Source organism: Lepus europaeus, chromosome 20, assembly GCF_033115175.1.
Source record: "Lepus europaeus isolate LE1 chromosome 20, mLepTim1.pri, whole genome shotgun sequence".
In the NCBI taxonomy this organism is placed as follows: Eukaryota; Metazoa; Chordata; class Mammalia; order Lagomorpha; family Leporidae; genus Lepus; species Lepus europaeus.
This window is the reverse complement of record NC_084846.1, coordinates 61222622-61510979: the sequence shown is the minus strand read 5'-3', so window position 1 is coordinate 61510979 and position 288358 is coordinate 61222622. Positions and strand designations below refer to the sequence as shown.

Genomic DNA, 288358 nt, shown 5'->3' with positions numbered 1-288358 from the left:
AATGTTCTATATTTGCTTCTTAAAGCTTTTTAAAAAGATAAAAATATTTTAAATCTCTTCAGTTGTATTTTTTTCTGAATTAAAGATCTTAGTTATTTATAGAATTTGTCAACTTCATTTATATAAAAATTGACTCTTGGAAGTCTTTAGTCTTCTTAAACTTGCAATAATCTTACATAGCAGAATCTAAAGCTTCAATTGGTTCAATGCCAAGGACATTAATATGATTCTAATGAAAACAGCTATGTAATGAACAGATTTCCAAGACTTGGGAGGGCATCAAACCACACCCTAAAATTAGCATCTTTAGTGGTGTCAGACCTGCACAAAACCTTTATGCAGAACATGCAAAAGATTACATTATACTCACACATCTCCATCTCAAATCTATCTCCTAGAAATACACTTAATTGTCCTTTTAGGCAGAAATGAGACTCTTGCATTAAAAAAAAAAAGTGTATTTTAAATTTATCATACAGGTTTTCAATCACAATCTTTTTTTTGAAAAAAATAAGAATTAAAGGGATAATTTATTTCAGATAAATGTGCATTTATCTTTCCCCAGTTTATCTTTCTATTCAGTAGATAAAATGGCCATGTAAATAGTTGTTTCTGGGCTGCTGTGTCCTTTAAAACATGGTCATAGAACTCAGAATAGTTACAGCGATGTCTAATACTTAATTAAAATACTATTTAAAGATTCAATAGTTATTTTTAGATGAAGTGAGGAAACTGACTTCAGTCACAGGGTGTTGACACCAGATTTAGGTGTGTGACATTGAAGAATTCCACTTAGCTTATTTGAGCAAATCAGTGTGTAAAGTCAGCTATACGCACTATTTAAAGACTCCCTGGTCCATCTCAATAATTTCTTTTCTTTCCTAGAAACAGAATCTGTATATGCTCCTTAGTTTACATTGAACATTTACTAAAGTATTTATTATAATCTTTAGCAAGTATGAATTTAAAATTATCTAATAAATTGCATAAATATATAAACCAGACTTTGACTTAACATTAGCTGGCTAACGTATGATCACAAATTTGTTAGGAAAAGAGGAATGAACATATGTAAGCTTTCTGAAGTATGTCAGATAAAATTCCAGCCTCTAAGTTATTTTGTTACATTGCTTCATTTAAAAAAAATTTAATTTGTGGATAACCCAGGTGGCATCCTAACCACTGAGCTAAACACTCACTCCAATTGTTTAATCTTAAAATAATTAGATTTACTTTCAGTAGTTTGTAGATTATTAATAGTAGCAAAGCAGACAAATATATAGTTTAACTGTAACAACTACTCATTAGCAATAAAACAGTTGTTTGAAACATTCACAACATGGTGATTATCAATTTTTCAGTAACACCCAGTGGTACACTTTTATAATAAATTCAGGGGCTGTGGACACATATAAAAATACTAAAGTCAGTAATGTAATTATATACACTACTTTGTATGTAAAATATGTTTACTGCATTTTATTGGGGGAAAAATATTCAGATTTTACAAGGATTCTTTCTGAATCAAGGCATGTTCAAATGCATCGTGATGAAGCTCTACCCTAGCTATATTTTAAACCTATCAGAAAACTTGATGTTTAGCTCATAAATGTGTTATACTCCGATTGTGTGATATTTTTCATCCATGAGAAATCACCAAGATGTAACATGGTTTATTACAAAGATATTTTTGTGTTTCTTTTCTTTTCATCTTTTACCTTAAATATCAACGATCTGAATATACTGGATCCAAGAGGAACTGGCATTACATTTCTCAACAAGCATGAAAATGACAGATAGGGAACAATAAGTGTGTTTAGAAATGTTTGGAAAAGGCAGACAGGAACTGGCTGGAAGTGATTTAATAATTTATAAGATTAAAGTGATCTGAAGAGTTTAATAACATGAATGAGGGGGTGGAATTCAATAATACGCCCGGTCTTGCTCAGATGTTCCGTCTTTCATTTCTTGACATTAAACAATCTCTACCTCTTCACTGTAAAATCATCAATGTTTGGTTATCCAAATGATTTTTCCAAATTCCCCAAACTCTCCACTACCCAATTATTTAATAATACAGAGACTTGGGTAGCTTAATGGTATAACTGGCACAGAACTTCCTCTATTGCAACACGGAATCTACAAACACCTTCATCACTACAAAAAGCTTAGGGAGACAATTCGAGTAAATATTTTCTAAAGATGTTTGAAGTAAAAGAACTTTGTGTTATCCTTTATATAAACCGGTCTATTTACGGCCTCCTAGTGAATCGTTGGAATGTGCAGTGAGTAAAGCAAACAAGCTACTGTCAGGGACAACACCGCAGTTGCACAAGTGTCCTTTTTGTCATCAAAGCTTTAGAGAAAAACAATCATCTGGTTTTGCTTATTTAAACCTCCTGGCACACACACACACACACACACACCTAATTCTAATCAAAACCAAACCATCACAATAAAAGGTAGTCCAAGAGTGACTGCTCATTTTGACTACCTATCCTAGTGTCTTTAGTTGTCACTCACGTGGACAGTACTCTTATTGTGTTGGCTAGAAACCACATTTCTACTTCTATAAAAGGTCTGGTTATCTTCAGCTTGTCAAGTGCTTTATACAGTGAGGAATGCTTAGCACCTGGACGCCTGATGAAGCTGTATGTGTATCAGGCAAAGCTATGATTACCGTAACAGATTCCGGCTTTAAAAGTGCTTTTCTATGGCTAATTACATCCAAGAACAGGTTTTCTGAATGTTCCGTGAAAGTAGGTAACTGCGCATCCAATTCTTATTCAGAAAAATCTAGTTTTTCTATAACTGATGGTTAAAAATTAGCTTGCTCACTTTTTAAAATCGCCTATGATTAGAAATCAAATGAGAAACATACTCTAGAATTAAATTTCTACACAAGATGGATATGCCATGCATAAAAATAACTATTGGCTTTATAATTTCAAGTTTCTATTTTTCTTATTTTACTCTGGTTTGCTTCCATGAGTCAGACTCAAAAGTGCACGTTTCTTTCTGGTTTTATTAGTTTTGCTTTGATTTTTATGGCAAGAATAGCCATCTTCCTTAAACATTCATAAAACCATGCAGCCAAGCTTTCATATTTACTTCTTTAGATGTAGTATCTACTCAACGTTTCAGACACATCTCTCCTCTATAACTGAAATTCAGAATCCAGCGTTGGAAGTTATTATTGATGACCTCAACTAAGTATAAATCAAACACTGGACAAATTCAACTACATGTAAATCAAAAACACATCTAAGCAAATCATAGACCAACTAAGAAAAAGTTACTTGCAAAACAACCTAAAGGAGCAATGTTCTCTCCATATAAAAATTACTATAAATGAGTAAAAAGAAGGCCACAAGAAAAACTGAAGAAGTCTATTTAACAATGCATTTTGCATTGTAAGATCAGGAAGTGCTTTATGAAGAAATGGTGAATAAAGAGCAATTGTTCAAAGACTTCAATTGTAAAGTTTTACTTTTTTTTCTGGGATTTACCAGTAAAGGGATTGCATAAAGGTTTTGTTTGTAAAGTCAGGTCTTCATATCTGTGGGTTCCATATTCATGGATTCAAGCAACAATGAAACCAAAACATTCAGGAAAAGATATATCTGCACTGAACAGTTTACAGATTCTGGCCATTATTCAATACAATACAGTGTAACAATTATTTATACAGCATTGTATTAAAGGCATCAGGAGATGATTTAAAGTGTACAGGAGGATGTGCATCAGATAAATGCAATACTAGGGCATTTTATATAAGGGATTTGAACATTTGCAGATTTTAATATCGGTGAGGAATTCTAGCCAAGATCCCCAGTGAATACCAAAGGTGCTTTCCTCTTTATACTATCATGTAAATAGGAAGAAAAGACCACAGAAAAAAAACAATAGTCAGATGATTGACTTATAGACCACATCATCTAATCTAAAAAGTTGTGGCTCCGCTACTGCTCATTGTGGATAGATGATGATAATGAAGATATAGATAGATAGAGATGATATTGGATTATTTTTCTCAACACATCACTCTCCTGGAGTCAGAAAATGCACTGAATGAAATCCTGTCACCGGGCAAGTTGTGAGTCAGAGCCCTGATGGCATGAATGGTTCCTGTGGGCTGCACCTCAGGACGGATGAGCTCAGAGAAGAACTCGCCTACTTGCAAGCAGTCTGAAGGCACTATGGAGGTCTCCTTCCCAACAACCCTACTTCCCCAGATAGCAACAGAGCAGCTGGCATTAAGGTGAGAGATGAATGAGACGGAGGATGCAAATAACTCATGCATGAGAATTAGTTCTAAGGAAGACCTTGTGGTGTCCTTACTTCTAAACAACAACCAGATCTGAAGCATAAAGAATCTTGAGTAAAATGCATTATAAAGGAATTGCAATCTTGGATTTCAAAGTCACTTGGTTATTTGAAAGTTCAAACAAACATTGAATGCTCAAATTTACACCATGAGTACACTTGCTGTGAGGTTTGTACAACACTGTTACAATGCCTGTTGAGAAAAAAAAAATCATAGTCTACTGTTCAATAGTAGAACTGGCTTTATTCAGGACTGGAGTGATAGGTATAGTGACCACAACAATGGGATATGTTACCAAGTTAAGAGAATACACTGAATACAAGAGAAAAGTGGGAATCTATACAAAGGAACAAGGTGGGACTCCTTGAGTAGAAAGTCACTAAGAGCAAACACTGGAGAAAGGGAGGATTCTGCCTGCACTAACTTAGCAGGACTACTGCAAAGGCAGGCACAGATGATCAGACATCCTCTGGAGGTCCAGGAACGTGATCCAACGTTGAGGACGACATTTAAGAGCCATAAAGAAGAAAATCTTTGCCATACCCAAGGGTCACTCCCCAAAATGACTTCAGCTATGCCCATGGAACACCAGGAAGAATTTTATAGAAGACAAACAGCAGCCCAGGAAAATGATGGACAGAGAACAAAATCAGGACCTAACCTGAGTTGCCTTCCCAAACTGCCCGTGCTCTCACTAGGGCAGAATCATCCAAAAGAATTTATGATTACTTTATTCTTCAACATCTTAGAAATAGTCACCTATACATGTCCTATCTTCAGAACTAAGTAATATCCTGTCTAATGAGTCAGATGAGAAGCAGTGAATTTCAAATGCTACAGATAGACTTTTACTATTGTTGAATTCTATATGTGATTTTTCCCACATAACTACAACTCTTGGTATAAATTAAAATAAACCCATGAAGGAAAAACTCATTCACTATGTGGAAACTATGAGCAGATATTTATTCCTAAGGACAATATAAAATTTCACTATCTGGTCGCCTTCTGGTATCTACAAGTGTACTATACATTTTGATCTTTGAACAAGCATGTAAGAATATTACATGTTCTAGTTTCAAAATTAACTTGGGCTTTTAAATAAAGTAGACTGACTCCAGCATTCATTCATGCTGTGTTTGGAATAATAACCTAACAGACTTTCTTTGTAATTCCTTTTTAGAAGGAATTTAATTTGATAATTATTATTCAGACTTAAAGGCAAGGTTTTAAAAAGAATGAGTTAATTGTCCTTTTGATATTTTCTTACAAACTAATTTGTATCTCAATAACTTTTTATCCTAGAATTTCTATAACTTTTTTTTGTTACACTAAGTAGATGCAAGTGATATTTTTTCTCAGTTATTTATGTCAAAAATAGTCTCACAGTAGACATCAGTCAAAGATTTTTGCATAACAGTTCATAACAGAAAGGGTGTTTTTATTTTAGGTCAGGGGAAGTTGATTTGAATGAAGTCCAGTTTTGACCAAACTGTATCCAACTAAATTGATTCTCTCTACCTTAAATACAATTTTGTCCTTCCTTTCTGTAAGACATTTACATAGACTTTTATGATGCAGATCAAACTCAATGCTTGCTAAATTGGGTGGGAATTAAAGTCCATGAAATCCTTTAACTATTACTCGTTCTTTTTTTTCTTTTTTGTCTAGATGTCCCATTCTATGCCCCGCACACACAACTCATATGAAAGTGTGATTTACATTAAAAAAAAAAGGCACTCTTTTGGGCCACATGAAGATTCTTTCATCAAATGTTTTCCTCGTAGGCCAAGTGGATGTGAACGTCTGTGCTGGTACAAAGTGCCAAGTGTAAATGACCTTTTGCCCAATAGAAGGACAGCACTTTTGGATTTTATTTCACCGAGTATCCAAAATGGAAATACATTCTGTAAATATTATCGCTATACAGCAAAACTACTTCATGATATTTTATCCCTTGCCTCTTGGTATCCATTCAATTCTCAGACTCACAAACTACAATAATAATTTTGTGCCAAAAGCCTAAACCTAACTTATACTATAAAGAGACAGGAAACTTTTACTTTTTGTAGAAAGAATTTATCAATGAAAGAAAAAAAGAGTTTATAGTCTTGTAGTTCCTCCTCTATGTATTTCTCTTTTGTGATAAGTCATGCTTTAAAATATTTTCACATAGTACTTTGAAACATATTGTGAGATTTAAAAAATTTTATCTGTAATATTTCACCAAATCCATACATGTTTTCCCATGGGATATATCAAGAGAGTTCTATCCTTTTAGCAAATATTCTCTTGGTCCTGGGGCTGCAAATATTCCATCTGTAAGATTTTCCATAAACATTGTGGGAAAAATGTTTGGTTCTCAACATGGGAATGTTTATGATTACCCAACTATTGGTGTGATTTATCTCTAATGGTTATCAATAGAGGTCAGCTAAATTGACACAGGGTACCTGTCAATGAAAAAATAAATGACAACTGAGATAACCCTGGAAACAAACTGTCTTCTCCAGCTGTGTGGTCTTATATTTGTCACATGGATTGGCTAACGATGTTTATGTTTGACACTTATGAACCTTGTTGGTTTTGGTTTTCAAATACAGAAAATTGAAAAATACCATGTCTCCTTTTATTTGAATATAATTCATGTGTAGAGGAGTAATTTATTTTAATAATTTCATTTATTCACTCAAGTTTATATGGAGCCTAACTGCCCATGAAATTTTAATTAACCACATTGAATTAGGAAATTTAATTTCAAAGTAACTTAGAAAATCAAAGCAGACTTAAAGGTTTTAAAAATCATATTTCTGTATGACAATAATATATAATACTGACAGTCATTATCCCTAAATCTGAAAAATATAGGTAAGACCATTTATTTTACGTTCAACTGTTTCACTATGCTATAAGATGGTGAACACAATGCTACAAAGTCAAACGTGTGGTTGTTCTATACTACTCTGAAAACAAGTGGAGAATCCTCCCCAGCTGATGTGTTCAGAATGGAGGACGAATACTGGCAATGATGCAAGGGAGGTACCAGAAGGGGTTGTACATCAGCTTCCTAGATGCTGATGTATGGAGGAGAGAAGCAGTCAGAGTCTATTAGAATTGTTTCATGCATGCAAACTCATTTTGGTAGAGGAAGGTTGAAATACATTACTATACATTAGATGCATTCTCCTTTCTAAGGTAATTGTTACTGGAGTACCAGAAAGTACCCCCAACATAACAAGCCAAAAAAAAAAAAATCACAAAATATGGAGACTTTGGGTTTGGGGAAAACTGGCTTGAATTCCAGGCTTGAAGAGGCCATGAAATTGTAAAGAGATGAACAGTTCAGTGTATTCCTCTCACTCTGGGAAAAATCACTAGGTGGGAGCGATTTCAGCATAAAGAAAGTAGGAATTGGAAACACAAACAGGTTCTTTGAAACTTACTGTTATCTATCCCCCAAATTGCCTTGGACAGAATAAAGAAAAAGGAAGGGAGGTAGGGTATGATATATTCACAAGTAGTCACATATGTTAGAATAACAAAGATATTACTTTGAATGCAAAATTATTTTGTAGAAAGATTTGCCAAAATCCAGCTATACCCATGCATGTACGCCCTTAGGGTCGTAACAGAAAAATGTCCACACCACTCTAAATGGAAACACGGACAAAGATGTTCATGTCTGTGGGAGAAAAAGATCTTTTGGGTCTCATGATTGGGGTACAGGGGAGTCATGGATGTACATACATGTGCTGGAATACCACTTCAACATTCAAAGGAGATTTACATACACATTACAGAACTATAAAAGAAAATATTTTCAGTGAAAAAAGTACTTATAATTAATGCAAAATGAATTGTACATTTAATTTGTGTTACATTCCTTTTTATAGCTCATGTATTTTGAAAAAATATGTTTTTAACTTACATTTTGTTTATTTGAAAGGCAGAGAGAAAGAAAGAGATGGAAAAAGATCTTCCATCTGCTGGTTCACTTCCCAAATGCCTATAGCACAGGGGACTGGGCCAGGAGAAGCCCACGCTGAGAACCCAACCTGGATCTCTCACGTCCATGGCAAGGACCCAAACACATGAGCCATCACCGGCTGCCATTCAGGACGTCCATCAGCAGGAAGTGGGATCAGGAGAGGAGCTGGGCTTCCAGTCCAGGTATTTTGAGGTGGGATGTGGACATCCCAAATGGCATCTTTACTACCACACAAAACACTCAGCCCTGATGTCCTTGCAAGAGAAACAAAAGGGAGACTTGGAAACAGAGGTACAGAGACGACCATGTGAAAACAGAGGCAACACCAACGACGTAGGAAGGGAGCCACCAGAAGTCTGGAGCAAATTCTTCTCCGGAGGCTTCATAGGGAGCCCACACCTTGATTTTGAAGGTCTTGCCTCAAGCAGCATGAGAGAACTACTGTCTATTGTTCCAAGTGGGTCCAGTGTGTTACTGAATGAAAATAATGTAGGACAGGAAAAGACTGTCAGTGCTTATTAGAAGTGAATTTGAATTTAAGAACCAGGAAGTTACTACCTTGGCCTTCAGTTCCATGAATACTATCTCAACATGCTGTAGCATAGAACCACTTTTAAGTTTGGTAGCATGACTTCAAAATACCAAATGGCCAAATAAACACATGAAAAGTGACATTAATTATTAAGGATGTGACAATCAAAATCACAATGAGATTCTACTTCACACCCATTAGGATGACCATAACCAAAAACAAAAAAACAAGTGTTGGCAAAAATTTCAAGAAGTCAGAACTTTTATGCATTATTGGTGGGTATGTCCAAAGGGGATGGCCATCTCCTGTCAATAGCAGTGTGGCAGTTCTTCAAAAAAAATTAAAGATAGAATGACCATATGACCAGACAATTCCATTTCCTAGTAGATACCCAAAAAAATTGAAAGCAAGAATTCCAACAGATCTCTGGATGTCAGTATTCATAACAACATTATTCACAAATAGCTGGAAGTTGTAAACCATCTAAATGTTCACTAGTGGATAAACGGAAAAGAGAAAATATATATAATGGAATATTATTCAATTATGAATTCAATAATATTCAATTGTAAATGGGAATTAAATTCTAATACATGTAACATGGATGCAAGTGTGAAGACACTGAAGATGTAATACTATGTTGTTTCAGTCGGGATTCTCTAGAGAGAACCAATAGAATATATATAAAGAGAAGGAAGAAAAGGGACCTATTACGAGAATTGGCTCACCTGATAATGGAGGCTGCGCAGTCTCACAAAGAGCTATAGGCTGTAGAACCAGGAAAACTCGTAGTATGGCCAACCCAAGTCCAGAGTCCTCAGTACCATGGAAACCAGTGGTGTAATCCTCAAATAAAAGGCAAAGATGGCCAGCGCCACGGCTCACTAGGCTAATCCTCCGCCTGTGGTGCCGGCACACCGGGTAGACCCAGTCAGGGCGCCGGATTCTGTCCCAGTTGCCCCTCTTCCAGTCCAGCTCTCTGCTGTGGCCAGGGAGTGCAGTGGAGGATGGCCCAAGTGCTTGGGCCCTGCACCCCATGGGAGACCAGGAGAAGCACCTGGCTCCTAGCTTTGGATCAGCGCGATGCGCCGGCCGCAGCGGCCATTGGAGGGTGAACCAACGGTAAAGGAAGACCTTTCTCTCTCTCTCTCTCTCTCTCTCTCTCTCTCACTGTCCACTCTGCCTGTCCAAACAAACAAACAAAAAACAAACAAGAAGGCAGAGACAAAAGCACCAGGGGCTGCCATGAGACCAGAGTCCACAGTGACAGGGCAGGGGCAGATGGGCATGCCAGCTGCAGGAGAGGCCCCGTTTGCCCTTCCTCCTCCTCATTGTTTCACTCGGGCCTCCAGCCAATTGGGTGATGCCTGCTCACACTGAGGGCGGAGTTAGAGGCCAATTTCTTCTAGATCCACCTTCAAAGACTCACCTGGGGAAGCGCTGTCATTCTACTGAAAACCGAAACAACCTGTGTTTCCCTTTCAGTGCAAGAAGGGCTCAGGACCTATTGAAGCACTGAGGATAAATAATGCTTTACCAGCTGCGAGCAAAACTCCTTGCCAAGATTGAGAACCACCCACCACAAGCAGAGGGCAAGCTCAGATGCCTCCTGGTTGTTGTTCATCAGAGATGTGCTTAGGCAGAACTTGCCTGTGAAGCAGGACGGGTGACAGCAAGATGAGGTAGACCTGTGCCTCAATTCACACCTCCCTTTCACAGCATGAAAGGAAATAGGAAACAATGAAAAGAAAGCCACTTATTACGTTAGGCCACCTGCTCGATTTCTTCATCTGTTTACTCTCTTCTTAAAGGGGTCCTTGGGTTCCCTAGAATCTTGTCCATATTTCTCAGGGATGGGAGAAATGTTCAGGTCAGCACCAGGGACTTTGGCACCAGAATATTGTCCTGGGTGCTGTGTCCTGCAACTCACACTCCACAGTCCTCTACCCAGAATGCATTATCATAACACCAACTACCTGGAAGTGACTTAATCATCAAGATGACACCAAAAATCAACTGACAAGTTGATTGTGAAGCAGAGAATGTAGACAGAAATCTGTACACCAGGTTTTGTAAAACCATTATGCACAATGGCCTAGGTGGAGACAACGCAGAGGTCCATCACTGGATAAATGGATAATGTGGTATCCATAAGACGGAATATCATCCCACATTAAAAGGGAATGAAACTATGCTATCGATATGGAAGAAACCTGGAGATGGTATACCTGAAACAAACCAGACACCAAAAGACAAGTAGGCTCTGCTTCCACCACAAGGCTACAAAATTTAACTTCACAGACACAAAATGAGAACAGTGCTTTGAAGGGCTGGGGGCAGGGCTGGTGTGGATGGAATAAGGAATTATTGCTTGACAGGTACGGAGTTTCAGTTTGAGATGATGAAATGTGCCGGAAATGGACAATAGTGAGGTTGCACCATGACATGAATCCACTTGAGGTACAGTGCCACTTCAATAGGAATGCACTTCCCCAGAACTACACACTTCAAAGTGGTTAAATGGGGGCAGGTGTTTGGACGGGCCGTTAAGTCACTATGTAACCTCATCCTAAATCAGAAGGCCTGTGTTTGAGTCCTGGCTCCACTTCTGATTCGTTTCCTGCTAATGCACACCATGGGGATCAGCAGTGACAGCTCAAAGGACTGGGGTCCCTGCCTGAGTTCCAAGCTCCTGAGTTTGATATGACACCCCCCCAACCCCACAGCTGTAGACATTTGGGGAGTGAACCAGCAGATGGATGATTCTCTCTCCCTCTCTCTCTGCCTCTTCTTTTTTTCTTTTATGTTATTTTATTTGAATTATTTTTAACAGATGCAGTGTATTTATAGATAAATTCTAACATAATGATATTCCTTCCTTCCCTCCCTACCACACTCTTTCCTTTTCCCTTTTCTTTGTTTTTGAAATAACACATTTTAAAAATACATTACAGCAAAGGCTTAATTACATTAAGCAAAGGCTTAATACTTCATAGAATGAGAAGTTTAACAAGTAAAAAGCAAAAAAAAAAAAAACCTAGTTTATCACAACAATACTTGAATAGGAAAAATGACCAAACACCCTAGTTTACTACAACACTACTTGAATGGGAAAAATGACCATTTCACCCATATACAGTAAATTTTAAAGTAATCACAGATCATTAGAACTATCTGCCTTTCAAATAAATTAAATATTTTAAGTGGCTAAATGGTTAATTTACATTAGTTCTATTTTATGCAATGAAAATTTGAATATTTATAAGTATTTAAATACTATATAGTTAGATATAGATATAAAACCAAGATTCCTGCAAATAGCAAATTGACAAGGTCCATGATGTGGACCGGCATATGTGGAGTTAAGATGTTCAGAGCCTTCCAGAGAGAGAATAGAAGGGTTGGGTGAAAGCTGGGAGAGAGAATACCGGCTCTTGAATAGCATGTTATTAAAATGATTTCTAAATTCAGCTCTCACGGACCCACACCTAAGTTTTTGCGGAAAAAGAGTGCACTCAAAGTGTACGAATGGATTGCCTGGATTCTCAAGGGTTTATTCTTGGGAGCATCTCGGGACTCCTTAACAGGAAATGCTTAAACCAGTGAGGAGGAACCTGAAGGGCCCCATCATTCTCCCTTTCTGCCGTGAAGCTGAATTTTTTTCATGCCTGTTGTGACATTACCGAGTCCTCAGCCGAGTGTGGTCTCAGGAAATACTGGTTGTACCAGCTGTTCACATTCCAGCCTGTACAATAATTACCATCGGTTGAACAACACTTTCAAACTTCAAATGCAGAGGGAAACAAGAGTGAACGTTCCTGAAACTGCTGATAACTGCAAAATTACTTGTTCCTTTCTCTCCTTTCACCAGTAATTTCCACCAGAAGTTCATAAACTGGTTCCTCTCTCCATCCATAAATCTCACAGAAAGTTATAATGTTAATGTTTTAACAGAAGCAACATACAATTTTCTACTCTGAATTACAAGTGCTTTTAAGCCAATTGCTCGAGGCAAACGTACTCCTTGCATCAACAAGTCAGCGAAAGCTGTTTGAAGGAGAAAAGCTGAGAGACACCTGTATTAAAGGGCTAGCCGCTAAGAATTAGGAGAGGCAATGAGGCAGCAACAAATCTTGTATTCATGGCTGATTGCTTGACAACATAATTGTATCTCACTTGTTGATATTTCAGTCATAGTACTAATGAACACCCAGTAAAACCAAAAGGTAAAAAATCAAGACATGCGTGTCTGTGTCTTTCCAATGAAAATGGTATGTGAGTATATTCACACATGTGTAATTTTTTACTTTGTATTATTTTTTAGAGAGAAATGCAGTAGCTAATGAGAATGTACGGTGGCTAATGATATGTTTCACTTCCATTTTACTTTAAAGTCATTTAACTCACCACTATTTTTATTAGTATCATTATGAAAATAAATTTTAAGTTGTCAGTGAAATAGGACATAGACTACGATAGAAATCGTCATTTTCTTTAGATACCCTTGGGAGATAATAGATGAATACACAAAGTGTGGCGAGTGTGATTGCTCAAGGCCAATAGGTAAAATATGTGCCCTACAATGAACTTTTAAGAGTCCTTCGCGGCCGGCGCTGCGGCTCAATAGGCTAATCCTCCACCTTGCGGCGCCGGCACACAGGGTTCTAATCCTGGTAGGGGCGCTGGATTCTGTCCCGGTTGCCCCTCTTCCAGGCCAGCTCTCTGCTGTGCCCAGGGAAGGCAGTGGAGGATGGCCCAGGTGCTTGGGCCCTGCACCCCATGGGAGACCAGGATAAGCACCTGGCTCCTGGCTTCGGATCAGCGCGGTACGCTGGCCGCGGCAGCCATTGGAGGGTGAACCAACGGCAAAAGGAAGACCTTTCTCTCTGTCTCTGTCTCTCTCTCACTGTCCACTCTGCCTGTCTAAAAAATAAAAAAAGTCCATCTAGGCTCATCTTCAATTCAAAGAAAAAGCAGTTTAGAACACAAAAGGGAACTGTAAAATATTAAATATATTCAAATATTAAAAATATTAAAAATTGTTCATAATGTGTTATTTCTAAAGCATTTTGTTGGGAACTAGAGCTATACTCAAAATCTACTGGAATTCTGCAGATATTTGAACATCAAGCATCTACCCTGGAGTCAACCTCCATTAACAAATCTACTTTAGCAGATTTTTTGTAATGGAATCATCCCTCCAGGGGGAAAAATGAAATGGCAAGCTCTCTATTTGCATACCCATAATGACTGCATTCTCAAATAAAATTTCTACCTATTCTTTATTCCAAATAACATGAAACTCCTATAATTAGAATCAAAGAACATTTTATGAACATTTTTTTAGAAGTCTAAGCTTCCTGGACTACAATAATATTCCCTTAAGGATAATCTTTTAATGCTTCAACACCTGAACCTGTTTATAGTAGCAATGCACAATACCACACCCATCTATGTTTTCTTTACCTTGTTCAAACAGAATCCCTAATGTTTTTGCTGTATCATTTATAAGGTTGCTTGAAGTCTACTATAGGTTCTCTGGGCTACATTTATCTCAAAAACACCATTTTCTTTAAGCAAGACTCAATTTAGCTTTGTAGTATGATTTAACTATACAGTGTTTGGCTCCATTGAATAATAACATGGAATCATTGATAATACAACAAATACTTTTACTGTCACTCTTCCTAAATCTAATAGATTACCATAGCACAAGCAGTAAGTTTACCTTACTTTAAATTCATTTCTCATTTCCATGTATAATTTGATACTCAGACTAGTTACAGCTGCAAAACACATTGTACCTATAATTTCTTTAATTTGATCCAGATTTATTAACTATTGAGTGTACTCCTTATTTTTGATATAAATTAAAATTTCGAGATAGAACACTTAAGGAGAAAAAAACAGAAAATTAAAAAAATACTTAAATGACAGTGTCTAGCTTAAATAGTAACTGTTTAATCAACTCCTTTCATAAAAGTAGGATTTGAAATGTGGCAAAACCAAGTTATTTTTATTTTTTAAACTTATTTTTAAAGACATTTATTTTTAAGGCAGATTTACAGAGAGACAGAGGGAGAGACAGCAAGATCGTCCATCTGTTTGTTCATTCTCCAAATAGCCATAACCGCTGGGGCTGGGCCAGGACAAAGCCAGGAGCCTGAAAGCCATCCAGGTCTCTAACAGGAGTGCAGGGACCCAAGGACTTGGGCCACCTTCTGCTGATTTCCCATATACATTAGCAGGGGGCTGGATTGGAAATGGAGCAAGTGAGACTTAAACTGGTGCCTGTATGGAATGCTGGCATCATGGGCTGTGGCCTAACCCACTGCGCCACAACGCTGGACCCCAAGTTATTTTTAAAGACTTTAATATTTAAATTGCTTTTAAAAGGAATCTTGAGATTACTAGTGTACCATCTGGACCCAGGAAATTTAATACAAATTAAATTTACACTTCAGTGAGGGTTATTAAAAGAAATTCCATTATATGTTCCCATGTTAATTTGCACCCTTCTATTAAATGATGCAATATGTTTTAGATCTGAAATGTTATCCAGAGCCAAAGACCCTCAGGTGTGAACTATGGGAGTTGTTGAAAACAGGGCCTGTAGAATTGCAGCGCATCGGAACTGTGTCTGTCTTACCATGAAGGTAGGCAGTGTACATTCAAGGCAGTTTTAATGGTAGCTTTTGGAGCATCTAGGCAGGTGGGTAGGTATTATTTTCGTCTGTGGAGCAGATGTGTATCTATGCCTAACAGATCGTAAAAAACTAAAGGTTAATAAAGGGATAAGAGGTGTGACCATGAATAGGGCTTGGTATGAGTCCATAGTGTAATCTAACTATGAAGTTGACACCGTATATAGAGAGGCACATTAAAGATACCATTTCCTTCCCTCCAAAGAGATGCTTAACTGTTTCCATCTCCACTGGACCTACTGAGGTGTAACCTGCCCTAGATTATTTTCAGGTGCTATAGGGTTGTAATAAATGAGAGGCATCAGCCTGAAATTTAGAAAGCAATTGTTCCCTTCCTTAAAAAATAATAAAAAAGTAAAATTAAAAATCTAGAAACACAGTGGATTTGTCAAATAGACAATCTTATCATTCCACAAAATGCAGTGTTTTAAATGAAATTCAGTATTCAAGGCATTTGAGTGCTTGAAAATTAGTTTCTTTTAAAAATAAAATTACTTAGAGGCGCGATCCATTATTAGAATGCAATAGTTAACGCACTAATATGATTGACATGTGAAATGCATGTAATTCTGATTTTTGATTAGTTAAGAATCACATACAAATTAAAATAATACGTAATTTATGGAGTGGTAATGTAGTGAAATTTAGTATAAACCCAGGCATTTAAGTTACTTAATACACTGCAATTATTTGGAAATTCCTCACTTCAGAAATCTTTTAAATCAGAATAAATAGTTGTTGCTGATGCAAATATGATCTTAAGGCCAAAAATATTCTATATAAGAAGTCTTTTTATACGAAAGTGACTAATCATTAGCACAGAGTAACACATTTAAGGCTGGGAAAATAAAATGATGAAGATAACATGAATAGAGATTATTTCGTTTCAAGTCTAGAGAACCACTGAGGTAAGCTTATTAATATTCGGCACAAAGATGTGAAGTACTCAGCCATTCATGAAGAAGCTACTTATTTTGATATTGTAGAAATTATCTCAAATCTTTGAAGAATGGTTTTGTGGCTTTTCTTTCACAATAAAATATAAAGCAGAGTCCTAGAAATCTAACATTATCAGTTAAACCAGGTTTCTCTCACAGTTTATTGGTTCACTTCTTCTGCAAATGTAAGATGTTCAACTTAAGTATAGAATTTCCACTGGCAACTCTTTGTTCCAAGTGTGATCTTAGGCAACCCACCAAATAATGCGAGGGTTTTCTAAAGGTGAACTTCAGATCACATTCAGTCTTAACAGTCAGTGCAGAAAATGCTTTCCACATGGCTCTTGGCATCCCACCATCAGGTCCTGCTTTTTGAAGATCATTCATTGTGGCACAGAGGGAAGACATTGAGGCCAGCATGATTTTGGTACACTTATGCTGGTAGCTCTGGCTCTGAGAGGTTATTCTTGCCCTACAATTGTGGTCAACACTGTGAATCCACAGCTCAGTCTTTCTAAGGCCTTTGGCAGTATACAATGTTTCTCTTATAAAGTCAACGTGAAAGAAAATTATAAAGTTAATGCTAGTCAAGTTTTGGAATACAGATTTGCTTATCTGCAATATTTACCCAGAAATACCCAAAAAGATTTTAAGACTAATTGGTATAGCAATGTTTCCTAATGTCTTAGTTTAATCAAAGGCAAATGCTCATTGCTCCAGCTGTCTTTCACAGAAGTTCAAGCCTACAGTAAGCTTTAGAAGACAATCCCACTGAATGTTTTTTCAAAATCAGAAATGGGAATAATGCAAACATTAAATGAGGTCGTGTATGTTAAACACCTGCATGAGCTAGCAGAGAAAACACGCCTGCCTTCTCTCTGGTGATTAAATGCCACTACTTGGCTTCTGCCATCCCAGGTACACATAATCTTGTGTTGGATCCCAGAAGCCCAGGTCAGTAACTTCTTAGCTGTATTCCTAGAGCCCCTCAAGGATTGCAGGACACTACCCAACAACGTATTTCTAGAATGCTTTGTAAAAGAGTGCCCTCTAGACTCCCCCAGAGGCCACACCAGAGGGAGGTGTGAAGAGGTGAAGGTAGCCTGGAATTTCAACCCCCACAATATTTTACGGATAAGGGTACCTCAAAAAGTTTGTAAGAACTGGAGTTAAAAGTCAAGTTTAGGGGCCGGCATTGTGATTTAGTGAGTAAAGCTGCCACTTGCAACACAAGCATCCCCTATGGGAACTGGTCAAGTCCCGCTGCTCCATTCCAACCCAGCTTCCAGCTTCCTGGCTTGAGAAAACAGCAGACAGTGGCCCAACTGTTTGGGCCCCTGCTACCCACATGGGAAACCCGGATGAAGCTCTTGGCTCCTGGCTTTGGATCAGCTCAGCTATGGCCATTGTGGCCATCTTGGGAGTGAACCAGCAAATGGAAGATCTCTCTCCCTCTCTCTCTTTCTCTCTCTCTCTCTCTCTGTGTGTGTGTGTATGTGTGTATCTCCTCCCCTCTCTCAATAGCTCTGACTTTCAAATAGATAAATAAATCTTTCAAAAAGATCATTTATACTGAAACAAAATTTTCTTAATCTAGTGTAGTTTTCTCATAATAGGAATTTTCATGAACTTTTTGAAGATTCCTCATATGCAAGGATTTCAAAGTTTTGCACCCAAGTCAACTTTTCTTCCCACTTTCCATGAACTTTTTGAAGTTTCCTTGTATTTCTCCGTATAACAGTGACATTCTGTAAAAACAAATTAGTTTGCTGTAGACCAATCAAGTAAATTGATACAGCAACTCCCACTGCTTGAACCAATACTCAACCCAGAATCTCTGCTTACTACATTGATATGAATACATATAGACTGATAAAACAGGATATTTCTTTCACCATTATTTACATTGCTTTCTTAGCTTTTTTCCATAGAAATTATCACAATCTTGCAACTGTTTGATGTGGATGATGCCACTTCTTGAGTCACTGATGGTGTTTTTCCCTTTGCCAATGCTCTGACTGATATCTGGTTAAAAGTCAAGGCATAGTTATAGGTGATAGACCAGAAGGAATGATCACCGGCTCTCCTTGGATTAGGAATGGGGAAAGCATGGGTACTATAAAAACTTCTCAGACAAAGAACACCATGTCTTCATACAGAGACAAAAGAATGTATAGGAATTGCTTCAACTGAAATAGAGGCTCAAAAGAGTTTAAGAATTGTTAATACACTGAATCTATTTCATTTTGAAAATTTTAAGAGGCATTTATCTCTTTCCTACTATTTTATGTTTTCACTTAGACTAATCATTTTGGGCACCCTCCTGCTGGCCAATTGAATTCATGGTCCTTTTTTTATTGTACTATGGTATGAAGATTAAAGTTTCTCTTTGGGAATTATTTTGTTGGGTTTTTGGTTAGTACATCTTTAAGTATGTTTCTAGAAAGAATATGCACTGCAGTATCACTTTCCCATCTGTCAGTTGAATGTATTTGTTTGAGTCACTTTTTAGGTATTTTCTTTTAAGGGTCAGTAAACATTTTTGTAAAGGACCAGATAGTAAATATTTTAGGATTTGAGAGTCTCTGTCACAGCTCATCAACACATTGCAAAGCAAAAGCAGCTAAAGATAATATGTAAACAAACGGATGGGACTATTCCAATAAAACTTCATTTACAGGCACTGACATTTCACATTTGTAATTCTCAAATTTCAAAACTAGTTTCAGTTTCAATTTTTTTTAAAAAATAAGTACTTTGAGAGAGAGAGAGAGGGATCTCCCATCTGCTTATTGACTCCCCAAATCCTACAATAGTCAGGGGCTTGAGTCTAGGCAAAAGGCAGGACAGGAATTCAGTCAGGGTCTCCCATGTGGATGTTAGGGATACAACTACTTGAGATACCACTACTGCCTCTCAGAGAATATTAGCAGGAAGCTGGAATCGGGAGTAGAATCAGTTCTCAAACCCAGACATCTGATAAGGGATGTGGGCATCCGAAGGCATTTCTTAGCTGCTATGTCTTCTAAAATATTATTCTGAACATCTGAAAATAGAAGATCATTCTTGGCTTGAAGCCATACACAAGTTTAGTTCACGATCTGTAGTTTGTCAAATCCTGCTCTTCTTTATTCTGTTCTATTTGATAGTTTATCCTCTAATCAGCACCACTGCCTTGAGTTTTATAGTGAGATTTGATTAATAATAAATTTATTCATTGGGTTATGAATTTCAGATATTGTATTTTTTGCTTTTAAAAAATAGATTACATACTCTGGTATGCCTATTTTCCAGTCTTTATTTTAAATTTTCTTGTATTAGAAATTGTGCTTTTTCTTTTTAAGATTTATGTATTTATTTGAAAGACAGGTGACAGAGACAGAATCAGTAACAGAGATATCTTCCACCCACTGTGTCACTCCCTAAATGGCCACAAAACTGGGTCTGGGCTGGCCTGAAGCCAGAAGCCAGAAACTCCATCTGTGTCTTCTTCAAGGGTGGCAGGGGCCCAAGCACCTGGGCCACCTTCCACTGCCTCCCCAGGCGCATTAGCAGGAATCTGGATCAGAAGCAACGCAGCCTGGACTTGACTGGTTCTTCAGTACAGGATGTCAGCATTGCCAATAGCAGGTTCACCTGCTGTTGCACAACACTGGCCACAGAAGTGTGATTATTTTAGAGTATTTATCTATAGGACAGTTCTATGGATCTGAAGCAATTGTTTATCTCTGGGTTTTTCTTAGTTTTGAATGTGTGGTTATGCCTCTTTGCAGGGCTACTTATTTCGCTAGATAATGTCTTCTACAGACAGGGTGCCCCCTTTCTTTTATTTTGTAGAAAATACAGTGTGCTAATGACTCCAATGTAGTCTGGAATTGAGCTGTGCCATAATCAAGTGCTTTGAGGTAAATTTCCTCTATTTTTCTTTCATTCTTTTTGCTAGGATGTGACCTTCCATGGACTAAAGTCCAGATCCTCAAAACTGTTTATGTTCTCTGTCCTGAAAGCCAGGAAATCTAGTTACATCTTCTCAAACTCTATCTTAATCCTTAGCTTTCTGACCCGACAGCATTCATCACGTGCAACAGTTTTGAGGAAGAGCCCGGCCCGTCAAACTTCCAGATTGTTGCCTTTGGAAACAGCATTTGGCCATACACCAGGCCTCGATCCCTAACTTTATCAGCTTCTGCAAGTGCCTTGGATCTTTAAGAACCTTAGAGTGGGTGCTGGCATCCCAGATGAACACTGGCTGAAGTCCTGGCTCCTCTATTCTGATCCAGCTCCCTGCTAATGCCCTTAGAAAGTTAGCAGAAGATGGCCCAAGTGCTTGGCCCCCAGCCAGCTAATGGGAGACCAACATGGAATTCCAGGATCTTGGCTTCCACCTGCCCCAGCCCTAGCCATTGCTGTCACTTATCAGAGTGAACCAGCGATGGAGAGTCAATCAATCAATCAATATCTCTCTCTCTGCCCCCCACCCTCTCCCTCTCTCTCCCTTTCTGTAACTGTGCCTTTACAATAAACAAAAAAATTTTAAAAAGAAACAAAAAAGACCCTCAAGGTGAGAAGCTGTTTTAGACACCATGTCAATTCATGATTCCCTCTAGGGCTATATTTCTTACTTTGCTTGTTTTCACGTCCTCCCCTAGAGGCTCTGTCTTTCCTACACACTTTGAGACTGAAGATTCTATTGTCTTGCAGACTTTGTTTCACCTCCCTACTTCCTTAGATTTCAGCAAATGAAGTCTCCCAAATATTCAATTTCATTGCTCCCTCTCCATGCAACTGCTGAAAACTGCTGGGTTTCTCGTTTCCTTCGTAGAAAGTCTCTCCTGGTGTCAAAGCTGTACTCTAACCTACGTTCAGGATGACCCAAGACCACCATAGGAAATAAGATGCCTGTTGTTTGCTCATGTCTGAATGATATTGCCATCTCTGTAATTTTACCCTGGCAAGACTTCTTTCACCACACAGCTCTCTAAAACCTTAAAAAAGTACATGGACTCCAGGATATCACCAACCTTTTCTAGTTTGTAAAGGCCAAATTTCGAGACTTACTTTATCTTACTCAAAAGCAAATTTTCCCATTCAGCCCGTTGGACTCTGTGTATTTAATCAGAGCATCTTGACCGGTGGTGCTTTCGAGACAGGCAGTTGGCAGTTGCCGTTGCAAGCTTAAAAACCCAGGACAGAGGACTCTCAGTTTGGAGATACAATGTCCCCTAGTTCTCTATACAATATTCATTTGTTTTCTGAAGAGAACAGATACAAGAAGTCTTCAAACGTTTTATGGAAAATGCCCATTATGAAAAAGTTATGCATTTTGTTTAAAAATGTTTACACCAAAATAAACTTATCTTTTAATTGTATTTTTTGTGAATTTTTTGAAGTGCTTTAATGCATAGTTTTGGGCTAGATGTAACAGTAAGGAATCTTGAAAAGAAACACAACAAACTCTAAAATCCATGGATTTGATCTCCTATGCAGCCTTAAAGGTTTGGGGAGACTTCCTGTCAACCACTCATCAATCAAAACCAAATATCTGCAATGAATTCAAAACACTAAGGAGATTTAATGTGGTCACTTAGTGGGAACTTCACTTTAACTCCTTGTAATGCCCCCTCAGTTTTGTATACTACATGAGTAGTGTGGTCTTCATCCACGCAGAGATACACTAGGTTTATTGCATTGCCACCGAGCAACTTTTTAAAAACACTGATTTGTTTAAGTCATAATAACTGTCGATTAATGTCAAAGTTGGCATATTGCCAAGATGTAGTTTATGATGATCTCCTAAGGATGCTCAGTGTATTAAATTTAATATGAATTAGTTTAACATTTGGCCTAAACGAGCAAGACTCTTATAGCTCTTTCAATATTAAAGTATGCAGAGAGAAAGCAAAATACATTTAAAGGATGGCTTTCTGAAGGTTTGTTGATTCTATTTTTATTTTTTCTATTGTGATTTATAACAAACTAGAAAATGTTAATAGTAGACTAATCACCTGTCACTTATTTTTCAGTAACTTAACCCCTGTCTTTCATCATAGGGTTGGAGGAGACTACCAAAATATAGACGATAAAAGTAAAATGCTAAGAAAGTAAATGTATAAAGACTAACAATCATCCTCTACCCCCACCCAACACATGCTACAGGACAGGCCACGTCCTTAGGCACAGAGTGCGTAACTGTGATCTTTTCTCTGTTGGAAATCATCCATATGGGGCTAACTTGTATGTTCCCTTGATTTACAGATACCTGGATCCAAGATCACACTCAAGGCTAGATAAATCATTTCTCTTCCATGAGAATTTTGGATCAGGAGTTAGCACTTACAGAACAAAGTAAAAATTAATTACGTGGTCATTCAATAAGTGTTGAAAACAAATCATTTGACAAATTAAATTTTCGCTCCTGACAAAAACTTTCAGTAAACCAAGAATATAAGGTAAACTCAATCTGGCCAAAAAAAAAAAAACAAAAACAAAACAAAAAAAAAAAAAAACACCAACAAAGAAGGAAGAGTCAACATCAAAATAAACGTAAAAAAATTTGAAACGGTTATGATAGGAACAGGGCAGGAACAACGGCATCTTTACTTACATCCCCATGTGTTGGCATCCTGAGCTGAAACACTGAGGGGTGGGCTGGAAACAGAAGAAAATGGACTGGACATGAAAGAGCACATTTATAGTAGGGTACCCAAGAGACCACAACCTATTTGAGTGTTCTACTTCTTCCCGTGGGTACATGAGGTTAGTTTCCTTATAGTTTAACATGTGTATGTAACACTATAAACTTTAAAATTAACACATTCCTTAAGAAAATGAATAATCCCACAGGAACAACACCACAGTGTCATTGCTTGAGGCAAAAGATAACATAGTAACTATAGGTTACTTAAACCAAGTACTTTTTTAGGTAGGTGATAATTGACTTTTATTATAATGGTCACATGCGAAACTCCAGTTCCATACAGCAGGCAGGATTTCACTTGCTGTGTATCATACTCACCACTGAAAAGTAGCAGAAGGAACCAATACTCATTCTAGCGAGTTCCAAAACAAAGGTTTCATTTCAAATGCATGCATTTTTAACTCCCCTTCTTTTCAATGATTTCAGAAAAGGCAGTTCTGAGAAGGCTTGGAGAGCTGGAAAATTCGAGAGAACACCCCCATCAGTGTATCATTTAACAGTACACAAATGATTTAGCAGTAATACTACCAGGCTCCTCACAGTTCACAATTTCCATTCTTAGATCTGAAAGTATATCGTGGCTTTTTTTTTTTTTTTAACAGTTTGCACTGGTTTTCAAAATACACTAGCAGAGCCCCTGATAGTATTTTAAAGGGCTCTACCACAAATGCTGCTGTTACAAACTCTTAGGTGGAATGGGTGTGATTTCAGGGGCACAGAGGGGAATCTTCATAATCCAACATATTCACTTATAAATAGCTTTGGATTTTTCACTGGGCAAACCAAGGTATTTAAAAACTTCACTGTACACTTTACTATCAAGAGAAATAAGTCTAGACAAAGTGTAGCTTAAAGAGAACTGAAGAGAGATGGGGCAATGAGAGGGAGGGGAGACAGAGCGACAAGGAGAGAGAGAAAACATAAAAGACTGAAAGTGAGGGGACATAGAAAGCAAGAGGTGCTTCATGAAAAAACTGGTAGAATTAATAAATTCAGTGAAGTTGCAGGGTAAAAAAAATCAACATACATGATTATTGTTATTTTTACAAAATAAAGGCAACTATAACAAAAAGAAACCAAGAAAATGACACCATTTAGAATAGCTACCAAAAATAAATAAAATAAAATATTTGGGAATACATTTAACCAAGGAGGTAAAAGATCTTTATGTTGACAAAGGAATTTGAAGAACACACAAAAACATGAAAAGGCATGTTCTTAGTTGGGAAGAATTAACATTGTAAAAATGTCCATTCTACTTGGCCAAAGCAATCTACAGACAGAAATAAAAAAATCCTGAAATTCATATGGAACCAGGTAAGATGCTGAATAGCCAAGGTAACCTGTTCTGAGAGAGCAAAGGTAGAAGGATCACACTTCCTGACTTCAAAACACAATGCAAAGCTGTAGTAACCAAGACAGAGTGGACAGAAGGGGAGCCCAGAAATCTCTCTCTGACAGTAGGAAAACTTGATATTCACATGCTGGATGAAATTAGACTCTTATCTCACACCATATGCAGAAATCAACTCAAAATGGATTAAAGTATTAAATATAAGACCCAAAACGATAAACCTACTAGAAGAAAACACAGGAGAAAAGCTCCACGACATTGGTCTGAGAAACGATTATTTTTTGGAAACAGATAACAAAAGCAAAATTAGACAAATGTGATCACATCAAAATAAAAAGCTTCCTCAAGCAAAAGAAGCAACAAACATAGTGGAGAGAAAAGTTACCGAATAGGAGGCAGCAACTGCTGTGTATATATCTTATCAGGGGTTGATAATCAACATATATTAGGAACTAAGCAATTCAACAGCAAGAAAACAGATAACTGGATTAAAATTGGACAAAGAACCAGAACATAGACACTTCTAGAATATGTATGAATGGCCAGCAATTACAAATGCTCAAAGTCATTAATCACCAGAGAATGTAAATGAAATCACAATGAGATCCTTACATTTGTTAGAATGGCTATTATCAAAATGACAAAAAATAGCAAAAGATAGCAAGGGTGCTAAGAAAAGGAAATTTTCAAACAGTTGGTGGAAATGTAAATTAGTATAAGCATTGTGTAAAATGGTTTGGATGTTCCTCACAATGTTAAAAATATCACTGTAATACAATCCAGCAATCTTACTACTGGGTACAATCATATATCCAAAGGAAATGAGATCGGCATGGTAAAGAGATGTCTGCAGTCACATGTTTATTGCAGCAGCAGTCACAATAGGGAAAGAATGAAATCAGCCTACAATTAATGTCCACGAACGGACAAAGCGTAGGAGATGTGGATAAACAGTGGAATACTATTCAGCCACAAAAGAAGGAAATACTCTTCTTTGTGCTAACATGCAGGAGTCCGGAGGACATCATGTTATGTGAAATAAGCCAAACACAGAAAAATAAACCTCACACTGAATGATCTCACTCATATGAGGAATTCTGGAGAGCTGATCTCACAGTAGAATGTGGAATGTTGCTTTCCAGGTCTGGGTGGCTTTATGAGGGTTGTGGGGAGATTCTGGGCAGAGATGAGATGATATTCCAGTTAGACAGGAGGAACAGGCTGAGGAGATCCATTGTGTAACTTGGTAACCATGGTAAACAACAGTGTTCTTGAAAATTGAGGTGATGCCTGTTAATCAGCTGAGTTTGATCATTTCACAATGTATACATTCTCTAAAGCATCATGTCGTATGCGTTGTACACAATAAACACACAACAGCTTTTTGATCAGTGTAATATAAAAAAGGTTCTTCAGGCATGTTTGGCACATAAAAAACCATCGCACGGTGCCGCAGCTCAACAGGCTAATCCTCCGCCTGCGGTGCCGGCACACCGGGTTCTAGTCCCGGTCAGGATGCCGGATTCTGTCCTGGTTTCTCCTCTTCCAGGCCAGCTCTCTGCTGTGGCCCGGGAGTGCAGTGGAGGATGGCCCAAGTGCTTGGGCTCTGCACCCCATGGGAGACCAGGAGAAGCACCTGGTGCTGGCCACGGTGGCCATTTGGGGGGTGAACCAATGGCAAAAGGAAGACCTCTCTCTCTGTTTCTCTCTCTCACTGTCCACTCTGCTTATCAAAAAAAAACAAACAAACAAACAAACAAAAAGCATCGCTTAGCACTGCCTGTAGTTCAAACTATTAAAGGACACTATTAAAATACAAATGTTACCTAGAAAACTGTGCATACACACACACACACATGTTCATCTCCTGATTCAAATCACTGATAATTTTTTTGCCACCTTTTCTTTTAGTCCAAATTCCCATTGAAATTTGAGGGAAGATCAAGCTGATGATTGTGCTGGGAATCAGCAGGTGTTTTTCATAGGCAAGGGCAAGAAGCAGGCTCCTCATGGTGGAAGCAAGAACTAGGAGTTGACTGGAGAAAACAGTGAACAAAATTGGAGGATCCTGAATTGTGAAATTTATGTTGAAGTACATCGTCACGCTTCCTAATTTTCCTGTCTCTCACCCTCCACCTTCAGAAAGCATCCTCTGTGCTGGCCCCTCCCTGAGATTTCAGCCAGCGTCTCCTTTCTCCGCACTGGACAGCAACAGACACTCTGGCTGTGTTGATGATTCTGACATGAACTACAGCCCCTGCATTGACATGTAGAAATGACCGAGCTCATGCTCTGAAGTCATGCCAAACACATGTTCTGAACACATGATAACCTCCAATAAAGATTACAAATGAGTGTTTGTGTTCAAGTCAGAACATGAACTCCAGGATCACCACCCAGTGAGCCACATTCATGGTGCTGGGGCATGATTAATTTTGGATTATGAAAATAGAACTTCTTTCAATTATGTCTGGAATTCCAGTCAAACGTGGTATGAAAGCTACTACAATACACAGAAATACCGTGCAGGGTGCAAATTAAACCCACACAAAGAGGGCTTTCGGCCAGATTTCTGGAAGGATATTTGAACATAGCTCATGTCACTGTTGTGCAAACATAAATTAAAGAAGGGAAAATGCCAATATCCTGACCGAGTAACAGCATGAACCTAGCCTCAGGCCTGAAGACTAAATTACCCATTAATAATATTTTCAGTCCCATTCAAACTGGCTGTGGTCCTTGAAGCGATTCAGAAGGTTTCGATGCTTGGTGACTATTCCTACCCACAAATGTGCAGTGGTATTCTCTCATGGCTGGAGACAACAGAGTTAATCTACCAAAAGACACCAAACTGACCAGAAAAAACTGAGTTCCCTTATGTGGAGGGTTAGTTTTAAAGATTTTACTTGCCACACTTCATTGTGAGACTGAGATATTGTCAGTTAAGTGGGTGTTGGAACACCATTCTTCCCTGTGGATCATTTTTGATTTTTTTGAAGGAGGAAGGTTCATATTCAGTTTCTGGTTATAAGGTGCTTACTAATATTCTACACCCGGGACTCAGGAAACTGGCCTGTGTCTTTATCTTCACTGAGTCAGAATGATAGCTATTCTGTAACTTTTCAAGTACGATTGTTTGTAGGACCTGATTTGCAAAGAGAATTATTTTTCTCCTGTAAGTATTCAGCATATATTATTGTACCAAATTATGAGTTTCTCTGCGTTATACCTAAATATTGTAGATAGGAAAATTGCATTTGAATGTGATTTATCAGAGGGTTCCCAGTCTGTGGTTCACCATTAATTCACTGAAGATTAAACTCTTTCTTACACTATAGGAAAGGAGAAAGACCTTGGATAATGAGACAAAGTGAGGAATTCACCTATATAGATATGTGGAAAGATAGGTTATCACCTTGCAGTGTCTTGTATCATTGTCATCTAGAGAAATCATTTTTAGGATAATGTTGAGAGCACTCAAAAAGTCCGCCATCATAGAAAACAAATTACTTGCCAAGCCCACAAAGTAGAAAACCCAATTTACTTGGGGGAGTTAGAGGGAGAAATAATTATTGAAACATAACTCCAAGTGCTCTGAGAACTGCATATCATATTCTGTCCTGTGGGTCTCTAAAGGACTCAGCTGACAATAATGCTGTTGCTAACCCCTGTGATACTCCCACTGCATCGTTTAGAGTTCTCTCATCATTAAATAGCAGACACTTTACGGAATTGATAAATATAGTCTTCAACATTAACTAAATAATCCTCCCAATAGTCTGGTAAAACAGATGGAGGAAATAAAGCAGAGAAGTTGTGAAGGGGCTTAACTCAGTCCATAGAGACAATCTTGTGACTTAGTTAGTACCGGACCTCCCCAGTTTAAGTTTACGACACCTTCTCTTCCACTTTTGCTTATAAAAACCAACCAAGTCTCTAAACCACAGCCACCCAACTGCCTGCTTTATGATTGTCTTTCATTCTTTCATTTAATCAAGGACAAGACACAGTACTGTTGCAAAGGAAACTGTCATTTTCTCATATATATATAATTTTTTCTTACATATATATATATATATATTTCCTTAGGTAGACAGGTTTAGTCATGAACATTAAATGGCTTTTAATAGAACATTTTTTCCAATGAGTAAATATTTTAATTTTTCTCCCTTTCTAAAGGATCAAACTAGCTTGCAGCACATTGTTTCCATCAGCTTCTAAATTAATTCCACTCCTTATCACAATCAACTCCTCCTGAAGAGGAATAAGTTCATTTATTGTGTTTCTTCTTGGTGACAAGCTCTTTATTTGGCACCAGAGGAGCACAAATGAGGATGAAATGGCTGCCATGTTGAAGGAAACTTTAGTGGGGAAGGAAAATGATGGTTAAACAAATAATTATGGTCATAGTAATGGTAATAATTCCTACAGTTTATTATGTCCCAGACCCCGTGCTAAGCAAGGCTCGCTTCATTTGATCCTTTCATACAAGAGCTCTTTCTGTTTTCATTTTTTACAGACCATGGAACCGAGGTTAGTCTGATTAATGCCTTCATACATTGAACCTGTGTAAATAACCAATACCCCATTTTCCCATTCAAAGCTTATAAAACTATTTTTAATACTTTGGTTTTTCATCTAATTTTTCCACATAAAGCTTCTCTGACAGTTTTAGTTCTCAACATAATTAATACTTTTCATTCTAGTTTATATTTTTATGATTTTTCTTGGCTTGAATTCCATCCCCAAGTCCAATCAACTCTGGGTCAGTGACAAATAGCATTTCAGAACCTGTAGAGTTGAGAGCTATTTTGACAGTCATTATTAGGCCATGCTACCACATCGATTTTCGTGGTTAGTGGTTTTTATCTCAAATACCAGCCAACCCTAGGAAAATCTCCTGAGTTTCGGATGGATTTGGATGTCTCTTTTGGACAGCCCTTTTCAAATAACCTTATCTTGCTATATCTATTTTGTATACTGTATCTATATGATATCCTTCCTTTTCAGATAATAAACATCTCAAGACAGCCACTCCATCTTGATAAATTTGGATCCTCCAGGGTCCAAGTTGAGAGTGTGGCATATAGTAGGTCTCAATAACTATTTGTTGAATTGAATTGAATCTTACATTCTCAAGACGAAGATTTTAGAGGTCTTTAACTTTTCTTTATATAACCTATTCAATATTTCTGTTCCTTTACCTGTTGTTTATTTATTCACTCCAGTTTCAGTGGAGTAGAGCTACACTTTCATATCACACATGACCCTATCATTTTGCACTGTGATTATCATTAATTTATTTATCCAGTAGCTGACCAGTGTCCACTCCTCCTTCTCAGAGGCTCTTGTTACCTATCACTTCCATTCAATGTAACCTTATCATATTTTTATTTGTCAAACTTTCTTCCAAAGGGTGCAATAAGAAAGGAGGGGAACTTCATGGCAGAGAAATTCTACCTGCCCTGCCCCAGGTGATGAAGGTCAACACCTACATGGCAAAGCTTGTTGACAGTGTGTATACTTATGTGACCATGATGTTGGCCTTCAACCTCTGTGACCTTCCTGAAAGAACGCAAACCCCATCTTACCATAAGGGAAAGCATCAGACTTGGACACATCATCTTGCTGGTATTATCAAAAGACTCAAGGTCACTGTTTTAATTTCCTGTGACTATGACCACAAATTGCCACACAACAAGCATGCATTCCCTCACAGTTGTGGAGGATAATCTGCAATCACTGTGTTGGTGGATTTTTTTTTTTTTTTTGACAGGCAGAGTGGATAGTGAGAGAGAGAGAGAGAGAGAGAGAGAGAGAAAGGTCTTCCTTTTTGCCGTTGGTTCACCCTCCAATGGCCGCTGCAGCTGGCGCATCGCGCTGATCCGAAGCCAGGAGCCAGGTGCTTCTCCTGGTCTCCCATGCGGGTGCAGGGCCCAAGGACTTGGGCCATCCTCCACTGCCTTCCCGGGCCATAGCAGAGAGCTGGCCTGGAAGAGGGGCAACCGGGATAGAATTCGGTGCCCCAACCGGGACTAGAACCTGGTGTGCCAGTGCCACAAGGTGGAGGATTAGCCTGTTAAGCCACGGCGCCGGCCGTGTTGGTGGGTTTGAGCTCTCTCCAGAGGCTCTTAGCGGCATTCTGTTCCTTGACTCTTCCAGCCTTGGGAAGCCTCCAGCACTCCTAGGCTTGTATCTCCATCACTCCAGTGTTTCTCTATGCCATTGTTTCTTCCTCTTCAAATAGAGACAAATAGTCTCTCCTCTAGGTGTCATTCATAAGGGTACTTATCATTGGATTTAAGGCCCATTTGATAAAACAAGATGATCTTATCTAAAGACTTTAATGTAAAATACCTTAATTGATTCAATTACATTGAAATGAACTTTTTGCAAGTAAGGTCACATTCACAGTTTCCAGGTATTTAAAAATGGAAATGTCATTTTGAGGGTCACAATTTCACTTCCTATACTCATCAAAAAAAAAAAAAAAAAAAAAAGGAAAGTCTGAAACAGTGGCAGCCAAGAGGAGTATGAGGAGATGTGATGATTAAATGTCACATAGCATCCAGGATGGGAGACTGAATTAGATAAAAGGTGCTAGACAATAACTAAGGAAATCCAAAGTATGGATTTCAGTTAATGACACTATATCACCATTCATTCATTGTAACAAATGCATCATATTTATGTAAGATGCTAATAGTAGGGGAAACTGAGGGATAGGTATATGGAGTCTAAAACTACTTAGAAACAAAGTCAACTTTATAAAAATTCTATGCTACATCCTCCATAACAGTGCTACTCACAAAAATAGTGTGAACCATTTATGTAATTTAAAATTTTCTAGAAACCACAATCCAAAAAGTAAAAGAAACAGGTGAAATTATTTTTAAGAACATATTTTATTTAGCCTGAAATATCCAAAATGTCATTATAAAACATAATCAATAGGTAATTCTTAATTCCTTACCACTTTTGCAGGAATTTTTTTGGTGGCCTGGTTATGTATAGTACTAAAAAATAGCACAGGTGTCTGATCAAACTGCAATCCAATAAAAATCTCTTATACAATATAACTGTTACACTAGAGCACTGATCAGAACTCCCTGGCCACATCAAGCACACACCTTTTGGTATTCACTGAAAGTGCAGATTTTACACCAAGCCACAGGGGTATAGTTCAAAGATAAAAGACATCAGAGGAAAAAAAAATTATCCCTACAAATGCTTAGAAATAAGCTCAGAAATTTAAAAAACAAGAATAAGGAAGAGGGGCCAGCACTGTGCCATATCGGGTAAAGCCACCACCTGCAGTACCGGCATCCCACATGGGTGCCAATTCCAGTCCCGGCTGCTCCATTTCCAATGCTGCTCTCTGCTATAGCCTGGGAAAGCAGTAGAAGACGGCCCAAGTCCTTGGGCCCCTGAACCCATGTGGGAGACCCGGAAGAAGCTCCTGGCTCCTGGCTTTGGAGCAGTGCAGCTCCAACCGTTGTGGTTGATTAGGGAGTTAACCAGCAGATGGAAGACCTCTCTCCCTGTCTCTTTCTCTGCCTCAGCCTCTCTGTAACTCTGCTTTTCAAATTAAAAAAAAAAAAAAAAAAAGAATGAGGAAGAGTCTACAGCCATACCCAATCTCCTCTGAGCTAGAAAGAATAAGGAAGACATCATGGGCCGGCGCTGCGGCTCACTAGGCTAATCCTCTGCCTGTGGTGCTGGCACCCTGGGTTCCAGACCTGGTTGGGGAGCCAGATTCTGTCCCAGTTGCTCCTCTTCCAGTCCAGCTCTCTGCTGTGGCCTGGGAGTGCAGTGGAGGATGGCCCAAGTCCTTGGGCCCTGCACCCGCATGGGAAACCAGGAGAAGAACCTGGCTCCTGGCTTTGGATTAGTGTGGTGCGCCGGCTGCAGCGGCCATTAGGGGGTGAACCAATGGAAAAGGAAGACCTTTCTCTCTGTCTCTCTCGCACTGTCCACTCTGCTTGTCAAAAACAAAAATAAACACCGGGTTCTAGTCCCGGTCGGGGTGCCGGATTCTGTCCCGGTTGCCCCTCTTCCAGGCCAGCTCTCTGCTATGCCCCGGAGTGCAATGGAGGATGGCCCAAGTGCTTGGGCCCTGCACCCCATGGGAGACCAGGATAAGCACCTGGCTCCTGCCTTGGGATCAGCGCGGTGCGCCGGCCGCAGCACGCTGGCCGCGGCGGCCATTGGAGGGTGAACCAATGGCAAAGGAAGACCTTTCTCTCTGTCTCTATCTCTCACTGTCCACTCTTCCTGTCAAAAAAAAAAACAAAAAAAAAACAGGAAGACATCATGACCCATGCCATCCCCATGCAACCCAACAACATTTCAATATTAGAATGTGAAGATGAAGATATTGATGAAATGATGAAAACAGAATTCAAAAAAGTAATCATAGGATTCTTCAGAAGCAAATCCACAAACTAAAGAAATCCATACATGACATGAATGAAATTTTTTACCATGAAATTCAGATTTTAAAGAGGAATCAAAATGAAATATTAGAAATGAAGAATGCAATAGATCAAATAAAAAGTACAGTGGAAAGCCTTACTAACAGACTTGGTGAGGGAAAAGAAAGAATATCCAAGCTAGAAGACAAATCTTTGTACATTTTTCAATCACACCGAAAAAGAAAGGTGGTGGTTGGGGAAAGGGAGGGGGAAAGGAGAGGGAGGTGGACAGGGAGGAGCAGGAGGAGGAGAAGAAATAATTAGAAAAATTTAAAATAGTATTGGAGATTTATGTGATACAATCAAATGACTCAACATATGGGTCTTAGGAGTTCCTGAGGGTATTAGAAAAAGAATGGACTAGATGGTCTATTTAATGAAATAATTACCAAAAAAAACTTCCCAAATTTGGAAAAAGAAAGGGATGCTCAAGTACAGGAAGCACATAGAACTTCTTGTAGACATGACCAGAAAAAATCTTCACCATGACATATTGTAGTTAAACTCTACATAGTAAAACATAAAGAAAAGATTCTAAAATGTGCATGAGAAAAACACTAGATTACTTTCAGAGGACCTCCAATTAGACTCACAGCTGAATTCTCATCAGGAACTCTTCAGACTAGGAGAGAATGGAGAGATACAGTCTTGAGTTTTAAGAAAAAAAAACTGTCAACCCAGGATACTGTACCCTGAAAACCTCTCATTTATGAACATGGGTGATATAAAGACCTTTCATAACAAACAGAAATTGAATTTGTCACCACTCATCCAGCAGTACAAAAGATGCTTAAGGATATGCTACAATAGAAATTCCAAAAGGGAGACACCATTATGAAAGCATGTGAAGGCAGAAAATTTTCCAGTAAAAGTGCAAAGGAAATACAAAGTAAACAATAGGAATATTCATGGGAAAATGGCAGGGCTAAATTGTTACTTATCAATAGTTACCTTGAATGTAAATGGCCTTAACGTTCCCATTAAAAGATACAGATTGGCTGAATGGATTAAAAAAAAAAAAAAGATTCATCCATTTGCCTACAAGAAACACATTTCAACAACAAAGATACATGTAGCCTGAAAGTGAAAGAATGGAAAGAATGGAAAAATATATTCCATGCTAACAGAAAGCAAAAAAAGACATTTGTAGCCATCCTAATAGCAGACAAAATAGACTTTAACACAAGAACTGTTAAAGAGATGAAGAAGAGCACTATGTAGTGATTAAGGGATCATTTCAACAGGAATATGTGACTATAATAAACGTATATGCACCCACCCAAGGGCACCTGGCTATTTGAATGAATTGTTAATGGATCTAAAGGTAGACATAGAATCCAATACAGTAGTAACAGGTGACTTCAATACCCCCACTTTCATCAACAGACAGATCAACTAGACAGAAAATCAACAAAGAAGTAACAGAGCAAATTGACACTATGGACCACATGGACCTAACAGTTATTGGCAGAACTTTTCACCACACAGAAGCAGAATACACAGTTTTCTCCCCAGTACATGGAACTTTCTCTAGGATAGACTATATTCTAGGCCATAAAGCAAGTCTCAGCATATTAAAAAAAAATCAAAATCATACCATGCATCTTCTCTGACCACAATAGAATAAAGTTGGAAATCAACAACTCAAGAATCTCTAGATCAAATGCAAACACATGTAGCATGAACAATATGCTCCTGGATGAACAGTGGGTCATAGCAGAAATCAAAAAAGAAATCAAAAAATTTTTGGAAACTAGAGAAGATGACAATACATCATATCAAAACTTATGGGATACAGCAAAAGCAGTGTTAACAGGGAAGTTTACTGCAATTGGTGCCTACATGAAGAAATTTGAAAGGTACCAAATAAACTATCAATGCTTCTCAAGAACCAAGAAAACAATATAACAAGCCAAATCCAAAATCAGTATGAGAAAAGAAATAATTTAAATGAGAGAACAATATACAAAATTGAAATTAAAAAAAAATCAGTGAAATGAAAAGCTAGTATTTTGAAAAAATAAACAAAATTGATGCACCATTGGCCCATCTAACAAAAAAAAGAGCAAGAAGACCCAAAACAATAAAATCAGAGATGAAAATAAAAATGTAACACAGATACCACAGAAATTAAAATAACTACAAAGGGATGTATGCCAACACTTAGTAAAAATGGAAAAATCTCCCATATTCCTGGATTGAAAGAATCAATATCATCCAAAGGTCAATACTTCCAAAAGCAATTTACAGATTCAATGAGATCCCAAATCAAATGCCAACAACATTCTTCTCAGATCTAAAAAAAATGTTGCTAAATTCATATGGTAACAAAAGAGATACTGAATAGTTAAAACAATCTTATAGAACAAACACAAAGCTGGAGGCATCACAATACCAGATTTCAAGACAAACTACAGGACTGTTATAATCAAAACAACCTTGTACTGGCACAAAAATAGACATGTAGACAAATGAAACACAGTAGAAACTCCATAAATCAATTCACATATCTACATACAACTTATTTTTGACAAAAGAGCTAAAATAATTCCCTGGAGCAAGGATGGGCTCTTCCACAAATGGTGCTGGGAAAACTAGATCACCCCTTGAAGAAGTATGAAACTAGACCCCGACTTAACACCTTACACAAAAATTCACTCAGAATAGACCAAAGACCTAAATCTGTGACCTGATACCACCAAATTAATAGGGAACATTTGAGAAACTCTTGACATATGCAAAGATTTCTCGGAAAAGAACCCAGAAGTACATCAGCCAAAGTCAAATTTGACACATGGGATTACATTAAGGTGAAAAGCTTCCGTACTGCAAAAGAAACATTCAACAAAGTGAAGAGTCAATTGACAGAATGGGAGAAAATATTTGCAAACTAGGTAATATTAACTAGGGTTAATATCCAGAATTTATAGAGTTAAAGAAATTCAACAACAACAAAGCAAACAATCCAATTAAGAAATGGGCAATGGACTTGAACAGGAATTTTTCAAGAGAAGAAATTCAATGGCCAACAAACACTGGACAAAATGATCAGTATCACTATCCATCAGGGAAATACAAATCAAAACCACAATGAGGTTTCACCTCACCCCAGATAGAATGGCTCTCACACAGAAATCACCAAACAACAAATGCTTGTGATGATGTGGGGGAAAAGGTACCATCATCCACTGTTGGTGAGAATGTAAACTGGTACAGTCACTGTGGAAGACAGTATGGAGATACCTTATAAATCTGAATATAGACCTACCATATGATCCAGCTATCCCACTCTCAGGAATTTATACAAACTAAAATAAATAAGCATACAAAAGAGTTATCTGTACCCCATGTTTATTACAGCTCAATTCATAATAGCTGAGATATGGAATCAACCCAGATGTCCATCAACTGAAGACTGGATAAATAAATTACAGTATATATAAAATATGGAGTATTACTCAGCTGTAAAAATAAAAAAATAAAATCCTGTCTTTTCAACAAAATGGATGTAACTGGAAACCATTATACTTGGCAAAATAAGCCAGTCCCCAAAAGACAGATATCATACATTTTCCCTGATCAGGAGTAAATAATAGAGTACTTAAAATTTCATGTATTAAAGTTAAATGGACATTTTGCGATTCAATGATGGTTTGCAGCCTTTGTCTCTTCTTTCAAGGAACAGTGTTTTTTTTTTTTTTCCTTCTTCATACTATTTGTTAACTCTTACTTAATGTAGGTGGATTAACCTTATGATCATTAACTAAACTGAAAGTAAATCTTTGTAAAAATTAAGAGTGGGAATGGGAGAGGGAAGAGTAAGATGGGTTGAAGCATAGGTAAGAGGGAAGGAAGTATCATTATGTTCATAAATCTGTATATATGAAATACATTAAACTTGTATAACTTAAATAAAATTTAAAAAAAGAATTATATCTACAAATCACAATGAATCCATTAAACTTATTAAAATTAACATGAATAAATTTGTAAAAAGTCACAACATCATACCAAAATAAAGTTCTGTTGACCATAACAAATTTTTCATATTGCTTCAGTTTGTTACAATTATTTAAATTTTTGAAATAATTTTCCAATCACTTAAATTTCTTAAAAGGCAAAATTCCGGTTCCCAGTCATAGCAAGCACATCAGGCACTCAGTAATGACTGTGGCTGGTGGCTCCCACGTGGAGCAGCACATTCCACATGTGCTCCTAGGTGCCTGCTTCTCTTGCCTCTAACAAACTACTCCCAACACTAGGGATCTAAAATAACAACAGTCTTTTATGTCTCACGATTCTTTGAGTTGACCTTGTAATGACTTTTCTCATCTTGTTTCAGGTCTCTCATGCCTAAGCAGGCCGAGAGCTGCTGGGGTAGGAATGTCCCAAGTCTATTTTCTTGGCTGGGAGAGCTGGCTGGCTGGGCTGAATGGGGAGGCTGGGATGGAAGAACCACTCTTTCCTTTCCCATAGCCCCAGGGCCTCTCCCTCTACACATGCTTTCCCCAGTAAAGTAGCCAGATTTATTGCATGGAGATTCGGGGATCCCAGCAGCTCAAAAGCGAAAACTGCCAGGCCTTCCTAAGGCTCAGAGCTGAGACTCGTCCTGTGTCAGTGCTATTTTCTGCTAGTATTTAAAGTGAGTCAGAGAGCTGGCAGAAATCTAAGTTGAAAGAGACACACACAAGACACAAACACTAGAATACACCATTTACTGTGCGCCATCTTGATTATTTGTTTTCTTGAGTGTCAGTTAACTTTTCAATGAATGCTTATTTCTTCCATCACATTTTAACACCAGACAACACAAGGGCATGCCTTCTAATTCTGTTTTCCTAATAGTTCTAGGATGATGCAACTTCACAGAGAGCAACACAATAGTAATTATAAGAAGATGGCCTATTTAATAAGAATTTACCCTGAGCTAAACACTCTTCTGCTTCACAAAGATTGTCACTGTTGATCCTCATTAATTGTGTCCTGTTTTCCCAAGGTAACGCAGAGAGAGGGAAATGAAGTATCCACTCCAGCAAGGGTCCCTCAGTTAGTTGGGAAGACTCAAACCTGGGAGTCCTGATCCAGAGCCCCTGCTCCTTCAGTTAATTGTTAAATTTGTTGATTCAAACAATTTCTAAGGGATAAAAATAAAAAGAAGATGGAAAGGAACATACTGACCATTTTTTTTTAACTCCTGATGTTGTGGTTGTTATGCTAGAGAAGTTCTAATTAAGTCACACTTCTTAAAATCGCCATGAAAGGCATTTGCTGTGAATGAGCCCCCCCCCCCATCTTGGTAGGCACTGTGGCACAGTGGGTTTAGCTGCCACGTCGGATGCCCACAACCCATGTCAGAGTGCCTGGGATCTCCTCCCACCTCCACTTGGAATCCAGGTGTCCGCTCATGCGCCTTGGAGACTGTAGATGACAACTCAGGTGTTGAGTCCCTGCTACCGACATAGGGATCTAGAGGGAGTTCCTGGCTCCTGGCTTCAGCCTGGCCCAGTCTCAGCTTTGGGGAGTGAACTAGTAGATGGAAAACACACACTTTCAGTCTCTTTCTCTGTCACTTTGCCTTTCAAATAAATAAAAATGAATCAATAGCTTAACATTAAAACAACTCTGTCACTTTGAAAATTAAGAAATCTCTTTCTTCCTCACTGTCATTCACTTTCACTATTGTTCTCTATTTTTGATGGTTGCCTGGAATTTTTTGCTAGCTTTACACAACCTTTTCACAGAGAAGCCAAAGTGAAACACATTTTTATCTAATCACCCGGTCATTTGGTGCTCTTTTTGCTGACCTTAAACTCTTTCTCCTTTGTAATTATGGAAGACTCCTCAGTGACATTGGTAGTTCCGTGTAACCTAATATATTTGCATTCCATATTTTTCTTAGGCAAAGAAATCAACTCTGACAAAGTAATGACCTCAAAATAATTGTCGTTAACAAAAAGGTTACACTGTTCTCACCAGAATAATAGAACTGGGACTCATTCTCTTTTGTGATTCTACATCGTACTTTGCTCTGAACTCTTTAAACATAACAAATAATCGTGCCTTATTAAGCACCTGCTCAGTGAAGACGGGGAATCAGACTATGGCAGCATTAAATCCCAACCTTTGACTGCTTCTGTCAGATGCCAGAATGATTATTTCTACTGGATCTTGGCTTGACATTAGGGAGCAATTGGCTAATCCTCGGATTCTCCAGATTTGCTCTCTGGTCTTTTGCTAGTGTGCATCTTGTTTGTGTCTTAGATTTGTTAGGATTTATTTACCCTGTGGGGTAATATTATCTCCTTGTATGATTAAAATGAGTAGCATCTATAGAATCTCGACTCTTGGTTCTCAAGGGATCTCAGGAAAAAGTTTGAACGTTCAGAAATAGAGTTTTATGTCCTACCTATGCCTTCTTTTGTGATATAGACTTTGGACAAATGGATACACAAAAGGGAAAAAAAGGACTGAATTTGTTAGTTAGGACTTCATACGTTAGGATATCAATTAAAAGAATGTCACATGCAGAACAAAGATCTATGGATTTGAAAAGGATTTCCCCAGAGTAGGCCTAACATATTCCTGTTGCAATGTGATCATTGGGTCTTCAGTATTTTAAAAACATAGCTGGAGTTGGCATTGCCTGTCAGTTAAAAATAGTATGAAATTCAGATTGTGAATATCAGCCCAGATTACAGAGAGAATGAAGCAAGAGAAATAGACTTTGGTAGGCAAGTTAGGAGAGAGAAACATTGGAGGAAAGATGATCTCAAAATGAAATTTAAGAAAAGTGAGGGGGCCGGCGCTGTGGCTCACTTGATTAATCTTCCGCTTGTGGCGCCAGCATCCCATATGGGCGCTGGGTTCTAGTCCCGGTTGCTCCTCTTCCAGCCCAGTGGAGGATGGCTCAAGTGCTTGGGCCCTGCACCCGTATGGGAGACCAGGAGAAGCACCTGGCTCCTGGCTTCAGATCGGCGCAGTGCCGGCTGTAACAGCCATTTGGTGAGTGAACCAATGGAAGGAAGGCCTTTCTCTCTGTCTCTCTCTCTCACTTTCTATAACTCTATCTGTCAAATAAATAAAGGAAAAAAAAAAAGAAAAAAAGTGAAACTCACATTAAATGAACATCTATGACATGTCAGGAACTGTGCTGAGCACATCATACATGGGAAGACGGAACAGTGACAGCAGCAGCCCTCGAAAAGGAGCTAGAACTCGGAGAGCACAGCAGAAAGAGAGTAGGGGCTGGCACTGTGCCACCCAAGGCAAAGCTGCCACCTGTGCCATCCAGTGCTCCAGATGGGAGCACCAGTTTGAGTCCTGGCTGCTCTGCTTCCTATCCAACTCCTGGATAATGTGCCTGGGAAAGAAGATTTTGTCCCAATTACTTTGGCTTCTCCCACCCACATGGATAGCCAGGGACCAAATGGAGTTCCAGGCTCCTGGCTTCTTTCTGGCCCGGCCCTGACTGTTGGGGCCATTTGGGGAGTAAACTAGCAGACAAAAGATTGCTTCTCTCACTGTCTCTCAATCTCTCTATTGCTCTGCCTTTCAAATAAATAAAATAAATCTTTTTTAAAAAGAAAGAGAAAAGGAGACACACTACCTGGCTTAGTGATTTTATACCTAAGATTTGCTGAAAACACCTTAACATTATTTCCAGTTCAGAAAAATCCCTGAAGAGAGCGCAATAGAGCTTCGCATAGAACTATGAAAATTCAAGTAGGCACAGTTTTCTGCTTTCAGGAAATTCGCTAGATTTCATCGATTCTGTAAGGTCTCCAGTGTCCTTATAATCCACCCCGCCCTATTGTTTACATTGATCACAGCGTTTCTATTGTGTGGCGTCATGAACTGAGACTGGTTCACTGTCACGATTTCAGCAATTTTGTGCTGAAGTTCATCCATATATCTTACTTTTGATGCATGAAATATGGCACTTTCAAAGATCCAAGAGGAAGGCCACTATATAGAGAGTCCACATTCAACAATGAATAAACCACTTAAAGGAACTAGAAGGCTCCAAACGATGTTAATATAGAGATGAGAACCTGCGCCAGGGACTAGAGTGAGAAATTACCCAGAAAGCAGGACCTCAAAGAGGAACAAGAGAGTCTTGAAAAGAGAGAGATGATCAGTGAGATAGCTTAGAGTTGGGACTGGCTTTTTGTTGTGTGTTGTTTTGTGCTGACTTTGTTTCATTTTCTTCCCTCACTCTCCACAAAGAATTGAACCTAAAATCCAAATAGAAAACAATTTAATCTTATCTGGGTATTATAGGGGAAATTGAAGAAAATAATCCAAAGTAAAAGCTGAGAGTAGAATTGGTTGGATTCAACAACAACAAAAAATAGATCTGAAAATGTGGGGAGCCAGAACAGGATCTAGAGAGCAAGAGAAAAGAATTTGAGGAATGATTAAGAAGGTTTAATCGAGAGTTTATTTCTGCAAAACTCAGTACTTTGAACTTGACTGAGGTTACCAAGCAATATGAAACTCACCAGAGACATACAATACTCAAATAGAATCAACCTGAAACTCATTGTGAGACACACACCTGCACCCCAGCCTTTTTGCTTTTACATTTTTATCTCAGGAAACACACACATACTGGCTATAATTATTCAATCACACTGTTCACACTGAGGCGATGTGAGGAGGAGGAGGCGGTGAAGGAAGAAGAGGAAGATGATCCCTCAAGCCAACAATAAGACATCTGACACTTGATGATTCTATGGATTAAGATGCTGGGGGTTCTGCGGCAGCAGGAGATAAAATAACACGAGGAGGACATTTTGAGGGCTGCAGACTTGTGGAGAAGGGAGGAGGACGTGTGCAGGGCTTCAGCTCTTTTGTTCCGCTGTTCTCCAGAACGAAGCACAGTGCTGGAACTTGATAGACACTGCTTGGCTGAGTACGTGCGTCGTTCTGGGCCAGTGCTTCCAAACCGCAGGGTTAGAAAATGTGGCAAACCAGGCTCAACAGATGTGGTTTCTGACAGCCAGACAGTGTGGATTCCCAGAGACCCAGCCTTCCCAGCACTTCCTGGGATGCCCAAACCACAAGTCACTGATTTCCCGTGCACCCGCCTTAGCTGGTCCCACTGACAGGGAGGGCAAAGCTGATCTGTAGAAACTTCTCCTGCAGGGGACTTTCCTTCAGGTCTGATCTTGGTCTTCCAGGCCTTCTCCTATGGACAGATGGTACTTTTGTGGGGGTGAAAATGTTCCCTTTCATCCAGCTGGGCATAGCTTCACCTGCCAAGCCCGAGGGTGAATTGTGGGCTGGATTCAACTCCTGCTCACCCATCCACTGGCCACCCATAGAGACTATATCGATTTCCCTCTGTTTCATTCAACTAACTTCCTGCAATCTCCAAGGCAGTGGTCACTGATTACCTTATACTTTTCAAGCTACCAACTCAGCCTCTTGTCTTTGTGCATTCTTTCCTTGGCTCCAATTATTCCCTTCATCTGTTTGTTCAGATTCCAGAGTCGTATTCTCAGATCTGTCGAAAAAGGAAAATAAAATAGAACTCGAACACCTTCTCTCATCTCTTACCCTTTGCATGATTGGTTTTGCTTTCATCTGTTTTCTATCAACGTGATTCCTAGCAAATCACATCTTCTCATGACTCAGGATGATGTCAAAGCCCATCAGCCTTCACTTCCCGGAAACACCTGTTAGGTGGGTTTTCTTTGCTGCAGGCATGTGGGGACACGGAAACAAGTTTTGGAAGGAGCTTATTATAGTATTTGGGCTGGGACTATGTGACTCCAGGAAAGAATTGGGGGATGGACACTGATGTGGGTGGAGTGCTGTCAGGAGGGAAGGCAGTTCACTGAGGTGTCCTGTCATTTTCTCCTAGGGGGTGAGACGATTAGAGGCCAACTAGAATTGTCTTTGATAAAGTAGACTCTCATGTCAGTAAGAGGAGAGGCTGTTATTTTTGGAGTTGCTGGAGTGTCCTTATCGGTGTCTTTTTCAGGCCTAGTCATGGATTAGCCTTGTCTGTCTTGTCCACTTCAGTCCCCAGGTGGCTCAACTGCGGCTCTCAGATGCCAGGTCTCTGCCTTTATCCCTGCAGAATCTTCTCGTTCATGTGGCTACTTTATCTATTTGCTCACACTTCTCCATAGAGCTTTTATCTAGTTGGAAGTAATAACTCCTAACCAAGAGGAAGAGGAGGTGGATCCTGTCCGACACTCGTGTGGGTCCCTTCCTGAAACTCTTCTGACACACAACAGGAGAAAAGGACACCAACTCCTGCCAATGACTCTGTGATGTCCAAGGTCAGCTGGAGAATACAGGCAGCATCAGGGTCAAAGATGTCACCGCGCGGTTTTGCTCCTGAGAAGGCGTCTCGTCACAAATGAGACTGCTCAGCATCCGTTTGCTTGACCACACAACGCGACATCCCGAGAGTCTTCTTCCTGGATTGATGATCCCACACTAGCCTCCTCCTGGTGGTTTCCATCTTCTGCTAAGTGGGATCCGTGAGCTTTTGTCAGAATTACGTCCAAACTGCAACACCATAGGGGGATCCTAAATGCTTTTTCTTCCATGCCCTCCTTTAAATTCATCCCATCTGTCCAGAGACAGCAAAAACTCTGAAATGTCTGGGAGGTCTTCAGTAACAAGGCTTCTTTGGATTTTTTTTTTTAACCTATTTGATAGGTAGAGTCAGACAGTGAGAGAGAGAGACAGAGAGAAAGGTCTTCCTTCCTTTGGTTCACCCCCAAAATGGCCGCTACGGCCGGCGCACTGCACTGATCTGAAGCCAGGAGCCAGGTGCTTCCTCCAGTCTCCCACTTGGGTGCAGGCACCCAATCAAATCACCTGGGCCATCCTCCACTGCCCTCCCGGGACACAGCAGAGAGCTGGACTGGAAGAGGAGCAGCTGGGACTAGAACCTGGCGCCCATATGGGATGCTGGCACTGCAGGCAGAGGATTAGCCAAGTGAGCCATGTTGCCAGCCCCAAGGCTTCTTTAGATTTTAGTACTGATGAGAATTTTCCCTCTTTGTATATTCTCTTGGTAATTTCGATGGGAACTGGCCAGCAGGGAAGGAAAATCAGTTTGGGAGGCAATCACTTCATTCTCTTATCCAGTATTTTCTAAAGACTGAAACAAAAAGGTAGATTTTCCATGATGATCATTTAAAAATTTTTACAGAGAAGGCATTTTGCTTAGCAATTAAGATATTTCTTGCCATGGTTGCACCTCATACCAGTGCCTGGGTCCATGTCTCAGCTTTGCTTCTAATTCCAGATTCCCAAGTGCTTAGATCCTTGTCATTCACATGGGAGATCCAGATTGGGTTCTCGGCTCTGGCCTCTGCCTGTTCCAGCCTTGCTGCTGTGGGCATTTGGGGAATGAATCATCAGCTGGGATATCTCTCTCTGTACCTCTCTCACTCTCTCTTTTCCCCCATCCATCTTTCAAATAAAATAAAACAAAATTTAAGTTTACAAATAAGAAATTAAAAAATTGTCCATGAAAACGATTATAATTTCTGCATAATTTCATCAGAGTAAAGGTCTCAGAGTAAGACAGACTCGAGGCTCTATTCTTTCTGAATGAGAAGCAAACTGGCCTTAGCAAATGGACTTACAGGTGCCCTCGGTACCCTTTGGTAAGTAAAGCCTGGGGAAGTCTTCATGTTGTGTAACGCAACACTGTCGTCATAGATGTGTCTCCAACGTGAGCACTTAGCCACCTTACAAAGCTACTGACCAGTTCTTAAGGAAGGATTTTGTTGCTAGGAAGAAATCTAATGTTATACTTCAAAGCTCTCTCTTTTCACCCAGAAAATCAAAATCACTGATCCATGATGTCAATGAATGTGTAGTAAAGGAATGTAGGAATTTTAGTTTTGTGCTCAGAAATACAGATTTAGAATTGAAATGGGAGCCTATACTTTCTGCAATCATCAATCCATGGTAAAAGCAAGAGATCTTGATGTCATTTTATCTCTGCATTGCTAACGATTTTCCATAGGATTCTAAAGTACTTATTCTTTTTACACGGTATGTTGAATGGGTGCTTTCCAAAACCTAATCATAGGCCTCTCAAGTGAGAAAGGCTTTGGAAGTCAGTACGTTGACAACTGTGTCAAAAATAATGCAAAAACGTGTTCCATGTTCAATTAACATAGTCCCCCAAAAGGGTAAATTATAGCTTGAATTTATTTACACTCTTTAATTTACAAAGAGGTGTTGCAAATTTTCAAGAGAGGGTATAAAACAGAGAATTTTGCAAATTATCTGATTAATCAATCCCTTTTCAATTGTATTTTTATAGAGGCAAATATTGAGAAATACTGTATAGGAAACTCACATCTATCCCAACTTTCACATTTTCATGAATGAAACCTGGCAGAGATATACGAAGTGACAGTTCCAAGAATAGAAGCCAAACCCTGATTTCCCGGCTGATTTTTCCACCACTTTACACACTTCAGTTACGTGTGCATACCAGCACCTGATGATCATTGTTAAACTTATCTGTGTAAGACTGTGAGATCTCTATATGGCTTTAGGATGTAGTAAAGAGTTGTTTTCTTGGCTAATTAATTCATGCTGAAGTAAACATCTGAAGCAGAAGAAGTGCTATGTTCTACTTTTTGTTTATTTTTAATCTCTTTCCCATAAATGTATTTTAGCATAAAATAAAATAAGATTGATGGGAATCGATGTAAATTGAGTGACCTTGTTTTAGACTTTCCTCATAGCCAGCAAAATAGAATCAAGTTGGTCCAGTTGGCCTAGCAGGTGTTCTTCTCTATTGTCACAGCTGAAAATTTAATGGGAATTTCATGTTTATGTGTCATCTGCGTACTCAGAATATAGCAATGATCGAAGCCCCTCGTATAAACAATCAGCTTTTCTATGAATCAAATTAAACATTACAGCAATCTACAAAATTGTTAACGTCTTGGAGGAAAGTATTAGTGGTTAGAAGTATTAGAGGAGCACTTAGCATTATTAATAAACAAATCAAGGCTATGACTAGCTATTACAGACTGGGGGTGGGGAGGTTAACAGTTTTTATGCAGAGATCTTTCAGAAGTTTCCTCTCGAGGCCTTTTTAACTGTATGTTAAATTGAAGACTTACTATAATTTTATCAAATTGGAGATAACTTAGAAAATGTACTAAAAAAGGCCGGTGCCCTGGCTCACTTGGCTAATCCTCCACCTGCGGCACCGGCATCCCCAGTTCTAGTCCTGGTTGGGGCGCTGGATTCTGTCCCGGTTGCTCCTCTTCCAGTCCAGCTCTCTGCTGTGGCCCGGGAAGGCAGTGGAGGATGGCCCAAGTGCTTGGGCCCTGCACCCGCATGGGAGACCAGGAGGAAGCACCTGGCTCCTGGCTTCAGATCGGCGCAGTGCGCTGGCTGTAGCAGCCATTTTGGGGGGAGAACCAACAGAAGGAAGACCTTTCTCTCTGTCTCTCTCTTTCACTGTCTAACTCTGCTTGTCAAAAAACAAACAAAAAGCGTGATTATTACCATTAATAAAAACTACTATTTTTAAGCCAAGATAAAACTTGAATTAATTTAACTATCTTGTCCAAAAATTGCAATGCTATCATACTTTCAAATGGAATATACTTTTATTAGTGTTTATTAGAAAAAATAATTTTTGGTTCAAACATCACAAGCTCTTATTGTAGAAAAAGAAAGTTTATCAAATTCCAGTGGAAGGTGAGCTGCACATGAGAAGAATCTATTCATTTTCCTTTCTTGGTTTTCTTTTCTTGGTTTCCTGGGTCCTTAGGAAATCTGATAATGAAGGAACAGAGCTTTCTTTTGCTGTCTCTTGCTAAGTATGTTATTCCTCAGCATGTTTCCCGTCCCTACATTGTCAAGATCTTTCTTTCTGAAAGTTCCTTGTCCTGTCACACCTACGTACAGGCTACAAATGGCTGAAGCCTTTATGCCTTCCCTAGCTCTGCAGTCAGTATGGGTACGCACACTATGAAATAGGTTGCCCATTGCTGTGGTTTTCTGGTCTGAGTTCATGCAGATTCACACTCTGCACAGATTTCAAAATTCTCTTGCATCAAAACAAACCTACCATTTAATTCATTTTCTACCAATTTTATAACATCCCCACATAGGTTTATAAAAATATATAAAATTATTTTGAACTTTTATTCAGGCATCCCTAAGGTAAGGACAATATGATCTTCATCTTGTTCTTCCTAAAATATTAAGCTGTGTCTATCAAATACTGGAAGTTAGATTGTTATAATTTGAATGAACAGCAGATAAACATTAAGTTAAGTTCACACCTGTGTCAACTTGTAGAACATACTATACTTTACATATGGTCATTTGCAAACCAACTATCTTGGTTTTCCAAGACTGAGAGTTTTCCCAGGAGACAGCGCTTGCAGCTCAAAAACCAGGACAGTCACTGGGAGGATTTGTCAGCCTCTTTGTCCACAGGGAACTCAAGACCGTATAAAAAAGAAACCTGCAGTATTTCTCCCAGAGGTCAGGCTTGTTTTGTAGCCTCCCATGTAAACTTTATGCTCTTGGTCACTCCTTCCAAAGCTAAGCATCCTTTCCCCAGAGCTTCCTTTTGTAGGTCACGTCCTATCTCACCACCCTTCTTCCCTCACTCACCAGAGGCCCTTCCCAGATCACAGAAATCCTATTGTCCACAGCAGCTCTGTTTTCATATAGTCCTTTCCTTCATTTTGTTCATTGAAACTCAATTGCTTTAATCTAATATTTTAGAGATTATACTCAATTAATACTGTTGTCTTACATTCTTATCCCTGTGTATGTACATTGTCATGTTATCCATTCAACAGATATTTATTGTCTCTGTATCAAGAACTGTTAAGACACTGGAGACAGACAACACAAAAACAAGGAGTAGAAACCATCGGAAAAACATTCAAATATAACTATATTATATATATATATATTATATATAAATAGCTGATTCTCATTGATTGCAGTTCCGTTCTGTGGTCATTGTGATTACCAAATTGCTGAATACTGAGACACTGTTCCTAGGAAGTAATACAGCTAATTTCCCATGAGTCTCCAGTCACAGTATTTTTTGCCTACTGATCAATAAGTAACTTTGTTTTGTGTGTATTTCTTTAAACATACCTTATCAGGGTTGGATGCTGTGGCACAGTAGGTCAGGCTTGGGATGCCTGCCCAGCATATGAGTGTGCCTGAGTTCAAGACCCGCCACCACTCCTGACCCTCCCTATTGCTAATGCTCCTAAGGCGGGGGGCAGCAGATGATGGTCCAAGCATTGGGCTTCTTGCCATCCATATGGGAGTCCCTGATGGAGTTCATGGGTCCTGGTTTTGGCCTGGTCCAGGACTCACTGTTTCATTGTTTCAAGCACTTGAGGGGTGAACTAGAGGATGAAAGATTCTCTCTCTCTCTCTCTCTCTCTCTCAGTGCTGTGGCGTAGTGGGTAAAGCTGCCACTTGCAGTGCCAGCATCCCATATAGGTGTCGGTTCAAGACCTAGCTGCTCCACTTCCAATCCATCTCTTTGCTATGGCCTTTGAAAGCAGTAGAAGATGGCCCAAGTCCTTGGGTTCCTGTGCCTGCATGGGAGACCCAGAAGAAGCCCCTGGCTCCTGGCTTTGGATCAGTGCAGCTCTGGCCTTTGCAGCCAATTGGAGGGTGAACCGGCGGGTGGAAGACCTCTCAATCTCTGCCTTTCCTCTCTCTGTACAACTCTGACTTTCAAATAAATAAATTTTATAAAAAAGTATATAAATTATTTAATATACAAGTGGTCCTCAAAACATTCATCAAAAATATATATTATGAAATTTCTGAACCAAAATGAACTTATGTTTGATTCCATTTCAATGCACATTTTGGAGCGTATTTTGTTGATTTGTATCCCATGCCTAAACAAAGCCTTCTTACACGCCCACAAGTGTCTGCATAAGTGCTCTGAATGTTGACATAGGAGCTTTAGCAAGCATATCAATTATGAAATGAGGAATCCACAGATAGTGAGGATTTACTGTAGCTGAAAAAAGAAGGGTTTTGGGGAAGAGAACGGAAAGCCCACAACATGCTGATGGTCAGAAGATTCAGGGCAGGATTCACAGGAAGCAATGCTTTATCTGAGATGTTGAGGGGATGTATTTGTCAGGTAGAGAAATTGGGCAGTGCAGATGGAGAAAACAGCACGTGGAGAGGCATAGAAGGAAAATGCCTGGTATTGTTTGAAGATAAAGAACGGAGCAGGAGGGCGGCCAACAACAATGAGCCGGAAAGCTAGGAAGGAGCCAGCTCCGAAGAGTTCACGGGAGAAGGTTGCAGTCTGTGAATGGAGTCTGTGTTCTGGAGAATTCTGAGGAAAACCAGTGGTGCTGTCAGATTTCCCCTTTAAGAAAACTTCACAGCTTCTCTGTGAAGGACAGACCGGAGAGGCAACAGTCAGGAAAACCAGCCAGCGAGTGAGAACAATAGCACCCAGGAGCCGAGTGCAGGTGCCCACAGTAGACAAAACCGAATGATGTCTAGAGAAGACGAACACAGAAGTGTCTGGGTCCTCTTTTGAGTTAATATGAAAGTGTTAATCTGAATAAATTAATGATATCTGTTATATTTGGGGCCACATAAGGAAGGGAAAAATTTGGATGTTTCCATCTTTCATAAAAAGCAATCTGAACCATGAAATTAAATTCAGTTCTGTTCTTTGTGGTGAATGGTAAATCCAAAAAAGGACAGGTAGTAGGAATTTGAGCCTAAGAGACTGGGGCTCAACAGGAGACTCACAGAGCAATATGCTTGTGTAGGAATACTGAAAAGAAAAAGCAGACAGACCTAACAGTGAAATAAACTGCGTATGGAAAGTAATAGTCTCAGCTGATAGTGTAAAATGATACTGTTTTTACACCCAATTTTCAGGTGAAGCAGAGAAAGGAGAAATGCTTTTCTCCACATCACATATCTGTCAAATAAGAAAGGGATATAAACCAAACACATATGGCTTCAGTAACTTAGACTCTTCCCTGGAGTAAGTCAGAATATAAGGAGATTTTTTAAAAAAAAAACTTTAAAAGGAATAGCAGAGAAGTAGAAACAACCAAAAGACTGATCTTCAACAAAAATGCATAGACTATACAATGGGAAAAGGAGTTGTTTTCAATAAATTATGTTGGGAAAACTGGAAATCTATACGCATAAAAAATGAAATCGGCCCCTTAACTCACTCTACCTACAAAAATCAACTCAAAGTCAATTAAAATTTAAATTTAAGTCCTGATACTGCAAAACTAACTGAATAAAACATAGATGAAGAGGTTTTTGACATTGGCCTTGAGAAATATTTTCAGGATATGAATGCTGAAATACAGGTAACAAAAGGAAAATAGACAAATGTGACTGTCTAGAACTATAAACCTTCTTCATACAAAAGGAAACAATTAACAGCCTAAAAGACAACATAAAGAATGATAGGAAGTATTTTCAAATCATTCACCTAATGAGGAATTGGTATCCAAAATCTCTGACACTCAACTCAATAACAAGAAAGCATACAACTAAATTTAAAAATGGGCAGGGAACACAAATAAACACATTTCAAAGGAAGATATGTAACTGGCTAACTGGTATAAATGCTCAAAATCACTAATTATGCAAATCAAAACCACCAAGTGTTGTCACCCATACGTGTTAGAATGACTATTATCAAAAAGGAAAAAGAAGGTAAGTGCTGGTGAGGATGTGGAGAAAGCGGGATCCTTACACTCTCCTGATGGGACTGTGAATCAGTATAGTTAAGATGGAAAAGAGAGTGGAGGGTCTTCAAAAAGTCAAAAATAGAATTACCATATGATCAAACAATTGCACTTTTGGGTCTATATCCAAAGGAAATGAAATAAGTAAGTTGAAGAGATATCTACACTTTAACTTTATTGCAGCACAATTCACAGTAGCCAAGGTATGGAATCAACCTATCTGTCCATCAATGAATGCATGAATGAAGAAAATGTGTTAAGCATGTATAATAGTATATGTATATGCATATAATCTATAGTATATGCATATAATACAATATACTACTCAGTCTCAGTAGGGAGAAATCCTGCCATTTGTAACAACTTTCATGAAGATGGAAAACATTATACTAAGTGAAACAAGCTAATCAAAGAAAGAAAAAAAATATATATCACATACATATGGAATCTAAAAACGCTGATCTCATAGAAGCAGAGTAGAATGGTGCTTAGCAGGGCCTGGAGAAGGACTGGAGAGACGTTGGCCGAAGGAAACAAAAGTTCAGTTACATAGAAGGAATAAGTTCAAGAGGATTATTATGCAGCATAGTAGCTACAGTTAACAACAATGCACTGTTGTAGTGTTGCATACACGTCTCCCTGAAAATAGCTGACAACAGATTGGAAAAATGCTCATCACAAAAAGACGTTAGTACATAAGGTAGCGGATATAAAAATCAACTTGATTCAACCATTCTACAACATATACATATGTCAAAATGTCAAAACATATACATATGTCATATACATATGTCATGTTGTACACATGAATAGAAACATTTGTCAATTTAAAAATAAATTATTTATTTATACAAGAACCAAAAGAGACACATTTCATGGAACTTAAGAGTGAAATTAATTCCAGATTATGATGCTAATCATCATTGTTAGAGGTGGCAGAGATCTTGAAAGAGAACAATAAGAAGTCCCTGATGGAACTGGTACCACCAATGGTTTAAGAATATAAGAGAAGAAAAAAATACAACCATTTGTATTATCTTCTTTAAAGATGTATTTATTTATTTGAGAGGTAGAGTTACAGTCAGAGAAAAGGAGAGAGAGAGAGAGGGAGAGGTCTTCCATCCACTGGGATACTCCCCAAATAGCTGGAGCTGGGCCAATTTGAAGCCAGGAGCCAGAAGCTTCTTGCAGATCTCCGACGCAGGTTCAGGGGTCCAACCACTTGGGCCATCTGCTGCTGCTTTCCCAGGCCATAGCAGAGAGTTGGATCGGAAGAGGAGCAGCCAGAACTCCATCAAGCACCCATATGGGATGCTGGTGCTGCAGGCAGGAGCTTAGCCTACTATGCCACAGAGCCAGCCCCACATTTGTATTAGATTTATCTCAAAACATGAGCATGCGAGATAGGAGACTGGAAAGAATATAACCAGAGGGCATGGCCAAAGAAGCAGTGATTTTTCAAATAGAGGAAAAATAATTGAAATAACAAGTTCTTGACCAAGTCCAAAGTGGATGACATCAAAACCACAAATGGACAGTGACCCTCAAATTCTGAAGCAGTTTATAGAGATAAGAACAGGTGCAGGTACAGAATGGAGGAAGTTGAAAAAAATCTGCACTGGATAGATGTTCTTTCCTTTGAGATATAAAACACAAAGAATATTTGTATTTTAATTTTTTTAAATGGAAGGAGACAAAAGGTCATACCCTGTAAAAGAAGCCAACCATCATGGAAAATGAGTGAAAAGACAGTTCATTGGTCAGTAGTGAGTCATATCATAGTATTGGCAAGGCTGAATGACATCTGGAAATGAGAATTTTGAGTAAAAATAATAAGTTATTTTGTAGAAAAGAAGGATTGGGTATGAGGAGATTTTCCTACTGATGCTCCTTTTTAGTCCTTCTACCAAAACTTTGAGTGTAACAATGGAGTTCTTCCTCTCCTCTCCCTCCTGAGTGTCATGCACATGCTTATGAACCTGTTTGTTTTTCCTTTGTGGATCAGTCTTCGGCAGAGATAATTTCTAAGGCCACAACTAGAGGGCATGAGACAGTTGGAGGGAAATGTGGTTCCCTCCCTGACAGTTTTCTTGCTGAAGGTCTGACAGGTGAGTCGCTGAACTAGCTCTGGAGACAACAGCTGAGACCTGGGACCCTCTGACAAAGCCAGCCCAGGGTAAACACTCTTACCAAAACCAGCCTCCTAGATTTCTGTGTGTGGGTTCTGTTTGAGGCAGGGGGGTAAAAGTCTGTAACTTTCCAAATTTACATTATCCAGAAAACACCTGCAAGAATTCCCTCTTTGGGGACCCTTCTGAATCTGGTTCCCAGTACACATTCATTACTGATTAGTTCATGCCCGGAGACAGCTAATGCTGTTAGTCGATTCCCTGACCTGTGTGCCTGGTGGGCTTTCTACCTGCCAGGTTGCACAGATTGTCAGGCCTGCACCTTCAGGCAGCCAGCTGTCAGGTCGGCGCACCTAAGAACCAGTAGATGCTGAACATGGCAGCTGCCCAGTAGCAGATGATGTCCTACAGACATTGCTAGTCAGGGGGGGCATCAGAATCTTCCCTGTGGTGTCCATCAGGAGCCCTGTAGTCCCCAAAGCTTCTTGGAAAACACCTCTTGTGTCCAGGGTTAGTCTAAAAAAGGCTAATCGGTTTGGGTTTGAGGAACCAGTTAGAAAAGATGCAGCTTTCGCTGAAAAACCAAAAAGGCATAATTACTGTGTGCCCTGCCCAAAACCTGAAGATGATGCATTGGAAAGGATTTTGCCATTTGATATTTGCTCTGTTTTGTGTAAAAGCTCTTTGATCAGAAGCTGGTCTAATAGGAGGCTGATATACAGAGCCTGGAAAACAGTTATTTCTAAGATCTTCTCTCCTGAGCTAAAATGGAGCAGTACACTAGAAGGGGAGAGAATATCCTGCAGCCAGTGAGGAATGATTTATTAAAACTGGCCAAGGGCACACAGTACTGCATCTGCTTCAGTACCTCTTGAGTGCTGCTTTAGTTGGAAGCAAACTTAAAACCATTATAATTGGGTGGGTCATCACCTTGATATGAGATTGGTGCATCTGTATAGCAAGCCCCAAAGAGTAACCTGGCCCCAATCATGCTAGGTTACGTTGAGAAGTGGGCAATTTGCAAACCAGGAAACTGGCCATCACCAGAAACAAATATTCTGGTACCTTGATTTTAGACCTGCCAGGCTCCAGGCCTGTGAGCAATACATTTCTATTATTTATAAGCCACCCAGACTATTTGCTCCGGCAGCCCAATGGGTATAGGTAAGTGAAGTGAGTAGTCTGTTGAGCCTTGGCGTCTGCTACATTGTGGAGACCAAGCCAGACAAGATAGGGCTGAGTGGCCAGGAGAAACCATGGACTCTCACGGAGCGCCAGGAGGAGCTGGAGATAAACTTGTGTCAGTCGACCTCTCAGCTCACTCAGTTTCCCTGGAGAAGCAGAGCTTTTCCCTGCTCCTTCGGTTTGTTTTTTCCCTGGCCAGATATATTTCTTGCCTCACATTTCTTCAAAGCAAAAATAGAATGAGTCAAAATGCCCTAGATGCACAATCTGAAGAGGTTAGATGATGGTTCTAACGGGAATATGTCTGATCCCATGGCTTCAGGAATGTCTCCACTTCAACAGTGATGTAGGAACTTTCCACAAAGACGGCCGAGAGGAAGCAGAGAGAGAGATGTGATCAAATTGTTGCTTTGCTCAATCTAGTAATTCAGGATCATTATGTGGTACCGATTAACTCACAATGTGCTCACACAGTATATGCTTAAATTTCAAAAACTGACAGGAGATAATCTGGAATAAAACGTTGGCATAGATTGCCAGGCTTCACCCACTAGAAACTTACCATTTAGAGCATTATTAAATCAGAGCACTGTTAAATCACTAGTGTCACACTTTTTTTTTCTACTTTCTGCTCCTAGTAAAGTCTTGGCAAGGTGTTATCTTGAGCTGCTTTTATAAACACTCATTATATTAACTGCCTGCTGCTTTCTCCTAGAATCCACTCCTCTGTGTGTATCCATTTGGGTGCCATCAGTTCTGCACCCCAGTCAGTACAGAACACACAAGGGCGATACTGGAGAAAAGCACAGAGTGCTCCTATTGACAGAGTTACCGGACACATGTCCTGATGACAGATGACGCTTCCTGGAGAGAAAGTGATCTGTGCCAACATGGGAAGTGGATTAAGCCACTGAGCCTGCAGCAGAGGTGTTCTGTCTAATAAGCCTCTTAAAGGCGGCCATTAGTCACTCCGATGCTGCAGATACGATCACTCTTTACTCGGGCAGAGAAGTGATACCTTTTCATCCACAGCCTCTCTCCCACTTAGCAAAGAGGCTTCATTTTACATCTATCTGATACTCACTCTGGTAACCAGCATTGACCTTAGCTGGAAGGAAAATGTTAAAACACACACAAAAATGAAACATTTAGGAGAAAGATGCCTTTGACTTCACCAAAGTGCATGGAAAACTAACTGGAAATCATGGTGTAAACAGCTAACTGGTACCACAGCTACCACCTGGTTAATTCAGTGTCATCTCCTAACTCCATAACTGCAAAGTGTAAATGTGTTGAAATTTATTGACTCAATAGGAAATGACAAAACCTCAGAAGAAAGTAAACAAATTCAGCCAATATATTTTTACTATAACTTAGAACACCAGTATGAATATTCGATTTTTAATCCCCTAGTAGCCATTCTAGGGGACAGGACTTGGCTCTGACAATGTAGAGCGGAGTTTATGGGCTGGGCTTGAGTCAGTGCTTGTCCTGTCTCAACTGCAGCCATCAGGCAGGCCAGAGCGGTGCCGCAGTCACTCGACGTGGCTCGAACCCTGACGCTGCTCCCATGTGGCCACTACATCTTCTTTAACCTCTCTGGGTCTTGATTTCCTCATCTGTAAACTACAGATCAAAACAATGCTCATTTCTCAGGAAGTGGTGGGGATGAAATAAGCCAATAGCTCTAAATCACTGAGAACTGGAACAAACTCGGTGCTGTATTAGGAAATGTGAAATAAACACTAAGGATGATTATCTAATCTCTAGAAATCTGAATTTTTTTCATCAGCAAATATAATTTAAAGCAGTGTTTATTAAATTGTTAAGTCTAATGCAGATTGCATCAAGCGAATATTAGCTTTTATAGTTATTGAAATTAATCAATAGAACCCCAATTAAATCGCCATCTAGCAATAGTGAGAATACCTACTACTGACGTTCTCAGTTCACCGGTGGTCCAAAAAACAGTACCGGGATTGTTAACCTGGAATGTAGACCTACACAGCTGGGAAGGCACCCATCCTCTTTCCTGGATATCTGCCTTTTTTCCTCCCTGTGTCTCCTCAGTGTCACGCATGAACTGACCACTGTCCACAGTTCATCACCCACAATAATCATTGTTTTGTGCAAATCCACTCTCTTCATTTGCTTATTTTTATTCTCTCTAGCCCCTTGTCTAAGCTCACCCTTTGTATTTGCAGGGCTTGGACAAAGACTAACTGGAAGTTGCAGCCTCAGGTCTGGTCCTAACTTCCCCTCTCTTTCCTTCCTAAACCACACAGCCTGCCTCAGGCATGCACCCAGGAAGACCGGGCTACATGTCTGTATTCCACCCTCTCCCCCAACCTCCTTCTCGGGCCTGGGGGTGCCCTGCTGACCAGGACTCTCCCTCAGCCAGCCTTGCTTCAGCCTCCCCTCGGCCTCTGTCGCAGCTGGGCTTCAACCTTGGGCTTCTGTGTCTGTCCTCGACAGGCCTGCTCACTCCATTTTAGCAAGAATTCTGTCCAGCCGGTTTAGCCACAATCCCCTGCCTCATCCCCACCCCTCCCCAGGTGATATCACACCACCTGACTTGCCCTCTGCAAGAAGAGTTTCAGGCAGAACGGCTCCATCACCCATGCAGATTCTGCTTACTCATTTTCTGTCCAGTGACCCCCACATGGCTCCTGGGCTATAAATCATCACTTGTCCTTGTAGCACTCACACTTTAGCCAAGTCCTATACTGAGATCTCTTTGTTCTTATTGTAATAGTTCCTGAATAAATTCTCTTTTTCCTGCTTAGCTACAGCTCAGCTTTGGTTTTTATTTAATACCATGGGTGCCTGGACCCAGTGAATGCTGGCTAGGATGTGAAGAAAGGGGAGTAAACTCACACCGTGCTGGTGGGAATGTAAATTAGTACAGCCATCAAGGAATTCAGTATGGAACTTCCTTAAAAAACTAAAAGTAAATGTGCTATATGATCCAGCTATCCCACTTCTGGGATATACCAAAGGAAATGATTTCAACATAGCAAAGAGATATCTACTCGTCCATGTTCATGACAACAGTGTTCTTAGTAGCCAAGATACGGAGTCAACTTGGGCGTCTCTCTATGGATGAATGGATAAAGAAAATGCGGTATGTATACACAATGGAATATTAAACTATAGAAGGAATGAAAGTCTATCATTTGAAGAAAAATAAAGGATGGAAATGGATTACACTATGTGAAGTAAGTTAGATACCAGAAAGACAAATACCACATGTTCTCTCCCAAATGAGTATTCGGGAATCAAAGTAAAAGAAAAAGGGGGGAGGGGGAAGATGGATCCTAACTTAGAATGGGAAGGGGGGGAGAGGGGAAGCAGGAAGGTTGGGTAACAGGAGTGACACAGAGTTCTTTCGGTTGTTTGGGAGGAACACACTGGGATCTTAACCAGTTTGCCCTCTTGGCAAGAGAGGCTGCAAACCGGTCCTGAATGTCAGCAAGATGAGATGGAAATGAGCCTTGTTGCCCAGATGTTTGTGGTGTGGTGTGACTTCTTAGACTCCCCAGATGTACACCTGCATCATAAGTCTCCAACAACAGTCTCCTACTAAAACACATTAGTCTGTATTTTGTTAATTAAATATTTACATGTTTGGTATACACAATGCTGCTAAATAAATGTTTATGAATAACTTCAATGAACATTAAATGTTTTAAGGGATGATTTTTGATATCATCTTTATAAAATCACAAAGAAAGCCAAGAATTGTAAGTTTTATTGATGTCTAGGAAACTGCTTTTTCAGTACCAGGGCCTGAAAAGCTGACTTCTGCTTGTCAAATTGTACACAACATCCTGGGTTCAACCTGAAGTCAAACTCTCATTTATCAGTTTTTCATTTTTTTAAAAATATATATTGCATTAGAATGTTTTTGCCAGGAAGAAATGATGAATATTTAAGGATCCAGACATATTTATCCTGGTTTGAATATTATACAATATATGCATATATTATCAAAATATCACAGTTTCTCAAAAATATATACAATTTTATGTGTCAGTTAAAAATTTTAAAAAATAAAAATTAATGTTAAATAAAGCATCTTAGTTCAGAGTCACTGACAGAAATTAAATTTATTATTTTGCTATTTAATGAATAAAATGTAAATGTGACCCATATGCTCAATTCAACTACATTTCTGAGACAATATAAACAGAATGGAAAACAGAGAAACAATTTTAACTTTGGTTTTCTCTTATTTATCACTGGAGTTTAAGGGTCCAGGAGAATGTTTTTCCAAGAAGATTCCATTTAAGCCTCCTGTGCTCTTAAATGTAAATTAAACAGGGAAATACCAAAGGCACAATAAAATATCTCTAAGGGAAGACTACCAGAGAAAGCTATTTATCCTTGACTACACCATGAATTTAAATCTTTCTTCAAAGACTCCTGCAGAGTCCTGTGCTTAAGGAAACCATTCCTTACAAATCACGTGGACCTTTTGTCCATCAGTTTGAAACTACAGCAAGTCCACCTGAGACAAGAGAAGAAAAAAAAAAAAAAACCAACAACACCATTTTGTAATTGCTTTCTTTAAAACAGATGAATATTGCAGATGAAAATAGGCCTTCATCAATTTACCAATTTGATGTAAAAAAGAAGCACATGTTGTAGGAATTTTAGAAAATGTTTCCATTCGCTGGGACTTTTTCTTACTAGTTTCTTAAATAATGACTCGTAATCATTTCGTTCGAGGAAAACCCTGTTGTTTTGTGCTGTGAGTTTACCTGTGCTAGTTGCTTCAGATTGCAGCAAATATTCAGAATAGGGATTCTGTCCTTAACGAATACAGGAGACAGTCGGATAATTCATGCATTTTCAGCTCTTTGATGTCTTAGAGACGACAGCTCATGGGGCACACAGACATGAATGATGACTCACAGCGAGGTAGACACTAATTTAGACTCCAGGCTGAGGGTCCCTTTCTGATGCCCCACTGTACTGCTTCCATCGTCCCCACTCAGTGACCACAAAATAGCCCCCGCACCCCTGCACTTGTCCTGAGCACAAGACCAGTCAAACTGCCCACCAGCCACTCCTGAAATCATCTCCAGCTCCAAGGCCGAAACATTCCGTACCTCTTCGGTCCACAGTACTTCCCAAGGTACTTATGTGTTACACTTGACAGGTGGAGACAGAGCGAGAAACCAAGAGACCTCTCTCATCTGCTGGTTCACTCCCCAAGCACCTACAAAAACACCGCTTTGGCCAGGCCAAAGCCAGAAGCCGGGAACTCAAACCAGGTCCTGCACCTGAGTGCAGGGATCCAAGTACATGGAGGTACAACCTGCTGCTTCCCAGGATGCACAACAGTGGGAAGCAGAGCCAGGCGCTTTGATGTGGGCTGGGGGTGTTCCAACTGTCTTACGCTGTGCAAAATGCCTGCTCCTTCCTGCTGTATAAAAATGGACTATCTCGTCTGTCCAGTTGCACAACATGGACATCAAAGACTTATTTTATAAAAATTTTATGTTTTTATTTCTCCTATACAAAGTTGATGGAACCCCATTACGCCATTTATCTGCTTAAAAATACCAAAATGTGTTCCCCTTGGCCATCCTGAGAAAAATGTTAAAAATGTTTCTTCTAGGACCCAGGTCAGCCTCGGGAACCAGCACTGTCTGGTCTTCAAAGCAACAACTTAACTGAAATGGAAATTCCTAGAGCAACCAGGACATCAAGCGTTGTCCTCAATATGCTAACGACTCCTGACAGCTGAGCTGGACTTTTCTTACATTGACCACTACTCAAGGCTGAAGTTTACAATGCAGAATTTTTTCCTGGCTATGCATCAAATTTATAAACTAACACATGCTCTTTAAGTAACCCAAAGTGTGGAGAGAAATATTTGCATCTTGCCTTCATACGGTTCCACAAATCATTATTTCCTTAAGGCAAGATTCCATATCAATGTAATTTCCCATTTTTAATTCACGACATATAATTATGTGTAGAGATAGGCAAAAATTTTGCCCAAAACTTTGCCCTTTATACGTTCTCCATTTTATTGGATCCTAGTGGTGAGGGGATAGCATATTGAACTCTCTATTTTAGGAATATAATTTGGCATAATCAGAAAGTATTGATTTCAAATACATAAAGTGAGATAAGAAGAGATAAAACCAATTTACCGGATTGGAAGTTACCATTTTGGTTCAGGGGAAAGGATGGTTAATGGGCCATGTCCTTCTAAGCTATTAATATAGTGAAACAAATGACTGCTGGCAATATCTTTGCTTCTTGAATTGTGTTATAATTATAGCTCTTTCATACAGGTCATTTTACTATTGAAAAACAAATAACCAAAAGTGCTGTTGTAGTCTTTATAGACATTTGGAAGTACTCTTCAGTTTTGTGGCCACAGGCAGAGTTAAAAGTGAGAATTAGTGCACTTGATTTATTTGTGGAAATGATAGAAGGCTTGACAAGAAGGCGAGGATCTGATTATTAGAAACCTCCTGATACATACTGGTGCCTTATATTAAATTACTTGTTCTTGTTCAAATTACACTTTACGGTAAAGTCATGTTTGCAGGTTGTCAGAGCAATCAGGAAACTTGAGATTTCTCAATACAACATCTCTTTGCTATTTGAGTACCACATTTGTGGAGATCTTGTAATAATATCTGTTTCCAAATCTAAAGTATCCCTCACATGTCTACCGAGTTGGCAAGAAGTATATTTCTTTCTCAATAAAACCCAAGAAATGCCTTTATACAGCAAAAATGAAAGCAAAAACTTCACCTTACTTCTTTAATAAATTATATACAAGTATACAGATGAAGATACAGAGGAGTATTTTAAAATTTCACTTACTGGATTAAGGCACTTCAAAAAGCTCACAGAAAATAACCCCCCATGAAAAATTATGCATGGATTTCAAAATCTTTTGCACCAAAATAAATTTATCTTTTAGTGCCATTTTCCCATATACTTTATGAAATGCCCTTGTACCTGTGATAGTAATGTTCACCCTAGTGGGTCAAAACCTAAATTAAATGACAATACAGCTTCACTCTAATATTGTATGAAGAGGGGAGGAATCTTTATTCTTTTATTTCACAAATGAATTAGCGCATATTAAAGTGCAAAAAGATGTACTGAAAATTTTCAGGAAATGCTTTCTTTGGTACGTTATCCAATTCAACTCTCTGTGTAAATTTTTTTAAGCATTAAAAACAAAATCTGAGCACAAACCAACACTCTTCATACTCATAGAACACAAATGCTTGTGTTTTATTATAATACAACCAAAATATACATTTAACAATTTCTAATTATTTTATACAAGACTACATTTATCTCAAAATAGCAAAACTACAAATTCTAAATTGACGGCTAATCACTCTCAATACAAGAATTAAATTATGTGATTAATTATGGCTTCTGATAGATTTTGTCTTTTCCCCCAAAACCATCTATTTCAAACTTACCATAAATACCTTCTATTACAAATATTTAAAGGTGAGGTATAAGTCATGTGCCTACTCTTCTCTTTGTATTCTCAATACACAGAATCTGGGAATTTTAGAATTTTTTAAACCACATGGTAAGCTGAATTATTTAAATGTTTTGGTCATTTGCTGTGAGAAAAATATATAATTGTTCTAAAACGCTTTTCAAATATCTGTCTTTTTCAGTAATTGCAAAAAGGCTAGTAAATTCCAGAATATTATCAAAGACAAATTTGACATCATATTGGGAGGTGATTTTCACTTGTACATACATATGTGAAATAAATATTATATTGTCAAAATCTGAATGAAATCAAGTTGTCCTTGGAAATTCAGCTTTGATCATAGTGAAAACTCAGCACTGTTGTTAACTAATCTTCCAGTTGAGTCTGCACAATTCAGCAGGAACAAAAGGTAACAGCATAAGAAGAACCAAGATGGAGACCAGAGACAAAATGCAAGAGAAGACAATTCTGTAGCCAGCATATTGTCAATGAGCATGACTGTAGCCAACAGAATGATGGCAACGACAGTCTGCATGAATTATAGTTCTTCTACTGTTGTGGCTTTTGGAAATTACTAAATTTCTTTTTTGCTATTTTTCCATTTCTTAAGTTATTTGGTTGAGTTTCAGGAATGTTTATTCAATGATGTGAATGTAGTGTTTTGAGTTTTTTGAGGAAAAAAAATGTTCTGCATAAATTAATTACTTAGGCTATCCATTTCTAAAAAAACTCTTAAAATGCTTGATAAATTGAATGTAAATGAATGCAGACAGGCGGGATTCCATTTAGCAGCATAAATAGCTGGAATGAAATGCAGGCGAGAACACACAAGGAAGTCAAAAGACATATGTATTGAAGACTAGAGAGAAAATAGGAAACCAAGAATAAACACAGTTTAAGACCCTCTCCATTGAGAGTTGATTCCTTACCATATTTGAAGCTGTTAACTATAATTTTCTTCTTCATTCTTTCAAAGAAAATCTGGTGAAGTTTTCAACAGTGAGGGAGTACAGAATGTGTTTGCAGACTTAATATATTCGCACTGTTCCTCTACGTGTACAAGACAATTAAACAATTAAATGCTGTCTAGATGTCCTCTATCATTAGAAACACACATACATCTTTGCCCCATATTATTTTTGTTACATAAAAATGTATTTAACTAATATTTCCAATATTTTTAAGAAATTGACCTAAGTTTTTATCCAAAGCAGCCTGAATAGTAGACAGTAGGCATAAAAGAAGTCCCACAAATTTTGTCTGAATAACTAAGATTAGAAAGATTTTAAAAATGGTTTGGATACCCACATATGGATGAGAATAAAATTTGTAATCTCACAAGTCAATCCTAACTTTTGCACTTCATGTAATTTTTCCAAACCCATCCATATTTTATTAAAACCGTCAGATACACAACTATTTGGAAATTTTTTCAAACATAAAGCCTGATCCCACTTACTTGCTTTGAGCTTGCTATGAATCTCTGGAACATTTTATCCCAGGAAATCAACAATTAGCAAGACTCATGTTAGGTTATTCAGTTAGTAGTCTGATTCTGCCACAACTATTCTTATGCATTATGTTTTCAAAAAGGATTTGTTCTGGTTCATGAAAATATCACTCCCATTATTCCTTCACGTTTCCCTACAGTGAAACATCTACACATGTCCATGAGTACATTACCAAAAGAGGACACCCCACCTGAATTATCAGTCTGACCACTCAGAGACAGGGAAGCAATGCAAGCGACATGAGTTTAGAAGGGAGATAATGCTCTGAACACGGAGCCAGTCGCAGATTCTGCGAGGAGTTGTCCTCTAACCTCACAGCTTTCTCACAGATTGTCTTTCAGAACGGGTATGAGAAACAAGCAATGTCTGTTATTTAGTTTTCTGAAAAGCTGTCCTTCATGTGAGGAAGTGACTAATTTTTCATTTCACACTATAAATGGCGTGAAAAGGCCAGACAGAAGAAGGCTGAGGGTTTTGTGTTAGGAGGAAAGGTGAGTCTCTGCTTAGACAGACAGGAAACACACCATGAAGATTCAGAAACAAAGCTGAATTGGAAACATTTGAAAGTGCTAAAAAATACGAAAACAGTTTATGCTAATGTGGGTGAGCTCCTTTTCTTTACCTGTGGTAGGCTTATTTATTGTTAAATTACTAAATCAATGCTACTAGAATTACAAAATATCACCTTGGAAATGCAAAAAAGTTGTGTAAAGGAAACTTGTCAAAGAGTTCATTTAACCCTTTCCGTTGTCGAAATTTTGCACTTGTCCTGTTCAACAAACGTACACCCACCACACCGCTATAGTCTACTTCACTCTAGCTCAATATGTATTGTATATTGTATATTGTGTTTTTTCTAGTCACTCAAATATAACCCAACAACCCAATAAGCAGGAGAGAATAAAGGCAGTTAATGGAAATAATATACAAAGTATGATAAATATTTAGAAAAAGGAGAGGAAATGCATACTGAAATATCATTGGTTATAAATAAAATGTGCTCATCCCTCCGTGATCCTTTAGAAATTTACTTTTTCTAAGACTTTTGCTGGCAGTTTGTTATAATTTGAGATTTTTTTTTTAACAGATGGACTACACATTGGCAGCTGCTTATACCCCAGTGAAAACAGCTCCATTACACTTTGTCTACTTTATTTGTGATTCTTCTTCCTTGTCATGGGGATAGGAGTTTTCCCCAAGGCCAGAATTTATGGCTCTCTTTCCTTTTGTCTCCCAAGAAATGTCATCAACATGTCTTCCCATCAGGATGTAGTACACATCATGATGTTGCCCCGATTGTATTAAAACCTTTTCCCATATCTAAAATATGCACTAAGCATTCTGTCCCTGTAGAGCTTAGCAAACATTCTAGAAGCATGTAACTGAGCACCAACTTCTGTGAACCTGTTACTCCTGACAAGTCCCAAGGAATCCTGGGCGGAACATTAATGCCCTTCCATAAATCAGTGTTGCAGAACAGCAAATATTATCCCTAGGGCCTGCGAGAAATAACGCCCCTCTCCAAATTCATGCATCACGCTCCAAAAATTGTGAATGGCTCTCTGGGAAAGTTCCTGTGGATGCTGGGAGCTGTTTTAAACTGTGTCTTGCCTCCAGTTCCTACCACAAGGTGGCCAGTTCCAGGGTGGAATGACACTTCCTCTGTTCACAAGGACACAGCACAGCTGCCCGGGAAGCTTCGTGCTTACTGGACATGTGAGGGAATACAGCACCTTGATCCAACATCGAATGTGATGCTTGTTTAGGTCCACTATTTACATTCATAATAAATTCAAAAATTCAAAACTGAATAACATTTACAAATGTAAAGCCCCTATTTCTTACACTGTGAAGGCATAGCTTTTGTTGTTGGAAAACAGGTTCAGATGAACATTTGCCCTTCCTCTCCCATATTCACCCTGTGCAGTCTTATTCAGATCACCGTTCTTGTGCCTCAGCAAAAGTCCTTGGAAAGCATTGATGAGCTAGCATAAGAGGCGTACAAAACAGAGGACAGTGTGTCTGCAGGAAGACTTCTACGCTTTGAGTTACACGGGAAGCTACGTAGCCACAGTCCTAGGAAGCGCGTCCAGCGCTCGGTGGTGTCTCCGATTCCGTTTCTTCCTCATCTCCTGCACGTGCTTCCACTTGGGACTGCCCTTGTTCCGCTGCCTCCGCTTCTCCCGGTGCCACATCTGCTCACAGTACTGGTCCAGGCTGAAGTTTGGGCTGCTCAGGATTTGCATGTAGTCTTTGTATCTCAACCGAGACTCAGCCAGCAGATCCTTGACCTTGCCCTCCTCATGCTCTGCCCTCTGGGTATTCTCCATCTGTTCGTTCTCAATGACGTTCAAAGTCAGCTTCACTATGGTGTGGATGAAAGTGTGCTCCTGCGCTTTGCAGTAATACAGTCCAGAGTCCTTCTTCTGCAGACTGCGGATCAGTAGCCCGTACTCCGTTTTGATGATCCTTTCATCAGGTTTCAACTGCAGGATTGGAAAAATGTAGGTAATAAATTAAAACCAGAGAGGGCTACGAGTTTCACTAAGATGAACCTAAAAGATAGATTCCCCGTCTCTCTGTCATCAAGCATAATACTGTCAGCCACAGTGGAAGAGGGTGAAAAAATTCATCGAAAGTCCTGGCCCCAAGGCACAGCCTGCGTTTTTCACATTCGTATTTGATTAGCTGGACCTCTGGAATACAGTTGGCTTAGAGAGGAATGAAAAGCTCTGAGAAGTAATGAAGCAAAACTGGAACCTATCAGATGACCTTCATCACAGAGACCTCAGCTATAACTGGTGTGCTAAGAGCACAGATTGGCATCTCACTTGCAGAACGAGAATGCAAACTTCACATCGTGCAGAAAAGGAGCCTTAGAGCATGCTATCCTATGTGCTGTGGAAGGAAACCATGATTCCAAAAGGAATTTGCTCTGTTTTCTAGGTATCGCCAAATACACGGTCTGAATGGCATATGGCAGCTGTAAGAGGTGACTTGTCAAAAGTCAAGTGGAAAGGCATGGACCCAGCCTTTCGGATGTTAGCACTGTAACTGAGCAGGACCATCGTCAGAAGGCTAGCAACATTTGAAGCTGAATTTCCCTTCTGACTGTGGATTGAATTTTGATACTGGGTGTACATGCGATACTTTAGACTGTGTCATTTGTGGAAATATTTGCCATACCTCGGTATAGTATAACATGGTAATGCGATTTCAAGTGTGAGAAAGCACAAGGAACAGAAAGAACTGGCTCAGAAATGTTATGCTCTTTGCCCTTTGAAGCAATATTATTCAAACAGTTAGCCTGCCTGGCCCACAGGCTGGTGTGAATGGCGAACCTATCTTCAGTAAAACTGGAGGCATGTTTGCCGACACAAGAACCCCGTTTAAAGCACGGTATTGTTGAGGGTCTGGGCATTCAGTAGAAGGGCAACAACACAACAAAGACGTCTGGAAGATTTCCCAGTTTACACATCTGCCCCTGCATTGTGGACTTTGAGCTGATGGAAATCAAGGAGGCCCAAGGAAGGCTAAATTAAATTTATTCACAGTGGGCGGACTACACTCAGCATCCTTATGTGGAAAATATGTAGGGAAAAGTCCCTCTGATTCTGGAAATATGAGAAAAGGAAAAGAAACATCTCTGGCTGCCAGCCCAGTTAACTAACAAGTCTATGCCGAGGCACCCTCTGGGCCACAGAAGTGCAGATGGAGGGGTTCTATTGAGGCCACGGGCAGGTCACAGCTCAGAGGCTTGGGTCATGGGGCTGCCTGGTCTCCAGGCCTGCCTTTGCCCAGCACTGAGTCCACATCTCAGGGATCTGTGTATGTGTCCCTTTGGAAAGCTGCTGGATGTGTAGTTTTCTTTCCTCATGGGTTTATTCCAAAAGCTGAGACATTTTAAAAACACTTTTGTAACAGAAACTAATCTTGAATTCATTCTCCGAAGCCCAAGGAGTCTCATGCCCAAAGAAAATGTGAATTTGAACTCCTGGGATTCTGAAGGTCCAGTCTTCAATGCAAACAGTAAACTCAAATTTAACACACTGTTCATTGTTTTTACTTTACATGAGGTTTTTTTTTTTTTTTAAATAAGTAAATCTTGGATCTAAAACACTGGTTTCCTGACCTAGATTCTGGTCTGTGCCGGCTCTGCCTCCTAGGATGGTTCATTTATCTTCCCCACGGCTCTCGCGTCTATCAGGTTGGTGGTGCAGCATATGGAGCATTTGGGGGAGTAAGAGCAAAGCTCTTGGAAGGTTAAGTGTGAAGCAGTCTGAGCAACATCATAGACTCTACCATCCTGCCTGAGAGGTAACGTTCCGGGGCTTTCCCAGCAGAGAGTGGCCCGAGGTGATCAGCATGGCTATCAGTGTGGGCACCTTCCGCACCAGTTCACTGCTAGGTTTCCTTTACATTCTTCTTGTTGATGGCAGAGCTGTCTTTAATGCGGCTCCTAGAAACTGGCACAGCTCCGGCTCCGGACTATTTATTATTCTCTTTAATCTTCTGACAGGGAGAAATTATGACTTAATTTTTCACACAACTCATGCAACATTTCGTTATTTTTGCTATTCACTTTCTGTTTCCTTGTTTATGATCGTTTGCCCTAGGTCTTGTTCCCACCCCTCCGTTTCACTCTAGTTCTGTCCCTACAGGGCTGAGGATTTCGTCAACACCTGGCTACTCATTACTTGGCCATGCTTCTTAACCTTGTCTTTCTTTCTGGATTTTCCTAATGTCTACTAGATCATTCCCCCAATTTTTTGACCTCCTAAAATCTCAAAAAGTATGTCTTTAGTAAAACAGCATCTCTAAAAAAAAATTTGAGTTGATATATTTTCCCAGGATTTCTGCAACATAGAGATAAAAATCTGTGACCCAGAAATTAAGTAGTCAGTGAACATTTTCCTACTCCTCCTTCTCATCCTTGATAACGCTTTTGCTGTGCTCCGAAACAGGATGCACAATGCCAACTGTCTCTCTCCGCGGTGAAAACCAGCACGGTCATTTTAGAAAAGTCAGCGCCTCTAAAAGAAAGAGGTACTGTAACCTCTGGCCACTGATTTAAACTCATGGAGTTGTCTCTTCCCTAGAATTGATAAGTAGGAACTGCTCAGCCTGACAAATCAAACTGGGGTCAACTCTTCATTTGCCTAATGTGAGCGAGGATAATGTATCTGGCATTATTAAATGTAGAACTTCAGGGAAGAGCCAATGAGAAGAGAAACATGGGAGGGACAGAGGACACTCAGGTACAAAACAGCAAGTAAAGGTCAGGGACTTTATCTTTGGATAATTCACCTGTCAGTGCTTTCACGGTTAATGCATTGCACATGTCTTGGAAGAAACTATGGCTTCAAGAATATCTTCTTTCTCCAAGAACAGAAGATATTACCAGGGGAGAAGTGGGATTAAATAAAGCAGAAAGCTTCCACCATGGAAAAAAGACATATCTATAAAACTGCAGTAAAATTTCTTTTGTGTATAAATGAAGCACTTTAAATTTAGAAACTTTTCTGTTTTCTAAGTTAAAGTGGGAGAAAAGGAACTTGAATCAAATCATTTGTACACATGTTTTTTTTAAAGGATATGACATGACACTGTACATGATGTATGTCTTAATATACCACAAAATCAATAATTAGTATCTTGGACAAGCAACTGCTCATTATTTAAAAAATCTATTTATACATTAGTAAGCATTTGACTAATTTATTTATTCAGTAAATATTAAATGTAAAATATAAAATGTGAATGTAAAAATAAAATCCCTAAATAAATAGAATATATATATATATATATACACACATATTTGCTGTTTCACTGGGGGAGAAATTTCTAAGTATAGTGAGTAAGGAATCACAGAGCTATAACTAATAGCTTTCCCTAAATAAAATATAAAACTTTTGAAAGAATGTTAGGAAATTTTAGAAACACAAAAATTAAAAGCTATAAAACAAAGTTACTTGCAAAATGTATGGCATTAAATTAATATCTATGCTACATACAGAGCATTTTAAAATAAATATGTCAGCATAAACTAAGTAAATGACAGGCACCACAATTCACTAAATACAACTGAAACCAACAGCTAAGAAACATGAGAAGGTACACGCACACTAACCTTCAAGGAAATAAATATTATCATTGCATTTTTCATTATCAAACTAGTAGACGTTTTCTTAAATTATGATGCACAATTTTGTCTCAGGAGTTCAAAAAAGTGTGATAATGATCAAAATGGTGATTTTGGTGGGAAATTTGCAATATTTCATTGTATATCTGAAGCCATAATAATAGTCAATACCTTTATCTCGCTTATTTGACTTCCAGGAATTTGTGCTAAAAGCATAGTTAGAAAAGTGAAGAAGAGATTTAGATATAGGGAAGCTCATTACTTTTATTTTCTTTTGAGAACAAGAATGATTTATGTAAAACAGAATACTCATGGACCCATGGCACTGTAGAGGGATGGGAGGAGGGGTAGCTAAGAAAAGGATGTTAATGTCAGATGATAAAGGCCAATGCTCACTTACACAGCTAGTGAGAAAACAGCGGGACCAGCCATGCTCATCGGCACTTAGTTCCTACTTTATAGGTTCCTGTAAATGTAAGGCCATTGATGCCGCTTTTATGATAAAAAAAAAAAAAAGGATCTGCCAATGGAAAATTCAAATAGCTGCAGAGATCTAAAAATATTGAAATCCACAGAGAAAATTCAGTACAGTAAATGTCATAAGGCATTGCCTATTTCATTCATTCAGCTCCCAGAAGTTCTATAGGAGCATAGGGACTGCCGATTAACTCGATTAACTCGCTGGTTACAGCATAAACATCATCAATTTTGAGAACAGCTTTATAAGCAAGTCACCAGATAACTGACTCATGACCTCCCCACAGCACCCAACTGTGAAGCAACCCAGTAAGGAAGTGTTCTCCTGGCAGCCAGCAAGCTGGTGACAGCTTCTCTGCCCAGGAGACCAGGGTCCTCCCTCTGGCTTTCTGTGAGTGGAGGAAAGATTCCAGACCCTGACCTCATGGGGGGAGCAGGAGGCCTCCCGCTGGGAAGCACCTCCCGTGGAGTCAGCCCTGCCCGGTCCTGAGCTCAGGAAGCTCACTGCCTACCCTGGGCAATGGGAAACGGCCTGTTCACAAAGACAGATGAAAATACCAGTTGAAATATTATAACCACACTACTTTCAAGCACAATTCAATAAATACATGATTTCTGCTCCATTGAAATTCATGGAGCATGGTACCATCATGACTGTGATATACTGTTGAAGGTACATTAAAGCAATGTGCAGCATTCTCAGGAAAATAAAGTGAATGCAAACAACCACGGGCAAATCAATGTATCTGTAACTGGGAGATCAGCCTAAGCAGAGCACCTCTTGTTTTTTTTTTTATTTTTTTTATTTTTTTAAAGACAGACTAAATTTGCCATGGAGAAAAAACTCATTTATTGAAGAATTATTTTAAAATGAGAAGCAATTATCAAAACATTATTAGCTGTAATACTGAAAATCCTGCCTTATGGCATCAAAGTAAGTAAAAAAAATTACATTAAAAACTTCAGATAATAGTTTCTAGATAAAAAAATACATGGCTTACATTTTGAAATTATAAATAATCATGTCTATATCAGACAATATTTCAATATATGTTGATAAAAACAAGACCCTTAAAATATTCATGGTAAACATGGATCTGCATAATTTATAATTTATGGATATCAGTAATAATAAAAAATAGTAAATTAAATGGAGAAATTAGCCATAGTAAAAAAAGAAGTTATTCCCCTTAATATTAACTATGGAAAGGGCAAACATTTTTGATAGATCTTGTGGATCCCAAGTGAAGAAAATGGGATTGACTTCTTCATGTAACAGTGGAACTTGATCTCTAAATCAGTTTCTTAGGACAAAGTGTGATTGTTCCCTTCCAAGTTTTCCCCACCTCAGCAGTAGTGACATTGGGCCAGGTAAATCTTCGCTGTGAGGAGCTGAGGGCTAGATGCTGTTTAGCTTCATGTCTGACCTCTACCAAGCAGTTGCAAGGCAGCAGAATCCACTCAACCTTCCCACCCACAAAGCTATGATGACCAGAAGTCTCCAGATTTTGCCAAATGTCAGCACTCTGGGAGCAAAGTTGCCTGAGGTTGAGCCCTCTTATTCTATATGGATGCTTGATTGATTACACGCACTATTTTAAATGTTTATAATCTTGTCAAGGAAGCTGGAGTTTTAGACAAATTTGGTGCACTTACTGACAAATGACAAAGAAATGGTGTTCCAATCTGCTAGAGAAGTTACAATCTGCTCATGACTCCTCTGATGTCAGGCCACAGTAAGAACCAACATTCTCTGAATGGTGCTTTGTCCTATTCCACATAGCCTCACTGGTGCAGGATTTCCGTAATTTTACACATGCATTTCACAGCTGTGGGAGCCTCTGCTATGAAATTCTATCTTCTCTTCTCATCTTCACAGTAACATTTGAATTTACTTTGTTCACCCTAGAAACTTCTGGCCACCAGGACTCCATGATGTTGCCGAAGGTTTCAGACCCATGCTCCAACTTAAGATAGCTAATTCTGAATCCTATTTTCATTCCATTACTCATTCCAGTCTCCTCACTTTAATATTTGGAGTTAGAGAACTCTTAAGTATCGCTGGCTTCTCTTTGGCAAATTCTATAAATAAATTATCTTTCTGAGATTCAAATAATAGTAATTAGGGTTTTCTCAGGCTGCCCAAACTCATCTCATTAAATTTAGTAATATATTCTAGCTATGTACCTCAAAAAACTCTTTAATATGTTTTAATCACATATACATGTTAGGAAACCAAGAAGAAAGAAACTGAAATAGAGTATCCATATTATTTTTCCTTACGCTCATTTAATTTTTACAAATACTTATTTATTTGAAAGCCAGAGAAATAGAGAAAAGAAGAGTTAGACACAGAGACATCTTCCTTAAACTGGTTCAATTGCCCAAATAGCTAACAACATCCAGGGCTGTGTCGGACCAAAGAAAGAGGCTGAACCTCCATTCGGATCAGCCACGTAGGGGTCAGCAGCCCAAGTACTTGGGCCATCATTTGCTGCCTCCCCAGTGCATTAGCACAGAGCTGGATCTGAAATACAGCAGCTGAGACCTGAACTATTCCGATATGATGCAGGGTCATATGCAGCATCATACGCAGCAGCAGAACCTACTGCACCACAACATTGGCCCCTGATTCAATTTTAATACATAAAAGTGAAAAGGTCTACAGGTCCAAATTCATCAATGAGAGAAATCTTCAACAACAACAACAACAACAACAACAAAAAACAAAGCCAAAGGCATACTACAAGGCTGTTATAATCAAAATGGCCTGGTACTGGCACAAAATAGGCACATGTACCAGTGAACAGAAAAGAAACCCCAGAAATTAATCCACACATTTACAACCAACTAATCTTTGACAAATAACCTAAAAATCGCTCCCTGGAGAAAGAACAGCCTCTTCAACAAACGGTGTTAGGAAAATTGCATCCATGCATGCAGAAGCATGAAACCACGTTTCTGCATACCTTACATCCTGCAGAAAAATCAATCACAATGGATCAAGGATCTAAACCATCAATTTACTCGAGGAAAACATAGGGGCATCACTGCATGATGTTCGCATAGGCAAAGACTTCTTGGATAAGACCAAAGCAGCACAAATAATAAAACCAAAAATAGACAAGTGGGATTACATCAGGCTAAGAAGCTTCTGCAATGAAAAGGAAATGCTCAACAAAGTGAAGAGGCAACCAACAAATGGGAGAAAATATTTGCAAACCATCCAATTGGATTAATACCCAGGATATATAAAGAGCTCAAGAGACTCGACAACAAAACAGTCCTAGTAAGAATTGAGCACAGATCATGAACAGGCATTTTTCAAAGGTTGAAACACAAGTGGCCAGCAGACACATGAAAAAATGCTCAGGATTACTAGCCACCAGGGAAATGAGGTTTCACCTCACCCCAGCTGGTATGGCTACCATCCAAAAATCAAAAAACAGCAAACGCTAATGAGGGATGAGGAGAAGAAGGTACCCTAATAACCCTAATACACTGTGGGAATGAAACCTGGTACGACCATTGTGAAAGACACTTTGCTGAGGGTATCCTCAGAAAATAGATCTACCAATATAATCCAGCCACTCTACTTCTGGGAATCTATCCAAAGGAAATTAAATCAGCATATGAAAGAGTTTCATGTACCCCCATTTTTACTGAAGCTCAATTCACAATAGGTAAGATATGGAATCAACTGTCTATCAACTGATGACTAGATAAAGAAAGTGTGGTATATATACACTGTGGAAACTGCACAGCTGTAAAAAAGGATGATCCAGGGCCGGCGCCGTGGCTCAATAGGCTAATCCTCCACCTTGCAGCACCGGCACACCGGGTTCTAGCCCCGGTCAGGGTGCCGAATTCTGTCCCGGTTGCCCCTCTTCCAGGCCAGCTCTCTGCTGTGGCCCAGGAGTGCAGTGGAGGATGGCCCAGGTGCTTGGGCCCTGTACCCCATGGGAGGCCAGGAGAAGCACCTGGTTCCTGGCTTCGGATTAGTGCAGTGTGCCAGCCGCAGCGTGCCAGCCCTGGTGGCCATTGGAGGGTGAACCAATGGCAAAGGAAGACCTTTCTCTCTGTCTCTCTCTCTCTCACTATCCACTCTGCCTGTCAAAAAATAAAATAAAATTAAAAAAGGATGATCCTGTTTTTTGAAACAAAATGGATGCAACAGGAAACTATTATTGGTGAAATAAGACAGTTCCCAAAAGACAAAAGTCACATGTTTTCTGTGATCTACAGTAGCTAACATATACAGTATAAAATATGTAATGTCTATGAGTGACATTGACATTTTTGGATTTGATTATTGGTTACAGCCCTTGTCTCTACACCTATGGAACAGTGGTCTTTCTACTTTTTGCTTGTTGAATTCTTTATTTAGCTGAGGATTAAGCCTGTGCTTATAAAGTAAATTAGAAATATATTATCACTAAAAATTAAAGAAAAAAAAGAAGAAAAGAAGGTGGGAGAGGGAAGGAGGAAGGGGAGTATCACTATATTCTTAGAATTATATCTATGACCTACATGAAATCTGTTTTCTTCTATTAATAAACATATATCTAATATTTTTATATAAACTCAATATTTTTTTTGTTTTTTGTTTTTTTTCGAAAGGCAGACTTATGGGGTGGGTGGGAGGAGACTCAGAGAAAAGAGGTCTTCCATCCACTTCATTCCTCAAATGGCCACTACAGCCAGGAGCCTCATCTTGATCTCCCAAATGGGTGCAGAGACCCAAGCACTGGAGCCACCCTTTGCTGCTTTCCCAGACATCCCAACAGGGAGCTGGATCTGAAGTGCAGCAGCTAGGACTCCAACTGGCGCCCATATGGGATACCAGTGCTGTAGGTGGTGGCCCAGCCCACTATGCCACAGTGCTGATTCCAGCATGTTTAGTTTCTAACCTAAATTGAGCACAATGTGATTTAAAATTTTATCATTCTGCTACATTAGAGTGAAACCTATAGTTATTCCTGATCAGGAAATTGTTCTAAAATAAAGGGAATCTATGAGAAATGATAATTAAAGGAAAATCACCTAAATTTCATTGAAAAATTCAGACTTGTTTTAAATAAGCATTTTATGACATTTGTATTACATTGGCCTATTCTTATCTGAAAGACATTATTGCCTTTGGTGCTAGTGAGCATAAACTGTTATTTTCCTTTTTATCAAATAATGATGATAGCACCATATGGCATTAAAACATGAATACCACTCAAAACCAAAAACTAGATTTAATTTTCACTCTTCTCTCAGGTAAATATTGGAAAACATACCTCCTCTCGATGCTCATCTCCTGACCGCTGGATATACCACTTAATAGTTGCTTGCTGGGATTTAGGTATACATTCCAGGAAAGTTGAATTAAATTCAATGCCAAAAATCACCTTTTCATCAGCAGTTTCATGACTAATGCCTGGAAAGAAAACATGGAATAGGAGATTAACCTTGACCTGGTTTTAAAAGCAATGGGAAAATAGTCTGATTTAGAACAGATGCTATGAGGAAAGAATCATACACATTATTAAAGAGAAAGGAAATTCATGTAATAATATTGTTACTCAAGAGTGTATCCAACAGATAGATTTTTTAAACTCTATACCTGTATTGTACTTTTTATTCTTTCATCACTATATTAACTATCTACAACTGGCTTTTTAAAAACAATAACTCACAAGATCTAATTCTAAACATTGACTTTCTTTCTCTGAGTTAAATAAGCCTTTTGCATAGTTTATTGCTTTTATTTCTTTGTTTATATGAGGTATGGCTAATTTTGTACACAATTCTGAGCAAGCATGCTTTCACTTTTAAACAGAAATTCTGTTGTGAACTGGTCCACAGAGCTAACCAGAAAACATTAAGAAATTTTCATGTCAACAAACTAAGTAACAGTGGGCTGTACTTGACAAAACTTTGTGTTGATGATAGCAAGCCAAAAGCTCCAGTACTCAGACTCTGGACTTGGTATTGTCTACCACATGTTTTCTCCAATTCAGAGAAATTATTTAGGCCAAAAAGTGCTTCCTGTGAGATGGTTAATGGAATGCTAAAGAGCAATGTCTCAGACACCTTATTCTCGTAAATCAACTGCACTATCAGAAATGCATTCCATTCAGAGGAGCCAAAGGCTGGATCCCATGTGTGATATAAGATCTGTAGCTCATATTTGATCAAATAAAATATGACAGCTGCTCAGCCCAGCCCAAACATGCACTTTTTCATCATATATTCAGATATCTCAATTTTCTACAGATGGGCCAACTTAGCATTTTCAGCACTGACCAAAGACTAAGGCATAAGAGACCTGAGTGAATCCTAACACATGACATCCTCAGCCAACGACACTGATACATGTGCACCCAACAGGTAGACTTACTTGCAAGAAACTTCTTTTGAACTTATTTTAACCAACAATAACTAAGTGAAGTATGGTGATACCACTATGAATTCACTCATCCAACCTTCAAAATGCATGGATTCTATTTAAAACCTGTAGTCTATCAACTATCTCCAGTTCAACAGTTATAGCTGTGGTTTTGCAGTTAATAAATTCCTAACACACGTAAACATCACTAGTGCCAATCAAGGAAGAGAAACACATGCACGAGACCAGTTTCCCGGGCGAGAAAGTCTGCCCAGAGAGCAGGGCAGATGCAGGGCTCAGGAGAAGCTCAGCCAACTGACTCCGCCAGAGAATCAGTCAATTTAGTAAAAGATAAATTAGAGAATCCCACTGGAAAAACGAAGCAACTAGTGAGCTGACTGTCTGAAATCATTTTTCAAATCAGTAATAACAGATGATGACACAAATTCCTCAATGTATCAGTTTGACTGAAAATGAATTTGCTTTCTTTCCAATTGTGTTTCATTTCTGGGTCTTAAATTGTGTTTAAAAATTGTAAAGTATGTGTTTGTTTAGATGCTTCTATATACATACACACTTACATATTTATATATATAATGTATATATTTATATATAATACATATTTTATATATATAATGTATAATGTATATATTTATATATATAATGTAACCCATATATCATTCTATGTGGCCTAGTTGTAAACATTTAAAAATGGTATACAATAGTGTTTTAAAATACTTAGAATATCTCCTCATTGAATGTAAAATGACTTGGGATATTTTAACATTTCAGAATGAAATAAAAAGATTTTTTTCATGGTGAAATTCCTGGAATATTTGTATAATATATATATGCATATAGATGTATGACATATCATTGAAGTGCAGGGCTAGATCCACTTAACAGTTAAACACAGCTCATTTATGTACATTGATGATTCTTTATCACTAATAATCATGTAGCATCACAGCATTTAACAAACAAAGCAATAAGCAAGGATAAGAAAGACGGAAGAAAGGAAACATCTATTTGTCAGCCATTGAAGCCTGGATTATCTAATAATGTACATCCCAATTTTATGGTGGATTAGATACAGGTATTTCCCTTCCTCTTCACAACGAATCACTGTGCAAATGTGCTCCCTTTTCTCCTTTAGTACTGAAACTGCTTTAGAGTGTAAGTACCCTTGTAACATGTAAGTCTTACAATTGATTCTCTACAGCCAGACTCTCCTATTCCCATCAATTATCTATCCATGCGACAGTTTCTTTTCCTTTAAAAAACAGCTTTGTGGGGCGAGTGTTCGGTGCAGTGGCTGGGTGTACTTGGGACACCTGCTGCCCACAGAAGAGCGCCAGAGGTCAAGCCATAGCTCTGCTCCTGCTGCAGGTTCCCTGCTAATGGGCACATGATGGCTCAGACGGCTGGGTTGCTGACACTCTTGTGGGAGACCCAGACCGAGTTCCTGGATGGGAGCTCTTGCTGTGCGTATCTGTCTCTGCCTGCCTTTCAAATGAAATGGAAATAACTAAATTCAAAAGGAACACTTGGAAGGTGCTAACTGCAAGGCACAGAAGGATGTGGTACCACAGAAACCCAGCTGCACAGGATACCATCTCTGGAAATAAAAGGCCCTGATTTGTAGCACTTGCCGATTTTCTTGTTTCAGACATACTTCCCATGGCTGATGAAGCTATCAACAGTTTAAAACCATCTCACAAAATACCTAAATGGTAAGCAAGTGGCTCTTTGAGGCCATAGGAAATGGCTCTGGCATGTCCTGGAATGCAAGTCAAGAGAAGAAAATGTTTCAAGGAAGAAGCAATTAGAAATAAAGTAAAAACAGGATGGCCCAAGTCCTTGGGCCCTGCACCTGCATGGGAGACCAGGAGAAGCACCTGGCTCCTGGCTTCGGATCAACGCGGTGTGCCGGCCACAGTGTGCCGGCCACAGTGGCCATTGTGGGGGGAGGGGGTGAACCAACGGAAAAAGGAAAGACCTTTCTGTCTGTCTCTCTCACTGTCCACTCTGCCTGTCAAAAAAAATAATAAAGAAAAAAGAAAAAGAAAGAGAGAAAGAGAAAGAGGGAGAGAGAGAGGGAGAGAGAGAGAGAGAGAAAGAGAGAGAGAGAAAGAAAAAACAAGAGCTGAAAATTGCCCATTGGATTTGGCAAGGAGACAATTGCCAGTAACCTTGACAAGGATGCATGGAGAGTGTGATGATGATGATGACGATGTGGAGGAGGAGGAAGAGGAGAAAAAACTACATGCAATGGGTTACAGACAACAAAGAAAAAGGATATGATGAGGTGGTGACAGTAACTGTGTGTGTCTCAGATACATGCTTTGTATCAGCCTGTAACATTTACCATCATCTGACATAGCATTTACTTTACTTGTTTTTATTGTTATTGCCTGCTTCCTTCCCTACAACACATTTGAATATTAGTTTCATGAATGAACATTTTCCTTTTTGTTCACTGCTGTATCCTCCCTGCCTAACCCACGAAGCTCACATGCTCACGTTTCACACTGCGGGCACAGCACCCAGGAATGCTCACTACAGAGAACACGGGATGCAACAGTGTGTCACCACACTGGGATAAAGACACACGATTCTTGACCATGGATTACTTTTCAAAAGAACGATGAGTTAAAAATAACTGTTTTGTTTGTAAATCAAAGGAACCTGGCCAGCCCACCAGTTTCAGACTATGAAATTGAGGCTGTTTCCAGCGCTGGTGTGGCGATTACTAACAACGTGATGCAGAAAAGTACGTTCCTCCTCTAGTTTTGTGCCCCTGTGTGCATGTCAGTGTTTTCTCTCTGATGGCACAGCTACAGAGTGGAAACTAGCTAAAGCTCAAGAACACGCAGTTTTCTCCTCTGTTTTCATATCAGACCCCCTCTCCACTCCTCACACTGCCCGCTCCTACTTACACTTCAAAATCTTCTATGCTGTTTTGTGTTTAAACACAGCCTCTTGTGATCTCTCTTTTTGCTAAACTCCCCTATCACTAATTGGGCCTTATGATATCTCCCCAAAGAGGCATGAGCTCTCCAAGGGGTTTCTTTGCCTCATGATTTATCCTGGACAATTAGATGCACGAGGAAGTAACTTAATAAATATTTACTATTGAATGAATACATGAATTAATAAGTGAATACAAACAAAGTACAGGCCACCTAAAACTTCTGTCTAATACGTACCTACACGTTTATCAGAATTTTCTGGGAGGTCTCTTTGAGTTTATTCTAAATGTCCAAATGTTTTTGGCTATATTCTACTTTATCTCTAATTGCAGATTTTAAACTTTACAAGGATGGATAAGGCCGTAAAAAAGAAACAAAAGCTATGGCACAGGGATTTTAAAAGACACATGAAACAAATCACGATGTCACAAAGGAACATTCACTTAGGCATGCAGACAAGGGGTTGACTTATAAAGTTCCCATTGCATTTCCAGAATATACACATTATACCAAATGAAATCTCGCGATATAATAGATGCTTCAAGTCACATAATAAAAAGTCACACAAAGAGCAGGCTAAACATTTTAAATGTGAGAAAAAGCACGTTAAAGCGATACTTACTGTCTTCTATATCCCAACACTGGGTGATTGGGTCCCCATACTTCACATCTTGGCGTCTAGCTCGCCTACAGAAACGGGATTGAATTGATTAGAATTTCTAGCATGAAAATCATGATATAGAAAGGTTTCATCTAACACCAATATCAACGGCAAATACTAAAGTATGCTTGTCTCATTGCTTAATTTAAATTCAGATCAATATTCCAAATGATTGAACATTAAACACCTGAATTTTACTTAATTACTATTATCTTCTTTTTCTCTGATTTGGTAAATTAGTCAGCAGAACAGGCTGAATAAAAACATAATCCACATTATATATGCATTAAAATGGGGAGAACCCGTCCTACACCCTTAGTAAGTTGTTGGGAAAATAATAATATCGGAAGAACTTTAGTGAGCCAGAAAATATGCACATATATGAAGGATTACGGCATAGATTTGACTAAGTGAAAAGTTAAACACTGACTGAAATAATGCAGACTCTTCAGGAAGGCCATGGAAATGCATATCATGAAAGAACAATGCATATATTTTTGAGATGTTTGCACCAAAACAAACTCATCTTCTAATTCCATTTTCCATGGGTATTTTGAAGCACTCTCATAGAAAGACGTGTTCAATTAAGCATGGGTGGCAGATGATGGGGTTGCCTGTAGCTTGTATTGTCTTTGCTGGTAGTAGCAGCAGCAGTAGGAGGAGGAGGAACTAATAATTAATAGTAAAGCTTTGTGTTATGCTATACATTTTCTTTAGGAGCAAATATTAACTACAGGGCAAAAAAACCCACAAAATCTGATGCATGAAGGCTAAGCATGCCTTACCGTCTTACAATGTATTTTCATTTGCTTTGTCTAGTTTATGTCACCGATTCAGGGATCACAACAATAATAAACCTTTTGCAGTATCTAGCATGTTCCTTAAGTTATGCTCACTGCATAACAACTGTGCAAAAGATTCATCCACTGTGCACATCTTTTGGTCCACATGGACATTATGTGGGCAAGGGACATCACAGTGCATGTCTGTAAGATCACAGACACAAATTTGAGAAACAGAAGAACAGATTACGATGTTATAAGGTAAATACGGCCAAGAATGATTTTTTTTTAACCTTGGCTTCTTATGCAACAGGGTCAATTCATCAAACTGAAGGTGTATTAGACTCTAATGAGCACTCTTGTTTTTTTAGCTTCTAGAAAAGCATTCTGGAGCCAGTACTGTGGCATAGCAGATTAAGCCACTGCCTGCAATGCTGGCTTCCCATGTGGGCTCCAGCTGGAGTCCAGGGTGCTCCACTTCTGATCCAGGTTCCTGTTAATGGACCTGAGAAAACAGCAGATGGCTCCTACATCTCCCAGGTGGGAGACCTGGATGAAGCTCCTGGTTCCTGGTTTCAACCTGGCCCAGCCCTGGCCATTGAGGTCATTTGAGGAGTGAACCAGTAGAAGAAAGTATCCCTCTCTCTTTCTGCCTCTCTTTCTCTCTCTGTAAATCTGGCTTTCAAGGAAATAAATTTAAAAAAAATTTAAAGCATTCCCACAAAACTCACACTGATGAGTCTATTCTTGGGCAACAATTAAAAGAAAATGTTGGTGATGTTTTACTTTCAGATTCTCATTGTTGGGACTGGTGCTGTGGCAAAGCAGGTAAAGCTGCTGACTGCAGTGCCAGCATCCCATATGGGTGCCAGTTTTGTGTCCTGGCTGCTCCACTTCCAATTCAGCTCTCTGCTATGGCCGGGGAAAGCAGTAGAAGATGGCCCAAGTGCTTGGGCCCCTGCACCTGATTGGGAGACCTGGAAGAAGCTCCTGGCTCCTGGCTTCGGATCGGTGCAGCTCCGACCATTGTGGCCAGTTGGGGAGTGAAACAGTGGATGGAAGACCTCTCTCTCTCCCCCTCTCTCTCTTTCCCTCTCTCTGCCTCTCCTTCTCCCTCTGTGTAACTCTGCCTTTCAAATAAATAAATCTTTAAAAAAAAGTCATTAAAAAAGGAATTTAAAATGAGTTCATTTTGGTGTGAAAATGTTGAAATTCACGAATAGTTTTTTTTATAATATTCATTTCCATGAACTTTCTGAGGATCATTTTATATTTCTAAGTTAATTACAAAACAGTAGATATATGAGCATATAAGTATTAACAAATAGGAAGAGGGAATATAGAAGGCATAGTGAATAAAAACAAACTTTTCATAGTGTTTGCCAGAAATTAAATAATATAATATAAACAGCTTATCAGAACTTCTTAAAATTCTCCATTTCAGAATATTTTATCTTCCTTCAAAATTTAGTGTTACAGCAGACTCATAGAATGGCAAAAGCCCTAAACAGCACTCTGGCCTCAGAATCAGCCCTTAAGGCATTCAGATCTGGCTAAAAAGCCCATGTGAGTATTTCAGGCATGGAAAGCCAAGACACTGTGGCAAAAAACAACAACAACAACAACAACCAAACCCTAATTGAAAGATCTCTGTGAGTGAGATCCCAGTGGAAAGAACAGTCCATCAAGGAAAGAGGTACCTTTCTCTGAAGGGAGGAGAGAACTTCCACTTTGACTATGGCCTTGTCTAAATAAGATCGAAGTTGGCAAACTCAAAAGGCTTCCATAGCCTTGGCAACTCATGACAAGAGCCTCGGGTGATTACTGATGCCATAAACAAGAGTGTCAATTTGTTAAATCAATAACAGGAGTCACTGTGCACTTACTCCCCATGTAGGATCTCTGTCCTTAATGTGTTGTACTATGTGAATTAATGGTATAACTAGTAATCAGACAGTACTTTATACTTTGTGTTTCTGTGTGGGTGCAAACTGTTGAAATCTTTACTTAATATATACTAAATTGATCTGTATATAAAGATAATTGAAAATTAATCTTGATGTGAATGGGATGCGAGAGAGAGCGGGAGATGGGAGGGTTGTAGGTAGGAGGGAGTTTATGGGGGGAAAAAGCTGCTATAATCCAAAAGCTGTACTTTGGAAATTTATATTTATTAAATAAAAGTTAAAAAAAAATTAGTGTTAGAGGAGAGCATTTGGTCTAGGAGGTGAGATAGCAGGATGTCATGTGCTCGCCGCACTGCAGTGCCTGGGTTTCATTCCTGGTTCTGGCTCCTGACTCCAGCTCTCTGCTGGTGCAGACCCAGAGAGGTGGCAGCAGAGATGGCTCAAGTAATTGGGCTCCTACTACCCTCATGGGAGATCTGGATTGAGTTCTCAGCTCCTGGCTTCAGCATCGTCCCAGCTCCAGCCATGACAGGCATTGAGGGAGCAAACCAGCAGACAGAACTGCTGCACCTGTACCCCGCTCAAAGAAGCAAAAAAAAATTATGTGTGAAACTATAAAACAATACTATGATTGTAATGAGCTTCCTCATAAGCTGGCTACAAGGCACCCGTGGGAGGCATTACCTTTTAGAAGTGGGTGCGTATCGGGAGCAGGCACTTCCGTCCCAGGCACAGTAGGGGTCTCTGGCAAGACAGCACTCTGCACAAGCTTTCCCGTACGTGTCGCACCTGTGCAGGGAGAGCTGAACAAACCCATCCCGGGAACCGACGTACAACTGTTGCTGCAAACCAGACAACGCCAACGAATTAGAAACATCCTTCAGGCTGGTCTCAGGGACTTCCTGTCTTGAGTACCACACACCAGATCCAAATCTCTTTCTCCAGGCCCCCGGCCCATGGTCAACTCTTACTGAACAACGCACTGAAGAGCAAGTCAGTCTCTTCTACCCCTAGGAGGATGGTGCTTCAGGGGGGAGAAATACTGAAATGGACAGCATCCTAGCAAGCTGGAGTAAGCGTGGCCGTAATTTAAGAAGGTCAAAGACCAGCTGCTAGTCTGAGGAATTTAGCTGTCAAATTCTTACTCAATAGCAGAGAATAAAGATTTGTTAGACTATATCATGCACAGATGCTATAGGCAAAACTGATGGTCTCCCTCTGCCACGGCTCCTCACATGAGAGAGGACTCCAAGACATTTTAAAAACTTCCTTCTGGTTTCAATTAACAGTTTAATCTGCTAATGAAGCACTGATCCCTGAAAGAATACGAATTATCAGTGGGACAGAAAGTATCAGGCATCACTACACAGAAAGCATGAAGTAGGCTTGAGAAATGTCATTTCACAAGCAAAAGGCTGAAGGGTACTGAAAAATCCAGCAAACAAAATCACTCTTCGAAAATAACTCGTGAAATTAATGTACTAGTCCACCATGCATTCCTTTGAGGGTCTGTGGCACTGGTGGTGGAGGGCAGTGTTAACACAAGCGAGTAAGTGATAGTTTTGCCTTTAAAGTAATTCACAATCAACTCTGGTAGACCATATACATTTTAAACAAAGGAAAAATACCATAGACATAGATATTGGCATAGCAACAAACAAGCATACATTACAAAGTGAATGGAAAATTGATGTAAAGGATGTTTCTTTTGCTGTGGAAATTTGTGAAACCCATGCATTATTTTTATATGAATTTTTCATGAAATTTTTGAGAACCTTCCATATATTTACTCAACTTACAGAAGTTTGTCTTATACCTCTACTACCCATTTCAATTGTCCATTAAGACTTCCTAGTTGCTAAATAAAATTAATGCTGTTTGGTTTTTGTTTTATTTAAATTATGTACACATTGGCTAATCACTACACCCTCCTCGAAACTCCACTTTCTCTTGTTCTCCCTCTGTATTTCTGCCTAAAATATTTGTCTCTTTTGTGACTCCTTTCTTTGCATTAAATGTTGGGTTTCCCTCTTTTCTATTGTTCTGTGTTGCACAAAGAGGCACCTTAGAAATAGGAACATGAGGATTCTCCTAACTCCCCCTCCCTGTCAGCCTCCACTCCTCTAGACACACAGCTGCTCCTTGCTTTTGATTCTTCTCTGCTTGTACTCAGTCTGCCCGGTGTCTTTCCATTCCCGACACAGAACTGGCTACTCTGTTTCCTCCCCTCCCCTGCAAGGCCACTGCCTTTGCTTTGGCCCTTATCATCTCTTTCCCTGGATCACTTCTAAGTGTCCTAACTGTTTCCGCTTTGACTCCAGCCTGGTTTCTCAGAAACCCCAACCCCGACCTCGGGACCCCATCCATCTTCCTTGCTGCCACCCACAGCCGACTCATCTTTCTGAACAGAATGTCTTACAACAACACGTTTGTGCTTGAAATCTTTGGTGGTTTCCATTGTGCTTACACTAAATTGTTGGATTTCTCAAGAGGACACAGAAAGACACATGGGAGTCTTGCTCTGCCTTTCCTTCTCCAGATTCACTTCTAGTCTTCCTTCCGCTTGAACACAAACAAAACCCTAGTTCTGTTGTACACAGCTTGCTAGAACAGGCTATGGTCTCTCACTCTGCATACCCGTGTTGCCGTCTGGCCTGCTACCTAAGGTGTGCGCCTCCATCCCAACCCCTTTATCGTGCATCTGTTCAACTACATTCTTCTTGGCTGCAGGTGTATGTTTCTTCGCCGTCTCCTGTTCCTTCTGGCTCCCTTTCAGTCTACTTGTCTCTCTGTCTACTCCTCTGTCTTTTTCTGTTATTGTTATGCATTGTTAGCATGCTCCATTTTCATTATAATAAAGAGAATAATGTGATTTTAATATGGATCCTCCTCTCAGCTTTACCATGAGCGTCTGGAGATTACCATCTCTGTCATCCATTCCTTTCTGTAGCCTCTAAGTACCGTAGTAGGTCCTCAGGAAATATATGGCTGAGTGAATGAACAAATTCATGGAAAAGACCTAAAGAAGAAGCCTATTTTGACCTTTTCCCTAATTGTCAGTGCACTAATCCAGGCAGAACAGATTAGGACAACTGTATCAGTACCTTTGTGATGAACTCATATTACCACATGACTTTCTTAAATCATGGAGCTGCTATAGAAACGATAACACAAGACTGAAGCTCTTAAATTACGACTGGAGTTTGGAATAACAGACCAATGTGAAATCCTCTTAAATATTATCACATCATAATTGGCTACCATGTTCCTACATGTTCTCCTGTGCCACACCTCTGTGAAGATCCGTGCTTGCAGCATTCTACTCAGACTCACAACTAACTTAGCACTGGGTATTGTTCCTCCAACGTTACTCCTCGGGAGACTGCTTGTAAGAGCCAGACATTGAATGAACGGCCGCTGCTGAGGACTGATGTGGGACTGTAAGCCACCATGGTCCACGTTCTAGTTCCCAACTCTTCATGAAAGTCCCTTTTGAAAGGTTAGGGCTGACATTCCGCTTGCGTATCATATGGAAGTTATGCTCAGGAGACAGGAAAATGAGATCGATTTTGAAAACCAAAAAAAGGGAAGAATAAGTTTACTAATTAATGAAGCTTAGTTCCTTTTCTCCCAAGGCAAGTGTGATACCACAGCCTGTCTCATCAATTATAAAGAAAAACAAATAATCTAACTTTTTTATATTATTTACAACTTATCTTCTAATTTCAATGGACCTTCTAGATGCATTTTCATTCATTCAAGCAATCTGTTGATTTTGTAGTTATTTTTCAGACACAAAAATAAAAAGTACCTGCTTCAGAGACAGCTCCATGTTCAAGATGACTGATGGGTGCTGAAAACAGAGGATAAATGTCAACGAAGACTGCATTTACATTAACCAATCTGTTAATTCTCTGACTCTAAAGTTCACTGAAGTAAACATCCAGGCTCATAAAGGGGAAAAAGGGGTTTTAGTTGCTATTTTCTTCCAAATGTGTAGTGTTTATCCCTTAATAGAGATGATGAACATGGTTACTTTAAAGTATCTTATTAAAGAAAAACTACCTAAAGTATGAGGAAACACTCTGCATTGAAAATTGTTCCCAGTTACTCACAAGTTATCTCTTTCTCCTAAATCTGCTTATCTTAACTGCTTCCATATAATTCAAAGCAGTGTTGACAAGAACATCTACGCAATTATTACCTCTTTCTGCTCTGACTTAGACCAGTGGTTCAAAAACTTGTTCAAGTAGCAGAGTTCTGAAAAGTTACAGTGAGTGCTCCTTGTGGCAAACCACATTCTTCGTGGAACACTACAAGGCATCAGGCACATGATTTCATGAAATGAACAAGGACCAGTTTTATTCACAGAAATTTTGAATCTATGCATGCAAGATAAAATCAGAAAGATGAACACAACAGATCTCAAACTAAAAATGACAGGGTGCTTTTGAAAATGTTTCACCTATCAATGACCTATGCACTTAATGTTTGCTCATTTCTCACCAACTACAACTTACTAATAATGAACAGTAGCAGATTTCAAAGATTTAGAGAACATATATGAATGAAAACAATTTGAAATGTTTCATTTATTTGACAGGCAGAGAGAGAGAGAAAGAGAGCACATGCACCCATCTGCTGGTTTACTCCTCAAATGCCCATAATGGCTCCGTGGGGCTGAGGTTGGTGCCAGGAACTGGGAACTCAATCCAGGTCACCCGTGTTGGTGGCAGGGATGCAGCCAGCATCTCTGCCTCCCAGGCTCCACATTGGCAGGAAGCTGGAGCCAGGAGCTGGAGCCAGGAACTGACCCTAGATATTTCACTATGGGATGTGGGCAGTTTCTACACCAACAGAAAACTATTAAGTGATAGAGTTGTGTCCAGTACCTTTTTAAAATCATGAGTTTTAAAAATACTGATAGGTAAACTTGCCAAAATTCTAGACGGTAGGTTTTTTGTAAATTATTTGTATCTGTATAAAGCTGTTGAAAAAAGAAAGGAAAACAAAACTGAAAATAAAATATGGCCATTATTTAATCTGAACTGTGCAACGGAACCGTTACTCTTGGCCAGAGTTTGATAACCACAGGAGGAGACTGGTGCTGATGTGCCTATGTGAGTTACTGGGGCTGCAATCTTGGTATTTGCACTCACTTGCACTTGACATTGGTCCTTCCCTTGGGAACCACCCAAGGTTTTTTTGGTGGACACCGTGTAGCAGGTCTTGCTCTCCTCCACTCCTCGCCCACCACTCTCGTCACATGGCAGACAGGTCCCCGTGGTACCCAGGGGGTTCGCTATCTTGAGCCCCTCACAGTGGAGAGCTATATTTTCTTTTAGGGCAACAGATGTTTACAGGGAAATAGCCTATTTTAATAAGCTGTCTCAATAAAAGTCTTATAAAAAACAGCCTGTTTTTTAAAGCTTGTCTAAAAAATATGACTTATTATTTTCAGGAAATAATTTTAAATTAAATTTTGTTGAATGCACAGTTAAAATTTAATGTGAAACGTCAAAAGCATTCCCCAAACCTGGAGAGCTGTGCTTCTACTGTCTCTGATGGGCAAGAAGAAGCTAGTATTCACAGGACTTGCTACACTAACAAAACTAGTTGTTTTGTTTCTAATTTCTTTAAAGAAAAGGAGGGACACACGGTTGATATACTCTTTCAGTTTTCTCAAATTCAATTGGGGAAAATTTGAAAAGTAAAATTTACCAAGTGGAAAAGCATCTGGGTAGTGAAAGAGACCCCAGGCTTTCATTGAATGTGGCAATGTGTCTGACTGTATGCTGAGAGAATGCAGTAATGAGAGGCAATCCCCCGGGCTCTCAGTTCAGGGCATTCAACAGAAGAAGGTGAGTCCTGCTCTCAGCTGCTTATAAAACTTTCTCCAGTGTCTAAGGGAAGGGAAAACAAAGGAGCTAATGTCAAAGCGTCCCCAGGAGAAAGAATGACGCATTAAAGTGCACAGGCCTCACACGAGGGCCGACTCCGGGTCGCCACGCTCCGCAGACGGGTGGGCTCACCTTGAAGACCTGCAGCTCCTCCAGCACCACCTCCTCCATGTTCCACTTCTCCTTGGAAATGCTGACAACTTTGAGGACGGTTCCGATGTCTGAAAAGACACACAGCCATGACCCTGCTCTTCCTAGATCGGGATTCAGCGGCAAGCATGTTGCTAGACACTCGCAAATGGCTGTGTCACTTTCCATGAAATGCCTTTTGTGAAGCTCAGCCTTGCAAAACACTACAGCTCTTACCTGGCAGAACACGCCTTGGTAAAAGGGTATTAATCATACATACTCGGAGTATAGCCTTAACAAAAGGGACCTATTTGCCTAAGTTTAAGCACTAGTTAAAAAAACAGAAGGGGAACAAATTTTGGGGTCTTAATTAAAAGATTAACATATATTAAAATGATCTGGGTGTGTGTCTTATTGTAATATATATTTACTCAGTAATTACCATATGTATTTCACCATCAAAACATGATGTATGCAATTTTAATAATAATGTTAAAAGGTAGACAAAAAATCACTGAAGCTATCAACGAGAGGGAAATTATGTTTCAAACTTTGAAAGTATTCTACCTTCAACATCATTATTAATGTACTAAAAAATGGAAGTTTTGCTTAATAAAAAGTATTTCAACTCAGAAAACAACATAAGATTGAAAATGCAAACCAAAAATTAACATTTAGGAGATTTGTTATAAATATGCCACCTGATACTGCAGTTCCACAAGAAAGAAGATCAGAAAAAGAAAAAAAAATGAAATCAATTCATACAAAACGGGTATCTTTTAAACTTCTGAACAATGGAGTTGGAGTAACATATATAACAATCCTGTTTGCACGACGTTGTCTGGATTACTGAATTCTGTTTTTAATGGATTCTGAGATATTTCAAAAATATTAAATACATATTTCCAAATGTCAATCAAAAATCGCAGGCATCACTGGATTTTCTCAGTAAAGTTAGGTAGCGCCACCTGGTGGCGGGCCGACGCTCACAGCGGCGAACGGGCGAGGATCCGTTGGAGCTCTGGGGCATCAAGACTTCAGGCCCTGACCCTCCACCTGCTGTCCCTGCGCCTCCGGGTCTGGGCAGCGCCCCCTGCAGTGCACTCGGGTAGGACCACTCGTGTTCACACTGCACACACGTGCTTCCTGAGAAACCTAACTGGGTAACACTAAGTGGTTCCGAAATTACTTTTCTCTCATACAAATCTATTCCAACGAGAACGCCCGTTTCCTAAAACCCCATCCACGTCTGCTTCTTTATGAAATGCTTGATCTATAAAGAACGTGACCCAGGACGCAGCACTTCTGTTTGAATGGCACGTGTCCTCTTCCCGGCCACGAGAATCCTTATGGGGCTGGCGGACGACAATGTTTCTTATTTTTTAGACTCATCAAGTAATCACTTTCTCTTTCGGTAAAAAAAAAAAAAAAAAAAAAAAAAAAAAAAAATCATCTTATAACCACCGCATTGACAGACAAGAAAATATTAAATGGGCTCCAATAATGAGAACGCACGTAATTCATCTTAATACACAAAGTTCAAGAACAGGAAAAGCAGTCTCCACAAAGCTCCCATGCAAAGGTCTTGGCAAAGTAATACCTAATGATTTTGCAAAGCTGGCCTCAGCCTTTGCAGTCCATGGTTCTGACATCAGGTGAGGGGATGCTTGGGGAAAGCTTATCAAATGTCATTGTAGGCAGAGCCCAGGGTGCGGTGTGAAAAGAAAGAGCCTGCTTCACCCTGCTCTGGCCACTGCACAAACACATCCTGAGCATGGGACCCACGGCAGGCACTCTGCAGCCTTCACACCCCCGTGCAAACACGCTGTGAAATCCCCCACAGGCTGGGAGAGCATCCTATGTGCGCATTATCAATTAACAGTGTGTGTCATACAATGTTAAGAAATGCCGATCAGGTATTGGCTCCTAATTACTCATTTTGCTTTTGACCGATGAGTGTTTTGGAAGCTTCTGTGGTCTTTAACAATGAGAACCTACTTGGCAAGCTCGGCCAGAACTGCTGGAGCTTACCTGTCCCAAGGAACATGACGTCGTACTGGCCGTCTTCTGCGACCACGTGGTCTACCACCACCTGTGTCAGTCTGTAATCCACGTTGATCCGCTTGAAGGTGGGGGCACCCGCGGCCGGGTACACTGACTTATACATCACAGGGTGCCGTTTGATGAAACTGATGACGTCATCTGGGAAATCGCGGGTGGACTTAATCAGCGGGTCATAGGTTTTGCTTGGACACTGTGAAGAAAAGTGGACAGGAATAAAGACATCATGCAGGCATCTGAGAAATGTATACTTAACTTCCAAAACACTTTGTAAAGCTTACTACCGATGACAGAGGGCAGGGTGAACATGGAATGGTGTGTATGGATAAACAAATGCAATCTACATTCAATATATTTAAGTACAGTTGTCTCCCTCAAAAATATTCTAAATCTTTTTTTTTCCTTAACTTTTTTTCCTATAGTGTTTACACATGAACCCTCTTTAAGTGATTCTTGTTTCCTGGGCCAGCGCTGTGGTGTAGCGGGTAATGCCACAGTCTGCGGCACAGCCATCCCATATGGGTGCTGGTTTGTGTCCTGGCTGCTCCTCTTCCAGTCCAGCTCCCTGCTAATGCACCTGGGAAATCAGCAGAGGACGGCCCAAGTAATTGGGCCTCTGCACCCACGTGGAAGAACCAGAGGAAGCTCCTGGCTCAGATCTGGCTATTGCAACCATTTGGGGAATGAACCAGGGGATGGAAGACTTCTCTCTTGGTCTCTCCCTCTCTCTAACACTGCCTTTTCAATAAATAAAATCTTTTAAAAAAAGATTCTTGTTTCTTATGAAGATTATCAATGCTAATGAAGAAATGTAAACTGAAATTCCTAATGAATGAAACGTGATGTGAAAAAAAAAACTGTGAAAAACCAGATCCATAATTATGAGAACAAATGGGAAATGAGTATTTTTAACTTCTTTTGAGTAAATTTAAAATTTCAGTGCATCTGAAACTATGTTTATCAAAAATAAAATGGAAAAAATCAGCAGGTAACAAAAATTGCTTTCAAAAGAGCCTTAGTAAGCCTGGAACCGTAATTATCAAGTTTTTGTAACTCGTGTGAAGATTTCACTATGAATAATTCAGCAGCATTTCCCTAAGGGGTCTGTGAAGAGGGCCCGAGGGCATTTTCCACTTCTGCCTCGAGCTCTCCCATGTGACTGTGTCCATTAAACCAATAGTTGGCATAACCTGCCCCCTAGTGGCAAAAATTAAAAGTTCAAATTAGTACAAATTAGTATCAATTTGATGTCTTTACCCAAGAATAAAGGAATCATTTCATAATTTGACTTTTTTTCTCAGAAAAAAATCTCCTTTTCCATAGCCTAAATCTAATTTATATCGATGCTCTAATTTAGAAAGTTACCTCAGCTAGAAGAATCCTCTCATACTCAAATCCCTAAGGGACTGCTGGATTCTTTTGTAAGGAAAAACATGAATTAAATAAAGCACAGAGAAGAAAATGGGTCACATTGGGGACGGTGTGTGAGAGAATGCTGCCTTTCTACAATTTTAGTTTTTGACAAGTTGGAAACGGTCTCCACTGAACTGAGCTGTTCCTACAACGTGCTAATTAAAAGTATGTCAAAGCTTCTGGAATAGGCCACATTTCTCAGCACAGTCCACAGGCTCATTCTTAAGGAGCTGAAGATGCTGGAGGAGGACAGAATCTATGAACCTGACCCCCACTTCTATACCAGTACAATCATAATACGCATGAGGAATTAGGAGGAACATCAAAGAAGCTGCACCAAAGAGGAAAAGAGCTAACGATTTTCTATCAGTAATTCAAGAAAACTTCATCTTTCACAAAAGCCTCCCGTGTCTGCATCAGGTATGATGTATTTGTCCCAGGTCTGTACTAGAGGTAAGAACCGTCCTAGAACATTAGCCCTTGGTACTCACTTAGCATAATGTTCACAGTCATTGTTCCTAGCACTAAGCCCTCAGCCAAGTGGAATCTGTCAACTTGATAATGGGAGGAACCCTACATTAAGTAGATTAAGCAGAGACTTCAACTGAATACAGAGCTCAAATGACACAAAGCTCTTGTCCAATTACTGGCTGCATAGTTGAAGCTTAGCCAAAGGCCACTCACAGCAGGCTTATAGTTTATGATGCCTGTGGTTCAGTCTGGTTGGTCTATCGTTAAAAATCAAAGCAGAAGCAAGATTCTTTTCCCCTGCATTACATTTTGGAAAGAGTCCTCCAGCTGAAGAAAAACTCTGTTTGACTTTGCAGCTATAATCATGCAGTAGCCAGAATTTCCAAAGAAATAATATTATGATCTTCAAAGCTCAGTTTGTGATGGCAAAGTTTTACATCATTTGAAATTTGGACGTAAGAGAGCACAGCTAAGATATGAAAATTCAGCAAAGAATAAATATGGCAATTTTCCCCAGTCTCCGACAAAACTGTTTGAAGGTGATAAAATCTAAGGAAGAAAGAAGAACAGTGCCTGGTTTCTAAATGGGCGCTGGAAATACTCCTGATGGCAGCTTTCTCCCCGGCACGCTGCCAGCGTTGGCCGAAGATCCTTATCCTGGTGTTGCCACGCCCGATCTCTCAGGTCCCCCTCTCTATTCAGCCTGCACAAATGAAAGTGATTTGGCAGAGCAACCACTGAGGTCTGAGATAGGACGGTAGGAACCAGATCTTGCTATTTCAGTACATTCAAGCCACTGGGGTTTTTACTTTGATATTTTATATCTGTGCAGGGCGCAGAGCTAAAAAATGACTGGCGATATACCTAATGCCAATGCTCCTATTCGGTTATTGATTTTTCTCCCTAAAAACCCCAGCAAAGGCTACCGATACAAGAGTGCTTCCCAGGGATTAAACAGCCAGTGAAATTTTCTCTGGAGGGACAGGCGCTGCATTTCCAGCTGTCTAAGAATACACCTGCCCAAACCACACAGGTTCATTTGTTTCTGCCCTAAGTCCTCTAACAGTTGCTTAACTTCTACCACGTTGGCTGCTGGGAGGGAAGAAACTCTGGTGGGCACCTACCTCTGCCTCGGCCTACTGTTTCCATAAAGCTTCCGTTTAAACTTGGAGGGGAATCAGCAAAGCTGTCCCTCAACCTACCCAACGTCAGTGTCTTGCTGCAGCTTTAACCGCAGCGCCAGAGCCACAGGGACGTGGCTGCAGCCCCGGGGTGAGGGAGCAGAGGCCGGGGCAGCAGGGCCAGGCTCGGCGCCTATCTCGCGCCTGGCGGAGCGGCGGGCCAGGGGCGCTCCGTGTTGTGCTTGGCAGGCCTGCGTGTTTGCACAGGGCCTTTAGGAGAGGAGTGGGAAGCAATGGATAAGAGGAGAAAAATGGTTTTTATCCAGCGAGAGAACTTTGCCCCCTGGCAAGGCACCAGACAGCTGTTGGGGGTTTCTCGGTGCTGCTCTCTGTAGGTTGCTGCTTCCTTTTAAACAAACCAGAGCAATGACTAATGCAAGGGGAGGCAGGGCACGAGGAGCCACTGGAAAAGGCTTTCATTTTCCCAAACTGGGAAAAATAAACGGAATATGTAAAGGAAGTCTAATTTTTCTTTATAGTGTAAAAAAATGCAATTTTAATAGGTACCAGCTGATCCTACTGCTTATCCATCTAAGGCAGCCCTTAACTGATATGGGCCAGGAACGACCCTGTATTCAATATCAGAGGTAGAGGGACCAGCAGCACAAATACAGAGATAAATTCCTTTTTTTTTTCCTCCCTCCCTCTCCCTTCTTAAGATACTCTTTCTCCCAGGAGGATTTCTATACCGGGAAAGGCAGAAACAGTTCTGACCACAGCAAGCAGCCTGGGATTTGGGAAAGTCCATTATAAAAGCAAATGCCTGCCCTATGGAAGGGAAGCCAGAAGCTAGCTGGGGAGGACACTGGGGTTGGGAGTCAGGGGTCCCCCATTTCAGAGAAGCAGTGACTGTGTGTACCGAGGCAGGGGCGGCTCATCACCCGCCCCCGCCCTGCCCAGTGTCCTCAGTGTTGGAACCTGGAGTCGGAATGCGGGATTCCAGTCCTGCCTCCTCCGCTTCCTCCTTCCCAGACCTAGAGCTCTGGAAGGAAACACAGCAGGGGTGCTCTCGGCAACTTCAGAGAGCTGGCGCCTACGTCAATGTCTGCTGTGCAGCAAGTGAAATGCCATGCAGTGAATCAACACTCGAGCGAACAGGAAGCTGAATTCTTCAGGCCAGAGACGCAGGTCTGAGCCAGGGAGGCAGCAGCGAGATCCCTCCAAAGTCTCCTGTGTTCCATCCTGTAGGACGACCCCACTGAAACCAACAGTCACAGCAAAATGTTCACCTCAGGCCTCGGGTTCACAGGAGGGGCTGGCATGGAACACTGGGGGAAAACAGTTCTCCCATCAACCCCCAGGTTGTTCAGGGTCCTTTTGTTAGTAAGACCGTTGCAGCCATGCACTGCAGAAATCAAGAGGAGGCACTGGAAACTCATTGTTGACGGACATCTTGCTCTTTAGTTAGCTGAAACCCACGTTTGGGAGGCCAACCTTAAAACACATCTTTTCTTATATACATATATATATATATATATAAAAGAAAATACATATATATATGTATATATAAATCCTTACTTAATGGGGATGGCATGGTTTGCAATCAACCTTCTGCCAATCTTAGATCTCCATGAATTTAATGAAGATCTGAAACTCTGAGCCCATTAGCTTGCTATGGAAAGACTGTGCAGTAGGATTACACCATTGTACCAGCCAAATAGGTTAGGTGGAGCAGGAAGAGAAATTGGGCCCAAAGAGTTTTGAACTCGTGGGTCCCAAGTGTATCCATCCCAAGCCCCCATTCTGGTGAACAGAAGCCAACGCAGAAGTTGGACCTTCCCAGCAGTCTGCTGTGTAAGTCGTTCTCCATGTCAGGTGCTGTTATCCTATGATCTATCCCTCCACCGTGTACTTGTGGTGCCTCGGAATCCTGAACAGATGCTCTGCTATGGCCAAGTGAAAGAGACCTTTCTAGAACAAGTGTACTCAGAGCCAGAGCTGGCCCACGGCGGGGCACTTGGTAAAATGAACTTTCCGGTGGATCTGGCATCAGAAGAACGTTGTGATTTCTCAACGACAGCCCAACATCAGGAAGTCTAATAATTTGGTGGCAAAGACACAAGGCCAGTTGGACACAGCAAGTTCCACAACCCAGGTGGAGGGGGTTTGACCTCAGAGCAGAAAACAGGGGCAATAAGGGGCTTAAGTTCAGCCTTTCCTTTTGGTTTACCCCAGAGAAACGCCTGTGTGAGGAGTGACAGTGATGGGCTTCTTGTTCCAAGATTTGACATGTTGCAGAGAGGGGAGTGTTTCACATCTCACACTTGGTAGGGGTTGAAAAATTAGTTAACTCTTTCTGTAGTGGGCTGTGGAACAGCTAATTGATTAATATATGGATCTGACTTCCAGAAAATATCTTCAATTTCATAGAGATCTGGATTCCCAGCTGTTACGATCCCAGTTCTGACACCCAGGTCCCACATCGGGGTGCCTCATTTCAATATTTGGCTCTGCTCCTGACCTGGCTGTGAACCCTGTGCGGCAGACGGGAGCTCTCTGTCTCTGTCTTTCTCCCTATTTATCAAATAATTTTTTAAGGGTAAAATGTTTAACCTGAAACAGTAATCATTTGGGGGAAATGGAATTTAAAGATGGATTGTTATTTTACACAGACAATCAGAAATTGTCAACATCTGTGATGAAATTACTCAAGAACACAAAAACATTTCATAAATATTTACACTTCAAACACGAGTATTCTTCTGACCTTTTTGATAAGAGAATGGTGTAAAAACCAGAAGTCACTTTTGAGTAAGGACTAATACTTTACATTTGTGCATAAACCTTAAAAACTCTTTGTCAACAGAGAACAAAACTACAGATTATTACTACATGTTAAAAACAACAGTAAGCCAATAAACCCTATATCATATATTAAAATCTCCCACCGTTACAGGTCTCCCAGCTTCTGAGTAGCCTGGTCTTTTCCAACCTGACTCAGTTTCCTGTTCACCTCTGACTCCCACCTGTCACTGTGATGGATTCTTCTGTATCTCATTTCACTTAGGACTTCCTATTACCAAGACCTGGCGTCAGTAACAACTGAAACAGGTGACCTGCAGAAAACGTGTTTTGTTCCGACATTCCACGTGGACACCAGAGGGCAGAAGAATCACTTGGAGGGAAAGAATTCCTTAAATGCATCCTTGGGCACCCTTCAATTTCCAGGCTAACTATAGGGTAGTGACGTCAAGTTAGGCCAGGAGTTTAGGTCTGACTTTTGTTTAAAGGAAGTGCGGCACTCTGTCCAAACCAAGAACGTAAACAAGGGCACGGCACGCCACCAGGCCCGTTGTGTTTTAACTGAGTGAAAAGGTCAGCAGATGCCGCTACTAGAGGACAACTTAGAATTGTATCTTAATAACCACAAAAGGAGAGCTGATTTACAACAGCAATGTCTCAAATTTTTAATATAAGTAAAAAAGGGTACTAGGTAAGTGGCCTAACCATTGCATAGAAAGAAAATGATTCAGCAATGATTTTATTGAAGTAAGATATGCCCCCCTGAATTGTAATAACAGACACGACAAGGGTGATGAGGCTTAAAAGGTTATTACTACTTTTGGAAAGAATGGTCAAATCCCTGATACCAGCTGAGATGCCCAGGTCCCACAGTGGGGTGCCTCGGTTCAATACCTGGTTCTATTTGGCTGTTTTTAATGTTCATTTGCTTGCTTCGTTTTACTTTGAAGGTGAAACAACGTGGCTTTGTATTTGGACTTAGGTAGATCTAAACATAATCTGGATTTAAGGCATTATCAATTCTGAGACCATGAACATGCCAGTACCCTCACTGGGCTTTTGCTCATCCCTAAAACTGGGTGAACGACACCTGCAGCATGCTGCAGCTTTCAGAGGGCAGTGAGATCACACGGAAGTGCTTCTCAGAGTGTCTGGACCCCAAGGCCCACTCACTTCCAACAAGAACTACTGAGCTAGGGGAAAGAACACAGGCAGCATCGTAGCTGTGTTGCTCAAGAGGCTACTTAAACACATTCACACACGAGCGGAGAGAAGTGGGTATTTGGCCTAGCAGGTCAGAGGTGCAGACTGCAGAGCCTGGGGTGAGTCTCAGCCCTACATCCGATTTCAGCTTCCTGCTAACGCAACAGCAATGGCTCAAGAAATTGGTTCCCTGCCACCCATATGGGAGACCTGGACTGAATTTCCTGCTCTTTGCATTTGCCCCACCCAATCCGAGCCATTGTAGGCATCTGGGGAGTAAAAACAGCGAGTAGATGGGAGCTATTTCTCTTTCTTGTCTATCTCTCAAATAAACAAATAATAGATAAGACAGAATACCAGGAGATAATGTAAAAATGGATGCAGTCAGGGCCTGCTTTGTGGCATAATGGGTTAAGCTGCTGCCTGCAACACCAGCATGACATGTGGGTGCTGATTTGAGTCCTGGCTGCTCCACTTCTTATCCAGCTCCCTGCTAATGTGCCTGGGAAAACAGTGGAGGATGTCCCAAGGGCTCTGGGCTCTAGCACCCATGTGGGAAACCTTAGGAAGCTCCTGTTTTGGGCCTGGTCCAGCCCCAGCCATTGTCTCCATTTGGGGAGTGAACAAGAGGATGGAAGACTTCTCTCATTGTCTTTTTCCTCTCTCTCTCTGTCCTTCAAATAAAATTTTAAAAAATGGAATCAGTTAATCTTAGGTAGGACATTCAGCGGTATATTAATCAGGTGAATATTAAAGAATAGGGAGCGAACTCTGATGAGAAAGCTCTAACATCTTTTCAGTCTGCTGCTTCTGGCCACGTGATACTGGAAAAGCTGTTAAATTGCTCTGGGCACCAGTGTCCTTTCCTATAAAGTGAGGGTAAATGATGCCGGCTCTATCATCCATTCCACTTCTTACATTCTCATATTTTACAAGTGTAGTTACTTGATACAGTGTGAAACATAATTTCGATGACTTTATGACCGTGAAGTTATTTAAAATGTAAAGCTCACTTTTGAAAAGCATATTTGCCAAAAGATTTTCATGTCAGATATATGATGTCCCTAATTCAATGTCAGCATCCCAAATATTTAATGCAGAAAAGCAGACTATTAGCATAGTATGCAAATAAAAAATAAAATGTCACTTAACCATTATCAAAAAAGTAATGAGGTAAAGAGATTAGACATCTATGTGTGGTTTTAGACCTTTTCAAATTTCGCCATTGTCATTACCTAGAATTAATTCATGAGTTTTGGCTACTGTAGCATTCTAGATGCAACTTGCAAAACTGCTGATGGCAAAGGTTGTCTCTATTTTCACAGAGAACCAGTTGGATAAGTCAGTCAATAAAATTATTTATAAATACTTTTATTTAATACTCAAAATTACTAGTGTTTTACAAATAAATTTATACTGACATAAGTGGTTCCTCCTCATCTAGAAACAACATGGATATCGTGCTTAACTCAGTAGAACCTCCTCTCTTGTTCACCAAAACTATAGCGCAAAAGGACAACTGTTATAGTGATTAGCATATTTTAAACCTCTCTAAAGTCTATGGACGTAATGTCTCTGGTCAGAGTTTTCGGGCGGCTTCCTCCTGCTGGCACTCTGGAGCCCAGTGCAGGCCGTGGGTGACAATGCGCTTACGAGGCTCATTCTCAAGCAGAGGAATACTATGAGAAACATGGATCTTTGGAAACAAGACAGGGATGACTGTCAAATGGCCCTTCCTCAGTTCTGATCATGCTTTTCTTTTCCAGGACTTTTTAAGTTAAGCATTTCTTTGGGGGTGCCTACTATTCACTAAATCATTTTGAACTTTTTGAAAAAATGTCTGCACTCTAAAGCCCTTGTATTCTGAGCAACAGTGGCAGAGAACAGTGTGGTTAGCATCATTTGATGTTTTTCTCATTTATGAAAATAATTCCTCACTGACATCTGTGTTTTCCTGTTTTGCAGGGAGTCCACACTTACAAGGAGAGCCATGTCAAGTGTGAATTCTCTGTAAGCCTTGAGTGGCATCCATGGCCCTCTCAGGAAGGAGCAGAGAGAGTATGACATCAACCACACTGCAGCTTCTCTAGTTCATACCCCAAGCTGAAGACAACATGATCTAGATGCATCACTTTTATAAAGATTCTCAGGACTCAACTGCTGTGTGCATGCATGCAAGTCATTGACTACAGTGGATGTGGACGCCCCCAGCCCCAAGGTATTTCTCTTATGACATCTAGATCACTGGACAGGGGGCACTGGGATGGGCTGAATTTAAATAAGGGCCCCAAAGAAATACTGTCACTCCCAGGTTGACTGCACCACTACTTACAATAGCTCTGATCTGGAACAAGCTAATGTGCTTAGGTGAATGAATACAGAATACAAGGTCTTGTGGTACACCACACACACACACACACACACACACCAAGTCAAAGTACTATTCAGTCTGTAAAAAAAGGAGGAAATTCTACATTTGCAACCACAAGAATGAACCTTGAGGACATTATGCTAGTGAAGGAAGCCATTCACAAAAGGACAAATTCTGTGAGATTCCACTTCCTGGAGAGAGTAACCTTGTCAAATCCATAGGAACAAAGTGTGGAATGTGGCTGCCCCAGGTTGAGGGGAAGGGAAAACGGAGGGCTGCTAACCTCGGGGCACACAACTTCAGTGTGAGTTCTAGAGATCCCTTACCCAACACTGAACCCACAGTCAACAACCATGTGTTATCCACTGACAAATGTAAGAGGGTGCGTCTTATGGAAGGTGTTTTTGCCATAATAAAAAAAGAGAAAACAAAGAAGGGAATCCTCAAAATCATGATACTGTTTGGAAGATCTGTTCAGTTTATGTTGTAATCCAGCCAGAAAACAACCTTGAAACAAATTTACATTGAGAAATTATGAAAGGAACATCAAGATAACTGTATAATGAGTTTGTTTCCCAAACTTAATTAAATTACGTAAGAGGATGATGGGAAAATATCAGAAAACACAGTTACCAGCTATTTTCCCACCACAAATAGACATGTGAGAGGACAATATTGTGAAATGTTTGAGGGGTTAAGTCAACATTTTCTGAGAAACTTTTTGATAATTATTTTAGACCTACTAGAAGAAATATGGAAAATAAATTCTAAATGAAAAGAACAAAAGATTTTTCTTCCAAATAGAAAGTAAATTAACAATCTTGAATAATTTAAGTGTTTTAAGTATTTTTAATCAAATCAACAGAATAAAAATGTCTTCCATTTTTAATGCATACATCACATCTGAAAATGTAGTCTTTTGTTCTCTTTAAACCAGTGCATAAATAAAACACATGTCTTACCTGTTTCATGTGTGCATTAAACATAATTTCTAGCACTTGAAAAGAATTTTAGATTCAGGGTTCTATAAAATATCTTCCCATCTTAGAAATGCAGACCATGTTGGAAGTGCAACAAAATTTAAAAAAGATAAATGTATAACAAGGAAGAAGATAACTGAGACAAATGACTGTAACTAATACAATCTTCTCAAGGCCGAAGAGGAGACTAGAGGACTCTCTGCAGAGCCGTGTGTAGGGAATAATTACTTATTTGGCACTTACATCTAATTTAGAATATTTGTTATTCTAGACAGTGACATCAGTTTGATGACTCTATAAGACATATTGGGGGAAAGCTCTACATTGGCAGCCCGGTCTGCCCCAAACAGTGGAGTCCATTGTTTCCCATGGTATTAAAATTCTTATAGAAAAGAAAAAGGTTAAGTTCAAACAAAAGATGGAATTGTTAAACAATCACCATAAATGAAAAAAGTTATTGAAAAATGAAGAGCACATGTTGCTGTGGGGAACTGAATAATTTATTACAATAATCAGGAATGAAGTATGATCTCAGAAAAATAATTCGATTGCTGGGTTGGATACATACTGTGCCAGGTCGGGGATAAGGAATTCTTCCATCATACTGCACCCAGCGGTGGTCTGCACTCTCCTTGTGAGCGTATGGACCATTGAACACTGCTCTGATGTCAGCCATGCTGTACACACACACGGCAGAGCCTTTGAAGATGGAACTGAAAGAAAGCAACATGAGTCACTCACTGCTTCATTCAGTGGAGTTTAGCAGGTGCTCTGACAAAACTACCAGCACATCCTACATGACAGGTGCTGCAGACGGAATGGGTCAAAGTCCTCAAGGAGCTTACAAGCAAGTGCTCCTGAGTAATGAGTGACCCTACCTACATTACAGGGAACTACAGTAAACTAAGCAAGCACAGGAAGCTCTCAGTGGGGAGGTCAGATCTCCTTTGAAACCTGCTAGACAAATAGAAATTACCAAGAAAGACTGGAGGAGAGAGAGGAATGTGCAGGAACAAAATTATGTGTGTGTGTGTACACATGTTTTTCAATTTTAGTTGACGATATTATAGCAAAATGCCATGTAAAGAGCTTTCAAAATAAAGTTACATTACTTATTTTTTTAAAGCGGAATCATGTGAGTTTTATTATCATGTAGTCTGTTTTCTTAAAGTGAATAAATATTGTAAACAATAATTGCTAATTAAGGGGCCAGCACTGTGGCACACCAGGTTCAGCTGCCACCTGTGGTGCCTGCATTCCACATGAGCACTGGTTCTTTGAGCCTCAGCTGCTCCACTTCTGATTGTGCTCCCTGCTAATGTGCCTAGGAAAGCACAGGAAGACGGCACAGGTGCTCAGACCTGGCCACGCATATGGAAGTTCCAGGCTCCTGGCTTTGGCCTGGCTGAGCCCCCTGGCTTTTGTGACCACTTAAGTAATGAACCAGCAGATGGAAGATCCATCACTCCCTCTCTCTGGCTCTCCCTCTCTCTAACTCTGACTTTCAAGTAAATTAAAAAAAAAAACTTTATAGGATAATTCATGGCTTTTGTTACACTGATGTTTAAGATGTTGAAGTATTTTTTCTTTGTGTTCCTTTTTGAATTGAATTTTATGCATCCCAGTAATTTGCTTGATCCTTAAACTAATCATGATTACAAAGTATCAGAGACAGTGTTAAGAGGCAGAAAAACTGTAGGAACTCTACAAATCTTTGCAAACTAATGATGGAAAATTGCTAACACTTCTCAGATGTTTCCTTTTCTGGTTTATTTCTGGAAATTAAAAACATTTTCTCTGAGTCTAAATGTGTCACTGGTTCCTGATCTTACAAACAAGATTACCTTTCTGATCTGTGCACCCAGCCATCTCAGCTTTACATCAACGAGCTAAGGATTCTCCAGGAGGACTAATCACTAATATTCTTGGACTGACATGGATGGGAAACACTGGGAGGCAGTGGTGAACAGGCTGGGAGAAAGGTGGAGTTTCACAAATTCACACAGTCTGCCTATGATATTCAGAAGGAAAAATGCATCGTGCTGCACAACATCTCCATGGCTGCAGTTAATCATAGCTTCTTACTGGACAAAAGACAAGGCCTGCATTCCGACAGGACCTCAGCCCTCGGGGCCGCATTAAATATAAAACAATAGAGTGCACCCAGGACAAAGAGTAGACATGCAAGTTTGCAGTCTGGGTGGGCAGCAACTTGGTAAGAGGAAAAAAACTATCATGCGGCGCCGCTTGCTGGCACACATCTGTTTCTTGTGTGTAGGACACACAGGGACTGCAAAGACAGCTCTGAGAATGGAAAGGCACCTGCGAACCGGGGCTGAGATGCTGCACTCACTGGAGGACCTGCAGGCACCTGGTCTGATGTTCCCACTCGACAGACGCACAGAACAGACTGAGTCCCACACAGCAGCTTCTCAGGCTGCCTTCTTCCCTTTCCTGCTTAACTGCCCTCAGTCTGTATCTGACAGTTAACCCCAGAGTCTTCTGTCTTCTGAAATATTCCCAACCAAAATGCATTTCAGCTTATACAGAAAGTACCAGGAACTAAACGTGATCCTGCCACATCTAGGAAACTATTTGCATACCAAATAGTTAAGAATGTATTCAAAAGAAGGCAGCAAAAATCATTTCTTCAGAATAAGTGCCAATACCTCCAATTCCTCCAGTGCTCAAGTTAATAGAAAGATTGATAGCAGAGCTGTGGAGAAAGCAGTGACGTGGAACAGGAGTAATTAGGAACTTTACACATAGTCAAATGTGAGCCACCCGGGGACAGCATCCTGGCACAGTGGGTGAATTCACATTCTTGCCACATGGCATTCCAAATAAGTGTTGGTTTCTGTCTTGGCTTCTCCACTTCTGATCCAACTTCCTGGCAATGCGCCCTGGGAAAGCAGTGGAGGATGGCCCAAGTGCCTGGGTCCCTGCACCCGCATGGGAGACCTTGATGGAGTTCCAGGATCCTGGCTTCTGCCTGGACCAGCACAGCTGCTGCAGCCATTTGGGGAGTGAATCAACAGATGCAATATACATCAATCAATCTCTATCCCCCCCCCCCCTCTCCCTCTGTCTCTGTCTCTGTAACTCTGCCTTTTAAATAAATGAATAAACCTTAAGTGAAGAAAGCCCGACAGATATAGAATTTTAAGAAAATCACAGTCTTGCTAACATGTACCGGGCAGCATCACACAGAAGAGGGCAGCGTATGCCTTTCGGACCCAGCTATTTTATCCTGGGAATTTATCTGAACAGCTAGATTAGGGGGCTTGAAAATGTTCGTGTAAACTGTCAGTTGTTTGTTTTTTTTTTTTTTTTTTTTTTTTTTTTTTGGACAGGCAGAGTTAGACAGTGAGAGAGAGAGACAGAGAAAGGTCTTCCTCCTGTTGGTTCACCCCCCAAATGGCCGCCACGGCCGGCACGCTGAACTGATCCGAAAACAGGAGTCAGGTGCTTCCTCCTGGTCTCCCATGCAGGTGCAGGGCCCAAGCACTTGGGCCATCCTCCACTGCCTTCCCAGGCCACAGCAGAGAGCTGGACTGGAAGAGGAGCAGCCGGGACAGAACCAGCACCCCTGTGTAAACTGTCATTTAAACACAGCTTTATGTTGGTACCAAAACATTTGAAACCCATGCATAGATTTTTCAAAATAAACATTTTAGATAAACTTTTTCTACATGTTCATATGCTGAACGGTATTGCCAGGGTAAGTCACTGTAGTGTTATGTGTAGCAGCGAGGGACAGGAATCAACAGAGAAGTCCATATATTCAGGGGATAACTAACAAACTGGTCACCATACTGGGGATACTATGCTGGCATAAACAAAGAACAAAAAGTTTTTATGTCGATACTAAAGGATGTTTAAAAAACACTAGCTAAATAAGTAAACTTAAAAATGTATACAACACTATACTACACAGGAGGGGACCAAAAAACCCATGTAAGTATGTTGGCTCACAGAGGCATGAATACAAATTCTCCAAAAGGCTCAAAAGCACACTGCTGGGGGCCGCCGCTGTGCTACAGAAGGTTAAGTCTCCACCTGTGGTGCCAGCATCCCATATGAGCACCTGTTCCAGTCCCTGCTGCTCCACTCCTGATCCAGCTCCCTGCTGATGCCTGGGAAAGCAGTGGAGGATGGCCCAAGTGCTTGGGCCACTGCACCCATGTGAGAGACCTGGAAGAAGCTCCTGGCTCCTGGCTTCAGATTGGCCTAGCTCCAGCCTTTGTGGCTATTTGGGGAGTGAACCAGGGGATGAAGACCTCTGTCTGTCTCTCCTCTCTGTTTGTGATTCTGCCCCTTAAATAAATAAATATATCTTAAAAAAAAAAAAGTATGGTGTGGAACATACCTGGTTGTGGTGAAGACTCCATATACTACAGGATTTCTTTCATCTCTTGTGGGGAGTAAATAAATATCTTCTGTTAATGGGAAAAATAACCATTTACTATATTTTTATTTTCCAACATTACATGTATGTTTCTTTTTTAACAATACAATATTTCTGAAACTCCAAACAGCATATAACATTCAAGTAGCAGAGTCATTATCTTGAACCTTAATAAATTAAGAATAAAAGACTGTTTTTTCACTTTGTTGACTTTTTTTGTTTTGTATGTCTATTCTGCTAACTATGAGGCAATGAATTGGACATCTAACATCTTAGGTATTTACTTCAATCTCCTACATACGGGGTGATCCAACTGTTACATGTCTACAACTGTTTCCAATGAGGACTACATGATTTCATACACAATAGAAATCAAAATCATAAGTAACTTGTACTCACCAGTGTGAAAACATGTCCTGTAACTGTCTTAACTACCTCTTTGGTAAAAATATAAAAACAGCTAAGCAAGTAAGCAATGCAATACTGAATATAAGTTATGTGTAAATAATATTTTTAAAAAATTACTTAAAATGTGAGTGGGCTAGAATAAAACATGAGCGCTCATCCATGAATATTGAATACATATGTTAGTACTGTGAAACACACAATGCTGATGAAATCATGCAGCGTTACACTCACTTTTACATTGCACGGCAAAAGCGGAAATGTTGAGAAAACAAAGGCTAATGATGCTAATTTTATATACAACCAAACCGCAAAAGTCCATCTAGAATTATCTTTTGGAGGAGTGAAAAAAGGACGGGGGAAAAAAAAAAGATCTGTTTATTACTTGGCTGCGTGTCCTCTTTATTAAACCCAGAGGGACAAGTTCCTCCAATCTCCCATTCTCTCCAGTAGAGGGCAGTGCTCTGTAAGGACCCTGTCTTCCACCTCCAGCAGGTGCAGAGTGAGTGGTGTGCACAGGAATGGACTTGAATCCCAGAGCTCATCTGCTTCTGCCTCCCAGTATTTAGTCTCATTCACTAACAGGACACTGACAAAGCAAGGAGAATCCTTGCAGACAGCTTGGATCTGGGCCTAGTGTATCTCTTTGTATTAATTTGGTAATAGCCCCTCCTGCCCTCCATGCTGGGTTATCCAAGTACAATTAGGCCTTTGGAGCTAACACGCTGTCTATACGCTGAATTACATAATGAGGCAGTAAAACTTTTCCAAGGAAAAAGGAACGTGTGACATACGCAGCTCATCGAAATGTGTGTCTGCACCATCACTTCCAGGAATGGAGCAAATCAATCTGGCCTTAAGGAAAGTCGTCCACTTGTTTATCAGGCTGCGTTGTCCTCCTAGGTCATTCTGAAAAGTGGGGGGAGAAAAGATTTATGAACATGATTCTATCACCTGCTAAAACGGGTGGCCGTTCCAATGTCGTCATAATGTCATCGCTTACAGACACAGAGCCTGGACACTCAGTCCATGAACTTCAGAACAATGGAAAAGGCAGTTTTGTCCTGAACCTTAAACGCTTTTCTCATGGTTAAATGAAAGCAATGCAAGCAATTTCATCCCCTGAATGAGAATATGTATGCAAGACTGGAGTAAATAGGGCAGGCTTGGAATCAAGTCCTATTTCTGCCAATTTTTTGCTCCATGACCTGCAAAACACCACTCAGTTCTCCAAGTTCCTGTTTTCTCATTGATTAAATATAATTAGTGCCTTAAAATAGTTATTTTGATGATTAAATGGAAACATTTGTGTAAAGTGCTTAGCATACTGCCAGGTAACTTGAATAAATTGTTAGCGCTGACTTGTGTATTAGTTATATGACTAAGAAAAATATTTAAATCCTCTAGAAATATGTCTCCAAGTAGACTTAAAATATTATTTTCCAAATTTAGTGCATTACTAATTAAACATGAAGCCAATAAAAATATGTACATAATAAAAGAAATAAAAAATCTTTTAAAATATTACTCTGTGTTTTCCATACTTTTACTCTGAAGTATTTCATTAAAACTTTCTGAGGCATTTAGCAAAACAAGCATTTAAATCAATTAAACAGAATAAACAGGATTGCATTACTTAATTCAGCATAAAAGATATAGTTCTTATTTTTAAAGTAAATATCCCTGGGAACATTAAATTAATACGACTTTTTGTTTATTTGACTCAACTAGCTCTTCCATGCTTCTAATAAATGAGACTGATTTATACAGTAAATATATTAAGCACTTAATTCAACTTTCAGAAATTCCTTTTGGAGACATTTTTCCACTAATCTATTTAAGTTACATAAAATGTTTTATCCTTCTATCAACTTATATTATGTAAAATTAAAGAACAGTTAGCTGTAAAGTTCAAGTCTGAATACCTAGGAACTATCTTCACTATGCTGTTTTTATCTCTGCAATTACACTACAGAAAAGCATTGAAATGACTGTCCAAAGAAGACAATTCAAGGTCATGTAAATATTTCCTATTTATGAAGAAAGAGGGAGGAAGGAGGAAGGAGGAGGGAGACCAGAGACAATGGGTATCACTACAGCCTTAGTATCTGTCACAAGGGCCCATCTATTGTCCATGACACCCAGAAAAAAAATCATTCTTTGCATGCTTTCTATTCTCCTCCACCAAACAGCATAATTTCCAGTTGTATCTCTGTAAAAGTCAGTAACACTTATGATTCTCTTTATTGTGCTTTAGGTTTACATCAAATGAGAGGGAAAGTTTTGAGACAAAGGTCTTAAAAACCATAAAATATTTCACATAACACATGCTTTAAAATCTCTATCGAATATTTCACCTAGGAGCTAAGATAGCACAACTCAAAGTTGGTACTATGTCTCACTGTTTTACATTTTTCCAAATCATAAGGAATTTGGAACATACAAGTGGCTGAGTTCATGTGTGCTGGGGGCTGAAAATACATATATGATATACATATCAAAATAATAACCACAGCCAATGGTTTAGACCAACGAGAAGCTTTCCCAGCAGAAGTATTCTGTCACTGATATTGCAGAGAACTGCTGGCGTGTGTTGATAATAAAAACCCAATAACTGCTCGTTGGTTTCTAATAGTTTTAATTCTCACCAGAAGATGTACTCCCTTGTTCCCTTCACCCAGTACTCACTCCAGATATGTCACTAACACCCTGCCCATCAGGTGTTTAGTGAATGCATGTTTAATAATGAACTAGTAGCTAAAAGTACAAGGTGAAATTAGTAAAACCTTTGTTTTTTAAGAGGAGGTATAAAGAGCCAGGGAGTCGGAGTATCCTCTGAAACTTCCTTATAGAGGGAAAATGACAAAAAGGCTTCTCAGAAGAGCTGGAGGTAACTATGATCAGTGTCAGGCTTCATATGCAAAGATGGGTTCAGGAAATACCCTAAGTGCTGAAAACTCAGGGAAAAGGAACAATCTAGAACATGTAGGGAGAACCAGGGCAAACGTGGTTTGGATGAAGTCTGGGGTCAATTAAAATAGTGCAGGAACATGTTATAAAAACAAGTTGGGTGGAGATCAAGGAAGAGCAAAACCAGGCCAATGTGTCTGTGGATTATTAAGTACACAATGGAGAACTAGCAGACAATCTCATAAAGAGCAAAGACAGGAAACCATCCATGGCCTCTTCAGAAGGTGCATACTGCATTCTACACAATGACCTTGTAGGACCAAGCATGTCTGCAACTAAACAGTTTGTATCAGGTGCTTCTATTATGTGAGCTATTGTTATCTACTGAGTTATCTATTATTCGTGTTATTGCTCATGAATAAAAATATTTCAGCTAGTTATTGGATGATTCCAAATGCCAGCAGATACGAAGGCAGACTTATCTAGATATGGCTTATTTTAATGCTAATGCCCCATATCATTTTATAAATATTAATCTAGATGTTAGTCTGAATGGGGAAAATACTGGCTGTCCTCCTAACATAATAATGAATTCTGTGTTCATGCAGAGAAGGTTCCAGTGAGAAAATGCATATCTGCAGTTATCAGAAAGTAAGAGATTTTTAAATGAATTAAAAAATACAAGATAAGTTATTTCCTCATCTTCCTGTGATCCTTGATTTATATCTCTTTAAACTAACATATTTGGACTTTATCTTTTTAGAAGATCCTGAATTGTGCTGAGTATGGCCCTAGTAAAAACATTTTATTTTAATGCGTTATTTTGATATGGTATTTATTAAATTTTCTTTGCCTATATTTGTATATCTTGAGAGGGCCTGCAAGGAATACTAAAACTAGTATTGGTTCCATACATATACGTCTATCAGCAGCCATGCATGAAAACATACGCACCATGTTCGGCTTACCCCATCACAGAGAAGGTCTTCAAATGATTTTGCTGAACATCTATGAAATCCGTTGAACAAGTGTACAGAATGTCAGTATTTCATCATAAGAAAAAGAGCAGTTATATTCTTTGAAACAATCTGTCACATGAAGTGACAATAAATGCTTGCTTCCCACATTTCCTCCCTATTCTATTTACATGAGCACCTGTGTTTAAGGGTAACCATGAGAAAATTCTCAGTACTCTACCAGCTTCAGATGTGTTGGACAGGGAAGGAATTTCACTATATCTGCATTTTGGAAGATGCAACAAATGGAAATTGCAAACCTTTGAACACCATAATCTTTAAATGCTCTTTCCTATCCTTCCAGCAGTCTTCCCCAGGCCCTCAAGGAATAAAAAAAGATAAAAACAAACACAGGAAAAAATCCAGGTCAAAGATGAAAGCCACCTGCTGTCAGCAGGGAAACAAGTCTAGTTTCTGGTAATAGCTCTCAGGAATGGAGTATAAGCATTTAATGACTGGATAGTAACTCTCACAGACATCCAGGAGCATGACCTGGGATGGCAAAGTTCACCTCGCCAGGAGTTGTATTTCTCCTGGAGGGCAGTGTCAGTTGGGCTGACTTTGTTGACCAGCTCTCAGCCCCGGATTTGTTTGCAAATCCACACATTCCCCCCACCCCCTGAGAACTTCAAGCCCAGAAGAGGGCTGAAAGGGAGGTAACCACTTTTGTACTAAATTGTCACCTCCTTGCTTATTTTTGTGAAGTTCTGAAGAATACAACTGTCTCACCGGCACAATAGATTTATTATGGAGATGTCAGAATCAACAGCTTTTGGCCACCAGTCATGTCCCTGTGTCTCCACTCTATTTATCACAGCCTCCTTGTGGTGGGGTTGCCAAAAGTCTTGACATCCTCTATACAAAGATGCAGATGAAAGTAACAAAGAAATGAAATGAAATGCAAACAGGCCAGATCTGCATTCAAGCTGGGTGGTAAGTGCTGAAGATGCCTGTTTCCTTGCTCTCTGTAGCTTTTTAGAACATTCACAGTCTTCCTTAATTTTATCACTCAATTTCAAAGCAACTCATAAAACAAAAAATGATCAAAGACAAAACACAACTTATAATTAATTCCCCTACAGCTGTAAAATATACTACCTTGGAATCATTTGTGATATTTTGAATCAATATGATCTTCGAATCAAGATATCTACTAATAGATCGGTCATGATGCAAGCTAAAGGTGACTGCATTTTCCTTTTACTGTCCTAGCAAACCCAAGTTCTTATAAATCTTACATAGACATGTGGAGTAGCTAGAAGCTGTCACACATGAACTTTTATTGAGTGTGTCTTTTGACCTCTGGGTCGCTCTGCTGGGTTCATCTGTTAAACGTGGCTTTATCTGTATATGCCATTCTGTTTGAGGATCTCTCATCACTTTATAAATATTGTCATTTTCACCTTTATATTGGGAAACAGAAGCTCCAGGAAAATGTAATTAATGTGCAGCTCCTATGTTTTTGAATTCTAAAGATTTTATGAATCAGTGAATGAGATATCCAAGAGTTCTGAACATAGGTTGTAGTATATTAGAATCTGATGTCCACTCAGAGCTTTGTAATTATATCAATTAGTTTAAGTTGATCGATACTGGGATGTTCAAATCAATAGGCACTAAAGAAGAAGAACTGTAATGAATAAAAAAAGAAAAGCAAGGTTTGATGGTGTAGTTAAAAGCTGTAATTTCTACACTGCTTAGAACACAGTTCTTTAGAATGCTCTTATTTTTGCCAAATGCTCTTTTTCTGTATCTTTGTGCAAGCAAGAGAATAAAATTCTCTCTGAAATACTTTGAAAACCATCAGTGTATTTTTTGTGTATTCTCCTATTCGATTCTATTCTCTTCTGTGGTGGTACTGAAACTGTCCCATGGAGGCAAACACACAGGCATTCTGTTGTCCATTTTTACAAATTTACATATAAGATTACAGACACTAGTACTTCTGTGTTTTTTATTTAATGCCTCTTCTATTTTAACATGTCATATTCATATTCTGATTTGTCCTTCAGAACAAAAACTGTATCTTGAGGTTTTCTAACAGTCTTGTGTTGAGACTGTCACCAAGCCCTTGTGAGGTCCCTTTTATTCTGGGAACAGTAAAGACACAATCACAGCGACTGCAGTCTCAGAGCCGTTGTCCAGGTCACTTCTCCACCTCTGCTGAACTGAGGACAGACTACAGAATGGTTCTTTGAAGACTTGGTTCAGAGGCTCCGCTTGGGGCTCTGTGCATCTCCAGAAGGAAAAATCCAAACCCCGAGCGGCCTATTTAAAATCCTGAAACTATGATCAGGATATCATAGAAACAAAACAGGAAGTTTATGTCGAGAGCAAAGAGTCTCCTTAGGAGGGGATGCAGAGGTACTAAAACACATTCTTACACTGCCTATTCCCACATGATAAATGAACTGATGGAAGCTAGTGCATTCAGCCCACTCAAGCAAGTGCACCTCCGTCTTCTGCCCAGGAGTCCTCCTTTGCCAGGTGCTACAACGTGTTCCACACGTCTGATTCAGAGACTCTGACCATCAAAAATGAAAGACAATTATCAAGAGGAGGGTGGCTGAGTTAAGTCTTCACCTAACACCACTGTCTGGCAATCAACACAGGTTACGTTGTAGAAACCAATACAGAAATAAAGATGTACCACACAGAGACATGCACCCGGTAGACACAAATAGCTCTTATTTTCTTGAGAAACTGAATTTAAACTTTTTTAATAAAAAAGAGAATTTTATAGGTAGTATTTCCCTTATTAATAGAATAAGATCTGTTTAATCTGATCCTTCACTGTTTTCAAAGGTTTTATACCTTTTCTGATGCTTTAGAATCCAAAATAAATTCCAGACAGCTTGGCAGCCAAGCAAGTAGACTTTTACTCACCTACTACTGATCTTGAGATACTTCAAGATTAGAGTAGAGGAAACAAAAATATACAAACTCGAATATCTGAGACAGTGGAAAGAGAAGAAAGGAAATCTTTATGGCAGGTATTGAGCCAGCAGTTATTAGGGGATAAATTCCTCAGAGGCTTCCATGGCAAAAAAAAAAAGACACTGCTGTTTAGAGGTGGCTGTTCCTGACTTGCCACTGGAGAATGACAAAGCAAACAGAAACGGAGAACATGTTTTCTGGCTGCTTCCAAAACTCATAAAGATTGCTGGAAATGCGAAACTCGGGTAATGCATGATGGTTTAGAACTCGGTTTCTACAATTTGGCGGATTAAATTAGGTAAATTTAGGCGGTTAATCCATCTTCATCAGGTGGGGTCAGAGTTCATTAAATTAAAAGAAAAATCTACAGCAAACTGTGTGCATCCCTTCCTAGGAATTTCTCCAACAGGAAAACAGATGGAAGGAAGGCAGAAGCACATCTGTAAGTACTGGGCACTAAATCTTTCACTGAGGTTGTAAGTGACACAGTGAAAGTAAGCACAAAAACCGAGATCAATAAATACGGAAAGTGTCACTGGCCTAAAAACACAGATCTTCAAAGGCAGTAATTGTCCAAATTCAGGGCCATATATCAAAATAGACAATGCACGTGGAGTCGAAGCAAAAGGCTATTAATGAGACCCCCCAGGCCAGTTATGTGAAAAGGCCATCCAAATTGAATTCCTGGCAGGGACCAAAGGAAATGCTGTTGAACAGAGAACTGGCCTAGCCTACAGCTGGAATCTGGAGGGGCCTGGCATACGCACGCTAACGGACAATGCTTCTGGAAAGGAATAGAATCGAAAAGCAGCACAGACCAGCCTGGAGGTGGAAAAGCCCAGGCAGGCATGGAAGCGGGCTGGTGTTTTCACTACAGGGTGTATCTTGAAGGGAAAGGGGCGCTCACACACGCCCAGGAATGAACATCACTGCACATAAATCATGTTATCTGAGAGTATGAACCTGCAAAGTAAACAGACGTAAATCTTTTTTGGGGGGGGTTATTTCATGCTATTTCACTCACCCATTCCGCCAACCTTTAATACCTCACCACAAAGATCTGTGAAATTTATCACCAATGAGATCAGCGCTCCTGGGTGTCCCTTACACCAGCTAGCACATCCACATACTGACTACTGAGCAACATCAAAGAACAACCGTCTGACAAGACTTCAGAAATCACTCAAGACTGAATACGTGGTTTAAATATGAAAAGATTGGGTAAGCAGTTGGACTGGAAAGCAGGGACACGCCTGAGAAATAATTCATTAGGAGACCATGATAAACACCTGAGAGTGACGAGGACTCTTTGGATGAGAATACTTATTCATCTCAGCCTGTCACTTAAGAACATTGCCTTGCAACATTATCTCCCAAGACAGTTTCCTTACACGCTCTCTCCCCAACCACATCCCCTGATCAAAATCTGTATCACTCAAATTGTTTACATAATTTGATATGGCTCCAAATTATTTTGATTATGTTCAGAAATAAGATTAATCTATAAAGTATAGCTATTCTTAAAAAGGAGGGCAAAATAAATAATAATTTCAACCTTTACAACTAATAATATACCAGTTTTCCCAAAATCTTTTCATCATTAGTTTGTTCCAAACCCCCAGCGTGCACACACATACACACACACACAAAACCACCATCACCACCAACTTCTTCCACTCCTGCACAGAGGTTTATCTGGCTCCAAAAGCGTGTACGTGCATGTGTGTGTTCACACACTCACATGGGGGATTTTTAGCGTTTCACTTGCTAGTATGAGCAAGCATATACGTTTTTTACAGGTCAGTCTCTTACAACGGATGGTGTGACATGCTTGAAACCAGAAATCCAAGCCACCCTTGTTTTCAGTTCCCTCCTCAGAATCTGCCACATCCAAGTTCATATGATCTCTTACACTGGTTAGTGAAACAGTAATTGAAGAGATGGGTGCTCTCACTTTTGAGGTTAACAAATAAGAAGCAGAGGAAGGTTTAAGCCTAGATCTGACTTCAAGCGGAATGCTCATGTTATTCGGGCCACGTTCTTTGATGATATTCTTACTGCCAAACCCAATACCTGGCTTTCGGTCCTCATCTTACCTGACTCTGTCTTGCTGTCTTCTCCAGGCCAGCTCTTGCCTGCACCTGTGAGAGCACAGGCCCATTTCTCCACCTACCTCTCAAACCATCATCTCTCAATGGTCCTTGCAGATTCCTCTGCTTTCTTAGTGTCATTACCCCCTCGGGAGTCTGTCTTTCCCCTCTGGCCTTGTCCTGCAAACCTTCCTGAGACACTAGACATTCACACAACTTGAGGAACCACCAGGACACTGGTGAATGATTTCTAAGTCACTAGCCCACACACCTGTGAGCCTCCGAGTCCTATTTTGAGGGGTTATTATGGCAGCATAGCTGTAACCTTATCAAGTTCAGTTCATCTAGACATACAACCTACGCCCACAGCTTATTTTGCTGTTTCCTATCAGAGTGTATCTCCCTGTGCATTTCCGGACCTGCACCACAGCATCTAGAAACTCAGCACTGGTCTACACTGCAATTATTAAAAGAGTGGCAATTAAGGAACTTATAGAAACTGTGTAAGTTAAGGGCCTTTTAGAAATAGCCTCTATCAGTAGTATCTCTTTTACTCTTATCTCTTCACTCTTGTTTACTTTAGAGAACAACCTAAGGTCTCTCAATTACAAATATTCCTCAATTCAGATGCATTCTTCAAATAGTTGCTCAATCTATCTATCTATCCTGTCACTGCTCTAGTTAAAACATTTGATAACTCTTCACTGCCTCCAGGGGAGAGTTCACACTCATTAATATGGAAATAAGACTCCCTATTATTCAATTTAACAAGCTAATCTCAAAAGACATTGTGCCCCATACATAGCCCTTGAATTCCAGTTGCAAGATTTCACTGCTCTATCACCATGCTGGCTGAAACACTGGTTTTTCATTACTTTACAGAGTGCAGTGCTCCCCACCCTGCCCCTGCCCCCGGTACTCAGTTCAAGCACTAATTCCTTGGCAAAAGGATTCAGAACTTCTCTGAATGTTTAGAGTCCTCAGACCTTCCTGGTATCACCTTGTATTCTGATGAGCTGTTTATATAAAGAGTCTTCAAGAAGTTCAAGGAAATGAGTATTGTGAAAAAACTATCTTTGAATTCAATTTTCCAACTTTTTGAAAATACCTTTATGTGTTTATTTTCCCTGTACTAGAAGAGGAAATGGTTTATTAGTTTCACCAATTGATGTAGAACATTTTTCACAGAAATTATTTTAAATTTTGTGGAAGCTCTGAAATACTACAATGATTAAACTAATGAATGGATGGTACAGAAAATGAGGAAAAGATCCCCTCACCTCTAAGTAATTCTGTGGGATGTGTGCCTACTGCTGACCCTCCTCCCTGACAATCACTGCCTTCTACTCAGTCTAACAGAGACATCTCTGACAGGTCAGCAAACAATTTTTACAGGTCAATAAAATCTTTTCTGCAGTTTACTGGCTGAAGAGATAGAGAACTCTTAAATTGTCACCAGTTTCCCATTGTGCCAAAATATTCAGTTAAAAACAGAAACAACTAAACAATAATAACAGCAAAACAAAGCCTAAATATTTCCAAATATGTACTGTGGGAATATGCTGGTGAAATAAATAGAAAAAAGGACTCCCATTGGCACAAAAAAAGCCTTTGTCAACTCGGGAAAGCATATGGAATTGACTCGTAGTTCCCTCTTAACTGAGCTCGTCCCTCTTACATCTCTGTTTAAAGCCATGAAACTCAATTTTGTTTCACAGAATTCACTTTGTTATTATTTGTCAAAAATAATAAAATAACATTATGGTGATATTTGGGGACAAACAGGAAACACCAGAGTGGAATATACTCCCAAATACTATCACAGTAAGTTTTTATGTATAAAAATAATATACAAAAGGAACAACAGTACTGTTTTTAAAAATTATAACTAAACTTGTTACATTGAGGGGACACATTAACACATAATTTTTAAGATTTCAAATTATTTTTGAATGTTCTTAATACAATCTCCACTCAGATATGATCACTTTTTACCATAATTTAATCCTACTTTATTAAGTAAAAGTGAAAATATAGACAGGGTGTGCTCTAACTAAAAAATTACAAAGAAAACATTTTGAACTAAATATTTCAAATATTTGACGAAAAGGTCATAGTAAGAAACTGAAGATAGTGCTCGATTAGCAGGGTGACTGAGTTGAGAGATACATTACTGAGTAAAGAGATTCTTTTTTTTAAGTAAATTCATTCATCACATGTCTTGATTGGATCTCACAATTTGTTAGCTTTTTAAGTAAGAACAATAGCAAGACAAAATCTTGCTGTGTGGTCTGGGTTTCTTTGTGGTGGGAAGAAACTCATCTTCTACAATTTTCTCAGCCGTTTCACTACAGAAGTTTGTTCACAATTTAAATAAAATATTCTACAGCCAATCCACAGGATTAAGATTATACTTTTAATATAAATATTTATAAATGGTAAAGTTTTCTTTAATACAGTCCTCCACCTCTAACATGAACTTTCAGCTGATTTGTACTACAATAAAAACATTACTTTGCTGTAGATGAATTTTTTTCAAGTGGATTAGATCTATTAAGAAATCAGCATTGAACCAGTGCCCAAATAACACACTTGTTATATATGTTCATCAGAGAGTGACTCTTGAAATGCATTTAATTGATTGTAAATCCTTGATGACATATTTAATGTAGCTCCTGTATACAAATAACGTCAGTCCACAGCGCAGGTTTTCAGGGTCAGGACACTGTTTTACAAGGCATGCCTCAATACACTAACACACTACAACCACTCCAAGCAATGGCCATTCATCTCAGGGCAAGAGGCTTCAAGTGAAATTGCTGTGACTCTTAGATTATGAAAGAATGAGTATGTCTTTTAGAGGCTCTGTCCTCCGGGGCAGAGGGGATCAGTGGGAGACAGCATTATTGGTTAGGACACTTGGTGAAGAATGATCCAGGCTCACAAGTTGGCCTCCTTCAAAAGCCATGTTTTCATTAGCAATTTTAAGTGCAGTGATGGTTTGTATTCCTGTCCCTGGAAGTGTTCAGAAGCCAGAGGGCACAGCCCGAAACAAAAAGTGATAGGCTCAGAGGGAAGAAAATGAAAAGTTTGTACAAGACCAAAGAGAGCTTCCAGCTGAGTGTATTTATTAGCGTAACAGCTCTTCCCTTAAAAACTGGCTTTAGGCTGAAGGTGTCTGTCTACTTACGAAAGGTTATTTCAGTGGAGATAAATCCATGTCAAAAATAATATGCTGCTGGATTCCAGTAGCATTGTTATTGTATTAAGCTTATATTAGATCAAATGAAAGTTTTAAAGGCACATAATGAACACTTGTCAGAGTTTTTTGGTTCATCTGTCATTTACCATGGGTCTTCCGAAAGTTCACAGAAAATGTACTTCCTGAAAAAACTATGCAAGTGTTTTTATTGTTTTTTTTTCTTTTGCAGTAAACTAAGCATCTTTTAATTCCATTTTCCCAAGAAGAACTCTTTTGTATGCCTTCAGTAAATTACATAATTGAATTTTACCTTACAAACTCTTCCAACACGAGAAAGGATGGTCTTATCAGAAGTAGCACTTTCTTGAGATGATTCTCGAAAGAAGAAATATATTTTATCATCATCTGGATTGTAGGTGTCTGGTATGGGGAATGTTCCAATAAATTTGGCTCCTGTTTGAAAACAAAAAACAAGAAACTATAAATTCACATACTGACATGATCCAGCCATAACAGTACAGGTGTCTTTTGAACACACACCAGCAGCAGGACAAAGAAAAGGAATCATGAACTGAATGTGGGAATTGGGAGTTGTGGATGAGTTTTTTTCTACAAGAGTCCACAAAAGAGGTCCTGAAGAAGCTCTCCAGGCGCCCCAGAGAGCAGATGAGAGCGTGACTGGTGGCTGCCTGACAAAGTTGCCATGGCCTCACTGATGACTTGTAAATCTTTTCAATCTGTGATTTCATAGGCTCCTTCTGCCTGATGGAGTCCATTTTAATGCACAATGTCTTTTGTTTAGGATTTATTTATTTATTTGAGAGGGAGAAACAGAGAGAAAGGTCTTCCATCCACTGATTTACTCCCCAAATGGCTGCAACAACCGAAGCTGAGTGGATCCGAAGCCAGGAGCCAGGAGTTTTCTCCGGGTCTCCCACGTGGGTGCAGGGGCCTGAGGACTTGGGCCATCTTCTACTGCTTTCCAGGTCACAGTAGAGAGTTGGATCAGAAGAGGAGCAGCCGGGACACAAAGATGCGCTGTTATGGGATGCCGGCACAGCAGGTGGGGGCTTAGCCTACTATGCCACAGTGCCAGCCCTGCACGATGTCTTTAAAAACATTTTTTAAAGTTTTATATGAGAGGCAGAAAGAGAGAGACGGAGGGAGGGAGGGAGAAAGTCATAGAGAGAGAGAGAGAGAGAGGTCCCATCTGTTGGTTCACTCCCCAAAAGTTCACAGTGTTTTGAGCTGGGACAGGCCAAAGCTGGGAGACTGAACTCAATCCAGGTCTCCTGTGTGGCTGGCCAGGACCCAGCCATTGGAGCCATCACTTGCTGTTTCTCAGAGTGCACACTAGCAGGAAGCTGGAGTCAGGAGTGGAGCCGGTATCAATGTCAGCACACCAATGCGGGCCATGACAGCCTCACCAGTCGGCCAAACACCCGCTTCACCACAGTGTCTTTTATAGTTCAGGAAGAACTATAACCCCTTCTCAAATGCTGACATACTATAATGCTCTTTGCTGCATTCTGAGCAATTGCCAAGGGAAAAAAACGACAGAAACACCTAAGGTGCTTGGGTCAATTCCAACATCAGCTCTGAAGACACCTTCCAGGTTCTGTCTTGTCTCTGCCACTTTACTGGAAAAGTGAGCACTGGCAACTCATTTATCTTCTCTATATCTCAATTTTCTCAGACATAATGGGAGATTACCCATGTCACCCGCTGGTGTGGTAACGGATGCGATGACCAAGTGAGTTAATATAGATAAAGCACTTAGCATCTGACAGCGCTTGACGTGCAACGAGCATTCAGTAAGTGTGATTTATTATTAGGAGGGTAATGGAGATGATCATCGTCATCATTCTTATGACCACAAATAAGAAGCTGATGGGACTGAGCCTATCTATGTGCTCACATGAGTAACATGCAGATATAAAATATTCAGTGGGTCTACATGTACATATATGGAAAGATGGCTATAAATTATGTGAAGTGGAAAAGTATTTGAAATACAACATACTCTCATATGGCATCAAGGACAAATCAATTTGAGTTACTAATGCCTTGCTTACACAGTGCTGAACAGGAGTAGGAGTTTAGCCTAGTGGTTAAAATGCTGGCTCGCACCCCCAGTCACATCTGAGCGTTTGCGTTCAGTATCTGGTGCTGGCTCCTGACTCCAGCCTTCTGCTGATGCACAGCCTGGGAGGCAGCAGTAGGCAGCAGGATTCCTGCTCCTCACAAGGGAGACCCAGACTGAGTTCCCATTGCCTGCCTTCATCACGTGCCAGTCGCACACACTGCAGGAATTTCAGGGCGTGAATCTGCCTACTGGGGCTCTGTCTCTGTCTCAGTCTCTTTCTCTCTGCTTCTCAAATAATTAAAAAAAAAAAAGACTTCAATAGACTCTTACCCTCCACACTATTTCATTTTTTCCCGATGGCCCTAGAATATTACATAAAAATTCAATTTTTAGAAGACCACATAGGGTTCTCTTAATTTTCTTTTCTAATTAATCTTAACAATTCCTCACAATTTTTTCCCCTGTGCTTTGTCAAGCCCTTTGTTCCTGCTGAAGTTAAATCACAAACAGTTGGCTTTCCTGAGCAAAGTAAAAATCCTTTTTGAGTCACCACTTAGCACTTCTGATTTCCTTTTTTTTCTTTTTCTGTTTTATTAAAAAAATAACTCTTTGTGGAAAGACATTTTCCCATAACAGTGGGATGAGAATTTCATCAAGTTCATTAAAATGAAGAAATATGAATTCCATTATTCTTTTTATTTATTTTTTCTAAGATTTATTTATTTTTTTGAAAGGCAGAGTTAGAGAGCCAGAGGTAGAGAGAGAGAAAAAGAGACAGGGAGTCAGAGAGAGAAAGAGGCCAATCTGAAGCCAGGAGCCAGGAGCTTCTTCTGGGTCTCCCACATGGGGTGCAGGGGCCCAAGCACTTGTGCCATCTTCTACTCCTTTCCCAGGCCATAGCAGAGAGCTGGGTCAGAAGTGGAGCAGCTGGGACTAGAACGGGTGCCCATATGGGAAGCAGTGTCACAGGTGGAAGCTTTACCTGCTGTGCCACAATGCTGCTCTCTGAATAGCGTTTATTGGAGGTACACATGCAGCTTGGTGACCTTGTAACATCAGTATCCTGTGAGACCTGCATCATGATTGAGTTGAATTTGTAATTAAAAATTAATAATATGAGGGGCCAGTGCTGTGGTGTAGCAGGTAAAGCTGCTGCCTATGCTGCTGGCATCCCATATGAACAATGGTTCGAGTCTCAGCTACTCCACTTCCTATCCGGTTCTCTGCTATGGCCTTGGAAAGCAGAAGATGGCCCAAGGGCTTGGGCCCCTGCACCTGCGTGGGAGACCTAGAAAAAGCTCCTGGCTCCTGGCTTCAGATTTGGGGAGTGAACCAGTAGATGGAAGACCTTTCTCTCTGTCTCTCCCTTTCACTGTCTGTAACTCTACCTCTCAAATAAATAAATGAAATCTTAAAAAAAAAATAGTGATAGAATATTTATACAACTGTTCTCCAGAGACAAAATGAAAAGTCAGGGACAGGAAGTGGAGCGGCATCACAGGGAAGAGGCGCACCTGTGAGGGAGGGCGTGGCCTGTGAAGCTTCCCCAGACACTCAGCAGGGGAAAGGGGCCACACGAGCGGACTGTGTGGTTTTCACGTGTTTGCAGGGTTCACCCGTAGAAACACAACTCTAACATTAACAGAGAGCAGAAGGTATGAGCTCTAAATGGGTGCAAATAAGCATGACAGCTCACTGCCATGTTGCAGACTGTGCAGGACAGCCAGCTGTGGGTGGGAACCTTGTGCCCCAGTGCTGCCTGGTCGTGCAAATGGACAAAAGGTGGAGAGTCACAGCTGGGCACGTTTTGGAAATTTCCTTATGGCATCAACAGGGGAAATACTGTAGAGTTCCAAATGCTATTTATTTTCACTTTCAACTAGTATATAACATGAAACAAAAGTGGTATTGTGTTTAGTCAATCACTCCTGATTTTATTGAACCCCATCTTAAATGCTGGCTCTTTCATAACTATTGTAAGAAACTGTTTTGGAGGGACAAGCTAGAGCTGTTTAAGCCAAATACTTATTATCTGAGAAATCTGATTATATAAAAAGAATATTCAATAGTTCTCTGTTCTGTGATTTAAATAATAAGCATACTTATGAGTTAAAAATAAATACAATTTTCAAGAATGGAAAGTTCCTTTCTTGCAGATTCAATTTAGGTCCTGTCTGAGAATCCTGATGTTAGTATTTTATGATAGAAACTCTTTCCTGTCTTGATGCCAAAGTTGGGTAAAAATAGGTATCATTTAATTAGTGCATAATTGTTGAATTAAATAGTTTTCAATCAGACCAAGAAACACCTGGGCTTTATTACCGCACATTTATCCTTTTTGGCATTTGAAACACATTGCCTAATGGGGATAGAATCTAAAATTGTGTAGTTTCACAAATAAACTTCAGTTAGAGGCACTGTCAGCTGAACATGACATAGACCCACAATGTATGCACCACGTTCATTTCTCCCCATGAGCGCCTTTCACCCAGATGAGCACATGTACCCTGTGATGTAATAGAAAGCAAGTTCCTGACATCACTGTATCTTTTCTTTTGATATCATTTTCCTGTCACTTTATTTTTTCCCCTTTCATGTAGAGAGAGAACTTATAAACAACAGAGCACCCAAGGAGAAATTACAAATGAAAACAGCCTCCATATGTTAAAACTGAAAACGTAAAGCAAAAGTTCCCAGGCGCTCCAGCAAAGACAACAAAACACATGCAGCTGAGGCATCATTTTGTTTTCATTTTCTAAGCAGTCATATTTCCTAGTTTTATCCTAGAATGCAAACAAAACTCAACTGCATTTATGTAACCACCAGAACTTGTATCTCTCTTCCTACTTCCTCATATGTTCTAAGATTAAGTTAATAAAGAGTGGAACCATCTAAGTCTTCATCCAGAGCTGCCCATTGTAGTACACCTTTGTAACATTGTATCCCGGTAAGGTAATTTAATAGATGGTTAAGTATCTGAAGAAAGGAAAGAGGATTCATATTTCTAGAACTCTTGGGACTGAATCAGACAGTTCTAGAGGAGACTTGCACCATTAAATGAAGAGTTCAGCTGATTTCACGCTGGTTAAAGCCAGGCAGATAGAAAACTAATAGTCTTATCTATTGAGGGTGTTCAATTCACTAAAGGGTTCAGTGATAAAAGCAGACTTATGGAAAATCCACGTAGCATCATGTTAAAATTCTGGGCAGGCACTTGATGTAGCAGTTGGATAAACTCCTGGGTCCCACATCAGGGTGCCTGGGTTCCACACTTGCATACCTGATGACACACGCCGTGAGACCTGCATGGAGCTGCCAGCTCCCAGTTTCTGTCTGGCCCAGCCCTGACTGTTGTGGTCATTTGGGGAGTGAATCAGTGGATGGGAGTTTTCTCTGTCTCTATCCCTCCCTACCTCTCTCCTTTCTCCCCTCCCTCTCCCTCCCTCACCCCTCCCTCCCTCTCTCTCTACCTTCCAAATTAATAAGGTTTATTTATATATGTACATAAAGTCTTTGAAATTTGCATCTGAACAGTTAAATAGTCAAATGCAAATTTAATCTTTGTATTTCACTTAATCTAAACATAATACTGCATTTATAAGAGTCTATTTCATCACAGACATGTAGAAAGTAGACTCTTAAACTGACAATGAAAGTACAAGAAGCAAAATATAACAAAAAACTTTCAAACTATCTCATCAGAAATATATAATATACTGGTGTAAGATGTAGGAGAAACACAAAAAATATTGATAATGACTCCATTATTTGAATGTTTATTATCTGTCAGTTCTTTCAACCTGAGAGAAAACTTATGAAACTCGGCAGTGAGTTTCACAACACATTCTATATGAATAGTAAAGAAATTTCACAAATGTGTTGCAAAATATCATGACAGGCTATTATGCATAATTAATACACAAGTATACTTAGCAAGCCCTGCCCAACAGAAATTTTCAAGTTATAGAAATATCTCACATGTGTGCCATTGAATATTGTTGCCCCTGGCCCTGGTAGCTATTGAGTACTTGAAATATGCCTAATGTGACTGAAGAACAAAATTTTAATTTACTCAATTAATTGAAATTTAGAATGTGATATGTGGCTAGTGTCTACTAGTATTGGCACTGCAGCTTCTGAGCCAGTAGGCTGTGTCACTGACCATCCTGCAGTGGTCCAATGTTAAGACAGAAATGGCCTTTGTCCCATAACTACCACCCAAAGGCCATCATTCTTCCAGACTCCAAAGGATGGACAGGTTGCTCTCCTCAAGCCCTCAGTGTAGTGATGGAAGGATGGGCTTGGCAGCTAGGAGACCTGGAAATGTCCTTTCTTCATGCTCCATGTCAGTTTATAAAATACGAGGCTAAATAAGACTCTGCTGTTCCCAACAATTGGCACAGTTCACCTGTACTCTCTCTCCTCACATTCCCAGCTCCAGCCAGAGGACCCCATCAACTTCCACAAGTGTATCTGAAGACAGCCATTTCTCATAAAGGAATGCTCCCTCGGCCAACACTCTCGTTATAGGAATGTCACCATTTCTTTAATTTTTCCTCTTGGCTTCCATGGACTGCAGGACTGACCAATTTGGTCCTGTCCCCTCTAAATCTGGCCCGTTGACCCCTTAGCAAGTGTCTGACTTGCTACATGCACTTACCCGAGCTCTGCCAGACTGGCAAGGTCTCCCCCATTGCTTGCCGAACCCCACTTTCTCTTTCTCTACTAGTGCCTACCACCAGACACATATCCTTGGTCTGCTGTTGCCAAACATGGCATGAATACCTGGGTCCTGTTTGTGATCAGGCTTCAGGAACATGGGATGTGGTCAAAAGGTTCTAATTTGGGTTAAGGGACTGTCCTGTGCTGTGAAAAAATGCAGGGGGGTAGACATTCTGAGTTTCAATCTCACTCTACTTCCTGTTTAGCTGTGGACCACTATCTGACTTCTCACATATTCCCATATGTGAAACACAAACAGTAACTCTCTCAGGATTATGCCAGTAAATGAAAGAGTTCGGCAGAGAATTTCCAGCATGGATGCTACATAAAATAAATATGAAGGGGAAGAGGTGGGGATGGGGAGACAGGCTGGTAATAAATAGGGCCAATAAGCAGTAGGCAATGGCAACCATGGAAAGAACAAGGCCCACAGAAGGAAGGAGAGGCCTTCACTGTTAAATCAGACAGAGAGGTGAAGAGAAGGAAGGAATCGATGATAACTTCAAGGTAACTGGGTGGGTGAAGTTAAAAAACCAGGACAGACGAATGTCCAGGAAGTTGGCACAGGAGGACAGATTCAAGAGGAAAAACAAGTATTCAAAACAGTTATGCTCACAGGATTCTAGAATCTTAGACCCAATTAAAGGAAGGGACATTAAAGTACTCAAAAAGTCTCAAAGCAAGTTAGTGGCACAAGCAATCGAAGCTCAGGCACAGATACCTTTATTCTCACACAAAACAATGAATCCAAATGTGATATGTTTAAACAAATATTTTTAAATCCCCTTGTTTGCAGAAGAAGTTTGGAATTTCAGTTTTAGGAAACATTGGCACATGGGAAACAGCTGAACTCCAAGTACTGGGATGAATAAGCTCACAGAATTAGGAAGCATAGAGGAAGAGAAGGAAAGGGGGCTGGCAGTCAAAATGCTGAAGAGATGTCAGAGGTTTTATTCCTACCTCGCACTTCTGCACTCAGGAGTGATGATGATGACGATGATGAACTGACACTGACTCAGCGTTTAAAACTGTCTTCCCAGACTTCCCCATATGTTCTAATCTAATCCTGTAGGCATGCAGAATGGACAGTAGATGCCACATGTACAGACAAAGAGTATGAACGCACAGAAGGGTTTGGACAAGGTCACGTACAAGTGATAGTGAGAATTTAAGCACAATTAAGTTCCATAGACACTGAGCTCTCACACCAACCCCCTGCCACTGTATTGGTTTCTGTTCCTTTCTCCTCCTTTTTTCAAGCCATGGCCTCTTCTCTCTCTGTCCTCATCCTCTTCAGTCTTCGCTTCATGCTACTGCATTAATTTAGAACAACAATGGTCTGGTCCCCTGGATGAAAGGTGGACCACTGGTGGCTCTCTGTTGGCTTCAGGATCGTATTTACAGTCATGTGCATCGTCCAGTCTGTCCTTATGTTCTGGGCTGAGCAAAGCAGTCATCACCCATGGGGTCAGTGTCCCCTCACGCCCTCCCCTGCGTTTGTCCATGCAGGCTCCATGTGTAGAACAGCACTCAGTTTGCAAAGGTCTCCAAGTTTGTTCATTACGGGAATGAATGCTAAACCAACTCAAAGGCTTCCTACTTCCCGATTCCCTTCTCACAGCACTAAGAGTAGCATTACAGGCACAAAACAGTTAAATACATATTTTCAACGTGTTTTAACAAATCAATAGACCTCTTAATGGGCATTTCCTAGTTAAGAAAAAAAAATAGAATAATCTATTAAAAGAAAACACAATATTTACCATTCCAAGGCAGAGAGTACAGTCTTATAATTTATTTAAGAATAGCTTATTACTTACACAAATATTTAAACTTTTCTATAGGTGAAATCTATAGAATTATTTTCAAACCTAATTCCACCAAAACCTTGCAATGCACAAAAAGATGGTCTTATCTTGCATGTCTATTAAGAAATTTTATGAGAAATCACATATTTTCCGATGCTCAGTATTTTCCCTATATAGGATACTGTTTTCAATAAAAATCACATTGTTACGCAAACAAGTAGATGTGGAGGCTTTGACTAAAGAAATGTCTACCGCTGCGGCCATTGGAGGGTGAACCAACAGCAAAAGGAAGACCTTTCTCTCTGTCTCTCTCTCTCACTGTCCACTCTGCTTGTCAAAAATAAAAAAAAAAAATAAAAAAAAAAAAAAAGAAATGTTTTAAAAGTGCTTTCCCTTTTGTTCATGTTGTCACTGCTTGAATGCTTAGATAGCCCCTAGGAAATCTTCACCGTGGCCTCCTCCACAAAACCCAATATTTATGGTGGAAACAGAAATGCCGTCTGCCTGCTTAAATAAATGTTATGTTATTCTGCCACACAACAGAATAACATATGATAATTAGAAACAATAAAAATCATAATAAAATGTAACTTGTTGCAAGGCAGTGGGGCTTGCATTTCTCTTTTAATTATTATTTTACATTTTTATTTAATATATTATATTCATTTTTCTTTTTTTGAAAGTCCAAAAATATTATATGAGCCCTACATAAAATAGTAACAATGTAAAACTTTATAAATACAAATATGCTCATGACTGAAGAGAGATATGACTTAATTCAAACAAAAATCATCTTTAAGCAACAGAAATTAACATTACAGAGCAGAGAAATTAGCATTACAATCAATCCCTCTGGAATGGGCTGATAGACAGTATATGGCTGAGTCATTAAAACACGGAATGTGAGATTAAGATTGTCTGCTTGAACCCCGGCTCTGCACCCACTAGCTCCAAGACCCTGAATGAATTACTTGATGTCTTTCTACTTTAAGTTGCTCTTCTCTGAAAGCATAAAATAACACATCTTATATGTCCCTGTGAGCATTAGAAATATCTGTTAGAGTATAGAATCTTGTCAAGCTTATGGACATAGTGCATACTCAAGAAATATCAGCAATTACCACACACACAAATGATTCTGGAGATTTGTTTAACTTAGCATGGGATTAATTCAAATGTATGTCTAATACTGAGCCAAGTTAATCATCCAACACAATTTGAATGAATAATAATGAGCTTATCGACCCAAAAACAAAGGCAAAATGATTAAAAGTGGGAGAAAAAAATCACTAACCACTTAGCCAGTAGTGCTCTGAAATGTCGGTTCTGATGTAATGGTGATCGTGAGTCGGCCCAAGAGACCGTGTGAATGCCGTGTCCTTGCCAAGGAAATCAGAGGCTGTTCCAGAGTAGAGGTATTCATCTGGGAGAGAGAAAAATACATAGGACTTCTAATAATACAGCAGTAGATAAGACCAAAGATGTACAGATTCCACAGCATGACAACAAAATGTGTATGCCTAGAATATGGTGTTTCATAAATTGCACTATGAGATTTTGGAAATTTAGCTTAATTAAAGAAAAAGACAACTCAATTAATGTTGGTAAGCTGACACTAGATACTTAAATATAAAAAGGACTACATTCTCTCTCCTGAATTAATAACTACACAAACATTAGCTTCTCTTCTGGATAAACCCTTCCTCTTTCCCTTCTCCCCACCAAAATTCAAAGAAATACAACTGGGTGTTTGTAGCAACACACACACACACACACACGTAAAAACTAAACTGCAATGAGGAAAAGATGGAGTAGTTAGTAGAGTATTTCCTTAACCAATACAACCACAAGGACTACTTTCCTTCGCCTAACCTCTGCTGAAAGAAAACTGCTGGCACTGAAGGCATTCTTGGTAATCACAACGTGTTGCATTCCTTGCAGCTAATGTCTAAGAGTTCTGATAATAAACAGGGATTCTTGAAAAGGGAAAGATGTTGCCACCACTGTGTACCAAACTGCTTTGTCCTAACTTGCGTCAAGAGTATGTCCTAGTTTTATCAAAGAGATAGAGAAGACAGTGACATAGAGATAGAAAGAGACAGAGGAGGAAGAGAGAGAGAAAAAAGAGGAGTAAAACAAAGGAGAGGAGATGGAAGGAGGGGGGAGAGGGAAAGGAGGAGGAGCTGGAACTATGGCAGGAAGGAGGAGGAAGATAGAGAGACTTGGAGGGGTGGGGTAGGAGAGAAGGGGCAAGGTGGAGAGATGAGGGCAGGGAGAAGAGGAGGGGAGTGCAGGGTCAGTGTCCCCTGGCGGTGTTCGGTGTTCAGGGCACTGGGTGGGGGCCAGGAGGCTGGTCCTTCAATGTAGTACACTGACCCTTGGACAGCTACGCCTCTGCAATTTCAAGAGATCTGAACAGTCAACTACTTTAGGTCGCACTTAAAAGAACAAAGTAAAACCTGGGTAATCTCCAGAGGGAATGTAGACTTTTAAATGCCTAAACAGGCAAGAAAAGGCATTGTTTTGTCAGTTAATTCAATCTTGCTCAAAAACATAATCTTTAAATTTCTACCATGTATATACACTTTTAAAGAGACTATCTAAATCCTTTGATTTTATCAGCCTAAATAAGCCTTTCACTAAACTATTTGGGACAATTCAGTGTAAATAATGACAAGATTCCCACTTCTAAAGGAAAACACACACACACACACACACACAAAGCAGAAAAATCCAGCTTCATAAAGTGGATGTAGATGTGGTACTGTTCCTGTCCTCCCAAATGTTTTTCCCCTAAAATACATCAGGTAAATAGCAATACTGCATTGTGAAACAAAAGGAAAAACTAATACAACAAAATCACAATAACAAAATCATATGAGAAACTTGGATAAGATTCAAGAAAGCAAAGTATCAGTTTGAAACAAAGTTATAGATATTTGAATATTTTATATTTTGCATTTTTAAAATAAATATTTTGGAATAAAGTGGTTTCAACTTAAAATGGATCTGAATATCCTGTCTTTAAGAACTATTTTCTTTATATATATTAAATTACTTAGGAATTTCTAAGAAGGCTCACCAATGCCTACAACGTAATGATTTTTATTAAGGGTGTGTCAGCTCCACTTGACAGATGAGAATCACAAACTCTTTATTTCATTTTCTGAGAATAATGCCTGAACATTAGTCATATAATTTTCACAACACACAAAAACACACAGGCTGTCACTTCAAAGCAGGATCATTGGTTCTCACTAAGCGAAAATTAAAATGTCATGGTGCTTCACTCTTATCATGTATTCAAACATTTGACAGACAAGTCGAATAAAAAGAGACTAAAGTCATGAACCAAACCCAGACAAAAGGAGCCCTTATAATGGCTGAAACTCAGAGGTCCTGCTGACATCCCTCAGAACAGACTTCAGAACACATGGGCCCGGCTTCTTTGAACAGGAGAGACGTCTCATAAGAGAGTTTAGATTGCATACAAAGTGAGAGAAGACTAATGTGCTTGAAAAAAATTCACAATTCCATGAATAAAATCAGGTTCGAACAAGACAGATGCCTCAAAAAGAGAGTCTAAGTTGCATACAGCATGAAAGAACACTAAACATACTAGCAAATATCTCACAGCATTTCCATGAATATAACCAGGTTTGGTGAAATTGGAGAAATAGATGCTACAACATCGGTTACCTACAGCTTTATTGGTTTGCTTTATGTATTTACCCACTTAGGGAATTGCTCAATTTAGTATCCATCCCGAACTGAAGGGATACATCTTAGTATAAGAAAATCCCAGAAATCCGTATATAAAATTATAGTAGCAACTCCACATCATTTGCATTAAAAAGAATGTTCAGGAAAGTTCATGGGAAAAGTAACATGACTGGCATTAAGGATTGCTGTGGCCTCACTTTCTTGCTAAGGAAGCTTGGTATAAAATTTCGGCACTAAAATACTAGAACAAAATGGCTGGTAGAAGATTAATCCAGAATTATCTTCAACTCAGCAAGCGCACGCAGGTTAGTCTGCAGACATCCACTCAGGCAAGTCGCTCACAGTCAGGACGGGCTGCTGTTGGCTCACCTGTCATGACCGAAGCAAAGGGTTGCTGTGGATCAAAAGGACACTTCAGTCTGCCGGACTCCACGCCGTGCGTGTCCAGCTTGAACAGAACTTCCTGCAATGACAAGAATTCACACCAGCAAGACTTTTAAAAATATCACCATCCAAAAGAACACAGGAGATCAGAACTAAATCCTCACCCACTAGTTCAATAAAAATGAGCTGCACATACTAGGGTACTTCAGAAAGTTCACGGAAAAACATGAAAGTAAAAGATACGTTCATTTTGTGCAGAAAGATGTCCATAGTTTTCTCCTAAGACACAGTTCCCATGAAGTTCTTGAAGACACTTCATACAGCATGTTGTGCTTCACTCTTTGGAAATCTGGCAAGACTCAGCACACAAGTGCTATTCTCCTGTTGCCCAAAGTGGCAATGAGAATACTGACTGAATTTTTCAAGTGGAAATAGCAATATATTCATCCATCCATTTAACCTAGACCACTATCAGTATCAAAATCATCACCAAGCACACATACAGTTGAAGCTTAGTAACTAGCTTCTTGAGCCCAATAAGACTAACTTCCTTTTTTACAAATGAAATTCTTTTTTTTTTTTACAAATGAAATTCTTTTAATAATGACAGTTTCAGAATAATGATTTTGATCTATACACCCAATCATCTGCAGATACATCAATGTACTCAAACCTTATGATATTTCTAAATCTTAGTGATGTACAGTGTTCTTGGGCAGGAGGCTCATTTTCAGAGCTGTTAACACATATGGAGAAAAAAAAACCCTGCTGTAGTATTTTCACTATTATGAAAACACTGTACACATTAAAGCCACATAGTTATTTTGGCTGAAATATCTATTTTTATAATAGTGGCCACAGACAGAATGACATTGGCAGGCTTCTAATATTCAAGAAAAAAAAATAACATCTTAAGTTGAACTATCCAAGAAAAATACGAATGCATAATGAATATGGCCCCATGAGCTTGAATGTTTCATAACAATGACAACGCTATACCATCCAGCAAAGAGGCTGATGACTCACACTGTGCGTGCGCTGGACAAGCCTAGCATCTGAGACATTCTCTTCAGATGCAGGATCTACAGTGACATCAGAGCACACAAGTACTGAGAAAGAAGCATTCAGTACGGCCAAAGTAGAAAGCAAATGATGAAACAAAGGCTTAGAGGACACTGGGTTATTTATTGTGTTATGTTGCTATTTGAAATATTTTTTCTTTTCTTTGGAACAGGGCCATTGCCTAATTTAAAAAAAAATCAAAGCAATTTAAATAGTCTGATTAACAATTGCTATTCCATAATTTCATGTAAACATAATTTAATACCAACAATAAAGGTAACTAACAGTAAGTAACCAAGGACCAGGAACTTTCTGTATCTTGTCTTACACAATTCTCACCACAAGCCTAATGGTGTAGCCACTCTAATAATTCAAGCTTTCTAGGTGTAATATTGAGGACATAAGGTGTTACACACTTTGGTGTCACAGAGTTAGTAAGAGGTAAAACATGAGCTTGAACTCAGGACTGTCTCCAAAGTTTATGCTCTGAGCAAATCAAGTTTCAGAATTTACAATTAGTGGACTTTAAAACCTATTGAAATCAATGCACGGAATCATCGTGGCCAAGTAACACAGCTGAGTTCAAGTGTGTTCAGTTTGGCCGTGCCAGCACGTGAAAAGACATAAGGAAGCACAGCTATGAAGAAAGTCCAATGAGAACACATTTAGGGAATGGTTTCCGACTGAGGGTGAGCCAGAGCTGCGCCAGGAGAAGCCACCTGTAGGCAGTGACCTGTAAGTACATTTAAATACCATTAAGGCCATGTTCTCCATCAATCAGTAAAAGGAAAGTAAACTAAGTCCTTGTGTCTCAAAAATCGTATAATAAAAGCTAAAACAAAAAACAAAAAAACCTGACAGAATGTCACGGTGTACCCAACAGACCAGGTGAACCTTTTACAAGTGTACAGACTTCTGCTTTCAAGTGCAACACTTCATTAAGTTGATATTTGTGGAAGCTGAGGACAAGATTTCCCTTCATAATCTCCTTGAGATGGGAGGCAGCAAGAAAGCAAGTTTCCCCCAGCCAGCCAAGGACGCCCACAGGAAAATGAAGGGAAAAACAGCAGGTGCTTTAATGCACTTACTGAGATAAACTGATGGACTCGCAGGACACTCTAGGTTTTAAACTTCAGTTTTAAAAGATTTTTCACTGTGAAGTGTTAAGACTGATTAATTATTCAAAAAGCACCTGGGTTGTACATATAGAAATATTGTTAGAGAAGAAAAAAGTAGGTAAAAATGATACAAGAAAATATGTAATCATTGCTACGAGGCAATGCTATGGTCAATATCATCTCCACTTAGAAGATCTGCTGTAGTGGGGAACTGGCCTCTAATCAGGAGATTAAACACCTACCAGGTACACCTAGTACTTAGGAATATAATTACTTTGTAAAGTAATATTATATTTTAAAACTCGTGCCTCTTCACCTCTCTGTGTCCCTGCAGCCCAGAAATGGATGGCTGTTTAGTCCCTGGAAGAAGCAAGCGCTGTGCCCACGCACATGCAATTGTGTTCTGTCTCAGAGCAACTCTGTGAAGGAGCTGCTATTTTAATCCTCATCATTCTCCCGAGTAAACAGAAGCTTAGAGAGCTTCTGCAGTGTGCATACGTGCACAGAGCTGGTGCATGACTGCAGCGTGCTCGGAATTCCGGCTGTTCCTGCTCAGACTACTCTTAGGAGCTGTTGACAACAGCCTCAACTTTTCTTCCGAGTTCTGGATCCAACGGCTCATTTGGCGTGGCCAACGGAACGTGCCTCAAATGCAGAACGTATGAAGCTAACTCACCATCCTCCCAACAAACTACTACTATAAACTATTACTACTCTCACCTAAAAAAATAAATAAAATCAATAGTATCATGCTTGAACTCACTGCAAGCTAGGATGCATCTCAGCTTTGCGCTCTTTGCTCCCATGGCCCCTGCCCTGCCGCACAGCAGTCCCACGTGCACCATCCTGCACCCCGTTTGTACGCTGCTGTTCCCTCTCCCCTTTCAGAATGATTGCTCCCTCTTCCAGCCACTTTAAAAGCCAACAGATGTATCTGAAAACAGAAGAACCTTCTAAACTCCTTCTAGAAGCACAATGATTTCTTGAGACTAATTATTCATTTTTTTTAAGTTAACAGTCTTCAAAAGCAGGGCTTCTACACAATTACCTGTGCTCCTGCCCAGCTGACAACTCACAAGGCTCCGTAGCCTTGTTCATCCATAATTCTCTTATTCACATAACTTGTAAACTTGGCTGCCTTGGGCTTCTTGACAGTCCCAAGCGAAGTAATTAGCTCCCTCTAAATTCCCTTTCAGCACTGGAGACTTTTAAGGGGCTCCAGAACACTATTTGCTTCCCTCAGCAGGCTGTGAGTTTGGCCTTTAGCCTCAGGCCTCAAAACACACCCAAGCTGTGGGGCTATCTCATATAATTACACCCTCTGTTATGAGCTACTGTTATATATTACCCTTCATCAAAGCAAGGCAGGAGAACATTACACCAGCAACAAAGAATGATGGATTCAAGTTGCCAAGACTCCTAGTGGTTCAGAAATTTAACTACCAAGGTTGCTTTATTTTCAAACAGTTGAGTCTGGGCTGGTTAGACAAGTTGGGTAGAGAGGAAAATCTATCCGCCACAGCTCTGGGTTTGATCTCTGCGTGAGTCAGTTAAATCAAATGTAAAGAAACCTGTTCCATAAGCCCACAATTTACTTTCAGACACCCAGCCAATTACCCTTCAAATATGTACGGTTTTTCACAAAAGTATATACATAAACATGAGGATGACCAGTGCTCACAAAGAAACACTTTACAGCGGGCATTCTAAAGCTCAGTTAGGCATGCTTGCTCTATGCACACTGCTTTGGTCCAGTCCATTTCTAGACCATTATTCCATGATCAGTCGGGTGATCTAAGAGATGTGATTTTTTCTGCTGAGACTCAGTATTTGCTAACCAATATTGGGAAATATAATGGCACTAACTTCATTAAGAATGCTGTGAGACTCCAAAGAAAAAAATCATGTAAGGCAAGGACACAGGCTACAACACAAAGAGAGCCCTCAAAAGTATCAGTTATTAATTAAATCTCCAAAATTTGCATGTTTCTCATTTATGAAAATGCCCATTGATATCTGGAACACATTACTCCTAATTACCACAGCCTTTATTTCCACTCTGTCAATTTGGTACAAAGGAAACAATGAGCTCAGTATGCCAATGGGTATCTACACACATTTAAGAACATCCATAAAATTTTCTTTACTCTTTGTCCACTACTGTCAACATGCAAAACAGATCCACTTAGCAGGATGGGAAAATGAAATTATTCATAATATGCAATTCCATTGCCATGGGAAATAGATTCATATCCACAACAACATATTACATATATCTAATTACAAAGGAAGCCCAAGAAAAAATAGACTTGTATGGAAGCCATAGAAAACAGGCGCTTGTAACATGTTACACAATTAATTTTGATCTTCTCATTAAAAACAACTTTTAACAGGAAAAATGTATTAGGTAGAAAAAGTATATGGTGAAAAGCATAATGCTTTCTACCATCTTGGAGCCCATGGAAACTGTGGGGAAGAGGACCGCTGCAGGGAAACAAGCCTGCAAGATTGTGGCACGAGGCCATTTGCTGGCTATCAGTGGGGTCTCCGAAGGCAAAGCACACAGCTCTTCTTCACATTGTAGGTGTTCATGCTTAGGATGAAACTGGATTCCACGTGGGCAAGAAAAGTGCTTACGTGTACAAGCAAGGAACCACACAGCGACTCCTGGTGGCTCTAGGGGAAAGAAATCTTGTTCCCTTAGAAACAGTGGAAGGACTCACAAGGCAACCTTCCTGCTAAGGCCATCAGATACAGAACCTGAGTGATGCTATCCTCCTCACATATTTAAACCATTGCTCTCTTGTAAAAAGAAGATGATACTCCATAAATGGTTGGGAACATGAGCCAAGTTCTTGTATAGATCACAAACCATACGCTTCAAGCTGTATATTCAAATCAGCTTCTTTCATGCCCTAGGCATTGGTGGCACACTATTATTACAACAAACTGTAGGCTTGATTGTATTACCTCCTTGTAGGCCCCAAGATCGATATATCCACATATTGGATGAAAAGCTCCAGTCCCACACACGTAAACGTGAGTTTTGTTATAGGGCTGAAGCACTCGTATGAAATTTGCACATTCCGTCTGTTGGGGACAAAAATTAAAACCATTAGTATGCAACTCGGGTTTCGGACGATTTTCATTCATAGTAGCTGTTTCTTAAGTACATAAATCATCATAAATCATCAAAAATCACAGTATACGTGAAAAGGATGTATGAGAAATGATTAACAGCCAACTTAGAAAGGAAGACAAATGTAGAAACTGCCTTAAAATAATGAATTTTGGGGGCTGGCGCTGTGGTGGAGTGGGTAAAGCCGCCACCTGCAGTGCTGGCATCCCATATGGGCACCAGTTTGAGTCCCAGCTACTCCACTTTCAACCCAGCTTCCTGCTATTTCCTGGGAAGGCAATAGGAGATGGTTCAAGTCCCTGGGTCCCTGCACCCATGTGGGAGATCCAGAAGAAGCTCCAGGCTCTTGGCTTCAGATCCGAAGAGCTCCAGCCATTGTGGACATTTGGGGAATGAACCAGTGGATGGACCCCTCTCCCCCGCCTCTGTCTCTCTGTAATTCTTCCTTTCAAATAAAATAAATAATTTTTTTTTAAAAGGAACTTTTTAAGTTTTTGGAAGTTACAGAACTTTTGAAGCATTCAGTGTTACAATGCAGATCCATACAGTGGCATTCAATGAGGCTTAGAGAGTGGAAATACGTGGTATATAAGTGAGACATTCCTACTTCCTTTCAGTAAGAACATAGAGAACTGACTTCATTATGCTCTGATGCTATGATGCTACCTTGTCATCTATCCTCACAGCTCTGACTGTTTGCACATCATCTGTGCAAGCTGCCCCAACCAAAACGCAGAGAACAGATGTGCATTCCTAGTGTAGTCCTACATACACTCCCATTCCTAGTACCCAGATTGCATTACCACCTATTTACATTTATTTTCAAGTGTCACAGAGCCTTTAAAAATCACACTATTTCCTGCTGATTTCAGGTTTTACCACAGACTTTTTAAAAAAGATTTTATTTATTTATTTGACAGGTAGAGTTACAGAACATGAGAGAGAGACACACAGAGAAAGTTCTTCCTTCTGTTGGTTCACTCCTCAGATGGCTGCCACGGCCAGAGCTGCACCAATCCAAAGCCAGGAGCCAAGTGCTTCTTCCCGGTTTCCCACAGGGGTGCAGGGGCCCAAGGACTTGGGCCATCTTCTACTGCTTTCCCAGGCCATAGCAGAGAGCTGGATCGGAAGAGGAGCAGCCAGGACTAGAACCGGTGCCCATATGGGATTCTGGCATTGCAGGTGGAGGATTAACCTACTGCGCCATAGCGTCGGCCCCACCACAGACATATTTTTAATACCAAGTTAAAAATTTTTAACAGACTTTTATATTTCTTGTTGTTTTTTATATACTTATACCTCAAAATGTTTCTTCACATCCTCATTATCTCTGGAATTTGGCTTATTTCTATCCCCTTTAGTGAGTAAATAATGGGTTTTTTTTTGGAGTATCCGTTCTTGTTATTACGTATTATTTTCAATTTACCTCCTGTAAGTGATTCTCTATCTGGACATTATTCTTGGAAATGACTTCTTAACCACAGCTTCATGAGTCCTCGGTGCAAAGACCTCTGAGAGCACACGGATTCTGGATTGACTACCAAGGAGCTAGCAGGCATTTCCTAGGAAGCTGGAAACCTATGCAACCACGAGGTTTCATAGAAAAGATGGTTTCTCCCTTCCTGACTGGCCACGGCTCTTGCACCAGCCAAGACATAATGGCCACTGTCATTAGAGTTCTTGGGAAGAATATATTAAACAAGAAAAGAAAGAAGACAATAACCAAATGGTAGGGCAATTCTTAGAGTCAGTAACTTTTTTTTAAAGGCAGACCATGGCTTAACTGATAGGGCTGCTATAGCTGTTAACACGCATTAAACAAAATCGTATAACATACAATAATTCTTCGTTCCTTACTGAGACTCGATTCTGTGCAAAATACATTTGCAATATCCTTGTGGCTGCTCTGACTTCGGAGCCACAGCAATGTCTGCAAGTCTGTGCTACGCATTCCTAGCTCTCAGCCCTGAATTTTGTGTCTCGGGAATTTATAGATCCCAGTTAATAAAATCCACATATTCTACCACAAAAGAATGTTGCACTGAACTCAAGGAGTGTCCCAGTCTCTGATTCCCTGGAAACAAAGTAGTGGCATAAGATGATAGGAAAGGCCAGTATTGCTCCCCCGGTTAGCACACAGGTCAAGGCTGTTTCCTTACCAGGGAGCAGACGCCCTCAGCAGCAGGAACCGGGCCCTGTGTGCTAGGCTTAGGATTGATGGTGTGCTGCAAAAGGACACCTTGTCTGGGGTATGCAAAGCTCTGTGCACACAAATTTTTATATTTTGAATAGTTTTATATGCTTAGTGCATGTTTTCATCTGTTAAAATTATTTTTTAAAGATAGAGAGAGGGAAAGAGAGGAGATGGAGAGACACAAGAGCATGGGGTTGAAGGAGGGAGGGCAGGAGAAAGAGAGTGAGAGAGAGAGAGAGAGAGAGAGAGATCTTCCATCTTCTGGTTCACTCCCCAAACGGCCACAGTAGCCAGGTCTGGGCCAGGCCGAAGCCTGGACCAGGAACTCCACCCTGATCTTCCACATGGGTTGCAGGGATCCAAGTATTTGGGCCATCATCTGCTGCCTTCCAAGGTACATTAGCAGGAAGCTGGATCAGAAACAGTTAGCTAGGACTGGAACCAGCACTCTGATATTGATGCCAGCATCAGAAGCAGCTGCTTAACCTATGGCACCACAATACCAACCTCTACCTGCCTGCCTGCCTAACTTATACTCTTATATTATCAAGACAATATTCTGACAGATCAATTTGTTTAAAAAAAAAAAATGAGCTGATGTTGGTCTTTCACTCCGCCACACTGTCAAAATGGAGAACTTATCTCCAGTTTGCACAATTGGCACCACAGGCAACTAGCTCCACATTCTCTAGAATCATGTTAGGGAATCCTGAATGGAGACCTAATGCAGAGAGAAAAAATAATGGTTTTGAATCACCAATGGAGGCTAAAAGTATAAAAATGTACAGGAGACAAATCGTATTATGGCCTCAAGGCTAGGGGAGGTTTTAATATTACCCAGCCTTTACTGTGCTTACTCAAACTCACAAAAGGGAGTTTGCTTTCTTTGAAGAGATTCACACCAGGGTGAGATGGATGGAAGGGACAGTGCACAAGGGAGGGTGACTGCAAAGCTGGACAGGGAGAGGGGGGCGGCGGTAACTCACCGACAATTACTTCATTATTGTTTCAAAAGCTGAGTCTTTTTCCCAAATAGTCATAGACTTTAGAGGGTAATTTTGCAAAAATATGGAAACGTTTATTATCAAGAAATAAAAGAACTCCCTTTGCAGACTGTAAATTATGGAATCGGGCAGATCCAGCACCATGAGACACAGCAGTGTTTAAAAGAGGAGTTTTCTATTCATCAGAGATACTATTTTTGTGATGATTACGAGAAACAGCTCTGATTCAACCCCCAAACATTTCACAACCTCCAGCTTTTGTAGCAGTGTTTCGGTGAGACACAGCTGGCCCTGGAAGCAGCCCAGGACAACTGCCCAGCCCAGGGACACCCTACCTGGGCTAATTTATGAAGTGCCTCTTTCCTCTGCAATTGGGCTGCTGCGAAACAGAACAAAGCAAGGGTGAATCTTGAATTATCTGTTTCCAGAAGTCAGTTCTGCCCCCTGTTTTCCGCAGGGAAGCTGAGAGAGAGAGGGTCGTTCTCCAGGAAGCCGAGAGGCGATGGAAAGAGATGGTTGCCTGAGCCTAAGAGTGGTGGAAGGGATGCCATAGAAGGTAAGATCTCTCCTGCCCAGGGTGGACAACTTTACAAGGCCTTCCCCTGTAACCTATAACTTCATTTGCTTCTCAAAGATCGCTTGTTGTTTTCATTTTTGTGCCAAGTTTGAGAGTCTGAGCAATAATTAACTGCATGCAAGTCACTTAGTGACCTCCAGGGCTATTCAGGAACATTATGTGGTGAGGCGTGAAGGAAGCCAACCCTGAGAAGCAGCGTTTTCTGCTTTCCCTGAGACCTGGCTGAGGGTCAGTTACTGCTGACCGCTGCCCAGAACAAACCATCCAGCCAGTGCCACTCAACTGCCAGAGCAGTGTCTTCTCCTTCCTGCCCTGTTCCTCCATCTACATCCCTTTCCACTCACTCCTCCATGCCCCACTGGAAGAGGAAGAAAACAGGGGTGGAGGAGGGAAGGAACCAAAGGTAAGCACCAGCTTCTCAATGCTCCCCAGTAATCCTAGACACGAAATATTTTATCTCACATACACACACAAGTAAACAATCAACAAATATCAAGCTGAATCCATATGTGGAGGAGACGAACACATGTCAGTCCACGCATCAACACTTGGTTTCCCCCAGATGCTTAGAAAGATATTAGCAAAATGGAAGTTCTTGGAATTCTCCAGAGTTGAAAGATCTCAATTCTTTCTGATATATTTTATATATATATAATTTGGATAACTGACTTAATTTGAATTTATTTAAGTTAAATATAAGAAGACATACATAAATTAGAAATCTGGTCATCAATTTTTTTCTGTATTTTGCAGATCTTTTTATCATTTACCACATGCATGTATATGTATACATATATTTGCTTTATAAATATATAATTAAGGAAAATGCATTTTAATATAAAAACACATTGTAGGAGTATCCAATTTTAAAAATCCTAATTTTTTTTAAACATTTATTTATTTATTGGAAAGGCAGAGGCAGAGACAGAGAGAGGGAAAGAGAGGGAGGGAGAGAGAGAGAGAGAGAGAGAGAGGTCTTCCATCCACTGGTTCATTCCACAGATGGCTGCAACAGCCGGAGCTGTGCCCATCAAGAAGCCAGGAGCTTGGAGCTTCTTCCAGGTCTCCCACACAAGTACAGGGGAACAAGGACTTGGGACATCTTCTACTGCTTTCCCAGGCCATAGCAGAGGGATGGATTGGAAGTGGAGCAGCCAAGACTCACACCAGCACCCACATGGGATGCCAACACTGCAGGCAGTGACTTTACCCACTATGCCACAGCAATGGCCTCTAAAAATCCTAATTTTACAACCATGAAAAATATTTAGTATTTGTGATAATGCAATCTCAAGCAAAACCAGAAATATTTTTGTTAGCAAAGATTAAATATATGTACGTTATTAATTGTTAGGCACTTTTGTCAGATATTTGCTATACGCTGTATGTAACAGTAGCTTGGCTATGACCACACAGGGCCAGTTATTGCATGAGAGATGTAAACTATCATCTGGAAGGTAAGCTTGTAATATGTGTATAAAAAATTGTATGTCTTTGGGGCCAGTGTTGTTGCACAATAGGTTGAGCCCTTGCCTACAATATCCCATATGAGCAAGGCTGGAGTCCTGGTTGCTCCACTTGCAATACAACTCCTTGCTAATGCACCTGGGAAAGCAGCAGAAGACGGCCCAAGCATTTGGGCCCCTACTACCCACATAGGAGACCAGGATGGAATTCCAGGCTCCTGGCTTCAGCTTGGCCCTGCCCCAGACTAGCCATCTGGGGAGTGAAACAGCAGATGGAAGATATCTCCCCTGCCCTTTATGTGTGTGTGTGTTCTTCTCTCTAATTCTTTCAAATAAATAAATATTTTTAAAATTTTTATGGGGCACAGTGAATTAAGCTGCCGCCTGCACTGTCAGCATCCCACATAGGCACCAGTTGGAGTCCTGGCTGCTCCACTTCCAATCCAGCTCTCTGCTCATGGATCTGGGAAAACAGCCAGGAGATGCCCCAGGTGCTTGGGCCCTGCACCCACATGGGAGACCCAGATGAAGTTCCTGGTCCCTGGCTTTGGCCTAGCCCAGGTCTGGCCACTGCAGTCATTTGGGAGTGAGCCAGCAGAGAGAAGACACCTCTCTCTCAATCTCTTTCTCTCTCTCTCTTCTCTCTCTCCCTCTCTCTCTCTTTCTGTTTCTCCCTCTCTCCCTAACTCTGCCTTTCAAATAAATGAATAAATCTTTAAAACATTATATCCTTACCTACTAAAAGTCTACTCAATACTCACAAACATTCACAATATTTATACACAAGGGTTTCCATGCACAGCATCCTTTGCAATAATGAGGCCTGGGTACGTACCAAATTTCAACAATGGCGGGGGGAGTAATGAAATAATGCATAAAGGAATGCAGTGCAGCTATTAAAAGTAATGTTATAAAAGGAGTTTAATGACATGGGAAAATGCTTATGTCAAGTTGCAAAGTGAAAAAAAAATGTTTTAAAGGACTGTGTACACAATGATTTCATTCTGGAAAATGGTAAATGGATAAGACAGGATAAACATCACCAGCTATCCTGGAGGACTGGTCATGGGGAAGGAGGTACTTACAAATGACTTGGTTTTATTTGTTTCTTGTGTGTAATCTGCAAACTTTCTATAATCGACACTTTGTTTCCTTTTTAGGCTGCCTTAGAAAGTGAGACAATAAAATATCAGAATCCTGAATGTTTAGAAGTGGATGTCCTTTATCTCCAGGCACTCTCTGTGGACAAAGCTGCACATCGCTACAGCTCAGCTGAGAGACAGAGCCCAGGCCGCCCGCCCCTGTGCCTGCTTTCTCCTGGACAGAGCCCATGCTTTACAGTCCGGATTAAAGATATTTATCTATTGTTTTTGTGTCAAACAATCATCTTTTAAATAGAAGCACAATACTATCAAGTACGTTGCCCTCACATCTTCCCCTTCTTTAATTAAACTGGGGACTCCGTGCATGAAGGGGCATAGTACCCTTTCATTTTCTCATCTCCCTGTGCCACCCCACCCCAATCAGCCAACTTTTATTATGGTAAATAATTCACTCTCTTCCAGTTGTATAGTACCTTTGTGTAAAGAGACAGTCTTTCCAAACACTTGTTAATCCTAAACACATTCTGGGGAAGTAGGTAAAAATTACTAGAAAAGAGGGAGGAGAGAGGTGATGCCCGATGGTAATAAAAGATTTCAATAAAACCCTAGACTTGTCTCCATGTTCTGTTTGTCAGGAGCTAAGCAATGCTGCTCAAAATGAGGATGTGCATTTTAGTGACACAGGGGAGAGAAAGCACTGGAGGGGTGCAGTGCTTTGGCTTTATGTGCCAAAGGGCAGACACGAGGGCAAGACGCTGGATTCCAGTCCTGGCTCCACTCTACAAGAGGCGTGATGGTGGGCAAGCCATTTCAGTTTTCCCATTTGGAAAATAAAGAATAATAATAAACCAAGCATTTGGCGTTGCTGTAAAGAGTAAATGAAATTATGACTGGAGGGTATTGATAGCCATGACCATGGTAAGTACTCTAAAAGTGTTGGCTCTTATCAATAACTCTAAAACAGAGCATCGTTTTAAAGGAACATATTAAAAATAAGGGAGATGAAGACCTGCAATAACCCTTCACATCTCAACACCAAACTGTGGCAAAAAGAGAAAAGCTCCCCAAATCCCTCATCCTGAGCTAGCAGTAGATGTGTTGGAAGGTTAGAGGCGATGGTGAGCTCCCAGCCAGAACTGAATTGGAAGACTATGCTCCATAAACAAGAGTCGTACACTTCCAGAAATGCTTCTCACCCTCTGCTGTGACTTAACAATAAAGGCAATGAAGTTATAATGTAACTAGAACTAGTGAACATGTGGAAGCCTGAACACTGTCCAAATTTAAACCTTCAAGGACTGATCTTGAGTGTTCATCCCTCATCTACTCCATGGGAAAACCAGCATTAGTTTATTAGAGTCCCCTGAGAACATCTTCGTCTTACTCGCCTTTTTAATGGATACTCAATACTAGTGAAACACAAAATATGGAAATATTCTTACTAGCTAGCCCTTGTTGCTACTGTTCATTCAACAAACTAATGTTAAAAACCAATCAGAAGGGGCCAATGTTCTTGGTGTGGCAGCTAAAGCCATGGGGCATCCCACATGGGCTCCAGTTCAAGTCCCAGCTGCTCTACTTCCAATCCAGCTCTCTGCCATGGCCTCGGAAAGCAGTGGAAGATGGCCCAAGTGCTTGGGCCCCTGCACCCATGTGGGAAACCTGGAAGAAGCTCTTGGCTCCTGGCTTTGGATCAGCTCAACTCCAGCTGTTGCAGCCATTTGGGGAATGAACAAGAGGATGGAAGATCATGCTGTCTGTCTCTCTCTCTTTCTGTGTGTTTGTGTCTCTCTACCTCTCTCTCTCTGCCTCTTCCTTGCTTTAACTCTGCCTTTCTAGTAAAATAAATAAATCTTAAAAAAAAAATCAGAAGGAATGCATTTCTCCCACAGGCTCAACAAAGTATTGATAATTTTGCAGACCTGGGCACTGGTTCAGTGTTGGGATTTTGAAAGGGTAAAAATACTACAGCCATGGAAAAAGAAGAACATCCTCTGGAATAGTTTAATATCTTTCATTTCTGGTAAAAATAAAGGTAAAAATTGTTTCCTATTGGGGCCAGTGTTGTAGCACCACAGGTTAAACCACCACCACCTGTGATACTAGCATTCCACATCAGTGTTCTGGTTGGGCTCCTGGTTGCTGTTTCCAATCCACTCCTTACTAAAATGCCTGCAAAAGCAGCAATGGCCCAAAAGTACCTGGTTCCCTGCAACCCATGTGAGAGACCTGGATGGAGCTCCAGGCTCCTGGATTTGGTCTTTGTGAACCAGTCGATGGAAAGTCTCTCTCTTTATCTGTTACTCTGCCTTTCAAATACATAAAATCTTCAAAGGTAATTGTTTTCCATTGTATTTGATGCCAACATTTTCCACTAACATAAATGTGTATAAGCACACATTTATTATTAAGCACATTATTATTTCCAGTTCTTACACAATATGCCATGTCATTTATCCTCAACCAATTGTTCTTGTTTTATCTGAATTATTACCACACACAGAGTCCTTGGCATTGTAGAGTAGCAGATAAAGCCACTGCAACACCAGCATTCCATATGGGTGCCGGTTTAGGTCCTGGCTGCTCTACTTCCAATCCATCTCCCTGCTAGTGGCCTGGGAAAAGCAATGGGAGATGGCACAAGTGCTTGGGCCCCTGCAACCATGTCGGAGACCCAGAAGAAGGTCCTGCCTCCAGGCTTCGGTCTGGCCCAGCATTGGGTATTGTGGCCATCTGGGGAGTGAAGCAGCATGTGGAAGACCTCTCTGTCTCTCCTTCTGTAACTCAGCCTTCCAAATAAATAAAAAATCTTTTTTTTTAGAAGAGTCCTTCTATGCGTTGTAAGTTTAATTTCAACATAAATGAAACGATGGCAATTATACATGAATGATACTAAAATGATAAGTGGTTGTCTATACTTACAAAATACACATACATAGATGAAAACTATACATTCCTTAGAAATATAATAATTTCTGAAAGTTGACTTTTAATATTTCAATCTCTTTCATCTTTTTTGTGAAGAAAAATAATACTCAAAAATAATATATTAGGAAGTATAGATTTTCTGAATTTTTGGATTTTTTTGAATACAAGCATTATTTTTGGCAAAGTAAAAATATTTTATACCATATTAATCTTTACAGACATTATGTTATTTCAGACTTAAAAATAATACATTAATGCCATTAATTCAGTAAATCTGAATATAGATATTTACCATCATATCTGCACCAGTTTAACAAAGATAATTGTAAAGGTTTCATACTTACGTTGGCATCCTTCCCAGCTAATTTACATAATTCCACGCGTTCTTTTGCCGCAGGCCAATAAATCTGTAAAACATTTCAAGGTATGTGAGAAACTGAGTAGGTAAGACACCACCACACCCCACAATTCTCAGAGATGTGGATGTGCAAGATTGAAGCCTGTCATTAGGGTCCATGGGAGAATTTTGAGATTTAAATATTCTTCTAAAGGCACCCTGAAAAGTTTCTAAAACTGACTGGGATCATTCATTTTTGTTAGTCTTTTAGTTTCTCTTTTAATGTCTGCAATAGCAGATAAGTTATTGGCACGAGGCCATAGGTTCTTACTGAGATGTCAACAGAATTTCAGATTAAACTTTGTGTAATTCAGAGGCTCCATTCCCTGTTTTTCTGGGGTTTACTCAGTGACGGTACATCACAAACACATCCACGGAGGCACTGCACACAGTTCTGATTCTGTAGCAAGCCTAAGTTATCATCCTGAGCCCAGGACCCGTGTGAATTTGACAATATTCAGTCTTCACCCAGCTCAGACATGCAGTTTGTTAAATATTTACAAGTGTAAGCGTTATCTTATGTGAATTGCATAATGACCCTAGGAGATGCCTGGACTTACTCTCATCTTCAGGTCACACTTAGTCACACAGCCTCCGACTGACCTGTCAGCGGATGTAACACCGCAGTAGGACCACAGTCTGACTCAAGGAGTCTCACGAAACAACAGCCGCAACTACGCATAAAGCATGTTCTCTGGGCATTCGGCTGAGGCCCAGGGCACCAAGTTCCTTGGATGGTAGCATTGAATTATTCTCAGAAGTCATGACTGCATCAGAAAGGATTTGTTTTTAAACAACGTTTACGAATTCTGTCAAGAAGCTTTTGCAAAATAAGGCTCAAGCAGCTCCATTGCTCCCTTAGTTTACAGAACGAAGTCTCTCTGCTCAGCTGTAGGCAAGAAAAAACAAGAAAATCGAGATCCTAGCTGCTTAAAATGCATACTCCAGGAGCTCCTGACAGACTTTTATTATGCTTCCCACCAGTGTTAGCAGAAAAAGCTTTAATGGGTGAAGGAGAAAAGAAAATATCCTGAGGACATACACAGAACGAGACTTGTTAAACCTGAAATTAACAAAGGGGTTAGAAGATATTATCTTTATAGTGACATTGGAGGCTTTAATTATCACTGAATAGGAAGAACACAGATTAGCACTCAAAATCCTCATAACACAAATACAATGAAATTACTGAGGTTTTAAAATGAAGCACATTTTGTTTTCATTTACAACAACCCATAAATTACAACCCAAAGGTATATACAGGCGGGGTGTTTGAGCCAGCAGTGGGATCAGTGATGCCCACAGAACAGCTGGATGGCACTTTCACAGAACTTTGAATACGGCCGTTAACATCAGTGACCTGCGGGAATGAAGAGCACTATGGATGGATCTCAGGAATCCACAGCCGGGTGAAAACAGGACATGTCTGCAGATCCAAGCAGCACATTCCTCAGAATAAAGACAACTAAGATACGACAGACATATTTCACATGTATACGTAAATGCATTCAGAAAAAAATGATTACCCAGGAAGGGGACCAGCAATGAGCTGGCGGTCAGAAACAGGCTTAGTTCGTAGATCTTAGATTTTGTTCTGGATGGTGAATTTTCAAGTGTTTAATACATGATTTAAAATTCATAAATTGTATAGATCTATAAATAGATGTATTAAAATGGATCATACACAGACAAATTAACAACAGACAGTAAAGAACCCAGATCCCTGACATCCTGTAAATGAATAATTAAAATACAGCACTTCAGCTGGCAGGAAACTTGGACGTTTGTTTTTAACTATTAGAAGCAAAAGGGCCAGAACTGTGGCGCAGCGGGTAAAGCTGCCGCCTACAGTGCCAGCATCTCATATGGGCTCCACTTCTGACCCAGCTCTCTGCTATGGCCTGGGAAAGCAGAAGGTGGCCCAAGTGCTTGGGCCCCTGCACCTGTGTAGGAGACCAGGAAGAAGCGCCTGGCTCCTGGCTTCAGATCAGCCCAGCTCCAGCCTATGCGGCCATTTGGGTAGTGAACCAGGATGGAAGATCTCTCTCTCTCTCTCTCTCTCTCTCTCTCTCTCTCTCTCTCTCTGCCTCTGTAACTCTGCCTTTCAAATAAACAATTTTTTTTAAAAAAAAGGCAAAATAGCAGACTGAGTATTCTTTCTCTTTCCTTTAAAAATAACATCTTGAGGCCAGCACCGCGGCTCACTAGGCTAATCCTTCGCCTGCGGCACTGGCACCCCAGATTCTAGTCCCGGTTGAGGCGCTGGATCCTGTCCCAGTTGCTCCTTTTCAGTCCAGCTCTCTGCTGTGGCCCGGGAAGGCAGTGGAGGATGGCCCAAGTGCTTGGGCCCTGCACCCGTGTGGGAGACCAGGAGGAAGTACCTGGCTCCTGGCTTCAGATTGGCGCGGCACGCCGGCCGCAGCGGCCATTTGGGGAGTGAACCAACGGAAAAAGGAAGACCTTTCTCTCTGTCTCTCTCTCTCACTGTCTAACTCTGCCTGTCAAAAAAAAAAAAAAAAAAAATACCATCTTGCATTGATGGAGACTTTGCTTCACATGTGAGCCTTTGAGCTCAAGATATTCTCTCACTTTTTTCTTACTGAGTCTATGTTCATTATTATTTTTAATTGTGGTGAAATACATGTAACAAAATGTGCCATCGTAACCATTTTCAGTGCACGATTCAGTTATGTTAAGTGCACTCACACTGCTGCAAGAAGAATCTTCTAGAACTTTTTCACCTTTCAAAACTGAAGTGCAATTTCTGCTGACTCATGACCTATTTCACAATAGAGACTTTCAAAAGGACAACTTTATACCATTGGCCCAGAAACAGTGTGCAGAATACAGACCCCTGATCTGCCAGGCGGTTCCATCCTTAACTCATTTTATTTGCTCTCTAGTCCAGATTAATATTTTTTGAGTCATTTTGATATACAAGATCCTGTTCTTTCGTATTTTAGATGATGGTCAATTTAGTCACATTTCAGAAAACATTTAGGAGAAGTATTTATATATTTGGCATTAAAGATCTTACTGATGTTAGCATTAGAGAAAATATACAACTCTATAATATCAAGTAAATAAGTCATATACAGGGAAATGATCCTCACAAGTTTTTTTTGTTTTTTTTTTTAACCTCAAACAATGCATTGGGTGACTCAGTTCAAGTAAATTATGACATAAATGATGCCTCCACAACTTAGCTTGGGAGAAGCACTGGGCTTAGCAGTTAAGACACTCCCATCCAGCTTCTTGGTGATGCAGAACCTGGAAGGAAACAGGTGATAGCTCAGGTACTTGGGTACTGCCTCCCAGGTGGGAGACCAGACGGGGAGTGGACCACATTTGGGGAGTGGACCACTGGATGGAAAAATATTTCTCTCTCCTCCACCCTCTCTGCCTTTCAGATAAATAAAAACATGTACAAATAAAATGATAACCTAAAAGAATGGAGTTTGAACATCTTAATTGATGCTCTAAAAGTAGGGAGTTATTTACAGAAAGACAGGGCACGTGTTAGGTCTAAAGTTAGACGCCCACGTCCTGAATGTGAGAGCCTGGGTTCAAGTCCTGACTGGCTCCTTATGTCAGCTTCTTGCTACTGGAAACCCCTGGGAGGCAGTGGTAATGGCTCAAGTAGTTAGGTCCCTGTTGTCCAGGTAGGAGACCAGGTGGAGTTCCAGGCTTCTGACTTCAGTTGGCCTTCGCAAGCATTTGGGGACTGAACCAGTAGATGGGAATCTGTGTCTCTCTCCCCTCCAAAGGGAGGAAGGGAAGGAGGGAGGAACGAATAGCACAAGGGGAAGCAATCATATCGTTTTTGCAATGGAAATGAAAGTCTCAAAGTGAGCAGTCCTCACTCGCTCGTGAGAAATGGTCAGGCGGGATGTTCTGCACGCCAGGCCACGTGCAGCGCTCAGATCTCAGCCAGGAAGACAGCCTGGCAAACACAGGAGCAACTACATTTCTATGGGAGATGCAGAGAAAGAGAATGGACAGCAGGGAGGCGCTGCACCCAGGGAGCCTAGGGAGGGCTCGGTGGTAACAAGGGCTTCAGCGGTCCCTGTACTTGAACCCTTGTTTTAAAAGACTTGCTCTTCATAGCTTCCGCTCTAATGGCGATAGTTTGGTAAAGTTTATTGTTTCAACTCTGTCTTAGAGACACCCCATGAAACCAGCAATGGCACTTTTTACTCCTTTTTGCAAAGGACTAGAAATTTCTCAAGATGTTCTAATGTTATCAGTTATTGATGCTGTAATTGCAATTTCAGTTGTATCATTCTAGCTGTTAAAGTAATAAACTAGCTGTAAGTATCAGAGCATTGGCTTGTTCGCCAGGAGGCAAACACTGGGTAAAGAGACGCAATGAGAATCTGGTGAACTCCAAAACCAATTTTTGTAAATATTTTAATCTCTATAAATTTTCTCCCAAAGTATTTTATCTTTTCATCATTCACCTTCAATCTCTCAATGTCAATATCTGATAAAAATAGAAATTATCTTTGTATCTTGGCACCAGGATTCTGAGACAGTATCACAAAGAAAATATTGCCTCTTAAAGTTGAAGCCTTCAAAAACAGGGCCTTATTGAGATTATATATTGGCTTATTTTGACACAATGATGTCAAGAATCTAGGAATCACAAACAGAATTACCTTAAAAAATCTATGGGATTTCTTACTGTGTTCCAGAATCTTCACACTTACTTAGAAAGAAAAGAAAGTCATTGGTATTGTGTCAAGATTTACAGGATATCATTTTCATTGATTCATGGTAGGATTTTCCACTGGATGGAAAAACATTTCTCTCTCCTCCATCCACTTGTCACCTAGTCATTAGAATAAAGGTCTACCTTTTGATTCATAATTGGAAAGGCACTTTTTTTTTTTCTATAATTCAATCAAAAAGCAACAAAGGGAGAAACAGAATAAAACACACTTGGCACAAATATGTTCAAGTAAAAGTTTTGTTTCTCAGCCCTTTGAACTGACAGAATTTGCAATACATACAATGCACAAATATATAAACTAGCATTCCACTATACTTCCACATTTTTCTAATGTAATTGTGTGTATGTGCAGGGGAGTATGATGGGAGTGAGCAGTAGGAGAGGGAGAAAGAGAGAGACAGAGAGACACCAAATAGAGATATGCTAATTCTGATGGTGAATACTGCTTTCATACAGTCTCAAGTCTCAACGTGGTTTCTACAAAAGTCCAAGAGGTATTTGAGAACTTCAGATGACTTCAATAGCCCAGTCTACCTTGACACTGCCCTCCTCTTAAAAACAGACCCACACCATACAACCAACAATACATTCTACACAATATGTATTACAAGTCCGTCCTCTCGATCCTAGGTCATGGGAACAGTTTGGGGATTGATTATTAATATCATCACTGCTTTTTGAATTTATTGGCAATCAAATGCCACACCTCACTTCTTACAGTTTAGCACTTTACACACACAGAATCTTGACACATTGAAAGCTGCATTAAGCAGGGCACAACAAAGCATTTACTCCTGTTTCTAAAAGTTGATGCAGCTGTGCTACTACTCCCTTCGAAAGCCATCCATGGATATTTTTCTTCCATCCATCAAAGGGCCACACCAGAAGTAGAGATACCACTTGCATAACTGTTTTAATTGCCCTGAAATATTCTCACAGAACATTAGCTCTTAATTAACCGTGCACGGTGTACAGATTTTAAGGTTACCATTTTGACTGTCGTGGACTTTGAGACCACGGAGCTTTGATAATCAAGGGTTCCAAGTCCATAGAAAGCCTGCTTTTGTTCTCTCTGCATGTGGGCAGGCAGACAGAAATCAAATGGAGATCTTTCCTGGGGACCCCAATGAGCCCAGGATCTACTCTCAGCTTAATTATCCAGGATATGAGAACTAATTGAACCACTATTAAACAATTAGTGTTTGCAAGTCGGTTTTGAGTGCTAATTCTTACAGACCTCTTGATAACAGAAAACTAGGAAACAGAAGGAAGCAAATGTATAAGCTGTCTTCACTTGGAAGTGATAATTTGTGGGTTAACATTACAAACAAAGTATGTTTGATAAGCTGCTCCCCAATTTACTGACTAAACCAAGTTAGTATGTTTATATTGCCTTTATAGTTTATTACTTCCAAGGAATTAATTTTTTCATGCCACATTGGAAAAGATCAAATATTAACCTCTAACAATTTGTGTATGTGTGTGGATTTTTTTTTTACTTTTAAAGTTATAGAATATAGGACATTAGGATGAGAAGAGATCATTCTAACATGATGAAAACTCTTCGGTCTCTCCTAATACGTGCTCATAAGCCATAAAATTATACCTTAAACACATATAAAAGAAACAATAACTTTCCTGTGAAAACACAGTACCTAAATTTAAAAATACAACAGGCATTCTAGTTATCTTATTTGCTTATTCTTTACAAAATCCACAACAATTTTTGTGTTTGAGCATTTTGACTTCACTCAAATTCGTCAAAAACTCACAAATAAAATACAATTATTTCATTCAGAATTTATATAATTCATTAGCTGTTATCATTTTTTAAAGTGAAAATGCCAGACACTGCAATTTAAAATATTTAATGTTAAACAAGTTACAGAAACATTCAAATAATGATAAGGCCTTATAACAACATCCGAAGGAAATTCTATTTATGTCTGTTCTTTGTTCCATCTTTGGAGAAGCAGTTTAATTGACTCAAGTTAGCAAGTGCAAGGTCAATCAAATGCCCTTTGTCCTAATTCAGAACTGCCAAAACAACTAAGAGGATGCAAAAGAGGAAGTTGCAATTTATTCATAAAACCTAATTAAAGACAAAAATTCAGACCCCTCGAGACAGTGCCCGTCTCTGTAAAGGAACAGGATACAAGTTTCTGAATGGCAATAAAGAAGTCGGGGAAAAGTCACTCCATATACCACAGGGCACAAGGATTTCAACAACAAGCCAAGGACAGGGAGAGGCAGGAAAGCTGAACTTGAGGAATGAAGTATTGTAAAACAAGGTCACAGGTGGGCAGTTAGTCTAGCAGTTAAGATGCCTGCGTCCTGTATCAGAGAACCGGGCTTGATACCTGGCTCTAGCTCCTGTCTCTACCTTCTGGGTTTGATACCAGGCTCTAGGTCCTGTCTCTACCTTCTGGGTTTGATACCGGGCTCTAGCTCCTGACCCACCTTCTGGCTATCGCGGACCCTGGGAAGCAGGGGTGTGACTCCAGTTACTGGGTTTCTTCCAGCCTTGTAGTAGAGCTGGACTGAGTTAGCAGCTTTGGCTGCAGGTGTCTGGGGTGTGAACCAGGAGATAGGACCTCTTGTTCTTTCTCTCTCCTTTGCACCCTCCCTCTCAAATAAATAAATTTTTAAAGTTAAAAATAATAATGACAGAAGTTCCAAAGATAATGGTAATGCTTGCACAACCAAAACCGGCCTAGGTAGAAACTTTTACAGATGGAAAAGTTAAGTTCTTGAATAAAAAAAGAAAATTTACATGTGCAGGCAGAGCCACAAATTTTGCAAGAGAATGTACAGTAAGACAGAAGCTGGGCTCCGGTCAGAGTCTACAGGGCTCTGTCCCAGGACTGCCTCATGAAGCCTTGAGTGACAGATGTCGCCAAGCCTTTCCCTGAACTCGGCTCAAACCCCTTTTGCATTTTAGCTTTCTTGCAACAAACACGTTTACCTTGTTATGTTTACCTTGTTACAACTGTGCTCACCATACCCATCTAGCACTTTCTTTTTAAGAGGGAAATTTAGTGTGTTTTTTCTTTTTCTAGACGTAAAGATCAATGAAATGCCGTAGAATCAGAAATCGTGAGTCTGTAGGTAACTGTGAATCTCAGGAGCCCAGTCTTAAAACGCAGAACATGATCTCTGCTAAGCTGATACCCAGTTGAACAAAACATGGCTAGCATTTACTGGGTCCTGGCCATACGCCCCCTAATGCTGGAGATGCGTGTAGTATCTCCTCTTTACTCGACCTCAGGAGAAGCGTGCTCTACCTGAAAGGCCCTGGGCTGCCTCTGGATTAGACCTTACTATAAACAAATGCCAGTCTTCATATCAGCCCCCAGAAAGGCCTTTCCTGGTAACCAATCAGAAGCAGCTTTCCAGGGATACCACCACACTTTTAAAATTTTTCAACAAGTGATATTTTATGTGTCCTTTTTTCTTCTCTACCAACGGCACCAGGAGGACAGAGTTCCATCCTGTTCCATTTCCCACTGTCTTCCCGGCATCTGGAAGGGTGCCAGGAACCCAGGGGCCCCTCTGCAAATATATCAGACCAGAGAGAAGGAGAAATGCTAATGTAACAAGCAAATTAAAAGGAATTCTAGGAAATCCTCAAGCAGGTTGATCAGCTGCTACCACCCATGGATTTCGGTACTTGATGAGGGGCACTGTGCATGGCTTACATTGGATTCCTAAAGGGGTCCATGACCCCCTGCAGGTCAGTGACCACCGAGTTCCAGCGTCCAGGGACAGCGCTGCTTCTGCCTTCCCTCCCAGCACCTGCACCGTCTCACAGGCCGAGTGAGCACCCAGTCATTCATGAGAGGGACCTGCAGCTTCCCCTAGCACTGGGCCTGGAGAAGACGTTGGTGTCAGAGTTTTAGCAGAGCCAGAGCAGCCCGCCGACCTCTGGACAGCGCCTCCAGGGACCAGATGGGACCTGCGTGTCAGTGTCCGGGCTGCGAAGGCAGCAGGGCCCTGAAGGAGGCTTTTGTTTTCCGTCGGCGACTCCACGGCAGCAGCATGTGCTGTGCAGGCAGGAGGAACAGATCAATCTCTGTGCAACTAAGCAGGGCCCCTTCACCCCGAAGTTCACTTTGGGGATGCACACATGCTTTCCAAGTGCTTATATTTTCTCAATTTCAGATATCACATGTGAGTACAAGGGTGGCTCTCTTTTTGACCAATAACTCGATTTCAGGGGAGAAGTATATTTATCTCCATTTTTGTGCCCCACATACTAGACTTACAGGGTAACTGTGAGATGGGAATGTCTTGCTTGGCCACAGAATGGGTTAACAGAACTGGAGCCAGAAGGTCATTCTGATCTGTGAGAGACTTTCTGCTTATGCTCAATGAAACAGAAAGCAAGAGCAGAACCCTCAGCATGAAAACTCTCTTGTTTTAGACTTCCTTAAATAAAAGCAAATAACAAAGCCCCTTTTCATGTTTGGTGAAAACGGGTGTTTAAATATTCCATGTGATATTATATATATGTAAAGTTTAAAACTTATTTCTCTGACTGACACGAGCAGTTTGATGTATTTCAAGTAATTTGAGTAGTTTTATCATCACATTTTCATTTTACAACCCAATTTTCATATTCAATCTGGACAAAAATACAAAATTTCCATTACCATTGCAAAGAGGAAGGAAAACAGCTCACACACTTATAAATCTGGCACTGCTTTACATTTTAATTTTAAAAAGCCAGTCTTATAATAATGTCTAAGTTGTAGCTTAAGCATTTTATCTTTAAATTTTGTCTGGTTTTCTTTTGAACAATTTTTATTTTTTGGCAAAAGTAATGTGAGGATCTTGATTTTATTTTAGACAAGTGAAATGAAACCACCTCAGGGTCTTACATAAAAATATGGAGTTGTCATAGGTAAGCTATGAAATTCACATACGGTTTTGATATATTATTTTCTCATTTTTAAAGCTATAGGAAACCTTTCTTTTTATCCAGATTTTTTTTTACATAAAACAAATTTTAAATATATAAAGTGTTATTATATCAAAAACAAATGTAAGTAGCTTGTGACATAAAGCATTCAAATATTATTCTCATTTCCCAGCAAACAATAGGAAGTGGTTTAACTAATAGGTTTCTGTTGGGTACAGGTGAGGAAGATACTTACTTTTGATTCTTACAGTTATGTGTTACTTGGCCATGAGGATATTTTCTTAGAAACGCACTGTTAGGCTACTTCATTGCCACATGAACGTCACAGAGTGACCTGCACAACCTTAGAGGCACAGCCTGTTACTTATCTCGGTTTACAGTAACAGCATAGCCCATGCCCCTGGCTAATCAATCTGCTGTACATCATGTAACTGTACTGAAGTCCATCAGCTGTGAACACACTGCTAAGTATTTTCTGTATCCAGACATTGAAGAAGTACAGTAAAAACACCAACAATAGGAAGGTCTCAGTTCTATTACAGGCTCATGGGACCACAGTTGCATACTCCGTCCACGGTTTACTTAAACATTGTAAGTAGGGGCCAGGGCTGTGGCGCAGGGGGTTAAAGCCCTGATCTGCAGCGCTGCATCCCATATGGGTTCCGGCTGCTCTACTTCCAATCCAGCTTCCTGCTAATGTGCCTGGGAAAACAGTGGAGGATGGCTCAAGTCCTTGGCCCTTGCACCCACATGGGTGACCCGCAAGAAGCTCCAGGCCCCTGGCTTCGCATCTGCTCAGCTCTGGCCTTTGTGGTCATTTGGGGAGTGAACCAGTAGATCGAAGACCCCTCTCTCTGACTCTACCTCTCTCTTTAACTCTGTTTTTTTAAATAAATAAAATAAATCTTAAAAAATTGTATGCTGTGCTTAATTGCATAGCAATTATTTCAACATTTTATACCTAAGTTTCACAAGTGATGATCTTCAAATTAGCCTAGCAGAAAAAGATAATTATAATAATTATGTCAAAATGAAAGTAAATAATTTGAGGATTAATTTTGAAGACTGTTTAAAAGTGGGTCAATTGCTTTCTTTACTCTCTTTTACCTAGATTCTTGATCATAGCTTTGTTGAAATCCATGAGAAATACTACTGAAAGTATGAGCAATAAGATAAAACCTACAATGTTTTGATTGAGACTATTCATATCTAAAAAGTAAACACTATTAATAAGAATATTAACATTCTTTGTTTGTTTACTCCTGTGGTCCTAATGTGAATAGTTCAAGAATGACATAGAATGAGTTCATCCATGACATTTAGAGGTAAAAGGACATTTTTTGGAGATCTTATTTCATGGCCATAAAAGAACAGAATGATGTCAAAAGGGAAGTTTTAACTGAGGCCAAATTCAAATTAAGGTGCTACCTCAAGATGAAAACATTTTCAAAGTAGGTGGTCAAGTATCATTTAAGACAACTTCACCCAAGTCCAAGTTACAAAATCGTTGGCGGTTGGGTTTGGAAAGTTCTTTCCTTCCCATTGAGAGACAGATTCACTCCTGAAACAGTTGTATTACAAGGTCCACAACCCCCAGAAATGCAGAGTGGGCACTAAAGTATGGATGGAACCTCAAGAAACCCGTGCTGTTGAACACAGTTTTCGTGGGACAGTGTGGACCAATTCCTGAAGGGCGAGAGACTGACAAGCTGCGGGGAAAACAAAGGTAGCCTGATGGCTGACCTGAATCCAGCCCACGCTTCCAGAACGCGTCCAGGGAAAAGCACAGAATGGCTTCCCATGGAACAGATGTGAGCCACACTCAAAAATATGTTGTCAATGAAGTCACCCTCCTGCTATCTAAGAGGGCTGAGTGAGAAGATTTCAGCCAAGATCACCTGGAGGTCTTGGGCTCTGTCTCAGGATAAAGAATGAGGGTGCTCCAGTCGGAGGAGACATGCAGTCACCCCTATGCAGAGAACTGCAGGGGAGAGGGTCCAGCCAGGGGAAGCACCTCGCTCACAGAGGTGCCCATCAGAGAAAAGTCCATTCTCAGTGTCTGCCGAGCCAGAAGGCTGACACTTCTCTCAATCCCTGCCTTCTCTCCCCCTTTCCTCCCTATCTGACCGTAAAGGGACTGTCCAATGTCTTTAAGCCATGAGGCAGGGGGTGGGGAGCAGGACCTGGGGGTGGCCACAGAGAAGAATCAGACTCCTCCCTGCTACAGGACCCTCCCCTCACAGGGCAGGCCCAAGCCGGGACGGGCAGACAGAGTAGGAGTTCAATTATAAATGAAGTTGGGAATGTCATGGCAGTAGATTGGATTTCTTCATTTGCAGATAACAACTGTCTGTACTACGGTTGATTTCAAAAACCATGCCCTGTTGGAGTCAGACCCAGGAGACCAGTGCCACAGGGTGGACTGAAAAGGGTTGTAGGAAACAAAGTAAAGCTGTCTCATCACCAACGTTCACTGTTAGATTAGTAGATAAAATACAGAGTAATGCCAGTATCAAAGAAACTTTATTATTTATCAGTTGACATGCTAGCTGTCACCACCCAAAAGAGAAAAAAAGAGGGGCCAGCATTGTAGCGCTATTGCTTAAGCCACTGCCTGCCACTCTGGCATCCCGTGAGGTTTCAGGTTCAAGTCCCGGCTCCCTGCTACTGCACCTAGGAAAGCAGTGGTAGAAGAGGATGGCCCACTTGCTTAGGCTTCTACACTCACATGGGAGACCTGGCATATACTCCTTTCTCCTGGAATTTGTCCCAGCCCTGCCCAGTCCCAGTAGTGGTCATGTCAACTAGTGGATGGAAGATCTCTCTCACTCTCTCAAATGTGTGAATAGTGTGCATACAAAAGCAGTAGTATCTGGTTTATCAATCATCCCTTTGTGAGCTGCTACCTCTGTCCTGGGCTAGAGATTCATTCTGCCCATGCTGATTTGAACTGTTTCCAAATACGGAACATTTTCAGATGGAAGGATCCCAACAATTCATCCACTCAGAAGTCCAACTAAATGACATGAGCGGAGAGTATCAGATATTTTCTTTACTGCCAACTTTGACTCCATTAAGACAGAAGAGTATGAAGGAGATGAGAGAGGTTTGCAGCTTGTACCTAAGACCCCTGAACCTCACAGAGAGAAGCTTCTGGATTTTATTGGAATTATTGCTAGGAGTACTTAAAGCAGGCTGAGGAAGGGAATATTCACTTGTCGTAAAGTTATAGATATCCTGTAGTTTAGAAACATTGTTTAGGAACCATAGGTCCTTAAACACAGTGTACGAATGTAAAATACTTTCATTATTATGTTTATATTTAATGTGCTTCAAAGGCATCACTCATAAATGACTGACACATATGTGTCAGTGCCCATCCATACTTGGTTACCCTTTCCAAAGCCTTTCCAAAGTTATTTTCTAGAGATGGGGTAACATGTTAAGGGCTGGGACAGGAAAATTCAGATGAACATAAATGATGAAAAATGTATACACAGAAGAGGGAAAATCCCCTTCTGCTCCCGTTCTCAAACACCTTCCTCCCATCCTAACTGAGCAACAAGGAGACAACTCTAAGATCCAAATTCAAATGCAAACCACTGTAAATTAATCAGTTAACAACAATGCAAATCTTTTTTTTTTCTCTTTATATACAGAAGATCAATTTAGTATACATTAAGTAAAGATTTCAACAGTTTGCACCCACATAGAAACACAAAGTGAAACATACTGTTTGAGTACTAGTTATAGCATTAAATCAAAATGTACAGTACATTAAGGGCAGAGATCCCACATGAAGAGCAAGCGCACAGTGGCTCCTGTTGTTGACCCAACAAATTGACACTCTAGTTTATGGCACCAGTAACCACCCTAGGCTGTCGTCATGAGTTGCCAAGGCTATGGAAGCCTTCCAAGTTTGCTGACTCTGATCATATTTAGACAAGGTCATAAAAGACAGGGTGAGGATAGTAACCAATGATCCTAAGAGTGGCATTTACCAGGTCTGAACAATTATACAGCATTAAGTGGGGAAGAGGACCATCAGTACACACAGGTTGGGAGTAGAGCCATTGGTGGTAGAGTAGAGGTTATGATTACAAAGGAATGAGGCCCAAGTGGACTAGACAGGGCCTAGAACAAAGGACAGAGTCATTATTAGAGGAGCTAAGAAAGGTGCTGTCTAAGCTACAATTAAGTTTTCTGATTGAGAGGCAAATAGAACCTGATAGAAGGGGCTTGATAATAATCTGGTGGGCTTTAGTCCTTGTAAGTTAAGAGGCCCAGACCTATCTATCTCTTCACATGGGGTATATCCTAAGGGAGGTGTGAACCTCCTAGGGGAAGGCACTCTGTTGACTTTCATTACTTGGCTGGCCTGGGAGGAGAGCTGGCCAGGTAAAGGCAGGTGGCATCTCTAACAAGAAATTTACAGTTCTGCCTGCAATGTTGCTGACCCTACTTGACCATACCCTCAGCTGCAGTGGTCACTTTGGAAGTTGGGCTGAGTGAAGGGCTTTTCAGCTTGGAGCCAATAAGATCTGTGGCTCTGACCTGGGCATCCTTCGACTCCAGGGCAGGTCCATTTCCAGTGACCCAACTCTTGGCAGAGCTGCCAGGGCTCTTCACAAGCTGACTTCTGCTGAAGCCCAGACTTACCACATTGAAAGCCACTGCAGTGGACTGGCCTGTTGGGTCTCCTTGAGGGCAGATCACTGTACAGATCAGCCATTAATAGGCCTGCCACCCATTGTTTCTGATGCCTAGCTTTCTTTTCCTCCTGGTTTGTGTTAAAGCAGACCAGAGGATGCAAGTCAAGGGAGTGCCCGTGTCCCATCTCTAATCTTCGGTGGCCTGAACTACAAGTCTATAGTCACAGGCATGTTCTGTAGTAGTTTTTCTAAGGTAGACAATGCCCATGAGGAAAATTATATTCTCACTTTAAAACTTCCTTTCCCTTTGGTCTGAAAGGGAGGTTTTTTTTTTTCTACTTACTGTATACTTCGCTGATGGCGATGTGAATCTAGCTATGAGATTATTATTTAAGCTCTTATTTTGGCTATGCTATTACAGAGAAATGTTAGCCATCTCTTATAAGGTCTAAAGATTAAATTGTGCATCCTACAGATTCCTTCATAATAGAATTAGTTTCCTACCTTGAAGAGAATAGAGAAATGAAAGAACAAGTTGGGCTTAGAATAGAGAAATGAGGGAGCAAGTCCTAGATCACTTGCTGACAATAGCAATATTACATGAATACTTAGCAAACCGTTTCAACCCTTAGATAAGAACTTAATAAAACATTTACCAGAAGGTCCAATGCCTTCTATAAATTTTAAGAATCATGTATTTGAAAACGCCTCTTAAATATCTAACATGGTGTAGTTTGTTTAACCAGTAAACTTAAGCACAACCATATAAAATGTTTTTAGTTTCTTTCTACCAACAAGTTTAAAACATATGATACACAGATTCAGGTCACACAAATTAAAATGTATCTTTGATTGATTTTAGCAGCTTAAATTTATGGACAATCTTATCTAAAAGCCATTTAAAATAAAACTCTTAATAAAATTTCCCCATGTGGACATACAATATGTACGCACATATAACATAGCATAATAGACCAATATCAAAATCCAAAATATCTGGTTGAACTAAGATTCCTTAAAATCATGACATAACATAGACCAAATTTGATCATTGTTACAAGGTGATTATTCAAGTCTTTGAAAATAAGCACATAGTTAAATAACCCATAGCTCTTAATAAAAATTCAGCTGTTTTTGAACAATTAGAATTTAACAGACATCAAGAGAACATAATAGATTACTTTAACACATTGCTCTAACAGTACATCAGAGTTTAATTCTATGTCAAAGAGAAATTGAGCTTCCTGTGATCTTTTGCTGTGAGGTTTCCTTCCTTTACCTTCTTTCATATTGGTGAGCATGTTTCTGTGTTTCTGTGTGTAACACATCTTTAAGCATCTTTTGCAGGGCAGGATGAGTGGCAACAAATTCTTTCAGTTTCTGTTTGCTATGAAAAGTCTTAATTTCACCTTCATTCACAAATGAGAGCTTTGCAGGATATAATATTCTGGGCTGGCAGTTTTTCTCTCTTAGTACCTGGGCTATGTCTCGCCATTCCCTTCTAGCTTGTAGGGTTTCTGATGAGAAGTCTGCTGTGAGTCTAATTGGAGATCCTCTGAGAGTAATCTGACGATTCTCTCTTGCACCTTTTAGAATCTTTTCTTTATGTTTCACTGTGGTGAGTTTGATTATGACGTGTCGTGGTGAGGATCTCTTTTGGTCATGTTTATTAGGGGTTCCATAAGCTTCCTGTACTAAGATGCCTCTGTCCTTCTCCAAACCTGGGAAATTTTCTGCTAGTATCTCACTGAAAATGCCTTCTAATCCTTTCTCCCTCTCCATGCCTTCAGGAACTCCTAGAACCCGAATGTTGGGTTTTTTAATAGTATCCTGTAGATTCCCGACAATATTTTTTAGATTTCTAATTTCTTCTTCTTTTCTTTGGTTTGCCTGTTTCCTTTCCTGTTCTCTGTCTTCTAAGTCTGATATTCTCTCTTCTGCTTCGCCCATTCTGTTTTTAAGGCTCTCTAATGTGTTTGTCATTTGATCTATTGAATTCTTCATTTCATTATGATTTCTCGTCACAATCACCATTTCTTGTTCCACTAGTTGTTTCATTTCATTTTGATTCCTCCTTAATATTTCACTTTCACGAGAGAGATTTTCTATCTTGTCCTTAAAGGATTTCTGTAGTTCAAGAATTTGTTTTTGAGAACTTCTTAATGTTCTTATCAATTTTTTGAGATCCGCTTCTTGCATTTCTTCGATCTCATCATCTTCATAATCTTGAGTTGGGGTGTCTTTTTCATTTGGGGGCGTCATAGTGTCTTCCTTGTTCTTGTTACCTCGGTTTTTGCGTTTGTTGTATGGCATGTTGGAGATATTTGGTTTCTTCACTGTGGTGTTTTTTTTTTCTTGTTATACTATGACTCTAGATTAAGTGGACTGTCTGCTTTTGGTGGAGCCTTAGAGGCTTGAGATGGGTGTGGACTGAGAGCTGTGTTTGGTTCCTCAGGGTTGAGGGTGTGTCAAGATGACACTCCCAGGTTAGGTGTGGTAAATGTCTCTTTCTTTTGTTGATTCAAAAGGGAAGTAATTCCGCACAGCTGAACGTAATTGGAGGTAGTTAGCAGGCGAATGATATACCCACAGGAGCCAGAGATTGGAAGCTCTTTCCCAAGGACCACACAGGGAATCTCTGCTGCCCTCGGTGTGGGCTCCAATTCTCCTGCAGTCTCCCACTGGGTTGCCAAGTTAGATGCTAATCTCCTGTTATTTCACCCCCCCAGAGTCAGGTTTTTCTGCTCGGCTCAGGGCCGGTGCAGACCTGAGGTCGCCCTGCTTATGACGTATGTCCAAAATGGCGCCTGCTCTTTGTCTTGCTCGCCCTTGAGGGGTGAGCGGAGAGAGAGAAACTCGTGTCCGTTTCGGTCACTTTTTTTTTTCCCTCTCTCTCTTCTAGTTAGCCTGGTGAACTTTTCCCCACGGAGTTTCAAGCCTCGTTCCCTCTAGCCTCCTCTTTCCCCTTGCCCGCTGGTGTCTCGGGCTATGGAGGTTCGGCTCACCTCGCGTTCCAGCGCTGGTGCGTTGAGTCTGCTGCTGGTGTCCCGAACTTGGACTCCCACGCTCTCCACGCAGGTCCACTGTGAATCACTAGTCCCGGAAGAGTTTCCTCTGCTGTTTCTTCCCCTACTCTTCCTTGACCCTGCAGTATCTCCACTTCTATTAACCTGTGTCTTGCCGAAGAATATCAATGTGCTCCCTTCCTATTCCGCCATCTTGGATTTCTCCAACAATGCAAATCTTACCAACAGTCCTGAACCAGTTCAGTACACATAGAACACATGATTTTTTCCCCTCCCCAGATTGCACATGATCAGTGGTCTATCTCATCATTTTGGACAGTGTTCTGACTTATCTTGTATTTGTGTCTTACCCCCCTGACTAGTATACAATGACAACATCTGAGTCCGTTTTATCACAAGATCCTTAGAGCTAACGGTAGACATTCAGTGGATTTTTGTAGGAAATAGGATGAAGGAAAATATTCAAGTCCTGTTCATTTTATAAAATATTCCAAGTTTTACTTCTATAGCATATCGTTAGTTTCAACCAGAGACTGACAAAATCCAATCAATTAAAACAGGATTGTTCATATGTTTGCTAATAAACATATTCAGTAATTCTTAAGCCGTATCTACCTATTTGTTTTTGAAAAGCTATGTTTTATATACATTAAATATTAGTGGATAATGCAGAACATTAACACTATAGTAATATAGCATTTAATTTTTTAACTAAATTATAATCTACTTCTCCCCAACACCAACCATCCACACTGTTAAAAGAAGAAAGTTTATATAATATCACCAAAATTGAAAAGAGGTACAGCAGACTGGGTTTCAAGAAAACTTATATTAAATTAAAAATCAGCGACAGTTTTTACTGAGGTAAATGATCTCTTGAATAAGCAAAAAAAGTGTGCTAGGCGGGCAGAACACTCGATCTTTACCATGCAGGGTAGACAAAATAGACTATTTCAAGAATTTTTACTGGCAATAAAGACTTCTCCAAGACTTTTCCTAAAAGAAAAATAAATTTGTCCAGATAATTTCCTTGTAGAATTCGCTAATCTTTAGAATTCTTCCCAAATAAGCAGTACACTCTTCTTCATTGGCTGAGAAGCCATTTTTGTTTGCCATTAGTTACTCATTTTAAACTGAAAAGTCAGTCCCACAAGCACATTACTTCGTTAGGGATGCCCAAGTTCTCTTCCCTCTCTGTAAGGGCAGGCACCACTGTGACTGGCCCCCGGGTATTCCATCCATGTGAGAGGACCCTGGTGAGTCCGAGCTACCTCACTCCCCTTCCAAGCTTAGGAACTGGAATGGGCACAGTTCTGCCAATAGGAGGGAAAGGAGATTCTGCAAAAAAACACTTGATAAGTGATGACACTTGGTAAGTGACGATCATTTTTCCCAACCTAAGGGTAATGCCAACACCAAGAATGCAGACCGAGACAGAAAGAACAGACTCCTTGATAGCATCATCAAGCAGATGATACTGCCATCTCCAAAGCCACCCAAACTGGACATTATTCTTATTATATCATATAAAAATGTCCTTATTTCAAAAAAAAAAAACTATTCATTTAAAAGGCAGAGAGACAGAGAGTGAGAGATGGTTAGAGGGATTCCCATCTGCTGGTTCACTCCCCTAACACCTGCAACAAACACAGTTAGGCTGAGTCAGGCAAACGCCAGGAGCACAGTACTCAACCCAGGTCTCCATGTGGGAGTCTGAGGTCTAAGTACTTGAGCCGTTACCACTGTCTTCCAGAGTGAACATTAACAGGAAGCAGAAATGAGAAGTGCAGCCTGGTCTTGAACCCGGGCACCCTGATGTAGGAGGCAAGCATCCCAAGTGGGGTCTTGATCCCTGAGCCAAACACCCGTATTGTCCTTATTTTTCATCAGTGCAAGTTAGGTGTATTTTATTCCAAGCCTGGGTATGCTAATATGTAAGAGCAATATGTTGATTCCTCATTCAAAACAGGAAAAATAACAAAACTGACGCTCCAAAGAAATTAAAGAAACACATGACTTCACGCTGTTGTGTGTCACTGTGCTGTGTGCTAGAGGAGACACAGTAGTGCAGGAGACCTTGTCCCCTCATTGGATGATGGCATACTTTGGAGAGGGGTATATTTACAACTGAATGATGACATGGGACATGGGCATAACAGAAAATGCTCCAAAGCACACAGAGTGCAGTGAAGTCTCCAGAGGGTGAAGCCTTGGAGCGCAAAAGCCAGAGTAAAGTTGGATAAACGATGAGCAAAAATGGCATTCCAGGAAGCATTAGCAAAGGCACAGAGCTTATTTATTTTGAAAAGAAGCAGAAGGATATTTGAGTAAAAGGGAGCGTAGGAGGAAGCAGACCATGGTGTGTGAGCGAAGGCACAGTGAAGAAGGGATAAACCTGAGGCTGGAGGCAGAGTAGAAATGGCTGGGAAGAGCCCGGGAATCCAATGCTAAGAAGGTCATGGTGTACTGAAGCTGCCGGGGAGCTGTCAGTGGTGTATAAATAGGGGAGAGCCACGCTCAGACATGCATTATCTCAAAGACAACTCTGATGTTCTCAATGAGTGGATTTGATGGGAAAGACAGATAAACTCAGTTGAGCACTGGCCTAACACCATTTTCCTGGCTTGCCTCCCAAGGTGCTGATCCTTGGAAGATGCCCCTTTATTCTACATGATAATGTCTATCTCAGAGCTAGCTGGCTTTGGGGGAAACTCAACCCAACACACAAGGGCAGGAAATGCTAAGTATAGGTCAAGATCCAGGTCCTTCCGGCCAATGTAGCCCCTTCTGCCTGGTTCTCTTTGCTGTGTTTGGTCTGGTGTTGGGGGAAGCAGATGGAAAGAAAGGACATTATCTGTCCTCAACGTGTCTCACAGAGGAGTCCTCAGGGTACTTCTTGTCGGACTAGAGACCCCAGGCCAGTTTTAGTAGGACCTCTTTAAATGTCAAGCAGTCACATGCTCATAATGTATGCTTATACTTGCCCTTAAATCTGTTACATCCCTGTAGACATGATCCTCCTTTCTCCCCCCAAAAAAGGTCATGGTAGAGTTTAGAAAAACAAGCAGAATTCCCATCTAAGTTTTATTTTCTAGAGAGTGGAAGTTCTCCAAAAGGTCTAAACTGGACTTTCTTCCTCCACAGTCACTTGTTTATTAGAGTGAATTAAGCCAGTCCCAAAGGGACAAATATCATATGTTCTCCCTGATCAGCGACAATTAACTGAGCACCAAAGGGGAAACCTGTTGAAGTGAATTGGACACTATGAGAAACAGTGACTTGATCAGCCCTTGTCCTGACTGTTGATGTACAATGTAAATCTTTATCCATTTTAGTATTTTTTTTTGTTCTAGTACTATTGTTTGAACTCCGTAATTAACACACAATTATTCTTAGGTGTTTAAATTTAACTGAAAAGTGATCCCTGTTAAATATAAGAGTGGGAAAAAGAGAGGGAGGAGATGTACAATTTGGGACATGCTCAAGCTGACTTGCCCCAAATGGTGGAGTTAGAAACGTGCCAGGGGATTCTAATTCAATCCCATCAAGGTGGCATGTACCAATGCCATCTCACTAGTCCAAGTGATCAGTTTCAGTTCACAATTGATCATATTGATAGGTCTAAGAGTCAAAGATATCACATAAACAAGACTAGTGTCTGCTAATATTAACTGATAGAATTAAGAAGGAGAGAACAATCCAACATGGGAAGTGGAATACACAGCAGACTCTTAGAATGGCAGATGTCCTAAACAGTACTCTGGCCTCAGAATTAGCCCTTAAGGCATTCAGATCTGGCTAAAAAGCCCATGAGAGTATTTCAGGCATGGAAAGCCAAGACACTCTGGCAAAACAAAACAAAACAAAACAAACAAACAAACAAAAACCTAAATGAAAGATCTCTGTGAGTGAGATCCCAGTGGAAAGAAGGGGCCATCAAAGGAGATACCTTTCTCTGGGGAGGAGAGAACTTCCACTTTGACTATGCCCTTGTCTAAATAAGATCGGAGTTGGCGAACTCAAGAGGCTTCCATAGCCTTGGCAACTCATGACAAGAGCCTTGGGTGATTACTGACGCCATAAACAAGAGTGTCAAATTGTTAAGTCAGCAACAGGAGTCACTGTGTACTTACGTCTCATGTGGGATCTGTCCTGTCCAATGTGAAGTAATGCTATAACTAATACTGAAACAGTATTTTTACACTTCGTGTTTCTGTGTGGGTGCAAACGGATGAAATCTTTACTTAGTATATACAGAATTGATCTTCAGTATATAAAGATAATTGAAAATGAAAAAAAAAACTTGGTTTTAAATTGGACATTGCATAGAAAATTAATCAATTTTTTAAAAATATCATGTAGGATCTCTGTCCTTAATGTGCTGTACAGTATTTTTCACTTTGTGTTGCTATGTGGGTGTAAACTGTTGAAATCTTTACTTAATATATATTAAACTGATCTTCTGTATATAAAGAAAATTGAAAATGAATCTTGATGTGAACAGAAGGGGAGAGGGAGTGGGAAGGGGAGGGTTGCAGGTGGGAGGGAAGTTATGGGGGGGAAGCCATTGTAATCCATAAGCTGTACTTTGGAAATTTATATTCATTAAATAAAAGTTTAAAAAATATTATCATATATTGTCATATACACCTGCCACCATTCTGTTCTAGACCCAAATTCTACTCTGAACAAGAAAGAATAAAGATATTAATAAGGGTATCATTAAGTGCTTATTACCTAACTCATTTTGTAAATGATTTGGCTTAAACTTCTGGTGACTCCACACTAAATGTCATGGAAAAAATGAGTGATAACTTCTTTTCAGTAAACAGAGCCTAGTCTGTACAAAAACTGCAAGTACACAACTATCTTAACTTCTGCTTACTTCCAAGGGAGTATTTTCCACAGATTTTTTTTTTTTTTAAATTTCCCTGGAGTGGGTAGGGGGAGGAATTCCCAACTGGTCACTTAGAACTCAATTATGTCTTGCAGATTTCTTCAATTCTAAAGTGCACAAAGGACACCCTTCAGCCCCTCAGAGTCCCAACATGTGTGGTTTCCTCCACAGAGGAGGCTGGATCTTTGCCGAGAGGCACTGAGCCAAAGCAAACCACGTAGGTCTCACTGCTGCTGAACGCCTACATCTTGACGCTTACTTGCTACTGTGGAGCACCTTTTAGCACTGGAGTGATTTATATAAATTAAGATGGTGGGTACCAACACAAACACAAGTTGTTACCACTGCATACATCACCCTCATGAATTATACATTTTATGGAGATATGAAGAAATATCAGTTACGTAGAAAACCTCCAATTTTATAATGCATTCAAATAACCATTCATTTCAATACCATCATAGGGGAAACTGATATTTCATAAACATTTACTTTATTAAATATTAGCACATTTCAGACATGGAATATGGCCAAAGAGAGACTTGCTTAAAATAGTCAGAGAAGGACATTATGCTATCAGGATGTATTTTAAGCAATGATCTAATACACTCAGTTCAGACAAACGGACCTTTTCTCCAATCCCTGAAGGCAAAGAACATAACAAGAACAAATTCTCTTAAAAGCCAAGAATTGCTTTTTGCTATTATATTAAAACTAGATGTATTTGGAAAAATGCCTTTTAAGCTATGAAGAATCTCTTAAAGCAAAATCTCAAAAAAGTTAATTAAGATTTCTCTTTGTCCTCTTTCATAAAAACTGCCACCTCCTGCGATGACATTTGTTGATGACTGAGATATTACTTAATACCACTGATGGGCTCCCCAAGGACCATGAGCACTTTAGAAAGAAATTCCCAAAGAACAAACACAGCCTTAGAACAAATGGAAGAAGGCTATCCCATCATAAAGAGGACAAAGTGCTCAAATTCTACTATGACATTAATTGCTTGCTTTGCTTCAAGCTAAACAATATCCAGGCTACAAAATACCTGTGTGTTTTTTTTTTTTAAGAGACTCTTGGTTGTAAATATTGCTTTATTGAATTATACCATACACATGACAATATACCATTATTTCACCACATTACAATCATTGCCAGGAATTCATCATTTGTTGATTATTACTAGCCTTTTATTCAAGAAAAAAAGAGTATATATGTGTATATAATATCCACCTATGAAGTGAATGTGACAAAATGCTAAAATCATTTAACTTTAAAAATAAAAAATTATTTCTATCTTAAAAAAGGAAAAAAAACAGAATCCTTTGTTTTTTGTGTGTTTGGATTAACACATGTCAAAAACAATCATCAGCAGTATTTTCGGCTTCAGTTTGTCTTCTAGAAACACACACTGCACTAATACAATTGGATTCAGAGATTACTTCTTTTGTATGAAATCTGAGCATTTATAGCTCCTTTTCCTTAGGGAGATTAAAAATACGTGGCAGAATTACTTAAAAGTTAAGCGATTGGGCCTGGTGCTGCGGTACAGCGGGTTAAACCACTGCCTGCAAAGCTAGCATTTCATGTGGGTATTGATTCAAGTCATAGCTTCTCTACTTCTGATCCAGCTCCCTGATAAAGCAATGTAAAATGATCCAAGTATTACATGGGAGACACTGATGGAGTTCCAGGCTCCTGGCTTAGGTCTGGCCCAGCCTTGGCAATGAAGCTATTTGGTGAGTGAACCAGCAGATAGAAGATAGCACACTCTCGCTCTCGCTTGCTTGCTCTCTCTCTCTCTCTTTCTCTCTCTCAGTTCCCTCTCCTCTTTCTCATTTCATCACTCTGCCTTTCACATACATAAATAAACTTTCTTTAAAAAGTTAAATGATTAAAATTTAAAGCCAATGTTCTCATGTAGAGCTTAATTAAACAATATCAAAACATACAGAGATAAATACTCAAGTACCAGAGCAACTGATATTTAGTTAGTTATGCAACGTATCTCACCTTGAGAGGTTTAAATGGTCATTGCAGATAAATGATATATGAACCTCAGGGTCCAAGGGTCTAGGAATACCAGGAACTATCCACCTAAAACACTGCAATGGCTCCTCGTGTTTTATATATGTATATATTTACAATTCTTCTGAAACAGAAAGTTACAAAACTACAAGCTACCTCACATATTAAGACAGGTCATATATTAAGTCTTCTCACGAGACATTCAGTCCTTGCCAGTCCTGATATTCCTCTCTCTGGCACAGACAATGATATTTAGTAAAGTGCTAGCTCATCATAATTGCTAAGTTTAAAGTGTTGCATCCCTTCCCTCTTTTCCCAGTGCTGGCTGAAAATGTGGGATATAGTGACAATCGCCTTTTGAAGTTTAAATAACTAGTGTATATGTTCTTTTAGCAGTTTTCTTAATGACTCCATAGTTGGGGCTTGATTACTCTTCACTGGCCCAGAGTGTCTGGCCCATATGAGAAACTGATTCAGATGTGAAGTCAAAGTGTGGAGAAGGTAACATGGTGATAAATGCTATCAAGACCACACTGTGAGTTCCAGGTATGCTTAATTATGACAATTTCCATGAATATAAATGTTCATTCTTGATGAGCAACTCACTTGTCACTTCTCCAATTCAAAATTGTGCATGTCTCCTGTATAAATAGTATAGATTTACTACTTTTGTAATCATTCACTTGTAGAAAACAACATGCATATGTACTTAAGACCATAATTATCCAAAAAAAGTACCAGATATGATGTGTTCTTTCAGTATGTTCTTTTGGTCAGACTGCATTTGACATCAAGACATTTAAAATCAAAGTAGAAGAACACAGATGAAACAAAACAAATCCAATCAGCCACATATTTATAGACATGGAAACAAACTGACCTTTTTAAAGTTTTTGTTTAAGTCAACCAAACTGAGCAGGAAGATGTGGTCCTTGGCTCCCAGGAGCAGCCTGCCCCTCTCCTCATCCAACAGAAGTGTTTGGAAATCCAATCCTTCTGATGAACCCAGAAAGGGAATACAGCTATTTGAAAGCAGCAAGTCTGTGGCACAGGAAAAGAAGGAAAGGAAGAAAAAATTGTTAATAAGAAAAATATTGACATGCCTCTAATACATATTCACCCACTTTGAAAATGCACACACACAGCATGAAAGCTCCCATTCAGGTATATGCAATTTAGAATTCACATGCACTCATTCAGAAATAGATGCAGGGGATATTTGCATTTTCTTAATGCAATATGGAAAAAATAGACATTAGACAATATAAAACAAAAAATCCAAAAACAATTAGATGGCAAATATTTTTACAATCCTATGTTCACATTCTTAAATTATAACTTGAGATGTTTATCTATAGTAATATTTTCAAACTGATAAAATTATCAATAATATACATACATATATAAAGCAAGCAACAAAGAGTATCACAAATCTCAAAGCATTTCTTCTGCTCCTACATTTTTTAAAGTAAAGTTCATAATTTTTAGAGCAGTTTCAGGTTAACAGAAAAATCAAGAGGGAGGTTCAGAGATGTCAGGTATATTCCCTACCTACACATAGCCTTCCCATTCTCAACATCCCCATCACATTGGTTAATTTCATAATCAGTGAGACTGTCGGATACATCACATATCAGCCAAACTCTACAGTTTACATGAGGCTCAACCTCGGTGTTGTACATGTTTGTTTGGACACAGGTCTAATGACCGCACTGACCACTAGAGTTTCACTGCCCTAAGACTCTTATGTGCTCTGCCTAATCATCCTTCTCCTCCATCCCCATCGCTTGGGAAGCACATATCCTGGTTCTGTCTCCAGTCTGCCTTTTTAGAAGGGCACACAGTTGCAATCAGACAGTGTTTAGCCTGTGCAGACTGGCCTCTTTCCTTCAGTAACGTGATCTCACATTCCCTCCATGTTCCATGGCTTGATGACTCAGTTGGTGCTGATATCCCACTGTCTGGAGGTACCACAGGCTATTTACCCACTCACCTACTGAAGGGCAGCTTGGTTGGTTGTCTGTTTTGGCAAGGCTGAATAAAACTGCTATAAATATTTGTGCATAAGTTTTTGTGTGAACATAAGTTCCTCATTTCTCTGGGTAAACACCAAGGGGTATGATTGTTGCACTGCATCTTTAGCTTTGCAAGGAACTGGCAAACCCTTCCCGTGCCAGTGTAGAACGGATCATTCCTTCCAGCAATGAATGAGACTTCCTGTGGCTCCACGGCTTTACTGGCATTTTACATCGTCAGTATTCTGGATTTTGCCCATTCCAACAGGTCACATCTTATTGTTTTAATTTATGTTCGTAAAGATATGTGCGTGCAGTGTCTTTTTGTGTGCTTATTTTCCACCTGCATAACTTTGGTAAAGTGTCTGTTAAGGTCCTTGCCTCCCCTACCCCTTTTTAAAAAATTGGTTGTTTTCTAATTATTGAGTTTGAATAGACATTTGCATATTTGGGATAATTATCCTTTAACAAATAATGTATTTTGCAAGTATTTTCTCCCAGTCTGTGGCTTGTCTTTTCTCCCTTTTACTTTTAATAGTGTTTGATGCTTGCGTTTGAAGGATTATACTGCTTCTATTCCGTAGGTGCATGAAAAGAATGCAAACACAGAAAGCAAGCAAACTGATTCTGAAAGAGCTATGAGCCTGAACCAGTAACGGACTCAGACTTCCAAAACTGAAAGAGACCATGACAATCAATGAACGCAAATGCACAATTTTATTTAAGGCATTTAATCCCATCAAGGTGAAATCACATGCCTTAAAGACACAAAATTGTGTGGTGGCCACGCTGATCACTGATTCTGAATTACCAGACTTCATTTCTCTTTGATCCTTGTCTGTACATCCAAATATATTGCTTTATTTATAATTGTGATATTCACTCTTATAAAGAATCCAAATCTTTTTAACAGATTTTACCTTAACTATTAACAACAGTAGCTCAGCCTCTATAACCCTGGAATATTGCATAACAATACGGCAACAATATCATACATCACCTCACTAAAGCCCACTTTGTGCGTAAAACACTAGGCTTCAATGCCGATCCAGTATTCAAAAGTAATTCATTATCAATTGATGAGAAAGATTTTTTAAAAACTCAGAAATATACATCAAGATTACTTCTAAAAATTACGCCAGCTTCAAATGCAGTAAAATGATATTTGCCTCATGCATCAACTGTGACATATATTATTATCTCATATTTTTGAACATTTTCTTCACTCTTTTTTCTACTATAAAATGCATCCGTGTAATTTCTCTTAGTCTCTAAGTTAGATTTCTGTCTTGGTTTTCGCAAAGCAAAGGCAGTATGCTAAAGGAGACATACTATCTGAAATCTCAACTGAGTGTAGTTTTCCCAAACATAAATATCTTATTAACATTTATGGGTCACGCTTTGTGTACACTGGCTAGAGGTCTGAATTCTATACTAATTATTTTTCTATTAAGCTAAATATAACTTTAATCATTTTCAGATGGGAGACACAATGGTATAATACTTTTTAGCAGCTCCACATGCAATCAGCCTAGCTTTGCAGGGCTAACATCATTCCATACCAATCACAAAGGAGAACTGGGAAGAGAAGAACACAATCAAAAAACAGCTATGACAAATATAATCTGAAGCCTTCATAGCGAAAAGCTATGCATCTCACACAACCTTCATTTGGTCAGCCAATTCTGTTTCTTTCATGGGATTTCCCTTATTTCACAAAGATGGGAATGGGTGAATGTGAAACTATGTGAGGATATTCCCAGGAATATATTTTGGTCCAACTAGTAGAGCAAAGTAGTTTGTGTGAGTATTATTGCAAGTGTCATGGTCATAATCAATTATTTTGAAGCATACTTTACAGTGTTAATCACTAAATGAAACATGGCTTAGCATAATGAATAAGTATTAGATCCAGACAACCAGCGTCACATCCTGGCCTCACAGCTCACTGCTATGTGAACTAGAGCAAGTCACCGACTCTCGCTGTGCTTCCGTTTTCCCACCATAAAATTAGGATAATAAAAGAAACTATGAAATAAATGAGAAATAAATAAGTTAACACATGACTACCTGGAACACAGCAAACATTAGGCAAGCATCAACTATTATAATAATGATAATGTATTTTTAACATCTACATAAAACCTACAAAAAGGGAATCATAGTATTTTACAAATCATATAGTTCTCAGGATGATTAAATTTAGGAGGTAATTTATATACTGTTCTTAGAACTATGCCTAATTGAAGAAGTTCAATAAATGATGTTATTTTTAATATGATTATTAAACTCCAATTTAAATACATCCTATTAAAGAATGAAATAATCTCATACTAAACCAGAATTATGAAGGTTGAACACTTGCATGCTTTTTTTTAAAATTTATTTGACAGGTAGAGTTACAGACAGTGAGAGACAGAGACAGAGAGAGAGGTCTTCCTTCCATTGGTTCACTCCCCAAATAGCTGCTACAGCAGGCGCTGCGCTGATCCTAAGCCAGGAGCGAGGTGCCTCCTCCTGGTCTCCCATGCGGGTGCAGGCGCCCAAGCACTTGAATGCCCTCCCAGGCCACAGCAGAGAGCTGGACTGGAGGAGGAACAACCGGGACTAGAACTGGTGCCCATATGGGATGCTGGAGCCTCAAGGCGAAGGATTAACCAAGTGAGCCACAGCGCCAGCCCCCACTTGTATACTTTTTATGATATTAAAATAAAAAGCTACTCATTCCACAAACACTTACAAGTACTTAGTAGCACAGGTTCTATACTGCATATAATGTTCAAATTGTAGGATTAGTGAGCCTTGATTGTAAGGAGCTCACAGATTGGTGCAGGAATGAATATGTATATAAAACATAACATATATGAAATAAACTATAATAGAAGAATGCACAAAATGCAAAGAAATCTCTCAAATATTTAATTGTGTAACACCCTGTAAAATGAGATGATACAAGTTTGATGAGATTTTTGAAGGGAACTTTCTACCAGGCAATAATCGCACTAGAATGCTTGATGCCATATGGCATCCCAGGTTGCACTTACTGCATTTTTAATACAATACTCCCTCCTCATTCACGATTTTCTTTCCGTGGCCCAAAATTATTAAATGGAAAATACCATAAACAAACAATTAACAAGTTTTAAATTGCACACTGTTCTGAGCAGCTGTATGACATCTCATGACCTCGTTTTCTGTTCCATCTAGGACACATATCATCCCTTCACTCAGCGTCTTCCACACTGTGCATACCACCCACCCAACACTGTAATGGTTCAGTTGATGGTGCAGTGTCTCTCCAAACACTTCCTTCTGATGGGGGTGACTGTGGTCAGAAGAATAATAACAGCCTTGGGGCCGGTGCCGTGGCTCACTTGGTTAATTCTCTGCCTGCAGTGCTGGCATCCCATGTGGGCGTCGGTTATAGTCCCGGCTGCTCCTCTTCCAGTCCAGCTCTCTGCTGTGGCCTAGGAAGGCAGTGGAGGATGGCCCAAGTGCTTGGGCCCCTGCACCCACATGGGAGACCAGGAAGAAGCACCTGGCTCCTGGCTTCGGATAGGCGCAGTTCTGGCTGCGGCGGCCATTTGGGGGTTGAACCAATGGAAGGAAGACCTTTCTCTCTGTCTCTCTCTCACTGTCTATAACTTTATCTGTCAAATTAAAATAAATAAATAGCAGAATAAAAAGAAGAACAATAACAGCCTAACACTATGTCACAATGCCCATATCAGTCACTCCACTTCATCTCACCCCATAATCACTGTATCATCTCACGTCATCCCAAGAAGGGAAGCACAGTACATAAGATATTTTGAGAGAGATAGAGAGCTCACATTCATCTAACTTTCATTATGATATATTACTATAATTATTATCATTGTATCTACTTCATTAAACTTTTTCATTAGTAGGGTTGTAGAGGAAAAACATGATATATAGAAATAAGGTTCACTACTATTTTCAGTTTCAAGAATCCACTGAGGATCCTGGAATGTAACCTCTATGGATAACAGAGGGCTACTTCCGCATCGTTCTCCGTTGTGTGAGCTCTTAACAGGACAAAGACTGCAACTTACACGTCTTTGAATCCCCACCACCTAACTCAGAGTCTGTGACAAATTAAGCATGTAGTACAGAATTGTGGAATTGAAGGAATTTGGTATGCTGTAACATGGAGGTTGTGTAGGGGCAAAGAGATATGAGATGGGACATAAAGGCAGTGGTGAGGCAACCAGGGCCCAAGATGTCAGCTTGGGCAGTTTAATTATTACATAGGTGAATGGAAATCACTAAGAAACATTTTTATGCAGGAAAGCGACAAAGCCTCTGAGTGTTGGAAAGCAAGTGTGACCGTGGTGTTCAATAGGAATGAGAATAGGGGATGGAGGTGTGACGAAAACCACCCAGAAGTTTCTGAACCAGGGTGAATCCCTGAATTTTGGCAATGCCGACCAGAAGAGAAAGATGTTCAAGGACTGTGCATTTCACTTTTTGTCCCTACTTACATAGTGGAGAAAACAAAGATACAGTTGACATAGTCTTTTGCTTTATTTTCTTTCACCATAACCAATTCTATTTGGTTTAGTTTCAAACAAAGTTAGAAAGAAAAAACAGCTGCAAAAATATTGACTAACCTGGAGTATTATCATTTCCAAATGATTTAATGTTGCTTTGTGACAATGCTAGCATCAAAATGATTAAAGCATGTTTCACCAGTCCTTGGTAGCCAAACTAAATAATTAGACTTGGGTATTACATATGAACATTTCTCAGGCTGACGCACACATGAGGAAAAGATCTTGGGTCAGGAGTTGGAACAGGTTCCCTCTTCCCCAAGCAGATTATCTTTCTTGCATTTCTGCCAAACCAAACAAAGCCATTTTTTTCCTGCAAGGATCATCAAGCAAAATGCAGAATAAAAATTCTTAACTCCATAGCCTGTCCCTTAACATCGACAGCCAATAAACTCGTTGGGTGTCAGGATTCAGCAACTGATGTCTTCAGAGCCTCCTTCTCTCTCTCCTAAACTAGACAATCTCAGGCATGCGATTTTAGAGATCGTCCACAGTGTTTAAGTCTTTTGGATGGACAAGAAGACTGGGTTTTTTCTCCATGAGTGAAGGGGGAACACTGTTTCACACATGCTATTCAGAGGAGGCCCAGGCAACCTGCTCTGCCCTGCAATGTCAGCACCTCATACTTCCAAGTCCTAAATGACTTTTTTGTTCTATGGACCTAAACTTCAGACTTATTCCACCATGATCACTTCTTCTCACTCTTCCTTTAACTGTATGCTATTCTATCACCTTGTTCTTAGTTTATGATCACTCAGATACTCAAATTTCCACTCTTGGAAAGTCTATAATCTGATTATTTTCCAAATAAATAAAGATATTGTTATTCATGTACTCCTCTTGTTTGAATATGAACATCACTGCTTATGACAGATTTTCATGGGAAGCAGACAAATAGAAGATATTCTTGACCTGTGACCACTAAACCACTACAGAGAAACAGGATGGTGCTAGGGATTAAAATCCTTATAAACAATATGAAATCAGCTAGCACCAAGGCTCACTAGGCTAATCCTCCACCTGCAGTGCTGGCACCCCAGGGTTCTAGTCCCGGCGCTGGATTCTGTCCCAGTTGTTCCTCTGCCAGTCCAGCTCTCTGCTGTGGCCCAGGAGTGCAGTGGAGGATGGCCCAGGTCCTTGGGCCCTGCACTCGCATGGGAGACCAGGAGGAAGCACCTGGCTCCTGGCTTCGGATTAGCACAGCACCGGCCATAGCGGCCACTTGGGGGGTGAACCAACAGAAAAAGAAAGACTTTTCTCTCTGTCTCTCTCTCACTGTCTAACTCTGTCTGTCACGCACACAAAAAACAACAACAACATGAAATCATCATATTCCCATAGTCTTCATCAATGTCTCTTGATACCCTCCCAAAAGTCATGGAAGAAATTTGGTTTGTTTGCATGTAGTCAGTAACCATATGCAATGTAATTTCTCACTGACAGCACAAAAGAGTCACTAGCTTGAAAAGCAATGACTTTTGGGGGCAATGACTAACTCATTGAAGAGTACCAGGTACATGGTAAGACACTGAGACAAATCTGACATGTACCTGCTCTTGTGGGACTTGCAGCAAAGTAAAGAGGAAGTGCTCGTCCAGAGTAAAAATAAAAATTTTTTTATTTTTTATTTTTTTTTATTATTTATTTTTTGTGAGGCAGGCCTTTGACCTAACAGTTAAGACATTGGTACGAGGCTTAGGTTCTACATTGGAGTGCCTGGGTTCCATTCCAGCTCCCATTCCCAACTCCAACTTCTTGCATTATAATGAAGACCCTAGGAGGCAGCCACAAGGGATCAAGTAATTGGGTGCCTGCCACTCACATGGGAGACCTGGACTGAGTTCCCAAATTACATATTTGGCCTAATCCAGCCCTAGCTATATATAGCCACTGGGGAGTGAACCAGCAGACAGGAGTTCTCTTTGTTTCTCTTTCACTGTCTCTCTGCCTCTCAAAAAACAAAATTAAATTAAAAAAGCCTTTTGACAAAGGACAATAGTACTTAAAATAGCAACTGTTATGTAACTATAGTAGTAAAATGGGGTAAAATTATCCATATTTCCTTCAACAAACCTAATAAAGTTACTTTGATTTTCTCATTTCTCACTGTGGGTCAAGAAACCAAAGAAGTTCTATAGCATTAAAACTTCATGCCTAATTTTGTTGAAATTGAGACCATATCAAACAGCAAACTCATTTTCCTATCCACTGCCTATTGCTACTCTGGTTCCTGGGAACAGACTTCTCTAACCATTGGGAAGAACATAATTATGGGATAAAACATTTAGAGCCACAAGGAAGTCTGATCAATAATCCTTCTTGACCCACAGGTTACCTAATCAATGAGGTCCACAATGGTTGAGTGGGCTTCACATAACCACTTTGTTCTCCATGGCAGAACAGAGCAATGGCGAACATCCCACTCACCCTCACTTGACAGGAAGGCTAAGGACCAGGTCACCCCTGCTCTTGTTTGAAATAAACATTTGCTCCTAAGAGAATTTTTGTTTCTCCCTCTTAATGTCCTTTCATACAATTGTTCATTTAGTCTGGAAAAAAAAATTGACCTGATGGTCTACATTCTTCCTCTTCACCCCAGAAAGGAAGGGAGTGGTTAGTCATATTGAATCTAATAAATTTAGGATTGAGCAACACAGACTTCCTCAGTTTTTGACTGTCACACGAACAAAATTTCATACCCTGAAACCCTGCGTGTTTCGCCAGAGATCCTGAACTGGGTGGAGCGTCAGTTTCTCAGAAGACTATGCAGCTTAAAAAAAAAAAAGGTTTCCACATCCTTTGAAGAAGAAATAATTTTAATAACAAAATCAAAGTATTGAATGCAGAAATGCATAGGGTAAAAGAAAACCTGTTTTGGAGAAAGTTGAATTCCAGTCCATTCCAGTCTAGGAAGAGCTTCTTACTAGAGAAAGTTTCCCATTAAAAACAGAATCACACGTGCAAATCCAGTCACCTTTTCCCGGCATCTAAGCAAACATTCTTGCCTCACCCATCCCCCTTCTTCCTTAGGGAAACAGCAGCTCCATCAGTAAGGCTCTCTGAGGATCCTTAGACGTGGTCAGAGCTCCAGAGTGCTCTCTCAAAGCCGCCCGAGTGAAGAGGTCTGCCATTAAGCCTTTCATTCTCTCTTCTATTCCTGCTTTCTCCTTAAATTCACTCTCTCTCCATGGCTGCTCAGGCTGATTGGTTTCGTTCAGATTCCTTCAGTAGAGTTGCTCCAAAGCTTCTTCCCATAGTTTCCAGAAGTATTTTGGCTACCAAGCCATTCCCAGTAAAAACCTTACTCTCAGTCTGTGTCATGAATTGTGCAAAGAGAACAAGCCCTGCTGATTCAAAAATAAAAATCTGTCCCTAATGTTGTGGCTCCCAGAGTCCCTTTGGCTCTATCTGGACTTGTGTTTGTTTCCCCAACTACTGGTCCAAGCAAGGAAGGCATGGATTCTTCCTTGAATTTCATCTTAGGGAAACTGAGCCATCTCAACTCGCTCTCCTGACTTCCAGCAGGTTTTCTGAGGCACGAGAGAATGTGAAAAGATCTCGGTTATTAACACAGGTCACCTCTACCTACACGAAAATGTCAGTTATCCTCTCTTGTAAATGCAGCGCTCATAACTAGCCTTGCAAACCATGCAAAGCAAATAAAGGAAGAACATCAGTGGATCTAATATCCCTACAAAAGACCACTTCAAAATTACACCTGCAGAGTTTACTGCCACTGTGTTTTCCTGGGTGGAATACAGTTCTAACCTTTCTCTGGCAAATGCAAGTCCACGTCAGAGAGAACAAGGAGAAAATTCCCATGTGCTCTTCTGCAATGGAATGTTGGGGATCCTTCTGTTCACTAGGTCTTAGGCTCAACACTATCTGTGACAATAATAAGTCAGATGACAGGGATATATAAACTAGAAACAAAGAATTTGGGGTCATTGGATCCATGTTCTTGCCAGGACCAGGATGCAAAGTAGGAATACAGCAATCTTATGCTGTCTCTCTTTCGCTTACATTCACACTTTCAAATCACAGGTTTGTTCTTATTTGGATGGCTTTCAATAAAGGATGGTTTAAATAATTTATCACATGTGAGCATCAAAATTTATAATCATGGGTCCTTTAAAATTCAGACTTTCAGAAAAAAAAAGTTTCTTTTTAAGTTCTCAAAAGCTTTGCTATGATTGATTTTTTTTGTATCGACCTATTAAGAAGGTTAGCACTCACTACAAATACCTCAAACATTTCCCAAAGAGCAATGTCATGATTCAGCAAGCTTCCTCCGAAGTAGTTGAGAGGATAAACTGAGCAAGACTGATAATACTTTGATGATTATTTTCTTTCTCCTTTATTACTGTTTTTAAAAACATTATTGAAGTCATTTTTAAAGGTTTTTTTAAAAGATTTATTTTATGTACTTGAAAGGCAGAGTGACAGAGAGGAAGGACAGAGAGAAAGTGATTTTCCATCCACTGGCTCACTCCCCAAACAGCCACAACAGTCAGAGCTGGGCCAAAACTCCATTCTGGTTTCCCTTGTGGGTGGCAGGAGCCCAAGTACTTGCCTTCATCCTCTGCTTTGCCAGATGCATTAGCAGAGAGCTGGGTCACAAGCTGAGCAGCTGAGACTCGAACCTGCACTATACGTGATGCTGCACTGCAGGCAGCTTAAGCCACTGTGATACAACACTGGCCCTGAAATGATTATTTCATAATTCTCCACAAGCATTTGGAATTTCTGTGTTTTCAAATGCCAAGGAATTTATTTTTAAAAATGACTTATTTATTTGAAATTCAGAGTTACAGAGTGAGAGAGGGAGATGCAATCTATTGGTTCACTCCCTGGATGGTTATAACAGCCAGGGCTGGGTCAAGTGGAAGCCGGGAGTCAGGAACTCCACTCAGGTCTCCCTCATGGGGGACAAGGGCCCAGGCACTTGAGTAGTCTTCCACTGCCTCCCCAGTCCATTAGCAGGGAGCTAGATTGAAGTGGAGCAGCCCAGGTTCAAACCGGCTCCCATATGGGATGCCAGCATCGCAGGCAGAGACTTTACTTGCTAAGCCATAGCCCTAGCCACAAGGAATGTTTAAAATTAAAAACTATGTCACAAATAAATGAGGAGTTGTATCAATCAAGTATGCTAATTTAATTTTTTAAAATTACAGAATGTCATAGCTTAATATAATGTCTACTACTGATCCTAAAAAACAAGACAAGAGCAATTTATTCCTCAAGCTAACATCACTACATACATAGAGAGCGAAGACTTGTAATTTAAAGGAAAACATTATTTTATGACAATAACACTTCAAAATTAACATATTGTACCAAAGTTAAGTAGATGTCTGCCTAAAAATAATGTAAAGATGCATATGCGAGGCTTTGGTCACAGCTGGGTGTCTCATGCCTTCCATATGCCTAAGCCTCTGTTTTTCCTGGAAGTTGGTCAAATCACGTCATCACTTTTACTATTATGAAATTTAAAATAGTTTTCTGAAATATATTTTGCTTATTTTTGTTTTCCATTTATTATGCTAGCCACTTATTGTGACATTTGATCTGAAATTTAATTTCCATTGATTCAGGAATATTTCAGCTGGCTTTGCATTCAGGACAAACAGATGTCAATCATCTGTAAGGCTTTTCTCTAGGTTTTCTCTGGCTGAGGCTCCTCTAGTCACTGGCACAAGGAGTATATTCCTGGTGTTGGTGTGCACAGCATTTCTATCAGAATTTGCACAAATACTTGCAAGAAGGAGAATGAAAAAATACCATCATAGAATATTGTTCTCCTCAAGAGATATTTATAGTTTATAAGCAATGAGTTAATGCTTACAATTTATACTTCAACTCTCCTAAAATTAAGTTGTCTGTTGATGACTCCAAATTAAACACCTAAACTCCCATTGTCTCTGTTAAGTCTCAGTTCAGAATTTCCAGTAGCTGTTAGATACGTTCATTTCTCTGAACCATCTCATTATACTGAGTGTAATGACTTCAGTGAAATGACCCAGAACCCAGGCTCAACGTGTAATATTCATTTTTCGTTTCTCTTCCTTATTCTCTTATGCTTCTTTCTCAAATTTAAATAAGTGCTCCCTCTAAGTCTATTTCATTTCCCTCACATCAACATTCTGCAAAATGTAAAGCCTCAAGGAGTCCATTGTGTACATTTTTCTGTACCCCCTCTTCAAGTATTTATTCGTCTTGCCAGCCAGGCTAAGATCTGTTCACTAGTTTTCTAGATTACTGTAACTCATAAATCACATTGCTCTGTTGCCTCCTCCCTCCCCGATCTCTACCCCGTGATGCTGCCTATTCCATCTTTCTCCTAAGCACAATTAAATTAGGTCAATCTCATGATCAAAATCTTCCAATGCCAACTACTACTTCATTCAAAAATGTTAAGCTTCCTCCAATGTTCCAAGCTCAATTTCACACCCAACTTTCTCTAGAGTCTTTGAAACATTTGCTTTGATTTACACAATGGCACTACTCTTTTTGTAGTTCTTTTGTGTACTTCTTTCATTCCATTTAAAGACTAGAAGCCATTGCAGATATGAATGTGTAAATCATTGCTATATTTCAGCACCATTTCTTGCACACAGTAAATCTAATAAACATTTAATTCAAGATTTCTCCAACCAGTGATTCTTGTCTGCCTTGACTTATCCACCTTCAATCTAAAGCAGGGTTTATCAAAGGCTTATCAACAATTTAGAGATGTTAATGTGTCATTTGGTGACCCAACTGTGGCTCCAATACTGTGTGGTCGGAAGAGTTCCTGCTGTAACTCCCATGTGCTTCTGTGTGGAGGAGGGGATATAAGGAGACAAAACTCTCCTGAGCTTTGCATCTCGGGATTTTACTTGCATTCAAACCAGACAGGATCCTGGTTAAGACCCAGATTCTCATTTAGAAGTCACAGAGCAGGCCTGAGATTCTGCATGTCTAGCGAGTTCTCAGATTCTGCTGATGTTATTGATTGTGGAGCCACAGTTGGAGTAGAGAGGCAAAGAACACTGCGGTACCGGTATCCCCAGCTGGATTCTTTCCCTCCTCCTCACAGTGCACTCTCTCTTAAACTCTAAATCATGGCATGTGTTAATGTACACAACTTATTTTTTCCTTTACAATCCTAAATTGGTCAAATCTGTACACCCCTAGTGAATTTACTGCTTCAGTGCCAAAAGTGATAAACGACTGGTTCAGTTTAAACCAACGGCACACGAACTTTTCCTCCTCGGTTTCCTCATATGAAGGGGGAAACGCATTCCCCTGGCGGGCTTTGAGAAAGCAGATGTCAGGAGGGAGACTCATCTCAAGTATCTTCCCTACTACCCACAGCAGCAATAATTATACTCACAATTATGTATTTAAAGACCTTACATTTTCTTTATATCTTATTTTGATATATTTGTTATATATATTATATGTAACATATATATAAATTTAGAGATGTTAATGTGTCATTTGGTGACCCAACTGTGGCTCCAATACTGTGTGGTCGGAAGAGTTCCTGCTGTGACTCCCATGTGCTTCTGTGTGGAGGAGGGGATATAAGGAGACAAAACTCTCCTGAGCTTTATATAATATATAATATTTATTATAAATTAACATTATATATTAATATATATTTGTAATCTCTATGAAGTGTACCACATCTAATTTGAGAAGCATAACATCTGATGAGCTTTCCTGTTTATTGTTTCATTTGATCCTCCAGAAGAACCTAATTTCCATGTGAAAAAACAGCCTCAGAAATGGTAAAGACATGTAGTTGTTCTAACAGTGCACAGACACCGAATGTCCAAGAAGGACCTAAAAACTACCTAGGCCTTTTAATTCGAAGCCTCATTACCCATTGCAGCCATATTTTATATTTTAATATAAAGCACTAGTTAGAAAAATAAGAATCTTTTCCTAAAGAGCTCTACTTATATTTCCACTGAATATACCAACAGACAAGGTCACTGCTGTTGCTCCTTCCACTTCACTACTCCATTGGGATTACGGAAGTATTCATCTCATTTTCTAGACCGTGTGCGACTCACTGGGGCTTTAGTCAAATAAACCTTCTCATGAGTACCTTTCACTATAAGTAAAAAGCACTTCAGTCCTAATTTATGCCTTTTTGATTAATAGCATTAAAGCGGCATGTTTAAAGAACTCTTACAAACTGTATATTACCAGTTCTTAAGAAGCCAAGGAGGTATTTGTCAAACTGTCTGTTAAAAAAGACCCAATAACATTCTATTTAAAACTACCCTTTTATTATATTTATACACATGTACTAAAAGATCCTTACTGTGAAAATTCCTTTGTAAGATTCAGGGAATTTGAGTCAGATTTTAGGGAAGCGAAGTTCTAAGATGAACATTTGTACATAAAAATCTCCACAATAATTTATACACCAGTAAACCAATCACATATGCTGGAAGATCCATTCAAAGAGAACTTCTTCAACAAAAACATAGCGGAGTGGGCCCTGAAGTTCCCTCAACATCTATGCATACCCAAAGACACAACTGAAGAGTCTCTGTCCCAGCTCTGTCACCCTCCAAGGAACAACTCAGTGAAGCCTGCACACATGATGTGAACTTGTCATAATGCCAGGAAGGTGTCTTGTATGACACTGTGCAGCAACGCTATATCGTGTATTACCTTATAATTCCTATGGAACTCCCACCTCTCTGTGACCCTCCACAGACCACTAATGTTGAGAACAGTGCTGCATGTATAACTGCAAATAGTGTTTAATGATTATTAAAAGATAGGGTTGGATACAGGTAAGTTTTGGCACAAAAGCTACTGAACTGAAAAGCACTAAACTTAGATCCAGTCTGCAGCTTTAAAAATTATCTACTGGGGCCGGCGCTGTGGCACAGTGGGTTAATGCCCTGGCCTGAAGCGCCAGCATCCCATATGGGCACCGGTTCTTGTCTCAGCTGCTCCTCTTCTGATCCAGCTTTCTGCTATGGCCTGGGAAAGCAGTAGAAGATGGCCCAAGTCCTTGGGCCCCTGCACCCATGTGGGAGACTCAGAAGAAGCTCCTGGTTACTGGCTTCGGGTCGGTGCAGCTCCGGCTGTTGCGGCCATCTGGGGAGTGAACCAGCTGATGGAAGACCTCTCTCTGTAACTCTCTTTCAAATAAATAAAATAAATCTTTAAAAAAAATTGTCTACTAAAGTAGATAACCCTAGGGTTATTCTGAAAATATTTTTAGAGTTTTGTGCATAAATCTGAATATATCAATCTTCAAACCCACAGTGATGACAGTCCACGTCACTACACCATGCATGGACACATTCCTCTGTGGACACATTTTTTCATCTATTTAAATTCTCTATCTAGATAGTAGCTGCCACTGATAATGAAGAAACATAGTTGATTGTGCAAAATTAGCCATTTGCGTTAAGATGTAAACAAAAATTCTGTGACTGGGAAACAACACTACATCAGTACCTTCTTCCACAAGGCATAGACTATGACACACTTCTCCTGAATCATCAACTATTCCTCTCCAGGATTATTTCAACTGCATATAAGTATGTTGTTAACAGGCAGCTGTGTTGCCTAGTGGTTAAGACGCTGGTTAGGATGTCTGAGTCCCGCATGCATTGCCTGGGTTCAATCCCAGCTAGATCCAGCTTCTAATTCCAGCTTCCTGCTATTGCAGATGATGGGAGGCTTTGATGATGGATCCTTGCCACCCATGTGGAAGACCTGCATTGAGTGCCTCACTCTTAGGCTTCAGCCTCTTTCCACTGTGGATATTTGGGAGGGGGTGAAGCAGCATATTGGGGGGGGGGGGGTTGCTCTCTATCTCTCTGCCACTGAAATAAATAAAATTTTGAAAATAACAAGTAAATACTAAATATGGTGTTACTTCTCCCATTTTTTAAAAAAGCCTCTTAATATCATCATCCCTCCTGACATGGCCCATGTCTCTAGTAAGGAAAATCCTTGAAAGAATTATCTACAGTCACTGTCTCCAGTTGCAGATTCTCAAGAACCTATCCTAATTGGGCTTTAGCTCCCACAGTCAGACACTGTTCTTACCAAGGTCAACAATAACCCCTTTGTTGTTAAAATTAAGGGGATGTTTAGCTCTCTCACTCATCCTATTAGCTGACTTTGAAACTGCTCATCATCCATTGCCTCCCTGCACATCCCTCATTTTTTTCTTCTTCACTACAACTCCCAATTTGTCTCCTATATACCTAGGCACTATTTTTCATTTCAGTTTGCACACATTCATCCTTTCTCTGCTTTCCTGAATTGACAGCATCTTAGAGTCCAGCCCTTTGAATTCTTCTACATCCTTTCCTTATTTCAGAATCTCGTGGATTACACTTTTCTATTTGATAACAGCCAAATTCATATCCCCAGCTGAGGTCTCTGTGAATGTCAGACTTAGACTCAACACCTGCATGGCAGCTCACTTAGATAACTAACAGCCTTCTCAAACTAAGTACGTCCACTTAATCTCCCACAAAACCTACTACTTTAATTAACAGTAACTCCATATTCAGACCAAAACCTCATGGAATCGTATTTGTCTTCCCTCTCTCCTTCCATTTACACCCTCTTCTCTCTCCCCCACTGCTACTACATGGGCTCACCCGGAATGTTCCAACAGCCTCCAGTGTGGCTCCCTATTTCTCTGACTGCCCCATCCTCATTCAGTGTATTGTCAACAGAAATCAGAGTAATCCTTCTACAATAAGAGTCAGATCACATACGGCCTTGCCCAACACTCTCTCGTCCACTCCCTAATACTCAGACGAAATGTCAATGTTTCAGCAATGGCCAGCAGTAGATCTAATCCCTCCACCATTCTGTTAATTCTCTATTTGATCTGTCTTCCCCTTCCAGCCATCCCACTGATCCGTAGCCGGCTCGTCTCCTTGAGGATCCTTGAACGCCCAGACACCCTCTTACCATAGGGCCGTCACTTGTGGCATTCTTCCTGCGTGACTACTCCAGACATCTGTATGACATGCCAGAGCAGTCACTTTCCGGATTTGTGAACTATCACTTCCTCTTCATATCACTGAGGTTGACTACTCTGCACCTGCCACTCTATCTCCATGTTCCTTTCCTCCCCCTCCACAGTCCATCCGTATCACCTTCTGCTTTGCCAAATAACTGATGTATTATGGTCTGGTTTGCTCCACCAGGATAACACAGAATGTTTTGCTTTTCTGCTTGCTGATATCCCCACTACCTAACAGGCATTCACAAATGATTGTCAGCTGTTGACAGCTGAGGACCCACACTCAAAAAAAAAAAAAAAAATCCTCAAACTCTTACACCTATGCAGGCCTAACTGCAGGAACATATATTAACAAAATATACGTCTGGGAAGCCATGGGATTCCATTCAAACATGGCACATCCCTCCCCTACCCAAAACAAGGCATCCTACAAGCAAAACATATTTTGTGGGGATTCTTTTTTTTTTGGACAGGTAGAGTTATAAACAGTGAGAGAGAGAGAAACAGAAAGGTCTTCCTTCCATTGGTTCACTCCCCAAATGGCCGTCACGGACAGTGCTGTGTCGATCCTAAGCTAGGAGCCAGGTGCTTCTTCCTAGTCTCCCATGCAGGTGCAGGGCCCAAACACTTGGGCCATCCTCCACTGCCCTCCCGGGTCATAGGAGAGAGCTAGACTGGAAGAGGAGCAACCAGGACTAGAACCCGGCGCCCATATGGGATGCTGGTGCTGCAGGCAGAGGATTAACCAAGTGAGCCATGGCGCCGGCCCCTTGTGGGGATTCTTGCTGCAAGATTGACAAGACTTCTTCAGAGGCCGTGCGCAGCGCAGGCTATCTTCTTCTCCATTGATACCACACCAAAAAACTTCCAGATTGCAATCCTGAATGACTTTATGGCTCCTTTTAACCTATCCTGAGGGTTACTCCCGCTCACAAACAGCACGCTCTGATCAAGGTCAGCAATGATCTTGTTAACTGCAAGGGGTGGTTAACCACAAAGACCAGCGCTAAATACTAAATGACCACAATGGGAAAAATACTTCGAAGTGTCCTCAATAAATTCAGACTGTGGGCAGTTTTTGCCTGAAGGAGAGAAACTCCAGTAGAAAATGCACAGGGAATGTACAGGAGTAATTTTAACACACGTTGTAAATCTCGAAGAGGGGACTGTATAATATTTCTCAAACTTGTTTACATAGGGAAACCTTTGGTCTAGGAATAACCACTATCGTCCAGCAAGATAACACATTTCACACAAAACAAGAATTGCCAGTGTTTACTGAATGCTTAACTCTGCCAACACTATTTTAGGTCCTTTACATGGACTGACACACCTTTGCAACAAGCTTAAACACATGAAGGTATGTGACTGTTATATTACCATGTTATATTACCACATTCTCTGTAGTCAATAAGAAAGCTGCAGCACAGAAAATAAATAAAGATCCAAATATCTCACAACTAATAGCAGCAATGATGACATTGGCAGTTAGGTTTCAGAATCTGCTATCTTTACTGCTACATCACTGACTACTGTCTTCACAACTACTGGATTGAGACAACACACATGGTAATGGATGAGTCCAATTGAACAGGTGTCATGAGTCCCCCAGCCAGGAAGCCTTTGCTTGAGACACTGTACTTCACAAATACAGACATGTACGTATACAAAATTATGGATTTATGCATTGATTTCTCAGTGAATTCTGACAAAGTCAAGAACCATTCTGTAAGGTAATTAATGGAAAATTGAGGTAGCAGGCAAAAATTTTAAAACAAGATCTAAAATTTCCTGGCCATTGAATGTACAACTCGGGCTCAGAAAGCTTGGGGGCAGAGGAATTGGTGAGCTGCCCACGACTTTCTGAGCTTCACCTCCTGGTAGGTTCTTTTTCTGATTCCTGCTGTCCACTGCTCAGCATCTACAGACAGTTGCTTCATGTACTTTATCCAGTTGTAGTTGTTTATGGCACAAAGTATAATCCAGCCCTAGTTTGTGTGGCAAGGTTAAAGGCTTTTTTTTAAATCCCCAACCTATCCCTAACTACAGATGTTAACATTTACTTCAGGCCTGAAGAATGTTAGGGGATTGATTCAAAGTTGACTATGACTGTGGTTAAGAAATGGATGATACTCACATATAAGTTTTAGTTCTTGATTAAACTAAATAACAATGAATCATATTTCATAATGAGATCAATGTTCCTGCCTAAAAAATCTCATCTTAAATTACCAATAAATATAATTCTAATTTAAAGGACATATACATATAACTTACACTAAGCAAATGTGCAGAAGTTATAATGTGCTAACTTCACTTGCTGTAACAGTGAATATCCTAGCAGCTTTTACTATTGATGTTTGAGATAGAAAATGGCCCAGAGGATCTCACACTTGGAAAAAAATAAGCTATGCACACATACACAAGATGATTAACTACAATTCTTATAATTACATAATATTATGATTTATAATAATACATTATATTATAATATACAGTTTATCACATAATATTAATATTTAAAAACAATTAGCTTCACATGTTTCATTTATTAAATAATGTTTTTAATCTGTTTCTATTTGAGCCGTTTTTTCTGTTATAAAACATGTATATTCTTTTGATGGTAAAGCTCTCCTAGGTGTGCTAATCTTCATAGATATTTCATTATTTAAAATCACCTCTGACAATTAATTAGTATGTTATACAGAATTAGTTTTAAAAACTTTCACTGGGGACTTACTTGTTTTAAGTGAATACCAATGACAGCTTGAAGATTAAATTGATCATTTTAAATATTGGGCTGAAAAGTGTACTTGAATAGTTTCAGCACCATTTTTCCTCACTAAGATAAATAACTGGGCTTCGTATTTTATAATATTTTATTAACTGATGCCAATACTATAAACATATCACCAAAGTCAATATGATTTCTAAATAAAATAGATGCACTGATTGAAAAGGACATTCAGAAATCATAATACACAATGTAAAAATAGTCACATGCTTACCTTTGTAGGTTAGCTTGAGCCGTGGAATATTTTGCTTAGAAGTCCCAATGACAGGAAGAAACAGCATGGTCATGGTTAGCATCATCAAAGTGTGAAAAAGGTGAAAATCCTGGCTTCCGAACTTGAATCTCTCATCTTTATTAGCATTCATGATGAAAATAAGGCTCTCTTTTCTGATAGTGTTAATTTAATCTAAAAACAAGAAGAGAAGTATTCAGATAGCAGTCATCCCATTTTCCTAGACTATTATTATTATAGTTTTCTGAATACATGTGGATTTGTTTTGCTCTTAGGGAACTGCTGCAAAGAAAATGAACTGGAGCTGAGTAATAAATTTCAAGACTGGCTTTACTCAGTAGAAATGAATGTACCATGGGGCTGGTGCTGTGTACAGTGGGTTAAAGCCGTGGTCTACACTCTCGGCATCCCATATGGGCGCTGGTTTGAGTCCCAGCTGCTCCACTTCTGATCAAGCTCTCTGCTATGGCCTGGGAAAGCAGTGGAACATGGCCCAAGTCCTCGGGCCCCTGTACCTGCATGGGAGACCCAGAGGAAGCTCCTGGCTCCTGGCTTCAGATCAGCTCAGCTCTGGCCATTGCGGCCATTTGGGGAGTGAACCAGCGGATGAAGGACCTCTCTCTATCTGGCTCTACCTCTCTTTGTAACTCTATCAAATAAATAAAATAAATCTTAAAAAAAAAAAGAAAGAAATGAATGTACTACTAGAAAGTCAACTATTTTGTTAATTAACTATTGGATTAAACTATTTGGTTAAAGTGTTTTTTAAAGTCTTTTTATTTTTGTATTTAATTCCAACAGCTGAGGAACCATCTTCTCCACAGCCCGATAAACTGATCAGAAAAGGCAACAGGAGCCTGAGCTCACTCCTCCTCATGCGCAGATGAAGACATGCCAAGCAAGCACAATCTCACAAGAGCTTTGTTTTGAGTGTGTTCTTGACTCCGACCAGAGAAGACATTTTAAAAGTTCAATCAAATTGGAGAAAGTGGGTAAGATCAGGGCCACCAGTACAGGTAAATGTTAGGCAAGTAACAACAGAATCTGATCTGTACCCTCTTCTACTTCACCCAGGGCAGCACTGACTAGAAAAGCAAACTACACATGAGAGGCATGTCTAAGAGGTAAAGGTGGTTACTGACCAGGATGCAGAAATAGGCTGACTTGGTTATCTCTGAAAACATGGCAAAAAGCAAGTGAGTATTTCAAACTAAGACTATATCACAAAGTAGAAGTCATATTTATTGAATATTATATGTTCTAGATGGTTTGTTTTTAAGGTACTATTTACTGGTTAAATGTGTTAATGCTAATGGCAGCCATGAAGGGTCAGCAGTCATTTTCCTCACTTCACAGATGAGAAAACCAAGATCCAGCGTTAAATAGTTCTCCCAAGATCCCATGAGAAGCAAGAGATGGAGCCCAGTGACAGTGGATGGACTTTAGCTAGAGTCTGCTTCCTAACACCTGTCTTTGAGGGCTTTTCCTTGCGATAAACTCCAGTGGACTTCAACTCCTGATGGCGTCTTCAGCTTCTTTTCCTTCTCCATTGAGCGACTGCTGTCTTTCCAGGAAAGAGCACATAGAAAGGATCTGGCTGCACTGGCTGCCAGAGGTTCCAGTGCCAGCTTTGGGAGTTGTCTAAGTAATTTTTATGTTCCTTGGTGCTAGCTATAATCATAATAAGAATGTATTGGACGTTTACATAATGTGTTAATGACTTAATATTTAAAATAAATATTTTATGCTTAGGATTTTTTAAGGTCAAATAATAGGTAAATTTTCTTAAAGGAGACCAACTCTTCACTTTACTAAACTATCTCACAGAATTTGAATATCGAAGTTCCAGTTACGCATCTCAAAAGTTAAGATAAGAAAGATCACATTTTGAGGAGTATTAATATATGTTCATGCTTATCATATAAGTAATTAAGGACAGACTTCAAATTTGTTGTTAAATTTCTTCATAGAATGTTGAACATGAATGTTTAATAAATTATAAATTCTCAATTACTTTCACTCTCTTCCAAGACACCTAAGGAAGTACCACCTTATTTTTTGTGTGTGAATAATTCTTGCACCACATTGTTTTTGTATGTGAACTATTCTTTGAATAACTCTTATAGAAGATTACTCTATGTGCAAGTAACAAAGTTGACTTAGTCATTTAAGAATATTTTTATTTAACATTCCACATATTTCATTCATATTTACTTGACATTCCTTGAACATTTTATCTCATTAGGTATAATTTGGGGAACAACAGGAATGCCTCTGGCCCAAAAGATCTATACTAGCAGCATTCTTTTATGAATATTTTAGTTGTTTTTTGAATATTTTAGTTGTATATATTTTAATATAAAACATAAAGTCCTTAACTAACATATATAAAAGTCTAAAATATAAAGAATTATATTATGTCAAATGCACTAAGAAACCATGTCAATGTTATTGAATGAAAGGAAGCATGAACTGGTCTACAGAAAAGGAAATTGATTACACCTGAATTAAGAAATGCATTTTGCAACTTTGTTCCTCACTTATACCAGTAAAAATTGTATTTATTGACTTACAGATTCTCCTTAAAGGCTTGCAGGATTATATTTCTGTATTTACTTATAGATATAATTATTTACATAACTTGCAATTATATATTTAAATATATAGTCACATGTACACATTTTTATATATTCTTATTAGTCATTAATACCATAGCCAATCTCCAACCATTTATTAAGGTAAGTAAAAAGAAAGATTCTTTTCTGAAAGGAGTTGTTGATTCTATATAATTAAGTACCTTAAAATAATTCTAAAATCAAGGCATCTATGAGGTGCAGTAGAAGATGGTTTAAAAGGCACCGTCTCCATTGAACAGGGCAGGGATAGCTTCCTGGGGGACACAGAAGAAAGGCAAGAACAGAGAGTTCCATAAAGCACCGGCCAAGGCCTGCAGGAGAGCCCGGCCAGCAGCAGGACACTCAGAGGCTATACAGAGAGGGAAGAGAAGGCGAGGCAGGATCCGCGTAATCCAGGGGAGGGTGAGGGAAGGGAGAACAGGGGACACCAAAAGGCCACCTGAGCTGACTCCAGTGCTCCCCCTGCCAGCCCTGGGACCAGTACTCTCAGGATTCCAGCAGCACGTCGCCGTGTACTACCGCTGGCACCGGATGGTACTGCCGCCATGATGCTGATGCCGTTCACTTTCACCAGTGCTCTTCTAACCCGCTTTCCTGTTGCTTTGACTTTCTCCTACACCCACGTGTTAGTAGACTCTGCTATCTGACTGAGGCAAAACCACAGCCTCACTATGCAAACATGCATTCTCCCTCCTCCCTACACCCTCCGGAAGAAGTGACAGGCAAACTAAATGTAGACAATGAGTATGTTAAATTTCTCATTAGGCTTTAGCTTTTCCTGAGCTTCTGAACATCTGAAAAACTATTTTTTCATGACAAGTAACAACGCATGTAATGTGAATGCATGTTTACATGCATACGCAAAAAGAGAGGGAACTTTCCATGTGTGCATTTTATTAGCAATAATGACCTCAGTACAGGACATTTCCTGGAAATTAATGACTAGTTGGGGTTAATGGCCCTTGGCTATGTATTGAGATATCTACTCCTCCAACTGGTCATTAATCGCTAGGACATGCCCTATGCCTCTAACACCGTAAGTTAAAAAGATTGATGTTTTCATTTTCCATGAACAGTAGTCATACTGTTCCTTGTAACCCAACTCATTAATATTGTTAAGTAATTTAAAAATCAAAGTACTGCTTTCTTTACCACCATGACATTCTGATAAGTGGCTACACGTGCTGAAACATATACCGATGGGACGAAACGAAATAAAGCAAAAGTCCTGAAACTGGTACAACTTCAAAAACAAAATCCTGACTTTGGGACTATAAAACATTCACTCTCTACAATCTGCTGCTCCCGAGTCTGTTTTTCTTTCCAACAATCTTTTGAATTCAATAGTTAATCTTTTAATTGAGAAAATTTATTGGGTTAAATGTCTTGCCAACAACCTCTCCACTAATCTATTGCCAGTTTGCTATCTTCCAGTGCATGTGTGTATGTTTTGTATGTGCTTACATGAGAATGTGTCCTGCATCTGGGAGGAATTAGGGACAAAAGTAGGTGTGATTTAACCCAAAGTGGGTGGATCTGGGGAACTGCACAGGTTATACTGCATGCTACTGTCTGTAACAAGCTCGACCTGGAGCCAATTAACCGCGTGTAATCTATTCCAGATGTTCTTTGGGACAAACAGCACTCTTGGGGATCCTCAGATGTGGAGCCAATAGGGAGTGTTCTGATTATGAGAGGCTTTTACACACTGTTCCACTAAATCAGAGATCCAATGCATAACCTAACACTCAAGGAGGCCTTGTGCCTTTTCCCTAAGGAAACTATAGAGTCCAGAGCTTATTAGACGGATGGCAACTGTCAAAAAATGTATTTGAGGAGCAAGAGATATACTGTTCTATATATGGACTACTTCATTGATTTGCCTTTTTATTTCTATTTGTTCCAATACTCATCAAGGCAGGACAATGTGCTGTTAAAAAGTGGAAAAACTAGCTTCTATGCATGGATCAAAAGTGAAAATACTTGTACACAATTAAGTCTTCACACATGAAAACCTAGAACACCTCTTAGGTGTGTGTTTGGAGATAAGTAAGGTGAAGGAAGGAAAAAGAATCTTTGATTAAGTTTATAAAGTTATATTTGTTCTTCATAGCTCAGTGTGTACATGAGGTCACCTGAAAACTTTCTGCCCAATTCAGGAGACACAAGGTGCTATGACCACACACAGATTCAAAGCAATAATTGCAGACCTCACTTTGGTCAAATTGCAGCTTAGATACTTGAGCTACTGTTGAAATAGATAGATTTTCTATAGGTTGCACAACACAGATCAATTATTGGTACAATTACTTCATGGGATAGCTGTGGATGAGGAACCAAACGGCAATTATAGAAGAAATGTGAGAATCAAAGTAATACAGACAAACTAAAGGGAGACTGTGGTTGCCGAGGGCTGTTAACGGAATCCATTGATCAAATGCAAAAATATCAAAGCGGATGCAAGTGGTATGTAAGAAAGTCCAGGGGAATGAAACTTGCAATGCTAGAACTTTAATTTAAATTTATTTTGTCTCATCTTTTCAAATGTTCCATTTGCTAATTTTCTAATATTCACAATTTCTCACTTCTATAGCATAGTCAGCAGTTCAGTTCAAGTTCATAGCACTCTTAGTAATGGAGACTTTCATTGTCTAGTAATCGACTTCACTGCTCCAAATGTCCTAGATTCCCTGTCAACTGATAGATTCCAGCATAGTCTGGAAGATCATCTGACTTTTCAGAGATTATGAAAAGCCTTACATTTGATTAAATGTTAATCTATTTCCTACAATCTTTCCAGCAATAGTGATGTTTCCTCGTGCACAGGATCAGGTGGAGGAGAGCTGAGCTCCAGCCTTTGTGAGTAGAGATCATTTACAGTAATTATATTTCTATTTTGAGTGGTTTAAATATGATACTTACATTTTAAAACACACTGAAACTATACTGTTATATAAATATCTCCTCAACAAGGCAGCACTGTTAAATTTCTTTTCTTTTTTTTTTTTTTTTTTTTTTTTGCACATGAGTTTCTGTGCTTTTAGCCATGTACTTTCAGGTAAGTCAATTTTGGGGGACTTTACACCTAATGAATTCAATAGAAAATAACCCAACAGTGGGATCTCACAGTATACATGTGCAACCCCTTAGACTTAATATAATGAGTTGCTTTTTTTTTTTTTTTACTTGAGCATGAAAGTAACCGTAAAACGATGTTTAAGTTGCATGGACATCTCAAAGAAATGAAGCACTTTCAGCATCTAAACTGTTCAAATAATCAATACTTTTACTAAAAAAAGTACTGTAAATGATTTTATCAATCATGTTTCTTAACCTAAATAGCATATCGATTTTCTATTTAAAGAAGAGAACTGGTAGTTACCAACTTGTGGGATCAGAGAAAGAAACACAGTGTTTAGTATTGCAATCATAATGTTTACTTATTGATATGTGTTTATTAACAGTTGGTTATCTATAAATTGAGTCCTTTTATTTTTTATGAATATCACTACTATTAAAACTAAGTGATGCTTTTGCAAAGATCACAAAATCTTAGTTTCTTTCTTGTGATCCACTTTTTTTTTATTAGTTTGGAAGCTATGTGCCCAGAAAAGTTTGTGCAGACTTTATAATATTTATCCAATATGTCTGTCAATGTAGGCAATAAATGGATTTGACTCTTCCTAAATAACTGATTCTGAATAATAAAGTGTAAGAGATTATGCCATTTGCAAACAAGTTTAGGGGACCCATGGTCTCTCTACCAGCAGATACAACTGTTCACCTACAAACTTGTCTTTCAGAGCAGCACAGCTATCTCCTAATACTTTAACATATTACCACAGTGCCCGCTTCAGCCAAATTTGCTGCCTAAGTTCCCAATAAAACAACTTCACGTAAAACTTTAAAATCAAGCTGGCATATACATTGGTGAGTATATGTAATACCGATTGGAGATGTTTATGAATAGAATCAGGTCTCTGCTACTGTCTTTGCCAGAAAGACTATTAGCACCAAAGTGGAAACAAGGAACTGACACAAACTTGTGGACTCTGTGAAATGTAAGCATACCAGTTTACAGAGCTGGCACTGTGGCATAGTAGGCTAAGCCTCTGCCTAAGGCACCAGCATCCTATATGGGCACCAGTTTGTTTCCTGACTGCTCGTCTTCCAATCCAGCTCTCTGCTTATGGCCTGGGAAAGCAGTAGAAGATGGCCCAAGTGCTTGGACCTCTGCACCGATGTGGGAGACCCGGAAGAAGTTCCTGACTCCTGGTTTGGGATCAGTTCAGCTCCCACTGTAGCGGCCACTGGGGAGTGAAACAGCAGATGGAAGACTTTTCTCTCTGTCTCTCCCTCTCTTTACCTCTACCTCTACCTCTCAAATAAATAAAATCTTTAAAAAAAAAAAAAAGAATATATGGCCGGCGCCGTAGCTTAACAGGCTAATCCTCTGCCTTGCGGCGCCGGCACACCGGGTTCTAGTCCCGGTTGGGGTGCCAGATTCTATCCCGGTTGCCCCTCTTCCAGGCCAGCTCTCTGCTACGGCCCAGGAGCGCAGTGGAGGATGGCCCAAGTGGTTGGGCCCTGCACCCCATGGGAGACCAGGAGAAGCACCTGGCTCCTGGCTTTGGATCAGCGTGATGCGCCGGCCGCAGCGGCCATTGGAGGGTGAACCAACAGCAAAGGAAGACCTTTCTCTCTGTCTGTCTCTCTCTCTCACTATCCACTCTGTCTGTCAAAAAAAAAAAAAGAATATAGCTTATTCCAAACAACAGACAGCAATATATATTTCTACAATCCAATATTTCCTTTGTATTGGATCATGACATTATTTTTTATTATGCATCCTTCTATTACACCAGCATTATGTTTTCTGCTTCCACCCCTAGCCTTCACTTTTAAAAGTGGCATCAAGGGGCTGGCACTGTGGCATAGGTTAATCCTCTGCCTGGGGTGCTGGCACATGGGTGCCAGGTCTAGTCTCGACTGCTCCTCTTCTGATCCAGCTCTCTGCCATGGCCTGGCAAAGAGGTAGAAGATGGCCCAAGTCCTTGCCCCTGCATCTGTATGGGAGACTCGGAAGAAGTTCCTGGCTCCTGGCTTCAAATAGGCCCAGCTCCAGGCATTGCAGCCGTTTGGGGAGTGAACCAGCAAATGGAAGACCTCTCTCTGTGTGTCTCTCTCTCACTGTCTGTAACTCTACCTCTCAAATAAATGAATGTGGGAGTGGGAATAAGAGAGGGAGGAGATGTACAGTTTGGCACATGCTCACTCAGGCTTACTCCTAATGGTAGAGCTAGAGATGTGCCAGGGGATTCCAATTCAATCTCATCAAGGTGGCATGTGCCAATGCCATCTTACTTGTTGGAGTGATCAGTTTAGGTTCATGGTTGATCAGGGGGATGGGATTGAGTGTCAAGGGGATTGCATGGATGGGAACAGTGTCTGCAAATAATTGATAGAATTAAAAAGGAGAGAACGATCCAACATGGGAAGCGGATACACAGCAGACTCATAGAATGGCAAAAGTCCTAAACAGCACTCTGGCCTCAGAATCAGTCCTTAAGGTATTCGAATATGGCTAAAATCCCATGAGAGTTTCGCAGGCATGGAAAGAAGGAGGTACCTTTCTCTGAAGAGGAGAGAACTTCCACTTTGATTATGACCTTGTCTAAATAAGATTGGAGTTGGCAAACTCAAGAGGCTTCCATAACCTTAGCAACTCATGACAAGAGCCTCAGGTGATTACTGGCGTCATCAATAAGAGTGTCAATTGTTAAATCAACAACGGGAGTCACTGTGCACCTGCTCCCCATGTAGGATCTCTGCCCTTAATGTGTTGTACTATGAGAATTAATGGTAAAACTACTACTCAAACAGTACCCTATACTTTGTGTGCCTTTGTGGGTGCAGTCTGTTGAAATCTTTACTTTACTAAATTGATCTTCTGTATATAAAGATAATTGAAAATGAATCATGATGAAGAATGGGATGGGAAAGGGAGTGGGAGATGGGATGGTTGTGGGTGGGAGGGAGGTTATGGGGGAAAAGCTGCTATAATTCAAAAGTTGTACTTTGGAAATTTATATTTATTAAATAAAAGTTGAAAAGAAAAAAAAAGTGGCATCAAGATCTTTCACAAACTTTTATCAGTGTTCTTTGCTTTCAGCTTTCTTTTCTGCCTAATTATGTTAGTTAAGAACTTTATATATTTTATACTTTATTGTTTGCAGACTGAGCATATGGATAGGATTATGCAAAATAGTTATTAAGATAACTTTCCAACAAGAAAAAAGCATATTTAAAATAGCTATGTTTTATGCAAGATCAATTTATCAATTACATTTTTATTGACATTGAAACTATTATCAAATATATTTTGAAATTCATACGAGGTTACAAAACATCATTGACCGAACTTCATTATTAGTATCCTATAATTTCGTATGAAATCATAGAAAATTTATATATATGTCTGAATACACATACATACATGTATGTTTGTATATATCAAGTTCAAAAATAAATTTTAGTTTATTGTCTGAGAACTGAGAAAATAAGAAAGCATTATCACTTAAGTGAAGACACTGAAAAATTAGATAGTAGCTTAAAACTCAATTAGGTTCTGACAAGTTACAAAAATACTTGAATCACATGTTAAGCAATTCCAGATCTGTACAGATGCCAAGTCTTATTTATAATGGTTTTCAAAGTTATTATGTTTATAGCATCCATAAGATTTGAGACAGTCTTTCCCACAGCTTCAAAGAACTACTGTGTCTCTTAATAGATCTTCTTAGCCTTAATATAGAATATTAAAAGCACACAAATTCTTTCTATTTTTAATAATTACTCAAATCATAAACTTGGCATATTACAAGTTTATGTAGCATGAGTTTTATTCTCCACAAAATGTATGTATCATTTAATGTTAATTAGAAATTAATAAAACTAAAAATAAATGTCAATGTATTATATAATTCTAATTAGCATTATTGTAAAATTATGAAACCCTGCTTAATAAATAATACAGGTTTAAACTGTCTATTATATACTTTAATATGGAGAGATTATACTTTAAAGCATGATTCTATCACATTTTCTTTCAGAAGCGTTATTCAACATACCAGACATGCAACGTAGAAATGTATGTATAGGGGCCGGTGCCGCGGCTCAATAGGCTAATCCTCCACCTTGCGGTGCTGGCACACCAGGTTCTAGTCCTGGTCTGGGTGCCAGATTCTGTCCCGGTTGCCCCTCTTCCAGGCCAGCTCTCTGCTGTGGCCAGGGAGTGCAGTGGAGGATGGCCCAAGTGCTTGGGCTCTGCACCCCATGGGAGACCAGGAGAAGCACCTGGCTCCTGGCTTTGGATCAGCGTGGTGCGCTGGCCGTGGCGGCCATTGGAGGGTGAACCAACAGCAAAGGAAGACCTTTCTCTCTGTCTCTCTCTCTCACTGTCCACTCTGCCTGTCCAAAAAAATAAATAAATAAATAAAAGTATATGTATAGGATGAGTAGGGTGCAACAAGCCAACTCATTCTATCCATATTGATTATACTCCTAAATACAAATGTGTAAGTTTAGAAATTACTCTCATATGTATTAAGAGAATATAAGAAAAAGGGACTAATTCAGCTTTACCCAAAGGAGCTGCTTAATAAGTTCCACACTGTGCTTTATTAACAAAGTACGAGAAATTTCAGCTTCTTTATTGGGCAGTGCCATTTCTCTAGAAACCCTTCTGGTATTCCTGTGGAAATGTTTTCCTTTGTTTGCAAGATTGTTCTGTTGAAGCCATGTGCTGAATATTTGGGCCGCCTAATTCCCCCTGCACTCTCCTCACCCACCTTATCTGCAGTGCCCTATCTCTTAGTGCCAGTTTCCAAGCTGTGTTTAATCTCATCCCTGTATCTCCAGCTGTATCTGAACAATGGAACCTAAATGGCCATTCCAAAGCTTTCTGCTTTTAAACAGTGACCTAGTTAGGATAAGCAGGGGGTCCCTGACTTAAGCACAGAGCCACTCACAGACCTTCTCCCATTAGTTAATTTTGTATATCTTTTTCTCTTAGAGAAAATATCATATTTCCACTGAAGTTGACTTGGAAGTGAAATAAGCACCATGGAATAGATTTTAAAACACAACATTCAGCTCAGATCATCTCAAAATCATCAATAACTGACCTAATTTACTTTACCATGAGATAAAATTCTTCCAGGGCCTGGGCAGCCTACTGGTGAGGAGCTCAGGCCCTGGCCACAGCACAGTTAGGGTTGTAATCCCCGTTTTCAGTTGTTCAGCTTTATCCCCGGGGGAATTCACTTAATTTCTCTACATCCAGTTTCCTCATCTACAAAACAGGATGATCAGTTCCTATAAACTATGGTTGTTGTGAGAATACAGTGAGTGCTCGCTTCGGCAGCACATATACTAAAATTGGAACGATACAGAGAATACAGTGAGTTAATTAATGGACAGTGCAGAGAATGCACATAGTTCCTTGTCTGGCACTGTTAACACTCATCAAAGATTAGCTCAGCGCTCTTCAATTTTGACACAGACCATGATAGCAACCATTTCTTAAAAATAGTGAGTGAATCTGAAACTAAAAGGGACAGTGGAAATTCCTATATTCTCCCATCACGTGTGCAAAAGTGTTTGTGTTCTTTGACATTGAAGTACCCAACCCTCATTCTACAATGTAATTTTTTTTATGCACAATTAGATTAGGTCCCAATGGCAGTAGTATTCACACGTTATTTTCGCTGAACTTCTAATTTGTTGAAGCCATATGCACTGCCAAAATGAAGACCCAATAAAAAGAAAACAATTGTTTTATTGGATGTTGAAATCATTTGAAAAAAACAAGGCAGAATGAAAAAGAAATGCTTTGTTTTTAAAATCTTCAATTTGGGATTACTAAATGTGTTTGAACAAACAGTCTAGGGGGGAGGTCTTGGCGCTGATATCAATATTTAGAGATGCTTTTGACAGAAAGCCAATCTAAAGTTACATCTGAAGGCTTCTTTGGATTTTATAACAGCCAAGAGTTTAGACACATTAAGAACTTTAGATTTAATTATAATTGCTGTACTTTTTTGGAGTATTCAAAACACTGAATTGTTACCACACAGTAAAATTGCAGTTCAGAAAATTTTTCCAATGGATATTTAGACCACTTCCTACATCTCATAATATTTTTAACTGCATCTTCCAGAGCACTTGTATGTATTTCTTTGAAAGGTAGAGGGGCAAAGAGAGAGAGACAAAAAGAGAATAGAAAGAGTGAGAGAGTACAGTGCCATCCACTGGTTCACTCCCCAGATGGCCACAACAGCTAGGACCGGGCCAGGCCAGTCAGGAGCCAGGAGCTCCATTCTGGTCTCCCACATGGATGACGGAGGTCCAAACACTTGAGCCATCTTCTGTTCCCTTCCCAGAGCATTAGCAGGCAGCTAGATCAGAAACAGAATAGTAGGGACTCTAATTGACCCTCTGACATGGGATGCTTGCATTGCATTGCGTGTAGCAGCTTAACACACTGTGCTTCAATACTGACCCTAATTATTCTTTGCTGTGGATTAGCACAGCCTCATCCCCCAACTGGCGTGATCTGCCAATGGCACTTGATGACACTTGTGATTTGGAAGCGAGTACTTTGGGAAGTTTCATTGAATCTCGCTGTCCCCAACCCTATGGACTCCATGAGAAATCTTTATTATGAGAAAATATTTAAATATGATTCACTCCTGTCAATTGCTGACTTTTATCCAGAAGGCAAATTGAATATAAGCATAAATTAAGCATATGATGAACTACCCTAAAAGCATGCATCCTTCTATAGTCTTCACATTCCTGTAAAACTCACAGCACAGACCTTTTCTTAAACAAATGCACGTGCAGATGGGGGCGGGCAGCACCATCTTTGCAAGCTACTCAGAGGAAAGTAATAGAAACCTACAAATTATTGCTGTGTTGGGCAAGAAAGAATGCAAAGTTCAATTGCAATAGTGTATGCACATGTCTTTTAGAATGTCAAAGAACAACAAATTTTTGATTATAATATAATGAGAAAAACATATCTTCCTATCTTGGCATTTCAATAAATCAATTTTATTTTGAAAATTTATTTATGTATTTGAAAGGCAGAGTGAGAGAGACAGAGAGAGAGAGAGAAAAGGAGAAAAGGAGAGAAGGAGAAAAGGAGAGGGAGAAACAGACAAAGACAGACATATTCCATCTGCTGGTTCATTCCCCATATGGCTACAATTGCCTCCTGGGCCAGGCCAAATCCAAGACACTCCATCCAGGTCTCCCACAGAGTGCCAGGGGACCAAATACTTGGGCCTCCAATGCCTTCCCAGGTGCATTAATTAGCAGGGAGATGGATCAGAAGCAAAGCAGGGCCGATGTGTGGTGTAGCAGGTTTAGTGCTGCCCGCAACACCAGCATCCCATGGGCTCTGGTTCAAGTCCCAGCTGTTCCATTCCCAATCCAGTTCCCTGCAAAAGGCCTGGGAAAGAAGTGAAAGATTGTCCTTGGGCCCCTGGCTCTTGGCTCCTGGCTTGGGCCCAGTTAGGGCTGTTACAGCCATTTGTGGAATGAACCATTGGATGAAAGATTGATCTCTTTCTGTGTGCGTGTGTGTGTGCATCTGTCTGTCTGTCTGTAAACTCTTATTTCCAAACAAATAAATAAATCTTAAAGAAAAAAAAAAAAGAGTGGAGCAGCTAGGACTTGAACCAATACTCCTATGGGATGCCAATAACACAGGCACAACAGCAGCTCCAATAAATTAGTTTTCCAGATACGTCTTTAAAAAAAAACTCATGTATCATATTAGGAAAATTGAGGTCTCCTTTAAAAGGTTAACTCGTGTACTATTTTACTTAAAAAGGGCTCATTTCCAGAATCTGTGGTAAACATCAGTGTGAATTAGTCTTAAAACATTGATTTGCAAATACTGTATTTTTATATATTTTAAAGATGTATTTTTATTTCTATTAAAAGGCAGAGTTCTATAGAGAGAGGGAGATAATATGAGAGAAAGAGAGAGAGATTTTCCATATGCTGATTCACTTCCCAAATGGCCACAATGGCCACTGCTGAGCCAGGCCCAAACCAGGAACCAGGAGCCAGGAACCAGGGGTTTTATCCAGGTCTCCCACATAGGTGGCAGTGGCCCAGGGATTCAAGCCATCTTTTGCTGCTTTCTCAGTTACATTAGAAGGGGGCTGGATCAGATGTGGAGCAGCCAGGAGTCAAACCAGCACCCATATGGGATGCCAGAGTTGCAGGTAGCAGCTTAACCCTCTACACCAAAATGCTGGCCCCTTGATGTATTCCTAAAATAAGTATACAAATTAGCTTAACAATAGATGTAGGGCAAATTTGCAAACTAAAATTTAGGGAAAATCATGAAAATGTACAAATGATATTTCAAGATTATTTAATTTTAGAAGTTACCTTATACAGATGCACTCACATATATATAAACATTATACTTATGTATATATGTACATACACACATACATACATACACATCTACACACACACACACACACACACACCCCAGAGGAAAAGGCAAGGAAATATTCTTTCACTACTGAAGCCGTCAGTTGTCATCAGTGTCAGTGAGGCCTTTAATAATATACAAGCTATTCTATCTCTAGGATTATTTTTTCTCTTTCATTTTCAAGGCCATTAAGCAGCCCCAGTCCCTGTGACGGAATACCTGGGTCACTTTAGGTGATGTTCTAGATTCTGCCTGTGGATTCGATTTCTGGGGTGCCCATTGCTTCCAGTTTTGTGTTCTTAAAGTGCTTGCACATAATAGCATGTCTAATTTGCAATATCAACTCCCTAGCTTGGCATCCAAGTTCCTCCTTTACATAAATGACTTTTTCTTTGTTCCTCCGCAAACATTCCCAGTTCCCGTCACAATGGTTAAGGGCACACATCATCAAAATCCTGTCCTCTCCTCCTGTGTGTGATGTTCTGCCCAGAAAGCACTTCTGCGTAAATTTGAGGTCCAGAGACTAATTCACTCACTACCAGGATAACTACAATATATTCTCTACTACGGTAACCTACACATGGTCTCTGATACATGATGGCTTGACTTAATGATTCTTTGACTTTTCTCCATGTTACAATAAAGCAAAAATGATATGCATTCAGTAACAGTTGCATTCCAAATTTTGAATGTTGATCTTTTCCTGGGCTAGCCATGTAGGGCACAACACTCAACGCTGTGCAGTGGCTCTCAGCCGAGTGATGAGGAGCATAAATATCAGACATGGTGTCATCTCCTGTGTGGCTAAGCTGTGATGTTCAACAGGTTAGGTGTGTGACACGCATTTTCTACTCACGGTGCTTTCAACTCATGATGAGTTTATGGAGACATAATTACATCACAGGTTGAGGAGTTCCCATGGGTAGCCTGACTTTTAGGCATCTCTTTTGACTTCTTAGACACAGAAAACATGCTTTAAAAAGTGATTCCAAATAGCTTATACAAGCTGATGAGGTTCAAAGTAAAATTCTAGTAAGTGTTATCAGGTGGATAACAAATCATCCAACTATAAAGGGGACACATAATTTTAAAAATCCACTCCTCTGACTCATTAAATACTACATGAATGTTGGGCATGCAAGGTTGTGTATTTTGTGAGAGAAATAAATGATATTCTTTAATCATCTAGAAATCAAATGTACATTTTTATAGAAAACCTGGAAAATGCAATAGTTATAAAAAAATGTGGAGGTAAGTAAATGGCATTTTGCCAATAAAGGAAAAATTGAGGCATTGGTTAAAAAAAGGTCACCTGTTTCTCAGAGGTCGGAATGCTGTTGAATCATTCTTTACTTCAGTTATGATGGCATCCACTACTTTAAAATGTTTAGCTACTAATAGGCTATTTTATTTTATTTTATTTTATTTTGAAACAAACTATTGAGTCTACTGATTTTGCAAAGCCTTTCTAATGGGCTTATAGTCAGCATGAAAACTCACATTTCATTATTCAAAGTTATGGCTATTTTTTACACAAAGAGCCCCTAAATAAGTATTGTGGCTTTTACTAAGATACAAACTGATAGAAAAATCTATAATGCAATTATAATGGAAGATAAAAACCAGTTTCTAACATTACAAATAGTGTTTTCTTTGTAACAGAAAAGTTGTTTTAAAAATGTTTACCTTGTAACAGGAATGGACCTGGGTATCACAGAAACTGCAACTGTGTCCCAGAATCAACTCCTCAACTTCAGGTCAGGGATAGAAATAGCTCAGTCCCAGATCTGAGCAAGGCACATCGTGGAAACTACGTTTCCCACTCTATTTTGTAGCTGGTAAGAATCAACCCATTCTCACTAATTCAAAGTGACAGTGCCATGCACTTGACACTTCCTTAAAATGAATTGCTTCCCTCCACTCCCTTTGCTTCCCTAGTTAAACAGGCAGCAATGTGGACTAGGTGCTTGTGAGCCAGCTAAGGTCACAGGGAATTATGTTGGGGCTATTTTTACTCAATTGGTGTTTATAAATGATACATAAAATGTCTTAAAAATACTCAGCACAATATATAACAATTTTCTATATTATAATTGGTACTTCAGGAAATATGTTAAACTAAAAGTAGCAAAGAAAACATGAAAATTGCTTTCTAAGAAAAACTGTCAAAGCTTTGGATGCATAGCTAACTTAAAGTTAGCCACAGATCTGAAACACAGGCCAGTTGGTAAGTTTTGCTAGAAGCAAAGACTAAAAAGGGAGAGAGGGAGGGAATGAAGGAATACTTTGTATGATAAGTAATACTGATAATCTTGACTTCATTCAATTATTATTTATAGATCATTTACCATGTGATATTCTTCTACATTTTGAGGATAAAACATAGAAAGAAGTCATAAAATTTCTGCCTGTATAGAAGCTCAGTTTCCATCAAGTGTGGGTTCAGGGGAGCCACCGCCTAGTGAAAGCACCTGGTCATGACAAGTGCTGTGGGAGGGGGGAGATTAAGGAAAAGGGGCTGATAAAGAATGCTTCTTGTTGGGTTTTTATTCAAAGAGGGTATCTGAATTGAAGGAGGCCTCACTGAAAAGATAAGAGTGCAGCAAAGACTTGGAAAGTGTCACTATTTACTTTGTATTCTCTCACAATGCATTGTGCCTTCATGGAAACATCAAGATCAATTTTATTGCTAGCTAATTATGTTATTAAAAAAGAGTATAACTATTACTAAAGTAGAATGTTTGTACTCTAGAGTTAAAAACCACAGTGCTGACCTGTCCAACTTAGAATCTAATTCCCTGTGGCACACTGTACCACGCTCTGGTGCTACAATTTTAAACCTAGAACACAACAATCAACCTGCTCCTTCTCCCCCTGCTTCTTTGGGACATTGACTCATTAACAAGCAATAATTTATTTCAAAACACGTCTTAACTGCAGAATATGCCCTATTTCTCAAAGCTTTTGTTAGAATCTAGAGAAAATCAATCATTGTACTATTGGGGATTCTGTGCTAACTTTTAAAAGATTGAGCATTCTCTTGATCTTTCTCTACTGAGAGCAGGACAGGCTCTGTGCCTTCCCTACAGAGAATGCAGCTCTTCATGCGTGAGCACCAAGGTGTTCCGAGGAGAAAGTGCTACCTGTTACTTAAATGGACCTTCTTCGTGGTTTCTAGAAAGCAATTCCCTCAGGTATTCTTTCACCCATCAGAGTGAAACCTAAATAAGAATGTCTTCCTTTTGAACTCAGTAGTCCTGGTCTACCTAAATTAATGTTTATTTAGTATCTAATAACATTTTCAATTGAGAGAAACAGCTCTGTTTTCTCAAGGTCTTTGCCAAGTCTCATAAATCTGGTCAAAGGCGGTCAGTGTAACCCCTCTAACAACCCAAGTGGCCACACACAGAATAAACAAGGGCCCAGTTTATGAAGCCATCACGAAGAGACCCTATACTCTCCTCAGTATTAATTCATGACGTGTGCAATGCACTTTGCACTCAAATAAAAAGAATAGGAGAGAAATAAAGAGTATGCATTTAAACAAACTTTTAATACATACATATGCTATTTAAATTTAACAGCCATCAAAAAAGAAAAAGAAGAAAAACTGTTTTTCTGTGAGCTGTATGAAGGCTAGCTATGTGTTTCAGTTGGGTTTTTCGGTTGGTTTTGGTGTACTAGAATTTCTAAGTAATTTTATATCAACATCACAATAAAGAAATTTGCTCGGTAATTGTTCACTAATCTTTAAATTATTCAATTGTTCATTTAATCAAAACTTAGGAGTCACTTACTTATCAATATAATATATTTTTGAGGCAAAAATACTTAGTAAAACACTGAGAAAGTGCTTGGCTTTATCTACAACTTCAGTATCAGCCAAAGTTAACTCCACAAGAATTTTATTGTTTTAAGACAAAATTTATTTCTCTAGACATGAAATTATAGCCTTATTTAAAGCTCAATAATAAAAACTTTCTAAAAATGTCATAATTTATTTATAAAAGGCACAGATCCTATCAGGGAAATGAGGCATCTATCTCCTGGTGGTCCAACTTCCATTCGATCATCGTCCGTGGCAATGCGGCATTTTTCTCAATCTGCACTTGCCATGGATGGTGAATCTCAAGAGCAGAATGCGGAGAGAGGATGAAGGCTTTGATATCTGTGTTATTTCAGAATCCCAGGAAGAGTCTTTATAGGAAGGGAAACAGGGATGGCATTTTTTACTGTCTGAAAAACCCCATCAATGTTTTCTTTAATTTTATGACCCCACTTGCTTTTGCACTACAAAGATTCCCAGACAAGCAGTATGATGTGAACTGAATAAACTTTTCTCTCTCTCTGGCTGAGTTACGGTTCTCAAAATAAATATATATCTTCTACATTTTTCCCTAATATTTCTCTCATGAGCCATGTGCATGAATGGAAAAGCATTTCTCTGGGAGCCGAGTGCTGGGTCAAGAATATCTTTCTTCATTAGCAGAAGTAGAGTCACAAGCAGGTCTGCTGCGCACACCTTGCTGGATTTTTTTTAATCTTTTAAAAATAAACACTTCTATCTTATACATTAAAAAATCAAGGGAAAATTATTTCCAGTAAGGTCATCTTAAAGTTAATTATTACTAGAATGACAGTGAGTGCCTATACACACCTCTTATGATGCCACTTGCATCATTATGATCAATTATGAACTGAAACTGATCACTTCAACTCTATAGAATACTATACAGCAGTACAAAAAAAAAAAAAAAAAAAACGAAATCCGGTCATTTGCATCAAAATGGAGGAATCTGGAAAACATCATGCTGAGTGAAATAAGCCAGTCCCACAGGGACAAATATCATACGTTCTCCCTGATCGGTGACAACTAACTGAGCACCTAAAAGGAAACCTGTTGAAGTGAAATGGACACTATGAGAAACAATGACTTGATCAGCCCTTGTACTGTCTGTTGATGTACAACTTAATACTTTATTCCTTTTAGTATTTTTTGTTCTACTTAATACCATTGGTTGAACCCTTTAATTAACACACAATTATTCTTATGTGTTTAAATTTAACTGAAAAGTGATCCCTGATAAATATAAGAGTGGGAATAAGAAATGGGGGAGATGTACAGTTCTGCACATGCTCAATCGGACTTACCCCTAATGGTAGAGTTAGAAACGTGCCAGGGGATTCCAACTCAATCCCATCAAGGTGGCATGTACCAATTTTTAATTTAAAAAAAAAACTATTTTATTTATTTGATTCAGAGAGACAGAAGCAGGGTGAGGGAAAGAGAGAACTCGCAGAGACCCAACAACTGCTGACTCCCAGGGTGCGCATTAACAGGAAGCTGGAATCAAGAGCTAGTGCCAGGAATTGAATCAAGATTGTCTGACATGGGGGCCAGTGCTGTGGCATACTAGGTTAAGTCTCCACCTGCAGCACCAGCATCCCACGTGGGTGCTGGTTCGTGTCCCAGCTGCTCCTCTTCTAATCCAGCTACCTGCTGCTGATGGCCTGGAAAAGCAGCAGAAGATGGCCCAAGTCCTTGGGCCCCTGCCACCCTTGTGGGAGACCCAGAAGAAGCTCCTAGCTCCTGGCTTCAGATTGGCCCAGCTCAGGCCATTGTAGCCATTTGGGAGTGAACCAGCAGATGGAAGAATTCTTTTTCTCTCCCTCTTTCTGTCTGTAACTCTGCCTCTCAAATAAATGAATAAATCTTTGCCAAAAAAAAATTGTCTGACATGAGAGACAAGTATCTTAACCACAAGGCTAAACACCAGTTCTGGTACCTAATTACTTTTAAGTCAGTCCAGAGTCCAAAATTAAGCTGTATTTGGTTTTAGCTGCCTGTGCCCCTAACCCCTAATTGGAGATATCCAATTAATATAAAGCAGATATTATTTCATGAGTTTCAATTAGGTTTTACCATCAATCAATACTTTAGTATCAATCCATTGATTAAAATTTCAAAGAGGGACCAGCGCCATGGCTCACTTGGTTAATCCTTTGCCCACAGCGCTGGCATCCCATATGGGCACCGGGTTCTAGACCTGGTTGCCCCTCTTCCAGTCCATCTCTCTGCTGTGGCCCAGGAGGGCAGTGGAGGAGGGCCCAAGTGCTTGGGCCTCTGCACTTGCATGGGAGACCAGGAAGAAGCACCTGGCTCCTGGCTTCGGATCGGTGCAGCACCAGCCAGAGCAGCCATTTTGGGGGGTGAACCAACGGTAGGAAGACCTTTCTCTCTGTCTCTCTCTCTCTCACTATCTATAACTCTGTCAAATAAATAAGTAAATAAAAAAACTTCAGGAGAAAGGGTCATTACAAATTAGTCTGGCATCAGTGACCACCGTACTTACTAACTACAAGGAACAAAGAAGAAGTTCCAGAGCATCTGGAGAGTATGCTTAATTCTATCCTGCCTTGTATTAGTGCTTAGTTTGGTCCAATCATATTGATTTACTTAACAGCAAGAGGAAAAGCATCACCCTAGAAATCTCAGCAGGAGTCTTCCAAGGCTCTGCATGCTGAATGTAAACGACAGTGCAACAATAATCTACCTTCTAAAGTCACACTCTCCTTGGGGTGATTCCAGCTAAGCACAGAAATTGTTACTCCCATTCTGGCATTAATGTTTGGGACAGAAGTCACATTCAGTTTATTACACAGAATCCAAGAAATAATAAATGGAAGAGGAACAGAGCCAAATATAAATTAAAGTATTGACACAGATTTAATGCTCTGAGAGAGAAACCATGGAGTTGCCTGTGATGTTTTATTGTGTGGACAAAAGTACAATCCTTACATCAATAAGATAAGAAGATGAAGTTGATGAATCCATGCATTGTTGTTGGTTATTTTCAGATCTAAAGCTATACAAGTACTACAAGATAAATTGAGAAACACCTTCTTCAAAAGCTATCTTATTGGAAACTTGAAGGACTAAAAATACAGTTCGTAAGTAAGGACTCCCATCAAAGGGACAGGAAATGGTCAGGAGTCACACCTCTTCCGTAAGATAGAGACAGGGAGTGTTTAATATCAAAACTTTTCAAAAATGTGGTAAGCACAAGGACCTATATTGAAGGAAAATTTGTAAGATATTTGCAAAAAGGAGTTATATTTTATTAGTTAAATACAAAACCTGAGATAACAGCACATAGAAAAACATTAGTGTGAGTGGATAATTCAATATATCTTATAGTTGTACAGTATCCTATAGCTCCCTAAATATACCAGAGGTCTTCAACAAGTTTATGGAAAATGGCTATTATGCAAACACTATACCTAAATTTCAAAGTGTTCCGAACCAAAATAAACTCACCTTTCAATTCCATTTCCCATGAATTCTTGGAAGTCCTCTGGTATATGTGTGTGTGTATGTATAGGTATGCACACATATCTCACATATTATGCTATTTAAATCCTTTAACAATTCTGCATTTGAGATAACAGGCAATTGTTAAAAGAGTCATATCTTTGGAGAAAGAAAACAAACTTATTTACTGGCTGATATCACTGATAAACGGAAGAAAGGCGCACAAGGACCAATTTTCTTTATTTACGAATATATGTTAATGGAAAAATGACGAGAAAAATCTCCTCATACTTTTCAATTTTTATTTATTTATTCATTCAGTCATTTCAAAGGGAGAGGGAGACAGACAGAAGTGAGCTCTCACATGCTAGTTCATTCCCTAAATGTCCACAACTGTGACCATAGCTAGGAACCAGAAACTCAGTCCAGATCATTCATGTGTGTGGCAGAGACCCATAACTTCAGCCATCACCATTGCCTTCTAGGGTTGCATTACCAGGTAGTAAAAATCAGCAATAGAGCCAGAAGTCAAGTCCAGGCCTTCCAATGTGGGATGTGGACCTATTAACTGCTAGGCTGAATGTCCACTTCTCCAAGTTCTTTTTGATAAAGAAAGAACGGATTCCACTGAATGGAAGCACACTACAAAAGGATGCTTCAAATGCATGGGGATTCTCAAACAAGTAGTAAATTTATAATGGATAATCCAAGAGAATAGCTTCAGAAACAGAATATTCCAAAGAAAGAACATTGGTATAGTAGTTAGGATAAGGAAAGAAAACTGGGACTATATAGTTTTCTCTTTTAGAGAATGGCTGGGTGTTGCTGCAACCCACAATGCTGCCATCACTGGGTCACACAGTTCCCTTCACAGAGGTAGAGATTTTTGACCATAGTTCTTAATCACCTACATTCCTATCTGTAAATATACCTCTATCTACAGGTCTGTTGTGAGTGTGACATAGCTCAAAAGCTGATACCAATAATGAAAAATATAAAGCCACAATCAATTTAGCATGAAAATCTGGAAACATTCACATACATGTGTATGTGTTTATGTACATATATCAATGTATACACATAATATATATGTAACTGATGACAACAGTTTTATGAAGAGATAAACTATTTTCCTCTAGTGATACATTATTATTATTTCCTCCTAATGTTTTAATCCTCCAGATATTGTTTCAATTACCTAGATAATCAGCCAATTTATTTTTTCCTGCTCTTGCAGTTATATATGAATCACCAGAGACAGTTCTGGACATATACTATAGGTGAAGTGCCATTCCCATGAACTCCAAGCAGCCATCATTCCTAGGAACAGCTCCCGGCCAAGTCCTCCTAGACATTTCTAGGAGTCTTTGAGCTGGAAGAACGCACAGTGTCCCCAACACATAAACTTGCCTGGCACTGGATCTCATTTCTACTCTCAAATATCTACTGTCTAGGATGACAAATGATGTCAATCAATAAAAAAACAGATAATCCCTTCTACTAACGATGTGGGAGAAGAGCTCTCTGTCATCACATTCTGCTTTTCTTTTCACTTAAAAAGTGACTCCCATTCTTGATTCTTCATCTCATAAAACTTGCTTTAGTTTTCTGTTCTGAGCTATCAGTGGCGTCCTCAACAGTGTTCAAAATGTACTGAGCAGGAAGCGGATAACTTGACTTGGCTTAAAGATGCCCATGTTTGAGTTCCAATAATCCAGATTAGCTCCACTGAACCCCCAGCTGAGGGTAAATAAGATTTCAGTAAGGTTTTTGCTTTCTAAGGGAAACAGTGTTTATACAGATAATGGAAAACTCATTCAAATCTATTTCATGGCAGGTCCTACTTGCCATTAGGATTCCCACATGAGGAGATGTTAACTCTCCTCTTCCCACAATGCAGTTACAGACTGCTGAAACCAGTAGCTCTTTGGAGTGAAAAAGGGGTGTTTGAAACTTTGAAAAACATTTAGTACAAATCTTAAAATTCTATGACAAAATGGAAAATGTCCTAATGGACCCCAATAATACCATTTTATTCAAATTACCCAAGTAACACTTGCCTCAAGTCGTGATGGTGGGCCCATGCGCTGTCACTGTGTATGCTAACACCAAGTTTCCAGAGCAATATTTGCTATCACTTGACCAAGAAAAACTAGAAAACACTGAGATTGAAGAATAAGACATTCGACTTTCATAGTTACTTTACAGTGCTTTCCATTCACGTTCTCTGTGGTAGAGAGGTTTTTCGACTTGAATTTTTACATTCAGGGGCTATGATTCCCATTAACATCCAATAAACTGAAAGTGTGATTCTGAAACTATGTGCTAAGCCAGTCTGTCTGGAGTGATGTAGTGAACTCAACAGGTCTTGAGTTAAAATTTCAAAGTAAACACAATGCCCAACATCTATCAGACACTGTATGAACTATGGCCAAAGTATTTCACAATTTCAGCATTAGAGAGTGCTACATCCCTTTCCAGGGTGTCATAGCTGTGTGAAGTTGGGTTCACAGTGGGTGTCTTGATAAACAGAAAGTGCCTCCTGGGGCTGGTGCTGTGATGTATCCAGTTAAGCTGCCATCTGCAGTGCCAGCGTCCGATATGGGTGCCGCTTCGAGTCCTGGCTGCTCCACTTCCTATCCAGCCCCCTGCTAATGCACCTGGGAAAGCAGTGGAGGATGGCCCAGGTGCTTGAGCACCTGCACCTACGTGCAAGATCCAGAAGAAGCTCCTGGCTCCTGGCTTCTGATCAGCCTAGCTCTGGCTGTGTGGCTGTCTGGGTAGTGAACCAGTGGATAGAAGACTTCCTCTCTCTCTCTCTCTCTGCCTCTCCCTCTTTGTAACTCCCCTTTAAAATAAATAAATAAACCTTAGAAAAGAAAAGAAGAGAAAGAAACGAAATGAAACAAAACGAAAAGAAGTCTTCTACAAGTCTGTGTGGAACAGGTAATGATGTCCCTAGTGTTCAGTGTGACTTCATGACTTGAGAAGTTATGTAGTGCCCAACATGCACAATACCCCTCCCATAAGTAATTGGGAAATCACTGATGTATGATATAAAATATTCATTACATTATTTTCAACTTGGGCTTTCAGGACATAAATACTTATGAAGTTGTTTGATTTTAGCTAATAATCAGAATTCTTGACATTTGTTGGCTTGGTAGTCCTGTAAAGAAAAGTTCTGAGCTGCTAAAATATTCAGAACTGGAATTCTCAGTTACAAGTGCTTTCTTAAAAAAGTATGAATCTCCGTAAGAAGAATCACTCACCAAATCAGACCTGAAGGAGAATTTTTGCATGTATGGTACTAATAAGTCTACTGCCCGATCTTAATATTCATTTTGATATGTTCTTCACTATTCTGTATTTTCAGCTTTTCCTAGATTTATAGTCAAAAGGTTGTGGTCACAGGGGCTTTTCCACGCTGCAGTTCGCTGAGTCTACATAAAGGTGAGCAGGCAGGTAAAGCCTGGTACAACAGTGTTCTTATTGTGGGACCCAAATTAAGCCCTGCTGGAAAGACTCCAAATGGGGGCTTTCTCTACATTAATTCCCTTCCATGGCACACCATGCTATTTTCTGTTTCCTATGAATTCCTTTCGTTGTTAGTGTGGGGCCAAGAAAATAATATTTCAAAACATTGCTTCTAAGGTTTTCACACAATTGAGCTCAGTTCTCACATTTAAAAGCTTAGCATCACACTGAAGTTTCTTCAAATGCAAAGCAATGTAAATGTTTAAGTGAATGTTACCCATGGCAAAGAAATACCTTACACACACACACCATATAATTAGCGGCATTGTTTGAAATTACTGAAAGACCAGCAGAACTATGGAAAAAAAAAAGGACATTTCTTCAGAAACCCTGTATGAGACGGAGTAGAGAGGGTGAGAGGGTGGTACAGTTACTGAGGAGGCATCCGCATTTCCTCATTTCTCTTCTGATCTGCATTGCTGGGCTCTTTTCCTTGCTCTTCCTTCTTCACTTTGAAAATAGTCAATGTAAGCAAGGTAAACTTGGAGATGTGGGAAAATTTATACAAGTGTAAATTATTTCTGAAAATCCTTTCCAAGAAAACAATAAAAAACAATGTGATGTTCTTAATAAACAGTTGTAGCTTACAGTTCCAGACAGGATAAAGTAATTAAGCAAAAGAACTAGTGATTAGACAATGATTTATTTCTATTTGTTAAAACTGAGATTCACATGTATGGACATGATATTCATACAGGTATGCAATTTTTGCTTTAATGTAGTTTATCTGAATACTATTCTTTTTGTATCCTCTAAGCATCATGTAGCACTGGAATTTTTTGCATTAATATTTCTAATTCATCATACTGACCAGAAGATTATAAACAAATTTAAGATTTTATATTAGGTTTTTCCTTAATGATATTAAAAAATTCTTATTATGAATTCCCAAATTTTAGATTGTAAAAAGAATTTTGACCTTACTTTGATCAAAATAATGAAAAAGTTCACAAAATTTATTTGCAGAGAACAACTCTTAGCAAATGTCTTTTATGCCCTGAGATGTTTCTTTTCTTTCTTATTATGAAAAAGGTTTGTTGTCTTATGACTTCTATGGCTTGACATATAAAGGATAGGAATTTTTTTTAATTTCATGGTCACTTTACAATTTTCTGTTTCTCTTTGATTTATTAACACTTATGTCACTTCAATCTTTTATGTTTTATTTTACATCTATAGTTGTGTGTAGGATGGATTTGTTTATCCAGGGTGAGGGCTATTTGATCTTGGGTGTTCATAATTTCAACTACCTGTTAGTCAAATTTTATGACAAGGTATAAATAAGTAATGACTGAGTTACTGGTCATTAGAAGAATCCAGAGCCACATGAGAGGATCATTGCCAACTGTGGGCAAGTGAAAAGGATATTAATATTCTCATCTAACTTTGATCACCAAACTAAATGACTTAGCAGTCAAAAGACATCATTGTTCTTGCTCCAGAAGGAATAGTTTATAATTTGAGAACCATACTGTGTCTGTTTTACATAGAAGACAAGTTGGCAAGGATGAAAATGACCTCAGGTTGGGTCAGTGTATGAAAGGTTAATTATTGTGCTATAGTAAAACAAAACCTAAAGCTGTGGGTTATGCTTGGCACACAATGAAATAACAGAACATTAAACAACAGAATTACAGTGCTGAATTTTATTATAGAAAGTAATAATCGGGCCAGCACTGTGGCATAGCGGGTGAAGCCGCCCGCCTACAGTGCTGGATCACATTTGGGTGCTGGTTAGAGACCTGCACCTTCCAATCCAGCTTTCTGCTGTGGCCTAGGAAAATCAGTAGAAGATGGCCCAAGTCCTTGGGCCCCTGCACCCACATGGGAGACCTGAAAGAAGCTCCTGGCTTACAGCTCTTATGGCTCTGGCCATTATGGCCAATTGGGGAGTGAACCAGAGGATGGAAGACCTCTCTTTCTCTCTCTCTCTCTCTGCCTCTCCTTCTCTCTCAATGTAATTCTGACTTTCAAATAAATTAATAAATCCTTTTTAAAAAAAGAATCTAACAATAACATTGCTAAGATTATATATCAGTAATGTGTCCTCAATACACAAGTGTATTGATAATCTCAGCAAACTAATTTCTATCAAGAGTGTATTTTAGAAAACAGGATTAGAAATTGGCCAATGGCTTGTTGCCCTTATAGAGAATCTTGCTTTATTCTACAAAACAAAAAAATTAGTAGTTGAGCCATAATTGCCAATCCAAGATCTGACTGACGTGACCATATCCAGAAATAACACTGAATGTGCTATGGATAGTGGTACACACATAGGTTATCCAGTCTTCCCTGACAAACTGACATGCATACCGTCTACAGAGATAGATAGATGATGGATGGGTGGATAGACAGGTAGTTTATTATCATGTGCTATCATGAAGTGGCTCACCTGATTACGGAGGCTGATGAGAATCCAAGGATCTGAGGTTGGCAAGCTGGAGACCCACACGAGGCAACAGTGCAGCTGCAGTCTGTAGTTGAAGGCCTGAGAACCAGGAGAGCCAACAACACATTTCTAGTCAGAACGAGGAAAAGCAGTTGTTTCAAGTCCAAGCACAGAAAACTAAAATGACATCCCAACTCAAGTCATTTGGGCAGAAGGAAACTCCCTCCTACTTGTAGGTGAGTCAGACTTCTTTGGTTCAGGTGTTCGATTGAATGAATGTGGCCCACCTACATTAGGGAGGGCAATCTTTTCTGAACAGCAGACCAATGCAAATGTTAATCCCATGCAGCAGGATCCTCACAGATCCACTCCGAACAGGGTTAGATTATATATCCAGGCACCCAGGACCCAGCAGATTGACACCTAACATCAACCATCAAAGAGACCCTTATCTGCTTCTCTTTAGCCTACAGTGCTTACTGCTTGGTCCAGCCTGTATTTTTCCAAACTAAAACATCTCCTGTGCCTGCTCAACTGAGGAATATCGGATGTTACAGGCAGTAGAGAATTCCTAAATTCCAGACTCTTCCCATACCCAACATTCTTAGGATCGGCTAGGACATCACATGAATTAAAAAATAACTTAGAATCCATGAAAATAAAAGATGGGACAAAACAGGTGTGTTTCCAGGAAAGGATGTGTCAACAGAATGGGCAGGAAGGTGCACTCTTGGTATACAACCAAATCTTACACAAACCCCACCGTGTTGGGGGTCTGCCCCTTTCTCTACACCCTGGCTGACCAGACATGTTCTTATTAACACTTAAGAAACGAACACGTATGAAATGCACTTGCACAGTTTGTGATTTTTATTGCAAATGAAGTAATGGTTGGGATGGCAACTCTTTGAAATACAGTAGTAGAGACTGTTTGCCTGCTTAGAGAGAATGAGAAGTGCAGTGTAAAGTGTACTTCGTAAATGGACCAGAGAGGCCCATAAAGCTGAATAAGCTCATTCACTAAAATACAACACAGGTGATAACTTTAGGTTGGCCTTAAATAATCGACAACCATAAAAAATAATTAGGTTTGAACACATAATCTTGAGAAAACAGTGAAATCTTTTTTCAAAAAGTATGCATAAATCTGAATTTAGCTATATCTTAGATCCCCACGTTTTAAATGTGCATATTATGAAACACAACGTAACCATGTCACATCATTACTCTCATCTTCCTTCATATTCAGGTTTTATCAGACTGATTGCTTCCAAAAATGAAGTAATCATCTTACTTAGGTTGCAAATATTTTTCAAAAGATACATATATTTCTAAATAAACAAAAGTTGAAGTATACAGCAAGCATCCTTATACCCATACTTGGATTTTGCAATTAATATTTTTCTTTATTTATCTTATTAAGCAATTATAAAGCCTTGTCAATCCATCAGATTTTTTAAAGAATATTTTTCAAAGTTAGGTTGACAATCTCAGTATACTCACTCCTAAACGCTTTACCAGGATCCAAAACTTCTACCTTCTCTTATAATTAAAACTATATGGCCGGCGCCGTGGCTCACTAGGCTAATCCTCTGCCTAGCAGCACCGGCACACCGGGTTCTAGTCCCGGTCGGGGCACCGGATTCTGTCCCGGTTGCCCCTCTTCCAGGCCAGCTCTCTGCTGTGGCCCGGGAAGGCAGTGGAGGATGGCCCAAGTGCTTGGGCCCTGCACCCCATGGGAGACCAGGAGAAGCACCTGGCTCCTGCCTTCAGACCAGCGCGGTGCGCCGGCCGCGGCGACCATTGGAGGGTGAACCAATGGCAAAGGAAGACCTTTCTCTCTGTCTCTTTCTCTCACTGTCCACTCTGCCTGTCAAAAATAAAAAATAAAAATTTAAAAAAATTAAAAAAAACTATATTGCTATTAGATAATAATAATTAACAAAGTGCATGCCTTACTGCGCACTGAATCATTTGGAAGCTAGGGAATTTTCTTTATAGTTTAGTACTTTTGAGGCTGTGGTCTTAATTTTAATCTCCCTGAAGGGTCAATTAGTTATTTTCTTTTCTACAAGTACATATTAAACCTCTAATAACACTTAGTCACACTGAAATGCAATGTATTCCCCAATAGAGAGTAATATGCAAGAGTACAGCAATTTCTTTATTTATAGACAAACCAGGCAATTGGCCCATTTGATGGTATTAATTAGAGATTTTTTTCAGAGATTCATTTCTATTTTATGACTGTGGAACAAATTTATGATTTGAAAAAATATAAAATAATTGTAGCCTATTTACCTTCTAAAAGTATCACCTTCACAGATACAAATGCTTATTTACTTATAGTGGAGGCTAACTGCTAAACAGAATGCAAATTATTAAGGTGTCTAATACTACCCAGGTGATCTTCGTACTGGTCACAAAAGAACAAATAGCCTTTGACTTGTCATTTAAAAGCTGTGATACCTTAGCAACAAATACTGATCTGTTGAAAACATGAAGGAACAATACAAGACCTATCATACACAATTCCATTTATTTCAACTAATGGACTTCAATATTGCTATTTATTTATTTTCCCTTTTATTTGAAAATCAGAGAGAGAGAGGGAGAAGAGCGAAAAGCAAAGAGAGGAGGAGAGAGAGGGAGAGAGCGCCATCTTCCATCCTGTTGTTTACTCCCCAAATGCCGGCAACAGCCAGAGCTAGACCAGGTCAACATCAAGAGTAGGGAACTCATTCAGGGCCTCCAACACGGGTAGCAGGAACTGAACTGCTTATCCTCACCTGCCACCTCCCAGAGGACATATTAGCAGGAAGCTGGAACTGGAAGCAGGGCTGGGATTGGATCCCAGGCACTCACATATGACAGACAAGTGGCATCTTAGAGCTGTGCAAAGCATCCACCCCAGATTTGTTTTTAAGTCCAAATTTATCTAAAGTTTTAAAATCATTTAGAACTTTCTTTTGAAAAATGGTAGTTTTTAATCACATATATCTTACATTTATATATAAGTAATATGTATTAAAAATGTTACCATAGTCATAACAGGGCTTTTAATAATATGTCTTGTATTGTGCCATAAGTGATCCTTAAGATAATAAAGCAATCTTGAAGACTCATGATTTCATATAATTCTAAATCATGATTCTACCCAGTTAAAGAAATAACTGCATTTTCCAGAGTATAAACTTTCAAAGATCACTCTTGAGAAACATAAATGTCTCCTTAAGCCTTATGGTCTTGAGTATACACTAATTCAAAATCCACAAAATTAAGAATGCAAACTAAGTTTTGAGCAAACTCCATCTCCTGGTGTGTTATTTACATTTCTTCCAAAGCCATCAACTCAAGTCACCCGAATTACTCAGTGTAGAGGATGGATACAAAAAGATGGCTAGCAAAGGCTAAGAAAACAGACATTTCCTTTTAAAAAGAACCAGTTTACTTTTTAAAAGAAAAGCATTCACAGGAGAGAATCATTATGCCATTTTCATATCTTGCAGACTAGGCTCCTTCATGACAATTCTTGCAAGAAACACATCACGGAAAGCAATGGTTCTAAACACATCTTGTTGGGAATAGTGATGCCATTAACACTTGTACCACCAGTCCCGAATGGAAGTGTGTTTGCATAATGGCTTACTTCATTCTTCATAAAGATAAACACAGCAGGTCACTGTGCACAGAGGCCAACATGCTCCAGGAGAAAATGCAACTTCGAAATACAGAAAGTCTCACTGATACGGGCACAGCCTACCTTTTTAATTTTATAAAAAATACAGATCTAGGCTTTTATTCTATTTCTTTTTCCATAAGAATAAAAATTCATTCTTATTTGTTCAGATGGATAAACAGAGTCCATACTAAAAACACCGCAGTAAACAATCTATGCTAGCAATATTGGAGATGATAATTTAATGTTAAATGTTGGCAGAGCATAATGAATGTAAACTGAATGAAAGACTCTCATTATTTTCAGATTATTAACAGATAGGTTTTAATTCATCTCCCCACGTGAAGCGAAACTAGTGCTAAAAAGATGCCTTCATTAACGAGCCGACAATTTGAGTCCCTACTGTGCATTTCAGGGGCCTTTTCTCCACAACCCCAATCCATATCCATGCGTACTATGTAAAGCTCCCTCACTGTCTGAATTTCTGATTCTTCCGCACTGGGTCCCGAGACCATGTTACATTTCCTCTTCCCTTTTATTTTCCCGGACTTCCGAGTCAATCAAAGGTATTAATTTACAGCTGCTCACGCATCATCATTGTGCAGGAAAAACAGAAGCCAACCAACGAAGGCCGTGTGGGCCAGAGATAGAGCTCCTATCCCCAGCAAGGTTCACACCTCAGACTTTTCCTGGAGTCACCGGGGCACACGGACTCATATCATCACCAAGGGTAGATCCTGGCCGCATCACACATTCTCTCTTTTACATCATTCTCTCCTTCCTACCAACTGTGGCTATCCTAGATACCTGCTTCACCCACCACAGCAGGCACTCTCTCTGTCAAATGTTTATTTATTTGTTTTTATTTATCTGAAGGGGGGACGGAGAGGGAATGAATCAATCTTACATCTGCCGATTCACTCTCCAAATGCCAACCCCACACCACCTGAGTCCCACACATGGGTGGCAGGAAACCAAGTATTTGGGCTGCCATCAGCTGCTTCCCACGAAACAGTAGCAGTGAGATGGATATGAGACACAGAGGGAGCCGGTGCTGTGGCATAGCAGGTGAGGCTGCTGCTTGCAGTGCCGGCATCCCATATGAGTGCTGGTTCAATTCCCGGCTGCTCCTCTTCCTATCTAGCTCTCTGCCATGGCCTGAGAAAGCAGCAGAAAATGGCCCAAGTCCTTGGGGCAATGCGCCCACCTAGGAGACCCAGAAGAAGCTCCTGGCTCCTGGCTTTGGATCAGCCCAGCTCCAGCTATTGTGGCCATTTGGAGAGTAAACCAGCAGATGCAAAATTCTCTCTCTGCCTCTCTCTAACTCTGCTTTTCACATAAATAAATAAATCTTAAAAAAAAAAAAAAAAGAAAGAAAGAAAGAAAGAAAAGAAAGAGAAACACAGAGTAGCCAGGACTCAGACTAGAACTCCAACATGGGAGGTGAGCATCCAAAGCAGCAGCGTAAGCGGCCGCACCACAGAATCGGCACCGGATTTCTCTCTGTTTCCCTCAGCTGGCCCCTGCTCTATCCTCTGTTATCCCGTGCAATGCTTCTCAGTCAGCCCCACGGTTTCCTTTGCCTGTATCTTTTCCTGCTTATCCTAGACCCTAACATTCGCTTACTTTGACAATGATTGTTCCTGCACCTCAACATTTTTTTTTATAGAATTTTTTTTTTTTTTTTTTGACAGGCAGAGTGGATAGTGAAAGAGAGAGACAGAGAGAAAGGTCTTCCTTTTTGCCGTTGGTTCACCCTCCAATGGCCGCTGCGGCCGGCGCATCATGCTGATCCAAAGCCAGGAGCCAGGTGCTTCTCCTGGTCTCCCATGGGGTGCAGGGCCCAAGCACTTGGGCCATCCTCCACTGCCTTCCCCGGCCTTAGCAGAGAGCTGGCCTGGAAGAGGGGCAACCGGGATAGAATCCAGCACCCCAACCGGGACTAGAACCCGGTGTGCCGGCGCCGCAAGGCGGAGGATTAACCTGTTAAGCCACAGCGCCGGCCACCTCAACATTTTGTAACCAGCTACAAGCCTCTGAACCCGCCCAGGGAGATGGTTAAAGTGGAAGTCGCCATCTCCCACCACTCCACCCGGCAAGTCTCAGTGGGGTGATCAGCGGTCTGGATTTGCCAGGAAAATGCTCCAGGTGGTAAGACTCACTCAAATGACTTCTTTACTTCTTTTTTTTTTTTTTTTTTTTTTAAACCAGTGACTACATTTAAAGTTCTTTCCTAAATCTATAGTGCCTGACTCAAATTTTCCTCCAGGCTTCAATCCTTATCATTCTTTAGTACATAATTTCCAGATCATTACAATATTTTCCTAGTTCCTTTTCCAGCTGCCCTCACTTCAATCCCCCCGTCGCATCCAAGTAAATTTCATACTCTGAGTGTTCAGATAAAATTAACTAGATAGGCAACAGGGAGCCACTTGTTTCGCACCCCAGAGACAGGCTTTGCAGGTTTTCAAGGTCCTCCTCAATCTGATCCACAACTTCTGTTGTGGCTTTCTCTCTCACTAGGTCTTCGTTTGTCGGTAAAATGCCGTTTTGCTCTCACCTAATCATCAAATTGTTAAAGCCCTCTCTGCTACAGAGAGAACACAGGTGACAGCCTACGTGATTTGGTGCAGCTGTAGAGCTCATCATTTTGCGGACGCAGCATGGAACACAGGTGCTGTCTTTTCTTCCCACACACTGTTTTGCAGATGGGAGGATCTCAGGAACCATTCTATGAGTGGAGGAAGGGAGCAGCAAAGACACAAAGATAGGAGTGAAGGAAGGGAGACCAACTAGTGCGTAAGAAATGCAGGCCATCAGTGACTCTGCAACTATTCCAGAGAAGCCGTGATGTTACAGCGCTCCTCAAACTACATGCATTCTAATTTTCAAAAAATTTATTCGAGAGACTGAGAGAAAGTGCCCATCTGCTGGTTGATTCTCCTAAATACCTACCACAGTGGATCTACGTTAGGGCTGCAGCCAGGAGGTGGGGATGCAATCCAGCTCTCCCATGTTGGGGGCAGGAGCCAACTACTTGAGACATCACCTGCTGCCTCTCAGTCTGTGCATCAGCAGAAAGCTGGAACTGGGAGTGCAGACGGGGATACAAGCCCATGGGATGTGGGCTTCCCAAGTAGCATTTTAACTGCTAGGCCAAACACCTGCTGCCCATCCCCAAATTATATAAATTAGAGTTAAAAATTAAAATATGTGTTATTTTATTAAGTGGCAAACAGCAATACCTAAAATAACTATAGCTCAATTCTCTTAGCAAATTTGAGTTTTCAAGTCTTACAACATAACACCAAAAACTTACTGATTTGATAAAGCGAACAACAAGCCAAGGCACTAGATAAATGTCAGGAAACAAGTGCATTCTTAGCAGTGAGACGTGAAAGCGATCGATGCAGTGAAGAGATCTTAGCAGATGTCATCAGCTTGGCAGAGATTCCTCATCTTGTAAGTGCAAAACCACAGGAGTGGGCAGTTCTTGGGCCAAATCAAGATAAAGAGAAAAGGAGAGACCTAAGCAGATAAATTAGACGTGAGTCAAGCAGGATGAGTAAAATCAAGAGCAAGAGAACGAGAGTCAGAGTGGGAGAGTGGGAGAGAAATGGAGGCCGAGATTTCCACTCTGGAAAAAGGATTAGCCAGATGGCAGACGCAAGAGAAGCGGGTGATGCCGCTGTGCTTGACTCTGCCTGTGGAGGCAGGCGCCCTCCCTAACGAGAACATGAGGGAGCCGGAGGCACCACAGCAGCATTGGAGGTAACAGGGCCCTCCTAGCAGAGCTGGTGGGACTGCACCTGGCATTCAGACCCGCACCTCATTATCCAAAAGATGCAGAGGAGCTGGAAGGAGTTCAGAGACATGATGGAAGAATGAGTAAGATGCAGAGGAAAATGATTTATGGTGAAAGATTAAAGCACTAAACAAGAACAGCCTGGCCGAGCAACAAGGTGATGGGCAAAGCATCTATCTACAAACAAGCCAAGGGTATAAATATTCTGAATGAAAAAAATGTATACATTAACCCGGGACCAGGAGCACAGGCTATGGAGAACAATTTCAATAAAGCAGTAAAGACCAGCCCAAGGAGGCAAGTAGAAAAATGCCAGTGATAAATCTCTTTGCCTGATAGAGACACATAGCACCAGTCTGACAGTAGGGTAGAACATAAGCAACTTGACCACAATGAGAGTTACCATGATTCAAGAGGACAAACACAATCAACACAGCAATGAGGAGTCACAGTACCAATTCACATTCAATTGTCAAAAGGATGGAAGATTTTAGCTTAGCTATCTCCTCCATAGTTTGTTCATATGACAGTTGTCATCAAATAACGACCTGAACCGGTAAATCAGTTCAGCAGTTTCCTGAAGGAAATGGAAAAGAATGGGAAAATGGGTCCTTTGAATACAGTTCCCAACGATTCTTTGTGTGGGTTTGCAATATAGCATTGAATGTACTAAAACGTAAATGAATCACTAACATAATTAGACATGTGGGTAGATATAAAACCTTGAAAGCACATCCTGTGGGAGTGCGAGAAAGATTCCCAGGTAAAGTTTCAACCATAACATGCACGTTGCTGCTTGTGCAGTTCAGCCAAAATGTGTTTGCCTGTGAATCACTATAATACCCCTCCCCCCCAGTAGAGGGAGAACTGTGACTGCCCTCAGAGCAGTATTCAGGGACAATGACATGTAGGCCAGCAAAACAGATGCCCTACCCACCTGTCTCACAGCCTCAGACATTCATAGTACTACCCAGAAATATCCCTTCAGTAAAATCCAACATGGGGGCTGACGTTGTGGTGCAACGGGTTAGCACCAGTTCAAGTCCCAGATGCTCTGCTTCAGATCCAAGTCCCTGGTAATGTGCCTGGGAAAGCAGGAGACGATGACCCAAGTACTTGGAGTCCTGCCACCCATGTGGGAGACACAGTTGATTTCCTTGCTCCTGTCTTTGGGTTGACCCAGTCCTGGCTGCTGTGGCCTTTTGGGGAGTGAACCAGCAGGTGGACAATCTTTTTCTCTCAGTCTTCCCCTCTCTCTCTGTCACTCTGCCTTTTAAATAAATACAAATAAATCTTTAAATTAAAAAAAAAAAAAACAATGTGAAGGTTTCAGTATTTTAAGAAATACCTGATGCACAACAGAAAACGATAAGTCAATGAAATCCTTATACTAATTTAGTCATATATTCCATCTGCTGTCATTTTAAATTTCAGGTACTTGGAAACTTTTATCTCTGTGCTTTGAGCATGAATCAATAATGATCTGTATCTGCTGTGTTGCTGTTTCCAATTTGAAAATCTTGTGTGTGCCTGTTATCTCACTTGAACCTCACCTTTGCAGTCAGGTATGATTCATTCCTCATGTTATAAACAGAGCTGAGAGTCAGAGGAGTTACCAAGAAGTCAAAGTCAAGCAGAGGGGGCCAGCGCTGTAGGGTAGCAGGTGAAGCCACCACCTGCAGTGCTGGCATCCCATATGGGCGCCGGTTCAATTCCTGGCTGCTCCACTCCTGATCCAGCTCTCCGCTATGGCCTGGGAAAGCAGTAGAAGATGGGCCAAGTCCTTAGGGACTGGCACCCACATGGGAGACCCAGAAGAAGCTCCTGGTTTCTGATTGACAGGCTCTGGCTGTTGCAGCCATCTGAGGAGTGAAGCAGCAGATAGGAGACCTCTCTCTCTCTCTCTCTCTCTCTCTCTCTACTTCTGCCTCTCTGTAACTCTGCCTTTCAAATAAATAAATAATAAATGGCTGACTGTATCTCCTACCTGATTCATGTTCCCACGCACAGCATTAACAAAACAGTGACTATTGTGTGAAACCATGTCCTGGTGATGAGTTTCTGGGGAGTCATAAGGTCACAAGTATTAGTAAAGAAGAAGGAAAGAAGCAGATTAGGTAGACCAGGTGAAAACACAGTAAAAATAGAATTCAGTTGCAGAAATTTCCAGTAGGTGTAGCCCTCGGTTATCACAGCATGGCCTTTGTATTCACAGAATGACCTAACACCGTGGATCAAAATATAGCTGTCACCACAATGGAAAAAGACAGTGGAAGATTCAGTTGGAAGAGGCCAGGCTGAAGGTGCAGCTGGGTGGAGCAGCTGATGGAAGGGAAACTCACATGGCAGAGAGGTACTAGTAGGGTGTGGCAAAACCTGGGAAGGGTTGTGGAAAAAGCACGGAAGCTCTGTCAAATTTCCAGGTACCGAAAAACAAGCACATGTGCAAAAAGATTCTTGGCAGAGTCTTCCCAGACGCACCAAGGAGCAATCTGCAGAGCAGAGAGCTCCAGTAGCTGAGAGGAAATGCTTAGCAGAAGAAAACATTAGCGTGGAACTGACTTAAAGGAAAGTAGCATTTAAGATGTGCAGGCTGTCTGGTGGACGTTTGGCTTAGCGGTTAGGATGCCTGTGTCCTGTATCTACGCGCCTGGGCGCCAAGTCCCGGCTCTGCTCCCAATTCTAGCTTCCAGCCCATGCAGTGCATGGGAGGCAACATGTGATGGCATGAGTGGCTGAATCCCTGCCACCCACGGCTTCAGCTCAGCTCAGTGCTAGCCATTATGTGCATCGGAGGATTGAACTAGTGAGTGGGAGTTCTCTCTCTCTCTTCTCTGTCTCTGTCTCACGGTGTCTCTCTGTCTCCCTCTCTCTCTGCTTCTCAAAAAAACTCTGCAGGGTTGTTGGGAGACAGAAGTAAAGAAACTGGGTCAGGGATTCAAGGTCAGAGGGCAAGGTTTAGAGGATGTAAGCAGGACAGTGACCACAGGAGAGACAAGGATAGGGAATGAGGGTGAAGAACGAGAGGGGAAACAGGGTTTTCTGATGCTTATGGTTTGTATGGAAGAGAAAAATACAGTACAAATAAGTAAAACTGTAAAAGAAATGGACAGAAACATAAAACACATAAGGAGAATACAAAGGAAATAAATACAAAATTCGTTAAGACAGCAGCCTTTCAAAGCACCTCTCCAAGGAAGCTGTCTGACGTTTGTGCACCAATGGAGAACCCAACTGCTTGCAGCCATGTCCCATCTTTAGCACTGAGACCTGGGAAAGTTATGGGACGAGACCTGGGGAAGTTATCTAGCTTCTGTCAGCTCCAGTTCACTCACCTAGGAAAAGCAGAAAATAATATCCCCCACCATTGCCAGTAAATCAAGACAATTCAGTAAGAAAAATTCTTGTAAAACAAAAAAGAAAGAAAAACAACAACAACAAACGAAAAACCACAGAGCTTGGCAGAGGGCAGAGTAAAATGTTAGCTAAATCTCCTGGGCTGTGAAAGTATAATAGTTAAGATAATAAATGGAATCTGAAAAAAATAAGGGCTATAAAAATGGTACATATGATAGGAAAATAAGAAAAAACTCAAATGTCCAACATAAAGGATCAAAGGACTGAGAAGGGATTCAATTATGTAAAGCTGCACTTTTAAAAAATAATGAGAAAAAATGAGAGATGTTACTTATAATTTATCTGATCCAGGGCAATTTACTATGAAAAATGTAAATTCACGGAAAATGGGCAAAGAAGCCCCTTATTTCTGAAAGACCCAATTCAGAAATCCAGCTTCAATCATTCAAAGATGCTCCCTTCTTCTCATTCCCAGAACTGCCTACAGCCATCCAAGTGTTTCAATCCTGATTCAAATAAATAACCAACCATTTCATGTCTGCATGCCCTTTAAAAAACAGGAAAGCAATTCCTGCCAATGTTCCAAATATAAATTGAGTTGGGCAAAGCCACGGACTCCCATAGTAGGGAGGAAGGTTGAAAGCCCTACTATCAGTTAGAAACGTTTGTCTTGTAAAGGAAACGGTCAACAGCAACACTAATGATCACTGACCTTCTCCGCGTGTGAACTAGGAGGTAAACCCTGCGCATCCCATTTCCTACCCCTGCAGCCCCATACTCCTTTAAATCCCCATAAGCTTGTGATAAAACTGACACTCAGAGTTAAGCTGCCGCTTTGGGCCCTGCAGTTAGGCAGGGGCAGAGGGCAGAGCAGGGGTTTGCATCAAGCTCTGTCTGAGCAGAAGTCTGCTCTTTTGACACCATCACTCTTTGGAAGACTGCAGCAAATAATAACTTGAATGGAGCCACTGTGTCATCACTACAGGGTGACCCATTATCCCGGATGTAATCGACTTAAACTACATTTTTTAAATCCAAACTCATACCTATATCTGTATGTAGCTGTCTGTCTATTTATTTATCTGAATGCTTGTGAACTGGGGCAACCAAATTTCTCGAAAACCAGGCAACGAGTGATGATTTTTAGACCACCCATCTTTAAAAAAAATATTAGTCATTCTCAGTTCTCATAGTCTGAGCATCTCTCTAACTGGATTAGATTTTCATGTTTAAAGACGCCTAGATTTCCTCACAGCCCACGAGGCAATCACTCCATCTGGGACTGACGCAAGGACAGGGTCAGGAGGCAACATACAGGGGAACCTCCGGTGCTGGGCTCTATTGAGAGACTGAACGCCTGTCTCTCAACCAGCACATAAATCCTGTGTAATACATTTAACATGTTTCTGCAGGATCTTTGCCCGGTAAATTCCGACAGATTGACACTTTCACTTTAAATTTTGGCTTTTAGAACTTAGAACCTGGGTGGCATTTGGCTGGGCTGTCAAGACCCAGGTTAAGATGCCAGTGCACCATGTAAGAGTGCCTGGCTCGATGTCTGGATCCACTTCTGACTTCAGCTTCCTGTTAATGCAGACCCTGGGAGGCAGCAGGTGACAGCACACATTACTGGGCTCCAGCCACCCACGTGGGAAATTTGAGTTGAGTTCCTGGCTTCTTGCTTCAGCCCTAGCCAGCCCCAATCATTGTGAGCAATTGGGGGAGTGAACTAGCGAAGGAAGCTTGCCTCTCTTCTTCACAAATACATAAGTAAAATCTTTTAAAAAAAGAACTTAGAACTTGTGTAAGATTCAAACCCATGTTTTACTGGAAACTAAAATGTGATCTTTTATTCATGGAGATAATGTACTTAGAAACTAAAACCTATATACAAAGAGCTATAATTGAGGCAGAATGTAAGCTCTATACAAGAAATATAAAGTATAAATGAAATATTTAAAAAAGACTTGGTGAATGAGATGGCAGGGGACTAGTATGGAGTCAAAGTAAATTTCATAATGGAGACGCCATTTATGTTGGAGTTTGAGAGTGCATAAAATTTTCAGAGATTCCTAAGAGACGGCATGAGCAAAGGAGTGATGTAATATTTGCATGTGCCTAAGGTCAGTATAGTCTAAGCTGCAATGTTAGGTTACAGCCCAGTCGTGACAAGGCAAGATGTTTATAGTGAATTCTGCCATCACTGGGGATGGGCAGGGAGTGGATGACAACAGTGATGTTCAAACAAGGCAGTCACTTAGATAAAGATCTGAACAGCAGGAGAGAATCATGCCTCACCCACATGGGTTCGTCACCTGCGATCCTTCAATAACTTGGTACATATGTGTACCGATTTTTGCAAAGTCCACAATGTATTTCTTTAAACTCATTTCAGGTCATCACCTTAAAACAAAGGACTATTCCAACTATTTCCAACCTATCCCATAAAAATGGGGAGCACATGTGTGGGGTGAAGGGTCTCAACTTAGAGACAAGCTGTGGTTGATAAAATATTCCATACATGTTAAAACTTCCTGCAAAGGCTAGATTCTTATATAAATATGCAGAGATGATGCTTGAAGAAAAGGAAGCAAGAAAAAGCGCAAACTGGTTCACAAACTTTGAAAGGATAGTTGATTTTCTAAGAAAATTATATAACTGTATACCTGAGTATATTATATGCTTTGGAATTTTTTTTTTATTTTTTAAAGACTGACTTAGTATTTATTTTAAAGACAGAAATAGAGAGAGAGAGATTAATTTTCCATCCTCCCATCCACTGGTTCACTCCCAAAATTGTCTCAATGACTCAGGCCGTGCCAGGCCAAGCCAGGAACCAGTAACTCCATCTGTGTCTCCCACATGGGTGGCAGGAGTCCAAATACTTGGGCTACCTTCTGCAGCTTTCCCAGGCACATTAGCAGAGAGCTGGATCAGAAGAGTAGCTGACTTGAACCAGTGCTTACATGAGATGATGGCATTCCAAGTGGCAGTTTAACCTAATGCACCACAATGCAGGCTCCTTTGGCAATTTTTAATCAACAGAAGTTGCCAAAAACAGCAGGTTTCATAACCATGAATGGGGCCAGAGTTGTGATATAATGGGTAAAGCTGCTTCCTGTGTTGCTGGCATCTCATATGAGCACCCGTTCACATCCCAGCTGCTCCACTTCTGATCTGGCTCCCTGCCAATGGTCTGGGAAAAGCAGCAGCAGATGGTTCAATGTTTGAGCACCTGCCACCCACTTGGGAGACCTGGCAGAAGCTTCTGGCTCCTAGCTTTGGCCTGGCCCAGCTTGCATCTGGGGAGTGAACCAGAGGATGGAAGATCTCTCTCTGTCTCTCCTTCTCTCTCTAAAGTAACTTTAACTTTCAAATAAATAAATAAAACTTTTTTTAAAAAAATAACCATGAGTATCTGATTTTCTTAGAATGGAACTGCTTTCACTTTAACTACAAGACTTCATACATCTACATATATATGCATATTCATAGAACATACATATATGTATATATACACACAATGTGCCTTTTAATGTCACTTTTAGCTTTGCTTATTTATCTTTCTATAAAGAGCATTATTTTGTCAAGTGAAGTGTTCCTAACCAAGATAATATAACAGTCTAGAATGCAAAAGCCGACTTTGTTATGGCTTATTATGGAAATTGGAGCAGGAATATGAGTTAGAAGTCTATTAAAATAGTTCAAGCAAAAGGTCATAAAGGTTTGAATCACAGAGCTGGCAGTGAAAATGGAAAGGAGGGAAACGTTAAGAGAACTTGCTGAATTAACTGGAAATAGATTTGCCGGCGCCGTGGCTCACTTGGTTAATCCTCTGCCTGTGGCACTGGCATCTTATATGGGCGCCGGGTTCTGGTCCCAGTTGCTCCTCTTCCAGTCCAGCTCTCTGCTGTGGCCCGGGAAGGCAGAGGAGGATGGCCCAAGTGCTTGGGCCCTGCACCTGCATGGGAGACCAGGAGGAAGCGTCTGGCTCCTGGCTTTGGATCTGCGCAGTGCCGGCCATGGTGGCCATTTGGAGAACGAACCAACGGAAGGAAGACCTTTCTCTCTCTCTCTCTCATTGTCTAACTCTATCTGTCAAATAAATTTAAAAAAAAAAACCTGGAAATAGAGAGCAAAGGAAAGCGATAATAACAGTAGCTAACATTTGTCAGGGAATATTAGGAGACCAGCACTAGTGTCAGTTGTGAGCACATTTCAACTCACTCAATCCCTGCAGGAACCCAGTAGTTAAGTACTCTTATTACTTTGTTCTACAGATGTTGAAACTAAGGCACAGAGAGGAGAAACCAGTTGTCCAAGGCTGCACAGTGGTGGGTGACAGGATCAGTTGAGAACCTAGTTTGACTGGGCCTGCAGCATTTGCTCTAATTGCATCAGACATGACAGAGATGTGCAATTACTAGTTGCACAGTGATCACAGAAAAGAAAGAGAAGTTAGGAAGGCCAGTAAAGGAAAAAATAAAAATCTTGCTTTACTGTGGCATTTTGTGTTTGAAGGATTGAAAAGATATAAAAGTGGGTAAGGAAACATGACTTGAACGTTTTGTAGAGGAGGCTGTAATGATGCCAAGAACTTGATCAGAACCATGGTCTGAAAGATGCTGTATGGGCATTGTGAATAGGCAGTGTGAACACTGATTACCAACTCCACACTCAATGGAACCGTGTCCTGAAGCCAACACAAATGAACTGGTCTCAGAGAGATAGCCATTGGCAAGAGTAACTGATGACCTCCTAGGAACTTCATGACACAAGTGAACTTAAACCCACCTGGGGATCACAAAGCCAAAACAAAGTGATGCATCATCATACAGGAAGCTTCATCAACTGTATCAAAGAGCGAGCAAGAGCCAGTGAAATAGAGAGAGAGAGAGACAGAGAGAGAAATCGAGAGAGAGAGGAAGCCCCTATCTTTTGGTTCACTCCTTAAATGCCTGCAATAGCTGGGGGTGGGCTTGGACTGAAGCTAAGAACTGGGAACTCAATCTAGGTCTCCCACATGGATGGAAAGAACTCAACCGCTTAAGCCATGACTGCTGGCTCTCTGAGTCTCTGCACTAACAGGAAGGTGGAGTAAGGAGCCAGAGCCAGGACTCAAATTCAGACACTTAGAAATGGGACATTAGTGTCTTCATTGGCTTTATAAGCCCAACTCTAGACAAAATGTTTGCTAGAAATTTTTGATCTGCAGATCTTGGCTGGACACTTGGAGAAGTAAAATCAAATGCCCCTAGAAATCTGGAGAATGACCGAGGGTGGGAGATATTCCGAGGGGGACACAAAAGATTTCATCAGGAACGGAAAAAATAAATGACAGAGGTAAGACAGGCGATTGTGCTATAAATGCTCACCTGTAAATGACAGTATAATTTTCCATGAAGATGATTCCATCAATGGAAATTCATTTGTCTGTGTATTTGCACATCCAAATCCCTTTGATTTATTATTATGGTATCATGGACATATCCTCAGGCAGCATTATTAGCAATCAAGGTCTGGCCTTGTAGAGATATAATCAAAATACCAATAGAAGGGAAAGTGTACTTTTACAACTCACCAGTTTTTAAAAAGATACATGTAAAACTTGGGGAAGTATTATTCCAGGAAAGATGGAATTTCCCTCTACAGGAAAATATCTACAACTGAAAGACATAATGCAATAAATAAATACATGATCTGAGAGAAAATAAGACTGCACATCTGCTTCCTGGTAGAATTATGACGAATGCGTTGGGAAATGTTTCTATTATTAAAGGTGACCACATCAAGAAAGCATGACATTGTGTAAAATGTTATCTTTTTCTTTGTTCGCACCCAGATGATAAATTGAAAGTGGCAGCATTGTAGATAAGTCTGTACCTCCCACAGACAAAGAGCTATGAACAAAACACCAGTAGCTGCATTCTACATTGTTCCTATGAGGATTTTTGATGAAGGTATTTATTTTGGACTAAAGTCTTGCACTATGGTTGAAGGATTTGACAGCATTTTAGACTTGTCTTATCACAACTGAATAGCAGAAGTAGATTAATCATCCTGGGGTTCTTATTTATAAAACAAGTATGTGGCAAAGGGCCCATCTGTGCCCACGCTGTCTCCCCATTGCTTTCTATGTGGGGGAAGGAGGGAGGAAGAATGCAGTCAGACACCAGTCCCAAGAGCACCTCATCCATTCCTGAGGCTACCTAGAGTAAGTCGCACCAGCGATGCTTAAGAGCAAATGCTATTTCGCTTTTGATCAATGTCTAAACACGATCGATCTATATATTTTTAACATCTCGGATGACTACCCAAAACAACTTCTCTTTACAAATGAATCTATGAAAGTAGGTTGTCCTCAAAACAAACCCATCTCTGGCTTATGTTTCTTGAACATTGAAGTTACGGTAAAATTAAAACGAAACAACTCTGCAAGTAGGAGAGTACTCAGATAAGGCAAGAAAGCAAGACAGCAGCTTCACGCCTTCCAGCTGCCTGGCTGAATCTCCCAGAATGTCCTAAGTCAGCAAGAGCACCTCAGAGGACACTTCCCACACTCCCCTGCTGAAAGCCTACCACATCCAAGTATTTAGTAACCGTCAGTGATCAGGACAGACATGCTCTAGTCCTACAGACATCACGTTATAACACAGGACACAGACTAGAAACCTGGCAATTTCAAGACATGAGAATTTCAACTGGGAGAGGAGTTTGAGTCGCTGTGTGCTTTCATGTTATTTACTGTACTTATAAAAACTGCTTTACAGAAGTCTGAAAAATTTCCTTCTGTTTCAGTATTCAGAATTTTTCTTTTGGAAATTTGTAAAAATCGCTTAATAACTTTTTGAAATTTTATTGCTACTTTATACCATATGATATGTTAACCCTATAGTATATACAAAGCTATAGCCTATATAATATATAGTATATGTAATCCTATGTGTATAGCATGTATACTCATATACATTTATACAATCATATGTTATAGGATTAGCTTGGTACATGATGGACACAAGTAGGTATATTTAAGTGGACAAATAGGTAAATAAAAAGCAAATCATGTTAATTGCATAAAACACGTCTAGAATTGTATTCTTCTTATATATGGAAAAGCGGGTAGGTAGATGCCACATCAAGGCCAGCTAGACTCACACGGACTTTGGTGCTCATACCTGAATGGAATCCTTGAGTGTCAGGTAAGAAAGTGATGTCATCCTTCTGGAATGGCCAGCCCTATAGGACCAGCAGTTACAGTCTTGCCTGGGCCTAAGTATCAACAGTTCTGGTGAAAACACCAGATTTCCTTTCAAATGTGCTTGTCGAAATCAGTGAGAAACAGAAAGTTAACCCTTTCTGGAGTAGGAGGCACCAGGTGTAGTGTCAGTCCTGGACGCACTGGAATGTGTGGCTCTGGACTTCACTCTACAGCCAGTGTCTTACAGATGCAGATCTGAGTGACTCCAGCCTGGGGCTATGCCTCTGCACACACTCAGCGCCATCTTCAGCTGGAGGAGCTGTCATCATGTGGAAGGGCGGAAAGGTGGAAGGAAGGGAGGAAGGGTGGAAGCGAGGAAGGAGGGAAGGAAGGAAGGAGGGACGGAAGGAAGAGTGGGAGAGGAAAAGGAGCTCACATAGCTCATCCACAGTCCTCTCTCTGAAGCTGGAAGACTGGACAAGACATTTTCTCAGCTTATTTTTTATTATGAAATACCTTGAGTCCCTGAGACCAGCTAGACACAAATTATTTGATTAATTACTGATTTCTTAATTAGAGATTTTTCCAAACAGGTTTCCTGAAACTGATAGTTTGTCAGGCCAACAGTCCGATTATTTCCAAGGCTGAAATTAAGCAAAACAAACAAACAAAAAAACCTCAGGTACTGGTTACGTTAAACAAGCTGGAGCAAAATATACCTTGTTGGAGGAATTCCAAAAGTCGGTATTAGATATGTAGTAACTCAACATATTTAAGCTCTTAAATTGAACTTTAGGAATACTGTTCTCTGAACAACAACAGCTTGTCTGTGACTTTCATTTGAGGCAGATTTACAGATATAGAGAGGGAGAGACCGAGAGAGAGAGAGAATCTTCCATCTGCTGGTTCACTCCCTAAATGGCCACAACCGCCGGAGTTGGGCCGATCTGAAGCCAGGAGCCAGGACCTTTCTCCTGGTCTCCCATGTGGGTGCAAGGGGACCAAGAACATGGGCCATCTTCCACTGCTTTCCCAGGCCATAAGCAGAGAGCTGTATTGGAAGAGGGGCAACCAGGACTCGAACTGGCACCCACATGGGATGCCAGCACTGCAGGCAGAGATTTAACCTACTATGCCACAACGCTGACCCCACCTAATACTTTTTAAAATTAAATCAGTATGAGACTTATTTTGGATGTATCTGAGAAAGTATAATCATTCTAGGATTTCCAGATTCCCTGTAATTAAAATGGAAAAAGGATTGTTGAAGTATCTATGTCATTGTTTATTTAAATAAAATAATGTTGTAACAAGCTACCTATGAATCGGGATTTTAGTTTCAGGTCTCAAAACTCAGGTTTTATTTTTTATTTGTAATTAAAAATCAAAAAGTATTAGTTGCTGTGTCAGGTGTCAAAGAGAATGAGATGTTGATATAAGTTTCTATACTAGAAACTGATCATTTGTTAGTGAGATTAAGTTTCTACATAAAATGTTTTAAGTAAAAATGATTTATTATAAAGTGTGAGAGTATTTGATAGGAAAAATAAGTGTAAGAGATAGGCTTTCTAGATTGGTATCTTGAGAAGGTGAAATTTGACTTGGGTTTTGAGAAACAGGACACCAACAGTTTAAAATAAAGAGAGAGAAAAGAGAGGGACTCCATTCTGGATGAACAACCCAAGTAATGTTGAACATATACACTACAACAAAACCGGTGTTCATTACTTTATTTCACAAGTAAATGTTTCACAATATTGTCAATATTCCAGATCCATGATATATGTCTGAAACTTGATGTCTGTACAAATTCTAACTTATCTAAAGATTACACCAGAAACCTGAAATCATTTTGAAAAAAAATTAATGAGTTATATAAATTGCCAGGATCAAGTCTGAGTGTGTATATTTGTAGGAACATATTCCTTGTGAATTCTGGAAACAATATACAGTCATTTCAAAAAATATAACATCAATAAGGAAGCTTAAAGGTTCACACTTCTAGGTCCTGAGACAAATATAAAACCATTCCATGTGGCAATGTGTGGAAACATCCTAATAGAATCACAATGCTTGAATTCACAGTAGGGGAAATGGTGAAGTACACACAAATAGCAGGCAGCCAAAGTCTGACATAATGGTCTTACAAATTATGTTTTCTAATTTCTCTGGTAGTCTTAATTTAATCACCATTGTACTATCTTAGCGCTTATCACATGAACAAAAAAGATCCCTTAGTTGGTCTTCTTGAAATTTATTCCTAGATTTCTCTCCCTAAAACACTAATTATTGGGTTAGTTCATCGTTCAAAAATTTGCAACGGCCTCCAGACTATGTAATAAAATCCTAATTTTGTTCCCTAGCATTTCAAAGCCTCTGCAACTGGTAGAACGTGTGTGTGTGTGTGTGTGTATGAGGAAATCAAACTGCTATGTTTGATCCATTGAATACAGTGCTGTCAGGCACTAAGATCAATTAATCAAACATTCTCATTTAAAGTTCAAGTGGCTTGGATGCAAAACTGTCATTCACCTCCACCTCAATATATGAGTGTACTGAAGTTGACAGGGTTAAATAGCTTCTCAAATTTCCTCAAATAATAAATAAAAGAAGTATGTGTGCGACTTCAAGGTGGATTTCACTTCCACTAAAATTCAGTGTGAACATGTGCATGTACAGAATCCCAACCATGACAGGACGAGGCAGAGGGTGAGACCACAGTGTCAGGTAGATGATTGACTGCTGTAGTCTAAGGCCTCTCAGACAAAGCAGCAAGACCAGGAGAGAGGTCAGGGTTAACAGTCTGTGTGCATTTCCTATTTAAATAATAACTGAAATGCATGAGGTCAGGGAAGGACCTCTGGAAAGAGGAAGAAAAGAGCTGGAACATGACAAAGAACTCTTAAGGAAGGGAGGGCAGAGGAAAGAGCATCAAGGACTGCCCAGGAGTTATGGGGGGGGGGTCCCCAGATAAGACCCAGCCCGATAGCCCTAGGGCTTTCCCACCTTCCCTGTCTGTCTTCAATCCTGAGCTCTGGACCTGGAACCAGCACTGTTGCCTTGATCCAGAGCACCTTGTATGGAATGGTACTGTGAGCCTGGCAGGCTCCCAACCACACCTAAAAACCATCCTTTGAAATGGTAACCCCTGCTCCCACCAAGACATGTATCTCATTTACCAACAATCTCATGGAGAGAAAAGCCAGCAACTTATTACAAATACTTCTTCATTACAGTAATAAAGGCAGACCCATAGGGAATGAGAGTGAATTTACTAAAAAGAGACAGAAATGATACAAAATTAAATTAAGCCCAAAAATAAAGTGTCTCTTGGATTTATCTTTAAAATTGTGTCCTTCTCTTGATTTGCTGTAACAAAATTATCCTTAAGAACGCATCCAACAGAAAATGTCACATGAGGGGACCCACGTTTGGCCCAGCAGCTAAGACACCCGTGCTCCACTTTGGAGTGTCTGGGTTAGAGTCCTGGCGTTGGCTCCTAACTCCAGCTGCCTGTTAATACGGACCCTAGAAGGCAGTGATGAAGGCTCAGATAATTGGGTTTCTGCCACCCTTGTGGGAAACCCAGATGGAGTTCCTGGGCCCTGGCGTCAGCCTGGCCCACACCTGGGCATTACGTGCATTTGAGAAATGAACCAGCAGATGGTTCATCTCTCTTATTCCCTGACTCTTTCTCTGTCTCTCAAATAAATAAATAAATAAATATAAAAGAAAAATACCATGTGCTAAAGTGTTATATACATATATATTCATCTTTTATATATAAAGTATATACAAGGATACTTTGAGAAGTTTGTGGAAAATAAGTATTATGAAAAATTATGCATGGTATTTTTAAAAAGGTTTTGCACCAAAATAAAGCTATCTTCTAGCTCTCTTTTCCATAAACATTTTGAAGAGTCCCCATGTATACACCTGTCATTTACAGTGTATGTACATAAATATAATGAACATACACATACACACACACATACACATATTTAAAGAAATCCTCTTTTCCCCTGGCCTAGGAAAGAATAAATGAAACATTTAGTACTCATCTATTTGTAACTAGGAAAACCTTCAATATCCCTAAGAAGAACAGCCAGTGATAGGTTTTGTAACTATTTAGAAAATATTCCAAATAGTTATTACTTCTCTTACCATTAAAGCATTTCATTTTCTATGAGATGGGTTTTTTTTTTTTAACAGTTAATAAGATATACTGATGAGCAGTAACAAGTAAGCAATGATTACGGGAATAGACTAATTTGAAACTATACTGAGAATATCATTCAAAAGAATTTTCCCATTTAAAAAACTTGAAGCCTTATTCGGTTTCACTTCCACTTGCCCAGAAGCTGAAGTGACCTTTAAGTTCAATTTCTGGAAAACATCATTGATTAGCACACTTGCTCAAGCTTCGATTTCGCTATATTCCAGAAAGCTGCCAAGCAGAGGAAGTGGCAAGGGACAAACACGTCCTGCCTGTTCAACTCCTCACAGATGCACACATTACTCATTTATCTCTGTGTCCCTAACTTCCTCCTTGAGCGAGGGAGCTTTAGCTTCCAGTAGACAACCGGATTCACCAAGTGCCACACTGCAAGGTCTCCTGAAAGCCTGAAGTGTAGAGAGTAGGGATCCAGGGCTGTCCTAGTAGGCCAGGTCAGCCCTGGTGTGTGTGGTCTCTGGGCATACGACTGCACTGCACTGGCTGCTTCTGGGCGGAGTTCCAGCTCCTCGAGTGAGTGGGCAGTGAATGACATCATTTTGTTTCCCTTCACTTTCTTATTAAGGAGACTAAAATAGAATATTCAGCAATGGCAGAATAGTGAGAGCATTTAGTGAGAGGTCTTAAGAGCAATGCCTGGTAAGAAGAGGCATAGGGACAAGTCGGTTGTCACACAGCAAGGGGCCTCTTGTCCCTGGCTTCTCTCTCACTGCACTAATGATATGCTCTGTTACACTGTGCTGCAAATTCTATCTCTTTAAACACAGTTCTGTGCCAAAAAAAAAAAAAAAAAAAGAAGAAGAAAAGGAAGTGGTAATAATTTTAAAACACCAACATCTCATCAGGGTATAAACCTGAAGTAGGCCAACAAAGGAGTCTTGTTGGAACTCGGCAGATAAAGACCAGGAAAGCCAGAGACCGGTGCTGTGGCACTGGGGTTAAGCTGCTGCCTGTGAAGCCGGCTTCCCATAGGGGCACAGGTTTGAAACCCAGCTGCTCCACTTCCAATCCAGCTCCTTGTTAATGCACCTGGGAAAGGTAGCAGAGGATGGCTCAAGTCCTTGGGCCCCTGCACCCACATGGGAGAATGAGAAACTTTGCAGCTCCGGCCGATGTGCACATCAATCGGCAGTTGGAAGATCTCTCTCTAACTCTCCCTCTCTCTCTGTAACTCTGTCAAAGAAATAAAAAAAAAATTTTTTTAAAAGGCATCAGAATAATGAGTAGATGCAATGGGATTCTGACGTGCATGGAACATACATGGCTTAGATGAGATCGCAAAAGTAACGCACACTGCAGCCGGGAGCCAGGAACCTCACCACCTGGGTCTCACGCTGGGGTGCAGAGATCCAAGCACTTGGGTCATCCTCCACTGCTTTCCCAGGTGTATTAGTATGGAGCTGGATCAGAAGTGGAGCAGCAGGGACTTGAACCATCACATGGAATGCCACCATCGCAGGAGGCAACTTAACCCATCATTCCACAATGCCTGCCCCTGTGATGAATTTACATCCAAAGTAGTTACAAGAGAAAAACCAGAGGTGATAGGTGCAGTGTGCAGTAACTTCCCATTTAGGTGTTGAGATTCTGTATCAACTATGAGTGAGACTGAATGACATGCTATAGGAATATGGAAAAAGACATGGAGGTAACCACCATTTGGTCCTCATGCTTGACAAACTTGGGTCTTGTGGTATTGGAAAAAGTGGTTAAGAGCCCAGCAGTTCCTGGTGACTGACAAAGCCATTACAGACAGGTGAGTAGGGTTTTCACAGAATGCACTATCAGGCAGGATTTAGTGGGTTTGTGTTGGAGTGGAAATGGCAGGAGTAAAAGGGGGCTTTGGCTGGCAGATGAGAGAGGTGGGAGACATAAAAGTATTTCAAGTAAAAGGAGGAACTATTGTAGCCAAAGTCCAGTGTGGACAGAGCACAGTAGTCAGAGGCACATGTGCCTGTCCCATGTGGCTGACAGTGATTTATTCTATTCATTGATTCGGGGCATTCACAAGACTTTTTGCTTTTGCTCATCCTAGCACACTGTGTACTTAAGGCACACACACTTCCACACTACCTGTACAGAATACATACAGGAAAAAAACCAGGGAGACTCAAGATGTTCATCTGTAATTAGTGGAAATCACAGGGGGTTACAAATGCACCCAAGGATGACTGTCGGCTGTCACAGAGATGATGGCTTTGTGACCACTAATGCCAGGGAAAGAGACTTGAATGCAACTGTTATTTTTAATAACCCTTGAGGGAAAGTGCACAGGATATGAAATGACTGTTCATTGTACATTAATAACTTTTGAAATATGAATCAAAGCGCCACTTCCTGAAATCTGAAAAGACTCATGTGATAGTGACACAACAAAAGGAGGCTTTTAAACAATCAACGACCACAGACTGGGGGTAGGGTGGGATAAGGAATCCTGCAATATCTGAGCTCAGGCCCTCTGAAGGTTTATTGAGCACACATGTGTAAGCACAGCATTCCTTTTCTATGCAAGTTATTCCTGCCAAAAACTTGCCCTTTTGAAAACCTGAACAATGAATGCTCTCTGCCAAACCTCATCACAGTGAAGTCTAAGACAACAACCCCCATGGCTCTGCGAAACGTGAATCAAGCCAAAGGAAGGGGAATGCCATTTGCTCATCTGTATACCCAGTCCAAATGCTTTTGAACAGATACTTTACAGGTGCTAAAAGTCTTAACTTTAAAAGTTGATACAACAATTTCTTGACTTGTATGAACATCCCATTTTAAAATTACAAATCACTCATCTTACACTCTTTCAACATGCAGACACTTTAGCAGAGAGCACAAAGTCTGGCTGCTTTTATCATCTACCAACCTGATTGAGAGGCCACATATAATGTAATAATTAGATTATGACATGGAAAAAATATATATGGAGGCAAGACAGAAGTTAGTGGGGTCAAAAGAGTGAATTTTAAATTGGAAAAATACGTCAAGGATAAAGTTAATAAATATGCAATTGAACCAATATTTAAAGAATTTGTCCCCTGATAAAGTCCAAGTTCAAAATTGATAACATTTGAGATGATTGTTTGCATTTACAGAGAAATTTTTATAAAAGTAATGCCCTAACTATAATTACATCATTCACAAGCCATCAATTACTTGAAAATATATTGATAGGAGATTAAAAAGAGGAGAGACAACATGAGTGTCCATGCAACATGTGAATTACCCATATCTCTATTATGCAAGTTAAGTATATACTTTTAACTATTTGAGTCAAAATATTATACTGCTTCATTCCTCTTTTGGATGGAGCTAAATTGTCATACGCAAGATCGCTTTTTAAAGTTTCTTATTGCTCTTGTGTAACAAAAATGAAAATCCTGAATCTAAGACTCCGAGAAGAGGCCAGAGTGCATGCGCCTATTGATCTGTTTCTTTTTCAGCCATTTTCGTTATTTCAGGAAATTCAGTGGGATGACACTAATGAAGAAAGCCTTTCGTCACACATTGTGGGGTCCCTGACTTTTCCCAAAAAAGTCTTGAAATGTAGTTTTTGTGCTATGACTCACACAAACTAAAAACAGAAAACAAAAGCATACCAAACTTTTGAGGACAAGTTCAGCAGAAACTCCAGTTAAATTCAAAGCAGAATCAGGTCATTATTAAGAAATTATGAATGTTAGATAACAATGAAGAGGAAGACATTGGCAGGTATAAAACTTAGAAGGAAAAGGTATAAAAACAGGGCTTTTGGTGCAACTGTAAGAGGAGATTCCTGGAAACACTAAAGCCCAATTTTGGGTGGGACACAAGGAAAGAAGGAATGTGTACACATAAAATATACTATGTAGAATATATGTGTGTGTGTGTGTGTGTGTAGACAGATGGAGGGTAGTACAACAGCGGTCCCATAAGATTACATGGATCTAAAAATTTCCTGTTAGTAACTTCATAGGCATCATAGCTCAATGCATTTCTCATGTGTCTTGCTGATGCTGGTGTAAATAAACCTATTGCATTGCTAGCCCTATATAAGTATAGCATATACAATTATGCATAGTGCATAGTACTTGCTAAGGATAATATACAACGATGTTACTTGTCAATGTATCTACTATACTACACCTTTTAGCAGTGTTTCTGGAGTGTACCTCTTCTATTTATGCAAAAAAGTGTATCATAAAATGATAGGCCATAGAGGCTGGTAGTAGCCTCATTCATCTCACGTGTAAAAATTCTCCTGACTATATCAAGAGGCCATGTTGTGTGAATGGCCAAAGCATTTAGGTCTAGGTAAGTATGCCCTATGATGTTCACACAATGACAAAAGCCCTGGAAGACACATTTCTTAGAACACATCCCACTGTGAAGCAGCATGACTCTGTGTGTGCATATCTATGCATAAAATAAACATATAGGTAGAAATGAAGGTGCTGCCATATATGCTGTTCACTCTACCCCAAGTCTGAGCTTCTAGGAGTGTTCTGGGGTGGTGTAGGCCTCCTAAGTATAACAATATACCACATAGTCATGGTGTATGTATTATACTTACAACAGTTGACAGAAAATCGTCCTTAAAGTGTTTAATGTAGCACGTGTCCTTGAGATTCAAAGAGGAGAAGAGGACTAAGTAGTCAGATGGTCATGTTAGTGAGAACTTTGGAAGGATAACCATCATCTGGAACTGAACACATCTGGCACTGATGATGAATCTTATCAGTATCAATAATACAAGAAAGAAACGAAGATAAGAATCTTGCCTTTTAAAAAATATGTAAGACTGACTTTTGTTCATAAATACAATTCTAAGACTAAATAAGTAATTATGAAATGAAAGCTGATTCACAATATGTGTTTAAGATGTTAAGATGTGTTATATTCTTTTCTCTCTGTCTCTCTCTCACTGTCCACTCTGCCTGTCAAAAATAAAAATAAAAAAATAAAAAAGATGTGTTATATTCTTTATCTACAGGAACAAATGGCATCAGCACGGCACCCAGAACTAGAGGAATAAAGTAACCACCAATTGAAAGACATTAACCTGCTGACCAGAGAACGGTTTGCCATCAATATAGTTTCTTACCATATGCTTTAAATGTAAGTTTTAAAAACAAATTCCATTTTTAGAACTGTTTTGTATTTGCATAAACACTGAAAAGACAGTACAGAGAGTTTCCTTTTAGCCCACACCCTGTATTCCAATACGGATATATCGTTAATGACTGAAGCCCAGAGTTTACTCACATGTACTCAGTTTTTATGTAATATTTTCTCTCTGTTCCATGTTCCCATGCAGAACCACACATTATGTTTAGTTACCTTAGTATTTAGGATCCTCTTGAGCATCATATTCCTCAAACTTTCCTTATTTTTGATGACCTTGATAGGTTTTGAGATTGCAGGTCAGGTAACTCGTAGCATGTTCCAATAATGCAATTTGTCTGACTTTTTTATGGTTAATTTGGGATTATGAACTTGGTAGAGAGAGATTGCAAAGAAAAATGCCATTTTCACCCAACCCTATCAGGAGGACCGCTATCAACATGATATAAGACTGTCCATGTTGACCTGGTCACCATGCTGAGACAGAGCTCCTCACTTATCTACTAGAGAGTGCTCACTTCCCCCTGCTCTCCTTCCACATTGCACTCCTGGGAAAGCAGTCACCATGCTCAGCCCACACTCAGGAGCAAGGAGTTATGCTCCCCCTCCTGAAGGCTGGAATATCTACATAAGTTATGGGAATTTCTTTGCATGGAAAGTTAGTCTCTTCTCCCACATTTTTTATTCAATTATTTATACTAGCACACTTTCATGGGTATTTACTTTATACTTGTATTATAACCAATATTATTTTATTTATTTTTGCTTTACTAGTCCCATCTATGGCCATTGGGCACTCTTTGTATCCATTTGGCATACTCCTGTGTGTGTGTGTTTTGTGTGTGTGTGTGTGTGTGTGTTGCCAGCACTTTGTCTGACACTAAAAGATGTTACAAGTTCACCCTATAAATTTCCTGTCTTAGTCCTGTATCAAATATTTCTATAAGGATGCCTGATTCATTCTACTGAAGAATTGCATTAGAAAGCAAGATTCATGTATAGGTGCCGAGCACAAAATTTATCTTTAAAATAGGGCTATGCCTAAGCTAAGCATTAACATATATCTTTATGTGTAGGAGATTTGTAGATAAATTTTAACCAACACTTCTCTAATTTATGTTCATCTGTTTTCCCTACTGTTTTAGTAATGATCATGAACTATATCTGTAATGAAAATCATTACTACAATTGTTTATTAATTTACAAAAATAATCCATTTCAACAACAAAACTCAAGCTAGGATCAACTCCTAGTATATTAGTATTTAGTATCAAAAGTAAACTGAGAGGCTGGTGCTGAAGTGTAGCCAGTAAAGCAGCCGCCTGCAGTGCTGGCATCCCAAACAGGCGCCGGTTCAAGTCCTGGCTGCTCCACTTCCGATCCAGCTCTCTGCTATGGCATGGGAAAACAGCAGAAGATGGGCCAAGGGCTTGGGCCCCTGCACCCCCAGGGGAGATGGGGAAGAAGCTCCTGGCTCCTGGCTCCTGGCCCAGCTTTGGCTGTTGCAGCCACCTGAGGAGTGAACCAGCAGATAGAAGACCTCTCTGTCTTCTCTTTGCCTCTGCCTCTGCTCTATGTAACTGCCCTTCAAATAAATAAATAAATAAATCTTTAACAGCAACAACAAAAAACTGAGAATACTGAAAGTTCCACGTATTTGTCTCTCAAATAAAATGTGATATTTCAAAATTGAAAGTATGCCTTCAAATTAGAATAATACCCATTTTCCAAGAGATAATTTTTCGACTTAGTAAACATTCCTTTCTTCCACATGGTAATCATGTTACATATGAGGATCAACTATTTATCTGAAAACAACAATAACAAACACAAAACCCCAGGAAGCTTGAATTTAACATGTATGGTCTGATCTTTATTATAAGGATAAAAAACAAAAAGCGCCAAAACTGATTTCACACATGCCATATAATTTAGACATAATTTAAGATTAATCCATCATTAGGCTAGGCCAGTTATGAATATAAATGTGGGAAATGGTTTCTCTGGGACTATTTAAGCAACTTAAGGAGATAATTTTATTTTTTTGAGCCCTGTTTTTAGTAGGTCAGCTTCAACACGTTGATGTTTAATATCTGGAGTGTAATATTTCTCTGCCTCTTTACTAGGGCAAATCCAGACAATATCTCCGCTGAGCTATTTTATTAGTCTGAATTCTACTATGCAATATGCTTGAAACTATATACGCCTAAGTTACTTACTTAGATAGGCATCTAGACAGCTTGCTCATTCCAGAACAAACAGGACACCATAATCCTTAAAATCTTTTCAGCATATGTAAAAGGCTGATTGAAGAGGAGGCCCAGTGAAAGGCATAATTGATTAGCACAGGAGAAAGAAGCATTTGCCGGAGGGTAGGTGATAATGTCATCTCTACCTCTCTGTCCTACTTAATATATTTTCTGTGAAATTAATACTACTCTATCACTATTCAGATGCTTGAAAATCAGAATTTTTTTTGCAATTTTATTGACTTTCTCCTAACAAGTAGTGGTTCAATTTAATGAGGTTTAGTGCTACATCATTATAAAAAAAAAAAAAACACAAAATTCCCCATTTCTCCTATAATCTGCTATTGAAAACTCACTAAGAGAACAAACTAAAACCACCAGCTTTAGAAATATAAGAAGTTGAAGTTATTATGTTAAACATGCTAAACAAAAGGAAGCCAGGGCTGATTTCTGAAGCAGAAGACACCTCCCCATTAAAGGAAGATGTAGTGAATACAAAAAGACATCCAGAAAGACACACCCTAGGCCATTCAATTTTCAGCTTATTTATACATTTTTCAAGAAGATAATATTAATAGCTTATTGCATTGAGAAAAGAATGAGCAAATGGAATAAATTTGCAACAAAAGATCAGTAAGCTGGTTAAAGATGTCCTGGTTCACAGCTACAAAAAATTAATTTATTAATTTTATTAACATATAGACAATCAATATTGAAAATTATAGATAAAATGCCACCAAAATCATTAAAAGCTTAACAAGAAGGTATACTTCATTACATAACCAGTTTTATAAAAGCTCTTATTTATATATCTGTGTTTAATAACATATTACTTAAAAGTCTAATAATTAAATTACAGCTCTTCACTCAAATGTCAAAGTAATTTCAAAGTTATTCCAAGTTTTTATTGGTTTATTTCTTACATCACATTTGTCTTTTGCTTTATTGTTTTTTGTATGTATTGTACGGGTTTTTAAGTTAAGGTGAGCTAACATGGACACAGATGATGTAGAAACCCACTTATTGATCGGGTCTTGCTAAAAAGTAACAGAGAATAATAACTTCTTAAAGCATGTGATTTTTCACTAAGAATTCTTATACTCACACACCCTATCTTATCTGATCATTACACCATTCCTGTATGTTATACCTTATCATAGAACCCTCAGTTTCTCACTTTATTTTTTAATTACAGTGTAAAATCCAGACTTAGGGAATATAAAACACTCCTTGCTAAAATCTAAGAGATAATAAAGTATAAACTTAAGGATCTTTAGTCTGATATTTTGTAGGGAATAAATAGGTTCAAAATCAATATTAATTGTTTAAATAGTTAGACTTCAATGATATCTAGTTTGTTCAGTATGGTAATAAATCAGAAGGTAGAACCTTCAAGAAAACTAACTCCTTCCCTCAAGGTTCTTATATTAGGGATCCTAAACAACAAAATAAAAAAATAAAAAATAAAAAAAAAAGGAAGGAAGGAAGGAAGAAAAAAATGATTGAAAGCAGTATGAAGGGAAGGACAAAGATCTAAAAATACCTGGAGCTTTAAGGGTCAAGGTGAACTTTGTTTTTAAAAAACTACATTCTGAGGTAGGAGCAAATGTGATCAACAAGTATTTGCTATGGTCATTCATTACTGTTCTTGTTATTATTACTTATTCCACAAATGTGAATATTTCCTTCAAGGATTATATGACTGTGTGCTTAAATACTTTGAGGATTCTATGTAGTGCCATGCACTTACAGGAAAAATAATAACTTCTCAAAGAAGGTCTACAGTTACTCTTGTTTATCAAAGAAATTATTTATTAAATGGCAAGGAAGCTTCCCAAAGAACATAAGGTATCCAAGGATGGAGCCTCCCAGACAGAAAATAAAAGTTTAGAGCCGTTTGTTTTTTCCCCCAAATAATTTCCATCTGAAAACATACCATCAGCCATTCAACTAGCACCAGTGGGAATGTCTCCCCTTGACACTGAGAAGTGGATATTCACATGCATGACCAAGATGGTGGTAAAGCAGGACGTCCCACCGGTCTGTGACCACCCTTTGGGTACTGAACACGGATCCACGCACAGGAAAGGGTGCACCGGGTACCTTGGAACTTCCTGCCATTCCAAACCGTAACCGCCCTGGTTTGGAGAAAGGAAGGATGATGTGAGAGTAACGCAGGTCAGTGGTGCAGGTTCAGCCCTAACATCTGACCTCTTCATTGTCAAAAAGAGGCGCTGTGCTTCCTCTGCCTTTAATTGTTCAGAATCCTGACTTTTCCTGCCACGGAGAAAAATCCCCACTCTCAATTACGTCAAACGAGATTAGAAACTCACTCTTCTTGTGTGCACCTTTCCCCTCCAAAACATGAAACATCTGGTAAGACTTCTCTATAAAGGCAAAAGGAAAGTCGAGCAGGATCTCTCCGCCTTGCACCCCTAGTGCCTGCTCAGGTCCAAGATGCGCCAGGGTGCATTGGCAGGAAGCTGGATCAGAAGGGGAGTAGCCAGGGCCGGAGCCCAGGCCCTGGGCCATGGATGCACCCAGGAGTCAGATCTTTACCCTTCTTCCTAGTGGGCACCACACTCTCGCCAAGGTGACCCAGGAACTCACGAAGGCACACGAATGGTGCCAACACAGCAGGTGCGTTTTCCAGTGTTCGGGTCAGAGAGGACAAGCAGAGAGGAAAACAACTCTGCAGAATTCTCAATGCAGTCACGGGGTTGCCGCTTGCTAAGCTGTTTCATTCTCCCTCTGCAAACATCGTTAAACCCACCAATACCCCCACCAAAGACAGAGACAGCTGCCCGGCCGTGGACACACACGCGGGCTTGTGATGCCGGCTGGGCTGTCCCCATATCTGGCCGGCTCTGGGGTGTCCATCACAGCCACACATGGTGACGGAGGCGGATGGGAGCTTCGGGGCGCCCTCCCTCGCAGTGGGGTCACCGAACGTCGCCTGAAGTCCCTCGCAGGAGACCCCACCCCCCAAGCGTGTCGGCTCTGCGCCTCGCTGCAGGGACGTGGCCACCGACGCCTGCGCAGCTCCGGGCCACCTGTCGCTTCCCGGCCTCACTCAACACTGACTTCTGAACGGGACGGTGCCCACTGCCCACTCTCCGCGCCCCTGCCCTTTCCTAACGCAGACGGCGGAGGACGGTGCCACTCAGGATGTCCACTGTGGCACGGCTGGCACAGGACCCCCGGGGCACGGCAGGTGCCCGCTGCCCGCTCCGCCAGCGGCTGCGTTCCCCACCAGCACACCAGCCCATCGTGTCTGCTGCCTCCTGACCCGCGGCCCTTATCTCATCCCACATCATCTTCCTGCGTTTCCTGGCCTCTCCCTGCCCCGGGCCATCCCTGGGTCTCCGGAGCGAGCCGCGGCCACGCCCGAGCTGGCGCGGGGCTGGGAGCGCTCACCGCCGGGCCCGGGCTTCGCGCTCGTCCTGGCCGCTGGGGCCTCGGAGAGCGGCGGACGGAGCGAGGCATCACCCGAGCGCTGACGGGCGCCCCTCCGCCTTCCCCGCCCCGCGCATTCGCCTCGCCACGTGCAGAACCCGGCAGGCGCGGACCGCCCGCGCCCTCGCGGTTGCCGTGGCTACGCACGAGCGGCCGCAGCTGACCCAGGCGGGGTCTCCCTCCGCCGCCTCCGCCCCGGGCTCCGTCCCCGCTCGGTTGGGGAACCCCAAGCCCCCGGCCCCTACAAGCTGCGCACCCCTCCGGCAGACCCCTTTCTGCACAGCTGTGAGTCCTCTCCCCGCTGTCCTGTTGTGGGCGCGACGGTCACAGGGGATGCAGGGGCTTGGATGCGAGAGGGCGGCGTCCCGGTGGAGAGCCCGACTAGGGCTGCGCTCCACGCCCGGCGCCACGGCGGAGAGGTCGCCCGTGACGACCCCCTGCGTCTGCCCCGGCTGTCAAGTCCGCACCCCGCGCGGGCGCGCGAGGCCGAGGCCAAGTCCTCGGGGAGGCGAAGGCAGGCGGCGCCCGCCCGCCGGTGCGCAGCCGGGGCCACCGGGGAGCGCGCGGCGGCTGCGGGCGCGCCGGGGCCAGCAGCGGGCCACGCCCGGGTCCGTGCCCACCAGGGGTCGCCTCCGGGCCTGCCCGGGGCCGCTGCGGGATTCCGCACTCCGGCAGGAGCGCGTGTGCTGGTGTCCCGAGTCCCACTCAGGCTCTGGAGAGACGCGCGCGCTCGCATTCCGCGGAACGCACACGGCGGCTCGCGGCGGCCCCTCAAAGCGCCACGGAAAGCATCCCCAGCTCAGCCCACCCGGACCAGGCGCGAGCGAGCGAGCGAGCGCGCAGCTGCCCTTGGTGGGGGCGGGAGGGGTCCTCTGCCCACGGTGCCCACCGACGCGTCTCCAGTGAACCTGCCGCTGGGGGAAGCCGCCGGCCGCGGTCGGAAGCGCTCCCCGCTGCCCCGACAGGGGGAAGGGGCCGGGGGTGCGAGGGAGCCCGCGAGGAAGCCACGAGTTCCTGGGCGAGTCTCGGGAGAAAACTTTGCGCGGCGCGGGCAGCGCGGGCTGGGGGTGCGCGGTCCCGGCGGGGCTGCCGCGCGGGGACCCCCTTGCCGCCCCGCGCGCCCGCTCCGCTCCCGCAGGCGCTCCGGCGGCCCCGACTCCGGTCCCCGGCGCACCTCTCCCCAGGAGCAGCAGGTGACCCGAAGGCAGCCCTACCTGCTGTGGACGCTTCCCGGTCTCTCTCTCCCCGCCGTCTCGCTCCTCCTCAGACGCGCTTCTCCGGGGAGACGGAGGCGCTGAGGGCCGAGGGCGAGAGGCGCGGCGGCCCGGGGCACCGGCGCGAGTCGCTCTGAGCCGCAGCCCTGCCTGGCGGAGCCGCCGGCGGCCCTGGCGGAGCGCGGAGGCCGCGGCGGCCAAGCCGGGAGGCAGGGGGCGCTGGTGCGCGCGGAGGGCGGGCGGCAGCCGGGGCCGGGCCGGGGCGAGGGTGGCGCGCTCCGAGCCGGAGGGCGGCTTTTAACTTTGTGGTGTGACCGCAGCAGCTGTCCTGGGAGAGACTCGGTCTTTCTAAAAAGGGGATGTTGAACACGCCGGGGATTACCTCTCCCTTCCGATCCCCTCCCACTGCCTGGCCCTTCCCTCCGCGCTCCAAGTTCCCGCAGCGCGCGCGCTCGGAGGCGGCTCCGGACGCGCCGAGAGCGACCTTAGCAGGAGCTGGGCTCCCCTGGCCCGTCCGAGCCCGACCCGGGCGACCTGGGGACCTGTTCACGCCCCCCTTTCTAGGCCACAAAGTCTTTTAAGGACCTCGTGAGGAGTGACTGGCACACCCTGCGTCCTGAACATCCCAGGCCTGTGCCTGTCCACGACGTGGAGCCTCTGGGCTCGGTCCACGGCCTTGCGAGGGCAGGCGTGGGCATGAGTGACGGGTCTCAGCCCTCCGTGAGTGGGTCTGGCACCCAGGGAGAGCCAAGCAGACAGCAGACGGAAAGATCCGCCAGGCAGGCAGGCAGGCCCTCTGGATTGCAGGAATCTGTTTTGGAGATTTTTGCACCCTTTGGTCATGCAATAGGAAACTTAGAAGGCTGTGTGGAAAAGGAGCAGGTCTATGTTTTGTGGAAACTTACACCATTTGGAAGTGGGATCTTTTTAAAATAATGCAGAAACTGCTTACTGTTACCACCCGGCTTACAGAAACCGAGGGTGATGTGAATTCTTGGGGCCGTCCAACTCCTGGATCCCCACACTCAGGCTTTGTGAGCTGCCCTGGGAACTGTCTCTGGTTGGAAGCGGAGCCACGGCCCTTCCCTGGTGGACTTGGTTTCCAGCACTCGGTGTGCGGTCCCAGAGTTCCCTCGGAAAATGATAGGGGTTGGGGTGCTGAGCAGACAAGGGCCATCCTGGAAGACCTGTAGGGGTGGAGGAGCCTCCACGGAGCCTCCCAGCTGCAGCAGGGAGCTGAGGGCCGCATGAGTCACTGGTAGCTGCAGACGGCCCGTGGCAAGGCCCGGCGAAGGCAGACGCAAGCTTCCTCACCCTGCCCAAGCTGCTTTCCTGCGTCTCCTACTGCCCCATCGCCATGACCTTGGTTTTTGACTGTCCCCCAGCCAACCCCATAATTACCCTCTTTGCATCCAGGAAAGCTGCAGTGCCCACAGACGACTGCCACCTATAGACACTTCTGTCTGAAGGCTCTATGTCCATGCCATGCCTCTCGTGTTGTCATTAATCAGACCCTCCTTGTCCTGTCGGGTTTTTTTTTTTTTTTTGCACTTTATTTTTGTTATTTGTGTATGTTATTGCCCTCTCTCCAAATGGCAAGTTCGTGGTGAGGACAAAATGCTTCTTTTTGTCTCCTGGGGCATAGCTCAGTGCTTAGCACAGGGTGCGCTCAGGGTGAGTAGTCCCCCCCCCCCATTTTTTCCCCTTTTTATTCTAAAACTTATTTGTTACTTTTCTAGTAATGGCATCCGTGTTTTGGCTGGGACATTGTATTTCGCTAGATCTGTCGTTAACTCTGGGTTTCTCCCTTTCTCCTCCTGTCCAAGCCGTAGCTTCTTACTCTCAAACCAAGCAACAGCTCCAGTTTGCTGCTATTTCAGCGCTTTCCACAAAGCCCTCACAGAAAGAATCGCCAGCTCTTGGCTTCCCCGAGCACTTTTATTTCACTACTATTACAAGCCCCTGTTGAGTGTATCATAGTCATTTGTGCATGCCTCTGCATCCCACGGAAAAGTGCTGGCTGTTTTGTGTCTTTGTTTCCGCACAATACAGCTGGTACTGGGCTGATTTAGTTGGAAGTATCCTGGCTTCAAATTTAGACTGAATTTAATAGGGCATCCTGAAAATACCCTCAGAAGACAACATCTGGAATATGGGTTCTGTGCTTTCCTTCTTTTTAATTACTCTGAGCACAAAGCAGGCAGAATCCACCACACAGCCCAAAGTGCCCATTGACCAGCCTCAGCTGGGTCCATGGGTTTGCCATGTGTCCTTGAGTGTGCTGAATGTGCATGGTGTTTAACACACATCATTGGGTCAAATGAGCTGATGGAACTAGTGGATATGATGGTGGTCGTGATTAAATTTATTTCTGAATTCCTAACAACTGTACAGTTTCCCATCAGGATGATGATGTTAACTACCCTAAGAGTTTGAGATTTACAGTCATCAAAAGCTACTGGGTAATTTGTCCTATACAGCTAACGCCCTATGTCAATCCTTGCAATAAAATTCAGGGTTAGGGGGAGCATATTTTACATGAAGTCTTCCTAAAATGCGAAACAGTTTAGCTTTTCTTTCAATTTTCAACAGGTGACCCTTCACTGCACTGAATGAGACACAACGTTCATCATTTGGAACATAGCTGATTGCCACTGGTGTGCCTGTTTCAGTCTGAAGAAAAGAAAACAACTTCAAAGCGCTTGGAAAAGTTGTTGAATAGGTAAACTGGCTGTCCTGGGAATCCAGGCTACTGCTCTGTAACACAAGGCACCTCACCTGTCTCTAATCAGGCATACAGGTAAAATCTGCCTCACTCTCACTACCTGTATTGATACGTGTTGGGTAACGTGAAATACTCTGTTGCTCAAAGGATTACATTTTAATACTGAATGCAGCCAAAGAATAAAGTTCTCATTGTAGGCTTTCAGTGACTATTAATCCAATCGAGGATCCATGGGCTAGCTTGACAGGATGGGTAAGGGTAGAATAGGAGTATTTGAGACTTGTCTGACTCCACATATAGCTACTCAGCCCAGGAGACAGGAGAGAGATAATTGCTGGGTCTAGAATTTAAATCTAGCAGGATCTCAGAGGAGCTGACCATGCTCGGCAAAAGCTACTAAACTTGTAGTTCTTTTCCAACAAAATCTAGTCCCGGTTTTCTCAGAAGGATCTCACATTCACAAATGGAAATGTGTTGGATTAAAAAGAAAAAAAAAATGCAAAACGAGATTTGGAAAAGTTTATGCACAAACAGGAAAATGGAATTAAAAGTCAAGCCAGTTAGTGTTCATCTTAATAAAACTAGTCCTAACTGGGTCGTGATAAAACCTCTCTGTTTACACTAAATACTGATTTATGAATGTTTTCCAAAATATTAACATATCTACTGACAGGTAAGACAGAAAATTGGGACATATGTTAATTGATGTCTCATGGAAGGAGTGAGGGCATGCGTTGAAAGCAGCCCGGCCACCTCCTAATTGTCAACAGGTACTTTCCTCTTAGAAACTTCAGGTATGCATTTGATCTGCACATCTACTGCATTTGATCATGGCGACTTACTCATCACTGGGTGGTTAGGTATTTATACTCCCAAGATCATTAGGTGTGTTTAGTGGTGGAAACTAGCCTGCCTGCCTTTTTTATCTTTTATTTCAGTATGAGTTACACACACATAGAACTCTCAGAAGTGAATGTGTTCCTGTTTCTCATTTTCAGATGGAAAGAGAAGATAGTTTACGGTTAGATAATTGGAATGAAAAATTGTCCAAACTTTGCCTCATGTCTTCAAGTTTTAAACTCTCATATGATCATAAACAATTGCCAATATTCAGAGTTGGGGAATACCCCAGAGAGCATAGGGTATAACACAGGACACCAGGGCCAAGGAAGATGCTGGTCACCCAGCTCTTTCTGACCCTCCCCTGATGCCCTGTCTACAACACCTCAACCTGCTTCAGGCTTTTTGCTTTAAAAAGAAAAAAAAATCAGCTATTTTTCACAACCTTTCCAAGCCAGAACTTAAGGTTATATTTACTTAGCTGGGTTGGGGTGTGGTGAATAATTAAATTCAGCAGGAATGTGCTTCAAAATAAAAATAAAAACACAGCCCAGCCCCTTTGGCCCAAATCCTGAGACCTCAGAAAAGAAAAACTCCTTGACTGCGAAAGTTCACTGGAAGTGGGGAAGGTTTTCCAGGCCTGACATGGGAATCCAGAGCTACTGCAGAAGGGGGATTTAAAGTCAGATAAATGCCTCTTTGTGTCTGATTCCTAACATTGAACTTCTATCAATACACACTCCCCAGGGAAGGATGTTAAGGAAAAATAAACAACTTTCCTATACATTTATGTAGGAAAAAACATCACCTTTAAGTTTGCTTTTCCTAATCCTCATACCACCATCCTGCACCCTTAGAGCATGTTCAGGTGCAATGGATTCTTCCAAGAAAGTGGAGGTGGAGAGGGGACTGATGTGGCTTCTAATTGAGGCAAGCCTTATTTGTACAGGGTGATGAAATGAAGAAAAATATGCCCTCTTGTGGCTTATTTGTTCTGGTTCAGAGGTAATCAACAGGACTCTATTATTTCCTGAAAGCCAAACATACCTATATCCCAAGTGGAATTAAACTATTTCTTTGTGCAGTCACTGCAGAGAGCAGGTCCATGCAGACAGCAGGAAGGCATTCCAAGGCTTCTGCTTTGTTCAAGGTCATGAGCAGCTGTGTAGCCACAATGAAATCAGTATCCCTGAAAACGGGGGCAGATTTTCTAAAATAACCCACAAATTCCTATAGATATTATCAGAACACCTTCCAAATAAGTGCATTAGATAGGATTTCTTAAATAATGAGGTTTGTGTTGGACAGGCTTAAACCATTGGCTTCTACAAATAGGAGAGCGTTCGTGATTTCCCTTCCTACTGTATTTGTGCCTCTGCTGTTTCTTTGAGGTGACACGTATTTCTCTATTAAAAATGTAAAGTATATGATACAGCTGTGAAGAGAACCATGATTTTCATTCTGTGCATATTTTTGCTTCCTCTTCCCCTGGTTTACTCAGAAATAAGGATGCAACAAATGTGTTAAGTCCTGTGATTTGCAGTTGCAGTTAATTTCATGATATCTCACACACACACACACACACACACACCACAGACACCACCATGTTTTTCCTGAAAGAGAGAAGTGCAAATGACTAGTGGCAAAATGACCTCTTCTCATCCAGAGGATGTGTTTCATTACTAAGTAAGTGAATGTCAAATGCTTAAGACAGGCCAGCTTCAAATGATCTGAATAGACATTTCTTGAAAGAAGAAATTATAAATAGCCAGCAAGTATATGAAAAATGCTCAATTATTATTAGCTCTCAGGGAAATGTAAATCTCAATACCCCAATGGCAAATCCACTAATATTTGTTAGAGTGACTATTACCAAAAAAGGCCAACAACAACAAAAACTGGCAAGATTGTGGAGAAAAGGGAACCCTTGTATTCTGCTGGAGGGAATGTAAATTAGCTCAGCCTTAAAGGAGAATTGTTTGGAGGGTCTTCAAACCCAAAAGAGGTCAACAACATGACCCAGCTGTCCTCCTTCTGGGTATATATCAAAAAAAAAAAAAAAAAAAAAAAAAGGAAAAATACTTACACCCCTGCAGCCACTGCATCACTACTCACAATAGCTAAGATGTAGAATCAACCTAGGTACCCGTCAGTAGATGAATGGATGAAAGAAAGGGTACATACAAAAGGGGCTATTATTTAGTCATATAAAGGAATGGGGTCCTGCCATTTGCAGTAAAGTGAATGGAACCAGAAGACATTATGTTGAGATAAGTCAGACACAGAAAGACCCATGCCACATGTTTTCTTCCATACATGGAAGCTAAGCGTGTTGGTCTAAACATAGAATAGTGAATGGCAGAGGCTGGGAAGGGCAGGACCAGGGTGGGTAGAAGGAGGTTGATGAAGAGTATCAAAGCCCAGATCAGAGGAATGGTTCTAGGGTTGCACAGCACATAGAGACTACTGAAGGTCAGAACAAGGTAATAGATCATTTGTAAAGAACTAGAAGAAAGGAGATAGAAGGCTCTGCATGTCAAGAAATGGAATGCTCTTTACCTGAGTTCATCAGCTCATGCTGTACACATGTGTTAAATATTCCATTGTATCATGTAATAATGCACAAATATTATGTGTTCATCAAGATTTTTTTAAAAAAGCAAGATGCAAGCATATTGGTGCAATGGTTAAGCCAGCAACTGGGTTGTTCACTTCCCCTGAATGCCTGGGTTCAAGTCATAGCTCTGCTATCCATTCCGGCTTCCTGCTAATGCACACCCTGGGAGGCTGCAGGTGAAGGCACAAGTCATCCCCAGCACCCATGTCAGAGACCCAGGTGGACTTCCTGGCTCCTGGATTTGGCTCGTCCCAGCCCTGGCTGTTGTGGACTTCTGGAGAGTGAACCATCACATGGGAGGTGTGTGTGTGTGTGTGTGTGTGTGTGAGAACGAGAGAGAGAGAGAGAGAAAGAGAGAGAAGCTCCCATCCACTGGTTCACTCTCCAAATGCCCACAACAGCCAGGGTCGGTCTTGGCTAAAGCTAGTATCCTGGAACTCAAATCCAGTCTCTCAAGTCTCAAGGACTCAAATACCAGCCGTCATCTGCTGTCCCAAAGGGTGCACATTAGCAGGAAGCTGGATTGGAAGTGGAGCTGAAGTTCATGCCCAGGCCTTCTGATATGAGATATGTGTGTCCCAAGGGGAATCTTAACCACTGCAGCAAATACTTGCCTCTCAATTTAAAAATATATATATATATATATATTTATTTATCTGGGGGGGGGGGCAGAGAAATCTTCCATCTGCTGATTCATTCCCCAGTGACCACAGCTGGGTGGATCCAAAGCAGGAGTCAGGAGCTTCTTCCAGGTCTCCCCCCCCCCTAGGTAACAGGGGCTCACACACTTGGGCCATCTTCCGCTGCTTTCCCAGGTGAATTAGCTGGAAGCTGGATAGGAAGTGGAGCAACCGGTACTCAAACCAGCACCCATATGGGTTGCCAGCATCGCGAGTGGCAGCTTTACCTGCTATGCCACAAGGCCGATCCTTCCAAATTTTATTTTTAAGTTTTCCAAAACAACATCTACATCAAAATCTCAGAATTCCATTTTTAGCTTTTCAGAATCACATCATTTTAGGTTTGTCTCATGCCTTCAACATATAATTGCAAATCAGTTTGAAAATGTTTATCTTTTTTTTTTTTTTTTTTTTTTTTGACAGGCACAGTGGACAGTGAGAGAGACAGAGAGAAAGGTCTTCCTTTGCTATTGGTTCACCCTCCAATGGCCGCCACGGCCGGCGCACCGCGCTGATCCGAAGCCAGGAGCCAGGTGCTTCTCCTGGTCTCCCATGCGGGTGCAGGGCCCAAGCACTTGGGCCATCCTCCACTGCCTTCCCGGGCCACAGCAGAGAGCTGGCCTGGAAGAGGGGCAACCGGGACAGAATCCGGCGCCCCGACCGGGACTAGAACCCGGTGTGCTGGCGCTGCAAGGCGGAGGATTAGCCTAGTGAGCCGCGGCGCCGGCCGAAAATGTTTATCTTTTAATCAGTAGTCAAGGCCATTAATATTACCAATTTGCTGTGGCAAAACTCTGCCACATTTTTTAAATTCTATTCACCATATATATAATGTAACAGTTTTGTCATTTTTTTCTGTTTTCTGGTTTTCTTGTGATTTGCCCTTCATTCCTTTTTTAAATTGTTTCCTTTGAATGGAAGTGATTTTCATTAGCTTTTCAATGAGTTATAAATGAGGGTTTTTTTTTTTTTTTTTGGCTAATTTGTTCCTTTTGAAATGTTTCATATTTTCCTACATCAGCAATAACAAGTGTGTATACTCTAGTTGTTTAGTTTTTTTAGCTATAGAATATCCTCTTTTTTGGCTACAGGGATATACATTTCCATTCATGACTTTCTTCATTTGAGGGGAGGAGGATTGCAAAGATTTCTGATTTTGTAGTTTTCTCTGGTGTCTGCAGAATGCTTAGTTATTCTCATTTGATCCTTTCTTTCCCACCAGTCCCAGTCCCCCAAGGATGCCTCCTTCTCCCCTGCCTTCTCCAAACTACCTTTGAGAAGTGCTTCTAAGAGATTATCATTGCAAAGCTCTGAAGTCAAGCAAAGGCCCACGCAATGAAAGGAATGCTCAGGTGGGAGCAAGCATTGAAAACTCCATGTCCGGTGTTCTTTAGCTTGACAAAGAGAAGAAGGTTTAAAAGTGAATCCTTCTTTTTGTGCAGTTAGATTATAATAAAGAACACTTCCTAAAACCTCTGAGAGTCCCAGCAGTGAATTCACAGCGTGGCATTGGCAGTGCAGAGGCTCCTGGGAGACCAGAATAGACTATTACTTCGTTGACCTTTTCTGCTTTAGTCATCTAAGAGCAGCAACTTTTCCAGCTTCCTAAAGGTGTTTGAAATCAACTGAGCATTACTGCAAAGCACTTGAATGAATAGACCTTTCAGACTGCAGCTATTAATCTAATAGGGTGAAAAAGGACTGACGGCCACTTCAAATAGCTTTCCAATGTCATTTATTGATTTAGTTGAATGTAGGAAATAGACATAGTTCTTACCTGGCAGTTAGTCCTCTACCCCTAAGCCAATGCAGCACAATGCAAACTTGCTATGTAATGCATCTCTGAAGAAGTGACTCAGTGTTTTCAACAAGGGTGACCAGAAGGACCCCTGCAGTGATGGGTGTGGGCGCTTGCTGCCTTCCCTGCTGTTGCTCCTGGCATCCTCAGGGAGAAGAGACTTCTGGCACACTAGTGAGGCTGACAGGGAGCTGAGCGTCCTGAATCACAGCTTTTGAAGGCAGAGATCCTTGGAACCCTAATTTCTCAGGGTGACTCATTATTTTCTCCCTCCAGCCTCAGGAGCTGGATTTCTTGCCTCCTTTTTCCAATCCTCCTGGTTTCATTCTTTCCACCTCTAATTAGACCTCCAGCACACTGTTAAAGTTTTTCTTGGTACTCTTTAGACCTTGAAGTAAACTCTGAGTTAGTTTGAAATAGTTTAATAAATTGTGTCAGTAGCCAGAGATAAATTAACTCAAAAAATTCCTTTTGATAAAAAAAAAATCATTGTAATATATATGAAGTGTTATCTTAGTGTGATTTTAATTTGCATTTCCCTGATGACTAGAGTTGTTGAACACTTTTTCATGTATCTGTCATCGTCCATGTCTTCTTTTGAGAAATATCTGTTCAGGACCTTTGTCCTTTTTCTAACGCAATTGTTTTCTTGCTTTCTTTCTTGAGTTGGGTTCTTTGTATTTATTGGAAATTAGCTCCTTCACATCCATGCATGGTCTACAGTTCATTCTGCTGTGGTGAGACTCGAATTTGGCCTGAGAATAGGTCAAATGTTGATTTTTTTTTTCCTACTTGCTCACTTGGCATTGATCCAAAATATGAATTCAGAAAATCCTTTGTACAAACTCCTGGGACGGGAAATCTGGACTTAGAGGAGCTGTGGTGTTAACTTTGTGGAAATGATAAGCTTGCTTACACGCACCTACTCTGTCAGCTCTCACCCTGCACTGCCAATGGAAAGTGTGAGAAGAGTGGCAAAGAAAGTAGGCAAGCCGAGGCACTTAGACAATATAGCCTCCTCTTGCACACTTTTAATGTTTATTTTATATAGCTTTAAATAGCAAAGAAACTCCATTCATTATTACAAGTAACCTAAATATATTGATTGAAAGTGTGTAACTGTTTGAGACTCTGAGAGATTAGTACTTCTGATGAAAGATAAAGTATATGAACATCCCAGTCAAGCACAGCTAGGGACAACTGGATCATTTTCACCCTGTCAGTCTTACTTAACCCCAGATTAAAGCTACAGTAATTGATATGACCACCTTGTCAATTTAATAAATAGCAAAAATATATTAATTGAAATTGCATATTTCAGAGAATAGTATAGTTTGAGTATGAAAGTCTTTTGATAGAATGAACTCAAACCATATCTACTGATATGACTTATGGCAAAACTGAGTCTCATATATATAAGTAGTGAGACTGCATTTATTCTTGTCATGTATAAAAGTACACATTTTATAGAGAAACAAACATGTACACACACAAGTACAGCTGGTGCAGTGGTGCTAAGGCTTTGTGCACATTGCAGTCCTCATGGTTTCCATGCATCATCTGGTCTACTTGGTGGGTACCAGTTAGCAGTGATGAATCAGGAAGCCTCTGAAGGGATGGGTGGGGGAAGAACAGGACAGATGGGGAGAGACTGAACACATCATCGTGCATCACTGATGCTTAGATGGTCCATTTCTCCCCAATTGCCTGAAAGCTTTTAAGAACAAAGAGAACCACTATTCTTTATTGATCATCTCTTTTGTTACCCCCTTATCCCAACCTTTGTTTTGACATTTTGCAATGATTCATTTCGTTTTTCCCAAGTGGACATATATTTTGTATCAAATTACTTTCCAGTGAAACTCCAAAACCCAAGCCATCCAATGCACTATTTTAAGAATTTTTCAACGATACTCACTTTTTTTTTCTAAGTCTTAGGCTTTAAACATTTTATATGCCACGTTCGATGAAAACATGCTTCCTCTAAGACAAACACAGAAACCACTCTTTGCTACTATTCTAAATCTTTGTCTTGGTTATTATTAATCCTTGCAAGCTATTTACAATATATTCAAATTCACCATTCAAAACTTTGCAAGGACACAAGTCCTGGAGTGACAATCCCTGGGATATCATAGAAAATTGTGGAACTTTAGGTCTGGATCTTATTGATCCAACCCTCTCACTTACTGATGAATAAACCGAGGGTCAGTTCTGTTTGCCCAAGGTCACACCATTAACTAATGGGATGGATACTCTGAACAATATACATTTTGTGTAGATTCTATTATACACCATAGCCTCTCTCAGCAGAGGCCAATTAAGTAACATCACCACAAATCTTTCTTTTACCACAAAACATGGTCTTTATACTTGGGAAGATAACCTACTGATTATTCTTGCCTTTGTTCCTTCTATCAAAACATTGGCTAATCATTATGTAGTCATACAGAAAAGACTTAAAAAGTGAAAGGGTACTTCTAAACCCCACTAACTATACAAGATGTACTTGTGCTTTTTAAAAAGTAAGTTTATGCCTGTAGTCAATTCCTCAGACTGCCACCATTTGACATTCCAAAGTTAATTGGAAATCATCCATACGTATACAAATATTTTGAGGAAATTCACATGGGAAAGAAATAAAGATGAAGGGTTCCAGATAAAAAGATGCAAAGCACAAGTATAAAATGAATAAAATTATGTCATAAACTATTTTGTTTTGTGTTAATAGTTTGAGGAATTAATTAGCACATTTACAGTAGATATAAAAGCATTAAATAATAGTAAATTTTATGAAATATTCAATAGGATAAAAGAAAATTTTGAAGATATCATACTTAAATATGGAGTTGTTCTATTTAATAGAGCAATAAAAGATAAGTTGCTATGCTAGTGTACCAAGTATTACTCTTAAGCTAATGTATGATCTGCATACTATTAGTTTTTTTTTTATTTAACATGGTTTTCAGTATGATTAGACCAAGGACTTCTGCTCTCATTTGCCTAATTATTCATCAAATATACATTAGATGCTTAGATACTAGAGGTAAAATGGTAAAAAAAAAAATCCTCCAACCCATGATCTAGTTGAGGAAACAGATATTTTCAAATCATCTCTCAAACATAAAGGTGGAACTGTGATGTGCTGGGGAAGCGTGTGCTGTGAGAGATTATGTAAGGATGTCCCTGACTCTCTGCACCCAGCTCCATGTCTAACACAGAAATCATTCATGTTTCTCATCAAAGAGGATAAATAGGTTTAAAAATAAAACTTAAGAATTTTTTTTGGAATAAAAGATCCACCAGGTAAATGAGTTCCTAAAAATGTGTAAAAATTTGATCAGAAGCAGGATCTGAGTCTAGACATTTACTAACTGGTTCTATTCTCTGATTCTCCTTCCCTGCTTGCTAATCTGTGAGCCTTTTCCAGAAGGAATTTCCCATTTTCCTCTTCTCTTTCCCTTTGCTGATTCCCCTGTAAGACAGAATTCATTCACCCGACACCTTTAGATGAAGGTAGGAAGCCTGAGTATTTTCTTTTTTTTTTTTAAAAGATTTGTTTTATTTATTTGAAAGACAGACTTACAGAGAGAGGCAGAGACAGAGAGGGGTCTTCCATCTGCTGATTTACTCCCCAGATGGCCATGACAGCCGGAGCTGAGCTGATCCGAAGCCAGGAACCAGGAGCTTTTTCCGGGTCTACCACATGGATGTTGGGGCCCAAGCACTTAGGCCATCTACTACTGCTTCTCCAGGCCATAGCAGAGAGTTGGATAGGAAGAGAAGCAGCCAGGACTAGAACCCGTGTGCATATGGGATGCCGACGCTTCAAGCCAGGGCTTTAACCCACCGGGCCACAATGCTGGCCCCAAGCCTGAGTATTTTCTTTCATCTTCACACTTTTTTTTTCCAAGAAAGCTTTTATTAAATGAGTACAAATTTCATAAGGACAACTTTAGGAATATACTGGTTCTTTCCCCCATACCTGTCCTCCCACCCCTACTCCCATCCCACCTCCTCCTCCCTCTCCCATCCCACTGTCCATTAAGATTCATTTTTAATTAACTTTATACACAAAAGACCAACTCTATACTAAGTAAAGATTTCCACAATTTGCACCCCTTCACACACAAAATATAAACTGTTTGAGAACAAGTTTTGCAGTTAATCCTCATAGTATAACTCATTAAGGACAGAGGGCCTTCGTGGGGAGCAAGTGCACCGTGACTCCTGTTGTTAATTTAACAATTAACACTGTTATGTGAGTGAGCTGCCAAGGCCATGGAAGCCTTTTGAGTCCACAAACTCTGCCAGTGTTTAGACAGGGCCATAAGCAAAGTTCCTCCTTCTTTGATGGGCCCTTCTTGAGGAAGGTGTTTTACATTCAGTTTCAGTAAGCACATCACGATGATGATGATGACGATGATGGTGATTACAGGCCATTTAATTTTTTTAACAATCACCTTCACATTCTGCATCTCCAGGGGACTATTTTCTAGTTACTGACTGCATTGGTGGTTATCCTGCCACTGCCTTCCTCTTTTTCTTCAGAGATGCGTAAATTTCCTCCCTGTTTCAGAGGCTGAGAATGGACCGCGCCCTCGGGTGGGTGTGAAGCAGGAGCAGGTCTCCCTTCCGTGGCTCAGCGGCAGTACGTGGTCTGTTTCACCTTTGTGAACGGCAGTGTTTGACCTGCACTCAAACTGCATTTGACACACATGTTTGATTTTTAGTTTTCATTTTGTTTGTACAATATTATGCTAAACTTAATCTAGTTTACATCAGCAATATTTCTAGATGTGGCTCTCTTTGGCTGCCTTTCAGTCTCATGGGCTATATAAAAAAATACATCAATTATTAAGTTTAGCATCATTGAAAACATGTGCATCTATGTAAAAATGTCATACATTCAGTGGCTACCATCTGTGGCTACGGTAATCTAAACCCATAAACGTGCACAATCCTGTATATTGATTCAAATAAACAAAATCCACTTGGATACATAAGCTGATATTGTGGTTTGGGTAGATACCATTTCATTTTGTCAGATATCAATGGAAGGAGTAATAGAATACACATATTGTTTTGGTTAGTTGGCAACATGATCTACTCCCTAGAACAGAGACTCAACTCCATGAGCCAACACCTGCTCCCTCCCAGGGTCTGCAGTAACAGCAAGCTGGAGTCAGAAGCCAGAGCCAGGACTGAAACCCAGGCACTCGTACATAGGGCATGGGCGTCTTACTCACTAGATTTAACCCCATTCCCCACCCCAAGTTGGGTTTTATTTTTCATATTTCATACAATAACTTTAGTTTTTTCTGCTTTTCTTGAACCAGAACAGTAACTACAACCAGGCCTCGGAAGGTGCTTAGCCAGATTACTAGGCTTGAAACATAAATTTGATGTTTTATGTTATATCCATCTCTGGAAAGTTACAGTGAAACTGGTGTTACTGTTATTCTCATAGTAGAATAGGGAAATAAAAGTAGAAGCATACCTACATTAGTATTTATAACATTGAGCTGGTTTTCTTAAGAAGATTCACAAACTATGTAAGTTCAGGCTTCAAACACCCGGATGTGCCCTTGAGATCCTGTGGTCATTAAGTGTACTTATAGGCTTAAGAACGTTGTTTGGCCCAAGCATTTTGTATAACTGTTAACTATTGTATCATTTCTTTTTTCTTTTTTTTTTCTTTTTTTTGACAGGCAGAGTGGACAGTAAGAGAGAGAGACAGAGAGAAAGGTCTTCCTTTTCCGTTGGTTCACCCCCCAGTGGCCGCTGCGGATGGCGGGCTGCAGCCCGCGCACCGCGCTGATCCAAAGCCAGGAGCCAGGTGCTTCTCCTGGACTCCCATGAGGGTGCAGGGCCCAAGGACTTGGGCCATCCTCCACTGCCTTCCCGGGCCACAGCAGAGAGCTGGACTGGAAGAGGGGCAACCGGGACAGAATCTGGCACCCCGACCGGGACTAGAACCCGGAGTGCCGGTGCTGCAAGGAGGATTAGCCTATTGAGCCGCGGCGCCGGCCCAACTATTTTATTATTTCTAATGTAAAGTAGAGCCACATGATTATTTAAACTTGAAAGTTTACTGGTTTCATATAATTGTGTATTATATACAAACGGTTATGTTCCAAAGCATTAAAGATTTCTGTACATAACCTTTTTATTAGTCCCTAGTCATCCATGCTTTTCTAGCTATAATTCTGTGGCTGCTAATTACTTAAAGACCTTCAAACCTTGGGCCAAAGTAGTATTTATTTTACTCTGTCTAGGGTACTACTAGGTAATAGTTGCATATGTCTGTTACTAAGTCAACTTATACAATCAGTCATTTATTTGTCAAATGTTTATGTGGCACCTATGGTCTCCTGTGTTTTCAGAACTACTTCTGGGCTCTGAAAAGATAAAGATGAATGAGAGAGATATGTGCCTCGCTCTCACAGCTCTTACAGTTTAGCAAAAGTAGAGTTGGGAGTTCATGGACAAATCACTAGCTGGGCATTTAAGATACGTACTCTGGATGCTTAGTTCAGTGGGCAGTGAGGAGTGAGAGTGAAGAAAAGCTAGCATCTTAAATAAGTGTTAGATTTGCTGGTACCACACAGGAGAGGAGGACTGTGGTGAAAGTCCCAGGAAACAATATGTAAATCACTTTGTTGTGGTCTTTTCGCCTAGGAACATCCTTTGCAAAGAAGTGGTTGGCAACCACCCGTTCATTTATCAAGTACTAATAGCAGTAGTATTGCTGATGGAGACTTGTGGCAACTTTGCCAAGCACCTGGTTTCCTCCATGTAGGAGTTTCTGCATTCACCCACAGAGACGATGGCTGTCCTGGGTGAGCTTCTCACAGAAGCCTGTCTTAGAGCTGTCATCAAATTACTATTGCTGCTCTGTGGTCTCAACATTTCCAGCTATCAGCTGCAGCATTCACCACCTTGTGCAGTTTAATAATCGTCATTAGTCAAGTAATCATTCTGCGATTCACAGATTTGTCTGCAAAAGAAGAAATTCCCCTAGCCATGAACAAGTGCCAGAGGAGTGCCAGCTAGGCAGGGTCCCAAAGAAATATAAATTCATCTGATATTTTAAAAAATGCCCAATTACTCTGCTTTAGTTGTGTTTCTGAAACAAAGAGCAGAGACTTCATGAAGGAATGCAAACTTGTCCTTTAACTGAGTAAAAAAAAAAAAAGGCATGAAATCATTAGATATGGGGTCTCAAATCTTTGAGTAAAACTAAGTGAGTTCTAGTACTTGTAGGAGGGTATTTTAGAAGGTTCCTGGAAAGTGGAACTAAAAGATAAGCTTATTTCCTTCTTAAATTTTTAGCTGTTTATTTTATTTGGAAGGCAGAGAGAAAGAGAAAGAGACACACACACACAGAGAGAGAAAACAGGCAGAGAAAGAGAGATCCCCCATCAGTTGGTTCACTTCCCAAGTGCCTACAACATCCAAGGCTGGGCCATCTGAAATCACGAGCCCAGAACTCAATCCAGGTCTCCCATGTATGGCGTCAGGGACCCAGATACTTGGGTCATCACCGTCTGCCTTCTCCGTAAGTGCAATAGCTGGAAGGTAGGCTGGAGAGTGGAGCCAGGACTCAAACCCAAGCACCCCAATATGAGAAGAAGGCACCTCAATCAGACCTAACTGCGGCCTCCAAAGTGCACCCTGGTCAGTTTGCTTTTGGTGGAAAAACAAATTTGAAATCCGTGCATACAAGGGGGGGGGTCATCAAAATTTTTTTGCACCAAAATAAACTTATATTTTAATTCCATTTGTCACACACTTTGTGAAGAACTCTTGTGTTTATTTGTGATGAACAAATATACTAATAAATTATACATATATCATACATTATATATAATGTTATATAGTATATACATTATGATGCATGTAATTTTACTTTTTTCATTAAAACTATGCCATTAACTATCTTTGATACAATTCTGTGTTTCAGATAGTTGAAAATTTGGGATGTTTTTATATGATTTCTTGGCATAGCTAATGACATTATCATTGGTTTTATTTCTTGATGTACAGATAAAGGAGTTTGTACTTGGAAAGGATTTTGTCAACTCTGCCTGTTTTTTTTTCTGTACGTGTTTTTCACTTCTGTTTTTATTAATAGTATACTCTTCAATGTGAGCTTTAAAAGAAAGTAATTTCTTGGTTTACTTTAGATCAAGGTCAATATACAGATTGTTAGGTTAATAACACAGATTGTTATTCCTGCTGTGAGCAAACCAGACTTCCTTACTTTAGACACCAATGTCTCAAAATTAGGGACTATATTAGGAGATTTAAAAAATTTGGTAACTCAGGCAGCCTTTTAAAATATGGAAATTTCCAGGTCCCAACTGTCATAGATGCTGATTTAGCAGATGCTGGGTGGGCTCAGAGATGCATTCCCCAAATGATCCTGAGGCACACTTGAAAATGAGAAGCAGAAGATGCAGATTCTAGAATCACCTCTGCACGTTTTTTGGAAAATTCCTCAGCTGCTTCACCACAGCCGATTTTACTTTTTTTTTTTTTTTTTTTTGACAGGCAGAGTGGATAGTGAGAGAGAGAGACTGAGAGAAAGGTCTTCCTTTTTGCCGTTGGCTCACCCTCCAATGGCTGCCGTGGCCGGCACATCTCGCTGATCCGAAGGCAGGAGCCAGGTGCTTCTCCTGGTCTCCCATGCGGGTGCAGGGCCCAAGGACTTGGGCCATCCTCCACTGCCTTCCCAGGCCACAGCAGAGAGCTGGACTGGAAGAGGGGCAACCGGGATAGAATCCGGCACCCCAACCGGGCTAGAACCCGGTGTGCCCGGCGCCACAAGGCGGAGGATTAGCCTGTTAAGCCACGGTGCTGCACAGCCGATTTTAAAACTCTGAAGCAGAAGACGGCCCTGGTTCTCAGCTGTGTGGTTGCAGACAAGGCAGGCGCAGCTGCAGAATCCACAGCCCCTGTGTCCTCAGGCCTGTGTGCTGATGGACGCCAGGGAAATGGATCTGTAGTGGCATCTGCCAGAAAGTGAGGCTATAGATCACTCTCCAGAGCCCACAGGAAAACGTAACATCAGGAGCCTTTGGGGCAGGGGGAGGTTCCATGACTACATAGCAGAATGGATTATGTTGGCTTCCCTGACAGTGCCCTCAATGCATCAGAGCTCAGAGTGGATGCTGATCATATTTTATTCATGTGTGTATTTCAAACACTTTAACTGTACCTGGTTCATGTTATTATTTTAATAAACATGAAAGATGCTTTGGTTTGCTCAGCAATATAACACATTGCCAATTCATGGTCACCGTGTCACACAATAATTTTATATGATTACATATATATGACATCATAGGAGCAATGCATACAGTGAAATCTGATGGTTGAAATATTTATTTTTAAATAATACACTTAATAGAAGTATACAGAGTCATAAAACACACCACATAAATGAACACACAAGACAGCTATTCTAGATTCTATAGATGTTTTTCAATGATATAAACAAAATATATACTTAACACTGGAGAAACAATAGCAGTGGTATAATATTTAAAATATATAGTTCCATACTTATGCATGTAAAGCATCATTTTTTAAAAGACTTATTTATTTATTTGAAAGGCAGAGTTACAGAGAGAGAGGGAGAGACAGAGAGAGAGAGAGAGAGAGAGATTCCATCTGCTGGTTCACTCCCTAGATAGCTGCAATGGCCAGTGCTGAGCCAAACCAAAGCCAGGAGCCAGGAGCTTCATCCAGGTCTTTCAGGTGGGTACAGTGGCCCAAGAAGTAGGGCCATCTTCTGCTGCTTTTCCCAGGCCATTAGCAAGGAGCCACATCAGAAGTGGAGCAACCAGGACATGAACCAGTGTCCATATGGGATGCAGGCGTCACAGGCAGCAGCTCTACCTGCTATGCCACAACGCTGCCCCCCCCCCCCCCCCCCCCGCCAAATGGCTGCTAGGGTCGGCGCGCTGCGGTCGGAGCGCTGCGCCAATCCGAAGCCAGGACCCAGGTCTCCCATGCAGGTGTAGGGCCCAAGCACTTGGGCCATCCTCCACTGTCTTCCTGGACCACAGCAGAGTGCTGGACTGGAAGTGGAGCAACCAGGACAGAATCTGGCGGCCCAACCAGGACTAGAACCCTGGGGTACTGTCGCCGCAGGCGGAGAATTAGCCAAGTGAGCCGCGGCACTGCCCTCAATATAGATTTTTTTTTTTTTTTTTTGACAGGCAGAGTGGACAGTGAGAGAGAGAGACAGAGAGAAAAATCTTCCTTTTCCATTGGTTCACCTGCCTAATGGCCACTAGGGTAGACATGTTGTGGCTTTCGCACCGCGCTGATCCGAAGCCAGGAGCCAGGTGCCTACTCCTGGTCTCCCATGCGGGTGCAGGGCCCAAGGACTTGGGCCATCCTCCACTGCACTCCCAGGCCACAGCAGAGAGCTGGACTGGAAGAGGAGCAACCAGGACAGAATCCGGCACCCCGACCGGGACTAGAACCTGGGGTGCCGGCACTGCAGGCAGAAGATTAGCCTAGTGAGCTGTGGTGCCGGCCTCAATATAGATTTAATATAGATTATTCATACAGAAATAAAGTTTACATTTAAAGTCTTCCATAATACACTCTTAGGATATTTTCTCAGCAAGATAATTTCAGTTTTGTCCATGGGAAATTTCCGATCAATAAGGCTTAAATATACCATCTGAAATGTCATTAGCAAATTACCAGTGTGTCTAACTTTAATAATTTAGAAATCAGTATTTCTTTTAAAAATTTATTTTATCTTATTCGTTCAGGTGTCCCCTTCTTTGTATTAACAACAGGCATGGCTTCCTAAACGTTCTGCCTTGGATCTGGAAACCATGTGTTGTGGCTACATTCCTCAACAATTCATTCTTTTAGTGACACTTTGGTTTCTTGGGCTATGTCAACAAGTCAGCCTAGAAACATTTCAATAAAAAATACATATGGGTGGCAGAATTTCAGGGTACACTTTATTTTCTTTATATACAGAGTTCTGCTCCCAAATTTGTGTTGAATTTATAAATAATGTTATTTCTGACCACACTCTGTCCCCAGAGAGAAACAAAAACTGTTGATTGGTACTCTGTCTTCCCTCATTTTGATTCATGCTGTGTGAGTGACTGAAGTTGGTCACAGTATTATTGGGAGAATAAACAGAGTGGTTTCTGATTCGAAAAGCCCAAGATCAGATTCTCAGTGCTCTACCTTACTTACTGGGCAACCGAGCCATTAATATAACCACTCCGGATTTGGCTTTCTTGTGCGTAAAACTACAATAATAAAGAACCTGCTTCAAAAGGTTAATAGATATATATGGGCTACAAATTTAAAACCATTGTTTCATTCTTGCTGAATCCTGGGGCAGTGCTATTGGGATGGCGTTGACAGAGAATGAAAGGAACTCTGCTTTGATTCCACCAGAGAAATCACTCACACTCACGGTACAATCAGCTGGTTCAGGTCAGAGCGCCAGGACCCAACTACTGAGAAGTGTGCGGCACTAACTGCAATGCAAAGAATTCAACAGAAAAGTGGGTCAGAGCCATGAAGAGCAGCAAACTGAACTTAAAAAAAAAAAAAAAAAAAAAAAAAAAACAAGGGTCAGGGTCAGGTATAAATGTAATGGGCGAATCCAAAGGGGCTGGCCCCAGATCTTTTCCAGCAGACATAGGCTCAGTGTCACGACCTCAGGGTAGAAGCAGAAGAAGCTAGTGTGGATTCCTTTGAGCCATTAGAAAAGGAATGAGTCCATGTGTAAACGACCCATTGTTCAACCAGGCAATTTCATGTTGGACAGTGAATGCACATGTTAAACACAGAGGGAAATACAGCAGTAACAAACAACTCCATAAAGAATATGATGAAAATGCAAGCTAAAAATCCAAAAACAGCAGACATAGAAATTCAGGTAATATTCTATTTTTTTTTGCAGCAGAAACTAACTTTTTAAAGGTTAAGACTCCAGTATATACTCACTTTGCAGCTGAGAAAATCAAGTCTTGAGAGAATCAACCACATGCCAGGATTTGAACGTACTCCTGTCTGGTGCCAGGTCCTGTGTTACGCTATCAAGTATGGTTGTCAAGTTGTTCCCACTTAGTGGTCATTATTGATAGGGTTTATTATGGTTAAAACTAAGTGAATTTAAAAAATAAATAAATATATAGCAGATAGTTGAGTATATAAATACTTATTAGATATATTATGGTCAAGTGAAACATAGACACAGACACTGTCAAACAAGATGTATCATGCAAAATGCCCACTAGTAATTTTCTGAGTATCTTTAGGAGAAAAAAATATAAGGGAAATCTACATTAAACTTAGCAGTTGATACTATGAATAGCACAAAAAATGTAGAGGAATAACAGCATTGATTTCAATGTCAAATTATATTTATTCTAAGAATAAAAGCCATAGTCTGTGATGATAAAATTCAACTTAGATTATTTTCTGTCACTCAAATGCATCACAAGTAGGTTAATAACTATTCAGCAAATCTTTTCCAAAGGCAAGACATATATGGAAATCTAATAATCATTGCAGATAATAAAATTGCTAGAGGTTACAGTGAGTTTAGAAATCCCTAGTCAAATTTAGCTATCTGTTCTCAAGATGTGTACATTGCTAGTCAAACAATCTTAATACATCTTCTTGCTTCTGGAATACACATCTCTGAAACTACCAAAACATCTGAAAATCTTTATCTCCCTGACACTTATTTTGCCACCACTTTCATGTGCTGAGAAGCTAAACATCTCCTGTGTTTATGCTTCTGACAGACTTGATGTCTTATTTAAATAAAGATCTGCACTAAGTAGCTATGGATAAAATTGGAATTTTTTAAATTTAAATTTCAAATTTCCTTAAAGGAAAAGTTACACAGGGGGTACATCTGGTGATATGAAGAAAACTGATTGTTCTCTTTTTTTTTTAAGATTTTATTTATTTTATTTGAGAGGTAGAGTTACAGACAGTGAGAGAGAGAGAGAGACAGAGAGAAAAGTCTTCCTTCCCTTGGTTCACCCCTAAAATGGCCACAACGGGCCGGAGCTGTGCTGATCTGAAGCCAGGAGCCAGGAGCTTCTCCCTGTCTCCCACACGGGTGCAGGGACCCAAGGACCTGGGCCATCCTTTACTTCCTTCCTGGACCACAGCAGAGAGCTGGACTGGAAGAGGAGCAACAGAGACAGAATCCGGCGCCCCAACGGGGACTAGAACCCGGGGTGCTGGTGACGCAGGTGGAGGATTAGCCTAGTGAGCTGCGGCGCTGGCCAACCTGGGCCATCTTCTACTGCTTTCCTAGATCATAGCAGAGAGCTGGATTGGAAGAGGAGCAGCCCAGACCAGAACTGGTGCCCATATGGGATCAGCAGCTGGTGCTGCCGGCGGAGGATTAACCCACTGCGCCTTTGCGCCGGGCCCCGAAAACTGACCATTCTAATTCAATAGGAATGAATATACACATTTTGTGTCTTTCTCCCTGATGATTTTGCTTCAAACTTGAATTCAGATGACTCACTTTTCTGTTTATAAAGTATATGAGCTGTTACGAAAGCATGGACAAATTAATTAATCTGTTACAATTTGAGAAAGAGTTTATCTTTCCACCTGGTAAGTCACAGCATAAGGAACAGCCCCTGTCTGCCTCCTGGAAGGGACGGCATTGCCTTGCACTCTGGAATCCAGTGCAGATACTACGCTGGGAGTGCTTCACCAACAAAGAATGTGACCTTGGCTGGGGGATGGAGCTAACCGTAAATTTGCACTTCTGCAATCTTTGCCTTGCTATTCAGGAAGAGTTTTCTTATATTACAGATAAGTGAGGACAGGACTGGTGAAAATGTCATGGTCTCTTAAGGATTATTTATGGGTCAGCAGTTTTTTGCTTCACTTCTTGATAACACATTCTGAGGAAAGCCTTGTTCTTTACTTGGAGGGACAATGGCCTTGCTTTTCATTTGCATACACACAAACTGGTCTGTTCACCAACTGCTGAAGATTAGCATTTAAAGGAAACCTGGAGGGTGCTTTGCCTGAGTTTTATTTTATAGGTTAGAAAACTGAAGTCCAGAGAATTGAAACCACATTTATAAACACCTACAGCCATCTAAAGGCAGGGAAAGACTGGAATCCTGGTGGGACACCCCCACAGCTGTGTTCTTCATCCCAAAGCACAGTTATTCTCAGATAAATGCTAATTGAAGAGTAGATCATTGCACCAGTTAGTGGAAATATGAAATGAGAATGCTATGGCTGAACATTATGGAGTTCACCCAGTGGAATTCATCAGCTTAAAAGTAAGAAAACTGAGGCCCAGAGAAGTTACATCAGGTAATGGAGAACTTGCCCAAAATAATGGTGATAGATGTGGGACCAGAATGGACATGCTTAACCCCTCATCCAACACTAGCTCAATCATTGTTCAGCCTACTCCTTTGCTCACACATGAACAAAAACCCAGTCACACCTGTGCTCATTCTCTCTCTCTCTCTTTTTAAAATCACATTCCCTACTTCTCTGCCTCAAATAATTGTTTCAGTGTTATAGGGCACTGTATTATAGTAGTGATAATTTCCTAAATAATCCCCAAGTGTCAGTACCTTGCTACACTATTTTCTCCTATGTCAGCAGATACAGTTATTCCTGTATCATGGCCAGCTTTATTTTGTGTGGACATTGAAATGGTCCGACTTCTTGTATCTTGGCAGTGCCTTCATCCCATAAAGGTTGAAGTTCAGTGTACCCAGTTGGTGCAAGGGAAAGACAACGTGAAGATGGCTCACTCTTCTGAAGTGCATTGGCCCGTGAATAGTACAAATCAGTCCTGCTTGTGTTTGTTGGGACAAACCAGAGAGTCTCTTCTATGAGCAGCAAAGCCAGAAAATACTTTCCTTTTTTTAAAAAAAAATTTTATTTGATAAATATAAATTTCCAAAGTACAACTTTTGAATTATAGTGGTTTTTTTTTCCCCCTAGAACCTCCCTCCCACCCACAACCCTCCCATCTCCTACTCCCTCTCCATCCCTTTCACATCACGATACATTTTCAATTATCTTTATATATAGAAGATCAATTCAGTATATACTAAGTAAAGATTTCAACAGTTTGCACCCACACAGAAACACAAAGTATAAAGTACTGTTTGAGTACTAGTTATACCGTTAATTCACATAGCACAACACATTAAGAACAGAGATCCTACATGAGGAGTAAGTGAACAGTGACTCTTGTTGATTTAACAATTGACACTCTTATTTATGGCGTCAGTAATCACCCAAGGCTCTTGTCATGAGTTGCCAAGGCTATGGAAGCCTCTTGAGTTCGCCAACTCCGATCTTATTTAGACAAGGTCATAGTCAAAGTGGAAGTTCTCTCCTCCCCAGAGAAAGGTATCTCCTTTGATGGCCCCTTCTTTCCACTGGGATCTCACTCACAGAGATCTTTCATTTAGGTTTTTGTTTGTTTGTTTTGTTTTGTTTTGCCAGAGTGTCTTGGCTTTCCATGCCTGAAATACTCTCATGGGCTTTTTAGCCAGATCTGAATGCCTTAAGGGCTAATTCTGAGGCCAGAGTGCTGTTTAGGACGTCTGCCATTCTAAGAGTCTGCTGTGTATCCCGCTTCCCATGTTGGATTGTTCTCTCCTTCTTAATTCTATCAGTTAGTATTAGCAGACACTAGTCTTGTTTATGTGATATCTTTGACTCTTAGACCTATCAATATGATCAATTGTGAACTGAAACTGATCACTTGGACTAGTGAGATGGCATTGGTACGTGCCACCTTGATGGGATTGAATTTGAATCCATATTGCATATTTTAAAAATTTAATTTCTACTTCTTACTAGCAATCCTATGGTGGACTCTTCTTTGGTGTAACAGCACAAGGGGATATGCCACAGATGTTTCCCCAAACTGAAGGGCAAATAGACATTTAAACAAAACATCTTCCTTTTTATCAACATCAAAGCCATGATGGAACTGGACTGATTTTGTTTATCTCTACTTTGCAGTCCTGCAGCCGGGCAAGGCCAGTCATCATCATCACCATCATCACCAGCAGCAGCAGCAGCAGTGGCAGAAGCAACACCTGCATTTGTATCTGAATCTGAAGAAGTCAAACTGTTGCAGGAAGTAGAGAAGGGAAGTGGAAAAAGCTCTGCACATGGTAAGGTGAGTCATGTGGGCTGCTGTGCTTGAACCGCGGGCTCAAAGATAGTGGTTCAATAGGGTCACATTCTAGCATGACCATTGCTGGGTTGGGGGATGGCAATAATGCTTTACCAAGAGACTTCTCCATTTTATGTTAGAGAGACACACGACAGCCTTTCAGAAGTTTTCATAGTTATAGTCCATGAAATAGGGAGCAGTTTGTAGAATTTGTCATATTCTAAACTTTGTATTTTATTCATTCTAAAAATAGGTGTTTATTTACTTTAGTTGGAGGTCAGAGAGGGAGAGATTAAAAACAAAACAAAACAAAACAAAAAAAACAGCCAGCCAGCAAGAGATCATCTATGTACCAGTTCACTACCCAAAAGCATGCAATAGCCAGGGGTGGACCAAGAATTCAACCCACGTCTCTCAAATGGGCAGCAGGGACCCATGTATCACCTGTTGCCTCTCAGGGTGTACAATAGCAGGAAACTGGATGAACAGAGAAGTTTGAACTCAAACTCAGGCATCCCAATATGGGAAGGGGGCATCTCAAGTGGTGGCTCAACACTGGGTCTCAACACCTGCCCCTGAAATTAATCTTACTGATCACAAGAAGAAATTTAGGAATAGACATATTCAGTCTAATCCATTATGTTTCAAACTCAATTAGCTGGAGCAGGCATTTGGCACGGCAGTTAAGAGGCACATCCCTTATCAGAGTGCCTGAATTCAAGTTCTCATTTTGCTTCTGATTCTAATTCTGGCTAATATGCACCCTGGCAGGCAGCAGGTGATTGATCAAGTAGTTGGTTCCCTGCCACCTACTTGGGAGACCAAGCTGAGTTCCAGGACCCTGACTTCAGTCTGGACCAGGCTGAGTTGTTGGGAGCATTTGGGGAAAGAACCAACTGATGGGAGATCTCTCAGTCTCTCCTTTTCCCTGTCTCTCTCTTTCTGCTTCTCTGCCTTTCAAATAAATATAAATAAATAAAAATTGAAAACCTGAACAAGTTATACAGAATAATACTGTTTTACAACTTGGGAATATTACACATTACTAATCAGGATATAGCAATTTTGTTTCTTCAATTTGAGTACAATGGCTAAAGGGACGTACTGATTTTCTAAGTCACTCACTGTGCACCTAAAGCTCAAGAAAGTTTGCTGGACAGGGAATTCTTAAATACTCAGAGATAAAATTTCTCCCTTTTTCATTTTCCATAAATTTTCTTATTCTTAAAGGTCAAATTCAAAAGATTTGCTTTATGTTTAGTTTAATTTTAATTTTTTCCAAGGTTTAACTAACTCAGGGTACTAGAGTGAGGTGCTGAAGGATATTTTTCAGGTGATTTTTGATGTAATTGTAAATAAGAGGAAGTAACACAGGTGTACCCAGCTAGAAAGATTATTGAGGTGCTAATGTGCTTTCTATTCTTTAAAGGAAATAATCAAATTTTCTTCTTTGAGCCTGGAAAAGATGGCATTAATACGTAATGGTCAATATATGATGTGATGTTTTAATCTATTCCAAACAACAACTTATTCTATGTATATATTCACAGATATATATTTTCTTTAAATATAAATTACATTAGATGTACATTAAACACATAATTATATTCATTTGTATACTAGTTTACAAATAAAAAATTCTCTAGAAAAAATCAATGTTTTTATTCAACAATACATAAAATAATTATTTTCTGATCAATATCTACTTCAAATCATTTAAAAATTTTATGATATCCCATTTCGAGATTGGAAAATAATTATTCATCTAAACTTGTACTGTGGGACATTGATAATTTCTAAGTATTTAGTTATATATAATATAGTTGTCTTTAATAATGTTGCTAAAATTTGTTTATGATTTGACTTCATTAGGATACTTTCCTTAAGATAAATTCTTGAAATTGATGGCTCCAAGGATATATTGTAGACTTTGAAGGCTTCTGAAAACTGTTTATTAAGGGAAGTAGATCATTATAATGTGGCCATGCAGTGTAGTTTTTATACGTGGAAATGGCCCAAAAAAGAACAGCAAGGTCAGCACCTAACATGGGGAAGACACCTCACGTTACTCGATCATAATTCCTACCTTTGTAATAAAGGTCCTGCAACTTTCGACCCTTTTCAGTTATGACTTGCTTACATACTGTAAGTATATATTTTTAAACAACAACAGAATAAGAGGAAAATAACTTTCTAAACTGGTCAATCATAGATTTTCATGCAAGTATCCTAATACCTTTGTTTTAAGATATTAAACTTACACACACACACACACACACATAAGGATTTGCAGTAATTGAGGACTTCCTGGTGTTGAGCTATGTAAGTATCTTTCACCAGCTAGGGTCATCTAAGTGTCTTCCACCCTACATGCTAATAAAGATCAAGTCAAATCAAAGCAGAGTGGAAAGAAGCCCCTTGGAGCAGAGATGACTTGCTTCTGCAATGCTTTTGAACCCGTGCCTCGTTTTGATCTCATTTCCTTTCCTCCTTACCACAGATCCATATTCTTATCCAACAAGATTTTGTTCAGCTTCCTTTTCAGCAGCCTGTATCATGAAAACAATATATTTGTTTCTGTTTCCAAATGCAAAATTATATATTGGCTATGTGTTTCAAACCGCAAGATCTTAGAGTTTCCTTTCTGGGAATCACTGCTTCTGATTTTCCAACAGAAAGCAGAGGAAGCCAGGTTCTTAGTTTCCAATTTCCCCTTTCTCTCTTTGTGGAGGAACCATCCCTACAGCTTCGGGCGATACAGAGTGCAGCAGGCAATGTACACGCACACCTGGAGGCACAGCCTGGTGAGGGATGCTGAGAGCCCGAGAGTGAGAATTCACCCCTGGGAGTTGGTGGTGCGCACACGTGTGGGGCATCAGAGCCCAAGCAGGAGCCACAAAGCATCGCCAGGGAAGGACAGTTTGTCACGGGGTCTTGAGCGTAAGTAGAGGGAGGAGGATGTTTATACATGGGATTGGGAAAGTGTGGGATCTAAACCTGCACTGGAGTGAGAGCTGGGTAAGCAAGGTATCCAGTCAGGAAAAGGGCTCTCCTGGTAATGAGAGACTGGTTCTGTATAGAAGGTGAATCACATAAGTAAATAAAGAAAAGTGGGCTCCTGGTGTCTCGTTGTCAGAGAGAAAAGCTGCAAGTAGGGGAAGGAAGAAAACTAGGACGAAACCTATTCTGTGATTGGAGCATGATGTGAACTCATGAGTGTCAGCAAAAGAAAAAACAATGCAGACGTGAATTTAAATATAACTATATAGTATGCATAAGTGTAACATGATCATTTAGACCTCAATACTTATAGGAAAGCAAATATATAAGTATCAGTGTAATTCACTTTTGTGTTCCAGTTTCGATGTGTGCACCACAGGAAGGGCCTTGGAGTAGTCAGCCAACCTCTGTCTTCCACATTACTAGAAAGTGCAGCCTAACGGACTCAGCTGTAGATCCCCCATTCCCTTGTTGGTCTGGGCGACTCTCATGGTTCCTCTAACACCTGTCCAGGCAGCAGTCTCTCTGAGAGCCATCTCTGACTTTCTCCGGGATGAGCCAGGTCTCCATGTTCCCTGCATCTGCTTCCGTCAGAGCAGCTGTTACCTGTGGGTACTGCTTCTCTGAAACCCTGCCACCATGCTCCTATCGCAGTGGCCAGGACTGTGTCCTTTTCATTTATTTTCTGCTCCTGTGGAATGGACACTCACTGAAGCGTGTTTGACACATATGTGAATGTGTCCACACATTCTTCCATTGAAGATGGAAGAGCGCAAGCTTTGGTGCTCATGGAATCTTGGTTCCTGTCCTTCTTCCAATACGTGCTGGTTACGAGACCTGGGATGCCCTTCCAAGTGTCCTTGCATCTGAGTCTCCTCGTCCGTCAAATATCAGTGATATATTCTTTATAAGAGGCACCTTTTATTCTTTAGAATTTTCTGATTATTTGAGGGCCAGAGAGACAGAGAGGGAGAGACTGACTGACAGAACACCCACCTGCTGGTTCACTCCTCACATGCCCTGAATGGCTGGGGCTGGGCCAGGACCAAAACTGGAAGTTGAGAGTTCTAGAAACGTGGGTAGAAAGGATCCAACTACTTGAGTGACCACCACCATCTCTCAGGATTTGCGCTAACAGGAGACTGGACTAGGGAGCAGAGTAAGCACTCAAACCCAGGCACGTTCCCAAGTGACTGTCTCAAGTGGCCTCTTAAGAACTATGCCAAATGCCCAGCCTTGATTTTTATTTTCAGTAAGGTAGGGGGTAAGTATAGAATGAATAGGGGCATGAATGTATATTTCTAAACTATTAAGTGTTAAAGAAGTGAGCCTTTGTTTTCATCCTACACAGATATTAGCATAATAACTTGGTTATAAATAAAGATTCAATGACCATAGTGATTGATTGGATATAGACACATACACATGCAATAATTCTTCCTTGGGGCACAGCAGGTTAAGCCTCTGCCTGCAATGCCAGCAACCAGCTCATGTCCTGGCTGTTCCTGGCTGCTAATGTGCCTGGGAAAGCAGCAGAATACTGCATAGCCGCCTAGATCTCTCCCATCCATGTGGGAGACCCAGATGGAGTTCCAGGTTCCTGCTTCTGCTTGGCCCTGCCCTATCCATAGTGGTCATTTGGAGTGAGCCAGTAGTTGAAAAGATTCTCTCTCTCTCTCTCTCTCCTCTCCCCCCTCTCTCTGTAACTCTGTCATTCAAATATACAAAATAAATATTTTTTAAAAACCCTCTTCCTTTCTTCTATGGCTTTATTTTAGATTACTTTTTCATCTTCAAAAAATTCCCCTATTTATTGGTTTTTATGAAGTTTAGAGTATGAGGTATTTTCCTAAAATGAAACATGACTTTTAGCGAAAAATGAAATATATGTTGTGAATTCAATTTCCTGAAACATTTTCTACTTCTTTCACCTCTGTGTGTAAAGTCCATTAAACTGACTATTAACAAGTCATACCTACCAGTTTGAAAGTTAAAAGGGTTTTGTGAATAACTAGCAACAAATTTGATTCACTACTTATTCTATCTTAATCAGCAGAAACAAAGTGTGACCAGAGCATGGCCAGTTTGTGGTGAGGGCTCTCCTCCTGGTTTGCAGATGGTTGTCTTCTTGCCATGTGCTCACAAGTCTTTCCCTGGGTACATGAGCACCAGGTAGCAGGTGGAGGAGTGGAGAGAGAAGGGGAGAGAGAAGAGGGAAGGAGAGAGACAGGGAGAGGGAGCATCCTCCAGCACCTCTTCTTATAAGGACACTAATCTTATCTGGTCAGGACCCCACCCTTATGACCTCATTTAGCCTAAATTATTTCCCATTTCCAAAAACAGCCATATTGTCAGAGGAGGACTTTAACACGAATTTCTAGGGAACACAAACATTCAATGTATAAAATGTTAATAGGAACCTAATGTCTTCTTTAGTAATGTTTATGAAATAAATGTCAATTGTAAAATACATAGACATTAAAGTTAATAAGCCTGGGGCCAGCGCCATGGCTCACTTGGTTAATCCTCCGCCTGCAGCGCTGGCATCCCATATGGGCACTGGGTTCTAGTCCCGGTTGCTCCTCTTCCAGTCCAGCTCTCTGCTGTGGCCCGGGAAGGCAGTGGAGGATGGCCCAAGTCCTTGGGCCCTGCACCCACATGGGAGACCAAAAGAAGCACCTGGCTCCTGGCTTCGGATCAGTGCGGTGCACCGGCCGCACCAGCCGCAGCGGCCATTGGAGGGTGAACCAATGGCAAAGGAAGACCTTTCTCTCTGTCTCTCTCTCACTGCCCACTCTGCCTGTCAAAAAAAAAAAAAAAAAAAAAAAGATAAAATTAGGTTAATTTTTAATTAATGTTCATGTAGATTAGCTGAAATAATATAGTGAAATAATATATGGCTACTAAAATATGGAACATCTATATATACTGATATGGCAATATAGCTAATCTACATCTTATTGCAAATGATATGGTTCAGGAGAATTATTTGTATAAAGCAAAGGATTGATGGATATACAGTAGCAATCCTAAAATATACAGAGATGTGAGTAAATATGATTATATCTTAGCAGGAAAATATAGTATGCAAGGAGTCTTCAATGGGGGCTATTTTGTTTTCAATCCAGAATTTTGTTTGCCTTTTAACTTTTTATTATAAGAATACATAAATATCCAAAGCCTGCTCCATCAGCTGGCTTATTCACACTGAGTTTAAAGATATAGTATGAAATGTGCATTTACCTTCACATTGCCCCAAAGATGTTGTTGTGAATTTATCATAAGCATTGGAAAATAAAAGATAGTAAAAGCCAGGAGTGCCATTCAATAAACACAGAGAAATGCTAGCATCAGTATATTTGTGCTACATGGAAGTTTATTTCTGAGGGTAGGTCGTGTGTTGAGTTATACCACAGCATGCTGCATCAGCATATTGTCAGTCTTTGATATTAGTATGCATTTTAAACGTGTAGAAATGGATTTCATGGTCTTATTTACAAGCATCATTCCTTAAGAAAGAATTTACATACTATACTAATACAATACAGATAGATACAGATCTAAAAAGCTTCTACATTTGTACTGATTTTGATTTGTGTAATTTTGAGTTAACAGGAATAAAATTTGAGTAACAGTAGTAAAATCTGAATAACAAGTAATTTTTCAAAACTTTTCAAAAAGTTCTATTTATTTATTTGAAAGGCAGAGTGACAGAAATAGAGGGAGAGACAGAGAGGAAGAGACAGATCTTCTATCTACTGGTTACTCCCCAAATGCCCATAAAACGCAGTGCTGAGCCAAGCTGAAACCAGGTGGCAGGAACTCCATCTGGGTCCCTCCACACAGGTGGCAGGAACCCAAATGCTTGGGCCATCAAATGTTTCCCAGGTACATTAGCAGGAAGCTGGATGGGAAGTGGAGGCAGGACTCCCTCCCAGACAACTCAGACATGGGAAGTGGATTTCCCACATGGTGACTTAACCCACTGTGCCACAATGCCTACCCCAGGAACAATTTTTTTGTAAAAAAAAAAAAAAAAGCTATATTTAAGAATTCCTTTTCATTGATTCATCATTAAACTCTCAAAATCCTTGCTTAACCCCTCCCCCACAATACCCATATTCTACTATAGCTTTATTAATATATCTCCCTATAGTATTAAGTCTTTAAAATTCCAGGGCTTTCTTATATTTTACTCACTCTCTCAACATAAATATTGAATCTATATGACAACCTATTAAGCCAAGAAAGAGTTGCTCTTCCTCCTCCTATTTTTTTTTTTTGCAAGTGGGCTTAAAATTTTAACTTCAAAAGAACCTATGACATATTCCTTATGTTTGACAAAAGGAAATAGCAACTTCATGATACTGCTGAAAATTGGTACAATTTAGGGTGTTTTCAGCTTCAATCCAGAGATGATGCAGGATTCATATTTTTATCTAAGTAGTTCACATTCTATTTAATGACACATTTTTTGAGTATTCGATGACCTCTCTTTCTCCGCCTCAATGTAGAATAAAACTGTAAATGCCAACAACTGTTCCCTTGATTTTTGAGGTTGTGGAAAGACCTCAGAGAGCATAGCTGCAGGTTTTGTGGTGATTGTGGTAATGGCAGGATTTTGACCTCATAGTTTGCTTTGGTGAATGGTTACATTAAAGACAAAGGCAGGTTTTCCAGTTTTAACTCTGAAACCCTAAGATATAAGGGTTTTTCTTCCCCTCTCATATCCAGGAAAGATCTGCATCACAGTCAAAGATTTGCATCAGAATGATGAGTATTGGTCAAAGTGAGGGTTAACCATGGTCCTTTTTCAGTATGGCAACATTGTGGACCACAAGGCAGATGCTTTCAAAGTACATGCCTTTATTGAGTTTATATTGTGAAAATTTATGGTACTGTAAAAATTTATCTATACATCAGTGGATAAGTGATGGCAAATGCAAAATCCTTGTGGTTCCTTATAAGGCATGTGTATTAAGAACAGCAACCTTTATGCACTTTCAAATAAAAAGAAAATAGAACGATAAAAGCAATAGTTGCAATCTTCTTCTACAGTTTACTTTTGTGAAAGATGATATTGAGTTAATTGACTCTTCTTATCTTTTCTATTTATGTCTTTTGCTGGAAAGTATTTCTCTAAAAGTTGTAAATATATTGTCTAAGAAGTGTAGGGATTAGAGCTAAAAACATTCCAGAGACCCACATCACTGTTCTTTGGAACATTGTCAATTTACAAGATGCTATGGTCTGGAATGATTCTGTCTCCCCCAAATCATAGGGTAAATCTAATCACCTTTATGATGTTGGGAACTAGGGCTGCTGGAAGGTGGTTAGATTATGAGGGTAGTATTCTCATGCATGGGATTTAGTGTTTTTATAAAAAAGGTGTCAGAGATCACCCTGCTCCTTCTACCTTGTGAGAACCCAGTGAAGACAAAAGCTATGAGCCAGCTCAGGTTCTTTGCAGACGCCGAATCCACTTGTGCCTTAAACTTGGACTTCCCAACCTGCACAATGGCGAGAAAGAAATTTCTGCTGTTTGTAACCTCTTCAATCAGCAGCATTTTGTTCTAGCACTCTGAAAAGACTAGGACACACAGGATACTAAATTTGAATATTTTATGTACTGTATGCATGAATGCATTCAATGTTAGGTCTGCAGATAAAAATTTGTGTCCTCTTAGTGGAAAAAAAATATATGGTGAATTTTGTATTTTGAGGTTCTGTTTACCATTTCATTTTGAAGAATTTTCTAAGATCTCATTAATCCTAGGGGCAATCTCAAAAAAAGGGTAATCTCTTTCACAACTCATATATCAATATTTATATGCCCTCAACCCATATTTCAATGCCTTATTGAAGCCCCAGTTACTTTGTTTCTCATTTTTAGCTGCCTGCTAATGCATGCTCTGAGAGACAGCACAGGATGACCCAAGGGCTTGGACTCCTGCTACTCACATTAGAGAGCCAGAGTCCAGGCTCCTGACCCAGTCCTGGCTGTTGCGGCCTCTTGGCGAGTGAAGCAAAAGTTGGAAGAGCTTTCTCTCTCTTTCTTCCTCTGTCTTTCTCTTTCTCTGTCCTTCTATTATTTTGGCTCTCAAATAAATAAAAATAGACTTTGAAAAATGAGACAAAATTGGTTTTGCCTCTTCTATTCAATATTCATATTCATGTACTTGCTGTGGAAAATAAGAAAAATTTTGTTTCTAGTAATTATTATTACAATAGATTATTGTTCATAGAATGTTTTTATAAATTTATAAAGGAAAATGATGCATATTTTCATTTAAAATGATGACTTGTATACCTTTAATATTTTCATGTTTGTAAAACTGACAGATACTTTGAAGTTTTCTATTTTTTTTCTTGGTCAACCATCTGCCAATGAAAAGCCAATATGGAAAAAGCCAAAAGCATATTATGAAGTTGCGGCTAAATAGTTTTAAAATGTCCAGATGAAAACAGGGAAAAAAACATAATCATCCAGAGATTTTTCTATACTACATGCCAATTTTATGAATGACTTTATTTTCAATTTTTGATTAACTGTTTATCATCAGCTAAGCCGTATGTTTACTCAAAATTGGAACAACCAGAGTTATACAGAAAAATATGCAAGACTTCATAAAAATCTAGCAGTACACAATATTTTTACTTCCAATACAAGCTCTGGAAATCTCATCAGATAACCTGAGTTGATGCCTTCCAGGCAGCTGAGCTGAAATTCTGTTCTTTCTTTGTGTAATCTCTTGATTTGAGTCTTTCTTTGATCATTCATGTCTTTTGAAAAATTCTTTTTCAGAAAGCCTTAGAGATCTTTCACTCTTCTAATCTTTCATCTCACCTCCTCTATTTTTGTCATGTTAAAAACTGCTATTTTTGTAATTTTATTGTTAATAAAATTGATGGAGGAATTATGAAAAAGTGAAGAGAGAGGAAATCATGTGATACTTTGCTAATCATGTCTCTAGGGTAAGAGGCAAACGACAACAAAGTTTATTCTATGTGTTGTGACCTATTTGTTTACAACAGTGGTAATCCCAGAAAAATAAATCATCCAGTTTATACGATGCCTTACCCAGCACATCTGTAATGGCTCCGTAAAGTGAAAGAGGAATCCCTAGGCATTGTTTCAAAGTAAAATAAAACCTCAATTTACCAACTTTTCTTTGCAGGCTCCATTTCTTTTTCCTATTATATTTTTTACTGTTTTACTCAAGATTTATTTACCATAAAAGGATACATTATGTTGTAGAGTTTTCTAGTCTTTTTAAAATTATAATTGTTTTATTTTATTACTGGCTGTGGGTTTTTAAAAAAATTTTATTGAAGTTATGCAAGTTTCATATATTTCATAGGTACAGATTTAGGACCATAGAAACACTTCCCCCCTACCATCCCTCCCACCCATTCTGCAGCCCTTCCTCCCCCTCCCCCTCGCATTCCCACTCTTAATTTTTACAAAGATCTGTTTTCAATATACTTAATGATCATATGGTTAACCCTAGTCTAAGTAAAAGAGTTCAACAAATAGTGTGTAGAGAAACAAACAAACAAACCAAAAAACCAAAAAACAAAAACCACTATTCCTCAATGGAAGAGACTAGGGCTTGTTTATGAACAATTATTGAATCTCAGAATATCTATTTCACTCCAATCCGTTACATTTCACGTACTGTATTAGTTACCTTGGATCAGAGAAAATATGATATCTGTCTTTTTGGGACTGTCTTATTTCACTAAGTATTTCCATCTTGTTGCAAAATATAGGATTCCTTTCTCTCTTTCTTTCTTTTATTTTTTAACAGCTGAGTGGTACTCCATAGTGAAATATACCATAATTTCTTTATACAGTCAACAGTTGAGATCACATCTAATCTTAATTGTTCAGAAAACACAACATTCCATTGTGAGCCAGTCCCTTTATCTTAGATTTTATCAACTATAATTTCACTCTCAAGAATATTCCAATACTTTCCAAAATATACATGCATATTGTGTTACTAGGGGAGCTGTCTTGGTCCTTTGCTAATTTTAAAAAACCCTCCAATAACTGAATATTTGGGTCCAATAAAATCATATAAAATATTTTCCATATCCAATAAGGGCATTCATTGGGATTTGAATTTCTACACCATTGGATTTTATCCACAAAATGATCATTGTTCTCATTTTTTTATAAAAGCATTATTGCTAAACTCCAAAAATTTCATATACTATTTGGTAACATGTGTCTAAATTTAATGTGACTATATCTTGAAATGTCTTTGATGAAAAACCAAAATAAATTGAATAGAATTTTATATCCCTGTTTTATCCTAGTTGCATTCCAAATGGAAACTGGAAGTGATTAAGTATATAAACTCTTGCAATAATAGAACTTTGCATATTTTGCATATTTAGCATTTTCCCTGTCTA

The 288358-nt window shown here is 40.3% G+C and overlaps 1 protein-coding gene across 1 annotated transcript; it reads right to left on the bottom strand.

The window, feature by feature from the left end:
• Positions 1-60967: 60967 nt before the first annotated feature.
• SEMA3D (semaphorin 3D) lies at positions 60968-252177 on the bottom strand. Its single transcript, XM_062179057.1, has 19 exons — positions 252083-252177; positions 217800-217895; positions 190384-190575; positions 170659-170819; positions 145470-145532; positions 135685-135804; positions 130520-130613; positions 127722-127850; positions 118122-118264; positions 106451-106565; positions 105213-105282; positions 101412-101556; positions 90453-90675; positions 88425-88513; positions 86204-86245; positions 83077-83234; positions 79665-79729; positions 74980-75119; positions 60968-65561 (listed from the first exon to the last, which is right to left on the bottom strand). The coding sequence occupies exons 3-19, from the start codon at positions 190532-190534 to the stop codon at positions 65136-65138; spliced, it is 2334 nt and encodes a 777-aa protein (XP_062035041.1). The 5' UTR covers positions 190535-190575; positions 217800-217895; positions 252083-252177; the 3' UTR covers positions 60968-65135.
• Between the last annotated feature and the right edge of the window lie 36181 nt (positions 252178-288358).

Coding starts and splice junctions, on each gene's coding strand:
- SEMA3D (XM_062179057.1), bottom strand. CDS start 190,534: ATGAATGCTAATAAAGATGAGAGATTCAAGTTCGGAAGCCAGGATTTT. Junction 106,566..118,121: donor GTGTTGGAAGAGTTTGTAAG/GTAAAATTCAAT, acceptor CCCACTTTTCAG/AATGACCTAGGAGGACAACG. Junction 75,120..79,664: donor GTGTTGGGATATAGAAGACA/GTAAGTATCGCT, acceptor TTTTCTTTCCAG/GCATTAGTCATGAAACTGCT.